This window comes from Sebastes fasciatus, chromosome 6, assembly GCF_043250625.1.
Source record: "Sebastes fasciatus isolate fSebFas1 chromosome 6, fSebFas1.pri, whole genome shotgun sequence".
In the NCBI taxonomy this organism is placed as follows: Eukaryota; Metazoa; Chordata; class Actinopteri; order Perciformes; family Sebastidae; genus Sebastes; species Sebastes fasciatus.
Genome location: NC_133800.1, coordinates 131,054 through 402,500, shown reverse-complemented (window position 1 = coordinate 402,500; position 271,447 = coordinate 131,054). Strand labels below are relative to the sequence as shown.

The following is a 271,447-nucleotide window of genomic DNA, read 5'->3' as shown; positions in this document are numbered from 1 at the left end:
CCCTCTCAGGGGATAGGGTGAGGTTAGGCATCAAAAAACCCCGAGTGGAGAAAAAAAAAGAGACTAAGTCTTTTCCTCCGGGGAAGAGGGACTCGGCCGTGGACCACCACGGGACTGTCTGCACGGTGTCAGAGGCAGACTACCAGGGGCAGGAATTGTGCGGGGGAAATATTACCGGAGCCCGGTGCGGGGGCCCTCCGGGGCAGAGGAGAGTCCCTCTCTGGGGGTAGGCTGAGTGTGGGAATCACCCTGGACCTTCCCTGGTGCTACCAGGGGCACGACGACTAAGAGACTTTGAGAGGAGAGAGGTGGACTACCAGGGGCACGAGAGAGAGGTGGACTACCAGGGGCACGAGTCCGGTCTAGACCTCCTCTACATCAAAAGGTTCTCGAGATAACCTCTGTTATGATTTGATGCAATATAAATATAAATGTGAATTGAATTGATACTTGCTGTTAATATGGTTGCATTATATTAGAACCTTCAGACTTGTCTCAATGGCACAGTAAACTGTCAGTACAGTAGACAATAAAGTGGATGTGCTTTAAAAAGACCAGTGCTGATTTTTATATGCATTATGCCTCATCATCTGCAAAATACTGGAGAGCTGCATATAAACATCTGAATTAAATAGATAATCTATTAAATATAGTATTGGGTTTGGATTAGATTCTCCTCTTCAGAATCCTCTGCCTGAGGGACAGATGGAGGTGGACATGGAGGAGGTGGAGGAGGGAAGGCTATTACCACCAAGATCGGTTAGACAGATGTTGACAGTTTGGGAACTGCACCACAGCTGGAGAACTTTTCCAAAACTCAACATTTCTTGACAAATAAAAAAGTGTGGTTTATTATTCATTTCAATTCAACTTGTACCAGTAGCAGCATGTAAAAGTAGCATGTCATACCTTTAAATCATAAGGTCTTATTATCATCATCCTAAAAGATTAGTTTCCACATTTATTTTTTTAATTAATTAATTTATTGATTTTACTTTATTTTATTTCAATTCTTTATTTAACTCAACTATTGTATGGGTGTGTCTGTGTTTCCAGAGGCATGGGGGCTAGCTGCTATCATGAAAAAAGATTTAAAACTTATTTTTACTGTAATATTCGACATGCAATTTGGACAAGTTTTAAATCATAAGGTCTTTCCACATGATTTGTTAATAAATATGTCATTAAATTTCACTTTAAACTTTTTAAAAGTTTAAAAGAGGAGGTCTTAATGGCTAATCTGAGGTGTATTTTGTGTATTTTACTACCATTTTGGAGCGGGGGTAGTATGCAACTCCAATACTGAAGATTTGACCTCTGTCTGATAAGTGATTACACTAAAATGTTAATATTATCCACTCAGATTGTGCTAACATGGAAAGCCTGGTCTTGTTTAAAATAGCATAATATGAGCTTTAAATTAATGTATGACTCTAATGTGTGATTCTGACCATGCTAACATGAAATACAAGGTCAAAGGTCAGAGCTAACCCTAGTGTTAAGAAGGTTTGCAGTTCACTTGGAGTTCAGGCACAGCAGCCCCTTCATTTCATTGGACAACATGTGAACAAGCATGTCAGGAGCCAATCGGCTACTTGGAGTGGTTAAGTGTTATATTGGCTCGTTAGCCTTTGTAGTCTGGTCTGCTAGTTCACTGCAGTGAGTTCAATGCATAAGTGTGGGATGAAGGTTGTCTTGCTGGCTGTATAAGAGATTATGTGCGTCAATTAAGATGTAAGTATGCTTTATTTTGTGCCTTCATTGTAAATGTGGGAGTAATAAGTGTTTTATTGTGTGTAATTTGATATAAGTTGTGTGAGTCTTACAATTCCACACCTTACCATAGATGAAAAGCGGTTGCTTTCACATGTACGACATAGCTTTACATTAAGACACAATGCTGACAGCTACGGCTACCCAGCACAACAGGCCTTAGTTGATGAAGAAGAGGACTGGCCTCTCCCTCCCCCGCCTGTCGCTGATGATGTAGCTGCTGAATCATTAGCTCATATGAGCCCCATGGAAGAACTGACAACTACATTTTGCAAGTTGGGAGATCAGGCTGGCGAACAGCGTTGGATATTCACTCCAGAATATCGTGAGCCACCAGTAGAGGTCCCCAAGCACCCTCCATATTACACAGGAGAAAACCAAATGCCACACCAAGCCTGTCAGCGGGGAATAACAGGTCAAAAGGAGTCCCTCATCGAGAACTGCAGTGAGATTGGTGATAACAGTTACCCCACTGCCATGACAACCCATGAGAGGATTTACAGAGGACCTAAACCAACAATTCCTGATTTCACTAAGGAGGACCCACGGGAATATGCAAGACTGAAAATTGCACTGGAGAACCTCCTGCCACATGACGCCTCCTCCTTGAACATTTAAAATTTGAAGATGCTCTCCTCATCGCTGACTCATACACCAACTCCAAGACTCCCTATTCTGACACCATGGCCTCCCTCACCAGACATTATGCTCAGCCCCGACAACTGGCATTACAGCGAATGGCCGAGTTAATGGATGGCCCAAACATACAAGGCAGTGACAAAAAGGGATTTAAGCGGTTTGCTCTGCAGGTGCGGGCTTTGGTGGGAATGTTGGACCAATTAAGGGAGAGTGGACGCATAGAACTACAGTGTGGCTCACATGTGTCTAGACTACAAGCAAAGTTACCGCTCCATGTTGTTACCAGCTTCAAACGTTACACACATCCCATGAAGATTAATATTCCCTCACTTTTGGATTTTGCTGATTGGTTGGAATACGAGCTTGAGCTTCAGGGAAGTGGAACTAAAGTTTCACAGGGAGAAATGCGTGTGGGGCCTAAGAGAGACCATCGGAAGGAAGTGAAACCAAGAGCTACTGCCATATTCCTTGGTGCAGACCTGCCTTCCATCTCTCATCAGCAATAGAATCCCATGCCTTCTCTGACTACTACATTTCGGAATGAGCAGCCTTTTCCACCAACTGCCAAGAGTCGGGAAATATCCAAGGCATATTGCCCATACTGTAACAACACCCAGCATTACCTCAATCAATGCAATAACTTCAGTCAACTCACCACCGAGCAGAAGACAAACTGGATTAAAGCGAACAAGGCATGCTGGCGATGAGGACACGGTCAACAGGCAGCTCAATGCAAATTAAAGGTCACCTGAAGGACATGTAATGGCCGACACCTGGAAGCCTTACATGAGCTAAATATTAAAGCAGTTGTGAAGACTAGCTTAGCCACGTCTACAAATTAAATTTTGTATTTTGATCGTCGGGCTGGTAGTACTCAGGTACTATTAAAGGTGATCAAGGTGGTCCTGCAAAGTGGGCAGCATAGACTGGAAACATATGCCATCCTAGACGATGGCTCTGAGAGAACAATTCTCCTACAGGCTGCTGCTGAAAAGCTAAAACTGAAAGGGGAACCAGAGGATATGGTGCTGCATACAGTTCGCCAGGACCTACAGACATCGCACGGGTCTTCTGTAACATTTACTGTCTCCCCTGCTGCCTACCCACAGAGAACCTACAAGATAAAGGGAGCCTTTACCTCAGCAAATGTGGCTTTAGCAGGGCACACCCAACCAGTCAGCACCCTTCAAAGAAAGTACAAGCACCATAGAGGACAATGCCTCTTTCCTCTCAACAAAGCTCAACCTCTGTTGCTTATTGGCTCAGATCAGCCTCACCTGATAACTCCTAAAGAGCCTGTCCGCCTCTGCCCGCCTGGAGGGCCTGCTGCTGTAAAGACTCGCCTGGGATGGACACTACAGGGGCCCACTAAGAGCACCCGCCACTCATTCTCCCCACAGCAGTGTTTACATCTCTCCACAGTCCCCATGCCTGATGAGCTGTGGAGAAACGTGGAACGACTGTAGAAAATAGATTCACTACCATGCAGGAATGAAAAGGTCGTACATCGCCCCAAACAGGATCAGGAGGCAATAGAGCTACTGGAGACCAAGACAGTCCGTGTGGACGTTGATGGCATACAGCGGTATGCCACACCCCTCCTGCGTGTCAAGGACATGCCCCTATTGCACGCCCCCAAGGAGGCTGTTATATAGCCAACCTCAGAAGCACAGAAAGGCGCCTAAGTAAGGACACAGAGCGTGCAGCAGCATACTGTGCTGAAATCAACAAACTAGAGCAAGCTGGCTACGTAATTAGTGTGCCAAAGGAGACAGCAGAGCAGTCTGCAGAAGAGTGGTATATCCCACACCACACGGTGTGTCACAATGGTAAAAATCGTATCGTCTTCAACTGCCCATAATCAAATCAAATCAATTTATTTTTGTATAGCGTCAAATCACAACAGAAGTTATCTCAAGACGCTTTATATATAGAGCAGGTCTATGACCGTACACCATAGTTTAGAGACCCAACAGGATCCACCAAGCGCACTGTGGCCAGGAAAAACTCCCCGATTACTGGGAAGAAACCTGGAGCAGAACCGGGCGCAGGGCGGGCGGCCATCTGCCGAGACCGGCTGGGGGAGAGAGAGAGAGAGAGAGAGAGAGAGAGAGAGAGAGAGAGAGAGAGAGAGAGAGAGAGAGAGAGAGAGAGAGAAGCAGCCACAATAGCAGTCTAGCAGCTGTAATAGCTAATTCAAGTAGGACTGATAGCACAAAACCAATAGTGGTGGATGGAAAGAGTGATAATACAACTATCGGAAAGCCAGCACTGTCCAGCATCTCTCCTCAGTACGTCCATGTGTATTGGTGTGAGACGTCCCTGCGATCGATGCCCGTGCGTTGGTTCCTGCAGCATCAGCATGCTTGCTGGGAGCTCTTGATGTCTTTGGCAGTGATTGAGAAGTGTTATTCTCCAGGCTGCCACATTGTCACTAGGTGTTGGAAATCCCTCGTTAGCATTGGTAGTCCCTCGTACAGACGTAGTTAATTAGGGATGGTAGCAGTTGGTGTCAAGCAGGCACCGACGCGGCAGCAGATGCAGCCACAATACCGGAGACCACCAAGATCCAGGTGAAACCCTGCTCCAAGTGTACCCATGCTCCAGGTATAACCTCGCTCCCGGTGTGATCCCGCTCCAGGTATGACCTCGCTCCAGGTGTGACCCCGCTCCACGGTTAGCTGCGAGACAAGGAGGCACAAGGACTCCCGGGAAGGAATGAAGTTAGTAACAACATGGACATGGGACATGAGTTTATACATAGGGAGAGGGGAGCTCAGTGTGTCATAGGAAGTTCCTTATGACAGTGTGTCATAGGAAGTCCCCCGGCAGTCTATGCCTATAGCAGCTTAAGTATAAGCGTTATCAAAGAGGAAAGTCTTTAGCCTACTCTTAAATGTAGAGACGGTGTCTGCCTCCCGGACTGAAACTGGGAGCTGGTTCCAGAGAAGAGGAGCTTGATAGCTGAAGGCTCTTGCTCCCATTCTACTTTTGGAGACTCTAGGAACCTCAAGTAACCCTGCATTCTGTGAGCGCAGTGCTCTAGTGGGGTAGTAGGGTACTATGAGCTCTTTAAGATATGATGGGGCCTGACCGTTTAGCGCTTTGTAGGTGAGGTGGACGATTTTAAAATCTATTCTGGATTTTACAGGCAGCCAGTGCAGAGAAGCTAATACAGGCGTAATATGATCTCTTTTTCTAGTTTTAGTCAGTACATGTGCTGCAGAATTCTGGATCAACTGGAGAGTCTTAAGAGACTTATTAGAGCAGCCTGATAATAAGGAATTGCAGTAATCGAGTCTAGAGGTAACAAATGCATGGACTAATTTTTCTGCATCATTTTGACACAGGATGTGCCTGATCTTCGCAATGTTACGTAGATGAAAGAAGGCAGTCCGTGAGGTTTGTTTTATGTGAGAGTTAAAGGACATATCCTGGTCGAAGACAACTCCCAGGTTCCTTACGGTGGTGCTGGAGGCCAGGGCAATGCCATCTAAAGTAACTATATCATTAGATAATTTGTTTCGGAGGTGCTCAGGGCCTAGTACAATAACTTCAGTTTTGTCTGAGTTTAACATCAGGAAATTGCAGGTCATCCAGGTTTTTATGTCCTTAAGGCATGCTTGAAGTTTAGTTAACTGGTTTGTTTCGTCTGGCTTGATTGATAGATATAATTGGGTATCATCTGCATAACAATGAAAGTTTATGGAGTGTTTTCTAATAACATTGCCTAAGGGAAGCATATATAAGGTAAATAGAATTGGTCCAAGTACAGAACCCTGTGGAACTCCGTGACTAACTTTGGCGTGCATGGAGGACTCATCGTTGACATGTACAAACTGAGATCGATCTGATAAATAGGACTTAAACCAACTTAGTGCAGTTCCTTTAATGCCAATTAAATGTTCCAGTCTTTGTAATAGGATGTCATGGTCAATGGTGTCGAAAGCAGCACTGAGATCTAGCAAGACAAGTACAGAGACAAGTCCTTTGTCCGATGCCATTAGAAGGTCATTTGTAATTTTCACTAGTGCTGTCTCTGTGCTATGGTGCACTCTAAATCCTGACTGATAATCTTCGAATAAATGATTGTTCTGTAGAAAGTCACACAGCTGACTGGCAACTAGTTTTTCGAGTATTTTGGAGGTAAAGGGAAGGTTAGATATAGGACTATATAGATCAAGAGTGGGCTTTTTAAGAAGAGGTTTAATTACAGCTACTTTAAAGGACTGTGGTACATAGCCTGTTAGTAAAGACACATTGATCATATCCAGTAAAGAGGTGCTAACTAGAGGTAAAACTTCTTTAAGCAGTCTAGTTGGAATAGGGTCTAGGAGACAGGTAGATGATTTAGATGAGGAGATCAGTGAGGTTAATTTGTGGAGATCGATAGGAGAAAAGCAGTCTAAATATATATCAGGTTGTACAGCTGTTTCTAAGGTTCCTAAGTTTGAGGATAAATTGGTACCAGTTGACGGTAGGAGGTGATTAATTTTGTCTCTAATAGTTATGTTTTTATCATTGAAGAAACTCATGAAGTCACTACTACTGAGGGTTGTAGGAATACATGGCTCAATAGAGCTGTGACTTTCTGTCAGCCTGGCTACAGTGCTGAATAGAAACCTAGGGTTGTTCTTATTTTTCTCTATTAATGATGAGTAATGGGCTGCTCTGGCATCACAGAGAGCCTTCCTATATGTTTTAAGACTATCTTGCCAGACTAAATGAGATTCTTCCTGTTTGGTGGAACGCCATATCCTTTCCAGTTTCCTCGATGCTTGCTTTAATTTGCGTGTTTGAGGGTTATACCATGGAGCTGACTTCCTTTGTTTTACTAACTTCTTTTTTAGAGGGGCAACAGAATCGAGTGTGACTCGCAGTGAGTCTGTAGCACTATCTACAAGATGATCAATTTGGGTAGGGCTAAAATTAACATACGAGTCCTCTGTTATATTGAGACATGGTATTGAATTTAATGCTGATGGAATCGCTTCCTTAAATTTAGCTACAACACTATCGGATAGACATCTAGTGTACACACTTTTATCTGATGGTGTATAGTGTAGTAATAAGAATTCAAAAGTGATTAAATAATGGTCTGATAAAAGAGAGTTCTGTGGAAAAACAATTAAATGTTCAATTTCAACGCCATATGACATAACAAGGTCGAGGGTGTGGTTAAAGCGGTGAGTGGGTTTATGCACGTTCTGCGAGAAACCAATTGAATCTAATAAAGAGATAAACGCAGTACTGAGGCTATCATTATCAACGTCCACATGAATATTAAAATCACCTACTATAATGACTTTATCTGTTTTCAGGACTAAGCTTGATAGAAACTCTGAGAATTCAGATAGAAATTCAGAATATGGGCCTGGAGCGCGGTACACTATAACAAATAAAATTGGCTGTAGTGCTTTCCAGGTTGGGTGTGAAAGACTAAGAACAAGGCTTTCAAATGAATTATAATTTAGTTTAGTTTTAGGGTTAATTAATAGGCTTGAGTCGAAGATGGCTGCAACTCCACCTCCTCGGCCGGTGTCTCGAGGAATGTGAGTATTAATATGACTCGGGGGAGTGGATTAGTTTAGGCTGACATATTCTTCCTGACACAGCCAGGTTTCAGTAAGACAAAATAAATCAATGTGATTATCTGATATTAAATCATTTACTAGTAGAGCTTTAGATGACAGAGATCTGATATTTAAGAGTCCACATTTAATTCTCCTGTTTTGTTGCTTTATTGCAGTGCTAGTGTTAGATTTTATTAGATTATTATGTTTAACTCCTCTTCTGTTTACTTTTGATTTAATTAATTTAGGTGGGGCAGACACAGTCTCAGTTAGGTTTGGGGTTAAGCTATGGGTGGGTAACTGCTCTAATGGAAGCACAGAGAAGTGTGTAAGACTACAGCTCTGCGTCCTGGAATGACCCCTGGTTTGTCATGGATTTGTTCCACCAACAATCTTGGTCAGATTTCTGGATAAGAGAGCCGCACCATCCAAAGTAGGATGAATGCCGTCTCTCCTAATCAGACCAGGAATTCCCCAGAAAGGGTTCCAATTGTCAATGAAGCCCACATCGTTTGCTGGACACCACCACGACAGCCAGCTGTGGAATGACTTCATGCGGCTATACATGTCGTCACTGGTCAAATTGGGGAGGGGACCAGAGAAAACTACGGAGTCCGACATTGTTTTTGCATATGCACACACCGATTGGACATTAACTTTAGTGACCTCCGATCGACGTAACTGGGTGTCATTACCGCCGACGTGAATAACAATCTTACTGTATTTACGTTTATCCTTAGCCAGCAGTTTCAAAACAGATTCAATGTCGCTCGCTCTGGCCCCCGGGATGCAATTAACTATGGCAGCTGGCTTCGCTAACTTCACGTTCCGCAAAATGGAGCTGCCGATAACCAGAGTTGGTTTCTCAGCGGGTGTGTCGCTGAGAGGGGAATATCTGTTAGAAACGTGAAGTGGTTGGTGGTTAACCGTGGGCTTCAGGGTACGACTATGCGTTCTTCGGACAGTCACCCAGCCTCCCGGCTGCTCGGGGGTTGCCGGGGGACGGCTAGCAGAAGCTAAGCAACATGGAGGAGCGACATGGAGGAGTGACCTGGAGGAGCGACAAGGAGGAGTGACATGGATGATCGACATGGAGGAGCGACATGGAGGATTGATATGGAGGAGTGACATGGAGGAGCGACATGGAGGATATACAAGGAGGATTGAGATGGAGGAGCGACATGGAGGGGTGACATGTAGGATCGACATGCAGGAGTGACATGGAGGAGTGACATGGAGGAGTGTCATGGAAGACATGGAATAGTGACATGGAGGAGTTATATTGAGGAGTCACAGGAAGGAGGGACATGGAGGAGCGACATTGTGGATTGACATGGAGGAGTGACATGGAATAGCAAGGATGAGCGACATGGTGGATCGACATGGAGGAGTGATTTGGAGTAACAACTTGGAGGAGTGACATGGAAGATCGACTTGGAGATGCGACATGGAAGAGCAACATCTAGGATCTACATGGAGGAGCAACATGGAGGAGTGACATGGAGGTGAGACATTGTTTATCGACATGGAGGACTGAAATGGAAAAGCTACATGGAGAAGCGACATAGAGAAAAAACATGGAGAATCGACATGGAGGATCGACATTGAGGGGTGACATGTAGGATCGACATGCAGGATCAACATGGAGGAGTGACATGGAGCAGTGACATGCAAGATCGACATTGAGGAGTGACATGGCGGAGCAACATGGAGGAGTGACATAGAGGATCAACTTGGAGGAGCGACATGGAGGAGTGACATGGAGGAGTAACCTGGAGAAGCGACAAGGAGGAGCGACATGGATGGTTGACATGGAGGAGAGAGGATTAGCGACATGGAGGATCGACATGGAGGAGTGACATGGAGCAGTGATATGAAGGAGTGACATGGAGGAGTGACATGGAGGAGTGTCATGGAAGACATGGGGGAGTTACATTGAGGAGTCACAGGAAGGAGGGACATGGAGGAGCAACATTCTGGGTTGACATTCTGGATTGACATTCTGGAGTGACAGGGAGGAGCAAAATTCGGGAGTGACATGGAGGAGTGCCATGGAAGAGCAAGGCGGAGCAACATGGAAGATCGACAATGAGGACTGTCATGGAGGAGTGACATGGAGGATCAACATAGAGCAGTGATATGAAGGAGTGACATTGAGGATTGACATAGAGGAACGACATGGAGGATAGACATGGAGGCTTGACATGCAGGATCAACATGGAGGAGTGACATGGAGCAGTGACATGCAGGATCGACATGGAGGAGTGACATGGAGGAGTGACATGTCAATCCATGTAGGATCGACATGCAGGAGTGACATGGATTAGTGACATGGAGGATTTTTATGGAAGACATGGAGGAGTGACATGGAGGAGTTACATGGAGGAGTTACATGGAGGAGTCACAGGAAGGAGGGACATGGGGGAGGGACATTTTGGAGTGACAAGGAGGAGCGACATGGAGGAGTGACATGGCGGAGCAAGGATGGGCGACATGGAGGATCGACATGGAGTAGAGACATGTAGGTGCGGCATGAAGCAGTGACATGGAGCAGTGACATGCAGGATCGACATTGAGGAGTGACAAGGAGGAGCAAGGAGGAGCGACATGGAGGAGTGACATGGAGGATTGATATGGAGGAGTGACATGGAGAAGTGACATTGAGGAGTGACAAGAAGAAGTGACATGGATGAGTGACATGGAGGAGTGTCATGGAAGACATGGAGTAGTGACATAGAGGAGTTACATTGAGGAGTCACAGGAAGAAGGGACATGGAAGTGCGACATTCTAGGTTGACATTCTGGAGTGACATTCTGGAGTGACATGGAGGAGCGACTTTCTGGAGTGACATTTTGGAGTGACAAGGAGGAGCGACATGAAGGAGTGACATGGAGGTATGACATGGAGTAGCAACTTGGAGGAGTGACATGAAGGAGGGACATGTTGGAGCTATATTCTGGGTTGACATTCTAGAGTGACATTCTGGAGTGACATGTAGGAGTGACATTCTGGAGTGAAATGGAGGAACTTCATGGAGGAGTGACATGGAGGAGTGACATGTAGGAGTGACATTGTTGATCGACATGGAGGAGTGACATGGAGGAACTTCATGGAGGAGTGACATGGAGGAGTGACATGGAGTAGCGACATGGAGGAGTGACATGGAGTAGCAAGGTTGAGCGACATGGAGGATCGACATGGAGGAGGGACATGCAGGATCTACATGGAAGAGCAACATGGAGGAGTGAAATGGAGGAGTGACATGGTGGATCAACATGGTGGACTGACATGGAGGAGCGACATTGTGAAGCGAGATGGAGGAGTGACATTCTGGAGTGACATTCTGGTGTGACATGGAGGAGCTATATGGAAGAGTAACATGGAGGAGTAAGGATGAGCGACATGGACGATCGACATGGAGTGACATGGATGAGTGACATTGAGTAGTGACAAGAAGAAGTGACATTAAGGAGTGACATGGAGGAGGGACATTCTGGATTGACATGGAGTAGCGACATGGAGGAGTGACATGGAGGAGCAAGGATGAGTGACATGGAGGAGTAACATGGAGGAGCAAGGATGAGGAAGGATGAGCGACATGGTGATCGACATGGAGGAGAGAAATGGAGGTGCAACTTGGAGGAGTGACATGGAGGAGTGACATGTAGGAGTGACATTGTTGATCGACAAGGAGGAGTGACATGGAGGAGTGACATGTAGGAGTGACATTGTTGATTGACATGCAGGAGTGACATGGAGGATTGACATGGAGGAGTGTCATGGGAGACATGGAGTAGTGACATGGAGGAGTTAAATTGAGGAGTCACAGGAAGGAGGGACATGGAGGAGCGACATTCTGGAGTGACATGGAGGAGTGACATGGAGGAGCAAGGATGAGCGACATGGTGGATCGACATGGAGGAGGGATTTGGAGTAGCAACTTGGAGGAGTGACATGGAGGATCGACATGGAGAAGCGACATGGAGGAGCGACATCTAGGATCTACATGGAGGAGCAACATTGAGGATTGACATGGAGGAGTACATTGTTTATCGACATGTAGGACTGAAATGGAAAAGCGACATGGAGAAGCGACAGAGAGGAGCGACATGGAGAATCAACATGGAGGAGGGACATGGAGGAGGGACATTCTGGATTGACATGGAGTAGCGATATGGAGGAGTGACATGGAGGAGCAAGGATGAGCGACATGGAGGATCGACATGGAGGAGCGATATGTAGGTTCTACATGGAAGAGCAACACGGAGGACTGACATGGAGGAGCGACATTGAGGACTGACATGGAGAAGTGACATGGAGGAGTGTCATGGAAGACATGGAGTAGTGACATGGAGGAATTACATTGAGGAGTCACAGGAAGGAGGGACATGGAGGAGCGATATGTAAGAGTAACATGGAGGAGTAAGGATGAGCGACATGGACGATCGACATTGAGGATAGACATGGAGGATTGACATGGAGGAGCGACATGAAGAAGTGACATGTAGGATCGACATGGAAGACATGGAGTAGTGACATGGAGGAATTACATTGAGGAGTCACAGGAAGGAGGGACATGGAGGAGCGACATTCTGGGTTGACATTCTGGAGTGACATGGAGGAGCAACATTCTGGAGTGACATAGAGGAGCGACATGGAGGAGTGACATTGAGCAGTGACATGTCGGCGTGACATGGAGGAGTGACATGGAAGATCGACAAGGAAGACATGGATGAGTGACATGGAGGAGCGACATGTAGGATCGACAAGTAGGATCAACATAGAGGATCGACATGGAGGGGTAACATGGAGGAGGGACAAGGAGGAGTTATATACTGACATTCTTTGACATGACATAGTGACATTCTTTGACATGACATAGTGACATTCTTTAGTGACATTCTGGAATGACAAGGAGGAGCGACATTCTGGAGTGACATGGAGGAGCAACATAGAGGAGTGCCATGGAGGAGCATGGAGGATCGACATGGAGCAGTGATATGAAGGAGTGACATGGAAGAGTTACATGGAGGAGTGTCATGGAAGACATGGAGGAGTGACATGGAGGAATTACATGGAGGAGTCACAGGAAGTAGGGACATGGAGGAGCGACATTCTGGGTTTACATTCTGGATTGAAATTCTGGAGTGACAAGGAGGAGCAAAATTCTGGAGTGACATGGAGGAGTGCCATGGAGGAGCAAGACGGAGAAACATGGAATATCGACATTGAGGACCGTCATGGAGGATCGACATAGAGCAGTGATATGAAGGAGTGACATGGAGGAGTGACATAGAGGAACGACAAGGAGGATAGACATGGAGGATTGACATGGAGGAGCGAAATGGTGGAGTGACATGTAGGATCGAGATGCAGGAGTGACATGGATGAGTGACATGGACGATTGTCATGGAAGACATGGAGGAGTGACATGGAGGAGTTACATGGAGGAGTTACATGGAGGAGTCACAGGAAGGAGGGACATGGAGGAGCGACATTCTGGGTTGACATTCTGGAGTGTCATTGAGGAGTGACATGGAGGAGTCACATGGAGGAGCATGGATGAGCAAGGATGAGTGACATGGTGGATCGACATGGAGGAGAGAAATGGAGTAGCAACTTCGAGGAGTGACATGAAGGAGGGACATGGAGGAGCTACATTCTGGGTTTAAATTCTGGAGTGACATTCTGGATTGACATGTAGGAGTGACATTCTGGAGTGACATGGAGGATTGACTTGGAGGAGCAAGGATGAGCTACAAGGTGGGTCGACATGAAGGAGTGACATGGAGTAGCAACTTGGAGGAGTGACATGGAGGATCGACATGGAGAAGCGACATAGAGGAGCGACATCTAGGATCTACATGGAGAAGCAACATGGAGGACTGACATGGAGGAGTGACATGGAGGATCGACATGGAGGATTGACATTGAGGAGTGACATTAAGGAGTGACATGGAGGAGGGACATTTTGGAGTGACAAGGAGGTGCGACAAGAAGGAGTGACATGGAGGAGCAAGGATGAGTGACATGGAGGATCGACATGGAGAAGCGACATGAAAGAGCCATATCTAGGATCTACATGGAGGAGCAACATGGAGGAGTGACATGGAGGAGTGACTTTGTTTATCGACATGGAGGACTGAAATGGAAAAGCTACATGGAGAAGCGACATAGAGGAAAGACATGGAGAATCGACATGGAGGAGTGACATTGAGGAGTGACATTAAGGAGTGACATGGAGAAGTGACATGAATGAGGGACATGGAGGAGGGACATTCTGAATTGACATGGAGTAGCGACATCGAGGAGTGATATGGAGGACCAAAGATGAGCGACATGGAGGATCGACATGGAGGAGCGACATGTAGGTTCTACATGGAAGAGCAACATGGAGGAGTGAAATGGAGGAGTGACATGGAGGATCGACATGGAGGACTGACAAGGAGGAGCGGCATGAAGCAGTGACATGAAGGAGTGACATGGAGGAGCGACATGCAGGATCGACATGGAGGACTGACAAGGAAGAGCGGCATGAAGCAGTGACATGGAGCAGTGACATGCAGGATCGACATGGAAGAGTGACATGGAGGAGTGACATGGAGGAGAAACTTGGAGGAGCGACATGGATGATTGACATGGAGGAGCAAGGATTAGCGACATGGAGGATCGACATGGAGGAGTGACATGGAGGAGTGACATTGAGGATTGAAAAGAAGAAGTGACATGGAGGAGTGACATGGAGGAGTGACATGGAGGAGCGACATAGAGGAACGACATGAAGGATAGACATGGAGGATTGACATGGAGGAGCTACATGGAGGAGTGACATGTAGGATCGACGTGCAGAAATGACATGAATGAGTGACATGGAGGATTGTCATGGAAGACATGGAGGAATTACATGGAGGAGTTACATGGAGGAGTCACAAGAAGGAGGGACATGGAGGAGCGACATTCTGGGTTGACATTCTGGAGTGACATTCTGAGGTGACTTGGAGGAGTGACATGGAGGAGCAACTGGGAGGAGTTACATGGAGGATCGACATGGAGAAGCGACATGGAGGAGTTACATGGAGGCGTGACATGGAGGATCGACATGGATGAGTGACATTGAGGAATGACATTAAGGAGTGACATTGAGGAGTGAATGGGAGGAGGGACATGGAGGAGTGACAGGGAGCAGTGACATGCAGGATCGACATGGAGGAGTGACATGGAGTAGCAAGGAGTAGCGACATTGAGGAGTCCACATTGAGGATCAACAAGGAGGAGTGACATGGATGATCGACATGGAGGATCGACATGGAGGATTGATATGGAGGAGTGACATGGAGGAGCGGCATGGAGGAGTGACATGGAGGAGAAACTTGGAGGAGCGACATGGATGATTGACATTGAGGAGCAAGGATTAGCGACATTGAGGAGTCCACATTGAGGATCAACATGGAGGAGCGATATGGAGGAGCGATATGGAGGAGTGACATGGAGGAGCGACAAGGAGGAGTGACATGGAGGATCGACATGGAGGATCGACATGGAGGAGTGACATGGAGGAGTGACAAGAAGAAGTAACATGGAGGAGTGACATAGAGGAGCGACATGGAGGAGCGACATGGAGGATAGACATGGAGGAGTTACATTGAGGAGTCACAGGAAGGAGAGACATGGAGGAGCAACATTCTGGAGTGACATGGAGTAGTGACATGGAGGAGTTACATTGAGGAGTCACAGGAAGGAGGGACATAGAGGAGTGACTGAGCAGTGACATGTCGGCGTGACATGGAGGAGTGAAATGGAAGAACGACATGGAGGAGTGACAAGGAAGACATGGATGAGTGACATGGAGGATCGACATGTAGAATCGACATAGAGGATCGACATGGAGGATTGACATGGAGGAGTGACATTGTGGAGGGACAAGGAGGAATGACATACTGGAGTGACATTCTTGAGTGACATTCTGGAATGACATGGATGAGCGACATTCTGGAGTGACATGGAGGAGCAATATAGAGGAGTGCATTGGAGGAGCATGGAGGATTGACATGGAGCAATGATAGGAAGGAGTGACATGGAGGAGTGACATGGAGGGGCGACATGGAGTGACATGTAGGATCGACATGCAGGAGTGACATGGAGGAGTGACATGGAGAAGAAACATGGAGGAGTGACATGAAACAGTGACATGGAGGAGCGGTATGCCGGAGTGAGAGGGATGAATATCATTAAGGAGTGACATGGAGGAACTACTTGGAGGAGGGACATGGAGGAGCGACATGGCGGAGTCAGAAGGAGGAGAGACATTCCTGAGTGGCATTTCGGATTGACATGGAGGAGCGTCACTCTGGAGTGACATGGAGGAGCAACATGGAGGAGTGCCATGGAGGAGCAAGGCGGAGCGACATGGAAGATCGACATTGAGGACTGTCATGGAGGAATGACATGGAGGATCAACATAGAGCAGTGATATGAAGGAGTGACATGGAGTAGTGACATAGAGGAGCAACATGGAGGAGTGTCATGTAGGATCAACATGCAGGAGTGACATGGATGAGTGACATGGAAGACATGGTGGAGTGACATGGAGGAGTTACATGGAGGAGTTACATGGAGGAGTCAAAAGAAGTAGGGACATGGAGGAGCGACATTCTCGAGTGACATTCTGGAGTAACATGTCAGCTTGACATGGAGGAGTGACATGGCAGATCGACATGGAGGAGTGACATGGAGGAGCAAGGATTAGCGACTAGGAAGATCAACATGGAGTAGAGACATGGAGGAGCGGCATGAAGCAGTGACATGGAGGATCGAGATGGAGGAGTGACATGGAGGAGGGACAAGGAGGAGTGACATACTGGAGTGACATTCTTGAGTGACATGGAGGAGTAACATGGAGGAGTGCCATGGGGGAGCATGGAGGATCGACATGGAGCAACATTCTGGAGTGACATGGTGGAGTAACATGGAGGAGTGCCATGGGGGAGCATGGAGGATCGACATGGAGCAATGATATGAAGGAGTGACATGGAAGAGTGAGATGGAGGAGTGACATGGAGTGACATGTAGGATCGACATGAAGGAGTGACATGGAGGAGCAAGGAGGAGCGACATGGAGGAGTGACATGGAGGATTGACATGGAGGAGCGACATGGAGGAGTGACATGGAGGATTGTCATGGAAGACATGGAGGAGTGACATGGAGGAGTTATATGGAGGAGCAATAATGAGCAAGGATGAGCGACATGGTGGATCAACATGAAGGAGAGACTTGTAGTAGCAACTTGGAGGAGTGACATGAAGGAGGGACATGGAGGAGCTACAATCTGGTTTGACATTCTGGAGTGACATTCTGGAGTGACATGTAGGAGTGACATGGAGGAGTGACATGGAGGATTGACATGGAGTTGTAACTTGGAGGAGTGAAATGGATGATCGACATGGTGAAGCGACATGGAGGAGCGACCTTGAGGAGTGAAATTAAAGAGTGAAAGGGAGCAGTGACATGCAGGATCGACATGGAGGAGTGACATGGAGGAGCAAGGAGGAGTGACATTGAGGAGTGACATGGAGTATCAACAAGGAGGAGCGACATGGAGAAGTGACATGGAGGAGCGACAAGGAGGAGTGACATGGTTGATCGACATGGAGGAGCAACATGGAGGATTGATATGGAGGAGTGAAATGGAGGAGCAAGGAGGAGCGACATGGAGGAGTGAATAGGAGGAGTGACATGGAGGAGCGACATGGAGGAGTGACATGTAGGATCAACATGCAGGAGTGACATGGATGAGTGACATGGAAGACATGGTGGAGTGACATGGAGGAGTTACATGGAGGAGTCAAAAGAAGTAGGGACATGGAGGAGCGACATTCTGGAGTGACATTCTGAAGTAACGTCAGCTTGACATGGAGGAGTGACATGGAAGATCGACATGGAGGAGTGACATGTAGGATCAACATGCAGGAGTGACATGGATGAGTGACATGGAAGACATGGTGGAGTGACATGGAAGAGTTACATGGAGGAGTTACATGGAGGAGTCAAAAGAAGTAGGGACATGGAGAAGCGACATTCTGGAGTGACATTCTGGAGTAACATGTCAGCTTGACATGGCGGAGTGACATGTAGGATCGACATAGAGGATCGACATGAAGGCTTGACATGGAGGAGTGACAAGAAGGATCAATATGGAGGATCGAGATGGAGGAGTGACATGGAGGAGGGACAAGGAGGAGTGATATACTGGAGTGACATTCTTGAGTGACATTCTGGAATGACATGGAGGAGAGACATTCTGGAGTGACATGGAGGAAAAACATGGAGGAGTGCCATGGAGGAGCATGGAGGATCGACATGGAGCAATGATATGAAGGAGTGACATGGAGGAGTGACATGGAGGAGCAACTTGGAGCAGTGACATGGAGGATGGACATGGAGAAGCGACATGGAGGAGCGACATCTATGATCTACATGGAGGAGCTACATGGAGGAGTGACATGGAGAATTGACATGGAGGATCGACATGAAGGAGTGACATTGAGGAGTGACATTAAGGAGTGACATGGAAGAGAGATTTGGAGGAGGGACATGGAGGAGGGACATTTTGGAGTGACAAGGAGGAGCGACATGGAGGAGGGACATGGAGGAGCAAGCATTAGCGACTAGGAAGATCAACATGGAGTAGAGACATGTAGGAGCGGCATGAAGCAGTGACATGGAGGATCGAGATGGAGGAGTGACATGGAGGAGGGACAAGGAGGAGTGACATACTGGAGTGACATTCTTGAGTGACATTCTGAAATGACATGGAGCAACATTCTGGAGTGACATGGAGGAGTAACATGGAGGAGTGCCATGGAGGAGCATGGAGGATCGACATGGAGCAATGATATGAAGGAGTGACATGGAGGAGTGACATGGAGGAGTGACATGGAGTGACATGTAGGATCGACATGAAGGAGTGATATGGAGGAGCAAGGAGGAGCAACATGGAGGAGTGACATGGAGGATTGACATGGAGGAGCGACATGAAGGAGTGACATGGAGGATTGTCATGGAAGACATGGAGGAGTGACATGGGGGAGTTATATGGAGGAGCAATAATGAGCAAGGATGAGCGACATGGTGGATCGACATGGAGGAGAGACTTATAGTAGCAACTTGGAGGAGTGACATGAAGGAGGGACATGGAGGAGCTACAATCTGGTTTGACATTCTGGAGTGACATTCTGGAGTGACATGTAGGAGTGACATGGAGGAGTGACATGGAGGAGTGACATGGAGGAGCAAGGAGGAGTGACATTGAGGAGTGACATGGAGTATCAACATGGAGGAGCGACATGGAGGAGTTACATGGAGGAGTCACAAGAAGGAGGGACATGGAGGAGTGACATTCTGGGTTGACATTCTGGAGTGACATTCTGAGGTGACTTGGAGGAGTGACATGGAGGAGAGACATGGTGGAGTGACATGGAGGAGCAACTTGGAGGAGTTACATGGAGGATCGACATGGAGAAGCGACATGGAGGAGTTACATGGAGGCGTGACATGGAGGATCGACATGGATGAGTGACATTGAGGAATGACATTAAGGAGTGACATTGAGGAGTGAATGGGAGGAGGGACATGGAGGAGTGACAGGGAGCAGTGACATGCAGGATCGACATGGAAGAGTGACATGTAGGAGCAAGGAGTAGCGACATTGAGGAGTCCACATTGAGGATCAACATGGAGGAGCGATATGTAGGAGCGACATGGAGGAGTGACATGGAGGAGCGACAAGGAGGAGTGACATGGCTGATCGACATGGAGGATCGACATGGAGGATTGATATGGAGGAGTGACATGGAGGAGCGGCATGGAGGAGTGACATGGAGGAGAAACTTGGAGGAGCGACATGGATGATTGACATTGAGGAGCAAGGATTAGCGACATTGAGGAGTACACATTGAGGATCAACATGGAGGAGCGATATGGAGGAGCGATATGGAGGAGTGACATGGAGGAGCGACAAGGAGGAGTGACATGGATGATCGACATGGAGGATCGACATGGAGGAGTGACATGGAGGAGTGACAAGAAGAAGTAACATGGAGGAGTGACATAGAGGAGCGACATGGAGGAGCGACATGGAGGATAGACATGGAGGAGTTACATTGAGGAGTCACAGGAAGGAGAGACATGGAGGAGCAACATTCTGGAGTGACATGGAGTAGTGACATGGAGGAGTTACATTGAGGAGTCACAGGAAGGAGGGACATAGAGGAGTGACTGAGCAGTGACATGTCGGCGTGACATGGAGGAGTGAAATGGAAGAACGACATGGAGGAGTGACAAGGAAGACATGGATGAGTGACATGGAGGATCGACATGTAGAATCGACATAGAGGATCGACATGGAGGATTGACATGGAAGAGTAACATTGTGGAGGGACAAGGAGGAATGACATACTGGAGTGACATTCTTGAGTGACATTCTGGAATGACATGGATGAGCGACATTCTGGAGTGACATGGAGGAGCAATATAGAGGAGTGCTTTGGAGGAGCATGGAGGATTGACATGGAGCAATGATAGCAAGGAGTGACATGGAGGAGTGACATGGAGGGGCGACATGGAGTGACATGTAGGATCGACATGCAGGAGTGACATGGAGGAGTGACATGGAGAAGAAATATGGAGGAGTGACATGAAACTACATGGAGGAGCGGTATGCCGGAGTGAGAGGGATGAATATCATTAAGGAGTGACATGGAGGAACTACTTGGAGGAGGGACATGGAGGAGCGACATGGCGGAGTCAGAAGGAGGAGAGACATTCCTGAGTGGCATTTCGGATTGACATGGAGGAGCGTCACTCTGGAGTGACATGGAGGAGCAACATGGAAGAGTGCCATGGAGGAGCAAGGCGGAGCGACATGGAAGATCGACATTGAGGACTGTCATGGAGGAATTACATGGAGGATCAACATAGAGCAGTGATATGAAGGAGTGACATGGAGTAGTGACATAGAGGAGCGACATGGAGGGTTGTCATGTAGGATCAACATGCAGGAGTGACATGGATGAGTGACATGGAAGATATGGTGGAGTGACATGGAGGAGTTACATGGAGGAGTTACATGGAGGAGTCAAAAGAAGTAGGGACATGGAGGAGCGACATTCTGGAGTGACATTCTGGAGTAACATGTCAGCTTGACATGGAGGAGTGACATGGCAGATCGACATGGAGGAGTGACATGGAGGAGCAAGGATTAGCGACTAGGAAGATAAACATGGAGTAGAGACATGGAGGAGCGGCATGAAGCAGTGACATGGAGGATCGAGATGGAGGAGTGACATGGAGGAGGGACAAGGAGGAGTGACATACTGGAGTGACATTCTTGAGTGACATTCTGAAATGACATGGAGCAACATTCTGGAGTGACATGGAGGAGTAACATGGAGGAGTGCCATGGGGGAGCATGGAGGATCGACATGGAGCAATGATATGAAGGAGTGACATGGAGGAGTGACATGGAGGAGTGACATGGAGTGACATGTATGATCGACATGAAGGAGTGACATGGAGGAGCAAGGAGGAGCGACATGGAGGAGTGACATGGAGGATTGACATGGAGGAGCGACATGGAGGAGTGACATGGAGGATTGTCATGGAAGACATGGAGGAGTGACATGGAGGAGTTATATGGAGGAGCAATAATGAGCAAGGATGAGCGACATGGTGGATCAACATGAAGGAGAGACTTGTAGTAGCAACTTGGAGGAGTGACATGAAGGAGGGACATGGAGGAGCTACAATCTGGTTTGACATTCTGGAGTGACATTCTGGAGTGACATGTAGGAGTGACATGGAGGAGTGACATGGAGGATTGACATGGAGTTGTAACTTGGAGGAGTGAAATGGATGATCGACATGGTGAAGCGACATGGAGGAGCGACCTTGAGGAGTGAAATTAAAGAGTGAAAGGGAGCAGTGACATACAGGATCAACATGGAGGAGTGACATGGAGGAGCAAGGAGGAGTGACATTGAGGAGTGATATGGAGTATCAACATGGAGGAGCGACATGGAGAAGTGACATGGAGGAGCGACAAGGAGGAGTGACATGGAGGAGTGACATGGAGGAGCAAGGAGGAGCGACATGGAGGAGTGAATAGGAGGAGTGACATGGAGGAGCGACATGGAGGAGTGACATGTAGGATCAACATGCAGGAGTGACATGGAAGACATGGTGGAGTGACATGGAGGAGTTACATGGAGGAGTCAAAAGAAGTAGGGACATGGAGGAGCGACATTCTGGAGTGACATTCTGGAGTAACATGTCAGCTTGACATGGAGGAGTGACATGGAAGATCGACATGGAGGAGTGACATGTAGGATCAACATGCAGGAGTGACATGGATGAGTGACATGGAAGACATGGTGGAGTGACATGGAAGAGTTACATGGAGGAGTTACATGGAGGAGTCAAAAGAAGTAGGGACATGGAGAAGCGACATTCTGGAGTGACATTCTGGAGTAACATGTCAGCTTGACATGGAGGAGTGACATGTAGGATCGACATAGAGGATCGACATGAAGGCTTGACATGGAGGAGTGACAAGAAGGATCAATATGGAGGATCGAGATGGAGGAGTGACATGGAGGAGTGATATACTGGAGTGACATTCTTGAGTGACATTCTGGAATGACATGGAGGAGCGACATTCTGGAGTGACATGGAGGAAAAACATGGAGGAGTGCCATGGAGGAGCATGGAGGATCGACATGGAGCAATGATATGAAGGAGTGACATGGAGGAGTGACATGGAGGAGCAACTTGGAGCAGTGACATGGAGGATGGACATGGAGAAGCGACATGGAGGAGCGACATCTATGATCTACATGGAGGAGCTACATGGAGGAGTGACATGGAGAATTGACATGGAGGATCGACATGAAGGAGTGACATTGAGGAGTGACATTAAGGAGTGACATGGAAGAGAGATTTGGAGGAGGGACATGGAGGAGGGACATTTTGGAGTGACAAGGAGGAGCGACATGGAGGAGGGACATGGAGGAGCAAGCATTAGCGACTAGGAAGATCAACATGGAGTAGAGACATGGAGGAGCGGCATGAAGCAGTGACATGGAGGATCGAGATGGAGGAGTGACATGGAGGAGGGACAAGGAGGAGTGACATACTGGAGTGACATTCTTGAGTGACATTCTGAAATGACATGGAGCAACATTCTGGAGTGACATGGAGGAGTAACATGGAGGAGTGCCATGGAGGAGCATGGAGGATCGACATGGAGCAATGATATGAAGGAGTGACATGGAGGAGTGACATGGAGGAGTGACATGGAGTGACATGTAGGATCGACATGAAGGAGTGACATGGAGGAGCAAGGAGGAGCAACATGGAGGAGTGACATGGAGGATTGACATGGAGGAGCGACATGGAGGAGTGACATGGAGGATTGTCATGGAAGACATGGAGGAGTGACATGGAGGAGTTATATGGAGGAGCAATAATGAGCAAGGATGAGCGACATGGTGGATCGACATGGAGGAGAGACTTGTAGTAGCAACTTGGAGGAGTGACATGAAGGAGGGCCATGGAGGAGCTACAATCTGGTTTGACATTCTGGAGTGACATTCTGGAGTGACATGTAGGAGTGACATGGAGGAGTGACATGGAGGAGTGACATGGAGGAGTGACATGGAGTTGCAACTTGGAGGAGTGAAATGGATGATCGACATGGTGAAGCGACATGGAGGAGCGACCTTGAGGAGTGAAATTAAAGAGTGAAAGGGAGCAGTGACATGCAGGATCGACATGGAGGAGTGACATGGCGGAGCAAGGAGGAGTGACATTGAGGAGTGACATGGAGTATCAACATGGAGGAGCGACATGGAGGAGTGACATGGAGGAGCGACAAGGAGGAGTGACATGGTTGATCGACATGGAGGAGCGACATGGAGGATTGATATGGAGGAGTGACATGGAGGAGCAAGGAGGAGCGACATGGAGGAGTGAATAGGAGGAGTGACATGGAGGAGCAACATGGAGGAGTGACATGTAGGATCGACATGCAGGAGTGACATGGAGGAGTGACATGGAAGAGTGTCATGGAAGACATGGAGGAGTGACATGGAGGAATTACATAGCGGAGTCACAGGAAGGAGGGACAAGGAGGAGCGACATTCTGGGTTGACATTCTGGATTGACATTCTGGAGTGAAATGGAGGAGCGAAATTCTGGAGTGACATGGAGGAGTGACATGGAGGAGCCAGGATGAGCGACATGGTGGATCGACATGGAGGAGTGACATGGAGAATTGATATGGAGGAGTGACATGGAGAAGTGACATTGAGGAGTGACAAGAAGAAGTGACATGGAGGAGCGACATGGAGGAGTGACATTTAAGATCTACATGGAGGAGAAACATGGAGGAGAGAAATGGAGGATTGATATGGATGAGTGACCTGGAGGAGCGAAATGGAGAAGAAACATGGAGGAGTGACATGAAGCTGTGAAATGGAGGAGCGACATGGCGGAATGAGAGGGATGAGTGACATTAAGGAGTGACATGAAGGAGTTACTTGGAGGAGGGAAATGGAGGAGGGACATTTTGGAGTGACAAGGTGGAGCGACATGGAGAAGTGACTTGGAGGAGTGTCATGGAGGAGCGACATGGCGGAGTGAGAGGGAGGAGTGACAATCTTGAGTGACATTCTGGAATGACATGGAGGAGCGTCACTCTGGAGTGACATGGAGGAGCAACATGGTGGAGTGCCATGGAGGGACATTTTGGAGTGACAAGGAGGAGCGACATGGAGAAGTGACTTGGAGGAGTGACATGGAGGAGCGACATGGCGGAGTGAGAGGGAGGAGTGACAATCTTGAGTGACATTCTGGAATGACATGGAGGAGCGTCACTCTGGAGTGACATGGAGGAGCAACATGGTGGAGTGCCATGGAGGAGCTACAAGGAGGAGTGACATAAATGCTCAACATGGAGGAGCAACATGGAGGATTGATATGGAGGAGTGACATGGATGATTGACATTTAGGAGCAAGGATTAGCGACATGGAGGATCGACATGGAGGAGTGACATGGAGGAGTGACATTGAGGAGTGACATGGAGGAGCGACATGGATGATTGACATGGAGGAGCAAGGATTAGCGACATGGAGGATCGACATAGAGGAGTGACATGGAGGAGTGATATTGAGGAGTGACAAGAAGAAGTGACATGGAGGAGCAACATGGAGGAGTGACATGGAGGTTTGTCATGGAAGACATGGAGGAGTGACATGGAGGAGTTATATGGAGGAGTCACAATAAGGAGGGACATGGCGGAGCGACATTCTGGGTTGACATTCTGGAGTGACATTCTTGAGTGACTTGGAGGAGTGACTTGGAGGAGCAAGGATGAGCAAGGATGAGCGACATGGTGGATCGACATGGAGGAGAGACTTGGAGTAGCAACTTGGAGGAGTGACATGAAGGAAGGACATGGAGGAGCTACATTCTGGGTTGACATGGAGGAGTGACATGGAGGAGCAACTTGGAGGAGTGACATGGATGATCGACATGGAGAAGCGACATGGAGGAGCGACATTTAGGAGTGACATTAAGGAGTGACATGGAGGAGTGACTGGGACGAGCGAAATTGAGGACTGACATGGAGGATCAAATTGGAGGAGCGACATGGAGGAGCGACATGGAGGAGTGACTGGGAGGAGCGAAATTGAGGACTGACATGGAGGATCAAATTGGAGGAGCGACATGGAGGAGCGACATGGAGGAGTGACATGGAGGAGCGACAAGGAGGAGTGACATGGATGATCGACATGGAGGAGCGACATGGCGGATTGATATGGAGGAGTGACATGGAGGAGCGACATGGAGGAGTGACATGGAGGAGAAACTTGGAGGAGCGACATGGATGATTGACATAAAGGAGCAAGGATTAGCAACATGGAGGATCGACATGGAGGAGTGACATGGAGGAGCGACATGGAAGACATGGAATAGTGACATGGAGGAGTTACATTGAGGAGTCACAGGAAGGAGGGACATGGAGTAGCGACATTCTGGGTTGACATTCTGGAGTGACATTCTGGAGTGAAATGGAGGAGCGACATTCTTGAGTGACATAGAGGAGTGACATTGAGCGGTGACATGACGGCTTGATATGGAGGAGTGACATGGAAGATCGACATGGAGCAGTGACAAGGAAGACATGGATGAGTGAAATCGAGGAGCGACATGTAGGATCGACATAGAGGATCGACATGGAGGTTTGACATGGAGGATTGACATGAAGGATCAATATGGAGGATCGAGATGGAGGAGTGACATGGAGGAGAGACATGAAGTGACATGTAGGATCGACATTCTGGATTGACATTCTGGAGTGACATGGAGGAGCGAAATTCTGGAGTGACATGGAGGCACAAGGATGAGTGACATGGAGGATTGATATGGAGGAGTGACATGGAAAAGTGACATTGAGGAGTGACAAGAAGAAGTGACATGGAGGAGCAACATGGAGGAGAGAAATGGAGGAGTGACATGGAGGAGAGACATGGCGTAGGGAGAGGGATGAGTGACATGGGGGATCGACATGGACAGGTGACCTGGAGGAGCGAAATGGAGAAGAAACATGGAGGAGTGACATGAAGCTGTGACATGGAGGAGCGACATGGCAGAATGAGCGGGATGAGTGATATTAAGGAGGAGTGACTTGGAGGAGGGACATGGAGGAGGGACATGGAGGAACAAGGATGAGCGACTGGAGGATCAACATGGAGGAGCGACATGTAGGTTCTACATAGAGGATCGATGGAGGAGGTGTGGTATATTTTCAGGTCTTGCACAAGACAGCGAGGCCCCTAATTGTAAACATATGTGTGGGGGGCATACGTGGTGACACACATGGTCATACTAAGACCAGGGGCTGAAAGATAAACATGTAGGATAACGGAGCCATATATGGTCATACGCTCAGCTCAGATGTTGCATGACATGAACCCGATATAAGGAGGCACGAGAGCCCCGAAGTGCAGGACTTTCAGATTTGACTTGAGACCTCCGGACGCTCTAGACGTTCGTTATGACATTTGTTGCTTGTTTGTAATAAACTCTATTATACCAAAAAGAACAGTGTCCGCGGAGCATCCTTTCTCATCACTTCAACAGCACTGTCGCAGGAAAGATACGACAAATTTGGCGTCACGAACAGGATCGGAGGTGGCCTCAGCGGTTTACTGCTACAACTTCACAGACGGTGAGCGCACTCGATTGAATGCTGGTCATAAATTGGGGCTGTTATGTGGAGTTGTTTGGCCACACCGTAAATTAAGAACCTTCTTGTTATGGACATGTCCTGTTGATTTGATGTTTAAAGTGAGGCTCCGTGCTAAATTTAATGAAAAAAAGGGGGAATGAATAGAGAAAAGATATAAAAGTGAAGAAAAGAAGTATGAGAAATACAAGGAATAGTTTAGAATAGCTTCATGGTAACGATAAGGTGTGCTAAATAGTATTGTGCAAGATTAATGAAGAGGGGCCCTCAACTTCTTAACGGTAAGACGCATGCATATTAGCCACTGCGTAACGATGGCTCTGACATAGTCCGGAATTAAGTTAGAAAGACAAAATTGGGAAACCTGGATCCAGGTAATTTGAATAAATAAATGTAAAGAGTGTTAAGAGACAGAGTGATAAGAGAGAGATAAGGAAATAAAGGAAATAAAGGAAATAAAGGAAATAAAGGAAATGATCATATGACAGCCGCAAATCAGATAGGATAGAGCCCTCAAGTGTAGGAGCAAGTAGTACGGGCCGATTAAAACCTGGAACGACATCTTATGGTCAGTTTAATAACTGGAGAGTGTAGAATCACAATTCGATTGACCGTTACCACTCTGACGTTTGTTGACGAACGGTGTCTGAAGCAGCCTCTCATCGAAGATTTACACCTCAGAGGTAGCATAAATTTTATGAGAAAAAGTAAGGAAATAGCGGCAGAAAGCATGCTGTATGAATGAAGATATCTAAAACTGGTGAAGAGAATGTGTGTGTGTGTTTACTTTGGGATGAGAAGAAGCTGGGGAAAATGTGTGTGCGTAGGAGTGCTGAATGTGTGTGTGTGACACTTGGCTGCTGATGTGTTCCAGATGTGTGCCATAAAATGCATAGGAAGAGAATAGATGTGTTAAAGTTAAAAGAAAGAAAGAACACATTATGACTGAATAACAATATATAGGTGGTGATTTGAGAACAGGACATTTAATAATTTGTAAGAATAGATACGTGGCCCGATGTATTGTATAAAACCATGAGCTTCTTTCTTTTAGAAGACTAATGTAAAACATGAGCTTCTTTCTTTTAGAAGACTAATGAATTAAATAATGTATAAAACCATGAGCTTCTTTCTTTTAGAAGACTAATGAATTGAATGAGTCAGTAAATAAAACATGAGCTCTTCTTAAAAGGGACGTAATATAATAAATAAGCTGTTAAATGCACAATGAACTTCGTTTAAGAAGGGTAGCGTTTGAAACCCCCCCCTCACTCGTCTCAAAATTCCCTAGAGGAGGTTGGAATGTGGGAGTATGAAGGCGTTCGGTGACCCTTTCTTTGGGAGATACAGAGAATTCCTTTGTCGTTTCAACTGTTTGGTCCAGTGGGGTTCACTAAGTGCTTTAATGTTTAGGTAGGGGTTAAGTTAGGAATAAAATTGATGATGCTGTTAAAGGGACCTAATGGGTTCACAAGAGACTAAATCATTGCATGTTTCTGGTCTGATATGTCATTTCTGGTGAATGAGAATTGAGACGGGAGGCAAGGCAGCGGGCCGGCACATCACGGAGTGTGGCTTGCTGACGTCCACGGGGAGGCTTCCGTTTCAATCTACTAAAGGCCGGTACAGATTTATCCACAGACTCTTTAACAAAAACAAAACCTGCATTTCCATATTTGTATATGTTCTCAGTCGTAAGCAATATTGATGGTACACATATAAACCTGCTTTCATTTATAAGCCTAAGAGGATACTGACCTGCTCCTATACACATGAAAGAGTACATGCTCTAGGCAGTTAGGAGAAATAAATAAATGAATAAATAAGAAAACTTGGCAACTGATTGATCAGTTAATGCATTTAATTAATTAATGGCATATGATTGTTTAGTCTAACCTCTGCTGACAATTGCGGATGGTCATTTATGTTATTGTGCGGGGTTTGTCTGATCTGTGATGTGGTGGACATTCAATGTGGTGACTGTTTGACGATTTGAGCGGAATATTGATTGATTGGTTAGTTGATTAATTGGTTAATTGATTAATTGAATATTGATTGATTAGATAACTGGTTAATTTGTTGATTGATTGATTAGATAACTGGTTAATTTGTTGATTGATTGATTAGATGATTGGTTGATTTGTTGATTGATTGATTGGATAATTGGTTGATTTGTTGATTGATTAATTGGATAATTGGTTAATTGATTAATTGGTTAGTTGATTAATTGGTTAATTGATTAATTGGATAATTGGATAATTGTTGATTGGTTGATTGGTTAATTGGATAATTGGTTAATTGATTAATTGGTTAATTAATTAATTGGGTAATTGGGTTAAAAAAAAAAAAAAAAGGGGGAAGTAATCTAAATAGCCTTGAGTAGTTTTAATTTTAGCAATTACTTCTTAAAGTACAATAACGGAACATAAGGAAGCAGTTATAATGGGGAAAAAGAACACTAAAAATCCAAAAGTAATCACTCCTGTTGAGATAGTACAGAAGAATAATCCTTTAATTAGGGGCATCGCAAACATTGCAAAAATATCGGAAAAATGGCACAAACGCTGGCCTGAAATTGACCAACCATGGCCAATGGAGGGGACTCTTAACCCAGATGTAATTAAAATAATGCTGGTACTTGTATCCACATACAAGGCAGAGCAAAAGAAGGGAAGAAAGGGGAGAAAACGCAAGGAGAAGAGGCAAGTGGAGCTTGGCATTCTCCAGTTGTTTGAAGATGAGGGACAGAAACTGATCAAAGCTGCAAACGATAAGAGGGATATAGTTGCAGAAGGAATAAAACAAAATACAGAACAAACAGAAAAACTGAGGAAAGACACCAATTCATTGTTCTCACATATGAACCCAGTGAAGGGACCACCACCTTATGAGGTAGGGCATATCGCCTAACACATGATTTAAGAGCGGTCAATGAAGTGGTGGTTGATTTTCCAGCAGAAGTGCCGGATCCACATACTTTGCTAGCCCAACTTCCGCCAAAAGCGACACATTTCACAGTGTTAGATTTATGTGGTGCGTTTTTCAGTGTTCCACTTAGTAGGGAAAGCCAAAGTTTATTTGGGTTCACGTACAATGGACAATCTTATGAGTATGAGAGACTGCCACAAGGATTCAAACATAGTCCTCACATTTTCAATAAAATAGTGAAAGACGATTTGGAGGGGATAGAGCAGGTACTAAAAAGCAATGTAATTCAATACGTGGACGACATCATCATTTGTTCACCAGATGAGGAGACATGTCATAAGGACTCAATTAAATTGCTACAAATACTGGCAGAGAAGGGTCACAAGGCCTCTCTGAAGAAACTGCAGTATTGTCAGGAGAAGGTAATTTATTTGGGTCAAACAATAACCCAGGGACGCAGAAGCATCTCTGATAGTCACGTGGAGGCTATTCGTAAGGCTCCAAAACCCAGAACAGTCCGAGAGATGATGACATTCCTTGGTATTGCAGGATATTCCTCAGCATGGGTTGAGGATTATGCTAGCTTGACGGGGCCGTTGAGAGCTATGATCAAAGATACTGGGAATGCTAAGCTACACTGTAATCTGTCCTGGACACACGATGGCCTTTTGGCATTTGAAACGACAAAAAAGAAGTTGCAAGAGGCTCCGGCGCTAGCAATTCCAGACTACTCTAAGAATTTTGTGTTATATGTATCTACTTCTATTGGGGGTAAATATGCATGTGCAGTTCTTTGTCAACCAACGGGTACGGGTACGAGTCCTCAACCTATTTCGTATTACTCCACGGCTTATTCAGAAGTAGAGCTAGGGTTACCACTGTGTTACAGAGCTATGGTGGGAGTTTCTCTAATGTACAATAAAGCATCATCTGTAACAATGGGTTATCCAGTGACAATTCTTACACATCATAGTCTCAGAAATCTTTTGAATTATGGTAAGAACAACTTGACCATGTCTAGGCTCAGAGACTATCATAGGCTCTTAGAGCAGGAAGATGTTACCCTAGCAAGGTGTGTTACGGTAAATCCAGCGGAGAATTTGCCAACTCCAGAAGACGGTGAGCCACACAATTGTGTTCAAGAAGCAGAGAAATACTCTAGGCTTAGATCAGATTTACAAGCTCTCCCATTGCATGTGGTGGACCTGGAGTATTGGACTGATGGGTCTTGCTATCGTGTGGGCGATAAATTAAGGGCCGGCTATGCGATAGTAAAAGCCCAAGGAACTGGATTTGCAGTTGAGAAGGCTGAAGAGATACCACAGCCTGCATCTGCACAACTTGCTGAGCTGGTGGGGCTAACTGAAGCGTGTTTGTTGGCAGAAGGGAAGCGAGTGACGATATATACCGACTCTGCATATGCACATAATGTGTGCCACTTGTTTGGAGCAGTGTGGAAGAACCGAGGGTTTAAGAAAACGGATGGTTCGCCGATCCAGCATCACGCCCAGATCATGAAATTGTTGCATGCTATGATGAAGCCTAAAGAAATAGCAATAGCTAAATGTGCGGCACATAAGAGGGATGCGTCAAGGGTTTCACAAGGGAATAGAGAGGCTGATGAAGCTGCAAAAGCAGTCACTGGAGCAGATAAATTGGGCAAAGTTCTTCTCGTCACGCATGAAGTGAACTTGGAAGACAAAATCATGCTTAAAGATGTGATTTTAATGCAGGAAGCTGCTCCTGAAATGGACAAACAGTTGTGGCTAGACCGAGGTGCCACCCGAGATTCTACTGGACTTTGGAGAAATCATGAGGGGCTGATACTATCACCTCCAGACCTGTTGGGTCTGATGATTCAGGAGGCGCATGGCTTAGCTCACGTTGCAAGGGGGGAAGTTAAGAGAAAGATTACAAAAGAGTATGGTTTTTTGGCACCATGTTTGCTTGAACAGATTGATTATGTCATAGGCAGGTGTACTATCTGTCTGAAAAACAATGTTCGGAGGGGAGTGACGGTTCCTCCTGGCCACATCCCAACTCCAAGGGGTCCTATGCGTGAACTAGTTGTGGACTATGTTGACATGATAAAACCGATTGAAGGGAAAAGGTATATGCTAGTCGTGGTGGACAGATTTTCACGATGGCCTGAGGCTTGTCCAACAAAACGAAAAGATGCTCAATCGGTTGCCAAGTTCTTATGTAGAGAGGTCATAAGCAGGTGGGGACTTCCAGATCGAATATCCTCAGACAATGGGAAAGAGTTTGTGGATAAGACGGTGAAATTGATTTTGCAAAAACTAGGAATTAAACAGCGTCTTGGGGCAGTCTACCGCCCGCAAAGTCAAGGGATTTGCGAAAGAATGAATGGTGTTCTGAAAAATCGTATTGTCAAAATATGCCAGCACACGGGGTTAAATTGGATAGCAGCACTTCCATTGGCGTTAATGGTATGTCGCTCTAGTGAGCTCCGCGATTTACATATGACACCTCATGAGTTGGTTACAGGAAGACTGATGCCAACGCCTTGTCTGCGGACAAGTGGGAAAGGTCCAAGTTTGGCCCTTTTAGAAGATGAAATGCAAACGTATGTCACATACATGGTTAATCTACATAAAAGAATATCCACATATGTGTCTGACAGGCAAACTAAGGAGGAGGTGCAGGAGAAGCTCGATGAGCAAAAAAGGATCACAGTGCAACCTGGAGACAAGGTGTTCGTGAAGGTGTTTAGACGGAAGTGGTATAACGAACGCCGTGAGGGACCGTTTGAAGTGGTTCGCAGTACTGGAACCGCGGTCCAGGTTAAGGGGTCTCCCACATGGTATCATTTATCACATTGTGTCAAAGCACCAAGTGAAGGGGCGCCACATTCACTGATCCAAGATGTTGAAGGCTCAAGAGAGCCCGAAGACAATGTGGAAGAACACACACCAGAGAGGGAGATGCATGAAAATCCCCAGAGTCAGAATTCAGAAGGAGAGATCACCCAGGTGTGGACAAAGTTGATGTTTCTGTACATATTTTTGATGATGTCAGTAATGATAATGTTGATGATGGACAAGGAAAAGCATTTGGGGACATCAAATTCCAATATGTCCCAGAAACAACAGAGCATGTTTCAGTGGAGAGTGAAACACCAGAGGATGCAAAGATACCTGACTCCGTTGCGAGAGAACTCGGAGGTTCAGTTGGAAAAAGGAGTCCCAGGCCAGTCCGGAGGAGGGTCAAACCTCTCCGTTATGAAACTTAGGATGGTAGAGAATGTGTCACAGTTAAAAACAGAGGTGCCTAATAAGATTTTTACGACGCCAAAACCTGAGTTGATAGTGGTCAGATCCAAGCTTGGAAAAGTGGTTATTCTTCCTTGAAAATGTGGAATAAGGAATAGCCGTATTAACGATTTTCCCAAGTGGGAAAATAGTCGTGGAGAGGATGTGGAGTTGCTACCTCCTGGAAACTACGGTCCGCCTTATGATCAAAGGAAGTACTTATTGTACAATGATATAAGGTATAAGAAAGTTGTGGATGATTGTTCACTGGCTGTGCGCAACCTTGCATGGGAAGATGAAGGGGAATATATGTGTACATATCGAGAGCCAGAGTTTAAATTTGTTCCATCTAGTCACTCTTGGATTGAAGGTTACATAAGTCGTAAGGTGAGACTTATGATAACCTGTTGAAGCAACCACTGCAAAGGTAAATAACACACTGATAGAGGCTGCTATTTTAAAATTGAAATCAATAAATAATGATAATGCTTTCGATCAGAATACTACCTTGGCGGCAACATTAACGCCTAGGAAATTGGAGAATGGGACACAGACACTTGATAAAGTATCCTTGAAAGTGAAAGAGATGGTAAATAAGAGCCGGAAGTCGATGTTAGAGATGGGGATTAGTGTGAATAGTAGGAAGGAGATTGAGGAAGTGAAGGTTGTAAATTCATCTGAGACTGTTCAGAAGAATATTGTAGAAGTGGGAAAGGAGTTTGTTGACTCGGATCAGATATCACAGGAGATGTTGGAACAGAACCATGTATTGCAGAAGAGAGAAGCTAAGTGGAAAGCATATGGATTTGATGCTTCAGCGTTGGGAATTGTAGACCCATGGGCAGGTAGAAATTTATGGTTTCAGCAGTTAACACACTCAGTGAGATCAATCAAGAAATTGAAGGGTCCATGTTTGTTGAAAGTACCAACACCAGGGACATGGCCTTCAATTTTGGAGGCGGTACCGGAACCATTAACTACTTCATGTCAATCTTCTGTACTGTCATGGCTCTTGTATCAACAGCAATCATCAGTGGATAAAGTGATGGCTTTATCAATGAACCTTTTTAAGCCTAGATTGAATTGTTCTTGGTTGGCGGGATTACCATATGAGAATTTACTTGAACAACATGAAAATGTGATGACAGCGGTACCTGATCCGATGGAAGTGAAACCTGTGAGGGCAAAGTACTGTTTTTGCTCAAATGAAACTAAGAAGGGGTCTGGAATGTTTATGGGAATATCAGAGTGTGATGGTTATATGATGGATTTAGGAAAGCGTGAGGATAAGGATGTGAATAAGTTGTATGAAGTGATTTTTGAAGTGTCAAAGCGTAAGCCGAGTAGAACTTTGATGGTAGAACATCAAGTTTTGCCTGGTAATGTGACTATAGGCAATTTCAGGGATATTTGGTGGATTTGTGGTGAAAATGCTTATTTATTTCTACCATACGGGTGGACAGGATGTTGCTATATGGCAACACTGAAACTTCCATATGAGGTTCTTACTATCCAGAAGGGAGTAGGGCCAGATGGGGTCCAATCTGATGTCGCTTCACGTAGTAGGAGAAAACGTGATTTGGCACAGTTTCACAATTTGGAATCTTACCATTGGAGAATAAGTATAGGAGACAAGTGGGGTATAGGATTATTTCCATGGTATGGGGTGACATTCTTGGCAGATCACATCGACAACATTACCTACACCTTGCAAGGCTTTGCGAACGAAACCATAAGAGGTTTCGAATTGTTGTCAAACACTCAGAGAAGTCACAGACTGACGATGCTGAAACATGACATGGCTCTTGACTATATTTTGGCCAAACAAGGGGGCCTTTGTACGACTTTGAACTTAACAGGGGATGCTTGCTATACGTTGATTCCTGATAGTTCTGATAATATGACTAGTGTCGTAGAGGCATTGAAGCTCATAAGAGATGCGTTTGGCCCATCAGAAGACGCGGGATGGTCTGCAAATGCTTGGTTGCAGGATAAATTGGGGCCACTAGGAGCAGTGCTAGTTCAGGTTTTGGTAGCGCTCGTTCTGTCGTTATGTGTGATGTTTTGTTTTTGCACGCTGTTGTTGACCTTTGCAAAGGCTATGATCATTAAATGGGTTGGAGTTGTGCTGCCCGGCGATCAAACGCTGATGCCATTATTACACGAAGCTGACACGGACGTGGATGAGGATGACGCAATAAAGATCGAATTGGTGGAGGAATATCCATTTTAAATATCTCATATGATTATAATCCTATTATTTACCTCTGTTTTTGCTTGCGTAGTTTGTAGCGTTGATTTTGTTTTGCTCTTTCGAGACTTTGTTTAGTCTCGAAGGGGGGGTATGGCAACAAATGAACAATATGATTAATGGACAATATGATTTCTAATTTCACATTTTGACTTATAGAAGTGTTCTTATTCTGTGTTTGATGTTTTAATTTGTATCTGTTCTGTATGCAAAAGATACTGGTTTTCTTTTCTTTCATTCTAGAACATATTGGGGGAAGAACACTGTGACTCCGATGGGCTGAATGGATTCAGACACTTCAAACATGAAAATACGAATGGCCTGAAGAACTCTGAACGTGGACTGGCGATACAACATCCAGAGTCAAGACGTCATCGATACTACACCTGAGTCAAGGCTGCTGAGAAACTGCAGCGTTATACAGTCTTATGTCTTCTCTTAGATGTTACATTAGTATTATTAAAAATGAATTTTCTTTTTTGTGTATTACATGCTTGGGAAGTGATGGTTTCTGAATATAATGGGACCTCAGATGTTTTCTTTTTCTCGATGTTTAGGGACAGTGGGGTAGGCAGGAAAAGGTCCATAGAAAGGTGCGATGGGTCGACCAGCCTGACTTTGGACATTGTCTTGTTTTGATTTGCTGAGAGTTCCATATGTATTTGCTTAAATCATTTCCATACACAAATTGCTAAAATTCCTCATTTCAGTGTTATGGAGTACTACGTATGGTCGCCTTGGCAGAGGGACCGTGAGAGAATTTTCCTGTCTACATTGTTTAATGGATATTTCAAGAAAGATTAGCTGCCTGACAGGTTTTTCACTCTCATTTTTATACTCCATACAGTTGTTTCAATGGTAAAAAGGACGGGTTGTTAAATTTGTCATGTTTATACACCTGTATGTCTCTTCTTTTATTTTTTCGAGACTTTGTGCAAGTCTCGAAGGGGGGAATATGTGGTATATTTTCAGGTCTTGCACAAGACAGCGAGGCCCCTAATTGTAAACATATGTGTGGGGGGCATACGTGGAGACACACATGGTCATACTAAGACCAGGGGCTGAAAGATAAACATGTAGGATAACGGAGCCATATATGGTCATACGCTCAGCTCAGATGTTGCATGACATGAACCCGATATAAGGAGGCACGAGAGCCCCGAAGTGCAGGACTTTCAGATTTGACTTGAGACCTCCGGACGCTCTAGACGTTCGTTATGACATTTGTTGCTTGTTTGTAATAAACTCTATTATACCAAAAAGAACAGTGTCCGCGGAGCATCCTTTCTCATCACTTCAACAGCACTGTCACAGGAAAGATACGACAGAGGGACAAGGGGGAATGACATACTGGAGTGACATTCTTGAGTGACATTCTGGAATGACATGGAGAAGCGACATTCTGGAGTGACATGGAGGAGCTACATAGAGGAGTGAAATGGAGGAGTGACATGGAGGAGTGTCATGGAAGACATGGAGGAGTGACATAGAGGAGTTACATGGAGGAGTCACATGAAGGAGGGACATGGAGGAGCGACATTCTGGGTTGATATTCTGGAGTGACATTCTGGAGTGACATGGAGGAATGACATGGAGGAGCAAGGATGAGCAAGGATGAGCGACATGGTGGATCGACATGGAGGAGAGACATGGATTAGAAACTTGGAGGAGTGACATGAAGGAGGGACATGGAGGAGCTACATTCTGGGTTGACATTCTGGAGTGACATGGAAGAGCGACATTCTGGAGTGACATAGAGGAGCGACATGGAGGAGTGACATTGAGCAGTGACATGTCGACGTGACATGGAGGAGTGACATGGAAGATTGACATGGAGGAGTGACAAGGAAGACATGTATGACTGATATGGAGGAGCGACACATAGGATCAACATAGAGGATCGAGATGGAAGAGTGACACGGAGGAGGGACAAGGGGGAGTGACATACTGGAGTGACATTCTTGAGTGACATTCTGGAATGACATGGAGGAGCGACATTCTGGAGTGACATGGAGGAGCAACATGGAAGACATGGAGGAGTGATATGGAGGAGCAAGGATGAGCGACATGGTGGATCGACATGGAGAAGTGACATGGAGGATTGATAGCGAGGAGTGACATGGAGAAGTGACATAGAGGAGTGACAAGAAGAAGTGACATGGAGGAGCGACATGGAGGAGTGATATTTAGGATCTACATAGAGGAGCAACATGGAGGAGAGAAATGGAGTAGCTACATCGAGTAGTGACATGGAGGAGCAAGGATGAACGACATGGAGGATCGACATGGAGGAGCGACATGTAGGAGTGACATTGAGCAGTGACATGTCGGAGTGACATGGAGGAGTGACATGGAAGATCGACATGTAGGAGTGACAAGGAAGACATGGATGAGTGACATGGAGGAGCGACATGTAGGATCGACATAGAGGATCGACATGGAGGATTGACATGGAGGAGTGACATGTAGGATCAATATGGAGGATCGAGATGGAGGAGTGACATGAAGGTGGAACATGTAGGAGTGACATAATGGAGTGACATTCTTGAGCGACATTCTGGAGTGACATGGAGGAGCAACATGGAGGAGTGACAAGGAGGAGCGACATGGAGGATAGACATGGAGGAGCAAAATGGAGGAGTGACATGTAGAATCAACATGCAGGAGTGACATCGAGGAGTGACATGGAGGAGCATTGAGGATCGACATGGAGCAGTGATATGAAGGAGTGACATGGAGGAGTGACATGGAGGAGCGACATGGAGGAGTGACATGTAGGATCGACATGCAGGAGTGACATAGAGGAGTGACATGGAGGAGTGTCATGGAAGACACGGAGGAGTGACATGGAGCAATTACATGGAGGAGCGACAAGGAGGAGTGACATGGATGATCGACATGGAGGAGCAACATTGAGGATTGATATGGAGGAGTGACATGTAGGAGCGACATGGAGGCGTGACATGGAGGAGAAGCTTGGAGGAGCGACATCGATGATTGACATTGAGGAGCAAGGATTAGCAACATGGAGGATCGACATGGAGGAGTGACATGGAGGAGCGACATGGAGGAGTGATATGGAATAGCAACTTGGAGGAGTGACATGGAGGATCGACATGGAGATGCGACATGGAGGAGTGACATTGTAGATCGACATGGATGACTGAAATGGAAAAGTTTAATGGAGAAGCGACATAGAGGAGCGACATGGAGAATCGACATGGAGGAGGGACATGGAGGAGGGACATTCTGGATTGACATGGAGTAACGACATCGAAGAGTGACATGGAGGAGCAAGGATGAGCAACATGGATGATCGACATGGAAGAGCGACATGTAGGTTCTACATGGAAGAGCACAATGGAGGAGTGAAATGGAGGAGTGACATGGATGATTGACATGGAGGACTGACATGGAGGAGCGGCATGGAGAAGCAACATGGAGGAGTGACATTCTGGAGTGACATTCTGGTGTGACATGGAGGAGCGACATGGAGGATCGACATGGAGGAGCGACATGGAGGAGTGAAATGGAGGAGTGACATGGATGATTGACATGGAGGACTGACATGGAGGAGCGGCATGGAGAAGCAACATGGAGGAGTGACATTCTGGAGTGACATTCTGGTGTGACATGGAGGAGCGATAAGGAAGAGTAACATGGAGGAGTAAGGATGAGCGACATGGACGATCGACATGGAGGAGTGACATGGAGGAGTTATATGGAGGAGCAATAATGAGCAAGGATGAGCGACATGGTGGATCGACATGGAGGAGAGACTTGTAGTAGCAACTTGGAGGAGTGACATGAAGGAGGGACATGGTGGAGCTACAATCTGGTTTGACATTCTGGAGTGACATTCTGGAGTGACATGTAGGAGTGACATGTAGGAGTGACATGTAGGAGTGACATGGAGGATTGACATGGAGTTGCAACTTGGAGGAGTGAAATGGATGATCGACATGGTGAAGCGACATGGAGGAGCGACCTTGAGGAGTGAAATTAAAGAGTGAAAGGGAGCAGTGACATGCAGGATCGACATGGAGGAGTGACATGGAGGAGCAAGGAGGAGTGACATTGAGGAGTGACATGGATATCAACATGGAGGAGCGACATGGAGGAGTGACATGGAGGAGCGATAAGGAGGAGTGACATGGTTGATCGACATGGGGGAGCGACATAGAGGATTGATATTAGGAGTGACATGGAGGAGCAAGGAGGAGCGACATGGAGGAGTGAATAGGAGGAGTGACATGGAGGAGCGACATGGAGGAGTGACATGTAGGATCGACATGCAGGAGTGACATGGAGGAGTGATATGGAAGAGTGTCATGGAAGACATGGAGGAGTGACATGGAGGAATTACATTGCGGAGTAACAGGAAGGAGGGACATGGATTGACTGTCTGGAGTGACATGGAGGAGCGAAATTCTGGAGTGACATGGAGGAGTGACATGGAGGAGCCAGGATGAGCGACATGGTGGATCGACATGGAGGAGTGACATGGAGAATTGATATGGAGGAGCGAAATGGAGAAGAAACATGGAGGAGTGACATGAAGCTGTGACATGGAGGAGCGACATGGCGGAATGAGAGGGTTGAGTGACATTAAGGAGTGATATGAAGGAGTTACTTGGAGGAGGGACATGGAGGAGGGACATTTTCGAGTGACAAGGAGGAGCGACATGGAGGAGTGACTTGGAGGAGTTACATGGAGGAGCAACATGGCGGAGTGAGAGGGAGGAGTGACAATCTTGAGTGACATTCTGGAATGACATGGAGGAGCGTCACTCTGGAGTGACATGGTGGAGCAACATGGTGGAGTGCCATGGAGGAGCTACAAGGAGGAGTGACATAAATGCTCAACATGGAGGAGCAACATGGAGGATTGATATGGAGGAGTGACATGGAGGAGCGACATGGAGGAGTGAAATGGAGGAGAAACTTGGAGGAGCGACATGGATGATTGACATTTAGGAGCAAGGATTTGCGACATGGAGGATTGACATGGAGGAGTGACATGGAGGAGTGACATTGAGGAGTGACATGGAGGAGCGACATGGATGATTGATATGGAGGAGCAAGGATTAGCGACATGGAGGATCGACATAGAGGAGTGACAGGGCGGAGTGATATTGAGGAGTGACAAGAAGAAGTGACATGGAGGAGCAACATGGAGGAGTGACATGAAGGTTTGTCATGGAAGACATGGAGGAGTGACATGGAGGAGTTACATGGAGGAGTCACAATAAGGAGGGACATGGCGGAGCGACATTCTGGGTTAACATTCTCGAGTGACATTCTTGAGTGACTTGGAGGAGTGACTTGGAGGAGCAAGGATGAGCAAGGATGAGCGACATGGTGGATCGACATGGAGGAGAGACTTGGAGTAGCAACTTGGAGGAGTGACATTAAGGAAGGACATGGAGGAGCTACATTCTGGGTTGACATGGAGGAGTGACATGGAGGAGCAACTTGGAGGAGTGACATGGAGGATCGACATGGAGAAGCGACATGGAGGAGCGATATTTAGGAGTGATATTAAGGAGTGACATGGAGGAGTGACTGGGAGGAGCGAAATTGAGGACTGACATGGAGGATCAAATTGGAGGAGCGACATGGAGGAGCGACATGGAGGAGTGACATGTAGGAGCGACAAGTAGGAGTGACATGGATGATCGACATGGAGGAGCGACATGGAGGATTGATATGGAGGAGTGACATGTAGGATCGACATGCAGGAGTGACATGGAGGAGCGACATGGAGGAGTGACATGTAGGATCGACATGCAGGAGTGACATGGAGGAGTGTCATGGAAGACATGGAATAGTGACATGGAGGAGTTACATTGAGGAGTCACAGGAAGGAGGGACATGGTGGAGCGACATTCTGGAGTGACATGGAGTAGTGACATGGAGAAGTTACATTGAGGAGTCACAGGAAGGAGGGACATGGAGGAGCGACATTCTGGAGTGACATGGAGTAGTGACATGGAGAAGTTACATTGAGGAGTCACAGGAAGGAGGGACATGGAGGAGCGACATTCTGGAGTGACATGGAGTAGTGACATGGAGGAGTTACATTGAGGAGTCACAGGAAGGAGGGACATGGAGTAGCGGCATTCTGGGTTGACATTCTGGAGTGACATTCTGGAGTGAAATGGAGGAGCGACATTCTTGAGTGACATAGAGGAGTGACATTGAGCGGTGACATGACGGCTTGATATGGAGGAGTGACATGGAAGATCGACATGGAGCAGTGACAAGGAAGACATGGATGAGTGAAATCGAGGAGCGACATGTAGGATCGACATAGAGGATCGACATGGAGGTTTGACATGGAGGATTGACATGAAGGATCAATATGGAGGATCGAGATGGAGGAGTGACATGGAGGAGGGACATGAAGTGACATGTAGGATCGACATTCTGGATTGACATTCTGGAGTGAAATGGAGGAGCGAAATTCTCGAGTGACATGGAGGCACAAGGATGAGTGACATGGAGGATTGATATGGAGGAGACATGGAAAAGTGACATTGAGGAGTGACAAGAAGAAGTGACATGGAGGAGCAACATGGAGGAGAGAAATGGAGGAGTGACATGGAGGAGAGACATGGCGTAGTGAGAGGGATGAGTGACATGGGGGATCGACATGGACAGGTGACCTGGAGGAGCGAAATGGAGAAGAAACATGGAGGATTGACATGAAGCTGTGACATGGAGGAGCGACATGCAGGAGTGACATGGAGGAGCAACATGGATGAGTGCCATGGAGGAGCATGGAGGATCAACATGGAGCAGTGATATGAAGGAGTGACATGGAGGAGTGACATGTATGATCGACATGCAGGAGTTACATGGAGGAGCGACATTCTGGAGTGACATGGAGGAGCGACATTCTGGAGTGACATGGAGGAGCAACATGGATGAGTGCCATGGAGGAGCATGGAGGATCGACATGGAGCAGTGATATGAAGGAGTGAGATGGAGGAGTGACATGTATGATCGACATGCAGGAGTTACATGGAGGAGCAACATGGAGGAGTGCCATGGAGGAGCAAAGCGGAGCGACATGGAAGATCGACATTGAGGACTGTCATGGAGGAGTGACATGGAGGATCGACATAGAGCAGTGATATGAAGGAGTGACATGGAGGAGTGACGTGGAGGAGCGACATTCTGGAGTGACATGTAGGATCGACAAGCAGGAGTGACATGGTTGAGTGACATGGAGAATTGTCATGGAAGACATGAAGGAGTTACATGGAGGAGTTACATGGAGTAGTCACAGGAAGGAGGGACATGCAGGAGCGACATTATGGATTTACATTATGGAGTGACATTCTGGAGTGACATGGAGGAGTGACATGGAGGAGCAAGGATGAGCAAGGATGAGCAAGGATGAGCGACATGGTGCATCAACATGGAGGAGAGACATGGAGTAGCAACTTGGAAGAGTGACATGAAGGAGGGACATGGAGGAGCTACATTCTGGGTTGACATTCTGGAGTGACATTCTGGAGTGACATAGAGGAGCGACATGGAGGAGTGACATTGAGCAGTGACATATCGGCATGACATGGAGGAGTGACATGGATTATCGACATGGAGGAGTGACAAGGAAGACATGGATGAGTGACATGGAGGAGCAACATGTAGGATCGACATAGAAGATCGACATGGAGGATCGACATGGAGGAGTGACATGAGGGATCAACATGGAGGATCGAGATGGAGGAGTGACATGGAGAATGGACAAGGAGGAGTGACATACTGGAGTGACATTCGTGAGTGACATGGAGGAGCAACATGGAGTGCCATGGACGAGCATGGGGGATCGACATGGAGGAGTGACATGGAGGATTGACGTGGAGGAGCGACATGTCGGAGTGACATGTAGAATCAACATGCAGGAGTGACATGGAGGAGCGACATTCTGGAGTGACATGGAGGAGCGACATTCTGGAGTGACATGGAGGAGCGACATTCTGGAGTGACATGGAGGAGCAACATGGATGAGTGCCATGGAGGAGCATGGAGGATCGACATGGAGCAGTGATATGAAGGAGTGAGATGGAGGAGTGACATGTATGATCGACATGCAGGAGTTACATGGAGGAGCAACATGGAGGAGTGCCATGGAGGAGCAAAGCGGAGCGACATGGAAGATCGACATTGAGGACTGTCATGGAGGAGTGACATGGAGGATCGACATAGAGCAGTGATATGAAGGAGTGACATGGAGGAGTGACGTGGAGGAGCGACATTCTGGAGTGACATGTAGGATCGACAAGCAGGAGTGACATGGTTGAGTGACATGGAGAATTGTCATGGAAGACATGAAGGAGTTACATGGAGGAGTTACATGGAGTAGTCACAGGAAGGAGGGACATGCAGGAGCGACATTATGGATTTACATTATGGAGTGACATTCTGGAGTGACATGGAGGAGTGACATGGAGGAGCAAGGATGAGCAAGGATGAGCAAGGATGAGCGACATGGTGCATCAACATGGAGGAGAGACATGGTTTAGCAACTTGGAAGAGTGACATGAAGGAGGGACATGGAGGAGCTACATTCTGGGTTGACATTCTGGAGTGACATTCTGGAGTGACATAGAGGAGCGACATGGAGGAGTGACATTGAGCAGTGACATATCGGCATGACATGGAGGAGTGACATGGATTATCGACATGGAGGAGTGACAAGGAAGACATGGATGAGTGACATGGAGGAGCAACATGTAGGATCGACATAGAAGATCGACATGGAGGATCGACATGGAGGAGTGACATGAGGGATCAACATGGAGGATCGAGATGGAGGAGTGACATGGAGAATGGACAAGGAGGAGTGACATACTGGATTGACATTCGTGAGTGACATGGAGGAGCAACATGGAGTGCCATGGACGAGCATGGGGGATCGACATGGAGGAGTGACATGGAGGATTGACGTGGAGGAGCGACATGTCGGAGTGACATGTAGAATCAACATGCAGGAGTGACATGGAGGAGTGACATGGAGGAGAGTCTTGGAAGACATGGAGGAGTGACATGGAGGAATTATATGGAGGAGTCACAGGAAGGAGGGACATGAAGGAGCGACATTCTGGGTTTAAATTCCGGATTGACATTCTGGAATGACATGAAGGAGTGACATGGAGTAGCAACTTGGAGGAGTGACATGAAGGATCGACATGGAGAAGCGAGATAGAGGAGCGACATCTAGGATCTACATGGAGAAGCAACATGGAGGACTGACATGGAGGAGTGACATGGAGGATCGACATGGAGGATTGACATTGAGGAGTGACATTAAGGAGTGACATGGAGGAGGGACATTTTGGAGTGACAAGGAGGTGCGACATGAAGGAGTGACATGGAAGAGCAAGGATGAGTGACATGGAGGATCGACATCTATGATCGACATGCAGGGGTTACATGGAGGAGCGACATTCTGGAGTGACATGGAGGAGCGACATTCTGGAGTGACATGGAGGAGCAACATGGATGAGTGCCATGGAGGAGCATGGAGGATCGACATGGAGCAGTGATATGAAGGAGTGAGATGGAGGAGTGACATGTATGATCGACATGCAGGAGTTACATGGAGGAGCAACATGGAGGAGTGCCATGGAGGAGCAAAGCGGAGCGACATGGAAGATCGACATTGAGGCCTGTCATGGAGGAGTGACATGGAGGATCGACATAGAGCAGTGATATGAAGGAGTGACATGGAGGTGTGACGTGGAGGAGCGACATTCTGGAGTGACATGTAGGATCGACAAGCAGGAGTGACATGGTTGAGTGACATGGAGAATTGTCATGGAAGACATGGAGGAGTTACATGGAGGAGTTACATGGAGTAGTCACAGGAAGGAGGGACATGGAGGAGCGACATTCTGGATTTACATTATGGAGTGACATTCTGGAGTGACATGGAGGAGTGACATGGAGGAGCAAGGATGAGCAAGGATGAGCAAGGATGAGCGACATGGTGGATCAACATGGAGGAGAGACATGGAGGAGAGTCTTGGAAGACATGGAGGAGTGACATGGAGGAATTATATGGAGGAGTCACAGGAAGGAGGGACATGAAGGAGCGACATTCTGGGTTTAAATTCCGGATTGACATTCTGGAATGACATGAAGGAGTGACATGGTGTAGCAACTTGGAGGAGTGACATGAAGGATCGACATGGAGAAGCGAGATAGAGGAGCGACATCTAGGATCTACATTGAGAAGCAACATGGAGGACTGACATGGAGGAGTGACATGGAGGATCGACATGGAGGATTGACATTGAGGAGTGACATTAAGGAGTGACATGGAGGAGGGACATTTTGGAGTGACAAGGAGGTGCGACATGAAGGAGTGACATGGAAGAGCAAGGATGAGTGACATGGAGGATCGACATGGAGAAGCGACATGAAAGAGCCATATCTAGGATCTACATGGAGGAGCAACATGGAGGAGTGACATGGAGGACTGACATTGTTTATTGACATGGAGGACTGAAATGGAAAAGCTACATGGAGAAGCGACAGAGGAAATACATGAAGAATCGACATGGAGGAGTGACATTAAGGAGTTACATGGAGAAGTGACATGGATGAGGGACATGGCGGAGGGACATTCTGAATTGACATGGAGTAGCGACATCGAGGAGTGACATGGAGGACCAAGGATGAGCGACATGGAGGATCAACATGGAGGAGCGACATGTAGGTTCTACATGGAGGAGTGAAATGTAGGAGTGACATGGAGGATCGACATGGAGTACTGACAAGGAGGAGCGGCATGAAGCAGTGACATGGAGGAATGACATGGAGGAACGACATGAAGGATCGACATGGAGGAGTGACATGGAGGAGTGACATGGAGGAGAAACTTGGAGGAGCGACATGGCTGATTGACATGGAGGAGCGACATGGAGGAGTGACATGGAGGAGTGACATGGAGGAGCGACATGGAGGAGTGACATAGAGGAACGACATGGAGGAGTGACATAGAGGAACGACATGGAGCCTAGACATGGAGGATTGACATAGAGGAGTGATATGGAGGATTGTCATGGAAGAAATGGAGGAGTGACATGGAGGAGTTACATGGAGGAGTGACATGGAGGAGCAACTTGGAGGAGTGACATGGAGGATCGACATGGAGGATTGACATGGAGGAGCGACATAGAAGAGCGACATGGAGGAGTGACATGGAGGTGTGTAATGGAGGAGTAACATAGAGGAGTGACGTGGAGGAGTGACATGGAGGATTGACATTGAGGAATGACTTGGTGGAGCGACATGGAGGAGTCACATGGAGGAGTGACATGGAAAACATGTAGAAGTGACACGGAGGAGTGATATGGAGGAGTGACAATGTGGAGCTACACGGGTGAGAGACATGATATTGAAGACTTGGAGAAGTGACATGGAGGAGCGACATGGAAGAGTGACAAGGAGGAGTGATATGGAGTAGCGATATGGAGGAGTGACATGGAGGAGTGAGTTGGTGTAGCGACATGGAGGAGTGACATGGAAGACATATAGAAGTGACATGGAGGAGTGACATGGAGAAGTGACAGGGCGGATCAGCAAGGAGGTTTGATATGGTGGAGTGACATGGCGGAGGGACATGGATGAGTGACATGGAGGAGTGACATGGAGGAGCAACATGGAGGAGTGACAAGGAGGAGCGAAATGGAGGAGTGACATGGAAGACATATAGAAGTGACATGGAGGAGTGACTTGGAGGAGTGACATAAAGGAGTGACATGGAGGAATGATATGGATGAGTGACATGGAGGAGTGACAAGGAGGATTGAGTTGGTGTAGCGACATGGAGGAGTGACATGGAGAAGCGACCTGGAGGAGTGACAATAGGAGTGAGTTGGTGTAGCGACATGGAGGAGTGACATGGAGTAGCGACATGGAGGAGTGACATGAGGAGTGAGTTGGTGTTGCGACATGGAGGAGTGACATGGAGTAACGACATGGAGGAGTGACATGGAGGTGTGACATGGAGGAGTGACATAGATGAGTGACATGGAGGAGTGACATAGATGAGTGACGTGGAGGAGTGACATGGAGGAATGAGTTGGTGTAGCGACAGGGCGGATCAGCAAGGAGCATTGATATGGTAGAGTGACATGGCGGAGGGACATGGATGAGTGACATGGAGGAGTGACATGGAAGACATATAGAAGTGACATGGAGGAGTGACATGGAAGAATGACGAGGAGGAGTGACATGGAGTAGCGACATGGAGGAGTTACATGAGGAGTGAGTTGGTGTAGCGACATGGAGGAGTGACATGCAGGAGTGAGTTGGTGTAGCGACATGGAGGAGTTACATGGAGTAGCGACATGGAGGAGTGAAAATAGGAGTGAGTTGGTGTAGCGAGGAGTGAAATGGAGGAGTGACATAGAGGAGTGACATGAGGAGTGACATGGAGAAGTGAGTTGGTGGAATGACATTGAGAAGTCACATGGAGTAGCGACATGGAGGAGTGACTTGGAGGAGTGACATAAAGGAGGGACATGGAGGAGTGACTTGGAGGAGTGACTTGGAGGAATGACATGGATGAGTGACATGGAGGAGTGACAAGGAGGATTGAGTTGGTGTAGCGACATGGAGGAGTGACATGGAGTAGCAACATGTAGTAGTGACATGAGGAGTGAGTTGGTGTAGCGACATGGAGGAGTGACATGTAGTAGCGACATGGAGGAGTGACATGGAGGAGTGACATGGAGGAGTGACATAGAGGAGTGACATGGAGGAGTGATATGGAAGACATATAGAAGTGACATAGAGGAGTGACATGGAGGAGTGACATGGTGGAGCGACATGGATGAGTCACATGGAGTATCAACATGGAGGAGTGACTTGGAGGAGTGACATGGAAGAAATATAGAAGTGAAATTGAGGAGTGACTTGGAGGAGTGACATGAGGTTTGAGTTGGTGTAGTGACATGGAGGACTGACATGGAGTAGCGACATGGAGGAGTGACATGAGGAGTGACGTAGAGGAGTGACGTGGTGGAGTGAAATGGAGGAGTTACATGGCAGAGTGAGTTGGTGTAGCGACATGGAGGAGTGATATGGAATAGCGACATGGAGGAGTGACATGGAGGGTTGACATGGAGGAGTGACAGAGGCTTGACGTGGAGGACAGACATGGATGAGTGACTTGGAGGAGTGACAAGGAGTAGCGACATGGATGAGTGACATGAGGAGTGACGTAGAGGAGTGACGTGGTGGAGTGAAATGGAGGAGTGACATAGAGGAGTGACGTAGAGGAGTGACGTGGTGGAGTGACATGGAGGATTGACATTGAGGAATGACTTGGTGGAGCGACATGGAGGAGTCACATGGAGGAGTGACATGGAAAACATGTAGAAGTGACACGGAGGAGTGATATGGAGGAGTGACAATGTGGAGCTACACGGGTGAGAGACATGATATTGAAGACTTGGAGAAGTTACATGGAGGAGCGACATGGAAGAGTGACAAGGAGGAGTGATATGGAGTAGCGATATGGAGGAGTGACATGGAGGAGTGAGTTGGTGTAGCGACATGGAGGAGTGACATGGAAGACATATAGAAGTGACATGGAGGAGTGACATGGAGAAGTGACAGGGCGGATCAGCAAGGAGGATTGATATGGTGGAGTGACATGGCGGAGGGACATGGATGAGTGACATGGAGGAGTGACATGGAGGAGCAACATGGAGGAGTGACAAGGAGGAGCGAAATGGAGGAGTGACATGGAAGACATATAGAAGTGACATGGAGGAGTGACTTGGAGGAGTGACATAAAGGAGTGACATGGAGGAATGATATGGATGAGTGACAAGGAGGATTGAGTTGGTGTAGCGACATGGAGGAGTGACATGGAGAAGCGACTTGGAGGAGTGACAATAGGAGTGAGTTGGTGTAGCGACATGGAGGAGTGACATGGAGGAGTGAAATGGAGGAGTGACATAGAGGAGTGACATGAGGAGTGACATGGAGGAGTGAGTTGGTGGAATGACATGGAGGAGTCACATGGAGTAGCGACATGGAGGAGTGACATGAGGAGTGAGTTGGTGTTGCGACATGGAGGAGTGACATGGAGTAACGACATGGAGGAGTGACATGGAGGTGTGACATGGAGGAGTGACATAGATGAGTGACATGGAGGAGTGACATAGATGAGTGACGTGGAGGAGTGACATGGAGGAGTGACATGGAGGAATGAGTTGATGGAGCGACATGGAGGAGTCACATGGAGGAGTGACATGGAAAACTTGTAGAAGTAACACGGAGGAGTGATATGGAGGAGTGACAATGTGGAGCTACACGGATGAGAGACATGATATTGAAGACTTGGAGAAGTTACATGGAGGAGCGACATGGAAGAGTGACGAGGAGGAGTGACATGGAGTAGCGATATGGAGGAGTGACATGGAGGAGTGAGTTGGTGTAGCGACATGGAGGAGTGACATGGAAGACATATAGAAGTGACATGGAGGAGTGACATGGAGAAGTAACAGGGCGGATCAGCAAGGAGGATTGATATGGTGGAGTGACATGGCGGAGGGACATGGATGAGTGACATGGAGGAGTGACATGGAGGAGCAACATGGAGGAGTGACAATAGGAGTGAGTTGGTGTAGCGACATGGAGGAGTGACATGGCGGAGTGAAATGGAGGAGTGATATAGAGGAGTGACATGAGGAGTGACATGGAGGAGTGAGTTGGAAGAATGACATGGAGGAGTCACATGGAGTAGCGACATGGAGGAGTGACATGAGGAGTGAGTTGGTGTTGCGACATGGAGGAGTGACATGGAGTAACGACATGGAGGAGTGACATGGAGGTGTGACATGGAGGAGTGACATAGATGAGTGACATGGAGGAGTGACATAGATGAGTGACGTGGAGGAGTGACATGGAGGAATGAGTTGGTGTAGCGACAGGGCGGATCAGCAAGGAGCATTGATATGGTAGAGTGACATGGCGGAGGGACATGGATGAGTGACATGGAGGAGTGACATGGAAGACATATAGAAGTGACATGGAGGAGTGACATGGAAGAATGACGAGGAGGAGTGACATGGAGTAGCGACATGGAGGAGTTACATGAGGAGTGAGTTGGTGTAGCGACATGGAGGAGTGACATGGCATAATGACATGGAGGAGCGACATGGAGGAGTGACATGCAGGAGTGAGTTGGTGTAGCGACATGGAGGAGTGACATGGAGTAGCGACATGGAGGAGTGAAAATAGGAGTGAGTTGGTGTAGCGAGGAGTGAAATGGAGGAGTGACATAGAGGAGTGACATGAGGAGTGACATGGAGAAGTGAGTTGGTGGAATGACATTGAGAAGTCACATGGAGTAGCGACATGGAGGAGTGACTTGGAGGAGTGACATAAAGGAGGGACATGGAGGAGTGACTTGGAGGAGTGACTTGGAGGAATGACATGGATGAGTGACATGGAGGAGTGACAAGGAGGATTGAGTTGGTGTAGCGACATGGAGGAGTGACATGGAGTAGCAACATGTAGTAGTGACATGAGGAGTGAGTTGGTGTAGCGACATGGAGGAGTGACATGTAGTAGCGACATGGAGGAGTGACATGGAGGAGTGACATGGAGGAGTGACATAGAGGAGCGACATGGAGGAGTGATATGGAAGACATATAGAAGTGACATAGAGGAGTGACATGGAGGAGTGACATGGTGGAGCGACATGGATGAGTCACATGGAGTAGCAACATGGAGGAGTGACTTGGAGGAGTGACATGGAAGAAATATAGAAGTGAAATTGAGGAGTGACTTGGAGGAGTGACATGAGGTTTGAGTTGGTGTAGTGACATGGAGGACTGACATGGAGTAGCGACATGGAGGAGTGACATGAGGAGTGACGTAGAGGAGTGACGTGGTGGAGTGAAATGGAGGAGTTACATGGCAGAGTGAGTTGGTGTAGCGACATGGAGGAGTGATATGGAATAGCGACATGGAGGAGTGACATGGAGGGTTGACATGGAGGAGTGACAGAGGCTTGACGTGGAGGACAGACATGGATGAGTGACTTGGAGGAGTGACAAGGAGTAGCGATGGAAGAGTGAGTTGGTGTAGCGACATGGAGGCAAGACATGGAGGAGTGACAAGGACATAAAGGAGTGACAAGGAGGAGCGACTTGGAGGAGTGACATGGAGGAGTGACATGGAGGTGTGACATGGATGAGAAATATGGGGGAGTGAAATGGAGGAGTGACATAAAGGATTGACATGGAGGAGTGACATGGAGGAGCGATTTGGAGGAGTGACATGGAGGCTTGACATGGAGAAGTGACAGAGGATTGACATGGAGTAGCGACATGGAGGAGTGACATGAGGAGTGAGTTGGTGTAGCGACATGGACAAGTGACATGGATGAGGAACATGGAGGGGTTAAACAGGGGAGTTACATGGAGGCTCGACATGGAGGAGTGACAGTGAGGAGTGACATGGAGGGATGACATAGAGGAGTGACGTGGAGGAGCAACTTAGAGCAGTGACATAGAGGGGTTACAATGAGGAGCGACGTGGAGCAGCAAGAATGAGTTACATGGACGAGTGATATGGATGAGTGACAAGGAGGATTGATATGGAGGAGTGAAATGGAGGAGTGACAAGGAGGATTGAGTTGGTGTAACGACATGGAGCAGGGACATGGAGGAGTGACATGGAAGACATATAGAAGTGACATGGAGGAGTGACTTGGAGGAGTTACATAAAGGAATGACATGGAGTAATGTAATGGATGAGTGACATGGAGGAGTGACAAGGAGGATTGAGGTGGTGTAGCGACAACTCACTCCATGGAATAGCGACATGGAGGAGTGACATGGAGGTGTGACATGGAGGAGCGATATGGAGGAGTGAAATGGAGAAGTGACATATAGGAGCGACATGGATGAGAGACATGTAACAGCAAGGAGGAGTGATATGGAGGAGTGACGTGGAGGAGTGACATGGAGGAGTGACCAAGAGGATTGACGTGGAGGTGAGACATGGAGGAGTGATATTGAGAAGTGACAGGGCGGATCAGCAAGGAGGATTAATATGGTGGAGTGACATGGCGGAGGGACATGGATGAGTGACATGGAGGAGTGACATGGGGGAGGGACATGGAGGAGTGACATGGAAGACATATAGAAGTGACATGGAGGAGTGACTTGGAGGAGTGACATAAAGGAGTGACATGGAGTAATGACAAGGAGGAGCGACATGAAGTGACATGTAGGATCGACATGCAGGAGTGACATGGAGGAGTGACGTGGAGGAGTGTCATTGAAGACATGGAGTGACATGGTGGAATTACATTGAGGAGTCACAGGAAGGAGGGAACCATCACCTTAACGTGGTGGAGAGGTTTGTGTGTCCCTATGACCCTGAGGGCTGTGTTGTCTGGAGCCTCGTGCTCCTGGTAGGGTCTCCCATGGCAAATTGGTCTTAGGTGAGGGGCCGGACTAAGAATGGTTCACAAAAAACCCAATGACGACACGAGGCAGAGGAGGAGTTACCCGGCCCGGAGGAAGCCCGGGGCCCACGTCTGGAGCCAGGCCCAGACGGAGGGCCCGTCAACGAGCCCGGCCGGGGATACCCCGAAAAAGGAACGTGGCACCCCCCTCCTCTCCATCCTGTGGGCTCACCACCTGCAGGAAGAACCGCTTGGGTCGGGTGCGCTGCCACACGGGTGGCAGTGAAGGCCAGGGACCTCGACGGACTGGACCCGGGCGGCAGAGGCTGGCTCTGGGGACGTGGAACGTCACCTCTCTGTGGGGGAAGGAGCCGGAGCTTGTGCGGGAGGTGGAGCGCTACCAGTTGGATCTGGTAGGGCTTACCTCTACGCACAGCCTCGGTTCTGGAACCGTACTCTTGGATAGGGGTTGGACTCTATTCTTCTCTGGAGTTGCCCATGGTGTGAGGCGCCGGGCGGGTGTGGGGATACTCACAAATCCCCGGCTGAGTGCCGCTACGTTGGAGTTTACCCCGGTGGACGAGAGGGTCGCCTCCCTACGCCTTCGGGTTATGGGGGGGAAAACTCTGACTGTTGTTTGTGCGTATGCACCAAACAGCAGTTCGGAGTATTCGGCCTTCTTGGAGACCCTGAATGGAGTCCTGTATGGGGCTCCAGTAGGGGACTCCATAGTTCTCCTGGGAGACTTCAACGCGCACGTGGGCAACGATGGAGACACCTGGAGTGGCGTGATTGGGAGGAACGGCCTCCCTGATCTAAACCCGAGTGGTCGTTTGTTGTTGGACTTCTGTGCTAGTCATGGATTGTCCATAACGAACACCATGTTCGAACATAAGGATGCTCATAAGTGTACGTGGTACCAGAGCACCCTAGGCCGAAGGTCGATGATCGATTTTGTAATCGTATCATCTGATCTGAGGCCGCATGTTTTGGACACTCGGGTGAAGAGAGGGGCGGAGCTGTCAACTGATCACCATCTGGTGGTGAGTTGGGTCAGAGGGTGGGGGAAGACTCTGGACAGACCTGGTAAGCCCAAACGCGTAGTGAGGGTGAACTGGGAACGTCTGGAGGAGGCCCCTGTCCGAGAGATCTTCAACTCACACCTCCGGCGGAGCTTTTCTGGCATCCCTGTGGAGGTTGGGGGCATTGAACCCGAGTGGACGATGTTCAAAGCTTCCATTGCTGAAGCTGCGGCGGTGAGCTGTGGTTTTAAGGTCTTAGGTGCCTCAAGGGGCGGCAATCCTCGAACACCGTGGTGGACACCGGTGGTCAGGGAAGCCGTCCGACTGAAGAAGGAGGCCTTCCGGGATATGTTATCTCGGAGGTCTCCGGAGGCAGTTGCAGGGTACCGACGGGCCCGAAGAGCAGCAGCCACTGCCGTGACGGAGGCAAAGCAGCGGGTGTGGGAGGAGTTCGGAGCAGCCATGGAGAAGGACTTTCGGTCGGCACCAAAGTGCTTCTGGAAAACCATCCGGCACCTTAGGAGGGGGAAACGGGGAACCATCCAAGCTGTGTACAGTAAGGATGGGACACTGTTGACCTCAACTGAGGAGGTAATCGGGCGGTGGAAGGAGCACTTTGAGGAACTTCTGAATCCGACCAATACGCCCTCTATGGTAGAGGCAGAGCTGGAAGCTGATGGGGGACCATCATCAATTACCCTGGTGGAAGTCACTGAGGTAGTCAAACAACTCCACAGTGGCAAAGCCCCGGGGGTTGATGAGATCCGCCCAGAAATGCTGAAGGCTCTGGGTGGGGAGGGGCTGTCTTGGATGACACGTCTCTTCAACACCGCGTGGAAGTCGGTGACAGTGCCTAAGGAGTGGCAGACCGGGGTGGTGGTTCCCCTTTTCAAAAAGGGGGACCAGAGAGTGTGTGCCAATTACAGGGGTATCACACTGCTCAGCCTCCCTGGTAAAGTCTACTCCAAGGTGCTGGAAAGGAGGGTTCGGCCGATAGTCGAACCTCAGATCGAAGAGGAACAATGCGGATTCCGTCCTGGCCGTGGAACAACGGACCAGCTTTTCACTCTCGCAAGGATCCTGGAGGGGGCCTGGGAGTATGCCCATCCAGTCTACATGTGTTTTGTGGACTTGGAGAAGGCATATGACCGGGTCCCCCGGGAGATACTGTGGGGGGTGCTGCGGGAGTATGGGGTGAGGGGGGCACTTCTCAGGGCCATCCAATCCCTGTACGCCCAAAGCGAGAGCTGTGTTCGGATCCTCGGCAATAAGTCGGACTCGTTTCCGGTGGGGGTTGGCCTCCGCCAGGGCTGCGCTTTGTCACCAATCCTGTTCGTGATATTCATGGACAGGATATCGAGGCGTAGTCGGGTGGAGGAGGGTTTGCAGATCGGTGTGCTGAGGATCTCATCGCTGCTTTTTGCAGATGATGTGGTCCTGTTGGCATCATCGGTCTGCGACCTCCAGCACTCACTGGATCGGTTCGCAGCCGAGTGTGACGCAGTCGGGATGAGAACCAGCACCTCTAAATCTGAGGCCATGGTTCTCAGCAGGAAACCGGTGGTTTGCCTACTCCGGGTAGGGAATGAGTCCTTACCCCAAGTGAAGGAGTTTAAGTATCTCGGGGTCTTGTTCGCGAGTGAGGGGACGATGGAACGTGAGATTGGTCGGAGAATCGGAGCAGCAGGGGCGGTATTGCATTCGCTTTACCGCACCGTTGTGACGAAAAGAGAGCTGAGCCGGAAGGCAAAGCTCTCGATCTACCGTTCAATCTTCGTTCCTACTCTCACCTATGGTCATGAGGGTTGGGTCATGACCGAAAGAACGGGGTCGCGGGTGCAAGCGGCCGAAATGGGTTTCCTCAGGAGGGTGGCTGGCGTCTCCCTTAGAGATAGGGTAAGAAGCTCAGTCATCCGTGAGGGACTCGGAGTAGAGTCCTTGCTCCTTTGCGTCGAAAGGAGCCAGTTGAGGTGGTTCGGGCATCTAGCACGGATGCCTCCTGGGCGCCTCCCTTGGGAGGTGTTCCAGGCACGACCAGCTGGGAGGAGACCACGGGGAAGACCCAGGACTAGATGGAGAGATTATATCTCTACTCTGGCCTGGGAACGCCTCGGGATCCCCCAGTCAGAGCTGGTTAATGTGGCCCGGGAAAGGGAAGTTTGGGGTCCCCTGCTGGAGCTGTTGCCCCCGCGACCCGATCCCGGATAAGCGGTTGAAGATGGAAGATGGATGGAAGATGGAAGGAAGGAGGGAAATGGAGGAGCGTCATTCTGGGGTGACATTCTGGATTGACATTCTGGAGTGACATGGAGGAGCAAGGATGAGTGACATGGAGGATTGATATGCAGGAGTGACATGGAAAAGTGACATTGAGGAGTGACAAGAAGAAGTGACATGGAGGAGCAACATGGAGGAGAGAAATGGAGGAGACACATGGAGGAGAGACATGGCGTAGTGAGAGGGATGAGTGACATGGGGGATCAACATGAAGCTGTGACATGGAGGAGCGACATGGCAGAATGAGAGGGATGAGTTATATTAAGGAGTTACATGGAGGAGTGACTTGGAGGAGGGACATGGAGGAGGGACATTTTGGAGTGACAAGGAGGAGCGACATGGCGGAGTGAGAGGGAGGAGTGACATTCTTGAGTGACATTCTGGAATGACATGGAGGAGCGTCACTCTGGAGTGACATAGAGGAGCAAAATGGAGGAGTGCCATGGAGGAGCAAGGCGGAGCGACATGGAAGATCGACATTGAGGACTGTCATGGAGGAGTGACATGGAGGATCAACATGGAGGAGTGATATGGAGGAGCGACATGGAGGTGTCACGGGTTAGACCGTGCCCTGTAAAGTAAGATGCAACGCACACACACTGTAACGCCACCTCCATCATAATATATTAAATCAAGCCGGCTTGGAGGTGTCGGGGTTAAGTGTTACTGTAGCATCAGTACTTCTAAATGTCGGGAGACCCGCCGACAAAGTAATCAATTTCTTAATGGGGGTCATAGTGATACAAAGAAAAAATTTATTATGAATTACACACAGGCATAAGTATTAATATTGAACATTTCCATTTATTGTAAAATGGATGTTCAGTAAATTGTTTGTCACCCTTTCTTCTCTGCTGTAGATGCGCTCCTTGGTTTAGACCTGGACTGCCGAAACCGAACAGGAGCGTACCAATAGCTTATGTAAGGGGGGTTTCCAGAGAAGGTACCAAGTACAGTAGAGTTGGAGGGGTGTTTGGGGGGGTTGATAATAGGCAAGGTAATTTTAATTAGTTTGAATAATTACTTGCCTCAAAATGTTATATTAAATGGTTTATAATTTAATTCTAAATTATGTCCTATTTTTTGGACTGGATATTATTATGCTGTTGTTTGATTGATTATTAATTATTATTTGTTTTACTTAGTAGGATCCAGCTTCATAAAAGAGGAGGCTGGAATACCTGGAGGGGGGTCAGTGGAGAGCAAACCTCTGATGAGAGACAAGCCATATTGTAGAGCCGCAAGGGCCCAACATTTAAAGGGGCATAGCCTAGGCTGTATCTTGATATATATTTTTGTCATTTTGCTTATATATTTCATTATTTTGGAAGAACCTGTTTCCTGGATGCCAGGCCTGCACTGTACCTATTTTTGCACTGGATTGTTGGTTTCCACTAAGTGTTAATAAATACACCTCGACTGCTTAACTGGAATTTTCTCAGTTTTTACGCCTTAGCCACTCGGCCAACCTTACAGAGGAGTGATATGGAGGAGTGATATGGAGGAGCGTCATGGAGGATTGACATAGAGGAGTAACATGAAGGATCTACATGGAGGAGTGACATGTAGGAGTTACATGGGGGAGTCAAATATAATCAAATCAATTTATTTTTGTATAGCTTCAAATCACAACAGAAGTTATCTCAAGATGCTTTATATATAGAGCAGGTCTATGACCGTACACCATAGTTTAGAGACCCAACAGGATCCACCAAGCGCAAGGAGTGATATGGAAGACATGGTGGAGTGACATGGTGGAGTAACATGGAGGATCAAAATGGACGATCGACATGGAGCAGTGACATGGAGGAGTGACATGGAAGTGTGACATGGAGGAGTGACATGGAGGATCGACAAGGAGGAGTGACATGGAGGAGCGACATGGCGGAGTGACATGGAGGAGTGACATGGAGGATCGACAAGGAGGAGTGACATGGAGGAGCGACATGGCGGAGTGACATGGAGGAGTGAAATAGAGGATCGACATGGAGGAGTGACATAGGGGAGTGACATGGAAGACATAGAGTAGTGACATGGAGGAGCAACATCGAGTATCGACATGGAAGATCAACATGGAGCAGTGACTCTGAGGATGGACATTCTGGAGTGACATGGAGGAGTGAAATGGAGGAGCGACTTGGAGGAGCGACATGGAGGATCGACATGGAGGAGTGACATGGAGGATCGACATGTGTCGATATGGAAAACCGACATTGAGTAGTGACTTGGAGGAGTGAGAAAGAGGAGCGACATGGATGAGTTACATGGAGGAGTGACATTTTGGAGTGACATTCTGGAGTGACATTGATGAGAGATTTGGAGGATTGACATAGAGGAGTAACATGAAGGATCCACATGGAGGAGCTACATGGAGGAGCGACTTCGCGGAGCGATATGGAGTACTGACAACGAGGAGGTACATTCTGGAGGGACATGTTGGTGCGACATTCTGGAGTGACATGGAGGAGCGACATTCTGGAGTAACATGGAGGAGCAACAAGAAGGAGTGATATGGAGGAGCAGGGACGAGCGACATGGAAGATCAACATGGAATAGTCACATGGAGGAGCGACACGGAGTAGTGACATGGAGGAGTGACATGGAGAAGAGACATGGAAGATCGACATGGAGGACTGACATGGAGGAGTGACATTCTATAGTTAAATTCTGGAGTGAAATTCTGGAGTGACTTGTAGGTTCTACATGGGAGATCGACATGGAGGATCGACATGGAGGAGTGACATTCCGGAGTAAAATTCTGGAGTGATATTCTGGAGTGACATGGAGGATCGACATGGAGCAGTGACATGGAGGAGCAACATGGAGTATCGACATGGAAGAGTGACATGGAGGATCGACATAGAGGAGTGCCATGGCGGAGCGACATGGAAGAGCGACATGGAGGAGCTACATGGAGGAGCGACATCGCGGAGCGACATGGAGGACTGACAACGAGGAGGTACTTTCTGGAAGGACATGGTGGAGCGACATTCTGGAGTAACATGTTGGATCTACATGGAGGAATGACATGGAGGATCGACATGGAGGAGCGAAATAGAGGATCGACATGGAGGAGTGACATGGAGGAGGAACATGGAGGAGTGACATTATGGAGTGACATTGAGGATCAACAAGGATTAGTGACATGGAGCAGTGACATGGAAGAGAGACATGGACGATCGACATGGAAGAGTGACATGTAGTATTGACATGGAGGAGTTACATAGAGGAGCGAAATAGAGGATCGACATGGAGGAGTGACATGGAGGAGTGACATTATGGAGTGACATTCTGGAGGGAAATGGCGGCATAACATTCTGGAGTGACATGGATTAGCGACATTCTGGAGTGACATGGAAGAACGACATGGAGGAGTGATATAGAGGAGCAAGGAAGAGCGACATGGAGGATAAACATGGAGGAGTGACTAGGAGGAGTGACATTCTGGAGTGACATGGAAGAGTGAAATAGAGGAGCGAAATGGATGATCGACATGGAGGAGTGACAAGGAGGAGCGACATAATAGAGTTAAATAGAGGAGCTACATGAGGAGCAACATCACGGAGTGACATTCTGGAGTGTCATGGAGGAGCGACATTCTGGAGTGACATGGAGGAGCGACATGGAAGATCGACATGGAGGAGTAACATGTAGGATCTACATGGAGGAGTGACATGGAGGATCGACATGGAGGAGTGACATGTAGGATTGACATGGAGGAGTTACATTAAGGAGTGACGTGGACGACAGGGAGGAGTGACATTGTGGAGCAACATGGAGGATCGAAATGGGGGAGTTACATGGAGGACCGACATGGCGGTGTGACATGGAGGAGTAACATATAGGATTGTCACGGAGGAATGAAATGGAGGAGCAACATGGATGATCGACATGGAGGATCGACATGGAGCAGTGACAAGGAGGAGTGACATGAAGGAGCGACATGGAGGAGCGACATGGAGGAATGACATTCTGGAGTGACATTCTGGAGGGACATTCTCGGGTGATATTCTGGAGGGAAATTCTGGACTGACATGGAGGAGTGACTTGGAGGATGGACAGAGAGGATTGACATGGAGGAGGAACATGGAGACAGAGGATGGACAGAGAGGATCGACATGGAGGAGTGACAAGGAGGAGCGACATAGTAGAGTTAAATAGAGGAGCGGCATTTTGGAGTAACATGTCGGATCTTCATGGAGGAATGACATGGAGGATCGACATGGAGGAGCGACATTGAGGATCGACATGGAGGAGCGACATTGAGTAGCGACATGGAGGATTGACATGGAGGATCAACAAGGATTAGTGACATGGAGCAGTGACATGGAGGAGCGATATGGACGATCGACATGGAGGAGCGACATTGAGTAGTGACATGGAGGACTGACATGGAGGATCAACAAGGATTAGTGACATGGAGCAGTGACATGGAGGAGCGATATGGACGATCGACATTGAGGAGTCACATGGAAGATCGACAAGGAGGAGTGACATGCAGTATTGACATGGAGGAGTTACATAGAGGAATGACATGGAAGGATGGGAGGAGTGACATGGAGGAGCGACATGGAGGAGCGAAATAGAGGATCGACATTGAGGAGCAAATTGGAGGAGGGACATGGAGGCGTAACATTCTGGAATTAAATTCTGGAGTGACATTCTGGAGTGACATGGAGGAGCGACATACTGAAGTGACACGGAAGAAAAACATGGAGGAGTGACATGGAGGAGCAAGGAGGAGGGACATGGGGGATAAACATGGAGGAGTGACAAGGAGGAGCGACATTCTGGAGTGACATGGAGGAGTGAAATAGAGGAGTGAAATGGATGATCGACATGGAGGAGTGACAAGGAGGAGCGACATAGTAGAGTTAAATAGAGGAGCGACATTTTGGAGTAACATGTCGGATCTTCATGGAGGAATGACATGGAGGATCGACATGGAGGAGCGACATTGAGGATCGACATGGAGGAGCGACATTGAGTAGCGACATGGAGGACTGACATGGAGGATCAACAAGGATTAGTGACATGGAGCAGTGACATGGAGGAGCGATATGGACGATCGACATGGAGGAGTCACATGGAAGATCGACATGGAGGAGCGACATTGAGTAGTGACATGGAGGACTGACATGGAGGATCAACAAGGATTAGTGACATGGAGCAGTGACATGGAGGAGCGATATGGACGATCGACATTGAGGAGTCACATGGAAGATCGACATGGAGGAGTGACATGCAGTATTGACATGGAGGAGTTACATAGAGGAGTGACATGGAAGGATGGGAGGAGTGACATGGAGGAGCGACATGGAGGAGCGAAATAGAGGATCGACATTGAGGAGCAACATGGAGGAGGGACATGGAGGCGTAACATTCTGGAATTAAATTCTGGAGTGACATTCTGGAGTGACATGGAGGAGCGACATTCTGAAGTGACACAGAAGAAAAACATGGAGGAGTGACATGGAGGAGCAAGGAGGAGGGACATGGGGGATAAACATGGAGGAGTGACTAGGAGGAGCGACATAGTAGAGTTAAATAGAGGAGCTACATGAGGAGCAACATCACGGAGCGACTTGGAGTACTAACATGGAGGAATTACAATCTGGAGGGACATGGAGGAGCGACATTATGGAGTGACATGGGGGAGCGACATTCTGGAGTGACATGGAGGAGCGACATGGAAGATCGACATGGAGGAGTAACATGTAGGATCTACATGGAGGAGTGACATGGAGGATCGACATGGAGGAGTGACATGTAGGATTGACATGGACGAGTTACATGGAGGAGTGACGTGGACGAGCAAAATGGAGGATCGAAATGGAGGATCGACATGGAGCAGTGAAATGTAGGACTGATATGGAAGTGTGACATGGAGGAGTGACATGGAGGATCGACATGGAGGAGTTACATGGAGGAGTGACATGGAGGAGCGAAATAGAGGATCCACATGGAGGAGTGACATGGAGGAGGGACCTGGAGGAGTGACATTCTGGAGTGACATGGAGGAGCGACATGGAGGAGGGACATGGAGAGATCAACATTGATAAGTGATATGGAGTAGCAAAGATGAGCGATATGGAGGATAAACATGGAAAAGTGATATGGAGGAGTGACACGGTGGAGTGACATGGAAGACATGGAGGAGTGACATGGAGGATCGACATTGAGTAGTTACATGGAGGAGTGAGATGGGGGAGTGACATGGAGGAGCGAAATGGAGGAGTGACATGGAGGAGCGACATGGAAGAGCGACATGTAGGAGCTACAGGGAGGAGCGACATCGCTGAGCGACATGGAGGACTGACAACAAGGAGGTACATTCTAGATCGACATGGTGGAGCGACATTCTGGAGTGACATGAAGGAGCGATATTCTGGAGTTATATGGAGGAGCGACATGGAAGATCGACATGGAGGAGTAACATTTAGGATCTAAATGTATGAGTGACATGAAGGATTGACATGGCGGAGCGATATGGAGGATCGACAAGGAGGAGCAACATGGAGGAGCAACATGGAGGACTGACATGTAGGATCAACAAGGAGGAGTGACATGGAGGATTGACATGGAGGAGAGACATGGAAGATCGACATGGAGGATCGACATGGAGGAGTGACATTCTGGAGTTAAATCTGGATTGACATTCTGGAGTGACATGGAGGAGCGACATTCTGGAGTGACATGGAGGAGTTACATGGTGGAGTGATATGGCTGAGCAAGGAGGAGCGACATGGAGGATCGACATTGAGCAGTGACATGGAGGATTGACATATAGGAGTAACATGAAGGATCGAAATGGAGGATCGACATGGAGAAGTGACATGGAGCGACACGGTCGAGTGACATGGAAGACATGGAGGAGTGACATGGGGGATCGACATTGTGTAGTGACATGGAAGAACGACATGAAGGAGTTATATGGAGTAGCAAGGAGGAGCGACATGGAGGATAAACATGGAGAAGTGACATGGAGGAGCGACACGGTCGAGTGACATGGAAGACATGGAGGAGTGACTTGGAGGATCGACATTGAGTAGTTACATTGAGGAGTGACAAGGAGGAGCGACATGTAGGAGTAACATGAAGGATCTACATGGAGGAGCGACATGGGGGAGTGAGATGGAGGAGTGACATGGACGAGCGACATGGAGGAGTGAGATGGGGGAGTCACATGGAGGAGTGACATGGAAGACAGGGAGGAGTGACATGGCGGAGCGACATGGCGGAGTGACATGGAGGAGTGACAAGGAAGATAGGGAGGAATGACACGTAGGAGCGACAAGGAGGTGTGAAATAGAGCATCGACATGGAGGAGTGACATGGAGGAGGGACATGGAGGAATGACATTCTGGAGTGACATTCTGGAGGGACATTCTGGATTGATATTCTGGAGGGAAATTCTGGACTGACATGGAGGGGTGACTTGCAGGATGGACAGAGAGGTTTGACATGGAGGAGGGACATGGAGGAGTGACATTCTGGAGTTAAATTCTGGAGTGACATTCTGGAGTGACATGGAGGAGCGACATTCTAGAGTGACTCGGAGGAGGAACATGTAGGAGCAGCATGGAGGATCGACATGGAAGATCAACATGGAGCAGTGACATGGAGGAGTGACAAAGTGGAGTGACAAGGAGGAGAAACATGCTGGATCGAAATGGAGGATTGACATGGAGCAGTGACATGGAAGTGTGACATGAAGGAGCGACATGGAGGATCGACATGGAGGAGTGAGATGGAGGAACGACATGGAGGAGTGACATAGAAGAGTGACAAGGAAGACAGGGAGGAATGACACGTAGGAGTGACAAGGAGGTGTGAAATAGAGCATCGACATGGAGGAGTGACATGGAGGAGGGACATGGAGGAATGACATTCTGGAGTGACATTCTAGAGCGACATTCTGGAGTGATATTCTGGAGGGAATTTCTGGACTGACATGGAGGAGTGACTTGGGGGATGGACAGAGAGGATTGACATGGAGGAGGGAAATGTAGGAGTGACATGGAGAAGTGACATTCTGGAGTTAAATTCTGGAGGGACATGGAGGAGCGACATTCTGGAGTGACATGGAGGAGCGACATGGCGGAGTGACATGGAGGAGTGACATGAAGGATTGACATGGAGGACTTACATGGAGGAGTGACATGAAGGATCGACATGGAGGATCAACATGGAGGAGTGACTTGGAAGAGCGACATTCTGGAGTGACATGGAGAAGTGAAATGGAGGAGAGAAATGGAGGATCAACATGGAGGAGTGACATGGAGGAGCGACATGGAAGAGCAACATGGAGTAGTGATATGGAGGACAGACCTGGAGGAGTGACATTCTGGATTGACATTCTGGAGGGACATTCTGGAGTGACATTCTGGAGTGACATTCTGGAGTGAAATGGCGGAGTGACATGGAGGATGGAAATAGAGGATTGACATGGAGGAGGGACATGGAGGAGGAACATTCTGGAGTTAAATTCTGGAGTGACATTCTGGAGTGACATGGAGGAGCGACATTCTAGAGTGACTCGGAGGAGGAACATGTAGGAGCAGCATGGAGGATCGACATGGAAGATCAACATGGATCAGTGACATGGAGGAGTGACAAAGTGGAGTGACAAGGAGGAGAAACATGCTGGATCAAAATGGAGGATTGACATGGAGCAGTGACATGGAAGTGTGACATGAAGGAGCGTCATGGAGGATCGACATGGAGGAGTGAGATGGAGGAACGAAATGGAGGAGTGACATGGAGGAGTGATAAGGAAGACAGGGAGGAATGACACGTAGGAGTTACAAGGAGGTGTGAAATAGAGCATCGACATGGAGAAGTGACATGGAGGAATGACATTCTGGAGTGACATTCTAGAGGGACATTCTGGAGTGATATTCTGGAGGGAAATTCTGGACTGACATGGAGGAGTGACTTGGGGGATGGACAGAGAGGATTGACATGGAGGAGGGACATGGAGGAGTGACATTCTGGAGTTAAATTCTGGAGGGACATGGAGGAGCGACATTCTGGAATGACATGGAGGAGCAACATGGCGGAGTGACATGTAGGAGTGACATGGAGGAGTGACATGGAGGATCGACATGGAGGATAGACATGGAGGAGTGACATGTAGGATTGACATGGACGAGTTACATGGGGGAGTGACGTGGACGAGCAACATGGAGGATCGAAATGGAGGATCGACATGGAGCAGTGACATGGAGGACTGATATGGAAGTGTGACATGGAGGACTTACATGGAGGAGTGACATGGAGGATCGACATGGAGGATCAACATGGAGGAGTGACTTGGAAGAGCGACATTCTGGAGTGACATGGAGAAGTGAAATGGAGGAGAGAAATGGAGGGTCAACATGGAGGAGTGACATGGAGGAGCGACATGGATGAGCAACATGGAGTAGTGATATGGAGGACAGACCTGGAGGAGTGACATTCTGGAGTGACATTCTGGAGGGACATTCTGGAGTGACATTCTGGAGTGACATTCTGGAGTGAAATGGCAGAGTGACATGGAGGATGGTAATAGAGGATTGACATGGAGGAGGGACATGGTGGAGTGACATTCTGCAGTGACATTCTGGAGTGAAAAGGCGGAGTGACATGGAGGGTGGTAATAGAGGATTGACATGGAGGAGGGACATGGAGGAGTGACATTCTGCAGTGACATTCTGGAGTGAAAAGGCGGAGTGACATGGAGGGTGGAAATAGAGGATTGACATGGAGGAGGGACATGGAGGAGTGACATTCTGGAGTTAAATTCTGGAGTGACACTCTGGAGTGACATGGAGGAGCGACATTCTAGAGTGACTCGGAGGAGGAACATGTAGGAGCAGCATGGAGGATCGACATGGAAGATCGACATCAAGCAGTGACATGGAGGAGTGACAAAGTGGAGTGACAAGGAGGAGAAACATTGTGGATCGAAATGGAGGATTGACATGGAGCAGTGACAAGGAAGTGTGACATAAAGGAGCGAGCGACATGGTCGAGTGAGATGGAGGATCGACATGGAGGAGTGACATGGAGGAGTGACAAAGAAGATAGGGAGGAGTGACATGGAGGAGCGACATGGAGGTGTTAAATAGTGGATTGACATGGAGGATCGACATGGAGGAGGGACATGGTGGAGTGATATTCTGGAGTGACATGGAGAAGCGTCATTCTGGAATGACAGGGAGGAGCCACAGGGAGGAGTTATATGGATGATCAAGGAGGAGCGAGATGGACGATCGACATGGAGTAGTCACATAAAGGAATGACAAGGAGGAGCGACATGGAGGATTGACATGGAACATCGACATGGAGGAGTGACAAGGAGGTGTAACATACTGGAGTTAAATTCTGGAGTGACATTCTGGAGTGACATGGAGGATTGACATTCTGGGGTGACATGGAGGAGCAACAAGAAGGAGTGATATGGAGGAGCAGGGACGAGCGACATGGAGGATCAACATGGAATAGTTACATGGAGGAGCAACAAGGAGGAATGACATGGCAGACATGCAGGAGTGACATTGAGGATCGACATTGAGTAGTGACATGGAGGAGTGACAATGAGGAGCGACACGGAGGAGTGACATGGAGGAGCGACATGGAGGATTGACAAAGAGGAGTAACATGAAGGATCTACATGGAGGAGTAACATGGAGGAGTTACATGGGGGAGTGACATGGAAGACATGGTGGAGTGACAAGGTGGAGCAACATGGAGGATCGAGATGGACGATCGACATGGAGCAGTGACATGGAGGATTGACATGGAAGTGTGACATGGAGGAGTGACAATTAGGAGCGACACGGAGGAGTGACATGGAGGAGTGACATGGAGGAGTGACATATAGCATTGACATGGAAGATCAACATAGAGGAGTGACTTGGAGGAGCGACATGTTGGCGCAACATTCTGGAGTGACATTGAGGAGGGACATTCTGGAGTGACATGGAGGAGCGACATGGAAGATCTACATGGAGGAGTAACATGTAGGATCTACATGGAGGAATGACATGGAGGATCGACATGGAGGAGCGACATTGAAGATCGACATGGAAGAGCAACAAGGAGGAGCTACATGGAGGAGCGACATCGCGGAGCGTCATGGAGGACTTAAAACGAGGAGGTACATTCTGGAGGGACATGGTGGAGCGACATTCTGGAGTAACTTGTTGGATCTAAATGGAGAATCGACATGGAGCAATGACATGGAGGATAGACAAGGAGGAGCGACAAGGTGGAGCAACATGGAGGAGCGACATGGATGAGTGACATGGAGGAGTGACATGGAGGAGTGACATGGAAGACAGGGAGTAGAGACATGGAGGAGCGACATGGCGGAGTGACATGGAGGAGTGACATGGAAGACAGGGAGTAGAGACATGGAGGAGCGACATGGCGGAGTGACATGGAGGAGTGACATGAAGGTTTGACATTTAGGAGTTACATGGAGGACTGACATGGAGGAGTGACATGGAGGAGTGACATGGAAGACAGGGAGTAGAGACATGGAGGAGCGACATGGCGGAGTGACATGGAGGAGTGACATGAAGGTTTGACATTTAGGAGTTACATGGAGGACTGACATGGAAGACAGGGAGGAGTTACATGGAGGAGCGACATTTGAGGATCGAAATGGAGGAGTGACATGTAGGAGGTATATGGAGGATTAACATTCTGGAGTTATATTCTGGAGGGACATTCTGGAGTGACATGGAGGAGCGACATGGAGGAGGGACATGGAGGTGTAACATTCTGGAGTTAAATTCTGGAGTGAAATTCTGGAGTGACATGGAGGAGAGACATTCTGGAGTGACATGGAAGAACTACATGGAGGAGTGATATGGAGGAGTGATATGGAAGAAAGGGAGGAGTAACATGGAGGAGCGACATGGAAATGTTAAATAGCGGATCGACATGGAGGAGCGACATAGAGGACTTATATGGATGATCAAGGAGGAGCAACATGGACGATTGACATGGAGTAGTCACATAAAGGAATGACAAGGAGGAGCGACATGGAGGATAGACATGGAGCATCGACATGGTGGAACGACATGGGGACACTGCTGACATGGAGGTGAAAAGAAGGAGAAACATGGTGGATCGAAATGGAGGATTGACATGTAGCAGTGACATGGAAGTGTGACATGAAGGAGCGACATGGAGGATCGACATGGAGGAGTGAGATGGAGGAACGACATGGAGTAGTGACATGGAGGAGTGACAAGGAAGACAGGGAGGAATAACACGTAGGTGTGAAATAGAGGATCGACATGGAGGAGTGACATGGAGGAGGGACATGGAGGAATGACATTCTGGAGTGACATTCTGGAGGGACATTCTGGAGTGATATTCTGGAGGGAAATTCAGGACTTCAGGAGTTACATGGAGGAACGACATGGAGGAGTGACATGGAGGAGTGACATGGCAGACAGGTAGGAGTGACATGGAAGAGCGACATTCTGGACTGACATTCTAGAGTGACATTGATGAGAAATAAGGAGGATTGACATAGAGGAGTAACATGAAGGATCTACACGGAGGAGCTACATGGAGTAGGTACATAGGGGAGTGAAATGGAGGAGTGACATGGAGGAGGGACATGGAGGAGTGACATTCTGGAGGGGCATTCTGGATTGACATGGTGGAGTGACATGGAGGATGGACATGGAGGAGTGACATTCTGGAGTTTAATTCTGGCTTGACATTCTGGATTGTCATGGAGGAGCAACATTCCAGAGTGACATGGATGAGTTTTATGGATGAGCAATTAGGAGCAACATGGAGGATCGACATTGAGTAGTGACTTGGAGTAGTGACAAGGAGGAGTGACATGAAGGAGTAACAAGGAGGAGCGACAAGGAGGAGCGACATGGAGGATCGAAACGGAGGAGTGACATGGAAGACATGGAGGAGTGACATGGAGGATCGACATTGAGTAGTGACTTGGAGTAGTGACAAGGAGGAGCGACATGTAGGAGTAACATGAAGGATCTACATGGAGGAGCGATATGGAGGATCGACAAGGAGTATTGACATGGAGGAGCGACATGGAGGATCGACTTGGAGGAGTGACATGGAGGATCGACATTGAGGATTGACATGGAGGAGCGACATAGAAGAGCGACATGTAGGATCTAAATGGAGGAGTGACCTGGAGTTTCGACATGGAGGAGCGATATGGAGGATCGACAAGGAGGAGCGACATCGAGGAGCAACATGGAGGACTGACATGGAGGATCAACAAAGGGGAGAGACATGGAGGAGTGAAATTCTGAAGTGATATGTAGGATCTACATTCAGGAGTGACATGGAGGATCGACATGGAAGAGCGACATAGAGGACCGACATGGTGGAACGTCAAGGTTGATCAACATGGAGGAGTTACTAGGAGGAGTGACATGGTAGAGATGGAAGAGTGACATGGAAGAGAGACATAGAAGATTGACATGAGGATCGACATGGAGGAGTGACATTCTGGAGTGACATGGAGGAGCGACATGGTGGTGTGATATGGATCATTAAGGAGGAGCGACATTGAGGATCGACATGTGTCGACATGGAAGAAATGGAGGAGTGTCATGGTGGATCGACATTGAGCAGTGACATGGAGGAGTGACAAATTGGAGCGACATGGAGGAGCGACATGGTGGTGTGATATGGATCATTAAGGAGGAGCGACATTGAGGATCGACATGTGTCGACATGGAAGAAATGGAGGAGTGTCATGGAGGATCGACATTGAGCAGTGACATGGAGGAGTGACAAATTGGAGCGAAATGGAGGAGTGACATGGAGTAGTGACATGGTGGAGTAACATGGAAGATCGACATGGAGGAGTAACATGTAGGATATAAAGGGAGGAGTGACCTGGAGGATCGACATGGAGGAGCGATGTGCAGGATCGATAAGGAGGAGCGACATCGAGGAGCAACATGGAGGACTGACATGGAGGATCAACAAGGGGGAGTGACATGGAGGAGTGACATAGGGGAGTGACATGGAAGACATGGAGCAGTGAAATGGAGGAGCAACATCGAGGATCGACATAGAGGATCGACATGGAGCAGTGACATGGAGGAGTGACATGGAGGAGCGACATGGAGGATCGACATGGAGGAGTGACATGTAGGAGTGACATGGAGGATCTACATGGAGGAGCTACATAGATGATCGACATGGAGGAGCAACAAGGTGGATCGACATGTAGGATTGACATGGAGGAGTTACATGGAGGAGTGACGTGGAAGACAGGGAGGAATGACATGGAAGAGCGCAATAGAGGGTCGACATGGAGCAGTGACATGGAGGAGGGACATGGAGGAGTAACAATCTGGAGTTAAATTCTGGAGTGACATTCTGGAGTGACATGGAGGAGCGACATTCTGGAGTGACATGGAGGAATGATATGGAGGAGTGAAATGGAGCAGCAAGGAGGAGCGACATGGAGGATCGACTTGAATAAGTGACATGGAGGAGCGACACGGTGGAGTGACATGGAAGATATGGAGGAGTGACATGGAGGAGCAACATTGAGTATCGAACTGGAGGATCAACATGGAGGTGTGACTTGGAGGAGTGACATTCTGGAGTGACATGGAGGAGCGACATTCTGGATTGACATGGAGGAATGATATGGAGGAGTGAAATGGAGCAGCAAGGAGGAGCGACATGGAGGATCGACATGAATAAGTGACATGGAGGAGCGACACGGTGGAGTGACATGGAAGATATGGAGGAGTGACATGGAGGAGCAACATGGAGTATCGAAATGGAGTATCAACATGGAGGTGTGACTTGGAGGAGCGACATTCTGGAGTGACATGTAGGAGTGAAAAGGAGGAGTGGAAGGGAGGAGCGACATGGTGGATTGACATGGAGGAGTGACATGGAGGATCGACATGGAAGAGTGACATGGAGGAGCGACATGGAAGAGCGACATGGAGGAGTGACATCACGGAGAGACATGGAAGACTGACAACGAGGAAGTACATTCTGGAGGAACATGGTGGAGCGACATTCTGGAGTTACATTGAGGAGCGACATTCTGGAGTGACATGGAGGAGCGATATGGAAGATCGACATGGAGGAGTAACATTTAGGATCTAAGTAGAGGAGTGACATGTAGGATCGACATGGAGGATCGACAAGGAGGAGTCGACATGGAGTATTGACAAGGAGGACTGACATGGAGTGACATCCTACAGTTAAATTCTGGTTTGAAATTCTGGATTGACATGTAGGATCTACATGGAGGATTGACATGAAGGATCGACATGGAGGAGCGACATAGAGGATCAACATGGAGGAGTATCAAGGTTGATCGACATGGAGAAGTGACATGGAGGAGTGACATGGTAGAGATGGAGGAGTGACATGGAGATGAGTCATGGAAGATTGACATGGAGGATCGACATGGAGGAGTGACATTCTGGAGTGACATGGAGGAGCGATATGGATGAGCAAAGAGGAGCGACATGGAGGATCAACATGTATCGACATGGAAGACATGGAGGAGTGACATGGATTATCGATTTGGAGGAGTAACAAGGAGGAGCGACATGGAGGATCTACATGGAGGAACGACATCAAGCAGTGACATGGAGGGTTGACATTCTTGAGTTAAATCTGGAGTGATATTCTGGAGTGACATGGAGGTGCGACATTCTGGAGTGACATGGAGTAGCGACATGGTGGAGTAATATGGAGGAGCAACATGGAGGATCGAAATGGAGGATCGATGTGGAGGAGTAACCAGGAGGAGCGACATGGTCGAGCGACATCAAGCAGTGACATTCGGGAGTTTAATCTGGAGTGATATTTGGGAGTGACATGGAGGAGCGACATTCTGGAGTGACATGGTGTAGCGACATGGTGGATTGATATGGAGGAGCAAGGAGGAGCCACATGGAGGATCGACATGTGTCGACAAGGAAGACATGGAGGAGTGACATGGAGGATCGACATGGAGGATCGACATGGAGCAGCAACATGGAGGAGTGACATGGAGAAGCGACATGGAATATCGACATGGCGGAGTTACATGCAGGACTGACATGGAAGACAGGGAGGAGTGACATGGAGGGGCGACATTGAGGTGTGAAATAGAGGATCAACATGGAGGAGGTATATGGAGGAGTGACATTCTGGAGTGACTTTCTGTAGGGACATTCTGAAGTGACATGGAGGTATCGACATGGAGGAGTGACAAGGAGTAGTGATATGGAGGATCAACATAGAGGCTTGACATGGAGGAGGTACATGGAGGAGTGACATTCTGGAATTAAATTCTGGAGAGAAATTCTGGAGTGACATGGAGGAGCGGCATTCTGGGGTGACATGGAGGAGATACATGGAGCAGTGATATGAAGGAGCAGGGACGAGAGACATAGAGGATCGACATGGAATAGTCACATGGAGGAGCAACACGGAGGAGTGACATGGAACACATGGTGGAGTGACATTGAGGATTGACATTGAGGATCGAAATGGAGGATCGACATGAAACAGTGACATGGAGGAGTGACATGGAAGTGTGACATGGAGGAGTGACATGGAGGATCGACATGGAGGAGTGACATGGAGGAGCGACATGGCGGAGTGACATGGAGGAGCAGGGACGAGAGACATAGAGGATCGACATGGAATAGTCACATGGAGGATTAACATGGAGGAGTGACATGGAACACATGGTGGAGTGACATTCAGGATCGACATTGAGTATCGAAATGGAGGATCGACATGAAACAGTGACATGGAGGAGTGACAAGGAGGATCGACATGGAGGAGTGACATGGAGGAGCTACATGGCGGAGTGACATGGAGGAGTAACATGGAGGATTGACGTGGAAGACAGGGAGGAGTGACATGGGGGATCGAAATGTAGGAGTGACATGGAGGAGCGACATAGAGGAGCGAAATAGAGGATCAACATGGAGGAGTGACATGGTGGAGGGACATGGAGGAGTGACATTCTGGAGTGATATTCTTGAGGGACATTCTGGAGTGACATGGGGGAGCAACATGGAGGAGGGAAATGGAGGAGTAACATTCTGGAGTTAAATTCTGGTGTGACATTCTGGAGTGACATGGAGGAGCGACATGGAGGAGCGACATGAAGGAGCGACATGGAGGAGTGACATGGAGGAGATACATTGAGGAGCGACATCGAGCAGTGACATGTAGTATTGACATGGATGAGTTACATAGAGGAGTGACGTGGAAGAAAGGGAGGAGTGACATGGAGGAGCGAAATAGAGGAGGGACATGGAGGAGTGACATGGAGGAGGGACATGGAGGAGTGACATGGAGGAGATACATTGAGGAGCGACATCGAGCAGTGACATGTAGGATTGACATGGAGGAGTTACATGGAGGAGTGACGTGGAAGACAGGGAGGAGCGACATGGAGGAGCGACATCGAGCAGTGACATGTAGTATTGACATGGAGGAGTTACATAGAGGAGTGACGTGGAAGAAAGGGAGGAGTGACATGGAGGAGCGACATGGGGGAGCGAAATAGAGGATCGACATGGAGGAGTGACATGAAGGAGTGATATTCTGGAGTGACATTCTGGAGGGACATTCTGGAGTGACATTCTGGAGGGACATTCTGGAGTGACATGGAGGAGCGACATGGAGGAGGGACATGGAGGAGTAACATTCTGGAGTTAAATTATCGAGTGACATTCTGGAGTGACATGGAGCAGCGACATTCTGGAGTGACAAGGAGGAGCGAAATGCAGGATAAACATGTAGGAGTGACTAGGAGGAGCGACATTCTGGAGTGACAGGGAGGAGTGAAATGGAAGATCGAGATGGAGGAGTGACATGGAGGAGAAACATAGAAGAGTTACATGAGGAGCAACATCACGGAGCGACTTAGAGGACTGATATGGAGGAATGACATTCTGGAGTGACATGGAGGAGCGACATTCTGGAGTGACAAGGAGGAGCGAAATGGAGGATAAACATGTATGAGTGACTAGGAGGAGTGACATTCTGGAGTGACATGGAGGAGTGAAATGGAAGATCGAGATGGAGGAGTGACATGGAGGAGAAACATAGAAGAGTTACATGGAGGAGCTACATGAGGAGTAACATCACGGAGCGATTTAGATCACTGATATGGAGGAATGAAATTCTGGAGGGACATGGAGGAGCGACATTCTGGAGTGACATGGAGGAGCGACATTCTGGATTGACATGGAGGAGCGACATGGAAGATCGACATGGACGAGTAACATGTAGGATCTACATGGAGGAGTGACATGGAGGTTCGACATGGAGGAGCATCATTGAGGAGCGACATGGAGGAGTGAGATGGGGGAGGGACATGGAAGACAAGGAAGAGCAACATGGATGAGTGTCATGGAGGAGTGACATGGAGGATTGACGTGGAAGACAGGGAGGAGTGACATTCTGGAATGACATTCTTGAGGGACATTCTGGAGTGACATGGAGGAGCAACATGAAGGAGGGAAATGGAGGAGTAACATTCTGGAGTTAAATTCTGGAGTGACATCGAGGAGCGACATTCTGGAGTGACATGGAGGAGTGAAAAGGAGGAGCGACATGGAGGATCGACATGGAGGAGCGACATGGAGGAGTGAAATGGAGGAGCGACATGGAGGAGTGACATCGAGCAGTGACATGGAATTGTGACATGGAGGAGTAACATGTAGGATTTACATGGAGGAGTGACATGGAGGTTCGACATGGAGGAGCGTCATTGAGGAGCGACATGGAGGAGTGAGATGGGGAGGGACATGGAAGACAAGGAGGAGCAACATGGATGAGTGTCATGTAGGAGTGACTTTCTGGAGGGACATTCTGGAGTGAAATAAAGGAGCAACATTCTGGAGTGACATTGAGGAGCGACATGGAAGATCGACATGGAGGAGTAACATGTAGGATCTACATGGAGGAGTGAAATGGAGGATTGACATGGATGAGCGTCATTGAGGATCAACATGGAGGAGCGAAATTGAGGAGCGACATGGAGTAGTGAGATGGTGGAGGGACATGGAAGACAAAGAGGAGCGAAATGGATGAGTGACATTGAGGAGTGACATTCTGGATGGACTTTCTGGAGTGACATGAGGAGCAACATTCTGGAGTGACATTGAGGAGCGTCATGGAGGATTTACATGGAGGAGCGACATGAAGGAGTGACATGGAGGAGCGTCATGGAGGATTTACATGGAGGAGCGACATGAAGGAGTGACATGTAGGAGTGACATGGAGGAGCGACACGGAGGAGTTACATGGAAGACATGGAGGAGTGACATGGAGGCTTTACATTGAGTATAGACATAGAGGAGCAACAAGGAGGAGTGACATGGATTATCGACATGGAGGAGTGACATGAAGGAGGGACATGGAGGAGCTAAATTCTGGGTTGACATTCTGGAGTGACATTCTGGAGTGACATGTAGGAGTGACATTCTGGAGTGACATGGAGGAGTGACATAGAGGAGCAAGGATGAGCGACATGGTGGGTCGACATGGAGGAGTGACATGGAGGAGCAAGGATGAGCGACATGGAGGATCGACATGGAGTAGAGACATGAAGGAGCGGCATGAAGCAGTGACATGGAGGAGTGACATGGAGGAGCGACATGCAGGATCGACATGGAGGAGTGACATGGAGCACTGACTTTGCAGGATCGACATGGAGGAGTGACATGGAGGAGCGACATGGAGGAGCAACATGGAGGAGTGACATGGAGGAGCGACTTGGATGATTGAAATGGAGGAGCAAGGATAAGCGACATGGAGGATCGACATGGATGATTGACATGGAGGAGTGTCATTTAGGAGTGACAAGAAGAAGTGAAATGGAGGAGTGACATGGAGGATTGACATGGAGGAGCGACATGGAGGAGTGACATGTCGGATTGACATGCAGGATGGACATGGAGGAGCAAGGATGAGGGACATGGTGTATCGACATGGAGGAGTGACATGGAGTATTAACTTGGAGGAGTGACATGGAGGATCGACATGGAGAAGTGACATGGAGGAGGAAGGAGTATCGACATGGAGGAGTGACAAGGAGGAGTGACAGGAAGTAGGGACATGGAGGAGCGACATTCTGGGTTGACATTCTGGAGTGACATTCTGGAGTGACATGGAGGAGCAAGGATGAGCAAGGATGAGCGACATGGTGGATCGACATGGAGGAGAGACATGGAGTAGCAACTTGGAGTATTGACATGAGGAAGGGACAAGGAGGAGCTACATACTGGGTGACATTATGGAGTGACATTCTGGATTGACATGGAGGAGTGACATGGAGGAGCCACATGAAGGAGTAAAAAGGAGGAGCAAATGGAGGATTTACATGGAGGACTGACAAAGAGGAGCGATATGGAGGAGTGACATGGAGGAGTTACATTTTGGAGGGACATTCTGGAGGGACATTCTGGAGTGAAATGGAGGATCGACATTCTGGAGTGACATTGATGAGAGATATGGAGGATTGACATAGAGGATCGACATGGAGGAGCAACAAGGTGGATCGACATGGAGGAGTGACATGGTAGAGATGGAGGAGTGACATGGTTGATCAACTTGGAGGATTGAAATGGAGTGTGGAGGCAATTTCTGTAAACTCGAATTTCAAGAGAAAGTATTTTAAAGGTTTACTAAACACTTGCAAAGTGGGCAAACAACCATCAACATAAATGTTCAAGGCTGAGAGCGCAGTCTCTCAGTTTCGTGACATTTATACCCTCGCTTGCAGGCTCACAGGCGTATATCTTCCATTTATCTGTTGAACTGACACTTCCGTCCTTTTTAGGGTTACTTATCCTCAAATAGGCTTTACAAGTTCGCTGACTAGGTGACCCTCACCTAAAAAGAAATAGGCCTTTGGGGCAATGAGTGTCACCTGTCATGACCTTAGGAATGTGCACATGTTTGTATTTTTCCAACACATGGAGGATCGACATGGAGTAGAGACATGGAGGAGTGACATGGAGGAGCGACATGGAGGAGCGAAATAGAGGATTGACATGGAGGAGCAAGGATGAGCGACATGGAGGATCGACATGGAGTAGAGACATGGAGGAGTGACATGGAGGAGCGACATGCAGGATTGACATGGAGGAGTGACATGGAGGAGCAATGAGGAGCGACATGGAGGAGTGACATGGAGGATCAACATGGAGGAGCGACATGGAGGAGCGAAATAGAGGATTGACATGGAGGAGCAAGGATGAGCGACATGGAGGATCGACATGGAGTAGAGACATGGAGGAGTGACATGGAGGAGCGACATGCAGGATCTACATGGAGGAGTGACATGGAGGAGCAACGAGGAGCAACATGGTGGAGTGACATGGAGGAGCGACATGGAGGATAGACATGGAGGAGTGACATGGAGGAGTGAGGATGAGTGACAAGGACGATCGACATGGAGGAGTGACATGGAGGAGCAAGGATGAGCGACATGGAGGATCGACATGGAGTAGAGACATGGAGGAGTGACATGGAGGAGCGACATGCAGGATCGACATGGAGTAGAGACATGGAGGAGTGACAATGAGGAGCGACATGCAGGATCGAGATGGAGGAGCAAGGATGAGCGACATGGAGGATCGAAATGGAGTAGAGGCATAGAGGAGTGACATGGAGGAGCGACATGCAGGATCGACATGGAGGAGTGACATGGAGGAGCAACGAGGAGCGACATGGAGGAGTGACATGGAGGATCAACATGGAGGAGCGACATGGAGAAGCGACATTGAGGAGTGACATGGAGGAGTGACATGGAGGAGTGACATGGATGATCGACATGGAGGAATGACATTGATGATCGACATGGAGGAGCGACATGGAGGATAGATATGGAGGAGCAACATGGAGGAGTGACATGGAGGAGTGACATGGAGGAGCGACAAGGAGGATTGATATAGAGGAGTGACATGGAGAAGTGACATTCTGGAGTGACATTCTGGTGTGACATGGAGGAGCAATATGTAAGAGTAACATGGAGGAGTAAGGATGAGCGACAAGGACGATCGACATGGAGGAGTGACATGGAGGAGTGACATTGAGGACTGACATGGAGAAGTGACATGGAGGATCGACATGGAACAGTGATATGAAGGAGTGACATGGAGGAGTGACATGGAGGAGCAACATTGAGGATAGACATGGAGGAGCAACATGGAGGAGTGAGGATGAGTGACAAGGACGATCGACATGGAGGAGTAACATGGAGGAGTGACATTGAGGACTGACATGGAGAAGTGACATGGAGGAGTGACATGGAGGAGTGTCATGGAAGACATGGAGCAGTGACGTGGAGGAGTTACATTGAGGAGTCACAGGAAGGAGGGACATGGAGGAGTGACATTCTGGGTTGACATTCTGGAGTGAAATGGAGGAGCGACATTCTGGTGTGACATAGAGGAGCGACATGGAGGAGTGACATTGAGCAGTGACATGGAGGCGTGACATGGAGGAGCGACAAGGAGGATTGATATAGAGGAGTGACATGGAGGAGTGACATACTGGAGTGACATTCTGGTGTGACATGGAGGAGCAATATGGAAGAGTAACATGGAGGAGTAAGGATGAGCGACAAGGACGATCGACATGGAGGAGTGACATGGAGGAGTGACATTGAGGACTGACATGGAGAAGTGACAAGGAGGATCGACATGGAACAGTGATATGAAGGAGTGACATGGAGGAGTGAGGATGAGTGACAAGGACGATCGACAGGGAGGAGGAACATGGAGGAGTGACATTGAGGACTGACATGGAGAAGTGACATGGAGGAGTGACATGGAGGAGTGTCATGGAAGACATGGAGCAGTGACGTGGAGGAGTTACATTGAGGAGTCACAGGAAGGAGGGACATGGAGGAGTGACATTCTGGGTTGACATTCTGGAGTGACATGGAGGAGCGACATTCTGGTGTGACATAGAGGAGCGACATGGAGGAGTGACATTGAGCAGTGACATGGAGGCGTGACACGGAGAAGTGACATGGAGGAGTGACATTCTGGGTTGACATTCTGGAGTGACATGGAGGAGCGACATTCTGGTGTGACATAGAGGAGCGACATGGAGGAGTGACATTGAGCAGTGACATGGAGGCGTGACACGGAGAAGTGACATGGAGGAATGACATTGATGATCGACATGGAGGAGCGACATGGAGGATAGATATGGAGGAGCAACATGGAGGAGTGACATGGAGGAGTGACATGGAGGAGCGACAAGGAGGATTGATATAGAGGAGTGACATGGAGAAGTGACATTCTGGAGTGACATTCTGGTGTGACATGGAGGAGCAATATGTAAGAGTAACATGGAGGAGTAAGGATGAGCGACAAGGACGATCGACATGGAGGAGTGACATGGAGGAGTGACATTGAGGACTGACATGGAGAAGTGACATGGAGGATCGACATGGAACAGTGATATGAAGGAGTGACATGGAGGAGTGACATGGAGGAGCAACATTGAGGATAGACATGGAGGAGCAACATGGAGGAGTGAGGATGAGTGACAAGGACGATCGACATGGAGGAGTAACATGGAGGAGTGACATTGAGGACTGACATGGAGAAGTGACATGGAGGAGTGACATGGAGGAGTGTCATGGAAGACATGGAGCAGTGACGTGGAGGAGTTACATTGAGGAGTCACAGGAAGGAGGGACATGGAGGAGTGACATTCTGGGTTGACATTCTGGAGTGAAATGGAGGAGCGACATTCTGGTGTGACATAGAGGAGCGACATGGAGGAGTGACATTGAGCAGTGACATGGAGGCGTGACATGGAGGAGCGACAAGGAGGATTGATATAGAGGAGTGACATGGAGGAGTGACATACTGGAGTGACATTCTGGTGTGACATGGAGGAGCAATATGGAAGAGTAACATGGAGGAGTAAGGATGAGCGACAAGGACGATCGACATGGAGGAGTGACATGGAGGAGTGACATTGAGGACTGACATGGAGAAGTGACAAGGAGGATCGACATGGAACAGTGATATGAAGGAGTGACATGGAGGAGTGAGGATGAGTGACAAGGACGATCGACAGGGAGGAGGAACATGGAGGAGTGACATTGAGGACTGACATGGAGAAGTGACATGGAGGAGTGACATGGAGGAGTGTCATGGAAGACATGGAGCAGTGACGTGGAGGAGTTACATTGAGGAGTCACAGGAAGGAGGGACATGGAGGAGTGACATTCTGGGTTGACATTCTGGAGTGACATGGAGGAGCGACATTCTGGTGTGACATAGAGGAGCGACATGGAGGAGTGACATTGAGCAGTGACATGGAGGCGTGACACGGAGAAGTGACATGGAGGAGTGACATGGAGTAGTGACATAGAGGAGTGTTATGGGAGACATGGAGTAGTGACATGGAGGAGTTACATTGAGGAGTCACAGGAAGGAGGGACATGGAGGAGCGACATTCTGGAGTGACATGGATGAGTGACATGGAGGAGCAAGGATTAGCGACATGGTGGATCGACATGGAGGAGTGACATGGAGTAGCAACGAGGAGTGACATGTCGGCGTGACATGGAGGAGTGACATGGAAGATCGACATGGAGCACTTTCTTTGATCAAAGAAACAACACAGGAAAAAAATTTTGTGACAAGGAAGACATGGATGAGTGACATGGAGGAGCGACAAGGACGAGTGACATGGATGATCGACATGGAGGAGCGACATGGAGGACTGATATGGAGGAGTGACATGGAGTAGCATCTTGGAAGAGTGACATGGAGGATCGACATGGAGAAGCGACATGGAGGAGAGACATCTAGGATCTACATGGAGGAGCAACATGAAGGAGTGACATGGATAATTGACATGGAGGAGCAAGAATTAGCGACATGGAGGATCGACATGGAGGTGTGACATTGAGGAGTGACAAGAAGAAGTGACATGGAGGAGTCTAATGGAGGAGTGACATGTTGGAGCGACATGGAGGATAGACATGGAGGAGTGACATGGAGGAGCGACATGGAGGAGTGACATGTAGGATCGACATGCAGGAGTGACATGGCGGAGTGATATGGAGGAGTGTCATGGAAGACATGTATTAGTGACATGGAGGAGTTACATTGAGGAGTCACAGGAAGGAGTGACATGGAGGAGCGACATTCTGGAGTGACATGGAGGAGCAAGGATTAGGGACATGGTGGATCGACATGGAGTGACATGGAGTAGCAACTTGGAAGAGTGACATGGAGGATCGACATGGAGAAGCGACATGGAGGAGCGACATCTAGGATCTACATGGAGGAGCAACATGGGGGAGTGACATGGAGGAGTAACATGGAGGATCGACATGGAGAAGCGACATGGAGGAGCGACATTAAGGAGTGACATGGAGAAGCAAGGATGAGCGACATGGTGGATCGACATGGAGGAGTGACATGGAGGAGAGACATCTAGGATCTACATGGAGGAGCAACATGAAGGAGTGACATGGAGGAGAGACATTGAGGAAAGACATGGATAAGTGACATGGAGGATCGACATGGAGCAGTGATATGAAGGAGTGACATGGAGGATAGACATGGAAGAGAGACATCTAGGATCTACATGGAGGAGCAACATGGAGGAGTGACATGAAGGAGCAACATTGAGAATCGACATGGAGGAGTGACATTGAGGAGTGACATTAAGGAGTGACATGGAGAAGTGACATGGAGGAGGGACATGGATGAGAGACATTCTGGATTTACATGGAGTAGCGACATCGAGGATTGACATGCAGGAGCAAGGATGAGAGACATGGAGGAGCGACATGTAGGTTCTACATGGAGGATCAAAATGGAGCAGTAACATGGAAGAGTGACATTCTGGAGTGACATTCTGGTGTGACATGGAGGAGCGATATGGAAGAGTAAAATGGAGGGGTAAGGATGAGCGACAAGGACGATCGACATGGAGGAGTGACATGGAGGAGTGACATTGAGGAAAGACATGGATAAGTGACATGGAGGATCGACATGGAGCAGTGATATGAAGGAGTGACAAGAAGAAGTGACATGGAGGAGCGACATGGAGGAGTGAGATTTAGGAACTACATGGAGGAGCAACATGGAGGAGAGAAATGGAGGTGTGACATGGAGGAGAGACATGGCGTAGTGAGAGGGATGAGTGACATGGGGGATCGACATGGATGAGTGACCTGGAGGAGCGAAATGGAGAAGACTCATGGAGGAGTGACATGAAGCAGTGACATGGAGGAGCGATATGGCGGATTGACATGTAGGAGTGACATGGAGGAGCGACATTGAGGAAAGACATGGATAAGTGACATGGAGGATCGACATGGAGCAGTGATATGAAGGAGTGACATGGAGGAGTGACATGGAGGAGCGACATGGCGGATAGACATGCAGGGGTGACATGGAGGAGTGACATGTAGGATCGACATGCAGGGGTGACATGGAGGAGGGACATGGAGGAGTGACATTCTGGGTTGACATTCTGGAGTGACATGGAGGAGCGACATTCTGGTGTGACATAGAGGAGCGACATGGAGGAGTGACATTGAGCAGTGACATGGAGGCGTGACATGGAGAAGTGACATGGAGGAGTGACATGGAATAGTGACATAGAGGAGTGTTATGGAAGACATGGAGTAGTGACATGGAGGAGTTACATTGAGGAGTCACAGGAAGGAGGGACATGGAGGAGCGACATTCTGGAGTGACATGGAGGAGTGACATGGAGTAGCAACGAGGAGTGACATGTCGGCGTGACATGGAGGAGTGACATGGAGGAGTTACATTGAGCAGTGACATGTCGGCGTGACATGGAGGAGTGACATGGAAGATCGACATGGAGGAGTGACAAGGAAGACATGGAGGAGTGACATGGAGGAACGACATGTAGGATCGACATAGAGGATCGACATGTAGGGTTGACATGGAGGAGTGAAATGAAGGATCAACATCAGGATCGAGATGGAGGAGTGACATGGAGAAGCAAGGAGGATCGATATGGAGCAGTGATATGAAGGAGTGACATGGAGGAGCAAGGAGGATCGATATGGAGCAGTGATATGGAGGAGCGACATGGAGGAGTGACATGTAGGATCGACATGCAGGAGTGACATGGAGGTGTGACAAGGAGGAGTGTCATGGAAGACATGGAGGTGTGACATTGAGGAATTACATGGAGGAGTCACAGGAAAGAGGGACATGGAGGAGCGACATTCTGGTTTGACATTCTGGATTGACATTCTGGAGTGACATGGATGAGCAAAATTCTGGAGTGACATGGTGGAGTGACATGGAGGAGCAAGGATGAGCGACAAGGTGGATCGACATGGAAGATTGACATGGAGGATTGATATGGAGGAGGGACATGGAGAAGTGACTTTTAGGAGTGACAAGAAGAAGTGACATGGAGGAGCGACATGGAGGAGTGAGATTTAGGAACTACATGGAGGAGCAACATGGAGGATAGAAATGGAGGTGTGACATGGATGAGAGACATGGCGTAGTGAGAGGGATGAGTTACATGGGGGATCGACATGGATGAGTGACCTGGAGGAGCGAAATGGAGAAGACTCATGGAGGAGTGACATGAAGCAGTGAAATGGAGGAACGATATGGCGGATTGACATGTAGGAGTGAAATGGAGGAGCGACATGGCGGAGTAACATAGAGGATCAACATGGAGGAGTGCCATGGAGGAGCAAGGCGGAGCGACATGGAAGATCGACATTGAGGACTGTCATGGAGGAGTGAAATGGAGGAGTGACATGGATGAGTGACATGGAGAAGTGTCATGGAGGAGTGACATGGAGGAGAAACTTAGAGGAGCAACAGGGATGATTGACATGGAGGAGCAAGGATTTGCGACATGGTGGAATGACATTCTGGAGGGACATGGAGGAGCGACATTGTGGATTGACATGGAGGAGCGTCACTCTGGAGTGCCATGGAGGAGCGACATGGAGGAGCGACATCTAGGATCTACATGGAGGAGCAACATGGAAGAGTTACGTGGAGGCGTGACATGGAGGATCGATATGGAGGAGTGACATTGAGGAGTGACATTAAGGAGTGACATGTAGGAGTGACTGGGAGGAGGAACATGGAGGAGTGACAGGGAGCAGTGACATGCACGATCAACATGTAGGAGTGAAATGGAGGAGCGACATGGAGGAGTTACATGGAGGAGCGACAAGGAGGTTTGACATGGATGATCGACATGGAGGAGCGACATGGAGGATTGATATGGAGGAGTGAAATGGAGGAGCAACATGGAGGAGCGACATGGATGATTGACATTGAGGAGCAAGGATTAGCAACATGGAGGATCGACATGGAGGAGTGACATGGAGGAGTGACAAGAAGAAGTTACATGGAGGAGTGACATGGAGAAGTGACATGGAGGATAGACATGGAGGATTGACAAGGAGGAGCGAAATGGAGGAGTGACATGTAGGATCGACATGCAGGAGTGACAAGGAAGACATGGATGAGTGAAATGGAGGATAGACATGTAGGATCGACATGCAGGAGTGACATGGAGTAGTTACATGGAGGAGTGTCATGGAAGATGTGGAGGAGTGACACGGAGGAGTGACATGAAGGAGGAGTGACATGGAGGAGTGACATAGAGGAGTGATGTGGAGGAGCGACAAGGAGGATTGACATAGAGGAGTGACATGGAGGAGTGACATTGATGAGCAAGGAAGAGTGACATAGAGGAGTGACATGGAGGAGTGACATTTAGGAATGACATGGAGGATCGACATGGAGGAGTGACATGGAGTAGTGTGACATGGAGGATTGACATGGAGAAGTGACATGGAGGAGCGACATGGAGGAGCGATATAGAGGAGCGAAATGGAGGAGTGACATGGAGGAGTGTCATGAAGGAGGAGTGACATGGTGGAGTGACATAGAGGAGCGACATGGAGGAGTGACATAGGAGTGACATGGAGGAGTGACATTTAGGAGTGACATGGTTGATCGACATGAAGGAGTGATATGGAGGATCGACATGGATGAGTGACATGGAGTAGTGAGACATGGAGGATTGACATGAAGGAGTGACATGGAGGAGTGACTTGTAGGATTGACATGGAGGAGTTACATGGAGGAGTGACGTGGAAGACAGGGAGGAATGACACGGAAGAGCGCAATAGAGGATCGACATGGAAGAGGGTCATGGAGGAGTAACAATATGGAGTTAAATTCTGGAGTGACATTCTGGAGTGACATGGAGGAGCGACATTCTGGAGTGACATGGAGGATCGACATGGATGAGTGATATGGAGTAGTGAGACATGGAGGAGTGACATGAAGGAGGAGTGACATGGAGGAGTGACATAGAGGAGTGATGTGGAGGAGTGACATGGAGTAGTGATATGGAGGAGTGAGAAGGAGGAGTGACATGGAGGAGTGACATGGAGGAGTGACATAGAGGAGTGACATGGAGGAGTGACATTGAGGAGCAATGAAGAGTGACATGGAGGAGCGATATGGAGGAGCGAAATTGAGGAGTGACATGGAGGAGTGACATGAAGGAGGAGTGACATGGAGGAGTGACATAGAGGAGCGACATGGAGGATTATCATTGAAGTGCGACATGGAGGCTCAACATGGAGGAATGACATAGAGGAGTGATGTGGAGGAGCGACATGGAAAAGTGACATGGAGGAGCGACATGGAGGAGTGACATAGAGGAGTGACATGGAGGAGTGACATAGGAGTGACATGGAGGAGTGACATTTAGGAGTGACATGGAGGATCGACATGGAGGAGCTTCATGGAGGAGTGACATAGAGGAGTGATGTGGAGGAGTGATGTGGAGGAGTGACATGGAGGAGCGTCATGGAGGAGCGATATGGAGGAGCGAAATGGAGGAGTGACATGGAGGAGTGACATAGAGGAGTGATGTGGAGGAGTGATGTGGAGTAGTGACATGGAGGAGTGACGAGGAGGAGCGACATGGAGGAGTGACATGGAGGAGTGACATGAAGGAGGAGTGACATGGTGGAGTGATATAGAGGAGTGACATGGAGGAGTGACATTGATGATCAAGGAAGAGTGACATAGAGGAGTGACATGGAGGAGCTTCATGGAGGAGTGACATGGAGGAGTGACATTTAGGAGTGACATGGAGGATCGACATGGAGGAGTGACATGGAGTGGTGTGACATGGAGGATTGACATGGAGGAGTGAGATGGAGGAGCGACATGGAGGAGCGACATCTAGGATCTACATGGAGGAGCAACATGGAAGAGTTACGTGGAGGCGTGACATGGAGGATCGATATGGAGGAGTGACATTGAGGAGTGACATTAAGGAGTGACATGTAGGAGTGACTGGGAGGAGGGACATGGAGGAGTGGCAGGGAGCAGTGACATGCAGGATCAACATGGAGGAGTGAAATGGAGGAGCGACATGGAGGTGTTACATGGAGGAGCGACATGGAGGAGTGACACGGAGTAGTGATATGGAGGAGTGAGAAGGAGGAGTGACATGGAGGAGTGACATGGAGGAGTGACATAGAGGAGCGACATGGTGGATCGACATGGAGGAGAGACATGGAGGATTGATATGGAGGAGAGACATGGAGGAGCGAATTAGAGGATCGACATGGAGGAGTGACATGGAGGAGTGACATGGAGGAGTGACATGGCGGAGTGAGAGGGAGGAGTGACATTCTTGAGTGACATTCTGGAATGACATGGAGGAGCGTCACTCTGGAGTGACATGGAGGAGCAACATGGAGGAGTGCCATGGAGGAGCGATATGGAGGAGCTACATTCTGGGTTGACATTCTGGAGTGACATTCTGGAATGACATGTAGGAGTGACATTCTGGAGTGACATGGAGGAGTGACATGGAGGAGAAACTTGGGGGAGTGACATGAAGGATCGACATGGAGAAGCGACATGGAGGAGCGACATCTAGGATCTACATGGAGGAGCAACATGGAAGAGTTACGTGGAGGCGTGACATGGAGGATCGATATGGAGGAGTGACATTGAGGAGTGACATTAAGGAGTGACATGTAGGAGTGACTGGGAGGAGGGACATGGAGGAGTGACAGGGAGCAGTGACATGCACGATCAACATGGAGGAGTGAAATGGAGGAGCGACATGGAGGAGTTACATGGAGGAGCGACAAGGAGGTTTGACATGGATGATCGACATGGAGGAGCGACATGGAGGATTGATATGGAGGAGTGAAATGGAGGAGCAACATGGAGGAGCGACATGGATGATTGACATTGAGGAGCAAGGATTAGCAACATGGAGGATCGACATGGAGGAGTGACATGTAGGAGTGACAAGAAGAAGTGACATGGAGGAGTGACATGGAGAAGTGACATGGAGGATAGACATGGAGGATTGACAAGGAGGAGCGACATGGAGGAGTGACATGTAGGATCGACATGCAGGAGTGACAAGGAAGACATGGATGAGTGAAATGGAGGATAGACATGTAGGATCGACATGCAGGAGTGACATGGAGTAGTTACATGGAGGAGTGTCATGGAAGATGTGGAGGAGTGACATGGAGGAGTGACATGGAGGAGCAAGGATGAGCGACATGGTGGATCGACATGGAGGAATGACATGGAGGATTGATATTGAGGAGTGACATGGAGAAGTGACATTGAGGAGTGACATGTAGGATCGACATGGAGGATTGATATGGAGGAGTGAAATGGAGGAGAAAGGAGGAGCAACATGGAGGAGTGACATGGAGGAGTGACATGGCGGAGTGAGAGGGAGAAGTGACATTCTTGAGTGACATTCTGGAATGACATGGAGGAGCGTCACTCTGGAGTGACATGGATGAGCAACATGGAGGAGTGCCATGGAGGAGCGACATGGAGGAGCGACATGGAGGAGCTACATTCTGGGTTAACATTCTGGAGTGACATTCTGGAATGACATGTAGGAGTGACATTCTGGAGTGACATGGAGGAGTGACATGGAGGAGCAACTTGGGGGAGTGACATGAAGGATCGACATGGAGGATCGACAAGGAGGAGTCGACATGGAGTATTGACAAGGAGGACTGACATGGAGTGACATCCTACAGTTAAATTCTGGTTTGAAATTCTGGATTGACATGTAGGATCTACATGCAGGATTGACATGAAGGATCGACATGGAGGAGCGACATAGAGGATCAACATGGAGGAGTATCAAGGTTGATCGACATGGAGAAGTGACATGGAGGAGTGACATGGTAGAGATGGAGGAGTGACATGGAGATGAGTCATGGAAGATTGACATGGAGGATCGACATGGAGGAGTGACATTCTGGAGTGACATGGAGGAGCGATATGGATGAGCAAAGAGGAGCGACATGGAGGATCAACATGTATCGACATGGAAGACATGGAGGAGTGACATGGATTATCGATTTGGAGGAGTAACAAGGAGGAGCGACATGGAGGATCTACATGGAGGAACGACATCAAGCAGTGACATGGAGGGTTGACATTCTTGAGTTAAATCTGGAGTGATATTCTGGAGTGACATGGAGGTGCGACATTCTGGAGTGACATGGAGTAGCGACATGGTGGAGTAATATGGAGGAGCAACATGGAGGATCGAAATGGAGGATCGATGTGGAGGAGTAACCAGGAGGAGCGACATGGTCGAGCGACATCAAGCAGTGACATTCGGGAGTTTAATCTGGAGTGATATTTGGGAGTGACATGGAGGAGCGACATTCTGGAGTGACATGGTGTAGCGACATGGTGGATTGATATGGAGGAGCAAGGAGGAGCCACATGGAGGATCGACATGTGTCGACAAGGAAGACATGGAGGAGTGACATGGAGGATCGACATGGAGGATCGACATGGAGCAGCAACATGGAGGAGTGACATGGAGAAGCGACATGGAATATCGACATGGCGGAGTTACATGCAGGACTGACATGGAAGACAGGGAGGAGTGACATGGAGGGGCGACATTGAGGTGTGAAATAGAGGATCAACATGGAGGAGGTATATGGAGGAGTGACATTCTGGAGTGACTTTCTGTAGGGACATTCTGAAGTGACATGGAGGTATCGACATGGAGGAGTGACAAGGAGTAGTGATATGGAGGATCAACATAGAGGCTTGACATGGAGGAGGTACATGGAGGAGTGACATTCTGGAATTAAATTCTGGAGAGAAATTCTGGAGTGACATGGAGGAGCGGCATTCTGGGGTGACATGGAGGAGATACATGGAGCAGTGATATGAAGGAGCAGGGACGAGAGACATAGAGGATCGACATGGAATAGTCACATGGAGGAGCAACACGGAGGAGTGACATGGAACACATGGTGGAGTGACATTGAGGATTGACATTGAGGATCGAAATGGAGGATCGACATGAAACAGTGACATGGAGGAGTGACATGGAAGTGTGACATGGAGGAGTGACATGGAGGATCGACATGGAGGAGTGACATGGAGGAGCGACATGGCGGAGTGACATGGAGGAGCAGGGACGAGAGACATAGAGGATCGACATGGAATAGTCACATGGAGGATTAACATGGAGGAGTGACATGGAACACATGGTGGAGTGACATTCAGGATCGACATTGAGTATCGAAATGGAGGATCGACATGAAACAGTGACATGGAGGAGTGACAAGGAGGATCGACATGGAGGAGTGACATGGAGGAGCTACATGGCGGAGTGACATGGAGGAGTAACATGGAGGATTGACGTGGAAGACAGGGAGGAGTGACATGGGGGATCGAAATGTAGGAGTGACATGGAGGAGCGACATAGAGGAGCGAAATAGAGGATCAACATGGAGGAGTGACATGGTGGAGGGACATGGAGGAGTGACATTCTGGAGTGATATTCTTGAGGGACATTCTGGAGTGACATGGGGGAGCAACATGGAGGAGGGAAATGGAGGAGTAACATTCTGGAGTTAAATTCTGGTGTGACATTCTGGAGTGACATGGAGGAGCGACATGGAGGAGCGACATGAAGGAGCGACATGGAGGAGTGACATGGAGGAGATACATTGAGGAGCGACATCGAGCAGTGACATGTAGTATTGACATGGATGAGTTACATAGAGGAGTGACGTGGAAGAAAGGGAGGAGTGACATGGAGGAGCGAAATAGAGGAGGGACATGGAGGAGTGACATGGAGGAGGGACATGGAGGAGTGACATGGAGGAGATACATTGAGGAGCGACATCGAGCAGTGACATGTAGGATTGACATGGAGGAGTTACATGGAGGAGTGACGTGGAAGACAGGGAGGAGCGACATGGAGGAGCGACATCGAGCAGTGACATGTAGTATTGACATGGAGGAGTTACATAGAGGAGTGACGTGGAAGAAAGGGAGGAGTGACATGGAGGAGCGACATGGGGGAGCGAAATAGAGGATCGACATGGAGGAGTGACATGAAGGAGTGATATTCTGGAGTGACATTCTGGAGGGACATTCTGGAGTGACATTCTGGAGGGACATTCTGGAGTGACATGGAGGAGCGACATGGAGGAGGGACATGGAGGAGTAACATTCTGGAGTTAAATTATCGAGTGACATTCTGGAGTGACATGGAGCAGCGACATTCTGGAGTGACAAGGAGGAGCGAAATGCAGGATAAACATGTAGGAGTGACTAGGAGGAGCGACATTCTGGAGTGACAGGGAGGAGTGAAATGGAAGATCGAGATGGAGGAGTGACATGGAGGAGAAACATAGAAGAGTTACATGAGGAGCAACATCACGGAGCGACTTAGAGGACTGATATGGAGGAATGACATTCTGGAGTGACATGGAGGAGCGACATTCTGGAGTGACAAGGAGGAGCGAAATGGAGGATAAACATGTATGAGTGACTAGGAGGAGTGACATTCTGGAGTGACATGGAGGAGTGAAATGGAAGATCGAGATGGAGGAGTGACATGGAGGAGAAACATAGAAGAGTTACATGGAGGAGCTACATGAGGAGTAACATCACGGAGCGATTTAGATCACTGATATGGAGGAATGAAATTCTGGAGGGACATGGAGGAGCGACATTCTGGAGTGACATGGAGGAGCGACATTCTGGATTGACATGGAGGAGCGACATGGAAGATCGACATGGACGAGTAACATGTAGGATCTACATGGAGGAGTGACATGGAGGTTCGACATGGAGGAGCATCATTGAGGAGCGACATGGAGGAGTGAGATGGGGGAGGGACATGGAAGACAAGGAAGAGCAACATGGATGAGTGTCATGGAGGAGTGACATGGAGGATTGACGTGGAAGACAGGGAGGAGTGACATTCTGGAATGACATTCTTGAGGGACATTCTGGAGTGACATGGAGGAGCAACATGAAGGAGGGAAATGGAGGAGTAACATTCTGGAGTTAAATTCTGGAGTGACATCGAGGAGCGACATTCTGGAGTGACATGGAGGAGTGAAAAGGAGGAGCGACATGGAGGATCGACATGGAGGAGCGACATGGAGGAGTGAAATGGAGGAGCGACATGGAGGAGTGACATCGAGCAGTGACATGGAATTGTGACATGGAGGAGTAACATGTAGGATTTACATGGAGGAGTGACATGGAGGTTCGACATGGAGGAGCGTCATTGAGGAGCGACATGGAGGAGTGAGATGGGGAGGGACATGGAAGACAAGGAGGAGCAACATGGATGAGTGTCATGTAGGAGTGACTTTCTGGAGGGACATTCTGGAGTGAAATAAAGGAGCAACATTCTGGAGTGACATTGAGGAGCGACATGGAAGATCGACATGGAGGAGTAACATGTAGGATCTACATGGAGGAGTGAAATGGAGGATTGACATGGATGAGCGTCATTGAGGATCAACATGGAGGAGCGAAATTGAGGAGCGACATGGAGTAGTGAGATGGTGGAGGGACATGGAAGACAAAGAGGAGCGAAATGGATGAGTGACATTGAGGAGTGACATTCTGGATGGACTTTCTGGAGTGACATGAGGAGCAACATTCTGGAGTGACATTGAGGAGCGTCATGGAGGATTTACATGGAGGAGCGACATGAAGGAGTGACATGGAGGAGCGTCATGGAGGATTTACATGGAGGAGCGACATGAAGGAGTGACATGTAGGAGTGACATGGAGGAGCGACACGGAGGAGTTACATGGAAGACATGGAGGAGTGACATGGAGGCTTTACATTGAGTATAGACATAGAGGAGCAACAAGGAGGAGTGACATGGATTATCGACATGGAGGAGTGACATGAAGGAGGGACATGGAGGAGCTAAATTCTGGGTTGACATTCTGGAGTGACATTCTGGAGTGACATGTAGGAGTGACATTCTGGAGTGACATGGAGGAGTGACATAGAGGAGCAAGGATGAGCGACATGGTGGGTCGACATGGAGGAGTGACATGGAGGAGCAAGGATGAGCGACATGGAGGATCGACATGGAGTAGAGACATGAAGGAGCGGCATGAAGCAGTGACATGGAGGAGTGACATGGAGGAGCGACATGCAGGATCGACATGGAGGAGTGACATGGAGCACTGACTTTGCAGGATCGACATGGAGGAGTGACATGGAGGAGCGACATGGAGGAGCAACATGGAGGAGTGACATGGAGGAGCGACTTGGATGATTGAAATGGAGGAGCAAGGATAAGCGACATGGAGGATCGACATGGATGATTGACATGGAGGAGTGTCATTTAGGAGTGACAAGAAGAAGTGAAATGGAGGAGTGACATGGAGGATTGACATGGAGGAGCGACATGGAGGAGTGACATGTCGGATTGACATGCAGGATGGACATGGAGGAGCAAGGATGAGGGACATGGTGTATCGACATGGAGGAGTGACATGGAGTATTAACTTGGAGGAGTGACATGGAGGATCGACATGGAGAAGTGACATGGAGGAGGAAGGAGTATCGACATGGAGGAGTGACAAGGAGGAGTGACAGGAAGTAGGGACATGGAGGAGCGACATTCTGGGTTGACATTCTGGAGTGACATTCTGGAGTGACATGGAGGAGCAAGGATGAGCAAGGATGAGCGACATGGTGGATCGACATGGAGGAGAGACATGGAGTAGCAACTTGGAGTATTGACATGAGGAAGGGACAAGGAGGAGCTACATACTGGGTGACATTATGGAGTGACATTCTGGATTGACATGGAGGAGTGACATGGAGGAGCCACATGAAGGAGTAAAAAGGAGGAGCAAATGGAGGATTTACATGGAGGACTGACAAAGAGGAGCGATATGGAGGAGTGACATGGAGGAGTTACATTTTGGAGGGACATTCTGGAGGGACATTCTGGAGTGAAATGGAGGATCGACATTCTGGAGTGACATTGATGAGAGATATGGAGGATTGACATAGAGGATCGACATGGAGGAGCAACAAGGTGGATCGACATGGAGGAGTGACATGGTAGAGATGGAGGAGTGACATGGTTGATCAACTTGGAGGATTGAAATGGAGTGTGGAGGCAATTTCTGTAAACTCGAATTTCAAGAGAAAGTATTTTAAAGGTTTACTAAACACTTGCAAAGTGGGCAAACAACCATCAACATAAATGTTCAAGGCTGAGAGCGCAGTCTCTCAGTTTCGTGACATTTATACCCTCGCTTGCAGGCTCACAGGCGTATATCTTCCATTTATCTGTTGAACTGACACTTCCGTCCTTTTTAGGGTTACTTATCCTCAAATAGGCTTTACAAGTTCGCTGACTAGGTGACCCTCACCTAAAAAGAAATAGGCCTTTGGGGCAATGAGTGTCACCTGTCATGACCTTAGGAATGTGCACATGTTTGTATTTTTCCAACACATGGAGGATCGACATGGAGTAGAGACATGGAGGAGTGACATGGAGGAGCGACATGGAGGAGCGAAATAGAGGATTGACATGGAGGAGCAAGGATGAGCGACATGGAGGATCGACATGGAGTAGAGACATGGAGGAGTGACATGGAGGAGCGACATGCAGGATTGACATGGAGGAGTGACATGGAGGAGCAATGAGGAGCGACATGGAGGAGTGACATGGAGGATCAACATGGAGGAGCGACATGGAGAAGCGACATGGAGGAGCGAAATAGAGGATCGACATGGAGGAGCAAGGATGAGCGACATGGAGGATCGACATGGAGTAGAGACATGGAGGAGTGACATGGAGGAGCGACATGCAGGATCTACATGGAGGAGTGACATGGAGGAGCAACGAGGAGCAACATGGTGGAGTGACATGGAGGAGCGACATGGAGGATAGACATGGAGGAGTGACATGGAGGAGTGAGGATGAGTGACAAGGACGATCGACATGGAGGAGTGACATGGAGGAGCAAGGATGAGCGACATGGAGGATCGACATGGAGTAGAGACATGGAGGAGTGACATGGAGGAGCGACATGCAGGATCGACATGGAGTAGAGACATGGAGGAGTGACAATGAGGAGCGACATGCAGGATCGAGATGGAGGAGCAAGGATGAGCGACATGGAGGATCGAAATGGAGTAGAGGCATAGAGGAGTGACATGGAGGAGCGACATGCAGGATCGACATGGAGGAGTGACATGGAGGAGCAACGAGGAGCGACATGGAGGAGTGACATGGAGGATCAACATGGAGGAGCGACATGGAGAAGCGACATTGAGGAGTGACATGGAGGAGTGACATGGAGGAGTGACATGGATGATCGACATGGAGGAATGACATTGATGATCGACATGGAGGAGCGACATGGAGGATAGATATGGAGGAGCAACATGGAGGAGTGACATGGAGGAGTGACATGGAGGAGCGACAAGGAGGATTGATATAGAGGAGTGACATGGAGAAGTGACATTCTGGAGTGACATTCTGGTGTGACATGGAGGAGCAATATGTAAGAGTAACATGGAGGAGTAAGGATGAGCGACAAGGACGATCGACATGGAGGAGTGACATGGAGGAGTGACATTGAGGACTGACATGGAGAAGTGACATGGAGGATCGACATGGAACAGTGATATGAAGGAGTGACATGGAGGAGTGACATGGAGGAGCAACATTGAGGATAGACATGGAGGAGCAACATGGAGGAGTGAGGATGAGTGACAAGGACGATCGACATGGAGGAGTAACATGGAGGAGTGACATTGAGGACTGACATGGAGAAGTGACATGGAGGAGTGACATGGAGGAGTGTCATGGAAGACATGGAGCAGTGACGTGGAGGAGTTACATTGAGGAGTCACAGGAAGGAGGGACATGGAGGAGTGACATTCTGGGTTGACATTCTGGAGTGAAATGGAGGAGCGACATTCTGGTGTGACATAGAGGAGCGACATGGAGGAGTGACATTGAGCAGTGACATGGAGGCGTGACATGGAGGAGCGACAAGGAGGATTGATATAGAGGAGTGACATGGAGGAGTGACATTCTGGAGTGACATTCTGGTGTGACATGGAGGAGCAATATGGAAGAGTAACATGGAGGAGTAAGGATGAGCGACAAGGACGATCGACATGGAGGAGTGACATGGAGGAGTGACATTGAGGACTGACATGGAGAAGTGACAAGGAGGATCGACATGGAACAGTGATATGAAGGAGTGACATGGAGGAGTGAGGATGAGTGACAAGGACGATCGACAGGGAGGAGGAACATGGAGGAGTGACATTGAGGACTGACATGGAGAAGTGACATGGAGGAGTGACATGGAGGAGTGTCATGGAAGACATGGAGCAGTGACGTGGAGGAGTTACATTGAGGAGTCACAGGAAGGAGGGACATGGAGGAGTGACATTCTGGGTTGACATTCTGGAGTGACATGGAGGAGCGACATTCTGGTGTGACATAGAGGAGCGACATGGAGGAGTGACATTGAGCAGTGACATGGAGGCGTGACACGGAGAAGTGACATGGAGGAGTGACATGGAGTAGTGACATAGAGGAGTGTTATGGGAGACATGGAGTAGTGACATGGAGGAGTTACATTGAGGAGTCACAGGAAGGAGGGACATGGAGGAGCGACATTCTGGAGTGACATGGATGAGTGACATGGAGGAGCAAGGATTAGCGACATGGTGGATCGACATGGAGGAGTGACATGGAGTAGCAACGAGGAGTGACATGTCGGCGTGACATGGAGGAGTGACATGGAAGATCGACATGGAGCACTTTCTTTGATCAAAGAAACAACACAGGAAAAAAATTTTGTGACAAGGAAGACATGGATGAGTGACATGGAGGAGCCACAAGGACGAGTGACATGGATGATCGACATGGAGGAGCGACATGGAGGACTGATATGGAGGAGTGACATGGAGTAGCATCTTGGAAGAGTGACATGGAGGATCGACATGGAGAAGCGACATGGAGGAGAGACATCTAGGATCTACATGGAGGAGCAACATGAAGGAGTGACATGGATAATTGACATGGAGGAGCAAGAATTAGCGACATGGAGGATCGACATGGAGGTGTGACATTGAGGAGTGACAAGAAGAAGTGACATGGAGGAGTCTAATGGAGGAGTGACATGTTGGAGCGACATGGAGGATAGACATGGAGGAGTGACATGGAGGAGCGACATGGAGGAGTGACATGTAGGATCGACATGCAGGAGTGACATGGCGGAGTGATATGGAGGAGTGTCATGGAAGACATGTATTAGTGACATGGAGGAGTTACATTGAGGAGTCACAGGAAGGAGTGACATGGAGGAGCGACATTCTGGAGTGACATGGAGGAGCAAGGATTAGGGACATGGTGGATCGACATGGAGTGACATGGAGTAGCAACTTGGAAGAGTGACATGGAGGATCGACATGGAGAAGCGACATGGAGGAGCGACATCTAGGATCTACATGGAGGAGCAACATGGGGGAGTGACATGGAGGAGTAACATGGAGGATCGACATGGAGAAGCGACATGGAGGAGCGACATTAAGGAGTGACATGGAGAAGCAAGGATGAGCGACATGGTGGATCGACATGGAGGAGTGACATGGAGGAGAGACATCTAGGATCTACATGGAGGAGCAACATGAAGGAGTGACATGGAGGAGAGACATTGAGGAAAGACATGGATAAGTGACATGGAGGATCGACATGGAGCAGTGATATGAAGGAGTGACATGGAGGATAGACATGGAAGAGAGACATCTAGGATCTACATGGAGGAGCAACATGGAGGAGTGACATGAAGGAGCAACATTGAGAATCGACATGGAGGAGTGACATTGAGGAGTGACATTAAGGAGTGACATGGAGAAGTGACATGAGGAGGGACATGGATGAGAGACATTCTGGATTTACATGGAGTAGCGACATCGAGGATTGACATGCAGGAGCAAGGATGAGAGACATGGAGGAGCGACATGTAGGTTCTACATGGAGGATCAAAATGGAGCAGTAACATGGAAGAGTGACATTCTGGAGTGACATTCTGGTGTGACATGGAGGAGCGATATGAAGAGTAAAATGGAGGGGTAAGGTTGAGCGACAAGGACGATCGACATGGAGGAGTGACATGGAGGAGTGACATTGAGGAAAGACATGATAAGTGACATGGAGGATCGACATGGAGCAGTGATATGAAGGAGTGACAAGAAGAAGTGACATGGAGGAGCGACATGGAGGAGTGAGATTTAGGAACTACATGGAGGAGCAACATGGAGGGAGAAATGGAGGTGTGACATGGAGGAGAGACATGGCGTAGTGAGAGGGATGAGTGACATGGGGGATCGACATGGATGAGTGGACCTGGAGGAGCGAAATGGAGAAGACTCATGGAGGAGTGACATGAAGCAGTGACATGGAGGAGCGATATGGCGGATTGACATGTAGGAGTGACATGGAGGAGCGACATTGAGGAAAGACATGGATAAGTGACATGGAGGATCGACATGGAGCAGTGATATGAAGGAGTGACATGGAGGAGTGACATGGAGGAGCGACATGGCGGATAGACATGCAGGGGTGACATGGAGGAGTGACATGTAGGATCGACATGCAGGGGTGACATGGAGGAGGGACATGGAGGAGTGACATTCTGGGTTGACATTCTGGAGTGACATGGAGGAGCGACATTCTGGTGTGACATAGAGGAGCGACATGGAGGAGTGACATTGAGCAGTGACATGGAGGCGTGACATGGAGAAGTGACATGGAGGAGTGACATGGAATAGTGACATAGAGGAGTGTTATGGAAGACATGGAGTAGTGACATGGAGGAGTTACATTGAGGAGTCACAGGAAGGAGGGACATGGAGGAGCGACATTCTGGAGTGACATGGAGGAGTGACATGGAGTAGCAACGAGGAGTGACATGTCGGCGTGACATGGAGGAGTGACATGGAGGAGTTACATTGAGCAGTGACATGTCGGCGTGACATGGAGGAGTGACATGGAAGATCGACATGGAGGAGTGACAAGGAAGACATGGAGGAGTGACATGGAGGAACGACATGTAGGATCGACATAGAGGATCGACATGTAGGGTTGACATGGAGGAGTGAAATGAAGGATCAACATCAGGATCGAGATGGAGGAGTGACATGGAGAAGCAAGGAGGATCGATATGGAGCAGTGATATGAAGGAGTGACATGGAGGAGCAAGGAGGATCGATATGGAGCAGTGATATGGAGGAGCGACATGGAGGAGTGACATGTAGGATCGACATGCAGGAGTGACATGGAGGTGTGACAAGGAGGAGTGTCATGGAAGACATGGAGGTGTGACATTGAGGAATTACATGGAGGAGTCACAGGAAAGAGGGACATGGAGGAGCGACATTCTGGTTTGACATTCTGGATTGACATTCTGGAGTGACATGGATGAGCAAAATTCTGGAGTGACATGGTGGAGTGACATGGAGGAGCAAGGATGAGCGACAAGGTGGATCGACATGGAAGATTGACATGGAGGATTGATATGGAGGAGGGACATGGAGAAGTGACTTTTAGGAGTGACAAGAAGAAGTGACATGGAGGAGCGACATGGAGGAGTGAGATTTAGGAACTACATGGAGGAGCAACATGGAGGATAGAAATGGAGGTGTGACATGGATGAGAGACATGGCGTAGTGAGAGGGATGAGTTACATGGGGGATCGACATGGATGAGTGACCTGGAGGAGCGAAATGGAGAAGACTCATGGAGGAGTGACATGAAGCAGTGAAATGGAGGAACGATATGGCGGATTGACATGTAGGAGTGAAATGGAGGAGCGACATGGCGGAGTAACATAGAGGATCAACATGGAGGAGTGCCATGGAGGAGCAAGGCGGAGCGACATGGAAGATCGACATTGAGGACTGTCATGGAGGAGTGAAATGGAGGAGTGACATGGATGAGTGACATGGAGAAGTGTCATGGAGGAGTGACATGGAGGAGAAACTTAGAGGAGCAACAGGGATGATTGACATGGAGGAGCAAGGATTTGCGACATGGTGGAATGACATTCTGGAGGGACATGGAGGAGCGACATTGTGGATTGACATGGAGGAGCGTCACTCTGGAGTGCCATGGAGGAGCGACATGGAGGAGCGACATCTAGGATCTACATGGAGGAGCAACATGGAAGAGTTACGTGGAGGCGTGACATGGAGGATCGATATGGAGGAGTGACATTGAGGAGTGACATTAAGGAGTGACATGTAGGAGTGACTGGGAGGAGGAACATGGAGGAGTGACAGGGAGCAGTGACATGCACGATCAACATGTAGGAGTGAAATGGAGGAGCGACATGGAGGAGTTACATGGAGGAGCGACAAGGAGGTTTGACATGGATGATCGACATGGAGGAGCGACATGGAGGATTGATATGGAGGAGTGAAATGGAGGAGCAACATGGAGGAGCGACATGGATGATTGACATTGAGGAGCAAGGATTAGCAACATGGAGGATCGACATGGAGGAGTGACATGGAGGAGTGACAAGAAGAAGTTACATGGAGGAGTGACATGGAGAAGTGACATGGAGGATAGACATGGAGGATTGACAAGGAGGAGCGAAATGGAGGAGTGACATGTAGGATCGACATGCAGGAGTGACAAGGAAGACATGGATGAGTGAAATGGAGGATAGACATGTAGGATCGACATGCAGGAGTGACATGGAGTAGTTACATGGAGGAGTGTCATGGAAGATGTGGAGGAGTGACACGGAGGAGTGACATGAAGGAGGAGTGACATGGAGGAGTGACATAGAGGAGTGATGTGGAGGAGCGACAAGGAGGATTGACATAGAGGAGTGACATGGAGGAGTGACATTGATGAGCAAGGAAGAGTGACATAGAGGAGTGACATGGAGGAGTGACATTTAGGAATGACATGGAGGATCGACATGGAGGAGTGACATGGAGTAGTGTGACATGGAGGATTGACATGGAGAAGTGACATGGAGGAGCGACATGGAGGAGCGATATAGAGGAGCGAAATGGAGGAGTGACATGGAGGAGTGTCATGAAGGAGGAGTGACATGGTGGAGTGACATAGAGGAGCGACATGGAGGAGTGACATAGGAGTGACATGGAGGAGTGACATTTAGGAGTGACATGGTTGATCGACATGAAGGAGTGATATGGAGGATCGACATGGATGAGTGACATGGAGTAGTGAGACATGGAGGATTGACATGAAGGAGTGACATGGAGGAGTGACTTGTAGGATTGACATGGAGGAGTTACATGGAGGAGTGACGTGGAAGACAGGGAGGAATGACACGGAAGAGCGCAATAGAGGATCGACATGGAAGAGGGTCATGGAGGAGTAACAATATGGAGTTAAATTCTGGAGTGACATTCTGGAGTGACATGGAGGAGCGACATTCTGGAGTGACATGGAGGATCGACATGGATGAGTGATATGGAGTAGTGAGACATGGAGGAGTGACATGAAGGAGGAGTGACATGGAGGAGTGACATAGAGGAGTGATGTGGAGGAGTGACATGGAGTAGTGATATGGAGGAGTGAGAAGGAGGAGTGACATGGAGGAGTGACATGGAGGAGTGACATAGAGGAGTGACATGGAGGAGTGACATTGAGGAGCAATGAAGAGTGACATGGAGGAGCGATATGGAGGAGCGAAATTGAGGAGTGACATGGAGGAGTGACATGAAGGAGGAGTGACATGGAGGAGTGACATAGAGGAGCGACATGGAGGATTATCATTGAAGTGCGACATGGAGGCTCAACATGGAGGAATGACATAGAGGAGTGATGTGGAGGAGCGACATGGAAAAGTGACATGGAGGAGCGACATGGAGGAGTGACATAGAGGAGTGACATGGAGGAGTGACATAGGAGTGACATGGAGGAGTGACATTTAGGAGTGACATGGAGGATCGACATGGAGGAGCTTCATGGAGGAGTGACATAGAGGAGTGATGTGGAGGAGTGATGTGGAGGAGTGACATGGAGGAGCGTCATGGAGGAGCGATATGGAGGAGCGAAATGGAGGAGTGACATGGAGGAGTGACATAGAGGAGTGATGTGGAGGAGTGATGTGGAGTAGTGACATGGAGGAGTGACGAGGAGGAGCGACATGGAGGAGTGACATGGAGGAGTGACATGAAGGAGGAGTGACATGGTGGAGTGATATAGAGGAGTGACATGGAGGAGTGACATTGATGATCAAGGAAGAGTGACATAGAGGAGTGACATGGAGGAGCTTCATGGAGGAGTGACATGGAGGAGTGACATTTAGGAGTGACATGGAGGATCGACATGGAGGAGTGACATGGAGTGGTGTGACATGGAGGATTGACATGGAGGAGTGAGATGGAGGAGCGACATGGAGGAGCGACATCTAGGATCTACATGGAGGAGCAACATGGAAGAGTTACGTGGAGGCGTGACATGGAGGATCGATATGGAGGAGTGACATTGAGGAGTGACATTAAGGAGTGACATGTAGGAGTGACTGGGAGGAGGGACATGGAGGAGTGGCAGGGAGCAGTGACATGCAGGATCAACATGGAGGAGTGAAATGGAGGAGCGACATGGAGGTGTTACATGGAGGAGCGACATGGAGGAGTGACACGGAGTAGTGATATGGAGGAGTGAGAAGGAGGAGTGACATGGAGGAGTGACATGGAGGAGTGACATAGAGGAGCGACATGGTGGATCGACATGGAGGAGAGACATGGAGGATTGATATGGAGGAGAGACATGGAGGAGCGAATTAGAGGATCGACATGGAGGAGTGACATGGAGGAGTGACATGGAGGAGTGACATGGCGGAGTGAGAGGGAGGAGTGACATTCTTGAGTGACATTCTGGAATGACATGGAGGAGCGTCACTCTGGAGTGACATGGAGGAGCAACATGGAGGAGTGCCATGGAGGAGCGATATGGAGGAGCTACATTCTGGGTTGACATTCTGGAGTGACATTCTGGAATGACATGTAGGAGTGACATTCTGGAGTGACATGGAGGAGTGACATGGAGGAGAAACTTGGGGGAGTGACATGAAGGATCGACATGGAGAAGCGACATGGAGGAGCGACATCTAGGATCTACATGGAGGAGCAACATGGAAGAGTTACGTGGAGGCGTGACATGGAGGATCGATATGGAGGAGTGACATTGAGGAGTGACATTAAGGAGTGACATGTAGGAGTGACTGGGAGGAGGGACATGGAGGAGTGACAGGGAGCAGTGACATGCACGATCAACATGGAGGAGTGAAATGGAGGAGCGACATGGAGGAGTTACATGGAGGAGCGACAAGGAGGTTTGACATGGATGATCGACATGGAGGAGCGACATGGAGGATTGATATGGAGGAGTGAAATGGAGGAGCAACATGGAGGAGCGACATGGATGATTGACATTGAGGAGCAAGGATTAGCAACATGGAGGATCGACATGGAGGAGTGACATGTAGGAGTGACAAGAAGAAGTGACATGGAGGAGTGACATGGAGAAGTGACATGGAGGATAGACATGGAGGATTGACAAGGAGGAGCGACATGGAGGAGTGACATGTAGGATCGACATGCAGGAGTGACAAGGAAGACATGGATGAGTGAAATGGAGGATAGACATGTAGGATCGACATGCAGGAGTGACATGGAGTAGTTACATGGAGGAGTGTCATGGAAGATGTGGAGGAGTGACATGGAGGAGTGACATGGAGGAGCAAGGATGAGCGACATGGTGGATCGACATGGAGGAATGACATGGAGGATTGATATTGAGGAGTGACATGGAGAAGTGACATTGAGGAGTGACATGTAGGATCGACATGGAGGATTGATATGGAGGAGTGAAATGGAGGAGAAAGGAGGAGCAACATGGAGGAGTGACATGGAGGAGTGACATGGCGGAGTATGAGGGAGAAGTGACATTCTTGAGTGACATTCTGGAATGACATGGAGGAGCGTCACTCTGGAGTGACATGGATGAGCAACATGGAGGAGTGCCATGGAGGAGCGACATGGAGGAGCGACATGGAGGAGCTACATTCTGGGTTAACATTCTGGAGTGACATTCTGGAATGACATGTAGGAGTGACATTCTGGAGTGACATGGAGGAGTGACATGGAGGAGCAACTTGGGGGAGTGACATGAAGGATCGACATGGAGAAGCAACATGGAGGAGCGACATCTAGGATCTACATGGAGGAGCAACATGGAAGAGTTACGTGGAGGCGTGACATGGAGGATCGATATGGAGGAGTGACATTGAGGAGTGACATTAAGGAGTGACATGTAGGAGTGACATGTAGGAGTGACTGGTAGGAGGGACATGGAGGAGTGAAAGGGAGCAGTGACATGCAGGATCGACATGGAAGAGTGAAATGGAGGAGCGACATGGAGGAGTTACATGGAGGAGCGACATGGAGGATTGATATGGAGGAGTGATATGGAGGAGCGACATGGAGGAGCGACATGGGTGATTGACATTGAGGAGCAAGGATTAGCAACATGGAGGATCGACATGGAGTAGTGACATGGAGGAGTGAGAAGAAGAAATGACATGGAGGAGTTACATGGAGAAGTGACATGGAGGAGCGAGATGGAGGATAGACATGGAGGATTGACAAGGAGGAGCGACATGGAGGAGTGACATGTAGGATCGACATGCAGGAGTGACAAGGAAGACATGGATGAGTGACATGGAGGATAGACATGTAGGATCGACATAGAGGAGTGACAAGGAAGACATGGATGAGTGACATGGAGGATAGACATGTAGGATCGACATAGAGGATCGACATGGAGGAGGGACAAGGAGGAGTGACATACTGGATTGACATTCTTGAGTGACATTCTGGAATGACATAGAGGAGCGACATTCTGGGGTGATATGGAGGAGCAACATGCCATGGAGGAGCATGGAGGATCGACATGGAGCAATGATATGAAGGAGTGACATGGAGGAGTGACATGGAGGAGTGACATGGAGGAGTGTCATGGAAGACATGGAGGAGTGACATGGAGGAATTACATGGAGGAGTCACAGGAAGGAGGGACATGGAGGAGCGACATTCTGGGTTGACATTCTGGATTGACATTCTGAAGTTACATGGAGGAGCGAAATTCAGGAGTGACATGGAGGAGCAAGGATGAGCGACATGGTGGATCGACATGGAGGAGTGACATGGAGGATTGATATGGAGGAGTGACATGGAAAAGTGACATTGAGGAGTGACAAGAAGAAGTGACATGGAGGAGCGACATGGATGATTGACATTGAGGAGCAAGGATTAGCAACATGGAGGATCGACATGGAGGAGTGACATGGAGGAGTGACATGTAGGATCGACATGCAGGAGTGACATGGAGGAGTGTCATGGAAGACATGGATGAGTGACATGGAGGAGCGACATGTAGAATCGACATAGAGGATCGACACGGAGGATCGACATGGAGGAGTGACCTGAAGGATCAATATTGAGGATCGAGATGGAGGAGTGACATGGAGGAGGGACAACGAGGACTGATATACTGGAGTGACATTCTTGAGTGACATTCTGGAGTGACATGGAGGAGCAACATGGAGGAGTGCCATGGATGAGCATGGAGGATCGACATGGAGCAATGATATGAAGGAGTGACATGGAGGATTGACATAGAGGAACGACATGGAGGATAGACATGGAGGATTGACATGGAGGAGCGACATGGAGTTACATGTAGGATCGACATGCAGGAGTGACATGTCGGCGTGACATGGAGGAGTGACATGGAAGATCGACATGGAGGAGTGACAAGGAAGACATGGATGAGTGACATGGAGGATAGACATGTAGGATCGACATAGAGGATCGACATGGAGGAGGGACAAGGAGGAGTGACATACTGGATTGACATTCTTGAGTGACATTCTGGAATGACATAGAGGAGCGACATTCTGGGGTGATATGGAGGAGCAACATGCCATGGAGGAGCATGGAGGATCGACATGGAGCAATGATATGAAGGAGTGACATGGAGGAGTGACATGGAGGAGTGACATGGAGGAGTGTCATGGAAGACATGGAGGAGTGACATGGAGGAATTACATGGAGGAGTCACAGGAAGGAGGTACATGTAGGAGCGACATTCTGGGTTGACATTCTGGATTGACATTCTGAAGTTACATGGAGGAGCGAAATTCTGGAGTGACATGGAGGAGCAAGGATGAGCGACATGGTGGATCGACATGGAGGAGTGACATGGAGGATTGATATGGAGGAGTGACATGGAAAAGTAACATTGAGGAGTGACAAGAAGAAGTGACATGGAGGAGCGACATGGATGATTGACATTGAGGAGAAAGGATTAGCAACATGGAGGATCGACATGGAGGAGTGACATGGAGGAGTGACATGTAGGATCGACATGCAGGAGTGACATGGAGGAGTGTCATGGAAGACATGGATGAGTGACATGGAGGAGCGACATGTAGAATCGATATAGAGGATCGACACGGAGGATCGACATGGAGGAGTGACATGAAGGATCAATATGGAGGATCGAGATGGAGGAGTGACATGGAGGAGGGACAAGGAGGACTGATATACTGGAGTGACATTCTTGAGTGACATTCTGGAGTGACATGGAGGAGCAACATGGAGGAGTGCCATGGATGAGCATGGAGGATCGACATGGAGCAATGATATGAAGGAGTGACATGGAGGATTGACATAGAGGAACGACATGGAGGATAGACATGGAGGATTGACATGGAGGAGCGACATGGAGTTACATATAGGATCGACATGCAGGAGTGACATGGAGGAGCGACATGGAGGAGTGCCATGGAGGAGCAAGGAGGAGCGACATGGCGGAGTGACATGGAGGAGTGACATGGAGGAGCGACATGGAGGAGTGACATGGAGGATTGTCATGGAAGACATGGAGGAGTGACATGGAGGAGTTATATGGAGGAGTCACAAGAAGGAGGGACATGGAGGAGCGACATTCTGGGTTGACATTCTGGAGTGACATTCTGGAGTGACATGTAGGAGTAACATTCTGGAGTGACATGGAGTTGCAACTTGGAGGAGTGACATTGAAGATCGACTAGGAGAAGCGACATGGAGGAGCGACCTTGAGGAGTGACATTAAGGAGAGACATGGAGGAGTTACGGGGAGGAGGGACATGGAGGAGTGACAGGGAGCATTGAGATGCAGGATCGACATGGAGGAGTGACATGGAGGAGCAAGGAGTAGCGACATTGATGAATGACATGGAGGATCAACATGGACGAGCGACATGGAGGAGCGACATGGAGGAGTGACATGGAGGAGCGACAATGAGGAGTGACATGGAGGAGCAACATGGAGGAGTGACATGTAGGATCGACATGCAGGAGTGACATGGAGGAGTGACATGCAGGATTGACATGGAGGAGTGACATGGAGGAGCAACGAGGAGCGACATGGAGGAGTGACATGGAGGATCAACATGGAGGAGCGACATGGAGAAGCGACATGGAGGAGCGAAATAGAGGATTGACATGGAGGAGCAAGGATGAGCGACATGGAGGATCGACATGGAGTAGAGACATGGAGGAGTGACATGGAGGAGCGACATGCAGGATCTACATGGAGGAGTGACATGGAGGAGCAACGAGGAGCAACATGGTGGAGTGACATGGAGGAGCGACATGGAGGATAGACATGGAGGAGTGACATGGAGGAGTGAGGATGAGTGACAAGGACGATCGACATGGAGGAGTGACATGGAGGAGCAAGGATGAGCGACATGGAGGATCGACATGGAGTAGAGACATGGAGGAGTGACATGGAGGAGCGACATGCAGGATCGACATGGAGTAGAGACATGGAGGAGTGACAATGAGGAGCGACATGCAGGATCGAGATGGAGGAGCAAGGATGAGCGACATGGAGGATCGACATGGAGTAGAGACATAGAGGAGGGACATGGAGGAGCGACATGCAGGATCGACATGGAGGAGTGACATGGAGGAGCAACGAGGAGCGACATGGAGGAGTGACATGGAGGATCAACATGGAGGAGCGACATGGAGAAGCGACATGGAGGAGTTACATGGAAGACATATAGAAGTGACATGGATGAGTGACATGGAGGAGTGAAAAGGAGGATCGAGTTGGTGTAGAGACATGGAGGAGCAACATTGAGGAGCAACATGGAGACATGACATGGAGGAGCGACTAGGAGGAGCTACATGGAGGAGCGACATCGCGGAGCGACATGGAGGACTGACATGGAGGAGTGACATGGAGGAGTGATATGGAAGACAGGGAGGAGTGACATGGATGGTCGACATGTAGATAGATAGATAGATAGATAGATAGATAGATAGATAGATAGATAGATAGATAGATAGATAGATAGATAGATAGATAGATAGATAGATAGATAGATAGATAGATAGATAGATAGATAGATAGATAGATAGATACTTTATTGTCATTGTCATTGAAAACAACGAAAAACAGTTTAGCAGCTCTTTGCAGTGAAAAACAAACATTAAAACATTCAGTCACAGAACAATAAATAAGTGGATCATCATCATAAAGTGCAAATTATGGTTCAGCAGCTAGTGTCCTCAGCCTTTGGGGGGGGGGGGGGGGGGGGTTCTACACACTTGACAGCCTGTGGGTAAAAGCTGTTTCGTAGTCTGTTGGTGTGTGTTTTAATTGTCCTGTATCTCCTTCCGGAGGGAAGGGGAGCAAACAGTACATGTCCAGGGTGGGTGGGGTCTTTGGAGATACAGCTGGCTTTCTTACAGAGCCGACCAGTGTATAGGTCACTGAGGGGGGGTAATGTGGTCCCAATCACTTTTTCCGCCATCCTCACCACCCGCTGCAGGTCCCTCCTGTTCTCCACTGTGCAGCTAGCAAACCACAAAGTGCAGCAGTAGGTCAGGAGGCTCTCAATGGTTGCCCGATAGAAATTGATCAGCAGGTGTTGAGGAAGGTGAGCCTGTTTCAGCTTCCGGAGGAAGTAGAGTCTCTGCTGGGCCTTCCCCACCTGATGAGAGATGTTTTTGGACCAGGTGAGGTCTGACGAAATGTGGACTCCGAGGTACGTGAAGCAGTCCACCCTCTCCACCTCCTCTCCACGTACGCAGAGGGCAGAGTGCTCCACCCGCCTGGCTCTCCTGAAGTCTATTATCATTTCTTTTGTTTTTGTTGTATTTAAATCCAGGTTGTTATGGGAACACCATTGTGTCAGATGTTGGATCTCCTCAACATGTATCGACATGGAAGACATGGAGGAGTGACATGGAGGATCGATTTGGAGGAGTAACAAGGAGGAGCGACATGGAGGATCGACATGGAGGAGCGACATCAAGCAGTGACATGGAGGAGTGACATTCTGGAGTTAAATCTGGAGCGAAATTCTGGAGTGACATGGAGGAGCGACATTCTGGAGTGACAAGGAGTAGCGACATGGAGGAGTGACATGGTGTAGCAACATGGAGGATCGAAATGGAGGATCGATGTGGAGGAGTAACAAGGAGGAGCGACATGGAGGATCGACATGGAGGAGCGACATGGAGGAGTGACATGGAGAAGCAACATGGAGGATCGACATGGCGGAGTTACATGCAGGACTGACATGGAATACAGGGAGGAGTGACATGGAGGGGCGACATGGAGGTGTGAAATAGAGGAGTAACATTCTGGAGTGACTTTCTGGAGGGACATTCTGGAGTGACATGGGGGTATCTACATGGAGGAGTGACAAGGAGGAGTGATATGGAGGATCAACATAGAGGATTGACATGGAGGAGGGACATGGAGGAGTGACGTTCTGGAGTTAAATTCTGGAGAGACATTCTGGAGTTACATGGAGGAGCGGCATTCTGGAGTGACATGGGGGAGATACATGGAGGAGTGATATGGAGGAGCAGGGACGAGAGACATAGAGGATCGACATGGAATAGTCACATGGAGGAACAACACGGAGGAGTGACATGGAACACATGGAGGAGTGACATTGAGGATCGACATTGAGGATTGAAATGGAGGATCGACATGAAACAGTGACATGGAGGAGTGACATGGAAGTGTGACATGGAGGAGTGACATGGAGGATCGACATGGAGGAGTGACATGGAGGAGCGACATGGCAGAGTGACATGGAGGATCAACATGGAGGAGTGACATGGAGGAGTAACATTCTGGAGTTAAATTCTGGAGTGACATTCTTGAGGGACATTCTGGAGTGACATGGAGGAGCGACATGGAGGAGGGAAATGGAGGAGTAACATTCTGGAGTTAAATTCTGGAGTGACATTCTGGATTGACATGGAGGAGCGACATTCTGGAGTGACATGGAGGAGTGAAATGGAGGAGCGACATGGAGGATCGACATGGAGGAGCAACATGGAGGAGTGACATGTAGCGGCGACACGGAGGAGCGACATCGAGCAGTGACATGGAATTGTGACATGGAGGAGTGACATTGAGGATCAACATGGAGGAGTTAAATGGAGGAGCGACATTGCGGAGTGACATGGAGGAGTGACATGTAGTATTGACATGGAGGAGTTACATAGAGGAGTGTCGTGGAAGAAAGGGAGGAGTGACATGGAGGAGCGACATGGAGGAGCGAAATAGAGGATCGACATGGAGGAGTGACATGGAGGAGTGACATGGAGGTGAGACATGGAGGTGAGACATGGAGGAGTGACATGGAGGAGCGACATGGAAGAGCGACATGGAGAAGTTACATGGAGGAGCGACATCACGGAGCTACATGGAGGTCTGACAACGAGGAGGTACATTCTGGAGGGACAGGGTGGAGCGACATTCTGGAGTGACATGGAAGATCGACATGGAGGAGTAACACGTACGATCTAAATGGAGGAGTGACATGGAGGATTGACATGGAAGAGCGATATGGAGGATCGACAAGGAGGAGCAACATTGAGGAGCAACATGGAGACATGACATGGAGGAGCGACTAGGAGGAGCTACATGGAGGAGCGACATCGCGGACAGACATGGAGGAGTGACATGGAGGAGTGACATGGAGTAGTGATATGGAAGACAGGGAGGAGTGACATGGAGGGTCGACATGTAGGAGTGACATGGAGGAGGAATATGGAGGAGTGACATTCTGTAGTGACTTTCAGGAGGGATATTCTGGAGTGACATGGAGGTATCGACATCGAGTCGTGACATGGAGGAATGACAAGAAGGAGCGACACGGAGGAGTGACATGGAGGAGCAACATAGAGGTGTAACATGAAGGATCTGCATGGAGGAGCTACATGGAGGAGTGACATGGTGGAGTGACATGGATGACATGGAGTAGTGACATGGTGGAGCAACATGGAGGATCGAAAAGGAGGATAGACATGGAGCAGTGACATGGAAGTGTGACATGGAGGAGTGACATGGAGGATCGACATGGAGGAGTTACATGGAGGAGCGAAATGGTGGAGTGACATGGAGGAGTGACATGTAGGAGTTACATGGAGGAGTGACGTGGAAGACAGGGAGGAATGACATGGAAGAGCGCAATAGAGGATCGACATGGAGCAGTGACATGGAGGAGGGAGATGGAGGAGCGACATGGAGGAGTGACACGGAGTAGTGATATGGAGGAGTGAGAAGGAGGAGTGACATGGAGGAGTGACATGGAGGAGTGACATAGAGGAGTGACATGTAGGAGCAAGGAGGAGCGACATGGTGGATCGACATGGAGGAGAGACATGGAGGATTGATATGGAGGAGAGACATGGAGGAGCGAAATAGAGGATCAACATGGAGGAGTGACATGGAGGAGTGACATGGCGGAGTGAGAGGGAGGAGTGACATTCTTGAGTGACATTCTGGAATGACATGGAGGAGCGTCACTCTGGAGTGACATGGAGGAGCAACATGGAGGAGTGCCATGGAGGAGCGACAAGGAGGAGCGACATCTAGGATCTACATGGAGGAGCAACATGGAAGAGTTACGTGGAGGCGTGACATGGAGGATCGATATGGAGGAGTGACATTGAGGAGTCACATTAAGGAGTGACATGTAGGATCGACATGCAGGAGTGACAAGGAAGACATGGATGAGTGAAATGGAGGATAGACATGTAGGATCGACATGCAGGAGTGACATGGAGTAGTTACATGGAGGAGTGTCATGGAAGATGTGGAGGAGTGACACGGAGGAGTGACATGAAGGAGGAGTGACATGGAGGAGTGACATAGAGGAGTGATGTGGAGGAGCGACAAGGAGGATTGACATAGAGGAGTGACATGGAGGAGTGACATTGATGAGCAAGGAAGAGTGACATAAAGGAGTGACATGGAGGAGTGACATTTAGGAATGACATGGAGGATCGACATGGAGGAGTGACATGGAGTAGTGTGACATGGAGGATTGACTTGGAGAAGTGACATGGAGGAGCGAAATGGAGGAGCGATATGGAGGAGCGAAATGGAGGAGTGACATGGAGGAGTGACATGAAGGAGGAGTGACATGGAGGAGTGACATAGAGGAGCGACATGGAGGAGTGACATAGGAGTGACATGGAGGAGTGACATTTAGGAGTGACATGGTAGATCGACATGGAGGAGTGACATGGAGGATCGACATGGATGAGTGACATGGAGTAGTGAGACATGGAGGATTGACATGAAGGAGTGAAATGGAGGAGTGACTTGTAGGATTGACATGGAGGAGTTACATGGAGGAGTGACGTGGAAGACAGGGAGGAATGACACGGAAGAGCGCAATAGAGGTTCGACATGGAAGAGGGTCATGGAGGAGTAACAATATGGAGTTAAATTCTGGAGTGACATTCTGGAGTGACATGGAGGAGCGACATTCTGGAGTGACATGGAGGATCGACATGGATGAGTGATATGGAGTAGTGAGACATGGAGGAGTGACATGAAGGAGGAGTGACATGGAGGAGTGACATAGAGGAGTGATGTGGAGGAGTGACATGGAGTAGTGATATGGAGGAGTGAGAAGGAGGAGTGACATGGAGGAGTGACATGGAGGAGTGACATAGAGGAGTGACATGGAGGAGTGACATTGAGGAGCAATGAAGAGTGACATGGAGGAGCGATATGGAGGAGCGAAATGGAGGAGTGACATGGAGGAGTGACATTTAGGAGTGACATGGAGGATCGACATGAAGGAGTGACATGGAGTAGTGACATGGAGGATTGACATGGAGGTTTGACATGGAGGAGCGACATGGAGGAGCGATATGGAGGAGCGAAATGGAGGAGTGACATGGAGGAGTGACATGGAGGTGTGACATAGAGGAGTGACATGGAGGAGTGACATTGATGATCAAGGAAGAGTGACATAGAGGAGTGACATGGCGGAGCTTCATGGAGGAGTGACATGGAGGAGTGACATTTAGGAGTGACATGGAGGATCGACATGGAGGAGTGACATGGAGTGGTGTGACATGGAGGATTGACATGGAGGAGTGAGATGGAGGAGTGACATGTAGGAGTTACATGGAGGAGTGACGTGGAAGATAGGGAGGAATGACATGGAAGAGCGCAATAGAGGATCGACATGGAGCAGTGACATGGAGGAGGGAGATGGAGGAGTAACAATATGGAGTTAAATTCTGGAGTGACATTCTGGAGTGACATGGAGGAGCGACATTCTGGAGTGACATGGAGGATCGACATGGATGAGTGATATGGAGTAGTGAGACATGGAGGAGTGACATGAAGGAGGAGTGACATGGAGGAGTGACATAGAGGAGTGATGTGGAGGAGTGACATGGAGTAGTGATATGGAGGAGTGAGAAGGAGGAGTGACATGGAGGAGTGACATGGAGGAGTGACATAGAGGAGTGACATGGAGGAGTGACATTGAGGAGCAATGAAGAGTGACATGGAGGAGCGATATGGAGGAGCGAAATGGAGGAGTGACATGGAGGAGTGACATTTAGGAGTGACATGGAGGATCGACATGAAGGAGTGACATGGAGTAGTGACATGGAGGATTGACATGGAGGTTTGACATGGAGGAGCGACATGGAGGAGCGATATGGAGGAGCGAAATGGAGGAGTGACATGGAGGAGTGACATGGAGGTGTGACATAGAGGAGTGACATGGAGGAGTGACATTGATGATCAAGGAAGAGTGACATAGAGGAGTGACATGGCGGAGCTTCATGGAGGAGTGACATGGAGGAGTGACATTTAGGAGTGACATGGAGGATCGACATGGTGGAGTGACATGGAGGAGTGACATGGAGGAGTGACATGGAGGAGTGACATGGAGGAGTGACATGGAGGAGTGACATTGATGATCAAGGAAGAGTGACATAGAGGAGTGACATGGCGGAGCTTCATGGAGGAGTGACATGGAGGAGTGACATTTAGGAGTAACATTTAGGATCTAAGTGGAGGAGTGACATGGAGGATCGACATGGAGGAGTGACATGGAGGAGCGACATGGTGGAGTGACATGGAGGAGTGACATGTAGGATTGACATGGAGGAGTTACATGGAGGAGTGACGTGGAAGACAGGAAGGAATGACATGGAAGAGCGCAATAGAGGATCGACATAGAGCAGTGACATGGAGGAGGTACATGGAGATTAACAATCTGGAGTTAAATCTGGTTTGACATGGAGGAGCGACATTCTGGAGTGACATGGAGGAGTGATATGGATGAGCAAGGAGGAGCGACATGGAGGATCAACATGTATCGACATGGAAGACATTAAGGAGTGACATGGAGGATCGATGTGGAGGAGTAACAAGGAGGAGCGACATGGAGGATCGACATGGAGGAGCGACATCAAGCAGTGACATGGAGGTTTGACATTCTCGAGTTAAATCTGGAGTGATATTCTGGAGTGACATGGAGGAGCGACATTCTGGAGTGACATGGTTTAGCGACATGGTGGAGTGATATGGATGAGCAAGGAGGAGCCACATGGAGGATCGACATGTGTCGACATGGAAGACATGGAGGATCGACATGGAGGATCGACATGGAGCAGCGACATGGAGGAGTGACATGGAGGAGCGACATGGAGGATTGACATGTTACATGCAGGTTTGACATGGAAGACAGTGAGGAGTGACATGGAGGGGCGACATGGAGGTGTGAAATAGAGGATCGACATGGATGATATGGAGGAATGACATTCTGGAGTGACTTTCTGGAGGGACATTCTGGAGCGACATGGAGGAGCGGCATTCTGGGGTGACATGGAGGAGGAGGGATGAGAGACATAGAGGATCGACATGGAATAGTCACATGGAGGAGCAACACGGAGGAGTTACATGGAACACATAGTGGAGTGACATTGAAGATCGACATGGAGAGCGACATTGAGGATCGACAAGGAGGAGTGACATGAAGGAGGAGTGACATGGAGGAGTGACATAGAGGAGTGATGTGGATTAGCGACATGGAGGAGTGACATGGAGGAGTGACATGGAGGAGTGACATGAAGGAGGAGTGACATGGAGGAGTGACATAGAGGAGTGACATGGAGGAGTGACATTTAGGAGTGACATGGAGGATCGACATGGAGGAGTGACATGGAGTAGTGAGACATGGAGGAGTGACATGAAGGAGGAGTGACATGGAGGAGTGACATAGAGGAGTGATGTGGAGGAGTGACATGGAGTAGTGATATGGAGGAGTGAGAAGGAGGAGTGACATGGAGGAGTGACATGGAGGAGTGACATAGAGGAGTTACATGGAGGAGTGACATTGAGGAGCAATGAAGAGTGACATGGAGGAGCGATATGGAGGAGCGAAATGAAGGAGTGACATGGAGGAGTGACATGAAGGAGGAGTGACATGGAGGAGTGACATAGAGGAGCGACATGGAGGAGTGACATGGAGGAGTATCATTGAAGTGCGACATGGAGGCTCAACATGGAGGATTGACATAGAGGAGTGATGTGGAGGAGCGACATGGAAAAGTGACATGGAGGAGCGACATGGAGGAGTGACATAGAGGAGTGACATGGAGGAGTGACATAGGAGTGACATGGAGGAGTGACATTTAGGAGTGACATGGAGGATCGACATGGAGGAGTGACATGTAGTAGTGACATGGAGGAGCTTCATGGAGGAGTGACATGGAGGAGTGACTTGTAGGAGTGACACAGAGGATCGACATGGAGGAGTGACATGGAGGAGTGACAAGGAGTAGCGACATGGAAGACGGACATGGAGGAGTGAATTTAAGGATCGTCATGGAGGAGATACATGGAGAAGCAACACGGAGGCTCAACATATAGGATTGATATTGAGGAGTGACATTGAAGGGCGACATGGAGGCTCAACATGGAGGAGTGACATAGAGGAGTGACATGGAGGAGTGACATGGAGGAGTATCATTGAAGGGCGACATGGAGGCTTAACATGGAGGAGTGACATAGAGGAGTGATGTGGAGGAGTGACATGGAGGAGTGACGAGGAGGAGCGACATGGAGGAGCGATATGGAGGAGCGAAATGGAGGAGTGACATGAAGGAGGAGTGACATGGAGGAGTGATATAGAGGAGTGACATGGAGGAGTGACATTGATGATCAAGGAAGAGTGACATAGAGGAGTGACATGGAGGAGCTTCATGGAGGAGTGACATGGAAGAATGACATTTAGGAGTGACATGGAGGATCGACATGGAGGAGTGACATGGAGTGGTGTGACATGGAGGTTTGACATGGAGGAGTGAGCTGGAGGAGCGACATGGAGGAGTGACATAGAGGAGTGACATGGAGGAGTGACATGGAGGAGTGACATTGAAGGGCGACATGGAGGCTCAACATGGAGGAGTGACATAGAGGAGTGACATGGAGGAGTGACATGGAGGAGTATCATTGAAGGGCGACATGGAGGCTTAACATGGAGGAGTGACATAGAGGAGTGATGTGGAGGAGTGACATGGAGGAGTGACGAGGAGGAGCGACATGGAGGAGCGATATGGAGGAGCGAAATGGAGGAGTGACATGGAGGAGTGACATGAATGAGGAGTGACATGGAGGAGTGACATAGAGGAGTGATGTGGAGGAGTGATGTGGAGCAGTGACATGGAGGAGTGACGAGGAGGAGTGACATGGAGGAGTGACATGGAGGAGTGACATGGAGGAGTGACATGAAGGAGGAGTGACATGGAGGAGTGACATAGAGGAGTGACATGGAGGAGTGACATTGATGATCAAGGAAGAGTGACATAGAGGAGTGACATGGAGGAGCTTCATGGAGGAGTGACATGGAGGAGTGACATTTAGGAGTGACATGGAGGATCGACATGGAGGAGTGACATGGAGTGGTGTGAAATGGAGGATTGACATGGAGGAGTGAGATGGAGGAGCGACATGGAGGAGCGATATGGAGGAGCGAAATGGAGGAGTGACATGGAGGTGTGACATGAAGGAGGAGTAACATGGAGGAGTGACATAGAGGAGTGATGTGGAGGAGCAACATGGAGGAGTGACATGGAGGAGCGACAAGGAAGAGTGACATAGAGTAGTGACATGGAGGAGTGACATTTAGGAGTGACATGGAGGATCGACATGGAGGAGTGACACGGAGTAGTGATATGGAGGAGTGAGAAGGAGGAGTGACATGGAGGAGTGACATGGAGGATTGACATAGAGGAGTGACATGGAGGAGTGACATGGAGGAGTGACATGGCGGAGTGAGAGGGAGGAGTGACATTCTTGAGTGACATTCTTGAATGACATGGAGGAGCGTCACTCTGGAGTGACATGGAGGAGCAACATGGAGGAGTGCCATGGAGGAGCGACATGGAGGAGCGACATGGAGGAGCTACATTCTGGGTTGACATTCTGGAGTGACATTCTGGAGTGACATGGAGGAGTGACATGGAGGAGAAACTTGGGGGAGTGACATGAAGGATCGACATGGAGAAGCGACATGGAGGATCGACATCTAGGATCTACATGGAGGAGCAACATGGAAGAGTTACGTGGAGGCGTGACATGGAGGATCGATATGGAGGAGTGACATTGAGGAGTGACATTAAGGAGTGACATGTAGGAGTGACTGGGAGGAGGGACATGGAGGAGTGGCAGGGAGCAGTGACATGCAGGATCAACATGGAGGAGTGAAATGGAGGAGCGACATGGAGGAGTTACATGGAGGAGCGACATGGAGGAGTGACACAGAGTAGTGATATGGAGGAGTGAGAAGGAGGAGTGAAATGGAGGAGTGACATGGAGGAGTGACATAGAGGAGTGACATGTAGGAGCAAGGAGGAGCGACATGGTGGATCGACATGGAGGAGAGACATGGAGGATTGATATGGAGGAGAGACATGGAGGAGCGAAATAGAGGATCAACATGGAGGAGTGACATGGAGGAGTGACATGGCGGAGTGAGAGGGAGGAGTGACATTCTGGAATGACATGGAGGAGTGACATTCTGGAGTGACATGGAGGAGTGACATGGAGGAGAAACTTGGGGGAGTGACATGAAGGATCGACATGGAGAAGCGACATGGAGGAGCGACATCTAGGATCTACATGGAGGAGCAACATGGAAGAGTTACGTGGAGGCGTGACATGGAGGATCGATATGGAGGAGTGACATTGAGGAGTGACATTAAGGAGTGACATGTAGGAGTGACTGGGAGGAGGGACATGGAGGAGTGACAGGGAGCAGTGACATGCACGATCAACATGGAGGAGTGAAATGGAGGAGCGACATGGAGGAGTTACATGGAGGAGCGACAAGGAGGTTTGACATGGATGATCGACATGGAGGAGCGACATGGAGGATTGATATGGAGGAGTGAAATGGAGGAGCAACATGGAGGAGCGACATGGATGATTGACATTGAGGAGCAAGGATTAGCAACATGGAGGATCGACATGGAGGAGTGACATGGAGGAGTGACAAGAAGAAGTGACATGGAGGACTGAAATGGAGAAGTGACATGGAGGATAGACATGGAGGATTGACAAGGAGGAGCGACATGGAGGAGTGACATGTAGGATCGACATGCAGGAGTGACAAGGAAGACATGGATGAGTGAAATGGAGGATAGACATGTAGGATCGACATGCAGGAGTGACATGGAAGATGTGGAGGAGTGACATGGAGGAGTGACATGGAGGAGCAAGGATGAGCGACATGGTGGATCGACATGGAGGAATGACATGGAGGATTGATATTGAGGAGTGACATGGAGAAGTGACATTGAGGAGTGACATGTAGGATCGACATGGAGGATTGATATGGAGGAGTGAAATGGAGGAGAAAGGAGGAGCAACATGGAGGAGCGACATGGAGGAGTGACATGGAGGAGTGACATGGCGGAGTGACATGGCGGAGTGAGAGGGAGAAGTGACATTCTTGAGTGACATTCTGGAATGACATGGAGGAGCGTCACTCTGGAGTGACATGGATGAGCAACATGGAGGAGTGCCATGGAGGAGCGACATGGAGGAGCGACATGGAGGAGCGACATTCTGGGTTAACATTCTGGAGTGACATTCTGGAATGACATGTAGGAGTGACATTCTGGAGTGACATGGAGTAGTGACATGGAGGAGCAACTTGGGGGAGTGACATGAAGGATCGACATGGAGAAGCAACATGGAGGAGCGACATCTAGGATCTACATGGAGGAGCAACATGGAAGAGTTACGTGGAGGCGTGACATGGAGGATCGATATGGAGGAGTGACATTGAGGAGTGACGTTAAGGAGTGACATGTAGGAGTGACTGGGAGGAGGGACATGGAGGAGTGAAAGGGAGCAGTGACATGCAGGATCGACATGGAAGAGTGAAATGGAGGAGCGACATGGAGGAGTTACATGGAGGAGCGACATGGAGGATTGATATGGAGGAGTGATATGGAGGAGCGACATGGAGGAGCGACATGGATGATTGACATTGAGGAGCAAGGATTAGCAACATGGAGGATCGACATGGAGTAGTGACATGGAGGAGTGAGAAGAAGAAATGACATGGAGGAGTTACATGGAGAAGTGACATGGAGGAGCGACATGGAGGATAGACATGGAGGATTGACAAGGAGGAGCGACATGGAGGAGTGACATGTAGGATCGATATGCAGGAGTGACAAGGAAGACATGGATGAGTGACATGGAGGATAGACATGTAGGATCGACATAGAGGAGTGACAAGGAAGACATGGATGAGTGACATGGAGGATAGACATGTAGGATCGACATAGAGGATCGACATGGAGGAGGGACAAGGAGGAGTGACATACTGGATTGACATTCTTGAGTGACATTCTGGAATGACATAGAGGAGCGACATTCTGGGGTGATATGGAGGAGCAACATGCCATGGAGGAGCATGGAGGATCGACATGGAGCAATGATATGAAGGAGTGACATGGAGGAGTGACATGGAGGAGTGACATGGAGGAGTGTCATGGAAGACATGGAGGAGTGACATGGAGGAATTACATGGAGGAGTCACAGGAAGGAGGGACATGGAGGAGCGACATTCTAGGTTGACATTCTGGATTGACATTCTGAAGTTACATGGAGGAGCGAAATTCAGGAGTGACATGGAGGAGCAAGGATGAGCGACATGGTGGATCGACATGGAGGAGTGACATGGAGGATTGATATGGAGGAGTGACATGGAAAAGTGACAATGAGGAGTGACAAGAAGAAGTGACATGGAGGAGCGACATGGATGATTGACATTGAGGAGCAAGGATTAGCAACATGGAGGATCGACATGGAGGAGTGACATGGAGGAGTGACATGGAGGAGCGATATGTAGGAGCGAAAAGGAGGAGTGACATGGAGGAGTGACATGGAGGTGTGACATAGAGGAGTGACATGGAGGAGTGACATTGATGATCATGGAAGAGTGACATAGAGGAGTGACATGGCGGAGCTTCATGGAGGAGTGACATGGAGCAGTGACATTTAGGAGTGACATGGAGGATCGACATGGAGGAGTGACATGGAGTAGTGAGACATGGAGGAGTGACATGAAGGAGGAGTGACATGGAGGAGTGACATAGAGGAGTGATGTGGAGGAGTGACATGGAGTAGTGATATGGAGGAGTGAGAAGGAGGAGTGACATGGAGGAGTGACATGGAGGAGTGACATAGAGGAGTTACATGGAGGAGTGACATTGAGGAGCAATGAAGAGTGACATGGAGGAGCGATATGGAGGAGCGAAATGGAGGAGTGACATGGAGGAGTGACATGAAGGAGGAGTGACATGGAGGAGTGACATAGAGGAGCGACATGGAGGAGTGACATGGAGGAGTATCATTGAAGTGCGACATGGAGGCTCAACATGGAGGATTGACATAGAGGAGTGATGTGGAGGAGCGACATGGAAAAGTGACATGGAGGAGCGACATGGAGGAGTGACATAGAGGAGTGACATGGAGGAGTGACATAGGAGTGACATGGAGGAGTGACATTTAGGAGTGACATGGAGGATCGACATGGAGGAGTGACATGTAGTAGTGACATGGAGGAGCTTCATGGAGGAGTGACATGGAGGAGTGACTTGTAGGAGTGACATAGAGGATCGACATGGAGGAGTGACATGGAGGAGTGACAAGGAGTAGCGACATGGAAGACGGACATGGAGGAGTGAATTTAAGGATCGTCATGGAGGAGATACATGGAGAAGCAACACGGAGGCTCAACATATAGGATTGATATTGAGGAGTGACATTGAAGGGCGACATGGAGGCTCAACATGGAGGAGTGACATAGAGGAGTGACATGGAGGAGTGACATGGAGGAGTATCATTGAAGGGCGACATGGAGGCTTAACATGGAGGAGTGACATAGAGGAGTGATGTGGAGGAGTGACATGGAGGAGTGACGAGGAGGAGCGACATGGAAGAGCGATATGGAGGAGCGAAATGGAGGAGTGACATGAAGGAGGAGTGACATGGAGGAGTGATATAGACGAGTGACATGGAGGAGTGACATTGATGATCAAGGAAGAGTGACATAGAGGAGTGACATGGTGGAGCTTCATGGAGGAGTGACATGGAAGAATGACATATAGGAGTGACATGGAGGATCGACATGGAGGAGTGACATGGAGTGGTGTGACATGGAGGATTGACATGGAGGAGTGAGATGGAGGAGCGACATGGAGGAGTGACATAGAGGAGTGACATGGAGGAGTGACATGGAGGAGTGACATTGAAGGGCGACATGGAGGCTCAACATGGAGGAGTGACATAGAGGAGTGACATGGAGGAGTGACATGGAGGAGTATCATTGAAGGGCGACATGGAGGCTTAACATGGAGGAGTGACATAGAGGAGTGATGTGGAGGAGTGACATGGAGGAGTGACGAGGAGGAGCGACATGGAGGAGCGATATGGAGGAGCGAAATGGAGGAGTGACATGGAGGAGTGACATGAATGAGGAGTGACATGGAGGAGTGACATAGAGGAGTGATGTGGAGGAGTGATGTGGAGGAGTGACATGGAGGAGTGACGAGGAGGAGCGACATGGAGGAGTGACATGGAGGAGTGACATGAAGGAGGAGTGACATGTAGGAGTGACATAGAGGAGTGACATGGAGGAGTGACATTGATGATCAAGGAAGAGTGACATAGAGGAGTGACATGGAGGAGCTTCATGGAGGAGTGACATGGAGGAGTGACATTTAGGAGTGACATGGAGGATCGATATGGAGAAGTGACATGGAGTGGTGTGAAATGGAGGATTGACATGGAGGAGTGAGATGGAGGAGCGACATGGAGGAGCGATATGGAGGAGCGAAATGTAGGAGTGACATGGAGGTGTGACATGAAGGAGGAGTAACATGGAGGAGTGACATAGAGGAGTGATGTGGAGGAGCGACATGGAGGAGTGACATGGAGGAGCGACAAGGAAGAGTGACATAGAGTAGTGACATGGAGGAGTGACATTTAGGAGTGACATGGAGGATCGACATGGAGGAGTGACACGGAGTAGTGATATGGAGGAGTGAGAAGGAGGAGTGACATGGAGGAGTGACATGGAGGAGTGACATAGAGGAGTGACATGGAGGAGTGACATTGAGGAGCAAGGAAGAGTGACATAGAGGAGTGACATGTAGGAGCAAGGATGAGCGACATGGTGGATCGACATGGAGAAGTGACATTGAGGAGTGACATGGAGGAGTGACATGGCGGAGTGAGAGGGAGGAGTGACATTCTTGAGTGACATTCTTGAATGACATGGAGGAGCGTCACTCTGGAGTGACATGGAGGAGCAACATGGAGGAGTGCCATGGCGGAGCGACATGGAGGAGCGACATGGAGGAGCTACATTCTGGGTTGACATTCTGGAGTGACATTCTGGAGTGACATGGAGGAGTGACATGGAGGAGAAACTTGGGGGAGTGACATGAAGGATCGACATGGAGAAGCGACATGGAGGATCGACATCTAGGATCTACATGGAGGAGCAACATGGAAGAGTTACGTGGAGGCGTGACATGGAGGATCGATATGGAGGAGTGACATTGAGGAGTGACATTAAGGAGTGACATGTAGGAGTGACTGGGAGGAGGGACATGGAGGAGTGGCAGGTAGCAGTGACATGCAGGATCAACATGGAGGAGTGAAATGGAGGAGCGACATGGAGGAGTTACATGGAGGAGCGACATGGAGGAGTGACACGGAGTAGTGATATGGAGGAGTGAGAAGGAGGAGTGACATGGAGGAGTGACATGGAGGAGTGACATAGAGGAGTGACATGTAGGAGCAAGGAGGAGCGACATGGTGGATCGACATGGAGGAGAGACATGGAGGATTGATATGGAGGAGAGACATGGAGGAGCGAAATAGAGGATCAACATGGAGGAGTGACATGGAGGAGTGACATGGCGGAGTGAGAGGGAGGAGTGACATTCTTGAGTGACATTCTGGAATGACATGGAGGAGCGTCACTCTGGAGTGACATGGAGGAGCAACATGGAGGAGTGCCATGGAGGAGCGACATGGAGGAGCGACATCTAGGATCTACATGGAGGAGCAACATGGAAGAGTTACGTGGAGGCGTGACATGGAGGATCGATATGGAGGAGTGACATTGAGGAGTGACATTAAGGAGTGACATGTAGGAGTGACTGGGAGGAGGAACATGGAGGAGTGACAGGGAGCAGTGACATGCACGATCAACATGTAGGAGTGAAATGGAGGAGCGACATGGAGGAGTTACATGGAGGAGCGACAAGGAGGTTTGACATGGATGATCGACATGGAGGAGCGACATGGAGGATTGATATGGAGGAGTGAAATGGAGGAGCAACATGGAGGAGCGACATGGATGATTGACATTGAGGAGCAAGGATTAGCAACATGGAGGATCGACATGGAGGAGTGACATGGAGGAGTGACAAGAAGAAGTTACATGGAGGAGTGACATGGAAAAGTGACATGGAGGATAGACATGGAGGATTGACAAGGAGGAGCGAAATGGAGGAGTGACATGTAGGATCGACATGCAGGAGTGACAAGGAAGACATGGATGAGTGAAATGGAGGATAGACATGTAGGATCGACATGCAGGAGTGACATGGAGTAGTTACATGGAGGAGTGTCATGGAAGATGTGGAGGAGTGACACGGAGGAGTGACATGAAGGAGGAGTGACATGGAGGAGTGACATAGAGGAGTGATGTGGAGGAGCGACAAGGAGGATTGACATAGAGGAGTGACATGGAGGAGTGACATTTAGGAATGACATGGAGGATCGACATGGAGGAGTGACATGGAGTAGTGTGACATGGAGGAGTGACATGAAGGAGGAGTGACATGGAGGAGTGACATAGAGGAGCGACATGGAGGAGTGACATAGGAGTGACATGGAGGAGTGACATTTAGGAGTGACATGGTGGATCGACATGGAGGAGTGACATGGAGGAGTTACATGGAGGAGTGACGTGGAAGACAGGGAGGAATGACACGGAAGAGCGCAATAGAGGATCGACATGGAAGAGGGTCATGGAGGAGTAACAATATGGAGTTAAATTCTGGAGTGACATTCTGGAGTGACATGGAGGAGCGACATTCTGGAGTGACATGGAGGATCGACATGGATGAGTGATATGGAGTAGTGAGACATGTAGGAGTGACATGAAGGAGGAGTGACATGGAGGAGTGACATAGAGGAGTGATGTGGAGGAGTGACATGGAGTAGTGATATGGAGGAGTGAGAAGGAGGAGTGACATGGAGGAGTGAAATGGAGGAGTGACATAGAGGAGTGACATGGAGGAGTGACATGAAGGAGGAGTGACATGGAGGATTGACATTGAGGAGCAATGAAGAGTGACATGGAGGAGCGATATGGAGGAGCGAAATGGAGGAGTGACATGGAGGAGTGACATGAAGGAGGAGTGACATGGAGGAGTGACATAGAGGAGCGACATGGAGGAGTATCATTGAAGTGCGACATGGAGGCTCAACATGGAGGAATGACATAGAGGAGTGATGTGGAGGAGCGACATGGAAAAGTGACATGGAGGAGCGACATGGAGGAGTGACATAGAGGAGTGACATGGAGGAGTGACATAGGAGTGACATGGAGGAGTGACATTTAGGAGTGACATGGAGGATTGACATGGAGGAGTGACATGGAGTAGTGACATGGAGGAGCGACATGGAGGAGCGATATGGAGGAGCGAAATGGAGGAGTGACATGGAGGAGTGACATAGAGGAGTGATGTGGAGGAGTGATGTGGAGGAGTGACATGGAGGAGTGACGAGGAGGAGTGATATAGAGGAGTGACATGGAGGAGTGACATTGATGATCAAGGAAGAGTGACATAGAGGAGTGACATGGAGGAGCTTCATGGAGGAGTGACATGGAGGAGTGACATTTAGGAGTGACATGGAGGATCGACATGGAGGAGTGACATGGAGTGGTGTGACATGGAGGATTGACATGGAGGAGTGAGATGGAGGAGCGACATGGAGGAGCGACATCTAGGATATACATGGAGGAGCAACATGGAAGAGTTACGTGGAGGCGTGACATGGAGGATCGATATGGAGGAGTGACATTGAGGAGTGACATTAAGGAGTGACATGTAGGAGTGACTGGGAGGAGGGACATGGAGGAGTGGCAGGGAGCAGTGACATGCAGGATCAACATGGAGGAGTGAAATGGAGGAGCGACATGGAGGTGTTACATGGAGGAGCGACATGGAGGAGTGACACGGAGTAGTGATATGGAGGAGTGAGAAGGAGGAGTGACATGGAGGAGTGACATGGAGGAGTGACATAGAGGAGTGACATGGAGGAGTGACATAGAGGAGTGACATGGATGAGTGACATTGATGATCAAGGAAGAGTGACATAGAGGAGTGACATGGAGGAGCTTCATGGAGGAGTGACATGGAGGAGTGACATTTAGGAGTGACATGGAGGATCGATATGGAGAAGTGACATGGAGTGGTGTGAAATGGAGGATTGACATGGAGGAGTGAGATGGAGGAGCGACATGGAGGAGCGATATGGAGGAGCGAAATGGAGGAGTGACATGGAGGTGTGACATGAAGGAGGAGTAACATGGAGGAGTGACATAGAGGAGTGATGTGGAGGAGCGACATGGAGGAGTGACATGGAGGAGCGACAAGGAAGAGTGACATAGAGTAGTGACATGGAGGAGTGACATTTAGGAGTGACATGGAGGATCGACATGGAGGAGTGACACGGAGTAGTGATATGGAGGAGTGAGAAGGAGGAGTGACATGGAGGAGTGACATGGAGGAGTGACATAGAGGAGTGACATGGAGGAGTGACATTGAGGAGCAAGGAAGAGTGACATAGAGGAGTGACATGTAGGAGCAAGGATGAGCGACATGGTGGATCGACATGGAGAAGTGACATTGAGGAGTGACATGGAGGAGTGACATGGCGGAGTGAGAGGGAGGAGTGACATTCTTGAGTGACATTCTTGAATGACATGGAGGAGCGTCACTCTGGAGTGACATGGAGGAGCAACATGGAGGAGTGCCATGGCGGAGCGACATGGAGGAGCGACATGGAGGAGCTACATTCTGGGTTGACATTCTGGAGTGACATTCTGGAGTGACATGGAGGAGTGACATGGAGGAGAAACTTGGGGGAGTGACATGAAGGATCGACATGGAGAAGCGACATGGAGGATCGACATCTAGGATCTACATGGAGGAGCAACATGGAAGAGTTACGTGGAGGCGTGACATGGAGGATCGATATGGAGGAGTGACATTGAGGAGTGACATTAAGGAGTGACATGTAGGAGTGACTGGGAGGAGGGACATGGAGGAGTGGCAGGGAGCAGTGACATGCAGGATCAACATGGAGGAGTGAAATGGAGGAGCGACATGGAGGAGTTACATGGAGGAGCGACATGGAGGAGTGACACGGAGTAGTGATATGGAGGAGTGAGAAGGAGGAGTGACATGGAGGAGTGACATGGAGGAGTGACATAGAGGAGTGACATGTAGGAGCAAGGAGGAGCGACATGGTGGATCGACATGGAGGAGAGACATGGAGGATTGATATGGAGGAGAGACATGGAGGAGCGAAATAGAGGATCAACATGGAGGAGTGACATGGAGGAGTGACATGGCGGAGTGAGAGGGAGGAGTGACATTCTTGAGTGACATTCTGGAATGACATGGAGGAGCGTCACTCTGGAGTGACATGGAGGAGCAACATGGAGGAGTGCCATGGAGGAGCGACATGGAGGAGCGACATCTAGGATCTACATGGAGGAGCAACATGGAAGAGTTACGTGGAGGCGTGACATGGAGGATCGATATGGAGGAGTGACATTGAGGAGTGACATTAAGGAGTGACATGTAGGAGTGACTGGGAGGAGGAACATGGAGGAGTGACAGGGAGCAGTGACATGCACGATCAACATGTAGGAGTGAAATGGAGGAGCGACATGGAGGAGTTACATAGAGGAGCGACAAGGAGGTTTGACATGGATGATCGACATGGAGGAGCGACATGGAGGATTGATATGGAGGAGTGAAATGGAGGAGCAACATGGAGGAGCGACATGGATGATTGACATTGAGGAGCAAGGATTAGCAACATGGAGGATCGACATGGAGGAGTGACATGGAGGAGTGACAAGAAGAAGTTACATGGAGGAGTGACATGGAAAAGTGACATGGAGGATAGACATGGAGGATTGACAAGGAGGAGCGAAATGGAGGAGTGACATGTAGGATCGACATGCAGGAGTGACAAGGAAGACATGGATGAGTGAAATGGAGGATAGACATGTAGGATCGACATGCAGGAGTGACATGGAGTAGTTACATGGAGGAGTGTCATGGAAGATGTGGAGGAGTGACACGGAGGAGTGACATGAAGGAGGAGTGACATGGAGGAGTGACATAGAGGAGTGATGTGGAGGAGCGACAAGGAGGATTGACATAGAGGAGTGACATGGAGGAGTGACATTTAGGAATGACATGGAGGATCGACATGGAGGAGTGACATGGAGTAGTGTGACATGGAGGAGTGACATGAAGGAGGAGTGACATGGAGGAGTGACATAGAGGAGCGACATGGAGGAGTGACATAGGAGTGACATGGAGGAGTGACATTTAGGAGTGACATGGTGGATCGACATGGAGGAGTGACATGGAGGAGTTACATGGAGGAGTGACGTGGAAGACAGGGAGGAATGACACGGAAGAGCGCAATAGAGGATCGACATGGAAGAGGGTCATGGAGGAGTAACAATATGGAGTTAAATTCTGGAGTGACATTCTGGAGTGACATGGAGGAGCGACATTCTGGAGTGACATGGAGGATCGACATGGATGAGTGATATGGAGTAGTGAGACATGTAGGAGTGACATGAAGGAGGAGTGACATGGAGGAGTGACATAGAGGAGTGATGTGGAGGAGTGACATGGAGTAGTGATATGGAGGAGTGAGAAGGAGGAGTGACATGGAGGAGTGACATGGAGGAGTGACATAGAGGAGTGACATGGAGGAGTGACATGGAGGAGGAGTGACATGGAGGATTGACATTGAGGAGCAATGAAGAGTGACATGGAGGAGCGATATGGAGGAGCGAAATGGAGGAGTGACATGGAGGAGTGACATGAAGGAGGAGTGACATGGAGGAGTGACATAGAGGAGCGACATGGAGGAGTATCATTGAAGTGCGACATGGAGGCTCAACATGGAGGAATGACATAGAGGAGTGATGTGGAGGAGCGACATGGAAAAGTGACATGGAGGAGCGACATGGAGGAGTGACATAGAGGAGTGACATGGAGGAGTGACATAGGAGTGACATGGAGGAGTGACATTTAGGAGTGACATGGAGGATTGACATGGAGGAGTGACATGGAGTAGTGACATGGAGGAGCGACATGGAGGAGCGATATGGAGGAGCGAAATGGAGGAGTGACATGGAGGAGTGACATAGAGGAGTGATGTGGAGGAGTGATGTGGAGGAGTGACATGGAGGAGTGACGAGGAGGAGTGATATAGAGGAGTGACATGGAGGAGTGACATTGATGATCAAGGAAGAGTGACATAGAGGAGTGACATGGAGGAGCTTCATGGAGGAGTGACATGGAGGAGTGACATTTAGGAGTGACATGGAGGATCGACATGGAGGAGTGACATGGAGTGGTGTGACATGGAGGATTGACATGGAGGAGTGAGATGGAGGAGCGACATGGAGGAGCGACATCTAGGATCTACATGGAGGAGCAACATGGAAGAGTTACGTGGAGGCGTGACATGGAGGATCGATATGGAGGAGTGACATTGAGGAGTGACATTAAGGAGTGACATGTAGGAGTGACTGGGAGGAGGGACATGGAGGAGTGGCAGGGAGCAGTGACATGCAGGATCAACATGGAGGAGTGAAATGGAGGAGCGACATGGAGGTGTTACATGGAGGAGCGACATGGAGGAGTGACACGGAGTAGTGATATGGAGGAGTGAGAAGGAGGAGTGACATGGAGGAGTGACATGGAGGAGTGACATAGAGGAGTGACATGGAGGAGTGACATTGAGGAGTAAGGAAGAGTGACATAGAGGAGTGACATGTAGGAGCAAGGAGGAGCGACATGGTGGATCGACATGGAGGAGAGACATGGAGGATTGATATGGAGGAGAGACATGGAGGAGCGAATTAGAGGATCGACATGGAGGAGTGACATGGAGGAGTGACATGGCGGAGTGAGAGGGAGGAGTGACATTCTTGAGTGACATTCTGGAATGACATGGAGGAGCGTCACTCTGGAGTGACATGGAGGAGCAACATGGAGGAGTGCCATGGAGGAGCGACATGGAGGAGCTACATTCTGGGTTGACATTCTGGAGTGACATTCTGGAATGACATGTAGGAGTGACATTCTGGAGTGACATGGAGGAGTGACATGGAGGAGAAACTTGGGGGAGTGACATGAAGGATCGACATGGAGAAGCGACATGGAGGAGCGACATCTAGGATCTACATGGAGGAGCAACATGGAAGAGTTACGTGGAGGCGTGACATGGAGGATCGATATGGAGGAGTGACATTGAGGAGTGACATTAAGGAGTGACATGTAGGAGTGACTGGGAGGAGGGACATGGAGGAGTGACAGGGAGCAGTGACATGCACGATCAACATGGAGGAGTGAAATGGAGGAGCGACATGGAGGAGTTACATGGAGGAGCGACAAGGAGGTTTGACATGGATGATCGACATGGAGGAGCGACATGGAGGATTGATATGGAGGAGTGAAATGGAGGAGCAACATGGAGGAGCGACATGGATGATTGACATTGAGGAGCAAGGATTAGCAACATGGACGATCGACATGGAGGAGTGACATGGAGGAGTGACAAGAAGAAGTGACATGGAGGAGTGACATGGAGAAGTGACATGGAGGATAGACATGGAGGATTGACAAGGAGGAGCGACATGGAGGAGTGACATGTAGGATCGACATGCAGGAGTGACAAGGAAGACATGGATGAGTGAAATGGAGGATAGACATGTAGGATCGACATGCAGGAGTGACATGGAGTAGTTACATGGAGGAGTGTCATGGAAGATGTGGAGGAGTGACATGGAGGAGTGACATGGAGGAGCAAGGATGAGCGACATGGTGGATCGACATGGAGGAATGACATGGAGGATTGATATTGAGGAGTGACATGGAGAAGTGACATTGAGGAGTGACATGTAGGATCGACATGGAGGATTGATATGGAGGAGTGAAATGGAGGAGAAAGGAGGAGCAACATGGAGGAGCGACATGGAGGAGTGACATGGAGGAGTGACATGGAGGAGTGACATGGCGGAGTGAGAGGGAGAAGTGACATTCTTGAGTGACATTCTGGAATGACATGGAGGAGCGTCACTCTGGAGTGACATGGAGGAGCGACATGGAGGAGCTACATTCTGGGTTAACATTCTGGAGTGACATTCTGGAATGACATGTAGGAGTGACATTCTGGAGTGACATGGAGGAGTGACATGGAGGAGCAACTTTGGGGAGTGACATGAAGGATCGACATGGAGAAGCAACATGGAGGAGCGACATCTAGGATCTACATGGAGGAGCAACATGGAAGAGTTACGTGGAGGCGTGACATGGAGGATCGATATGGAGGAGTGACATTGAGGAGTGACATTAAGGAGTGACATGTAGGAGTGACTGGGAGGAGGGACATGGAGGAGTGAAAGGGAGCAGTGACATGCAGGATCGACATGGAAGAGTGAAATGGAGGAGCGACATGGAGGAGTTACATGGAGGAGCGACATGGATGATTGATATGGAGGAGTGCTATGGCGGAGCGACATGGAGGAGCGACATGGATGATTGACATTGAGGAGCAAGGATTAGCAACATGGAGGATCGACATGGAGTAGTGACATGGAGGAGTGAGAAGAAGAAATGACATGGAGGAGTTACATGGAGAAGTGACATGGAGGAGTGACATGTAGGATCGACATGCAGGAGTGACAAGGAAGACATGGATGAGTGACATGGAGGATAGACATGTAGGATCGACATAGAGGAGTGACAAGGAAGACATGGCTGAGTGACATGGAGGATAGACATGTAGGATCGACATAGAGGATCGACATGGAGGAGGGACAAGGATGAGTGACATACTGGATTGACATTCTTGAGTGACATTCTGGAATGACATAGAGGAGCGACATTCTGGGGTGATATGGAGGAGCAACATGCCATGGAGGAGCATGGAGGATCGACATGGAGCAATGATATGAAGGAGTGACATGGAGGAGTGACATGGAGGAGTGACATGGAGGAGTGTCATGGAAGACATGGAGGAGTGACATGGAGGAATTACATGGAGGAGTCACAGGAAGGAGGGACATGGAGGAGCGACATTCTGGGTTGACATTCTGGATTGACATTCTGAAGTTACATGGAGGAGCGAAATTCAGGATTGACATGGAGGAGCAAGGATGAGCGACATGGTGGATCGACATGGAGGAGTGACATGGAGGATTGATATGGAGGAGTGACATGGAAAAGTGACATTGAGGAGTGACAAGAAGAAGTGACATGGAGGAGCGACATGGATGATTGACATTGAGGAGCAAGGATTAGCAACATGGAGGATCGACATGGAGGAGTGACATGGAGGAGTGACATGTAGGATCGACACGCAGGAGTGACATGGAGGAGTGTCATGGAAGACATGGATGAGTGACATGGAGGAGCGACATGTAGAATCGACATAGAGGATCGACACGGAGGATCGACATGGAGGAGTGACATGAAGGATCAATATGGAGGATCGAGATGGAGGAGTGACATGGAGGAGGGACAAGGAGGACTGATATACTGGAGTGACATTCTTGAGTGACATTCTGGAGTGACATGGAGGAGCAACATGGAGGAGTGCCATGGATGAGCATGGAGGATCGACATGCAGGAGTGACATGTCGGCGTGACATGGAGTGACATGGAAGATCGACATGGAGGAGTGACAAGGAAGACATGGATGAGTGACATGGAGGATAGACATGTAGGATCGACATAGAGGATCGACATGGAGCAGTGACATGGAGGAGAAACATGAAGGAGTAACAAGGAGGAGCGACATGGAGCAGTGACATGGAAATGTGACATGTAGGAGTGACATGGAGGATCGACATGGAGGAGTGATATGGAGGAGCGTCATGGAGGATTGACATAAGGGAGTAACATGAAGGATCTACATGGAGGAGTGACATGGAGGAGTTACATGTCGGAGTCAAATCAAATCAAATCAATTTATTTTTGTATAGCGTCAAATCACAACAGAAGTTATCTCAAGACGCTTTATATATAGAGCAGGTCTATGACCGTACACCATAGTTTAGAGACCCAACAGGATCCACCAAGCGCAAGGAGTGATATGGAAGACATGGTGGAGTGACATGGTGGAGCAACATGGAGGATCGAAATGGACGATCGACATGGAGCAGTGACATGGAGGAGTGACATGGAAGTGTGACATGGAGGATTGACATGGAGGATCGACAAGGAGGAGTGACATGGAGGAGCGACATGGCGGAGTGAAATGGAGGAGTGACATGTAGGATTGACATGGAGGAGTAAAATGGAGGAGTGACGTGGATGACAGGGAGGAGTGACATGGAGGAGCGAAATAGAGGATCGACATGGAGGAGTGACATGGAGCAGTGACTCTGAGGATGGAAATTCTGGAGCGACTTGGAGGAGCGACATGGAGGATCGACATGGAGGAGTGGCATGGAGGATCGACATTTTGGAAGGACATTCTGGAGGGACATTCTGGAGTGACATTGATGAGAGATTTGGAGGATTGACATAGAGGAGTAACATGAAGGATCCACATGGAGGAGCTACATGGAGGAGCGACTTCGCGGAGCGACATGGAGTACTGATAACGAGGAGGTACATTCTGGAGGGACATGTTGGTGCGACATTCTGGAGTGACATGGATGAGCGACATTCTGGAGTGACATGGAGGAGCAACATGGAAGACATGGAGGAGTGAAATGGAGGAGCAACATGGATGATCGACATGGAGGATCGACATGGAGCAGTAACATGGAGCAGTGACATGGAGGAGCGACATGGAGAATCGACATGGAGGATTGACATGGAGGAGTGACATGGAAGACAGGGAGGAGTTATATGGAGGGGTGACATGGAGGTGTGAAATAGAGGATTGACATGGAGGAGTGACATGGAGGAGGTATATGGAGGAATGACATTCTGGAGTGTCTTTCTGGAGGGACATTCTGGAGTGACATGGAGGTATCGACATGGAGGAGTGACAAGGAGGAGTAACATTCTGGAGTTAAATTCTGGAGTGACATTCTGGAGGGACATGGAGGAGCGACATTCTGGGGTGACATGGAGGAGCAACAAGAAGGAGTGATATGGAGGAGCAGGGACGAGCGACATGGAAGATCAAAATGGAATAGTCACATGGAGGAGCGACACGGAGTAGTGACATGGAGGAGAGACATGGAAGATCGACATGGAGGACTGACATGGAGGATCAACATGGAGGAGTCGACATGGAGTTTTGACAAGGAGTACTGACATGGAGGAGTGACATTCTACAGTTAAATTCTGGAGTTAAATTCTGGAGTGACTTGTAGGTTCTACATGGAAGATCGACATGGAGGATCGACATGGAGGAGTGACATTCCGGAGTAAAATTCTGGAGTGATATTCTGGAGTGACATGGAGGATCGACATGGAGCAGTGACATGGAGGAGCAACATGGAGTATCGACATGGAGGATCAACATGGAGGAGCGACATGGAGGAGCAACATGGAGGATCGACATGGAAGAGCGACATGGAGGATAAATATGGAGGAGTGACTAGGAGGAGCAACATTCTGGAGTGACATGGAGGAGAGAAATAGAGGAGCGAAATGGATGATCGACTTGGAGGAGTGACAAGGAGGAGCGACATAGTAGAGTTAAATAGAGGAGCTACATGAGGAGCAACATCACGGAGCGACTTGGAGGACTGACATGGAGGAATTAAAATCTGGAGGTACATGGAGGAGTGACATTCTGGAGTGTCATGGCGGAGCGACATTCTGGAGTGACATGGAGGAGCGACATGGAAGATCGACATGGAGGAGTAACATGTAGGATCTACATGGAGGAGTGACATGGAGGATCGACATGGAGGAGTGACATGTAGGATTGACATGGAGGAGTTACATTGAGGAGTGACGTGGTTGACAGGGAGGAGTGACATTGTGGAGCAACATGGTGGATCGAAATGGAGGAATTACATGGAGGAAAGACATGGAGGAGTGACATGTAGTATTGACATGAAGGAGTTACATAGAGGAGTGACATGCAAGGAAGGGAGGGTTGACATGGAGGAGGGACAAGAAGTAGTGACATTCTGGAGTTACATTCTGGAGGGACATTCTGGAGTGACATTGAGGAGCGACACGGTGGAGGGACATGGAGGCGTAACATTCTGGAGTTAAATTCTGGAGTGACATTCTGGAGTGAAATGGAGGAGCGACATGGAGGAGTGATATGGAGGAGCAAGGAGGAGCGATTTGGGGAAAAACATGAAGGAGTGACTAGGAGGAGCGACATTCTGGAGTGAAATAGAGGAGTTACATGGAAGAGTGACGTGGAAGACAGGGAGGATGACATGGAGGAGCGAAATAGATGATCGACATGGAGGAGCGACATTGTGGAGTGACATGGAAGATATGGAGGAGTGACATGGTGGATCAACATTGAGTAGTGACATGGAGGAGTGACAAGGAGGAGCGACATGGAGGAGTAACATGAAGGATCTACATGGAGGAGCGAAATGGAGGAGTCAGATGGGGAGTGACATGGAAGACATAGAGGAGTGACATGGTGGAGCAACATGGAGTATCAACATGGAGGAGTTACATGGAGGAGTGACGTGGAAGACAGGGAGGAATGACATGGAAGAGCACAATAGAGGATCGACATGGAGCAGTGACATGGAGGAGGGACATGGATGAGTGACATGTAGGATTGACATGGAGGAGTTACATGGAGGAGTGACGTGGAAGACAGGGAGGAATGACATGGAAGAGCACAATAGAGGATCGACATGGAGCAGTGACATGGAGGAGGGACATGGTTGAGTAACAATCTGGAGTTAAATTCTGGATTTACATTCTGGAGTGACATTGAGGAGCGACATTCTGGAGTGACATGGAGGTATGACATGGAGGAGTGATATGGAGCAGCAAGGAGGAGCGACTTGGAGGATCGACATGAATAAGTGAAATGGAGGAGCGAGACAGTGGAGTGACATGGCAGATATGGAGGAGTGACATGGAGGAGAAACATGGAGTATCGACATGGAGGATCAACATGGAGGTGTGACTTGGAGGAGCGACATTCTGGAGTTACATGGAGGAGCGACATTCTGGAGTGACATGGAGGAGCGATATGGAAGATCGACATGGAAGAGTGACATGGAGGAGCGACATTGAGCAGTGACATGGAGGCGTGACATGGAGAAGTGACATGGAGGCGTGACATGGAGGAGCGACATCACGGAGCGACATGGAAGACTGACAACGAGGAGGTACATTCTGGAGGAACATGGTGGAGCGACATTCTTGAGTGACATGGAGGAGCGACATTCTGGAGTGACATGGAGGAGCGATATGGAGGACCGACATTGAGGAGCAACATGGAGGACTGACATGGAGGATCAACATGGAGGAGTCGACATGGAGTATTGACAAGGAGGACTGACATGGAGGAGTGACATCCTACAGTTAAATTCTGGGTTGAAATTCTGGAGTGACATGTAGGTATCGACATTGAGTAGTGACATGGAGGAGTGACAAGAAGGAGCGACACGGAGGAGTGACATGGAGGAGCAACATAGAGGTGTAACATGAAGGATCTGCATGGAGGAGCTACATGGAGGAGTGACATGGTGGAGTGACATAGATGACATGGAGTAGTGACATGGTGGAGCAACATGGAGGAGTGACATGGTGGATCGACATGGAGGAGCGACATGGTGGAGTGACATGGAGGAGTGACATGTAGGATTGACATGGAGGAGTTACATGGAGGAGTGACGTGGAAGACAGGGAGGAATGACATGGAAGAGCGCAATAGAGGATCGACATGGAGGAGGGACATGGAGGAGTAACAATCTGGAGTTAAATTCTGGAGTGACATTCTGGAGTGACATGGAGGAGCGACATTCTGGAGTGACATGGATGAATGACATGGAGGAGTGATATGGAGCAGCAAGGAGGAGCGACATGGAGGATTGACATGAATAAGTGACATGGAGGAGCGTCACGGTGGAGTGACTTGGAGGAGCGACATTCTGGAGCGACATGGAAGACTGACAACGAGGAGGTACATTCTGGAGGAACATGGTGGAGCGACATTCTTGAGTGACATGGAGGAGCGACATTGTGGAGTGACATGGAAGATATGGAGGAGTGACATGGTGGATCGACATTGAGTAGTGACATGGAGGAGTGACAAGAAGGAGCGACATAGAGGATCGACATGGAGGAGTATCAAGGTTGATCGACATGGAGAAGTGACATGGAGGAGTGACATGGTAGAGATGGAGGAGTGACATGGAGGAGAGACATGGAAGATCGACATGGAGGAGTTACATTCTGGAGTCACATGGAGGAGCGATATGGATGAGCAAGGAGGAGCGACATGGAGGATCAACATGTATCGACATGGAAGACATGGAGGAGTGACATGGAGGATCGATTTGGTGGAGTAACAAGGAGGAGCGACATGGAGGATCGACATGGAGGAGCGACATCAAGCAGTGACATGGAGGAGTGACATTCTGGAGTTAAATCTGGAGCGAAATTCTGGAGTGACATGGAGGAGCGACATTCTGGAGTGACATGGAGTAGTGACATGGAGGAGTGACATGGTGTAACAACATGGAGGATCGAAAAGGAGGATCGATGTGGAAGAGTAACAAGGAGGAGCGACATGGAGGATCGACATGGAGGAGCGACATGGAGGAGTGACATGGAGGATCGACATGGAGGATCAACATGGAGGAGTGACTTTGGAAGAGCGACATTCTGGAGTGACATGTAGGGGCGACATGGAGGTGTGAAATAGAGGATCGACATGGAGGAGGTCTATGGAGGAGTAACATTCTGGAGTGACTTTCTGGAGGGACATTCTGGAGTGACATGGAGGTATCGACATGGAGGAGTGACAAGGAGGAGTGATATGGAAGATCAACATAGAGGATTGACATGGAGGAGGGACATGGAGAAGTGACGTTCTGGAGATAATTTCTGGAGAGATATTCTGGAGTTACATGGAGGAGCGGCATTCTGGAGTGACATGGAGGAGATACATGGAGGAGTGATATGGAGGAGCAAGGACGAGAGCGATAGAGGATTGACATGGAATAGTCACATGGAGGAACAACACGGAGGAGTGACATGGAACACATGGTGGAGTGACATTGAGGATCGACATTGAGGATTGAAATGGAGGATCGACATGAAACAGTGACATGGAGGAGTGACATGGAAGTGTGACATGGAGGAGTGACATGGAGGATCGACATAGAGGAGTGACATGGAGGAGCGACATGGCGGAGTGCCATGGAGGAGCGACATGGCGGAGTGACATGGAGGATTAACATGGAGGATTGACATGGAAGACAGGGAGAAGTGACATGGAGGAGCGAAATAGAGGATCAACATGGAGGAGTGACATGGAGGAGGGACATGGAGGAGTGACATTCTGGAGTGACATTCTTGAGGGACATTCTGGAGTGACATGGAGGAGCGACATGGAGGAGGGAAATGGAGGAGTAACATTCTGGAGTTAAATTCTGGAGTGACATTCTGGATTGACATGGAGGAGCGACATTCTGGAGTGACATGGAGGAGTGAAATGGAGGAGCAACATGGAGGATCGACATGGAGGAGCGACATGGAGGAGCGACATGGAGGAGCGACATGGAGGAGCGACATCGAGCAGTAACATGGAATTGTGACATGGAGGAGTGACATTGAGGATCAACATGGCGGAGTGACATGGAGGAGTGACATGGAGGAGAGACATGGAGGAGCGAAATAGAGGATCGACATGGAGGAGTGACATGGTGGATCGAAATTGAGTAGTGACATGGAGGAGTGACAAGAAGGAGCGACATAGAGGATCGACATGGAGGAGTATCAAGGTTGATCGACATGGAGAAGTGACATGGAGGAGTGACATGGTAGAGATGGAGGAGTGACATGGAGGAGAGACATGGAAGATCGACATGGAGGAGTTACATTCTGGAGTTAAATCTGGATTGACATGGAGGAGCGACATTCTGGAGTCACATGGAGGAGCGATATGGATGAGCAAGGAGGAGCGACATGGAGGATCAACATGTATCGACATGGAAGACATGGAGGAGTGAAATGGAGGATCGATTTGGAGGAGTAACAAGGAGGAGCGACATGGAGGATCGACATGGAGGAGCGACATCAAGCAGTGACATGGAGGAGTGACATTCTGGAGTTAAATCTGGAGCGAAATTCTGGAGTGACATGGAGGAGCGACATTCTGGAGTGACATGGAGTAGTGACATGGAGGAGTGACATGGTGTAACAACATGGAGGATCGAAAAGGAGGATCGATGTGGAAGAGTAACAAGGAGGAGCGACATGGAGGATCGACATGGAGGAGCGACATGGAGGAGTGACATGGAGGATCGACATGGAGGATCAACATGGAGGAGTGACTTTGGAAGAGCGACATTCTGGAGTGACATGTAGGGGCGACATGGAGGTGTGAAATAGAGGATCGACATGGAGGAGGTCTATGGAGGAGTAACATTCTGGAGTGACTTTCTGGAGGGACATTCTGGAGTGACATGGAGGTATCGACATGGAGGAGTGACAAGGAGGAGTGATATGGAAGATCAACATAGAGGATTGACATGGAGGAGGGACATGGAGAAGTGACGTTCTGGAGATAATTTCTGGAGAGACATTCTGGAGTTACATGGAGGAGCGGCATTCTGGAGTGACATGGAGGAGATACATGGAGGAGTGATATGGAGGAGCAAGGACGAGAGCGATAGAGGATTGACATGGAATAGTCACATGGAGGAACAACACGGAGGAGTGACATGGAACACATGGTGGAGTGACATTGAGGATCGACATTGAGGATTGAAATGGAGGATCGACATGAAACAGTGACATGGAGGAGTGACATGGAAGTGTGACATGGAGGAGTGACATGGAGGATCGACATAGAGGAGTGACATGGAGGAGCGACATGGCGGAGTGCCATGGAGGAGCGACATGGCGGAGTGACATGGAGGATTAACATGGAGGATTGACATGGAAGACAGGGAGAAGTGACATGGAGGAGCGAAATAGAGGATCAACATGGAGGAGTGACATGGAGGAGGGACATGGAGGAGTGACATTCTGGAGTGACATTCTTGAGGGACATTCTGGAGTGACATGGAGGAGCGACATGGAGGAGGGAAATGGAGGAGTAACATTCTGGAGTTAAATTCTGGAGTGACATTCTGGATTGACATGGAGGAGCGACATTCTGGAGTGACATGGAGGAGTGAAATGGAGGAGCAACATGGAGGATCGACATGGAGGAGCGACATGGAGGAGCGACATGGAGGAGCGACATGGAGGAGCGACATCGAGCAGTAACATGGAATTGTGACATGGAGGAGTGACATTGAGGATCAACATGGCGGAGTGACATGGAGGAGTGACATGGAGGAGAGACATGGAGGAGCGAAATAGAGGATCGACATGGAGGAGTGACATGGTGGATCGAAATTGAGTAGTGACATGGAGGAGTGACAAGAAGGAGCGACATAGAGGATCGACATGGAGGAGTATCAAGGTTGATCGACATGGAGAAGTGACATGGAGGAGTGACATGGTAGAGATGGAGGAGTGACATGGAGGAGAGACATGGAAGATCGACATGGAGGAGTTACATTCTGGAGTTAAATCTGGATTGACATGGAGGAGCGACATTCTGGAGTCACATGGAGGAGCGATATGGATGAGCAAGGAGGAGCGACATGGAGGATCAACATGTATCGACATGGAAGACATGGAGGAGTGAAATGGAGGATCGATTTGGAGGAGTAACAAGGAGGAGCGACATGGAGGATCGACATGGAGGAGCGACATCAAGCAGTGACATGGAGGAGTGACATTCTGGAGTTAAATCTGGAGCGAAATTCTGGAGTGACATGGAGGAGCGACATTCTGGAGTGACATGGAGTAGTGACATGGAGGAGTGACATGGTGTAGCAACATGGAGGATCGAAAAGGAGGATCGATGTGGAAGAGTAACAAGGAGGAGCAACATGGAGGATCGACATGGAGGAGCGACATGGAGGAGTGACATGGAGGATCGACATGGAGGATCAACATGCAGGAGTGACTTTGGAAGAGCGACATTCTGGAGTGACATGGAGGGGCGACATGGAGGTGTGAAATAGAGGATCGACATGGAGGAGGTCTATGGAGGAGTAACATTCTGGCGTGACTTTCTGGAGGGACATTCTGGAGTGACATGGAGGTATCGCCATGGAGGAGTGACAAGGAGGAGTGATATGGAGGATCAACATAGAGGATTGACATGGAGGAGGGACATGGAGAAGTGACGTTCTGGAGATAATTTCTGGAGAGACATTCTGGAGTTACATGGAGGAGCGGCATTCTGGAGTGACATGGAGGAGATACATGGAGGAGTGATATGGAGGAGCAAGGACGAGAGAGATAGAGGATCGACATGGAATAGTCACATGGAGGAACAACACGGAGGAGTGACATGGAACACATGGTGGAGTGACATGGAACACATGGTGGAGTGACATTGAGGATCGACATTGAGGATTGAAATGGAGGATCGACATGAAACAGTGACATGGAGGAGTGACATGGAAGTTTGACATGGAGGAGTGACATGGAGGAGCGACATCGCGGAGTGACATGGAGGAGCGACATGGCGGAGTGACATTGAGGAGTAACATGGAGGATTGACATGGAAGACAGGGAGAAGTGACATGGAGGAGCGAAAAAGAGGATCAACATGGAGGAGTGACATGGAGGAGGGACATGGAGGAGTGACATTCTGGAGTGACATTCTTGAGGGACATTCTGAAGTGACATGGAGGAGCGACATTCTGGAGTGACATGGAGGAGTGAAATGGAGGAGCAACATGGAGGATCGACATGGAGGAGCGACATGGAGGAGTGACATGGAGGAGCGACATGGAGGAGCGACATCGAGCAGTGACATGGAATTGTGACATGGAGGAGTGACATTGAGGATCAACATGGAGGAGTGACATGGAGGAGTGACATGGAGGAGAGACATGGTGGAGCGAAATAGAGGATCGACATGGAGGAGTGACATGGAGGAGTGACATGGAGGAGAGACATGGAGGATCGACATGGAGGAGTGACATGGTGGATCGACATTGAGTAGTGACATGGAGGAGTGACAAGAAGGAGCGACATAGAGGATCGACATGGAGGAGTATCAAGGTTGATCGACATGGAGAAGTGACATGGAGGAGTGACATGGTAGAGATGGAGGAGTGACATGGAGGAGAGACATGGAAGATCGACATGGAGGAGTTACATTCTGGAGTTAAATCTGGATTGACATGGAGGAGCGACATTCTGGAGTCACATGGAGGAGCGATATGGATGAGCAAAAAGGAGCGACATGGAGGATCAACATTTATCGACATGGAAGACATGGAGGAGTGACATGGAGGATCGATTTGGAGGAGTAACAAGGACGAGCGACATGGAGGATCGACATGGAGGAGCGACATCAAGCAGTGACATGGAGGAGTGACATTCTGGAGTTAAATCTGGAGCGAAATTCTGGAGTGACATGGAGGAGCGACATTCTGGAGTGACATGGAGTAGTGACATGGAGGAGTGACATGGTGTAACAACATGGAGGATCGAAAAGGAGGATCGATGTGGAAGAGTAACAAGGAGGAGCGAAATGGAGGATCGACATGGAGGAGCGACATGGAGGAGTGACATGGAGGATCGACATGGAGGATCAACATGGAGGAGTGACTTTGGAAGAGCGACATTCTGGAGTGACATGGAGGGGCGACATGGAGGTGTGAAATAGAGGATCGACATGGAGGAGGTCTATGGAGGAGTAACATTCTGGAGTGACTTTCTGGAGGGACATTCTGGAGTGACATGGAGGTATCGACATGGAGGAGTGACAAGGAGGAGTGATATGGAGAAGTGACATGGAGGAGTGACATGGAAGTTCGACATGGAGGAGTAACATGGAGGATTGACATGGAAGACAGGGAGAAGTGACATGGAGGAGCGAAATAGAGGATCAACATGGAGGAGTGACATGGAGGAGGGACATGGAGGAGTGACATTCTGGAGTGACATTCTTGAGGGACATTCTGGAGTGACATGGAGGAGTGACATGGAGGAGGGAAATGGAGGAGTAACATTCTGGAGTTAAATTCTGGAGTGACATTCTGGATTGACATGGAGGAGCGACATTCTGGAGTGACATGGAGGAGTGAAATGGAGGAGCAACATGGAGGATCGACATGGAGGAGCGACATGGAGGAGTGATATGGAGGAGCGACATGGAGGAGCGACATCGAGCAGTGACATGGAATTGTGACATGGAGGAGTGACATTGAGGATCAACATGGAGGAGGGACATGGAGGAGTGACATGGAGGAGAGATATGGAGGAGCGAAATAGAGGATCGACATGGAGGAGTGACATGGAGGAGTGACATGGAGGAGAGACATGGAAGATCGACATGGAGGAGTAACATGTACGATCTAAATGGAGGAGTGACATGGAGGTTTGACATGGAAGAGCGATATGGAGGATCGACAAGGAGGAGCAACATTGAGGAGCAACATGGAGACATGACATGGAGGAGCGACTAGGAGGATATACATGGAGGAGCGACTTCGCGGAGAGACATGGAGGACTGACATGGAGGAGTGACATGGAGGAGTGATATGGAAGACGGAGGATTGACATGGAGGGTCGACAGGTAGGAGTGACATGGAGGAGGAATATGGAGGAGTGACATTCTGTAGTGACTTTCAGGAGGGATATTCTGGAGTGACATGGAGGTATCGACATTGAGTCGTGACATGGAGGAGTGACATGGTGTAGTGACATGGATGACATGGAGTTTGTGGAGCAACATGGAGGATCGAAATGGAGGATCAATATGGAGCAGTGATATGGAGGAGTGACATGGAAGTGTGACATGGAGGAGTGACATGGAGGATCGACATGGAGGAGTTACATGGAGGAGCGACATGGTGGAGTGACATGGAGGAGTGACATGTAGGATTGACATGGAGGAGTTACATGGGGGAGTGACGTGGAAGAATGGGAGGAATGACATGGAAGAGCGCAATAGAGGATCGACATGGAGGAGGGACATGGAGGAGTAACAATCTGGAGTTAAATTCTGGAGTGACATTCTGGAGTGACATGGAGGAGCGACATTCTGGAGTGACATGGTGGAGCAACATGGAGGATCGAAATGGAGGATCGACATGGAGCAGTGACATGGAGGAGTGACATGGAAGTGTGACATGAATAAGTGACATGGAGGAGCGACACGATGGAGTGACATGGAAGATATGGAGGAGTGACATGGAGGAGAAACATGGAGTATCGACATGGAGGAACAACATGGAGGAGTGACATGGAGGATCGACATGGAAGAGTGACATGGAGAAGCGAAATGGAAGAGCGACATGGGGGACCTACATGGAGGAGCGACATCACGGAGAGATATGGAAGACTGACAACGAGGAGGTACATTCTGGAGGAACATGGTGGAGCGACATTCTGGAGTAACATTGAGGAGCGACATTCTGGAATGACATGGAGGAGCGATATGGAAGATCGACATGGAGGAGTAACATTTAGGATGTAAGTGGAGGAGAGACATGGAGGAGTGACTTGTAGGAGTGACATAGAGGATCGACATGGAGGAGTGACATAGGAGTGACATGGAGGAGTGACATTTAGGAATGACATGGAGGATCGACATGGAGGATTGACATGGAGTAGTGACATGGAGGAGCTTCATGGAGGAGTGACATGGAGGAGTGACTTGTAGGAGTGACATAGAGGATCGACATGGAGGAGTGACATGGAGGAGTGACAAGGAGTAGCGACATGGAAGACGGACATGGAGGAGTGAATTTAAGGATCGTCATGGAGGAGATACATGGAGAAGCAACACGGAGGCTCAACATATAGGAGTGATGTTGAGGAGTGACATTGAAGGGCGACATGGAGGCTCAACATGGAGGAGTGACATAGAGGAGTGACATGGAGGAGTGACATGGAGGAGTATCATTGAAGGGCGACATGGAGGCTTAACATGGAGGAGTGACATAGAGGAGTGATGTGGAGGAGTGACATGGAGGAGTGACGAGGAGGAGCGACATGGAGGAGCGATATGGAGGAGTGACATTTAGGAGTGACATAGAGGATCGACATGGAGGAGTGACATGGAGTGGTGTGACATGGAGTGGTGTGACATGGAGGATTGACATGGAGGAGTGAGATGGAGGAGCGACATGGAGGAGCGATATGGAGGAGCGAAATGGAGGAGTGACATGGAGGTGTGACATGAAGGAGGAGTAACATGGAGGAGTGACATTGATGATCAAGGAAGAGTGACATAGAGGAGTGACATGGAGGAGCTTCATGGAGGAGTGACATGGAGGAGTGACATTTAGGAGTGACATAGAGGATCGACATGGAGGAGTGACATGGAGTGGTGTGACATGGAGGATTGACATGGAGGAGTGAGATGGAGGAGCGACATGGAGGAGCGATATGGAGGAGCAAAATGGAGGAGTGACATGGAGGTGTGACATGAAGGAGGAGTAACATGGAGGAGTGACATAGAGGAGTGATGTGGAGGAGCGACATGGAGGAGTGACATGGAGGAGCGACAAGGAAGAGTGACATAGAGTAGTTACATGGAGGAGTGAAATTTAGGAGTGACATGCAGGATCAACATGGAGGAGTGAAATGGAGGAGCGACATGGAGGAGTTACATGGAGGAGCGACATGGAGGAGTGACACGGAGTAGTGATATGGAGGAGTGAGAAGGAGGAGTGACATGGAGGAGTGACATGGAGGAGTGACATAGAGGAGTGACATGTAGGAGTGACATTGAGGAGTAAGGAAGAGTGACATAGAGGAGTGACATGTAGGAGCACGGAGGAGCGACATGGTGGATCGACATGGAGGAGAGACATGGAGGATTGATATGGAGGAGAGACATGGAGGAGCGAAATAGAGGATCGACATGGAGGAGTGACATGGAGGAGTGACATGGAGGAGTGACATGGCGGAGTGAGAGGGAGGAGTGACATTCTTGAGTGACATTCTTGAATGACATGGAGGAGCGTCACTCTGGAGTGACATGGAGGAGCAACATGGAGGAGTGCCATGGAGGAGCGACATGGAGGAGCGACATGGAGGAGCTACATTCTGTGTTGACATTCTGGAGTGACATTCTGGAATGACATGTAGGAGTGACATTCTGGAGTGACATGGAGGAGTGACATGGAGGAGAAACTTGGGGGAGTGACATGAAGGATCGACATGGAGAAGCGACATGGAGGAGCGACATCTAGGATCTACATGGAGGAGCAACATGGAAGAGTTACGTGGAGGCGTGACATGGAGGATCGATATGGAGGAGTGACATTGAGGAGTGACATTAAGGAGTGACATGTAGGAGTGACTGGGAGGAGGGACATGGAGGAGTGACAGGGAGCAGTGACATGCACGATCAACATGGAGGAGTGAAATGGAGGAGCAACATGGAGGAGTTACATGGAGGAGCTACAAGGAGGTTTGACATGGATGATCGACATGGAGGAGCGACATGGAGGATTGATATGGAGGAGTGAAATGGAGGAGCAACATGGAGGAGCGACATGGATGATTGACATTGAGGAGCAAGGATTAGCAACATGGAGGATCGACATGGAGGAGTGACATGGAGGAGTGACAAGAAGAAGTGACATGGAGGAGTGACATGGAGAAGTGACATGGAGGATAGACATGGAGGATTGACAAGGAGGAGCAACATGGAGGAGTGACATGTAGGATCGACATGCAGGAGTGACAAGGAAGACATGGATGAGTGAAATGGAGGATAGACATGTAGGATCGACAGGCAGGAGTGACATGGAGTAGTTACATGGAGGAGTGTCATGGAAGATGTGGAGGAGTGACATGGAGGAGCGACATGGAGGAGCAAGATGAGCGACATGGTGGATCGACATGGAGGAATGACATGGAGGATTGATATTGAGGAGTGACATGGAGAAGTGACATTGAGGAGTGACATGTAGGATCGACATGGAGGATTGATATGGAGGAGTGAAATGGAGGAGAAAGGAGGAGCAACATGGAGGAGCGACATGGAGGAGTGACATGGAGGAGTGATATGGAGGAGTGACATGGCGGAGTGAGAGGGAGAAGTGACATTCTTGAGTGACATTCTGGAATGACATGGAGGAGCGTCACTCTGGAGTGACATGGAGGAGCAACATGGAGGAGTGCCATGGAGGAGCGACATGGAGGAGCTACATTCTGGGTTAACATTCTGGAGTGACATTATGGAATGACATGTAGGAGTGACATTCTGGAGTGACATGGAGGAGTGACATGGAGGAGCAACTTGGGGGAGTAACATGAAGGATCGACATGGAGAAGCAACATGGAGGAGCGACATCTAGGATCTACATGGAGGAGCAACATGGAAGAGTTACGTGGAGGCGTGACATGGAGGATCGATATGGAGGAGTTACATTGAGGAGTGACATTAAGAAGTGACATGTAGGAGTGACTGGGAGGAGGGACATGGAGGAGTGAAAGGGAGCAGTGACATGCAGGATCGACATGGAAGAGTGAAATGGAGGAGCGACATGGAGGAGTTACATGGAGGAGCGACATGGAGGATTGATATGGAGGAGTGAAATGGAGGAGCGACATGGAGGAGCGACATGGATGATTGACATTGAGGAGCAAGGATTAGCAACATGGAGGATCGACATGGAGTAGTGACATGGAGGAGTGAGAAGAAGAAATGACATGGAGGAGTGACATGGAGAAGTGACATGGAGGAGCGACATGGAGGATAGACATGGAGGATTGACAAGGAGGAGCGACATGGAGGAGTGACATGTAGGATCGACATGCAGGAGTGACAAGGAAGACATGGATGAGTGACATGGAGGATAGACATGTAGGATCGACATGCAGGAGTGACATGGAGTAGTTACATGGGGGAGTGTCATGGAAGATGTGGAGTAGTGACATGGAGGAGTTACATTGAGGACATGGAGGAGCGAAATTCTGTGTTGACATTCTGGAGTAACATAGAGGAGTGACATGTCGGCGTGACATGGAGGATAGACATGTAGGATCGACATAGAGGATCGACATGGAGGAGGGACAAGGAGGAGTGACATACTGGATTGACATTCTTGAGTGACATTCTGGAATGACATAGAGGAGCGACATTCTGGGGTTATATGGAGGAGCAACATGCCATGGAGGAGCATGGAGGATCGACATGGAGCAATGATATGAAGGAGTGACATGGAGGAGTGACATGGAGGAGTGTCATGGAAGACATGGAGGAGTGACATGGAGGAATTACATGGAGGAGTCACAGGAAGGAGGGACATGGTGGAGCGACATTCTGGGTTGACATTCTGGATTGACATTCTGAAGTTACATGGAGGAGCGAAATTCTGGAGTGACATGGAGGAGCAAGGATGAGCGACATGGTGGATCGACATGGAGGAGTGACATGGAGGATTGATATGGAGGAGTGACATGGAAAAGTGACATTGAGGAGTGACAAGAAGAAGTGACATGGAGGAGCGACATGGATGATTGACATTGAGGAGCAAGGATTAGCAACGTGGAGGATCGACATGGAGGAGTGACATGGAGGAGTGACATGTAGGATCGACATGCAGGAGTGACATGGAGGAGTGTCATGGAAGACATGGATGAGTGACATGGAGGAGCGACATGTAGAATCGACATAGAGGATCGACACGGAGGATCGACATGGAGGAGTGACATGAAGGATCAATATGGAGGATCGAGATGGAGGAGTGACATGGAGGAGGGACAAGGAGGACTGATATACTGGAGTGACATTCTTGAGTGACATTCTGGAGTGACATGGAGGAGCAACATGGAGGAGTGCCATGGATGAGCATGGAGGATCGACATGGAGCAATGAAATGAAGGAGTGACATGGAGGATTGTCATAGAGGAACGACATGGAGGATAGACATGGAGGATTGACATGGAGGAGCGACATGGAGTTACATGTAGGATCGACATGCAGGAGTGACATGGAGGAGCGACATGGAGGAGTGCCATGGGGGAGCAAGGAGGAGCGACTTGGAGGAGTGACATGGAGGAGTGACATGGAGGAGCGACATGGAGGAGTGACATGGAGGATTGTCATGGAAGACATGGAGGAGTGACATGGAGGAGTTATATGGAGGAGTCACAAGAAGGAGGGACATGGAGAAGCGACATTCTGGGTTGACATTCTGGAGTGACATTCTGGAGTGACATGTAGGAGTGACATTCTGGAGTGACATGGAGTTGCAACTTGGAGGAGTGACATGGAAGATCGACATGGAGAAGCGACATGGAGGAGCGACCTTGAGGAGTGACATTAAGGAGTGACATGGAGGAGTTACGGGGAGGAGGGACATGGAGGAGTGACAGGGAGCAGTGAGATGCAGGATCGACATGGAGGAGTGACATGGAGGAGCAAGGAGTAGCGACATTGATGAATGACATGGAGGATCAACATGGACGAGCGACATGGAGGAGTGACATGGAGGAGCGACAATGAGGAGTGATATGGATGATTGACATGGAGGAGCGACATGGAGGATTGATATGGAGGAGTGAAATGGAGGAGAAAGGAGGAGCAACATGGAGGTGTGATATGGAGGAGTGACATGGAGGAGCGACATGGAGGAGTGACATGTAGGATCGACATGCAGGAGTGACATGGAGGATTCACATGGAAGTGTGTCATGGAAGACATGGAGGAGTGACATGGAGGAATTTCATGGCGGAGTCACAGGAAGGAGGGACATGGAGGATCGACATGGAGGAGCGACATGGATTAGAAACTTGGAGGAGTGACATGAAGGAGGGACATGGAGGAGATACATTCTGGGTTGACATTCTGGAGTGCCATTCTGGATTGACATGTAGGAGTGACAATCTGGAGTGACATGGAGGAGTGACATGGAGGAGCAAGGCTGAGCGTCATGGTGGGTTGACATGGAGGAGTGACATGGAGTAGCAACTTGGAGGAGTGAAATGGAGGATCGACATGGAGAAGCGACATGGAGCAGTGACATGGAGGAGAAACATGAAGGAGTAACAAGGAGGAGCGACATGGAGGATCGACATGGAGGAGCGACATGGAGCAGTGACATGGAAATGTGACATGTAGGAGTGACATGGAGGATCGACATGGAGGAGTGACATGGAGGAGCGACATGGAGGAGTGATATGGAGGAGTGATATGGAGGAGCGTCATGGAGGATTTACATAAGGGAGTAACATGAAGGATCTACATGGAGGAGTGACATGGAGGAGTTACATGGCGGAGTCAAATCAAATCAAATCAATTTATTTTTGTATAGCGTCAAATCACAACAGAAGTTATCTCAAGACGCATGATATATAGAGCAGGTCTATGACCGTACACCATAGTTTAGAGACCCAACAGGATCCACCAAGCGCAAGGAGTGATATGGAAGACATGGTGGAGTGACATGGTGGAGCAACATGGAGGATCGAAATGGACGATCGACATGGAGCAGTGACATGGAGGAGTGACATGGAGGTGTGACATGGAGGAGTGACATGGAGGATCGACAAGGAGGAGTGACATGGAGGAGCGACATGGCGGAGTGAAATGGAGGAGTGACATGTAGGATTGACATGGAGGAGTAAAATGGTGGAGTTACGTGGGTGACAGGGAGGAGTGACATGGAGGAGCGAAATAGAGGATCGACATGGAGGAGTGACATGGGGGAGTGACATGGAAGACATAGAGTAGTGACATGGAGGAGCAACATGGAGTATCGACATGGAAGATCAACATGTAGCAGTGACTCTGAGGATGGAAATTCTGGAGCGACTTGGAAAAGCGACATGGAGGATCGACATGGAGGAGTGACATGGAGGATCGACATGTGTCGACATGGAAAACCGACATTGAATAGTGATTTGGAGGAGTGTGAAAGAGTAGCGACATGGAGGAGTTACATGGAGGAGTGACATTTTGGAAGGACTTTCTGGAGGGACATTCTGGAGTGACATTGATGAGAGATTTGGAGGATTGACATAGAGGAGTAACATGAAGGATCCACATGGAGGAGCTACATGGAGGAGCGACTTCGCGGAGCGACATGGAGTTCTGATAACGAGGAGGTACATTCTGGAGGGACATGTTGGTGCGACATTCTGGAGTGACATGGAGGAGCGACATTCTGGAGTGACATGGAGGAGCAACATGGAAGACATGGAGGAGTGAAATGGAGGAGCAACATGGATGATCGACATGGAGGATCGACATGGAGCAGTGACATGGAGCAGTGACATGGAGGAGCGACATGGAGAATCGACATGGAGGATTGACATGGAGGAGTGACATGGAAGACAGGGAGGAGTTATATGGAGGGGTGACATGGAGGTGTGAAATAGAGGATTGACATGGAGGAGTGACATGGAGGAGGTATATGGAGGAATGACATTCTGGAGTGTCTTTCTGGAGGGACATTCTGGAGTGACATGGAGGAGCGACATTCTGGGGTGACATGGAGGAGCAACAAGAAGGAGTGATATGGAGGAGCAGGGACGAGCGACATGGAAGATCAAAATGGAATAGTCACATGGAGGAGCGACACGGAGTAGTGACATGGAGGAGAGACATGGAAGATCGACATGGAGGACTGACATGGAGGATCAACATGGAGGAGTCGACATGGAGTTTTGACAAGGAGTACTGACATGGAGGAGTGACATTCTACAGTTAAATTCTGGAGTTAAATTCTGGAGTGACTTGTAGGTTCTACATGGAAGATCGACATGGAGGATCGACATGGAGGAGTGACATTCCGGAGTAAAATTCTGGAGTGATATTCTGGAGTGACATGGAGGATCGACATGGAGCAGTGACATGGAGGAGCAACATGGAGTATCGACATGGAGGATAAACATGGAGGAGCGACATGGAGGAGCAACATGGAGGATCGACATGGAAGAGCGACATGGAGGATAAATATGGAGGAGTGACTAGGAGGAGCGACATTCTGGAGTGACATGGAGGAGAGAAATAGAGGAGCGAAATGGATGATCGACTTGGAGGAGTGACAAGGAGGAGCGACATAGTAGAGTTAAATAGAGGAGCTACATGAGGAGCAACATCACGGAGCGACTTGGAGGACTGACATGGAGGAATTAAAATCTGGAGGTACATGGAGGAGTGACATTCTGGAGTGTCATGGAGGAGCGACATTCTGGAGTGACATGGAGGAGCGACATGGAAGATCGACATGGAGGAGTAACATGTAGGATCTACATGGAGGAGTGACATGGAGGATCGACATGGAGGAGTGACATGTAGGATTGACATGGAGGAGTTACATTGAGGAGTGACGTGGATGACAGGGAGGAGTGACATTGTGGAGCAACATGGTGGATCGAAATGGAGGAATTACATGGAGGACCGATATGGCGGTTTGACATGGAGGAGTAACATATAGGATTGTCACGGAGGAGTGAAATGGAGGAGCAACATGTATGATCGACATGGAGGAGCGACATGGAGGAGCGACATGGAGGAATGACATTCTGGAGTGACATTCTGGAGGGACATTCTGGAGTGATATTCTGGAGGGAAATTCTGGACTGACATGGAGGAGTGACTTGGAGGATGGACAGAGAGGCTTGACATGGAGGAGGAACATGGAAGAGCGACATGAAGGAGCTAAATGCAGGAGCGACATCGCGGAGCGACATGGAGGACTGACAACGAGGAGGTACATTCTGGAGGGACATGGTGGAACGACATTCTGGAGTAACATGTTGGATCTACATGGAGGAATGACATTGAGGATCGACATGGAGGAGCGACATTGAGTAGCGACATGGAGGACTGACATGGAGGATCAACAAGGATTAGTGATATGGAGCAGTGACATGGAGGAGAGACATGGACGATCGACATGGAGGAGTCACATGGAAGATCGACATGGAGGAAAGACATGGAGGAGTGACATGTAGTATTGACATGAAGGAGTTACATAGAGGAGTGACATGCAAGGAAGGGAGGGTTGACATGCAGGAGGGACAAGGAGGAGTGACATTCTGGAGTTACATTCTGGAGGGACTTTCTGGAGTGACATTGAGGAGCGACACGGAGGAGGGACATGGAGGCGTAACATTCTGGAGTTAAATTCTGGAGTGACATTCTGGAGTGAAATGGAGGAGCGACATTCTGGAGTGACATGGAAGAACGACATGGAGGAGTGATATGGAGGAGCGACATTCTGGAGTGAAATAGAGGAGTTACATGGAAGAGTGACGTGGAAGACAGGGAGGATGACATGGAGTAGCGAAATAGATGATCGACATGGCGGAGTGACATGGAGGAGCGACATGGCGGAGTGACATGGAGGAGTAACATGGAGGATTGACATGGAAGACAGGGAGGAGTGACATGGAGGAGCGAAATAGAGGATCAACATGGAGGAGTGACATGGAGGAGGGAAATGGAGGAGTGACATTCTGGAGTGACATTCTTGAGGGACATTCTGGAGTGACATGGAGGAGCGACATGGAGGAGGGAAATGGAGGAGTAACATTCTGGAGGTAAATTCTGGAGTGACATTCTGGATTGACATGGAGGAGCGACATTCTGGAGTGACATGTAGGAGTGAAATGGAGGAGCGACATGGAGGATCGACATGGTGGAGCGACATGGAGGAGTGACATGGAGGAGCGACATGGAGGAGCGACATCAAGCAGTGACATGGAATTGTGACATGGAGGAGTGACATTGAGGATCAACATGGAGGAGTGACATGGAGGAGTGACATGGAGGAGAGACATGGAGGAGCGAAATAGAGGATCGACATGGAGGAGTGACATGGAGGAGTGACATGGAGGAGTGACATGGAGGATCGACATGGAGGAGCGACATGGAGGAGTGACATGGAGGAGCGACATGGAGGAGCGACATCAAGCAGTGACATGGAATTGTGACATGGAGGAGTGACATTGAGGATCAACATGGAGGAGTGAAATGTAGGAGTGACATGGAGGAGAGACATGGAGGAGCGAAATAGAGGATCGACATGGAGGAGTGACATGGAGGAGTGACATGGAGGAGAGACATGGAGGATCGACATGGAGGAGTGACATGGAGGAGCGACATGGAGGAGTGACATGGAAGTGTGACATGGAGGAGTGACATGGAGGAGTGACGTGGAAGACAGGGAGGAATGACATGGAGGAGGGACATGGAGGAGTAACAATCTGGAGTTAAATTCTGGAGTGACATTCTGGAGTGACATGGAGGAGCGACATTCTGGATTGACATGGAGGAATGACATGGAGGAGTGATATGGAGCAGCAAGGAGGAGCGACATGGAGGATTGACATGAATAAGTGACATGGAGGAGCGACACGGTGGAGTGACTTGAAGGAGCGACATTCTGGAGCGACATGGAAGACTGACAACGAGGAGGTACATTCTGGAGGAACATGGTGGAGCGACATTCTTGAGTGACATGGAGGAGCGACATTCTGGAGTGACATGGAGGAGCGATATGGAAGATCGATATGGACGAGTAACATGTAGGATCTAAATGGAGGAGTGACATATAGGATCGACATGGAGGATCGACAAGGAGGACCGACATTGAGGAGCAACATGGAGGACTGACATGGAGGATCAACATGGAGGAGTCGACATGGAGTATTGACATGGAGGACTGACATGGAGGAGTGACATCCTACAGTTAAATTCTGGGTTGAAATTCTGGAGTGACATGTAGGTATCGACATTGAGTAGTGACATGGAGGAGTGACATCAAGCAGTGACATGGAATTGTGACATGGAGGAGTGACATTGAGGATCAACATGGAGGAGTGACATGGAGGAGTGACATGGAGGAGAGACATGGAGGAGCGAAATAGAGGATCGACATGGAGGAGTGACATGGAGGAGTGACATGGAGGAGTGACATGGAGGATCGACATGGATGAGCGACATGGAGGAGTGACATGGAGGAGCGATATGGAGGAGCGACATCAAGCAGTGACATGGAATTGTGACATGGAGGAGTGACATTGAGGATCAACATGGAGGAGTGACATGGAGGAGTGACATGGAGGAGAGACATGGAGGAGCGAAATAGAGGAGTGACATGGAGGAGCGACATGGAAGAGCGACATGGAGGAGTTACATGGAGGAGCGACATCACGGAGCGACATGGAGGTCTGACAACGAGGAGGTAAATTCTGGAGGGACAGGGTGGAGCGACATTCTGGAGTGACATGGAAGATAGACATGGAGGAGTAACATGTACGATCTAAATGGAGGAGTGACATGGAGGATTGACATGGAAGAGCGATATGGCGGATCGACAAGGAGCAGTGACATGGCGGAGTGACATGGAAGTGTGACATGGAGGAGTGACATGGAGGATCGACATGGAGGAGTTACATGGAGGAGCGACATGGTGGAGTGACATGGAGGAGTGACATGTAGGATTGACATGGAGGAGTTATATGGAGGAGTGACGTGGCAGAATGGGAGGAATTACATGGAAGAGCGCAATAGAGGATCGACATGGAGGAGGGACATGGCGGAGTAACAATCTGGAGTTAAATTCTGGAGTGACATTCTGGAGTGACATGGAGGAGCGGCATTCTGGAGTGACATGGTGGAGCAACATGGAAGATTGAAATGGAGGATCGACATGGAGGAGTGACATGGAGGAGCGACATTCTGGAGTGAAATGGAGTAGCGATATGGAAGATCGACATGGAGTTGTGACATGGAGGATCAACATGGAGGAGCGACATTGAGGAGCGACATGGAGGACTGACATGGAGGATCAACAAGGAGGAGTGACATGGAGGAGTGATATGGAGGAGAGACATGGAGGATCGACATGGAGGAGTGACATGGAGGAGCGACATGGAAGAGCGACATGGAGGAGTTACATGGAGGAGCTACATCATGGAGCGACATGGAGGTCTGACAACGAGGAGGTACATTCTGGAGGGAAAGGGTGTAGCGACATTCTGGAGTGACATGGAGGAGAGAAATAGAGGAGTAACATGTACGATCTAAATGGAGGAGTGAAATGGAGGATTGACATGGAAGAGCGATATGAAGGATCTGCATGGAGGAGCTACATGGAGGAGTGACATGGTGGAGTGACATAGATGACATGGAGTAGTGACATGGTGGAGCAACATGGAGGATTGAAATGGAGGATCAACATGGAGCAGTGACATGGAGAAGTGACATGGTGGAGTGACATGGAGGAGTGACATGTAGGCTTGACATGGAGGAGTGACATGTAGGATTGACATGGAGGAGTTACATGGAGGAGTGACGTGGAAGACAGGGAGGAATGACATGGAGGAGGGACATGGAGGAGTAACAATCTGGAGTTAAATTCTGGAGTGACATTCTGGAGTGACATGGGGGAGCGACATTCTGGAGTGACATGGAGGAATGACATGGAGGAGTGATATGGAGCAGCAAGGAGGAGCGACATGGAGGATTGACATGAATAAGTGACATGGAGGAGCGACACGGTGGAGTGACTTGAAGGAGCGACATTCTGGAGCGACATGGAAGACTGACAACGAGGAGGTACATTCTGGAGGAACATGGTGGAGCGACATGGAGGATCGACATGGAGGAGCGACATCAAGCAGTGACATGGAGGTTTGACATTCTGGAGTTAAATCTGGAGTGACATTCTGGAGTGACATGGAGGAGCGACATTCTGGAGTGACATGGAGGAATGACATGGAGGAGTGATATGGAGCAGCAAGGAGGAGCGACATGGAGGATTGACATGAATAAGTGACATGGAGGAGCGACACGGTGGAGTGACTTGAAGGAGCGACATTCTGGAGCGACATGGAAGACTGACAACAAGGAGGTACATTCTGGAGGAACATGGTGGAGCGACATTCTTGAGTGACATGGAGGAGCGACATTCTGGAGTGACATGGAGGAGCGATATGGAAGATCGATATGGACGAGTAACATGTAGTATCTAAATGGAGGAGTGACATATAGGATCGACATGGAGGATCGACAAGGAGGACCGACATTGAGGAGCAACATGGAGGACTGACATGGAGGATCAACATGGAGGAGTCGACATGGAGTATTGACAAGGAGGACTGACATGGAGGAGTGACATCCTACAGTTAAATTCTGGGTTGAAATTCTGGAGTGACATGTAGGTATCGACATTGAGTAGTGACATGGAGGAGTGACAAAAAGGAGCGACATAGAGGATCGACATGGAGGAGTATCAAGGTTGATCGACATGGAGAAGTGACATGGAGGAGTGACATGGTAGAGATGGAGGAGTGACATGGAGGAGAGACATGGAAGATCGACATGGAGGAGTTACATTCTGGAGTTAAATCTGGATTGACATGGAGGAGTGACATTCTAGAGTGACATGGAGGAGCGATATGGATGAGCAAGGAGGAGCGACATGGAGGATCAACATGTATCGACATGGAAGACATGGAGGATCGATGTGGAGGAGTAACAAGGAGGAGCGACATGGAGTATCGACATGGAGGAGCGACATGGAGGAGTGACATGGAGAAGCAACATGGAGGATCGACATGGCGGATTTACATGCAGGACTGACATGGAATACAGGGAGGAGTGACATGGAGGATCGACATGGAGGATCAACATGGAGGAGTGACTTTGGAAGAGCGACGTTCTGGAGTGACATGGAGGGGCGACATGGAGGTGTGAAATAGAGGATCGACATGGAGGAGGTCTATGGAGGAGTAACATTCTGGATTGACTTTCTGGAGGAACATTCTGGAGTGACATGGAGGTATCGACATGGAGGAGTGACAAGGAGGAGTGATATGGAGGATCAACATAGAGGATTGACATGGAGGAGGGACATGGAGGAGTGACGTTCTGGAGTTAAATTCTGGAGAGACATTCTGGAGTTACATGGAGGAGCGGCATTCTGGAGTGACATGGAGGAGATACATGGAGGAGTGATATGGAGGAGCAAGGACGAGAGAGATAGAGGATCGACATGGAATAGTCACATGGAGGAACAACACGGAGGAGTGACATGGAACACATGGTGGAGTGACATTGAGGATCGACATTGAGGATTGAAATGGAGGATCGACATGAAACAGTGACATTGAGGAATGACATGGAAGTGTGACATGGAGGAGTGACATGGAGGATCGACATGGAGGAGTGACATGGAGGAGCGACATGGCGGAGTGACATGGAGGAGCGACATGGCGGAGTGACATGGAGGAGTAACATGGAGGATTGACATGGAAGACAGGGAGGAGTGACATGGAGGAGCGAAATAGAGGATCAACATGGAGGAGTGACATGGAGGAGGGACATGGAGGAGTGACATTCTGGAGTGACATTCTTGAGGGACATTGTGGAGTGACATGGAGCAGCGACATGGAGGAGGGAAATGGAGGAGTAACATTCTGGAGGTAAATTCTGGAGTGACATTCTGGATTGACATGGAGGAGCGACATTCTGGAGTGACATGGAGGAGTGAAATGGAGGAGCGACATGGAGGATCGACATGGAGGAGCGACATGGAGGAGTGACATGGAGGAGCGACATGGAGGAGCGACATCAAGCAGTGACATGGAATTGTGACATGGAGGAGTGACATTGAGGATCAACATGGAGGAGTGACATGGAGGAGTGACATGGAGGAGAGACATGGAGGAGCGAAATAGAGGATGGACATGGAGGAGTGACATGGAGGAGTGACATGGAGGATCGACATGGAGGAGCGACATGGAGGAGTGACATGGAGGAGCGACATGGAGGAGCGACATCAAGCAGTGACATGGAATTGTGACATGGAGGAGTGACATTGAGGATCAACATGGAGGAGTGACATGGGGGAGTGACATGGAGGAGAGACATGGAGGAGCGAAATAGAGGATCGACATGGAGGAGTGACATGGAGGAGTGACATGGAGGAGCGACATGGAAGAGCGACATGGAGGAGTTACATGGAGGAGCGACATCACGGAGCGACATGGAGGTCTGACAACGAGGAGGTAAATTCTGGAGGGACAGGGTGGAGCGACATTCTGGAGTGACATGGAAGATAGACATGGAGGAGTAACATGTACGATCTAAATGGAGGAGTGACATGGAGGATTGACATGGAAGAGCGATATGGAGGATCGACAAGGAGGAGCAACATTGAGGAGCAACATGGAGACATCACATGGAGGAGCGACTAGGAGGAGCTACATGGAGGAGCGACATCGCGGAGAGACATGGAGGACTGACATGGAGGAGTGACATGGAGGAGTGATATGGAAGACAGGGAGGATTGACATGGAGGGTCGATATGTAGGAGTGACATGGAGGAGGAATATGGAGTAGTGACATTCTGGAGTGACTTTCAGGAGGGATATTCTGGAGTGACATGGAGGTATCGACATTGAGTCGTGACATGGAGGAGTGACACGGAGGAGTGACATGGAGGAGCAACAAAGAGGTGTAACATGAAGGATCTGCATGGAGGAGCTACATGGAGGAGTGACATGGTGGAGTGACATGGATGACATGGAGTAGTGACATGGTGGAGCAACATGGAGGATCGAAATGGAGGATCGACATGGAGCAGTGACATGGAGGAGTGACATGGAAGTGTGACATGGAGGAGTGACATGGAGAATCGACATGGAGGAGTTACATGGAGGAGCGACATGGTGGAGTGATATGGAGGAGTGACATGTAGGATTGACATGGAGGAGTTATATGGAGGAGTGACGTGGCAGAATGGGAGGAATTACATGGAAGAGCGCAATAGAGGATCGACATGGAGGAGGGACATGGCGGAGTAACAATCTGGAGTTAAATTCTGGAGTGACATTCTGGAGTGACATGGAGGAGCGGCATTCTGGAGTGACATGGTGGAGCAACATGGAGGATTGAAATGGAGGATCGACATGGAGCAGTGACATGGAGGAGTGACATGGAAGTGTGACATGAATAAGTGACATGAAGGAGCGACACGGTGGAGTGACATGGAAGATATGGAGGAGTGAAATGGAGGAGAAACATGGAGTATCGACATGGAGGAACAACATGGAGGTGTGACTTGAAGGAATGACATTCTGGAGTGACAGCTAGGAGTGAAATGGAGGAGTGGAATGGAGGAGCGACATGGAGGATTGACATGGAGGATTGACATGGAGGAGTGACATGGAGGATCGACATGGAAGAGTGACATGGAGAAGCGAAATGGAAGAGCGACATGGAGGATCTACATGGAGGAGCGACATCACGGAGAGACATGGAAGACTGACAACGAGGAGGTACATTCTGGAGTGACATTGAGGAGCGACATTCTGGAAATACATGGAGGAGCGATATGGAAGATCGACATGGAGGAGTGACATTTAGGATGTAAGTGGAGGAGAGACATGGAGGATCGACATGGAGGAGTGACATGGAGGAGCGACATGGTGGAGTGACATGGAGGAGTGACATGTAGGATTGACATGGAGGAGTTACATGGAGGAGTGACGTGGAAGACAGGGAGGAATGACATGGAAGAGCGCAATAGAGGATCGACATGGAGCAGTGACATGGAGGAGGGACATGGTGGAGTAACAATCTGGAGTTAAATCTGGATTGACATGGAGGAGCGACATTCTGGAGTGACATGAAGGAGCGATATGGATGAGCAAGGAGGAGCGACATGGAGGATCAACATGTATCGACATGGAAGACATTGAGGAGTGACATGGAGGATCGATGTGGAGGAGTAACAAGGAGGAGCGAAATGGCGGATCGACATGGAGGAGCGACATCAAGCAGTGACATGGAGGTTTGACATTCTGGAGTTAAATCTGGAGCGACATTCTGGAGTGACATGGATTAGCGACATGGTGGAGTGATATGGATAAGCAAGGAGGAGCCACATGGAGGATCGACATGTGTCGACATGGAAGACATGGAGGATCGACATGGAGGATCGACATGGAGCAGCGACATGGAGGAGTGACATGGAGGAGCGACATGGAGGATATGGAGGAGTGACATTCTGGAGTGACTTTCTGGAGGGACATTCTGGAGTGACATGGAGGAGCGGCATTCTGGGGTGACATGGAGGAGGAGGGACGAGAGACATAGAGGATCGACATGGAATAGTCACATGGAGGAGCAACACGGAGGAGTAACATGGAACACATGGTGGAGTGACATTGAGGATCGACATGGAGGAGCGACATTGAGGATCGACAATGAGGAGCGACATTGAGTATCGACATGGAGGACTGACATGGAGGATAAACAAGGAGGAGTGACATGGAGTAGTGACATGGAGGAGAGACATGGAGGATCGACATGGAGGAGTGACATGGAGGAGTTTCATGGAAGAGCGACATGGAAGAGCAACATGGAGGAGCGACATTACGGAGCGACATGGAGGTCTGACAACAAGGAGGTACATTCTGGAGGGACAGGGTGGAGCGACATTCTGGAGTGACATGGAGGAGTGACATTCTGGAGTGACATTGAAGATCGACATGGAGGAGTAATATGTAGGATCTAAATGGAGGAGTGACATGGAGGAGTGACATGGAAGAGCGATATGGAGGATCGACAAGGAGGAGCAACATTGAGGAGCAACATTGAGGAGCAACATGGAGGACTGACATGGAGGAGCAACATGATAGAGTGACTAGGAGGAGCTACAAGGAGGAGCGACATCGCGGAGCGACATGGAGGACTGACATGGAGGAGTGACATGGAGGAGTGATATGGAAGACAGGGAGGAGTGACATGGAGGGTCGACATGGAGGAGTGACATGGAGGAGGAATATGGAGGAGTGACATTCTGGAGGGACTTTCAGGAGGGACATTATGGAGTGACATGAAGGTATCGACATTGAGTAGTGACATGGAGGAGTGAAATGGAGGAGTGACATGGAGGAACGACATGGTGGAGTTACATGGAGGAGTGACATATAGGATTGACATGGAGGAGTTACATGGAGGAATGACGTGGAAGATAGGGAGGAATGACATTGAGGAGCACAATAGAGGATCGACATGGAGCAGTGACATGCAGGAGGGACATGGAGGAATAACAATCTGGAGTTAAATCCTGGAGTGACATTCTGGAGTGACATGGAGGAACGACATTCTGGAGTGACATGGAGGAATGACATGCAGGAGTGATATGGAGGAGCATGGAGGAGCGACATGGAGGATCGACATGAATAAGTGACATGGTGGAGCGACACGGTGAAGTGACATGGAAGATATGGAGGAGTGACATAGAGGAGCAACATGGAGTATTGACATGGAGGATCAACATGGAGGAGTGACTTGGAGGAGCGACATTCTGTAGTGACATGGAGAAGTGAAATGGAGGAGCGACATGGAGGATTGACATGGAGGAGTGATATGGAGGAGCGACATTCTTGAGTGACATGGAGGAGCGATATGGATGAGCAAGGAGCAGCGACATGGAGTATCAACATGTATCGACATGGAAGTCAAGGAGGAGTGACGTGGAGAATCGATGTGGAGGAGTAACAAGGAGGAGCGACATGGAGGATATGAAGGAGTGACATTCTGGAGTGACTTTCTGGAGTGACATTCTGGAGTGACTTTCTGGAGGGACATTCTGGAGTGACATGGAGGAGCGGCATTCTGGGGTGACATGGAGGAGGAGGGACGAGAGACAGAGGAATCGACATGGAAGGAGCAACACGGAGGAGTAACATGGAACACATGGTGGAGTGACATTGAGGATCGACATGGAGTAGTGACATGGAGGAGTGACATGGAGGAGTGACAAGAAGGAGCGACATTCTGGAGTGACATGGAGGAGCGATATTCTGGAGTGACATGGAGCAGCGATATGGAATATCGACATGGAGCAGTACCATGGAGGATCGACATGGAGGAGCGACATTCTGGAGTGACATGGAGGAGTGAAATGGAGGAGCGACATGGAGGATCGACATGGAGGAGTGACATGGAGGACTGATATGGAAGACAGGGAGGAGTGACATGGAGGATCGACATGGAGGAGTGACTTGGAGGATCAACATGGAGGAGTGACATGGAGGAGCGAAATTCTGGAGTGACATGGAGGAGTGAAATGGAGGAGCGACATGGAGGATCGATATGGAGGAGTGACATGGAGGAGCGACATTCTGGAGTGACATGTAGTAGCGATATGGAAGATCGACATGGAGTTGTGACATGGAGGATCAACATGGAGGAGCGACATTGAGGAGCGACATGGAGGACTGACATGGAGGATCAACAAGGAGGAGTGACATGGAGGAGTGATATGGAGGAGAGACATGGAGGATCGACATGGAGGAGTGACATGGATGAGCGACATGGAAGAGCGACATGGAGGAGTTACATGGTGGAGCTACATCATGGAGCGACATGGAGGTCTGACAACGAGGAGGTACATTCTGGAGGGAAAGGGTGTAGCGACATTCTGGAGTGACATGGGGGAGCGAAATAGAGGAGTAACATGTACGATCTAAATGGAGGAGTGAAATGGAGGATTGACATGGAAGAGCGATATGAAGGATCTGCATGGAGGAGCTACATGGAGGAGTGACATGGTGGAGTGACATAGATGACATGGAGTAGTGACATGGTGGAGCAACATGGAGCAGTGACATGGAGGATCGACATGGAGGAGCGACATGGTGGAGTGACATGGAGGAGTGACATGTAGGATTGACATGGAGGAGTTACATGGAGGAGTGACGTGGAAGACAGGGAGGAATGACATGGAGGAGGGACATGGAGGAGTAACAATCTGGAGTTAAATTCTGGAGTGACATTCTGGAGTGACATGGAGGAGTGACATTCTGGAGTGACATGGAGGAATGACATGGAGGAGTGATATGGAGCAGCAAGGAGGAGCGACATGGAGGATTGACATGAATAAGTGACATGGAGGAGCGACACGGTGGAGTGACTTGAAGGAGCGACATTCTGGAGCGACATGGAAGACTGACAACGAGGAGGTACATTCTGGAGGAACATGGTGGAGCGACATTCTTGAGTGACATGGAGGAGCGACATTCTGGAGTGACATGGAGGAGCGATATGGAAGATCGATATGGACGAGTAACATGTAGGATCTAAATGGAGGAGTGACATATAGGATCGACATGGAGGATCGACAAGGAGTACCGACATTGAGGAGCAACATGGAGGACTGACATGGAGGATCAACATGGAGGAGTCGACATGGAGTATTGACAAGGAGGACTGACATGGAGGAGTGACATCCTACAGTTAAATTCTGGTTTGAAATTCTGGAGTGACATGTAGGTACCGACATTGAGTAGTGACATGGAGGAGTGACAAAAAGGAGCGACATAGAGGGTCGACATGGAGGAGTATAAAGGTTGATCGACATGGAGAAGTGACATGGAGGACTGACATGGTAGAGATGGAGGAGTGATATGGAGGAGAGACATGGAAGATCGACATGGAGGAGTTACATTCTGGAGTTAAATCTGGATTGACATGGAGGAGTGACATTCTAGAGTGACATGGAGGAGCGATATGGATGAGCAAGGAGGAGCGACATGGAGGATCAACATGTATCGACATGGAAGACATGGAGGAGTGACATGGAGGATCGATGTGGAGGAGTAACAAGGAGGAGCGACATGGAGTATCGACATGGAGGAGCGACATGGAGGAGTGACATGGAAAAGCAACATGGAGGATCGACATGGCGGAGTTACATGCAGGACTGACATGGAATACAGGGAGGAGTGACATGGAGGGAAGACATGGAGGTGTGAAATAGAGGATCGACATGGAGGAGGTCTATGGAGGAGTAACATTCTGGACTGACTTTCTGGAGGAACATTCTGGAGTGACATGGAGGTATCGACATGGAGGAGTGACAAGGAGGAGTGATATGGAGGATCAACATAGAGGATTGACATGGAGGAGGGACATGGAGGAGTGACGTTCTGGAGTTAAATTCTGGAGAGACATTCTGGAGTTACATGGAGGAGCGGCATTCTGGAGTGACATGGAGGAGATACATGGAGGAGTGATATGGAGGAGCAAGGACGAGAGAGATAGAGGATCGACATGGAATAGTCACATGGAGGAACAACACGGAGGAGTGACATGGAACACATGGTTGAGTGACATTGAGGATCGACATTGAGGATTGAAATGGAGGATCGACATGAAACAGTGACATGGAGGAATGACATGGAAGTGTGACATGGAGGAGTGACATGGAGGATCAACATGGAGGAGTGACATGGAGGAGCGACATGGCGGAGTGACATGGAGGAGAGACATGGCGGAGTGACATGGAGGAGTAACATGGAGGAGTAACATGGAAGACAGGGAGGAGTGACATGGAGGAGCGAAATAGAGGATCAACATGGAGGAGTGACATGGAGGAGGGACATGGAGGAGTGACATTCTGGAGTGACATTCTTGAGGGACATTCTGGAGTGACATGGAGGAGCGACATGGAGGAGGGAAATGGAGGAGTAACATTCTGGAGGTAAATTCTGGAGTGACATTCTGGATTGACATGGAGGAGCGACATTCTGGAGTGACATGGAGGAGTGAAATGGAGGAGCGACATGGAGGATCGACATGGAGGAGTGACATGGAGGACTGATATGGAAGACAGGGAGGAGTGACATGGAAGATCGACATGGAGGAGTGACTTGGAGGATCAACATGGATGAGTGACATGGAGGAGCGAAATTCTGGAGTGACATGGAGGAGTGAAATGGAGGAGCGACATGGAGGATCGATATGGAGGAGTGACATGGAGGAGCGACATTCTGGAGTGACATGGAGTAGCGATATGGAAGATCGACATGGAGTTGTGACATGGAGGATCAACATGGAGGAGCGACATTGAGGAGCGACATGGAGGACTGACATGGAGGATCAACAAGGAGGAGTGACATGGAGGAGTGATATGGAGGAGAGACATGGAGGATCGACATGGAGGAGTGACATGGAGGAGCGACATGGAAGAGCGACATGGAGGAGTTACATGGAGGAGCTACATCATGGAGCGACATGGAGGTCTGACAACGAGGAGGTACATTCTGGAGGGAAAGGGTGTAGCGACATTCTGGAGTGACATGGAGGAGCGAAATAGAGGAGTAACATGTACGATCTAAATGGAGGAGTGAAATGGAGGATTGACATGGAAGAGCGATATGAAGGATCTGCATGGAGGAGCTACATGGAGGAGTGACATGGTGGAGTGACATAGATGACATGGAGTAGTGACATGGTGGAGCAACATGGAGCAGTGACATGGAGGAGTGACATGGAAGTGTGACATGGAGGAGTGACATGGAGGATCGACATGGAGGAGCGACATGGTGGAGTGACATGGAGGAGTGACATGTAGGATTGACATGGAGGAGTTACATGGAGGAGTGACGTGGAAGACAGGGAGGAATGACATGGAGGAGGGACATGGCGGAGTAACAATCTGGAGTTAAATTCTGGAGTGACATTCTGGAGTGACATGGAGGAGTGACATTCTGGAGTGACATGGAAGAATGACATGGAGGAGTGATATGGAGCAGCAAGGAGGAGCGACATGGAGGATTGACATGAATAAGTGACATGGAGGAGCGACATTCTGGAGTGACATGGAGGAATGACATGGAGGAGTGATATGGAGCAGCAAGGAGGAGCGACATGGAGGATTGACATGAATAAGTGACATGGAGGAGCGACACGGTGGAGTGACTTGAAGGAGCGACATTCTGGAGCGACATGGAAGACTGACAACGAGGAGGTACATTCTGGAGGAACATGGTGGAGAGACATTCTTGAGTGACATGGAGGAGCGACATTCTGGAGTGACATGGAGGAGCGATATGGAAGATCGATATGGACGAGTAACATGTAGGATCTAAATGGAGGAGTGACATATAGGATCGACATGGAGGATCGACAAGGAGGACCGACATTAAGGAGCAACATGGAGGACTGACATGGAGGATCAACATGGAGGAGTCGACATGGAGTATTGACAAGGAGGACTGACATGGAGGAGTGACATCCTACAGTTAAATTCTGGGTTGAAATTCTGGAGTGACATGTAGGTATCGACATTGAGTAGTGACATGTAGGAGTGACAAAAAGGAGCGACATAGAGGATCGACATGGAGGAGTATCAAGGTTGATCGACATGGAGAAGTGACATGGAGGAGTGACATGGTAGAGATGGAGGAGTGACATGGAGGAGAGACATGGAAGATCGACATGGAGGAGTTACATTCTGGAGTTAAATCTGGATTGACATGGAGGAGTGACATTCTAGAGTGACATGGAGGAGCGATATGGATGAGCAAGGAGGAGCGACATGGAGGATCAACATGTATCGACATGGAAGACATGGAGGAGTGACATGGAGGATCGATGTGGAGGAGTAACAAGGAGGAGCGACATGGAGTATCGACATGGAGGAGCGACATGGAGGAGTGACATGGAGAAGCAACATGGAGGATCGACATGGCGGAGTTACATGCAGGACTGACATGGAATACAGGGAGGAGTGACATGGAGGGAAGACATGGAGGTGTGAAATAGAGGATCGACATGGAGGAGGTCTATGGAGGAGTAACATTCTGGAGTGACTTTCTGGAGGAACATTCTGGAGTGACATGGAGGTATCGACATGGAGGAGTGACAAGGAGGAGTGATATGGAGGATCAACATAGAGGATTGACATGGAGGAGGGACATGGAGGAGTGACATGGAGGAGCGACATGGCGGAGTGACATGGAGGAGTAACATGGAGGATTGACATGGAAGACAGGGAGGAGTGACATGGAGGAGCGAAATAGAGGATCAACATGGAGGAGTGACATGGAGGAGGGACATGGAGGAGTGACATTCTTGAGGGACATTCTGGAGTGACATGGAGGAGCGACATGGAGGAGGGAAATGGAGGAGTAACATTCTGGAGGTAAATTCTGGAGTGACATTCTGGATTGACATGGAGGAGCGACATTCTGGAGTGACATGGAGGAGTGAAATGGAGGAGCGACATGGAGGATCGACATGGAGGAGCGACATGGAGGAGTGACATGGAGGAGCGACATGGAGGAGCGACATCAAGCAGTGACATGGAATTGTGACATGGAGGAGTGACATTGAGGATCAACATGGAGGAGTGACATGGAGGAGTGACATGGAGGAATGACATGGAGGAGTGATATGGAGCAGCAAGGAGGAGCGACATGGAGGATTGACATGAATAAGTGACATGGAGGAGCGACACGGTGGAGTGACTTGAAGGAGCGACATTCTGGAGCGAAATGGAAGACTGACAACAAGGAGGTACATTCTGGAGGAACATGGTGGAGCGACATTCTTGAGTGACATGGAGGAGCGACATTCTGGAGTGACATGGAGGAGCGATATGGAAGATCGATATGGACGAGTAACATGTAGGATCTAAATGGAGGAGTGACATATAGGATCGACATGGAGGATCGACAAGGAGGACCGACATTGAGGAGCAACATGGAGGACTGACATGGAGGATCAACATGGAGGAGTCGACATGGAGTATTGACAAGGAGGACTAACATGGAGGAGTGACATCCTACAGTTAAATTCTGGGTTGAAATTCTGGAGTGACATGTAGGTATCGACATTGAGTAGTGACATGGAGGAGTGACAAAAAGGAGCGACATAGAGGATCGACATGGAGGAGTATCAAGGTTGATCGACATGGAGAAGTGACATGGAGGAGTGACATGGTAGAGATGGAGGAGTGACATGGAGGAGAGACATGGAAGATCGACATGGAGGAGTTACATTCTGGAGTTAAATCTGGATTGACATGGAGGAGTGACATTCTAGAGTGACATGGAGGAGCGATATGGATGAGCAAGGAGGAGCGACATGGAGGATCAACATGTATCGACATGGAAGACATGGAGGATCGATGTGGAGGAGTAACAAGGAGGAGCGACATGGAGTATCGACATGGAGGAGCGACATGGAGGAGTGACATGGAGAAGCAACATGGAGGATCGACATGGCGGATTTACATGCAGGACTGACATGGAATACAGGGAGGAGTGACATGGAGGATCGACATGGAGGATCAACATGGAGGAGTGACTTTGGAAGAGCGACATTCTGGAGTGACATGGAGGGGCGACATGGAGGTGTGAAATAGAGGATCGACATGGAGGAGGTCTATGGAGGAGTAACATTCTGGATTGACTTTCTGGAGGAACATTCTGGAGTGACATGGAGGTATCGACATGGAGGAGTGACAAGGAGGAGTGATATGGAGGATCAACATAGAGGATTGACATGGAGGAGGGACATGGAGGAGTGACGTTCTGGAGTTAAATTCTGGAGTTACATGGAGGAGCGGCATTCTGGAGTGACATGGAGGAGATACATGGAGGAGTGATATGAAGGAGCAAGGACGAGAGAGATAGAGGATCGACATGGAATAGTCACATGGAGGAACAACACGGAGGAGTGACATGGAACACATGGTGGAGTGACATTGAGGATCGACATTGAGGATTGAAATGGAGGATCGACATGAAACAGTGACATTGAGGAATGACATGGAAGTGTGACATGGAGGAGTGACATGGAGGATCGACATGGAGGAGTGACATGGAGGAGCGACATGGCGGAGTGACATGGAGGAGCGACATGGCGGAGTGACATGGAGGAGTAACATGGAGGATTGACATGGAAGACAGGGAGGAGTGACATGGAGGAGCGAAATAGAGGATCAACATGGAGGAGTGACATGGAGGAGGGACATGGAGGAGTGACATTCTGGAGTGACATTCTTGAGGGACATTGTGGAGTGACATGGAGCAGCGACATGGAGGAGGGAAATGGAGGAGTAACATTCTGGAGGTAAATTCTGGAGTGACATTCTGGATTGACATGGAGGAGCGACATTCTGGAGTGACATGGAGGAGTGAAATGGAGGAGCGACATGGAGGATCGACATGGAGGAGCGACATGGAGGAGTGACATGGAGGAGCGACATGGAGGAGCGACATCAAGCAGTGACATGGAATTGTGACATGGAGGAGTGACATTGAGGATCAACATGGAGGAGTGACATGGAGGAGTGACATGGAGGAGAGACATGGAGGAGCGAAATAGAGGATCGACATGGAGGAGTGACATGGAGGAGTGACATGGAGGATCGACATGGAGGAGCGACATGGAGGAGTGACATGGAGGAGCGACATGGAGGAGCGACATCAAGCAGTGACATGGAATTGTGACATGGAGGAGTGACATTGAGGATCAACATGGAGGAGTGACATGGGGGAGTGACATGGAGGAGAGACATGGAGGAGCGAAATAGAGGATCGACATGGAGGAGTGACATGGAGGAGTGACATGGAGGAGCGACATGGAAGAGCGACATGGAGGAGTTACATGGAGGAGCGACATCACGGAGCGACATGGAGGTCTGACAACGAGGAGGTAAATTCTGGAGGGACAGGGTGGAGCGACATTCTGGAGTGACATGGAAGATAGATATGGAGGAGTAACATGTACGATCTAAATGGAGGAGTGACATGGAGGATTGACATGGAAGAGCGATATGGAGGATCGACAAGGAGGAGCAACATTGAGGAGCAACATGGAGACATCACATGGAGGAGCGACTAGGAGGAGCTACATGGAGGAGCGACATCGCGGAGAGACATGGAGGACTGACATGGAGGATTGACATGGAGGAGTGATATGGAAGACAGGGAGGATTGACATGGAGGGTCGATATGTAGGAGTGACATGGAGGAGGAATATGGAGGAGTGACATTCTGGAGTGACTTTCAGGAGGGATATTCTGGAGTGACATGGAGGTATCGACATTGAGTCGTGACATGGAGGAGTGACACGGAGGAGTGACATGGAGGAGCAACAAAGAGGTGTAACATGAAGGATCTGCATGGAGGAGCTACATGGAGGAGTGACATGGTGGAGTGACATGGATGACATGGAGTAGTGACATGGTGGAGCAACATGAAGGATCGAAATGGAGGATAGACATGGAGCAGTGACATGGAGGAGTGACATGGAAGTGTGACATGGAGGAGTGACATGGAGAATCGACATGGAGGAGTTACATGGAGGAGCGACATGGTGGAGTGATATGGAGGAGTGACATGTAGGATTGACATGGAGGAGTTATATGGAGGAGTGACGTGGCAGAATGGGAGGAATTACATGGAAGAGCGCAATAGAGGATCGACATGGAGGAGGGACATGGCGGAGTAACAATCTGGAGTTAAATTCTGGAGTGACATTCTGGAGTGACATGGAGGAGCGGCATTCTGGAGTGACATGGTGGAGCAACATGGAGGATTGAAATGGAGGATCGACATGGAGCAGTGACATGGAGGAGTGACATGGAAGTGTGACATGAATAAGTGAAATGAAGGAGCGACACGGTGGAGTGACATGGAAGATATGGAGGAGTGAAATGGAGGAGAAACATGGAGTATCGACATGGAGGAACAACATGGAGGTGTGACTTGAAGGAATGACATTCTGGAGTGACAGCTAGGAGTGAAATGGAGGAGTGGAATGGAGGAGCGACATGGAGGCTTGACATGGAGGATTGACATGGAGGAGTGACATGGTGGATCGACATGGAAGAGTGACATGGAGAAGCGAAATGGAAGAGCGACATGGAGGATCTACATGGAGGAGCGACATCACGGAGAGACATGGAAGACTGACAACGAGGAGGTACATTCTGGAGTGACATTGAGGAGCGACATTCTGGAAATACATGGAGGAGCGATATGGAAGATCGACATGGAGGAGTAACATTTAGGATGTAAGTGGAGGAGAGACATGGAGGATCGACATGGAGGAGTGACATGGAGGAGCGACATGGTGGAGTGACATGGAGGAGTGACATGTAGGATTGACATGGAGGAGTTACATGGAGGAGTGACGTGGAAGACAGGGAGGAATGACATGGAAGAGCGCAATAGAGGATCGACATGGAGCAGTGACATGGAGGAGGGACATGGTGGAGTAACAATCTGGAGTTAAATCTGGATTGACATGGAGGAGCGACATTCTGGAGTGACATGAAGGAGCGATATGGATGAGCAAGGAGGAGCGACATGGAGGATCAACATGTATCGACATGGAAGACATTGAGGAGTGACATGGAGGATCGATGTGGAGGAGTAACAAGGAGGAGCGAAATGGCGGATCGACATGGAGGAGCGACATCAAGCAGTGACATGGAGGTTTGACATTCTGGAGTTAAATCTGGAGCAACATTCTGGAGTGACATGGATTAGCGACATGGTGGAGTGATATGGATAAGCAAGGAGGAGCCACATGGAGGATCGACATGTGTCGACATGGAAGACATGGAGGATCGACATGGAGGATCGACATGGAGCAGCGACATGGAGGAGTGACATGGAGGAGCGACATGGAGGATATGGAGGAGTGACATTCTGGAGTGACTTTCTGGAGGGACATTCTGGAGTGACATGGAGGAGCGGCATTCTGGGGTGACATGGAGGAGGAGGGACGAGAGACATAGAGGATCGACATGGAATAGTCACATGGAGGAGCAACACGGAGGAGTAACATGGAACACATGGTGGAGTGACATTGAGGATCGACATGGAGGAGCGACATTGAGGATCGACAATGAGGAGCGACATTGAGTATCGACATGGAGGACTGACATGGAGGATAAACAAGGAGGAGTGACATGGAGTAGTGACATGGAGGAGAGACATGGAGGATCGACATGGAGGAGTGACATGGAGGAGTTTCATGGAAGAGCGACATGGAAGAGCAACATGGAGGAGCGACATTACGGAGCGACATGGAGGTCTGACAACAAGGAGGTACATTCTGGAGGGACAGGGTGGAGCGACATTCTGGAGTGACATGGAGGAGTGACATTCTGGAGTGACATTGAAGATCGACATGGAGGAGTAATATGTAGGATCTAAATGGAGGAGTGACATGGAGGAGTGACATGGAAGAGCGATATGGAGGATCGACAAGGAGGAGCAACATTGAGGAGCAACATGGAGGACTGACATGGAGGAGCAACATGATAGAGTGACTAGGAGGAGCTACAAGGAGGAGCGACATCGCGGAGCGACATGGAGGACTGACATGGAGGAGTGACATGGAGGAGTGATATGGAAGACAGGGAGGAGTGACATGGAGGGTCGACATGGAGGAGTGACATGGAGGAGGAATATGGAGGAGTGACATTCTGGAGGGACTTTCAGGAGGGACATTATGGAGTGACATGAAGGTATCGACATTGAGTAGTGACATGGAGGAGTGAAATGGAGGAGTGACATGGAGGAACGACATGGTGGAGTTACATGGAGGAGTGACATATAGGATTGACATGGAGGAGTTACATGGAGGAATGACGTGGAAGATAGGGAGGAATGACATTGAGGAGCACAATAGAGGATCGACATGGAGCAGTGACATGCAGGAGGGACATGGAGGAATAACAATCTGGAGTTAAATCCTGGAGTGACATTCTGGAGTGACATGGAGGAACGACATTCTGGAGTGACATGGAGGAATGACATGCAGGAGTGATATGGAGGAGCATGGAGGAGCGACATGGAGGATCGACATGAATAAGTGACATGGTGGAGCGACACGGTGAAGTGACATGGAAGATATGGAGGAGTGACATAGAGGAGCAACATGGAGTATTGACATGGAGGATCAACATGGAGGAGTGACTTGGAGGAGCGACATTCTGTAGTGACATGGAGAAGTGAAATGGAGGAGCGACATGGAGGATTGACATGGAGGAGTGATATGGAGGAGCGACATTCTTGAGTGACATGGAGGAGCGATATGGATGAGCAAGGAGCAGCGACATGGAGTATCAACATGTATCGACATGGAAGTCAAGGAGGAGTGACGTGGAGAATCGATGTGGAGGAGTAACAAGGAGGAGCGACATGGAGGATATGAAGGAGTGACATTCTGGAGTGACTTTCTGGAGTGACATTCTGGAGTGACTTTCTGGAGGGACATTCTGGAGTGACATGGAGGAGCGGCATTCTGGGGTGACATGGAGGAGGAGGGACGAGAGACAGAGGAATCGACATGGAAGGAGCAATACGGAGGAGTAACATGGAACACATGGTGGAGTGACATTGAGGATCGACATGGAGTAGTGACATGGAGGAGTGACATGGAGGAGTGACAAGAAGGAGCGACATTCTGGAGTGACATGGAGGAGCGATATTCTGGAGTGACATGGAGCAGCGATATGGAATATCGACATGGAGCAGTACCATGGAGGATCGACATGGAGGAGCGACATTCTGGAGTGACATGGAGGAGTGAAATGGAGGAGCGACATGGAGGATCGACATGGAGGAGTGACATGGAGGACTGATATGGAAGACAGGGAGGAGTGACATGGAGGATCGACATGGAGGAGTGACTTGGAGGATCAACATGGAGGAGTGACATGGAGGAGCGAAATTCTGGAGTGACATGGAGGAGTGAAATGGAGGAGCGACATGGAGGATCGATATGGACGAGTAACATGTAGGATCTAAATGGAGGAGTGACATATAGGATCGACATGGAGGATCGACAAGGAGTACCGACATTGAGGAGCAACATGGAGGACTGACATGGAGGATCAACATGGAGGAGTCGACATGGAGTATTGACAAGGAGGACTGACATGGAGGAGTGACATCCTACAGTTAAATTCTGGTTTGAAATTCTGGAGTGACATGTAGGTACCGACATTGAGTAGTGACATGGAGGAGTGACAAAAAGGAGCGACATAGAGGGTCGACATGGAGGAGTATAAAGGTTGATCGACATGGAGAAGTGACATGGAGGACTGACATGGTAGAGATGGAGGAGTGATATGGAGGAGAGACATGGAAGATCGACATGGAGGAGTTACATTCTGGAGTTAAATCTGGATTGACATGGAGGAGTGACATTCTAGAGTGACATGGAGGAGCGATATGGATGAGCAAGGAGGAGCGACATGGAGGATCAACATGTATCGACATGGAAGACATGGAGGAGTGACATGGAGGATCGATGTGGAGGAGTAACAAGGAGGAGCGACATAGAGTATCGACATGGAGGAGCGACATGGAGGAGTGACATGGAAAAGCAACATGGAGGATCGACATGGCGGAGTTACATGCAGGACTGACATGGAATACAGGGAGGAGTGACATGGAGGGAAGACATGGAGGTGTGAAATAGAGGATCGACATGGAGGAGGTCTATGGAGGAGTAACATTCTGGACTGACTTTCTGGAGGAACATTCTGGAGTGACATGGAGGTATCGACATGGAGGAGTGACAAGGAGGAGTGATATGGAGGATCAACATAGAGGATTGACATGGAGGAGGGACATGGAGGAGTGACGTTCTGGAGTTAAATTCTGGAGAGACATTCTGGAGTTACATGGAGGAGCGGCATTCTGGAGTGACATGGAGGAGATACATGGAGGAGTGATATGGAGGAGCAAGGACGAGAGAGATAGAGGATCGACATGGAATAGTCACATGGAGGAACAACACGGAGGAGTGACATGGAACACATGGTTGAGTGACATTGAGGATCGACATTGAGGATTGAAATGGAGGATCGACATGAAACAGTGACATGGAGGAATGACATGGAAGTGTGACATGGAGGAGTGACATGGAGGATCAACATGGAGGAGTGACATGGAGGAGCGACATGGCGGAGTGACATGGAGGAGCGACATGGCGGAGTGACATGGAGGAGTAACATGGAGGAGTAACATGGAAGACAGGGAGGAGTGACATGGAGGAGCGAAATAGAGGATCAACATGGAGGAGTGACATGGAGGAGGGACATGGAGGAGTGACATTCTGGAGTGACATTCTTGAGGGACATTCTGGAGTGACATGGAGGAGCGACATGGAGGAGGGAAATGGAGGAGTAACATTCTGGAGGTAAATTCTGGAGTGACATTCTGGATTGACATGGAGGAGCGACATTCTGGAGTGACATGGAGGAGTGAAATGGAGGAGCGACATGGAGGATCGACATGGAGGAGTGACATGGAGGACTGATATGGAAGACAGGGAGGAGTGACATGGAAGATCGACATGGAGGAGTGACTTGGAGGATCAACATGGATGAGTGACATGGAGGAGCGAAATTCTGGAGTGACATGGAGGAGTGAAATGGAGGAGCGACATGGAGGATCGATATGGAGGAGTGACATGGAGGAGCGACATTCTGGAGTGACATGGAGTAGCGATATGGAAGATCGACATGGAGTTGTGACATGGAGGATCAACATGGAGGAGCGACATTGAGGAGCGACATGGAGGACTGACATGGAGGATCAACAAGGAGGAGTGACATGGAGGAGTGATATGGTGGAGAGACATGGAGGATCGACATGGAGGAGTGACATGGAGGAGCGACATGGAAGAGCGACATGGAGGAGTTACATGGAGGAGCTACATCATGGAGCGACATGGAGGTCTGACAACGAGGAGGTACATTCTGGAGGGAAAGGGTGTAGCGACATTCTGGAGTGACATGGAGGAGCGAAATAGAGGAGTAACATGTACGATCTAAATGGAGGAGTGAAATGGAGGATTGACATGGAAGAGCGATATGAAGGATCTGCATGGAGGAGCTACATGGAGGAGTGACATGGTGGAGTGACATAGATGACATGGAGTAGTGACATGGTGGAGCAACATGGAGCAGTGACATGGAGGAGTGACATGGAAGTGTGACATGGAGGAGTGACATGGAGGATCGACATGGAGGAGCGACATGGTGGAGTGACATGGAGGAGTGACATGTAGGATTGACATGGAGGAGTTACATGGAGGAGTGACGTGGAAGACAGGGAGGAATGACATGGAGGAGGGACATGGCGGAGTAACAATCTGGAGTTAAATTCTGGAGTGACATGGAGGAGTGACATGGAGGAGTGACATTCTGGAGTGACATGGAGGAATGACATGGAGGAGTGATATGGAGCAGCAAGGAGGAGCGACATGGAGGATTGACATGAATAAGTGACATGGAGGAGCGACATTCTGCAGTGACATGGAGGAATGACATGGAGGAGTGATATGGAGCAGCAAGGAGGAGCGACATGGAGGATTGACATGAATAAGTGACATGGAGGAGCGACACGGTGGAGTGACTTGAAGGAGCGACATTCTGGAGCGACATGGAAGACTGACAACGAGGAGGTACATTCTGGAGGAACATGGTGGAGCGACATTCTTGAGTGACATGGAGGAGCGACATTCTGGAGTGACATGGAGGAGCGATATGGAAGATCGATATGGACGAGTAACATGTAGGATCTAAATTGAGGAGTGACATATAGGATCGACATGGAGGATCGACAAGGAGGACCGACATTAAGGAGCAACATGGAGGACTGACATGGAGGATCAACATGGAGGAGTCGACATGGAGTATTGACAAGGAGGACTGACATGGAGGAGTGACATCCTACAGTTAAATTCTGGGTTGAAATTCTGGAGTGACATGTAGGTATCGACATTGAGTAGTGACATGTAGGAGTGACAAAAAGGAGCGACATAGAGGATCGACATGGAGGAGTATCAAGGTTGATCGACATGGAGAAGTGACATGGAGGAGTGACATGGTAGAGATGGAGGAGTGACATGGAGGAGAGACATGGAAGATCGACATGGAGGAGTTACATTCTGGAGTTAAATCTGGATTGACATGGAGGAGTGACATTCTAGAGTGACATGGAGGAGCGATATGGATGAGCAAGGAGGAGCGACATGGAGGATCAACATGTATCGACATGGAAGACATGGAGGAGTGACATGGAGGATCGATGTGGAGGAGTAACAAGGAGGAGCGACATGGAGTATCGACATGGAGGAGCGACATGGTGGAGTGACATGGAGAAGCAACATGGAGGATCGACATGGCGGAGTTACATGCAGGACTGACATGGAATACAGGGAGGAGTGACATGGAGGGAAGACATGGAGGTGTGAAATAGAGGATCGACATGGAGGAGGTCTATGGAGGAGTAACATTCTGGAGTGACTTTCTGGAGGAACATTCTGGAGTGACATGGAGGTATCGACATGGAGGAGTGACAAGGAGGAGTGATATGGAGGATCAACATAGAGGATTGACATGGAGGAGGGACATGGAGGAGTGACATGGAGGAGCGACATGGCGGAGTGACATGGAGGAGTAACATGGAGGATTGACATGGAAGACAGGGAGGAGTGACATGGAGGAGCGAAATAGAGGATCAACATGGAGGAGTGACATGGAGGAGGGACATGGAGGAGTGACATTCTTGAGGGACATTCTGGAGTGACATGGAGGAGCGACATGGAGGAGGGAAATGGAGGAGTAACATTCTGGAGGTAAATTCTGGAGTGACATTCTGGATTGACATGGAGGAGCGACATTCTGGAGTGACATGGAGGAGTGAAATGGAGGATCGACATGGAGGAGTGAAATGGAGGAGCGACATGGAAGAGCGACATGGAGGAGTTACATGGAGGAGCTACATCATGGAGCGACATGGAGGTCTGACAACGAGGAGGTACATTCTGGAGGGAAAGGGTGTAGCGACATTCTGGAGTGACATGGAGGAGCGAAATAGAGGAGTAACATGTACGATCTAAATGGAGGAGTGAAATGGAGGATTGACATGGAAGAGCGATATGAAGGATCTGCATGGAGGAGCTACATGGAGGAGTGACATGGTGGAGTGACATAGATGACATGGAGTAGTGACATGGTGGAGCAACATGGAGCAGTGACATGGAGGAGTGACATGGAAGTGTGACATGGAGGAGTGACATGGAGGATCGACATGGAGGAGCGACATGGTGGAGTGACATGGAGGAGTGACATGTAGGATTGACATGGAGGAGTTACATGGAGGAGTGACGTGGAAGACAGGGAGGAATGACATGGAGGAGGGACATGGCGGAGTAACAATCTGGAGTTAAATTCTGGAGTGACATTCTGGAGTGACATGGAGGAGTGACATTCTGGAGTGACATGGAGGAATGACATGGAGGAGTGATATGGAGCAGCAAGGAGGAGCGACATGGAGGATTGACATGAATAAGTGACATGGAGGAGCGACATTCTGGAGTGACATGGAGGAATGACATGGAGGAGTGATATGGAGCAGCAAGGAGGAGCGACATGGAGGATTGACATGAATAAGTGACATGGAGGAGCGACACGGTGGAGTGACTTGAAGGAGCGACATTCTGGGGCGACATGGAAGACTGACAAAGAGGAGGTACATTCTGGAGGAACATGGTGGAGCGACATTCTTGAGTGACATGGAGGAGCGACATTCTGGAGTGACATGGAGGAGCGATATGGAAGATCGATATGGACGAGTAACATGTAGGATCTAAATGGAGGAGTGACATATAGGATCGACATGGAGGATCGACAAGGAGGACCGACATTAAGGAGCAACATGGAGGACTGACATGGAGGATCAACATGGAGGAGTCGACATGGAGTATTGACAAGGAGGACTGACATGGAGGAGTGACATCCTACAGTTAAATTCTGGGTTGAAATTCTGGAGTGACATGTAGGTATCGACATTGAGTAGTGACATGTAGGAGTGACAAAAAGGAGCGACATAGAGGATCGACATGGAGGAGTATCAAGGTTGATCGACATGGAGAAGTGACATGGAGGAGTGACATGGTAGAGATGGAGGAGTGACATGGAGGAGAGACATGGAAGATCGACATGGAGGAGTTACATTCTGGAGTTAAATCTGGATTGACATGGAGGAGTGACATTCTAGAGTGACATGGAGGAGCGATATGGATGAGCAAGGAGGAGCGACATGGAGGATCAACATGTATCGACATGGAAGACATGGAGGAGTGACATGGAGGATCGATGTGGAGGAGTAACAAGGAGGAGCGACATGGAGTATCGACATGGAGGAGCGACATGGAGGAGTGACATGGAGAAGCAACATGGAGGATCGACATGGCGGAGTTACATGCAGGACTGACATGGAATACAGGGAGGAGTGACATGGAGGGAAGACATGGAGGTGTGAAATAGAGGATCGACATGGAGGAGGTCTATGGAGGAGTAACATTCTGGAGTGACTTTCTGGAGGAACATTCTGGAGTGACATGGAGGTATCGACATGGAGGAGTGACAAGGAGGAGTGATATGGAGGATCAACATAGAGGATTGACATGGAGGAGGGACATGGAGGAGTGACATGGAGGAGCGACATGGCGGAGTGACATGGAGGAGTAACATGGAGGATTGACATGGAAGACAGGGAGGAGTGACATGGAGGAGCGAAATAGAGGATCAACATGGAGGAGTGACATGGAGGAGGGACATGGAGGAGTGACATTCTTGAGGGACATTCTGGAGTGACATGGAGGAGCGACATGGAGGAGGGAAATGGAGGAGTAACATTCTGGAGGTAAATTCTGGAGTGACATTCTGGATTGACATGGAGGAGCGACATTCTGGAGTGACATGGAGGAGTGAAATGGAGGAGCGACATGGAGGATCTACATGGAGGAGCGACATGGAGGAGTGACATGGAGGAGCGACATGGAGGAGCGACATCAAGCAGTGACATGGAATTGTGACATGGAGGAGTGACATTGAGGATCAACATGGAGGAGTGACATGGAGGAGTGACATGGAGGAATGACATGGAGGAGTGATATGGAGCAGCAAGGAGGAGCGACATGGAGGATTGACATGAATAAGTGACATGGAGGAGCGACACGGTGGAGTGACTTGAAGGAGCGACATTCTGGAGCGACATGGAAGACTGACAACAAGGAGGTACATTCTGGAGGAACATGGTGGAGCGACATTCTTGAGTGACATAGGGAGCGACATTCTGGAGTGACATGGAGGAGCGATATGGAAGATCGATATGGACGAGTAACATGTAGGATCTAAATGGAGGAGTGACATATAGGATCGACATGGAGGATCGACAAGGAGGACCGACATTGAGGAGCAACATGGAGGACTGACATGGAGGATCAACATGGAGGAGTCGACATGGAGTATTGACAAGGAGGACTGACATGGAGGAGTGACATCCTACAGTTAAATTCTGGGTTGAAATTCTGGAGTGACATGTAGGTATCGACATTGAGTAGTGACATGGAGGAGTGACAAAAAGGAGCGACATAGAGGATCGACATGGAGGAGTATCAAGGTTGATCGACATGGAGAAGTGACATGGAGGAGTGACATGGTAGAGATGGAGGAGTGACATGGAGGAGAGACATGGAAGATCGACATGGAGGAGTTACATTCTGGAGTTAAATCTGGATTGACATGGAGGAGTGACATTCTAGAGTGACATGGAGGAGCGATATGGATGAGCAAGGAGGAGCGACATGGAGGATCAACATGTATCGACATGGAAGACATGGAGGATCGATGTGGAGGAGTAACAAGGAGGAGCGACATGGAGTATCGACATGGAGAAGCGACATGGAGGAGTGACATGGAGAAGCAACATGGAGTATCGACATGGCGGATTTACATGCAGGACTGACATGGAATACAGGGAGGAGTGACATGGAGGATCGACATGGAGGATCAACATGGAGGAGTGACTTTGGAAGAGCGACATTCTGGAGTGACATGGAGGGGCGACATGGAGGTGTGAAATAGAGGATCGACATGGAGGAGGTCTATGGAGGAGTAACATTCTGGATTGACTTTCTGGAGGAACATTCTGGAGTGACATGGAGGTATCGACATGGAGGAGTGACAAGGAGGAGTGATATGGAGGATCAACATAGAGGATTGACATGGAGGAGGGACATGGAGGAGTGACGTTCTGGAGTTAAATTCTGGAGAGACATTCTGGAGTTACATGGAGGAGCGGCATTCTGGAGTGACATGGAGGAGATACATGGAGGAGTGATATGGAGGAGCAAGGACGAGAGAGATAGAGGATCGACATGGAATAGTCACATGGAGGAACAACACGGAGGAGTGACATGGAACACATGGTGGAGTGACATTGAGGATCGACATTGAGGATTGAAATGGAGGATCGACATGAAACAGTGACATTGAGGAATGACATGGAAGTGTGACATGGAGGAGTGACATGGAGGATCGACATGGAGGAGTGACATGGAGGAGCGACATGGCGGAGTGACATGGAGGAGCGACATGGCGGAGTGACATGGAGGAGTAACATGGAGGATTGACATGGAAGACAGGGAGGAGTGACATGGAGGAGCGAAATAGAGGATCAACATGGAGGAGTGACATGGAGGAGGGACATGGAGGAGTGACATTCTGGAGTGACATTCTTGAGGGACATTGTGGAGTGACATGGAGGAGCGACATGGAGGAGGGAAATGGAGGAGTAACATTCTGGAGGTAAATTCTGGAGTGACATTCTGGATTGACATGGAGGAGCGACATTCTGGAGTGACATGGAGGAGTGAAATGGAGGAGCGACATGGAGGATCGACATGGAGGAGCGACATGGAGGAGTGACATGGAGGAGCGACATGGAGGAGCGACATCAAGCAGTGACATGGAATTGTGACATGGAGGAGTGACATTGAGGATCAACATGGAGGAGTGACATGAAGGAGTGACATGGAGGAGAGACATGGAGGAGCGAAATAGAGGATCGACATGGAGGAGTGAAATGGAGGAGTGACATGGAGGATCGACATGGAGGAGCGACATGGAGGAGTGACATGGAGGAGCGACATGGAGGAGCGACATCAAGCAGTGACATGGAATTGTGACATGGAGGAGTGACATTGAGGATCAACATGGAGGAGTGACATGGGGGAGTGACATGGAGGAGAGACATGGAGGAGCGAAATAGAGGATCGACATGGAGGAGTGACATGGAGGAGTGACATGGAGGAGCGACATGGAAGAGCGACATGGAGGAGTTACATGGAGGAGCGACATCACGGAGCGACATGGAGGTCTGACAACGAGGAGGTAAATTCTGGAGGGACAGGGTGGAGCGACATTCTGGAGTGACATGGAAGATAGACATGGAGGAGTAACATGTACGATCTAAATGGAGGAGTGACATGGAGGATTGACATGGAAGAGCGATATGGAGGATCGACAAGGAGGAGCAACATTGAGGAGCAACATGGAGACATCACATGGAGGAGCGACTAGGAGGAGCTACATGGAGGAGCGACATCGCGGAGAGACATGGAGGACTGACATGGAGGAGTGACATGGAGGAGTGATATGGAAGACAGGGAGGATTGACATGGAGGGTCGATATGTAGGAGTGACATGGTGGAGGAATATGGAGGAGTGACATTCTGGAGTGACTTTCAGGAGGGATATTCTGGAGTGACATGGAGGTATCGACATTGAGTCGTGACATGGAGGAGTGACACGGAGGAGTGACATGGAGGAGCAACAAAGAGGTGTAACATGAAGGATCTGCATGGAGGAGCTACATGGAGGAGTGACATGGTGGAGTGACATGGATGACATGGAGTAGTGACATGGTGGAGCAACATGGAGGATCGAAATGGAGGATCGACATGGAGCAGTGACATGGAGGAGTGACATGGAAGTGTGACATGGAGGAGTGACATGGAGAATCGACATGGAGGAGTTACATGGAGGAGCGACATGGTGGAGTGATATGGAGGAGTGACATGTAGGATTGACATGGAGGAGTTATATGGAGGAGTGACGTGGCAGAATGGGAGGAATTACATGGAAGAGCGCAATAGAGGATCGACATGGAGGAGGGACATGGCGGAGTAACAATCTGGAGTTAAATTCTGGAGTGACATTCTGGAGTGACATGGAGGAGCGGCATTCTGGAGTGACATGGTGGAGCAACATGGAGGATTGAAATGGAGGATCGACATGGAGCAGTGACATGGAGGAGTGACATGGAAGTGTGACATGAATAAGTGACATGGAGGAGCGACACGGTGGAGTGACATGGAAGATATGGAGGAGTGAAATGGAGGAGAAACATGGAGTATCGACATGGAGGAACAACATGGAGGTGTGACTTGAAGGAATGACATTCTGGAGTGACAGCTAGGAGTGAAATGGAGGAGTGGAATGGAGGAGCGACATGGAGGATTGACATGGAGGATTGACATGGAGGAGTGACATGGAGGATCGACATGGAAGAGTGACATGGAGAAGCGAAATGGAAGAGCGACATGGAGGATCTACATGGAGGAGCGACATCACGGAGAGACATGGAAGACTGACAACGAGGAGGTACATTCTGGAGTGACATTGAGGAGCGACATTCTGGAAATACATGGAGGAGCGATATGGAAGATCGACATGGAGGAGTAACATTTAGGATGTAAGTGGAGGAGAGACATGGAGGATCGACATGGAGGAGTGACATGGAGGAGCGACATGGTGGAGTGACATGGAGGAGTGACATGTAGGATTGACATGGAGGAGTTACATGGAGGAGTGACGTGGAAGACAGGGAGGAATGACATGGAAGAGCGCAATAGAGGATCGACATGGAGCAGTGACATGGAGGAGGGACATGGTGGAGTAACAATCTGGAGTTAAATCTGGATTGACATGGAGGAGCGACATTCTGGAGTGACATGAAGGAGCGATATGAATGAGCAAGGAGGAGCGACATGGAGGATCAACATGTATCGACATGGAAGACATTTTAGGAGTGACATGGAGGATCGATGTGTAGGAGTAACAAGGAGGAGCGAAATGGAGGATCGACATGGAGGAGCGACATCAAGCAGTGACATGGAGGTTTGACATTCTGGAGTTAAATCTGGAGCGACATTCTGGAGTGACATGGATTAGCGACATGGTGGAGTGATATGGATAAGCAAGGAGGAGCCACATGGAGGATCGACATGTGTCGACATGGAAGACATGGTGGATCGACATGGAGGATCGACATGGAGCAGCGACATGGAGGAGTGACATGGAGGAGCGACATGGAGGATATGGAGGAGTGACATTCTGGAGTGACTTTCTGGAGGGACATTCTGGAGTGACATGGAGGAGCGGCATTCTGGGGTGACATGGAGGAGGAGGGACGAGAGACATAGAGGATCGACATGGAATAGTCACATGGAGGAGCAACACGGAGGAGTAACATGGAACACATGGTGGAGTGACATTGAGGATCGACATGGAGGAGCGACATTGAGGATCGACAATGAGGAGCGACATTGAGTATCGACATGGAGGACTGACATGGAGGATAAACAAGGAGGAGTGACATGGAGTAGTGACATGGAGGAGAGACATGGAGGATCGACATGGAGGAGTGACATGGAGGAGTTTCATGGAAGAGCGACATGGAAGAGCAACATGGAGGAGCGACATTACGGAGCGACATGGAGGTCTGACAACAAGGAGGTACATTCTGGAGGGACAGGGTGGAGCGACATTCTGGAGTGACATGGAGGAGTGACATTCTGGAGTGACATTGAAGATCGACATGGAGGAGTAATATGTAGGATCTAAATGGAGGAGTGACATGGAGGAGTGACATGGAAGAGCGATATGGAGGATCGACAAGGAGGAGCAACATTGAGGAGCAACATGGAGGACTGACATGGAGGAGCAACATGATAGAGTGACTAGGAGGAGCTACAAGGAGGAGCGACATCGCGGAGCGACATGGAGGACTGACATGGAGGAGTGACATGGAGGAGTGATATGGAAGACAGGGAGGAGTGACATGGAGGAGGAATATGGAGGAGTGACATTCTGGAGGGACTTTCAGGAGGGACATTATGGAGTGACATGAAGGTATCGACATTGAGTAGTGACATGGAGGAGTGAAATGGAGGAGTGACATGGAGGAACGACATGGTGGAGTTACATGGAGGAGTGACATATAGGATTGACATGGAGGAGTTACATGGAGGAATGACGTGGAAGATAGGGAGGAATGACATTGAGGAGCACAATAGAGGATCGACATGGAGCAGTGACATGCAGGAGGGACATGGAGGAATAACAATCTGGAGTTAAATCCTGGAGTGACATTCTGGAGTGACATGGAGGAACGACATTCTGGAGTGACATGGAGGAATGACATGCAGGAGTGATATGGCGGAGCATGGAGGAGCGACATGGAGGATCGACATGAATAAGTGACATGGTGGAGCGACACGGTGAAGTGACATGGAAGATATGGAGGAGTGACATAGAGGAGCAACATGGAGTATTGACATGGAGGATCAACATGGAGGAGTGACTTGGAGGAGCGACATTCTGTAGTGACATGGAGAAGTGAAATGGAGGAGCGACATGGAGGATTGACATGGAGGAGTGATATGGAGGAGCGACATTCTTGAGTGACATGGAGGAGCGATATGGATGAGCAAGGAGCAGCGACATGGAGTATCAACATGTATCGACATGGAAGTCAAGGAGGAGTGACGTGGAGAATCGATGTGGAGGAGTAACAAGGAGGAGCGACATGGAGGATATGAAGGAGTGACATTCTGGAGTGACTTTCTGGAGTGACATTCTGGAGTGACTTTCTGGAGGGACATTCTGGAGTGACATGGAGGAGCGGCATTCTGGGGTGACATGGAGGAGGAGGGACGAGAGACAGAGGAATCGACATGGAAGGAGCAACACGGAGGAGTAACATGGAACACATGGTGGAGTGACATTGAGGATCGACATGGAGTAGTGACATGGAGGAGTGACATGGAGGAGTGACAAGAAGGAGCGACATTCTGGAGTGACATGGAGGAGCGATATTCTGGAGTGACATGGAGCAGCGATATGGAATATCGACATGGAGCAGTACCATGGAGGATCGACATGGAGGAGCGACATTCTGGAGTGACATGGAGGAGTGAAATGGAGGAGCGACATGGAGGATCGACATGGAGGAGTGACATGGAGGACTGATATGGAAGACAGGGAGGAGTGACATGGAGGATCGACATGGAGGAGTGACTTGGAGGATCAACATGGAGGAGTGACATGGAGGAGCGAAATTCTGGAGTGACATGGAGGAGTGAAATGGAGGAGCGACATGGAGGATCGATATGGAGGAGTGACATGGAGGAGCGACATTCTGGAGTGACATGGAGTAGCGATATGGAAGATCGACATGGAGTTGTGACATGGAGGATCAACATGGAGGAGCGACATTGAGGAGCGACATGGAGGACTGACATGGAGGATCAACAAGGAGGAGTGACATGGAGGAGTGATATGGAGGAGAGACATGGAGGATCGACATGGAGGAGTGACATGGCGGAGCGACATGGAAGAGCGACATGGAGGAGTTACATGGAGGAGCTACATCATGGAGCGACATGGAGGTCTGACAACGAGGAGGTACATTCTGGAGGGAAAGGGTGTAGCGACATTCTGGAGTGACATGGGGGAGCGAAATAGAGGAGTAACATGTACGATCTAAATGGAGGAGTGAAATGGAGGATTGACATGGAAGAGCGATATGAAGGATCTGCATGGAGGAGCTACATGGAGGAGTGACATGGTGGAGTGACATAGATGACATGGAGTAGTGACATGGTGGAGCAACATGGAGCAGTGACATGGAGGATCGACATGGAGGAGCGACATGGTGGAGTGACATGGAGGAGTGACATATAGGATTGACATGGAGGAGTTACATGGAGGAGTGACGTGGAAGACAGGGAGGAATGACATGGAGGAGGGACATGGAGGAGTAACAATCTGGAGTTAAATTCTGGAGTGACATTCTGGAGTGACATGGAGGAGTGACATTCTGGAGTGACATGGAGGAATGACATGGAGGAGTGATATGGAGCAGCAAGGAGGAGCGACATGGAGGATTGACATGAATAAGTGACATGGAGGAGCGACACGGTGGAGTGACTTGAAGGAGCGACATTCTGGAGCGACATGGAAGACTGACAACGAGGAGGTACATTCTGGAGGAACATGGTGGAGCGACATTCTTGAGTGACATGGAGGAGCGACATTCTGGAGTGACATGGAGGAGCGATATGGAAGATCGATATGGACGAGTAACATGTAGGATCTAAATGGAGGAGTGACATATAGGATCGACATGGAGGATCGACAAGGAGTACCGACATTGAGGAGCAACATGGAGGACTGACATGGAGGATCAACATGGAGGAGTCGACATGGAGTATAGACAAGGAGGACTGACATGGAGGAGTGACATCCTACAGTTAAATTCTGGTTTGAAATTCTGGAGTGACATGTAGGTACCGACATTGAGTAGTGACATGGAGGAGTGACAAAAAGGAGCGACATAGAGGATCGACATGGAGGAGTATCAAGGTTGATCGACATGGAGAAGTGACATGGAGGAGTGACATGGTAGAGATGGAGGAGTGATATGGAGGAGAGACATGGAAGATCGACATGGAGGAGTTACATTCTGGAGTTAAATCTGGATTGACATGGAGGAGTGACATTCTAGAGTGACATGGAGGAGCGATATGGATGAGCAAGGAGGAGCGACATGGAGGATCAACATGTATCGACATGGAAGACATGGAGGAGTGACATGGAGGATCGATGTGGAGGAGTAACAAGGAGGAGCGACATGGAGTATCGACATGGAGGAGCGACATGGAGGAGTGACATGGAAAAGCAACATGGAGGATCGACATGGCGGAGTTACATGCAGGACTGACATGGAATACAGGGAGGAGTGACATGGAGGGAAGACATGGAGGTGTGAAATAGAGGATCGACATGGAGGAGGTCTATGGAGGAGTAACATTCTGGACTGACTTTCTGGAGGAACATTCTGGAGTAACATGGAGGTATCGACATGGAGGAGTGACAAGGAGGAGTGATATGGAGGATCAACATAGAGGATTGACATGGAGGAGGGACATGGAGGAGTGACGTTCTGGAGTTAAATTCTGGAGAGACATTCTGGAGTTACATGGAGGAGCGGCAATCTGGAGTGACATGGAGGAGATACATGGAGGAGTGATATGGAGGAGCAAGGACGAGAGAGATAGAGGATCGACATGGAATAGTCACATGGAGGAACAACACGGAGGAGTGACATGGAACACATGGTTGAGTGACATTGAGGATCGACATTGAGGATTGAAATGGAGGATCGACATGAAACAGTGACATGGAGGAATGACATGGAAGTGTGACATGGAGGAGTGACATGGAGGATCAACATGGAGGAGTGACATGGAGGAGCGACATGGCGGAGTGACATGGAGGAGCGACATGGCGGAGTGACATGGAGGAGTAACATGGAGGAGTAACATGGAAGACAGGGAGGAGTGACATGGAGGAGCGAAATAGAGGATCAACATGGAGGAGTGACATGGAGGAGGGACATGGAGGAGTGACATTCTGGAGTGACATTCTTGAGGGACATTCTGGAGTGACATGGAGGAGCGACATGGAGGAGGGAAATGGAGGAGTAACATTCTGGAGGTAAATTCTGGAGTGACATTCTGGATTGACATGGAGGAGCGACATTCTGGAGTGACATGGAGGAGTGAAATGGAGGAGCGACATGGAGGATCGACATGGAGGAGTGACATGGAGGACTGATATGGAAGACAGGGAGGAGTGACATGGAGGATCGACATGGAGGAGTGACTTGGAGGATCAACATGGATGAGTGACATGGAGGAGCGAAATTCTGGAGTGACATGGAGGAGTGAAATGGAGGAGCGACATGGAGGATCGATATGGAGGAGTGACATGGAGGAGCGACATTCTGGAGTGACATGGAGTAGCGATATGGAAGATCGACATGGAGTTGTGACATGGAGGATCAACATGGAGGAGCGACATTGAGGAGCGACATGGAGGACTGACATGGAGGATCAACAAGGAGGAGTGACATGGAGGAGTGATATGGAGGAGAGACATGGAGGATCGACATGGAGGAGTGACATGGAGGAGCGACATGGAAGAGCGACATGGAGGAGTTACATGGAGGAGCTACATCATGGAGCGACATGGAGGTCTGACAACGAGGAGGTACATTCTGGAGGGAAAGGGTGTAGCGACATTCTGGAGTGACATGGAGGAGCGAAATAGAGGAGTAACATGTACGATCTAAATGGAGGAGTGAAATGGAGGATTGACATGGAAGAGCGATATGAAGGATCTGCATGGAGGAGCTACATGGAGGAGTGACATGGTGGAGTGACATAGATGACATGGAGTAGTGACATGGTGGAGCAACATGGAGCAGTGACATGGAGGAGTGACATGGAAGTGTGACATGGAGGAGTGACATGGAGGATCGACATGGAGGAGCGACATGGTGGAGTGACATGGAGGAGTGACATGTAGGATTGACATGGAGGAGTTACATGGAGGAGTGACGTGGAGGACAGGGAGGAATGACATGGAGGAGGGACATGGCGGAGTAACAATCTGGAGTTAAATTCTGGAGTGACATTCTGGAGTGACATGGAGGAGTGACATTCTGGAGTGACATGGAGGAATGACATGGAGGAGTGATATGGAGCAGCAAGGAGGAGCGACATGGAGGATTGACATGAATAAGTGACATGGAGGAGCGACACGGTGGAGTGACTTGAAGGAGCGACATTCTGGAGCGACATGGAAGACTGACAACGAGGAGGTACATTCTGGAGGAACATGGTGGAGCGACATTCTTGAGTGACATGGAGGAGCGACATTCTGGAGTGACATGGAGGAGCGATATGGAAGATCGATATGGACGAGTAACATGTAGGATCTAAATGGAGGAGTGACATATAGGATCGACATGGAGGATCGACAAGGAGGACCGACATTAAGGAGCAACATGGAGGACTGACATGGAGGATCAACATGGAGGAGTCGACATGGAGTATTGACAAGGAGGACTGACATGGAGGAGTGACATCCTACAGTTAAATTCTGGGTTGAAATTCTGGAGTGACATGTAGGTATCGACATTGAGTAGTGACATGTAGGAGTGACAAAAAGGAGCGACATAGAGGATCGACATGGAGGAGTATCAAGGTTGATCGACATGGAGAAGTGACATGGAGGAGTGACATGGTAGAGATGGAGGAGTGACATGGAGGAGAGACATGGAAGATCGACATGGAGGAGTTACATTCTGGAGTTAAATCTGGATTGACATGGAGGAGTGACATTCTAGAGTGACATGGAGGAGCGATATGGATGAGCAAGGAGGAGCGACATGGAGGATCAACATGTATCGACATGGAAGACATGGAGGAGTGACATGGAGGATCGATGTGGAGGAGTAACAAGGAGGAGCGACATGGAGTATCGACATGGAGGAGCGACATGGAGGAGTGACATGGAGAAGCAACATGGAGGATCGACATGGCGGAGTTACATGCAGGACTGACATGGAATACAGGGAGGAGTGACATGGAGGGAAGACATGGAGGTGTGAAATAGAGGATCGACATGGAGGAGGTCTATGGAGGAGTAACATTCTGGAGTGACTTTCTGGAGGAACATTCTGGAGTGACATGGAGGTATCGACATGGAGGAGTGACAAGGAGGAGTGATATGGAGGATCAACATAGAGGATTGACATGGAGGAGGGACATGGAGGAGTGACATGGAGGAGCGACATGGCGGAGTGACATGGAGGAGTAACATGGAGGATTGACATGGAAGACAGGGAGGAGTGACATGGAGGAGCGAAATAGAGGATCAACATGGAGGAGTGACATGGAGGAGGGACATGGAGGAGTGACATTCTGGAGTGACATTCTTGAGGGACATTCTGGAGTGACATGGAGGAGCGACATGGAGGAGGGAAATGGAGGAGTAACATTCTGGAGGTAAATTCTGGAGTGACATTCTGGATTGACATGGAGGAGCGACATTCTGGAGTGACATGGAGGAGTGAAATGGAGGAGCGACATGGAGGATCGACATGGAGGAGCGACATGGAGGAGTGACATGGAGGAGCGACATGGAGGAGCGACATCAAGCATTGACATGGAATTGTGACATGGAGGAGTGACATTGAGGATCAACATGGAGGAGTGACATGGAGGAGTGACATGGAGGAATGACATGGAGGAGTGATATGGAGCAGCAAGGAGGAGCGACATGGAGGATTGACATGAATAAGTGACATGGAGGAGCGACATGGTGGAGTGACTTGAAGGAGCGACATTCTGGAGCGACATGGAAGACTGACAACAAGGAGGTACATTCTGGAGGAACATGGTGGAGCGACATTCTTGAGTGACATGGAGGAGCGACATTCTGGAGTGACATGGAGGAGCGATATGGAAGATCGATATGGACGAGTAACATGTAGGATCTAAATGGAGGAGTGACATATAGGATCGACATGGAGGATCGACAAGGAGGACCGACATTGAGGAGCAACATGGAGGACTGACATGGAGGATCAACATGGAGGAGTCGACATGGAGTATTGACAAGGAGGACTGACATGGAGGAGTGACATCCTACAGTTAAATTCTGGGTTGAAATTCTGGAGTGACATGTAGGTATCGACATTGAGTAGTGACATGGAGGAGTGACAAAAAGGAGCGACATAGAGGATCGACATGGAGGAGTATCAAGGTTGATCGACATGGAGAAGTGACATGGAGGAGTGACATGGTAGAGATGGAGGAGTGACATGGAGGAGAGACATGGAAGATCGACATGGAGGAGTTACATTCTGGAGTTAAATCTGGATTGACATGGAGGAGTGACATTCTAGAGTGACATGGAGGAGCGATATGGATGAGCAAGGAGGAGCGACATGGAGGATCAACATGTATCGACATGGAAGACATGGAGGATCGATGTGGAGGAGTAACAAGGAGGAGCGACATGGAGTATCGACATGGAGGAGCGACATGGAGGAGTGACATGGAGAAGCAACATGGAGGATCGACATGGCGGATTTACATGCAGGACTGACATGGAATACAGGGAGGAGTGACATGGAGGATCGACATGGAGGATCAACATGGAGGAGTGACTTTGGAAGAGCGACATTCTGGAGTGACATGGAGGGGCGACATGGAGGTGTGAAATAGAGGATCGACATGGAGGAGGTCTATGGAGGAGTAACATTCTGGATTGACTTTCTGGAGGAACATTCTGGAGTGACATGGAGGTATCGACATGGAGGAGTGACAAGGAGGAGTGATATGGAGGATCAACATAGAGGATTGACATGGAGGAGGGACATGGAGGAGTGACGTTCTGGAGTTAAATTCTGGAGAGACATTCTGGAGTTACATGGAGGAGCGGCATTCTGGAGTGACATGGAGGAGATACATGGAGGAGTGATATGGAGGACCAAGGACGAGAGAGATAGAGGATCGACATGGAATAGTCACATGGAGGAACAACACGGAGGAGTGACATGGAACACATGGTGGAGTGACATTGAGGATCGACATTGAGGATTGAAATGGAGGATCGACATGAAACAGTGACATTGAGGAATGACATGGAAGTGTGACATGGAGGAGTGACATGGAGGATCGACATGGAGGAGTGACATGGAGGAGCGACATGGCGGAGTGACATGGAGGAGCGACATGGCGGAGTGACATGGAGGAGTAACATGGAGGATTGACATGGAAGACAGGGAGGAGTGACATGGAGGAGCGAAATAGAGGATCAACATGGAGGAGTGACATGGAGGAGGGACATGGAGGAGTGACATTCTGGAGTGACATTCTTGAGGGACATTGTGGAGTGACATGGAGGAGCGACATGGAGGAGGGAAATGGAGGAGTAACATTCTGGAGGTAAATTCTGGAGTGACATTCTGGATTGACATGGAGGAGCGACATTCTGGAGTGACATGGAGGAGTGAAATGGAGGAGCGACATGGAGGATCGACATGGAGGAGCGACATGGAGGAGTGACATGGAGGAGCGACATGGAGGGGCGACATCAAGCAGTGATATGGAATTGTGACATGGAGGAGTGACATTGAGGATCAACATGGAGGAGTGACATGGAGGAGTGACATGGAGGAGAGACATGGAGGAGCGAAATAGAGGATCGACATGGAGGAGTGACATGGAGGAGTGACATGGAGGATCGACATGGAGGAGCGACATGGAGGAGTGACATGGAGGAGCGACATGGAGGAGCGACATCAAGCTGTGACATGGAATTGTGACATGGAGGAGTGACATTGAGGATCAACATGGAGGAGTGACATGGGGGAGTGACATGGAGGAGAGACATGGAGGAGCGAAATAGAGGATCGACATGGAGGAGTGACATGGAGGAGTGACATGGAGGAGCGACATGGAAGAGCGACATGGAGGAGTTACATGGAGGAGCGACATCACGGAGCGACATGGAGGTCTGACAACGAGGAGGTAAATTCTGGAGGGACAGGGTGGAGCGACATTCTGGAGTGACATGGAAGATAGACATGGAGGAGTAACATGTACGATCTAAATGGAGGAGTGACATGGAGGATTGACATGGAAGAGCGATATGGAGGATCGACAAGGAGGAGCAACATTGAGGAGCAACATGGAGACATCACATGGAGGAGCGACTAGGAGGAGCTACATGGAGGAGCGACATCGCGGAGAGACATGGAGGACTGACATGGAGGAGTGACATGGAGGAGTGATATGGAAGACAGGGAGGATTGACATGGAGGGTCGATATGTAGGAGTGACATGGGGGAGGAATATGGAGGAGTGACATTCTGGAGTGACTTTCAGGAGGGATATTCTGGAGTGACATGGAGGTATCGACATTGAGTCGTGACATGGAGGAGTGACACGGAGGAGTGACATGGAGGAGCAACAAAGAGGTGTAACATGAAGGATCTGCATGGAGGAGCTACATGGAGGAGTGACATGGTGGAGTGACATGGGTGACATGGAGTAGTGACATGGTGGAGCAACATGGAGGATCGAAATGGAGGATCGACATGGAGCAGTGACATGGAGGAGTGACATGGAAGTGTGACATGGAGGAGTGACATGTAGGATTGACATGGAGGAGTTATATGGAGGAGTGACGTGGCAGAATGGGAGGAATTACATGGAAGAGCGCAATAGAGGATCGACATGGAGGAGGGACATGGCGGAGTAACAATCTGGAGTTAAATTCTGGAGTGACATTCTGGAGTGACATGGAGGAGCGGCATTCTGGAGTGACATGGTGGAGCAACATGGAGGATTGAAATGGAGGATCGACATGGAGCAGTGACATGGAGGAGTGACATGGAAGTGTGACATGAATAAGTGACATGGAGGAGCGACACGGTGGAGTGACATGGAAGATATGGAGGAGTGAAATGGAGGAGAAACATGGAGTATCGACATGGAGGAACAACATGGAGGTGTGACTTGAAGGAATGACATTCTGGAGTGACAGCTAGGAGTGAAATGGAGGAGTGGAATGGAGGAGCGACATGGAGGATTGACATGGAGGATTGACATGGAGGAGTGACATGGAGGATCGACATGGAAGAGTGACATGGAGAAGCGAAATGGAAGAGCGACATGGAGGATCTACATGGAGGAGCGACATCACGGAGAGACATGGAAGACTGACAACGAGGAGGTACATTCTGGAGTGACATTGAGGAGCGACATTCTGGAAATACATGGAGGAGCGATATGGAAGATCGACATGGAGGAGTAACATTTAGGATGTAAGTGGAGGAGAGACATGGAGGATCGACATGGAGGAGTGACATGGAGGAGCGACATGGTGGAGTGACATGGAGGAGTGACGTGGAAGACAGGGAGGAATGACATGGAAGAGCGCAATAGAGGATCGACATGGAGCAGTGACATGGAGGAGGGACATGGTGGAGTAACAATCTGGAGTTAAATCTGGATTGACATGGAGGAGCGACATTCTGGAGTGACATGAAGGAGCGATATGGATGAGCAAGGAGGAGCGACATGGAGGATCAACATGTATCGACATGGAAGACATTGAGGAGTGACATGGAGGATCGATGTGGAGGAGTAACAAGGAGGAGCGAAATGGAGGATCGACATGGAGGAGCGACATCAAGCAGTGACATGGAGGTTTGACATTCTGGAGTTAAATCTGGAGCGACATTCTGGAGGGAAAGGGTGTAGCGACATTCTGGAGTGACATGGAGGAGCGAAATAGAGGAGTAACATGTACGATCTAAATGGAGGAGTGAAATGGAGGATTGACATGGAAGAGCGATATGAAGGATCTGCATGGAGGAGCTACATGGAGGAGTGACATGGTGGAGTGACATAGATGACATGGAGTAGTGACATGGTGGAGCAACATGGAGCAGTGACATGGAGGAGTGACATGGAAGTGTGACATGGAGGAGTGACATGGAGGATCGACATGGAGGAGCGACATGGTGGAGTGACATGGAGGAGTGACATGTAGGATTGACATGGAGGAGTTACATGGAGGAGTGACGTGGAAGACAGGGAGGAATGACATGGAGGAGGGACATGGCGGAGTAACAATCTGGAGTTAAATTCTGGAGTGACATTCTGGAGTGACATGGAGGAGTGACATTCTGGAGTGACATGGAGGAATGACATGATTAAGTGACATGGAGGAGCGACACGGTGGAGTGACTTGAAGGAGCGACATTCTGGAGCGACATGGAAGACTGACAACGAGGAGGTAGATTCTGGAGGAACATGGTGGAGCGACATTCTTGAGTGACATGGAGGAGCGACATTCTGGAGTGACATGGAGGAGCGATATGGAAGATCGATATGGACGAGTAACATGTAGGATCTAAATGGAGGAGTGACATATAGGATCGACATGGAGGATCGACAAGGAGGACCGACATTAAGGAGCAACATGGAGGACTGACATGGAGGATCAACATGGAGGATTGACATGGAGGAGGGACATGGAGGAGTGACGTTCTGGAGTTAAATTCTGGAGAGACATTCTGGAGTTACATGGAGGAGCGGCATTCTGGAGTGACATGGAGGAGATACATGGAGGAGTGATATGGAGGAGCAAGGACGAGAGAGATAGAGGATCGACATGGAATAGTCACATGGAGGAACAACACGGAGGAGTGACATGGAACACATGGTTGAGTGACATTGAGGATCGACATTGAGGATTGAAATGGAGGATCGACATGAAACAGTGACATGGAGGAATGACATGGAAGTGTGACATGGAGGAGTGACATGGAGGATCAACATGGAGGAGTGACATGGAGGAGCGACATGGCGGAGTGACATGGAGGAGCGACATGGCGGAGTGACATGGAGGAGTAACATGGAGGAGTAACATGGAAGACAGGGAGGAGTGACATGGAGGAGCGAAATAGAGGATCAACATGGAGGAGTGACATGGAGGAGGGACATGGAGGAGTGACATTCTGGAGTGACATTCTTGAGGGACATTCTGGAGTGACATGGAGGAGCGACATGGAGGAGGGAAATGGAGGAGTAACATTCTGGAGGGAAATTCTGGAGTGACATTCTGGATTGACATGGAGGAGCGACATTCTGGAGTGACATGGAGGAGTGAAATGGAGGAGCGACATGGAGGATCGACATGGAGGAGTGACATGGAGGACTGATATGGAAGACAGGGAGGAGTGACATGGAGAATCGACATGGAGGAGTGACTTGGAGGATCAACATGGATGAGTGACATGGAGGAGCGAAATTCTGGAGTGACATGGAGGAGTGAAATGGAGGAGCGACATGGAGGATCGATATGGAGGAGTGACATGGAGGAGCGACATTCTGGAGTGACATGGAGTAGCGATATGGAAGATCGACATGGAGTTGTGACATGGAGGATCAACATGGAGGAGCGACATTGAGGAGCGACATGGAGGACTGACATGGAGGATCAACAAGGAGGAGTGACATGGAGGAGTGATATGGAGGAGAGACATGGAGGATCGACATGGAGGAGTGACATGGAGGAGCGACATGGAAGAGCGACATGGAGGAGTTACATGGAGGAGCTACATCATGGAGCGACATGGAGGTCTGACAACGAGGAGGTACATTCTGGAGGGAAAGGGTGTAGCGACATTCTGGAGTGAAATGGAGGAGCGAAATAGAGGAGTAACATGTACGATCTAAATGGAGGAGTGAAATGGAGGATTGACATGGAAGAGCGATATGAAGGATCTGCATGGAGGAGCTACATGGAGGAGTGACATGGTGGAGTGACATAGATGACATGGAGTAGTGACATGGTGGAGCAACATGGAGCAGTGACATGGAGGAGTGACATGGAAGTGTGACATGGAGGAGTGACATGGAGGATCGACATGGAGGAGCGACAAGGTGGAGTGACATGGAGGAGTGACATGTAGGATTGACATGGAGGAGTTACATGGAGGAGTGACGTGGAGGACAGGGAGGAATGACATGGAGGAGGGACATGGCGGAGTAACAATCTGGAGTTAAATTCTGGAGTGACATTCTGGAGTGACATGGAGGAGTGACATTCTGGAGTGACATGGAGGAATGACATGGAGGAGTGATATGGAGCAGCAAGGAGGAGCGACATGGAGGATTGACATGAATAAGTGACATGGAGGAGCGACACGGTGGAGTGACTTGAAGGAGCGACATTCTGGAGCGACATGGAAGACTGACAACGAGGAGGTACATTCTGGAGGAACATGGTGGAGCGACATTCTTGAGTGACATGGAGGAGCGACATTCTGGAGTGACATGGAGGAGCGATATGGAAGATCGATATGGACGAGTAACATGTAGGATCTAAATGGAGGAGTGACATATAGGATCGACATGGAGGATCGACAAGGAGGACCGACATTAAGGAGCAACATGGAGGACTGACATGGAGGATCAACATGGAGGAGTCGACATGGAGTATTGACAAGGAGGACTGACATGGCGGAGTGACATCCTACAGTTAAATTCTGGGTTGAAATTCTGGAGTGACATGTAGGTATCGACATTGAGTAGTGACATGTAGGAGTGACAAAAAGGAGCGACATAGAGGATCGACATGGAGGAGTATCAAGGTTGATCGACATGGAGAAGTGACATGGAGGAGTGACATGGTAGAGATGGAGGAGTGACATGGAGGAGAGACATGGAAGATCGACATGGAGGAGTTACATTCTGGAGTTAAATCTGGATTGACATGGAGGAGTGACATTCTAGAGTGACATGGAGGAGCGATATGGATGAGCAAGGAGGAGCGACATGGAGGATCAACATGTATCGACATGGAAGACATGGAGGAGTGACATGGAGGATCGATGTGGAGGAGTAACAAGGAGGAGCGACATGGAGTATCGACATGGAGGAGCGACATGGAGGAGTGACATGGAGAAGCAACATGGAGGATCGACATGGCGGAGTTACATGCAGGACTGACATGGAATACAGGGAGGAGTGACATGGAGGGAAGACATGGAGGTGTGAAATAGAGGATCGACATGGAGGAGGTCTATGGAGGAGTAACATTCTGGAGTGACTTTCTGGAGGAACATTCTGGAGTGACATGGAGGTATCGACATGGAGGAGTGACAAGGAGGAGTGATATGGAGGATCAACATGGAGGAGGTCTATGGAGGAGTAACATTCTGGAGTGACTTTCTGGAGGAACATTCTGGAGTGACATGGAGGTATCGACATGGAGGAGTGACAAGGAGGAGTGATATGGAGGATCAACATAGAGGATTGACATGGAGGAGGGACATGGAGGAGTGACATGGGGGAGCGACATGGCGGAGTGACATGGAGGAGTAACATGGAGGATTGACATGGAAGACAGGGAGGAGTGACATGGAGGAGCGAAATAGAGGATCAACATGGAGGAGTGACATGGAGGAGGGACATGGAGGAGTGACATTCTGGAGTGACATTCTTGAGGGACATTCTGGAGTGACATGGAGGAGCGACATGGAGGAGGGAAATGGAGGAGTAACATTCTGGAGGTAAATTCTGGAGTGACATTCTGGATTGACATGGAGGAGCGACATTCTGGAGTGACATGGAGGAGTGAAATGGAGGAGCGACATGGAGGATCGACATGGAGGAGCGACATGGAGGAGTGACATGGAGGAGCGACATGGAGGAGCGACATCAAGCAGTGACATGGAATTGTGACATGGAGGAGTGACATTGAGGATCAACATGGAGGAGTGACATGGAGGAGTGACATGGAGGAGAGATATGGTGGAGCGAAATAGAGGATCGACATGGAGGAGTGACATGGAGGAGTGACATGGAGGAGAGACATGGAGGATCGACATGGAGGAGTGACATGGAGGAGCGACATGGAAGAGCGACATGGAGGAGTTACATGGAGGAGCGACATCACGGAGCGACATGGAGGTCTGACAACGAGGAGGTAAATTCTGGAGGGACAGGGTGGAGCGACATTCTGGAGTGACATGGAAGATAGACATGGAGGAGTAACATGTACGATCTAAATGGAGGAGTGACATGGAGGATTGACATGGAAGAGCGATATGGAGGATCGACAAGGAGGAGCAACATTGAGGAGCAACATGGAGACATGACATGGAGGAGCGACTAGGAGGAGCTACATGGAGGAGCGACATCGCGGAGAGACATGGAGGACTGACATGGAGGAGTGACATGGAGGAGTGATATGGAAGACAGGGAGGATTGACATGGAGGGTCGATATGTAGGAGTGACATGGAGGAGGAATATGGAGGAGTGACATTCTGGAGTGACTTTCAGGAGGGATATTCTGGAGTGACATGGGGGTATCGACATTGAGTCGTGACATGGAGGAGTGACACGGAGGAGTGACATGGAGGAGCAACAAAGAGGTGTAACATGAAGGATCTGCATGGAGGAGCTACATGGAGGAGTTACATGGTGGAGTGACATGGATGACATGGAGTAGTGACATGGTGGAGCAACATGGAGGATCGAAATGGAGGATCGACATGGAGCAGTGACATGGAGGAGTGACATGGAGGATCGACATGGAGGAGTTACATGGAGGAGCGACATGGTGGAGTGACATGGAGGAGTGACATGTAGGATTGACATGGAGAAGTTACATGGAGGAGTGACGTGGAAGAATGGGAGGAATTACATGGAAGAGCGCAATAGAGGATCGACATGGAGGAGGGACATGGCTGAGTAACAATCTGGAGTTAAATTCTGGAGTGACATTCTGGAGTGACATGGAGGAGCGGCATTCTGGAGTGACATGGTGGAGCAACATGGAGGATTGAAATGGAGGATCGACATGGAGCAGTGACATGGAGGAGTGACATGGAAGTGTGACATGAATAAGTGACATGGCGGAGCGACACGGTGGAGTGACATGGAAGATATGGAGGAGTGAAATGGAGGAGAAACATGGAGTATCGACATGGAGGAACAACATGGAGGTGTGACTTGGAGGAATAACTTTCTGGAGTGACAGGGAGGAGTGAAATGGAGGAGTGGAATGGAGGAGCGAAATGGAGGATTGACATGGAGGATTGACATGGAGGAGTGACATGGAGGATCGACATGGAAGAGTGACATGGAGAAGCGAAATGGAAGAGCGACATGGAGGATCTACATGGAGGAGCGACATCACGGAGAGACATGGAAGACTGACAACGAGGAGGTACATTCTGGAGTGACATTGAGGAGCGACATTCTGGAAATAAATGGAGGAGCGATATGGAAGATCGACATGGAGGAGTAACATTTAGGATGTAAGTGGAGGAGAGACATGGAGGATCGACATGGAGGAGTGACATGGAGGAGCGACATGGTGGAGTGACATGGAGGAGTGACATGTAGGATTGACATGGAGGAGTTACATGGAGGAGTGATGTGGAAGACAGGGAGGAATGACATGGAAGAGCGCAATAGAGGATCGACATGGAGCAGTGACATGGAGGAGGGACATGGTGGAGTAACAATCTGGAGTTAAATCTGGATTGACATGGAGGAGCGACATTCTGGAGTGACATGAAGGAGCGATATGGATGAGCAAGGAGGAGCGACATGGAGGATCAACATGTATAGACATGGAAGACATTGAGGAGTGACATGGAGGATCGATGTGGAGGAGTAACAAGGAGGAGCGACATGGAGGATCGACATGGAGGAGCGACATCAAGCAGTGACATGGAGGTTTGACATTCTGGAGTTAAATCTGGAGTGATATTCTGGAGTGACATGGAGGAGCGACATTCTGGAGTGACATGGATTAGCGACATGGTGGAGTGATATGGATAAGCAAGGAGGAGCCACATGGAGGATCGACATGTGTCGACATGGAAGACATGGAGGATCGACATGGAGGATCGACATGGAGCAGCGACATGGAGGAGTGACATGGAGGAGCGACATGGAGGATATGGAGGAGTGACATTCTGGAGTGACTTTCTGGAGGGACATTCTGGAGTGACATGGTGGAGCGGCATTCTGGGGTGACATGGAGGAGGAGGGACGAGAGACATAGAGGATCGACATGGAATAGTCACATGGAGGAGCAACACGGAGTAGTAACATGGAACACATGGTGGAGTGACATTGAGGATCGACATGGAGGAGCGACATTGAGGATCGACAATGAGGAGCGACATTGAGTATCGACATGGAGGACTGACATGGAGGATAAACAAGGAGGAGTGACATGGAGTAGTGACATGGAGGAGAGACATGGAGGATCGACATGGAGGAGTGACATGGAGGAGTTTCATGGAAGAGCGACATGGAAATGCAACATGGAGGAGCGACATTACGGAGCGACATGGAGGTCTGACAACAAGGAGGTACATTCTGGAGGGACAGGTTGGAGCGACATTCTGGAGTGACATGGAGGAGTGACATTCTGGAGTGACATTGAAGATCGACATGGAGGAGTAATATGTAGGATCTAAATGGAGGAGTGACATGGAGGAGTGACATGGAAGAGCGATATGGAGGATCGACAAGGAGGAGCAACATTGAGGAGCAACATGGAGGACTGACATGGAGGAGCAACATGATAGAGTGACTAGGAGGAGCTACAAGGAGGAGCGACATCGCGGAGCGAAATGGAGGACTGACATGGAGGAGTGACATGGAGGAGTGATATGGAAGACAGGGAGGAGTGACATGGAGGGTCGACATGGAGGAGTGACATGGAGGAGGAATATGGAGGAGTGACATTCTGGAGGGACTTTCAGGAGGGACATTATGGAGTGACATGGAGGTATCGACATTGAGTAGTGACATGGAGGAGTGAAATGGAGGAGCGACATGGAGGAGCGACATCAAGCAGTGACATGGAATTGTTACATGGAGGAGTGACTTTGAGGATCAACATGGAGGAGTGACATGGAGGAGTGACATGGAGGAGAGATATGGAGGAGCGAAATAGAGGATCGACATGGAGGAGTGACATGGAGGAGTGACATGGAGGAGAGACATGGAGGATCGACATGGAGGAGTGACATGGAGGAGCGACATGGAAGAGCGACATGGAGGAGTTACATCGAGGAGCGACATCACGGAGCGACAAGGAGGTCTGACAATGAGGAGGTAAATTCTGGAGGGACAGGGTGGAGCGACATTCTGGAGTGACATGGAAGATAGACATGGAGGAGTAACATGTACGATCTAAATGGAGGAGTGATATGGAGGATTGACATGGAAGAGCGATATGGAGGATCGACAAGGAGGAGCAACATTGAGGAGCAACATGGAGACATGACATGGAGGAGCGACTAGGAGGAGCTACATGGAGGAGCGACATCGCGGAGAGACATGGAGGACTGACATGGAGGAGTGACATGGAGGAGTGATATGGAGGAGTGATATGGAAGACAGGGAGGATTGACATGGAGGGTCGATATGTAGGAGTGACATGGAGGAGGAATATGGAGGAGTGACATTCTGGAGTGACTTTCAGGAGGGATATTCTGGAGTGACATGGAGGTATCGACATTGAGTCGTGACATGGAGGAGTGACACGGAGGAGTGACATGGAGGAGCAACAAAGAGGTGTAACATGAAGGATCTGCATGGAGGAGCTACATGGAGGAGTGACATGGTGGAGTGACATGGATGACATGGAGTAGTGACATGGTGGAGCAACATGGAGGATCGAAATGGAGGATCGACATGGAGCAGTGACATGGAGGAGTGACATGGAAGTGTGACATGGAGGAGTGACATGGAGGATCGACATGGAGGAGTTACATGGAGGAGCGACATGGTAGAGTGACATGGAGGAGCGACATCACGGAGCGACATGGAGGTCTGACAACGAGGAGGTACATTCTGGAGGGACAGGGTGTAGCGACAGTCTGGAGTGACATGGAAGATCGACATGGAGGAGTAACATGTACGATCTAAATGGAGGAGTGACATGGAGGATTGACATGGAAGAGCGATATGGAGGATCGACAAGGAGGAGCAACATTGAGGAGCAAAATGGAGACATGACATGGAGGAGCGACTAGGAGGAGCTACATGGAGGAGCGACATCGCGGAGCGACATGGAGGACTGACATGGAGGAGTGACATGGAGGAGTGATATGGTAGACTCCCTGTCTCCATGACATGGAGGAGTGACAAGAAGGAGCGACACGGAGGAGTGACATGGAGGAGCAACATAGAGGTGTAACATGAAGGATCTGCATGGAGGAGCTACATGGAGGAGTGACATGGTGGAGTGACATAGATGACATGGAGTAGTGACATGATGGAGCAACATGGAGGATCGAAATGGAGTTTCAACATGGAGCAGTGACATGGAGGAGTGACATGGAAGTGTGACATGTAGGAGTGACATGGAGGATCGACATGGAGGAGCGACATGGTGGAGTGACATGGAGGAGTGACTTGTAGGATTGACATGGAGGAGTTACATGGACGAGTGACGTGGAAGACAGGGAGGAATGACACGGAAGAGCGCAATAGAGGATCGACATGGAAGAGGGACATGGAGGAGTAACAATCTGGAGTTAAATTCTGGAGTGACATTCTGGAGTGACATGGTGGAGCGACATTCTGGAGTGACATGGAGGATCGACATGGATGAGTGACATGGAGTAGTGAGACATGGAGGATTGACATGGAGGAGTGACATGGAGGAGCGACATGGAGGAGCGATATGGAGGAGCGAAATGGAGGAGTGACATGGAGGAGTGACATGAAGGAGGAGTGACATGGAGGAGTGACATAGAGGAGTGATGTGGAGGAGTGACATGGAGTAGTGATATGGAGGAGTGAGAAGGAGGAGTGACTTGGAGGAGTGACATGGAGGATCGACATAGAGTGACATGGAGGAGCGACAAGGAGGAGTGACATGAAGGAGGAGTGACATGGAGGAGTGACATAGAGGAGTGATGTGGAGTAGCGACATGGAGGAGTGACATGGAGGAGCGACATGGAGGAGTGACATGGAGGAGTATCATTGAAGTGCGACATGGAGGAGTGACATAGAGGAGTGACATAGAGGAGTGACATTGAGGAGCAATGAAGAGTGACATGGAGGAGTGACATGGAGGAGTGACATGTAGGAGTGACATGGAGGATCAACATGTAGGATAGACATGGAGGAGTGATATGGAGGAGTGACATAGAGGAGTGACATGGAGGAGTGACATTGAGGAGCAAGGAAGAGTGACATGGAGTAGTGACATGGAGGAGCTCCATGGAGGAGTGACATGGAGGAGTGACTTGTAGGAGTGACATAGAGGATCAACATAGAGGAGTGACATGGAGGCGTGACAAGGAGTAGCGACATGGAAGACGGACATGGAGGAGTGAATTTAAGGATCGTCATGGAGGAGTGACATGGAGAAGCAACACGGAGGCTCAACATATAGGAGTGATATTGAGGAGTGACATTGAAGGGCGACATGGAGGCTCAACATGGAGGATTGACATAGAGGAGTGACATGGAGGAGTGACATGGAGGAGTGTCATGGAGGAGTGACATGGAGGAGTGCCATGTAGGAATGACATGGAGTAGTGACATATAGGATCGACATAGAGTGACATGGAGGAGCGACAAGGAGGAGTGACATAGAGGAGTGACATGGTGGAGTGACAATGAGGAACAAGGAAGAGTGACATAGAGGAGTGACATGGAGGAGCTTCATGGAGGAGTGACATTGAGGAGTGACATTTAGGATTGACATGGAGGATCGACATGGAGGAGTGACATGGAGTAGTAATATGGAGGAGTGAGAAGGAGGAGTGACATGGAGGAGTGACATGGAGGAGTGACATGAAGGAGGAGTGACATAGAGGAGTGATGTGGAGGAGCGACATGGAGGAGCGACATGGAGGAGTGACATGGAGGAGTATCATTGAAGTGCGACGTGGAGGCTCAACATGGAGGAGTGACATAGAGGAGTGATGTGGAGGAGCGACATGGAGTGACATGGAGGAACGACATGGAGGAGTGACATAGAGGAGTGACATGGAGGAGTGACATTGAGGAGCAAGGAAGAGTGACATGGAGGTTTGACATGGAGGAGTGACATGGAGGATTGACATGGCGGAGTGACATAGAGGAGTGATGTGGAGGAGCGAAATCGAGAATTGACATGGAGGAGTGACATGTAGGAGTTTCATTGAGGAGTGAGAAGTTGGAGTGATATGGAGTTGTAACATGGAGGATTGACATAGAGGAGTGACATGGAGGAGTGACATGGAGAAGCAACACGGAGGCTCAACATATAGGAGTGATATTGTGGAGTGACATTGAAGGGCGACATGGAGGCTCAACTTGGAGGATTGACATAGAGGAGTGATATGGAGGAGTGACATGGAGGAGTGACATGGAGGAGTGCCATGTAGGAATGACTTGGAGTAGTGACATGGAGGACCGACATAGAGGAGTGACATGGAGAAGCGACAAGGAGGAGTGACATAGAGGAGCAAGGAAGAGTGACATAGAGGAGTGACATGGAGGAGCTTCATGGAGGAGTGACATGGAGGAGTGACATTTAGGAGTGACATGGAGGATCGACATGGAGGAGTGACATGTAGTACTAATATGGAGGAGAGAGAAGGAGGAGTGACATGGAGGAGATGACATTGAGGAGCAAGGAAGAGTGACATGGAGGAGTGACATGGAGGACCTTCATGGAGGAGTGACATGGAGGAGTGACATGAAGGAGGAGTGACATGGAGGAGTGACATAGAGGAGTGATGTGGAGTAGCGACATGGAGGAGTGACATGGAGGAGCGACATGGAGGAGTGACATGGAGGAGTATCATTGAAGTGCGACATGGAGGAGTGACATAGAGGAGTGATGTGGAGTAGCGACATGGAGGAGTGACATGGAGGAGCGACATGGAGGGTTGACATGGAGGAGTATCATTGAAGTGCGACATGGACGCTCAACATGGAGGAGTGACATAGAGGAGTGATGTGGAGGAGCGACATGGAGTGACATGGAGGAGCGACATGGAGGAGTGACATAGAGGAGTGACATGGAGGAGTGATATTGAGGAGCAAGGAAGAGTAACATGGAGGATTGACATGGAGGAGTGACATGTTGGAGTGATATTTAGGAGTGACATAGAGGAGTGACATAGAGGAGTGACGTGGAGGAGCGAAATCGAGAATTGACGAGGAGGAGCGACATGGAGGAGTGACATGAAGGAGTTTCATTGAGGATTGACATGGAGGGCTGACATGGAGGAGTGAGAAGTTGGAATGATATGGAGTTGTAACATGTAGAATTGACATAGAGGAGTGACATGGAGGAGTGACATGGAGGAGTTTCATGGAGGAGTGACATGGAGGAGTGCCATGTAGGAATGACATGGAGTAGTGACATGGAGGATCGACATAGAGGAGTGACATGGAGGAGCGACATGGAGGAGTGACATAGAGGAGTGACATTGAGGAGTGACATTGAGGAGCAAGGAAGAGTGACATAGAGGAGTGACATGGAGGAGCTTCATGGAGGAGTGACATGGAGGAGTGACATTTAGGAGTGACATGGAGGATCGACATGGAGGAGTGACATTGAGTAGTAATATGGAGGAGTGAGAAGGAGGAGTGACATGGAGGAGTGACATGGAGGAGTGACATAGAGGAGTGACATGGAGGAGTGACATTGAGGAGCAAGGAAGAGTGACATGGAGGAGTGACATGTAGGAGCTTCATGGAGGAGTGACATGAAGGAGGAGTGACATGAGGAGTGACATAGAGGAGTGACATAGAGGAGTGACATGGAGGAGTGACATTTAGGAATGACATGGAGGATCGACATGGAGGAGTGACATGGAGTAGTGTGACATGGAGGATTGACATGGAGGAGTGACATGGAGGAGCGACATGGAGGAGCGATATGGAGGAGCGAAATGGAGGAGTGACATGGAGGAGTGACATGAAGGAGGAGTGACATGGAGGAGTGACATAGAGGAGCGACATGGAGGAGTGACATGGAGGAGTATCATTGAAGTGCGACATGGAGGCTCAACATGGAGGAGTGACATAGAGGAGTGATGTGGAGGAGCGACATGGAGGAGTGACATGGAGGAGCGACATGGAGGAGTGACATAGAGGAGTGACATGGCGGAGTGACATAGGAGTGACATGGAGGAGTGACATTTAGGAGTGACATGGAGGATCGACATGGAGGAGTGACATGGAGTAGTGACATGGAGGAGCTTCATGGAGGAGTGACATGGAGGAGTGACTTGTAGGAGTGACATAGAGGATCGACATGGAGGAGTGACATGGAGGAGTGACAAGGAGTAGCGACATGGAAGACGGACATGGAGGAGTGAATTTAAGGATCGTCATGGAGGAGTGACATGGAGAAGCAACACGGAGGCTCAACATATAGGAGTGATATTGAGGAGTGACATTGAAGGGCGACATGGAGGAGTGACATAGAGGAGTGATGTGGAGTAGCGACATGGAGGAGTGACATGGAGGCGTATCATTGAAGTGCGACATGGAGGCTCAACATGGAGGAGTGACATAGAGGAGTGATGTGGAGGAGCGACATGGAGGAGTGACATAGAGGAGTGACATTGAGGAGCAATGAAGAGTGACATGGAGGAGTGACATGGAGGAGTGACATGTAGGAGTGACATGGAGGATCAACATGTAGGATAGACATGGAGGAGTGATATGGAGGAGTGACATAGAGGAGTGACATGGAGGAGTGATATTGAGGAGCAAGGAAGAGTGACATGGAGTAGTGACATGGAGGAGCTTCATGGAGGAGTGACATGGAAGAGTGACTTGTAGGAGTGATATAGAGGATCGACATAGAGGAGTGACATGGTTGATCGACATGGAGGAGTGACATGAAGGTGTGACTTGGAGAAGCGATATGGAGGAGCGAAATGGAGGAGTGAGATGGAGGAGTGACATGAAGGAGGAGTGACATGGAGGAGTGACATAGAGGATTGATGTGGAGGAGCGACATGGAGGAGTGACATGGAGGAGCGACAAGGAGGAGTGACATGTAGGAGTGACATTGAGGAGCAAGGAAGAGTGACATAGAGGAGTGACATGGAGGAGCTTCATGGAGGAGTGACATGGAGGAGTATCATTGAAGTGCGACATGGAGGCTCAACATGGAGGAGTGACATAGAGGAGTGATGTGGAGGAGCGACATGGAGTGACATGGAGGAGCGACATGGAGGAGTGACATAGAGGAGTGACATGGAGGAGTGATATTGTGGAGCAAGGAAGAGTAACATGGAGGATTGACATGGAGGAGTGACATGTTGGAGTGATATTTAGGAGTGACATAGAGGAGTGACGTGGAGGAGCGAAATCGAGAATTGACGAGGAGGAGCGACATGGAGGAGTGACATGAAGGAGTTTCATTGAGGAGTGACATGGTGGGGTGACATGGAGGAGTGAGAAGTTGGAGTGATATGGAGTTGTAACATGTAGAATTGACATAGAGGAGTGACATGGAGGAGTGACATGGAGGAGTTTCATGGAGGAGTGACATGGAGGAGTGCCATGTAGGAATGACATGGAGTAGTGACATGGAGGATCGACATAGAGGAGTGACATGTAGGAGCGACAAGGAGGAGTGACATAGAGGAGTGACATTGAGGAGTGACATTGAGGAGCAAGGAAGAGTGACATAGAGGAGTGACATGGAGGAGCTTCATGGAGGAGTGACATGGAGGAGTGACATTTAGGAGTGACATGGAGGATCGACATGGAGGAGTGACATTGAGTAGTAATATGGAGGAGTGAGAAGGAGGAGTGACATGGAGGAGTGACATGGAGGAGTGACATAGAGGAGTGACATGGAGGAGTGACATTGAGGAGCAAGGAAGAGTGACATGGAGGACTGACATGTAGGAGCTTCATGGAGGAGTGACATGAAGGAGGAGTGACATGGAGGAGTGATGTGGAGGAGCGACATGGAGGAGCGATATGGAGGAGCGACAAGGAGGAGTGACATGGAGGAGTGACATTGATGAGCAAGGAAGAGTGACATAGAGGAGTGACATGGAGGAGCTTCATGGAGGAGTGACATGGAGGAGTGAAATGAAGGAGGAGTGAAATGGAGGAGTGACATAGAGGAGTGATGTGGAGGAGCGACATGGAGGAGTGACATGGAGGAGCGACATGGAGGAGTAACATAGAGGAGTGACATTGAGGAGTGACATAGGAGTGACATGGAGGAGTGACATTTAGGAGTGACATGGAGGATAGACATGGAGGAGTGACATGGAGTAGTGATATGGAGGAGTGAGAAGGAGGAGTGACATGTAGGAGTTACATGGAGGAGTGACATAGAGGAGTGACATGGAGGAGTGACATTTAGGAGTGACATGGAGGATCGACATGGAGGAGTGACATGTAGTACTAATATGGAGGAGAGAGAAGGAGGAGTGACATGGAGGAGTGACATTGAGGAGCAAGGAAGAGTGACATGGAGGAGTGACATGGAGGACCTTCATGGAGGAGTGACATGGAGGAGTGACATGAAGGAGGAGTGACATGGAGGAGTGACATAGAGGAGTGATGTGGAGTAGCGACATGGAGGAGTGACATGGAGGAGCGACATGGAGGAGTGACATGGAGGAGTGACATAGAGGAGTGATGTGGAGTAGCGACATGGAGGAGTGACATGGAGGAGCGACATGGAGGATTGACATGGAGGAGTATCATTGAAGTGCGACATGGACGCTCAACATGGAGGAGTGACATAGAGGAGTGATGTGGAGGAGCGACATGGAGTGACATGGAGGAGCGACATGGAGGAGTGACATAGAGGAGTGACATGGAGGAGTGATATTGAGGAGCAAGGAAGAGTAACATGGAGGATTGACATGGAGGAGTGATATGTTGGAGTGATATTTAGGAGTGACATAGAGGAGTGACGTGGAGGAGCGAAATCGAGAATTGACGAGGAGGAGCGACATGGAGGAGTGACATGAAGGAGTTTCATTGAGGATTGACATGGAGGGGTGACATGGAGGAGTGAGAAGTTGGAGTGATATGGAGTTGTAACATGTAGAATTGACATAGAGGAGTGACATGGAGGAGTGACATGGAGGAGTTTCATGGAGGAGTGACATGGAGGAGTGCCATGTAGGAATGACATGGAGTAGTGACATGGAGGATCGACATAGAGGAGTGACATGGAGGAGCGACATGGAGGAGTGACATAGAGGAGTGACATTGAGGAGTGACATTGAGGAGCAAGGAAGAGTGACATAGAGGAGTGACATGGAGGAGCTTCATGGAGGAGTGACATGGAGGAGTGACATTTAGGAGTGACATGGAGGATCGACATGGAGGAGTGACATTGAGTAGTAATATGGAGGAGTGAGAAGGAGGAGTGACATGGAGGAGTGACATGGAGGAGTGACATAGAGGAGTGACATGGAGGAGTGACATTGAGGAGCAAGGAAGAGTGACATGGAGGAGTGACATGTAGGAGCTTCATGGAGGAGTGACATGAAGGAGGAGTGACATGAGGAGTGACATAGAGGAGTGACATAGAGGAGTGACATGGAGGAGTGACATTTAGGAATGACATGGAGGATCGACATGAAGGAGTGACATGGAGTAGTGTGACATGGAGGATTGACATGGAGGAGTGACATGGAGGAGCGACATGGAGGAGCGATATGGAGGAGCGAAATGGAGGAGTGACATGGAGGAGTGACATGAAGGAGGAGTGACATGGAGGAGTGACATAGAGGAGCGACATGGAGGAGTGACATGGAGGAGTATCATTGAAGTGCGACATGGAGGCTCAACATGGAGGAGTGACATAGAGGAGTGATGTGGAGGAGCGACATGGAGGAGTGACATGGAGGAGCGACATGGAGGAGTGACATAGAGGAGTGACATGGCGGAGTGACATAGGAGTGACATGGATGAGTGACATTTAGGAGTGACATGGAGGATCGACATGGAGGAGTGACATGGAGTAGTGACATGGAGGAGCTTCATGGAGGAGTGACATGGAGGAGTGACTTGTAGGAGTGACATAGAGGATCGACATGGAGGAGTGACATGGAGGAGTGACAAGGAGTAGCGACATGGAAGACGGACATGGAGGAGTGAATTTAAGGATCGTCATGGAGGAGTGACATGGAGAAGCAACACGGAGGCTCAACATATAGGAGTGATATTGAGGAGTGACATTGAAGGGCGACATGGAGGAGTGACATAGAGGAGTGATGTGGAGTAGCGACATGGAGGAGTGACATGGAGGCGTATCATTGAAGTGCGACATGGAGGCTCAACATGGAGGAGTGACATAGAGGAGTGATGTGGAGGAGCGACATGGAGGAGTGACATAGAGGAGTGACATTGAGGAGCAATGAAGAGTGACATGGAGGAGTGACATGGAGGAGTGACATGTAGGAGTGACATGGAGGATCAACATGTAGGATAGACATGGAGGAGTGATATGGAGGAGTGACATAGAGGAGTGACATGGAGGAGTGATATTGAGGAGCAAGGAAGAGTGACATGGAGTAGTGACATGGAGGAGCTTCATGGAGGAGTGACATGGAAGAGTGACTTGTAGGAGTGATATAGAGGATCGACATAGAGGAGTGACATGGTTGATCGACATGGAGGAGTGACATGAAGGTGTGACTTGGAGAAGCGATATGGAGGAGCGAAATGGAGGAGTGACATGGAGGAGTGACATGAAGGAGGAGTGACATGGAGGATTGACATAGAGGATTGATGTGGAGGAGCGACATGGAGGAGTGACATGGAGGAGCGACAAGGAGGAGTGACATGTAGGAGTGACATTGAGGAGCAAGGAAGAATGACATAGAGGAGTGACATGGAGGAGCTTCATGGAGGAGTGACATGGAGGAGTATCATTGAAGTGCGACATGGAGGCTCAACATGGAGGAGTGACATAGAGGAGTGATGTGGAGGAGCGACATGGAGTGACATGGAGGAGCGACATGGAGGAGTGACATAGAGGAGTGACATGGAGGAGTGATATTGTGGAGCAAGGAAGAGTAACATGGAGGATTGACATGGAGGAGTGACATGTTGGAGTGATATTTAGGAGTGACATAGAGGAGTGACGTGGAGGAGCGAAATCGAGAATTGACGAGGAGGAGCGACATGGAGGAGTGACATGAAGGAGTTTCATTGAGGAGTGACATGGAGGGGTGACATGGAGGAGTGAGAAGTTGGAGTGATATGGAGTTGTAACATGTAGAATTGACATAGAGGAGTGACATGGAGGAGTGACATGGAGGAGTTTCATGGAGGAGTGACATGGAGGAGTGCCATGTAGGAATGACATGGAGTAGTGACATGGAGGATCGACATAGAGGAGTGACATGTAGGAGCGACAAGGAGGAGTGACATAGAGGAGTGACATTGAGGAGTGACATTGAGGAGCAAGGAAGAGTGACATAGAGGAGTGACATGGAGGAGCTTCATGGAGGAGTGACATGGAGGAGTGACATTTAGGAGTGACATGGAGGATCGACATGGAGGAGTGACATTGAGTAGTAATATGGAGGAGTGAGAAGGAGGAGTGACATGGAGGAGTGACATGGAGGAGTGACATAGAGGAGTGACATGGAGGAGTGACATTGAGGAGCAAGGAAGAGTGACATGGAGGAGTGACATGTAGGAGCTTCATGGAGGAGTGACATGAAGGAGGAGTGACATGGAGGAGTGATGTGGAGGAGCGACATGGAGGAGCGATATGGAGGAGCGACAAGGAGGAGTGACATGGAGGAGTGACATTGATGAGCAAGGAAGAGTGACATAGAGGAGTGACATGGAGGAGCTTCATGGAGGAGTGACATGGAGGAGTGAAATGAAGGAGGAGTGAAATGGAGGAGTGACATAGAGGAGTGATGTGGAGGAGCGACATGGAGGAGTGACATGGAGGAGCGACATGGAGGAGTAACATAGAGGAGTGACATTGAGGAGTGACATAGGAGTGACATGGAGGAGTGACATTTAGGAGTGACATGGAGTATCGACATGGAGGAGTGACATGGAGTAGTGATATGGAGGAGTGAGAAGGAGGAGTGACATGTAGGAGTTACATGGAGGAGTGACATAGAGGAGTGACATGGAGGAGTGACATTGAGGAGCAATGAAGAGTGACATGGAGGAGTGACATGGAGGAGTGATATGGAGGAGTGACATAGAGGAGTGAAATGGAGGAGTGACATTGAGGAGCAAGGAAGAGTGACATGGAGTAGTGACATGGAGGAGCTTCATGGAGGAGTGACATGGAGGAGTGACAAGGAGTAGCGACATGGAAGACGGACATGGAGGAGTGAATTTAAGGATCGTAATGGAGGAGTTACATGGAGAAGCAACACGGAGGCTCAAAATATAAGAGTGATATTGAGGAGTGACATTGAAGGGCGACATGGAGAAGTGACATAGAGGAGTGATGTGGAGTAGCGACATGGAGGAGTGACATGGAGGCATATCATTGAAGTGCGACATGGAGGCTCAACATGGAGGAGTGACATAGAGGAGTGATGTGGAGGAGCGACATGGAGGAGTGACATGGAGGAGCGAGATGGAGGAGTGACATAGAGGAGTGACATTGAGGAGCAATGAAGAGTGACATGGAGGAGTGACATGGAGGAGTGACATGGAGGAGTGACATGGAGGAGTGACATGTAGGAGTGACATGGAGGATCAACATGTAGGATAGACATGGAGGAGTGATATGGAGGAGTGACATAGAGGAGTGACATGGAGGAGTGACATTGAGGAGCAAGGAAGAGTGACATGGAGTAGTGACATGGAGGAGCTTCATGGAGGAGTGACATGGAAGAGTGACTTGTAGGAGTGATATAGAGGATCGACATAGAGGAGTGACATGGTTGATCGACATGGAGGAGTGACATGAAGGTGTGACATGGAGGAGCGATATGGAGGAGCGAAATGGAGGAGTGACATGGAGGAGTGACATGAAGGAGGAGTGACATGGAGGAGTGACATAGAGGATTGAAGTGGAGGAGCGACATGGAGGAGTGACATGGAGGAGCGACAAGGAGGAGTGACATGGAGGAGTGACATTGAGGAGCAAGGAAGAGTTACATAGAGGAGTGACATGGAGGAGCTTCATGGAGGAGTGACATGGAGGAGTGAAATGAAGGAGGAGTGAAATGGAGGAGTGACATAGAGGAGTGATGTGGAGGAGCGACATGGAGGAGTGACATGGAAGAGCGACATGGAGGAGTAACATAGAGGAGTGACATTGAGGAGTGACATAGGAGTGACATGGCGGAGTGACATTTAGGAGTGACATGGAGGATCGACATGGAGGAGTGACATGGAGTAGTGATATGGAGGAGTGAGAAGGAGGAGTGACATGTAGGAGTGACATGGTGGAGTGACATAGAGGAGTGACATGGAGGAGTGACATTGAGGAGCAATGAAGAGTGACATGGAGGAGTGACATGGAGGAGTGATATGGAGGAGTGACATAGAGGAGTGAAATGGAGGAGTGACATTGAGGAGCAAGGAAGAGTGACATGGAGTAGTGACATGGAGGAGCTTCATGGAGGAGTGACATGGAGGAGTGACAAGGAGTAGCGACATGGAAGACGGACATGGAGGAGTGAATTTAAGGATCTAGGAGTGATATTGAGGAGTGACATTGAAGGGCGACATGGAGAAGTGACATAGAGGAGTGATGTGGAGTAGCGACATGGAGGAGTGACATGGAGGCATATCATTGAAGTGCGACATGGAGGCTCAACATGGAGGAGTGACATAGAGGAGTGATGTGGAGGAGCGACATGGAGGAGTGACATGGAGGAGCGACATGGAGGAGTGACATAGAGGAGTGACATTGAGGAGCAATGAAGAGTGACATGGAGGAGTGACATGGAGGAGTGACATGTAGGAGTGACATGGAGGATCAACATGTAGGATAGACATGGAGGAGTGATATGGAGGAGTGACATAGAGGAGTGACATGGAGGAGTGACATTGAGGAGTAAGGAAGAGTCACATGGTGTAGTGACATGGAGGAGCTTCATGGAGGAGTGACATGGAGGAGTGACTTGTAGGGGTGATATAGAGGATCGACATAGAGGAGTGACATGGATGATCGACATAGAGGAGTGACATGAAGGTGTGACATGGAGGAGCGATATGGAGGAGTGAAATGGAGGAGTGACATGGAGGAGCGACAAGGAGGAGTGACATGGAGGAGTGACATTGAGGAACTTCATGGAGGAGTGACATGGGGGAGTGACTTGGAGGAGCTTCATGGAGGAGTGACATAGAGGAGTGACATGGAGGAGTGACATTGAGGATCGACATGGAGGATAGACATGGAGGAGTGATATGGAGGAGTGACATGGATGAGCTTCATGGAGGAGTGACATGGATGAGTGACTTGTAGGAGTGACATAGAGGATTGACATGGAGGAGTGACATGGAGGAGTGACAAGGAGTAGCGACATGGAAGACGGACATGGAGGAGTGAATTTAAGGATCGTCATGGAGGACTGACATGGAGGAGTGACATGGAGGAGTGATATGGAAGACAGGGAGGAGTGACATGGAGGGTCGACATGGAGGAGTGACATGGAGGAGGAATATGGAGGAGTGACATTCTGGAGGGACTTTCAGGAGGGACATTATGGAGTGACATGGAGGTATCGACATTGAGTAGTGACATGGAGGAGTGAAATGGAGGAGCGACATGGAGGAGCGACATCAAGCAGTGACATGGAATTGTGACATGGAGGAGTGACTTTGAGGATCAACATGGAGGAGTGACATGGAGGAGTGACATGGAGGAGAGATATGGAGGAGCGAAATAGAGGATCGACATGGAGGAGTTACATGGAGGAGTGACATGGAGGAGAGACATGGAGGATCGACATGGAGGAGTGACATGGAGGAGCGACATGGAAGAGCGACATGGAGGAGTTACATGGAGGAGCGACATCACGGAGCGACATGGAGGTCTGACAACGAGGAGGTAAATTCTGGAGGGACAGGGTGGAGCGACATTCTGGAGTGACATGGAAGATAGACATGGAGGAGTAACATGTACGATCTAAATGGAGGAGTGATATGGAGGATTGACATGGAAGAGCAATATGGAGGATCGACAAGGAGGAGCAACATTGAGGAGCAACATGGAGACATGACATGGAGGAGCGACTAGGAGGAGCTACATGGAGGAGCGACATCGCGGAGAGACATGGAGGACTGACATGGAGGAGTGACATGGAGGAGTGATATGGAAGACAGGGAGGATTGACATGGAGGGTCGATATGTAGGAGTGACATGGAGGAGGAATATGGAGGAGTGACATTCTGGAGTGACTTTCAGGAGGGATATTCTGGAGTGACATGGAGGTATCGACATTGAGTCGTGACATGGAGGAGTGACACGGAGGAGTGACATGGAGGAGCAACAAAGAGGTGTAACATGAAGGATCTGCATGGAGGAGCTACATGGAGGAGTGACATGGTGGAGTGATATGGATGACATGGAGTAGTGACATTGTGGAGCAACATGGAGGATCGAAATGGAGGATCGACATGGAGCAGTGACATGGAGGAGTGACATGGAAGTGTGACATGGAGGAGTGACAAGGAGGATCGACATGGAGGAGTTACATGGAGGAGCGACATGGTAGAGTGACATGGAGGAGCGACATCACGGAGCGACATGGAGGTCTGACAACGAGGAGGTACATTCTGGAGGGACAGGGTGTAGCGACAGTCTGGAGTGACATGGAAGATCGACATGGAGGAGTAACATGTACGATCTAAATGGAGGAGTGACATGGAGGATTGACATGGAAGAGCGATATGGAGGATCGACAAGGAGGAGCAACATTGAGGAGCAAAATGGAGACATGACATGGAGGAGCGACTAGGAGGAGCTACATGGAGGAGCGACATCGCGGAGCGACATGGAGGACTGACATGGAGGAGTGACATGGAGGAGTGATATGGTAGACTCCCTGTCTCCATGACATGGAGGAGTGACAAGAAGGAGCGACACGGAGGAGTGAAATGGAGGAGCAACATAGAGGTGTAACATGAAGGATCTGCATGGAGGAGCTACATGGAGGAGTGACATGGTGGAGTGACATAGATGACATGGAGTAGTGACATGGTGGAGCAACATGGAGGATCTAAATGGAGTTTCAACATGGAGCAGTGACATGGAGGAGTGACATGGAAGTGTGACATGTAGGAGTGACATGGAGGATCGACATGGAGGAGCGACATGGTGGAGTGACATGGAGGAGTGACTTGTAGGATTGACATGGAGGAGTTACATGGAGGAGTGACGTGGACGACAGGGAGGAATGACACGGAAGAGCGCAATAGAGGATCGACATGGAAGAGGGACATGGAGGAGTAACAATCTGGAGTTAAATTCTGGAGTGACATTCTGGAGTGACATGGTGGAGCGACATTCTGGAGTGACATGGAGGATCGACATGGATGAGTGACATGGAGTAGTGAGACATGGAGGATTGACATGGAGGACTGACATGGAGGAGCGACATGGAGGAGCGATATGGAGGAGCGAAATGGAGGAGTGACATGGAGGAGTGACATGAAGGAGGAGTGACATGGAGGAGTGACATAGAGGAGTGATGTGGAGGAGTGACATGGAGTAGTGATATGGAGGAGTGAGAAGGAGGAGTGACTTGGAGGAGTGACATGGAGGATCGACATAGAGTGACATGGAGGAGCGACAAGGAGGAGTGACATGAAGGAGGAGTGACATGGAGGAGTGACATAGAGGAGTGATGTGGAGTAGCGACATGGAGGAGTGACATGGAGGAGCGACATGGAGGAGTGACATGGAGGAGTATCATTGAAGTGCGACATGGAGGAGTGACATAGAGGAGTGACATAGAGGAGTGACATTGAGGAGCAATGAAGAGTGACATGGAGGAGTGACATGGAGGAGTGACATGTAGGAGTGACATGGAGGATCAACATGTAGGATAGACATGGAGGAGTGATATGGAGGAGTGACATAGAGGAGTGACATGGAGGAGTGACATTGAGGAGCAAGGAAGAGTGACATGGAGTAGTGACATGGAGGAGCTCCATGGAGGAGTGACATGGAGGAGTGACTTGTAGGAGTGACATAGAGGATCAACATAGAGGAGTGACATGGAGGCATGACAAGGAGTAGCGACATGGAAGACGGACATAGAGGAGTAAATTTAAGGATTGTCATGGAGGAGTGACATGGAGAAGCAACACGGAGGCTCAACATATAGGAGTGATATTGAGGAGTGACATTGAAGGGCGACATGGAGGCTCAACATGGAGGATTGACATAGAGGAGTGACATGGAGGAGTGACAAGGAGGAGCGACAAGGAGGAGTGACATAGAGGAGTGACATGGAGGAGCTTAATGGAGGAGTGACATGGAGGAGTGACATTTAGGATTGACATGGAGGATCGACATGGAGGAGTGACATGGAGTAGTAATATGGAGGAGTGAGAAGGAGGAGTGACATGGAGGAGTGACATGGAGGAGTGACATGAAGGAGGAGTGACATAGAGGAGTGATGTGGAGGAGCGACATGGAGGAGCGACATGGAGGAGTGACATGGAGGAGTATCATTGAAGTGCGACGTGGAGGAGTTACATAGAGGAGTGATGTGGAGTAGCGACATGGAGGAGTGAAATGGAGGAGCGACATGGAGGATTGACATGGAGGAGTATCATTGAAGTGCGACACGGAGGCTCAACATGGAGGAGTGACATAGAGGAGTGATGTGGAGGAGCGACATGGAGTGACATGGAGGAGCGACATGGAGGAGTGACATAGAGGAGTGACATGGAGGAGTGACATTGAGGAGTGACATGGAGGATTGACATGCCGGAGTGACATAGAGGAGTGATGTGGAGGAGCGAAATCGAGAAATTGACATGGAGGAGTGACATGGAGGAGTTTCATTGAGGAGTGAGAAGTTGGAGTGATATGGAGTTGTAACATGGAGGATTGACATAGAGGAGTGACATGGAGGAGTGACATGGAGAAGCAACACGGAGGCTCAACATATAGGAGTGATATTGTGGAGTGACTTTGAAGGGCGACATGGAGGCTCAACTTGGAGGATTGACATAGAGGAGTGATATGGAGGAGTGACATGGAGGAGTGACATGGAGGAGTGCCATGTAGGAATGACTTGGAGTAGTGACATGGAGGACCGACATAGAGGAGTGACATGGAGAAGCGACAAGGAGGAGTGACATAGAGGAGTGACATGGAGGAGTGACATTGAGGAGCAAGGAAGAGTGACATAGAGGAGTGACATGGAGGAGCTTCATGGAGGAGTGACATGGAGGAGTGATGTGGAGGAGCGACATGGAGGAGCGACATGGAGGAGTGACATGTAGTACTAATATGGAGGAGAGAGAAGGAGGAGTGACATGGAGGAGTGACATTGAGGAGCAAGGAAGAGTGACATGGAGGAGTGACATGGAGGACCTTCATGGAGGAGTGACATGGAGGAGTGACATGAAGGAGGAGTGACATGGAGGAGTGACATAGAGGAGTGATGTGGTGTAGCGACATGGAGGAGTGACATGGAGGAGCGACATGGAGGAGTGACATGGAGGAGTATCATTGAAGTGCGACATGGAGGAGTGACATAGAGGAGTGATGTGGAGTAGCGACATGGAGGAGTGACATGGAGGAGTATCATATAAGTGCGACATGGAGGCTCAACATGGAGGAGTGACATAGAGGAGTGATGTGGAGGAGCGACATGGAGTGACATGGAGGAGCGACATGGAGGAGTGACATAGAGGAGTGACATGGAGGAGTGATATTGAGGAGCAAGGAAGAGTAACATGGAGGATTGACATGGAGGAGTGACATGTTGGAGTGATATTTAGGAGTGACATAGAGGAGTGACGTGGAGGAGTGATATTTAGGAGTGACATAGAGGAGTGACGTGGAGGAGCGAAATCGAGAATTGACGAGGAGGAGCGACATGGATGAGTGACATGAAGGAGTTTCATTGAGGATTGACATGGAGGGGTGACATGGAGGAGTGAGAAGTTGGAGTGATATGGAGTTGTAACATGTAGAATTGACATAGAGGAGTGACATGGAGGAGTGACATGGAGTAGTTTCATGGAGGAGTGACATGGAGGAGTGCCATGTAGGAATGACATGGAGTAGTGACATGGAGGATCGACATAGAGGAGTGACATGGAGGAGCGACATGGAGGAGTGACATAGAGGAGTGACATTGAGGAGTGACATTGAGGAGCAAGGAAGAGTGACATAGAGGAGTGACATGGAGGAGCTTCATGGAGGAGTGACATGGAGGAGTGACATTTAGGAATGACATGGAGGATCTACATGGAGGAGTGACATTGAGTAGTAATATGGAGGAGTGAGAAGGAGGAGTGACATGGAGGAGTGACATGGAGGAGTGACATAGAGGAGTGACATGGAGGAGTGACATTGAGGAGCAAGGAAGAGTGACATGGAGGAGTGACATGTAGGAGCTTCATGGAGGAGTGACATGAAGGAGTAGTGACATGGAGGAGTGACATAGAGTAGTGATGTGGAGGAGCGACATGGTGGAGCGATATGGAGGAGCGAAATGGAGGAGTGACACGGAGGAGTGACATGAAGGAGGAGTGACATGAGGAGTGACATAGAGGAGTGACATAGAGGAGTGACATGGAGGAGTGACATTTAGGAATGACATGGAGGATCGACATGGAGGAGTGACATGGAGTAGTGTGACATGGAGGATTGACATGGAGGAGTGACATGGAGGAGCGACATGGAGGAGCGATATGGAGGAGCGAAATGGAGGAGTGACATGGAGGAGTGACATGAAGGAGGAGTGACATGGAGGAGTGACATAGAGGAGCGACATGGAGGAGTGACATGGAGGAGTATCATTGAAGGAGGATTGACATGGAGGAGTGACATGGAGGAGCGACATGGAGGAGCGATATGGAGGAGCGAAATGGAGGAGTGACATGGAGGAGTGACATGAAGGAGGAGTGACATGGAGAAGTGACATAGAGGAGTGACATGGAGGAGTGACATAGAGGAGTGATGTGGAGGAGCGACATGGAGGAGTGACATGGAGGAGCGACATGGAGGAGTGACATAGAGGAGTGACATGGCGGAGTGACATAGGAGTGACATGGAGGAGTGACATTTAGGAGTGACATGGAGGATCGACATGGAGGAGTGACATGGAGTAGTGACATGGAGGAGCTTCATGGAGGAGTGACATGGAGGAGTGACTTGTAGGAGTGACATAGAGGATCGACATGGAGGAGTGACATGGAGGAGTGACAAGGAGTAGCGACATGGAAGACGGACATGGAGGAGTGAATTTAAGGATCGTCATGGAGGAGTGACATGGAGAAGCAACACGGAGGCTCAACATATAGGAGTGATATTGAGGAGTGACATTGAAGGGCGACATGGAGGAGTGACATAGAGGAGTGATGTGGAGTAGCGACATGGAGGAGTGACATGGAGGCGTATCATTGAAGTGCGACATGGAGGCTCAACATGGAGGAGTGACATAGAGTGATGTGGAGGAGCGACATGGAGGAGTGACATAGAGGAGTGACATTGAGGAGCAATGAAGAGTGACATGGAGGAGTGACATGGAGGAGTGACATGTAGGAGTGACATGGAGGATCAACATGTAGGATAGACATGGAGGAGTGATATGGAGGAGTGACATAGAGGAGTGACATGGAGGAGTGACATTGAGGAGCAAGGAAGAGTGACATGGAGTAGTGACATGGAGGAGCTTCATGGAGGAGTGACATGGAAGAGTGACTTGTAGGAGTGATATAGAGGATCGACATAGAGGAGTGACATGAAGGTGTGACATGGAGGAGCGATATGGAGGAGCGAAATGGAGGAGTGACATGGAGGAGTGACATGAAGGAGGAGTGACATGGAGGAGTGACATAGAGGATTGATGTGGAGGAGCGACATGGAGGAGTGACATGGAGGAGCGACAAGGAGGAGTGACATGGAGGAGTGACATTGAGGAGCAAGGAAGAGTGACATAGAGGAGTGACATGGAGGAGCTTCATGGAGGAGTGACATGGAGGAGTGAAATGAAGGAGGAGTGAAATGGAGGAGTGACATAGAGGAGTGATGTGGAGGAGCGACATGGAGGAGTGACATGGAGGAGCGACATGGAGGAGTAACATGGAGGAGTGACATTTAGGAGTGACATGGAGGATCGACATGGAGGAGTGACATGGAGTAGTGATATGGAGGAGTGAGAAGGAGGAGTGACATGTAGGAGTGACATGGAGGAGTGACATAGAGGAGTGACATGGAGGAGTGACATTGAGGAGCAAGGAAGAGTGACATGGAGTAGTGACATGGAGGAGCTTCATGGAGGAGTGACATGGAAGAGTGACTTGTAGGAGTGATATAGAGGATCGACATAGAGGAGTGACATGGATGATCGACATGGAGGAGTGACATGAAGGTGTGACATGGAGGAGCGATATGGAGGAGCGAAATGGAGGAGTGACATGGAGGAGTGACATGAAGGAGGAGTGACATGGAGGAGTGACATAGAGGATTGATGTGGAGGAGCGACATGGAGGAGTGACATGGAGGAGCGACAAGGAGGAGTGACATGGAGGAGTGACATTGAGGAGCAAGGAAGAGTGACATAGAGGAGTGACATGGAGGAGCTTCATGGAGGAGTGACATGGAGGAGTGAAATGAAGGAGGAGTGAAATGGAGGAGTGACATAGAGGAGTGATGTGGAGGAGCGACATGGAGGAGTGACATGGAGGAGCTACATGGAGGAGTAACATAGAGGAGTGACATTGAGGAGTGACATAGGAGTGACATGGAGGAGTGACATTTAGGAGTGACATGGAGGATCGACATGGAGGAGTGACATGGAGTAGTGATATGGAGGAGTGAGAAGGAGGAGTGACATGTAGGAGTGACATGGAGGAGTGACATAGAGGAGTGACATGGAGGAGTGACATTGAGGAGCAAGGAAGAGTGACATGGAGTAGTGACATGGAGGAGCTTCATGGAGGAGTGACATGGAAGAGTGACTTGTAGGAGTGATATAGAGGATCGACATAGAGGAGTGACATGGATGATCGACATGGAGGAGTGACATGAAGGTGTGACATGGAGGAGCGATATGGAGGAGCGAAATGGAGGAGTGACATGGAGGAGCGACATGGAGGAGTAACATGGAGGAGTGACATTTAGGAGTGACATGGAGGATCGACATGGAGGAGTGACATGGAGTAGTGATATGGAGGAGTGAGAAGGAGGAGTGACATGTAGGAGTGACATGGAGGAGTGACATAGAGGAGTGACATGGAGGAGTGACATTGAGGAGCAAGGAAGAGTGACATGGAGTAGTGACATGGAGGAGCTTCATGGAGGAGTGACATGGAAGAGTGACTTGTAGGAGTGATATAGAGGATCGACATAGAGGAGTGACATGGATGATCGACATGGAGGAGTGACATGAAGGTGTGACATGGAGGAGCGATATGGAGGAGCGAAATGGAGGAGTGACATGGAGGACTGACATGAAGGAGGAGTGACATGGAGGAGTGACATAGAGGATTGATGTGGAGGAGCGACATGGAGGAGTGACATGGAGGAGCGACAAGGAGGAGTGACATGGAGGAGTGACATTGAGGAGCAAGGAAGAGTGACATAGAGGAGTGACATGGAGGAGCTTCATGGAGGAGTGACATGGAGGAGTGAAATGAAGGAGGAGTGAAATGGAGGAGTGACATAGAGGAGTGATGTGGAGGAGCGACATGGAGGAGTGACATGGAGGAGCTACATGGAGGAGTAACATAGAGGAGTGACATTGAGGAGTGACATAGGAGTGACATGGAGGAGTGACATTTAGGAGTGACATGGAGGATCGACATGGAGGAGTGACATGGAGTAGTGATATGGAGGAGTGAGAAGGAGGAGTGACATGTAGGAGTGACATGGAGGAGTGACATAGAGGAGTGACATGGAGGAGTGACATTGAGGAGCAATGAAGAGTGACATGGAGGAGTGACATGGAGGAGTGATATGGAGGAGTGACATAGAGGAGTGAAATGGAGGAGTGACATTGAGGAGCAAGGAAGAGTGACATGGAGTAGTGACATGGAGGAGCTCCAAGGAGGAGTGACATGGAGGAGTGACAAGGAGTAGCGACATGGAAGACGGACATGGAGGAGTGAATTTAAGGATCGTAATGGAGGAGTTAAATGGAGAAGCAACACGGAGGCTCAAAATATAGGAGTGATATTGAGGAGTGACATTGAAGGGCGACATGGAGAAGTGACATAGAGGAGTGATGTGGAGTAGCGACATGGAGGAGTGACATGGAGGCATATCATTGAAGTGCGACATGGAGGCTCAACATGGAGGAGTGACATAGAGGAGTGATGTGGAGGAGCGACATGGAGGAGTGACATGGAGGAGCGACATGGAGGAGTGACATAGAGGAGTGACATTGAGGAGCAATGAAGAGTGACATGGAGGAGTGACATGGAGGAGTGACATGTAGGAGTGACATGGAGGATCAACATGTAGGATAGACATGGAGGAGTGATATGGAGGAGTGACATAGAGGAGTGACATGGAGGAGTGACATTGAGGAGTAAGGAAGAGTCACATGGTGTAGTGACATGGAGGAGCTTCATGGAGGAGTGACATGGAGGAGTGACTTGTAGGAGTGATATAGAGGATCGACATAGAGGAGTGACATGGATGATCGACATAGAGGAGTGACATGAAGGTGTGACATGGAGGAGCGATATGGAGGAGCGAAATGGAGGAGTGACATGGAGGAGCGACAAGGAGGAGTGACATGGAGGAGTGACATTGAAGAACTTCATGGAGGAGTGACATGGAGGAGTGACATGGAGGAGCTTCATGGAGGAGTGACATAGAGGAGTGACATGGAGGAGTGACATTGAGGATCGACATGGAGGATAGACATGGAGGAGTGATATGGAGGAGTGACATGGATGAGCTTCATGGAGGAGTGACATGGAGGAGTGACTTGTAGGAGTGACAGAGGATCGACATGGAGGAGTGACATGGAGGAGTGACAAGGAGTAGCGACATGGAAGACGGACATGGAGGAGTGAATTTAAGGATCGTCATGGAGGAGATACATGGAGAAGCAACACGGAGGCTCAACATATAGGAGTTATATTGAGGAGTGACATTGAATGGCGACATGGAGGCTCAACATGGAGGAGTGACATAGAGGAGTGACATGGAGGAGTGACATGGAGGAGTGATGTGGAGGAGCGACATGGAGGAGTGACATGGAGGAGCGACATGGATGAGTGACATAGAGGAGTGACATGGAGGAGTGACATTGAGGAGCAAGGAAGAGTGACATGGAGGAGTGACATGGATGAGTGACATGTCGGAGTGATATGTAGGAGTGACATGGAGGATTGACATGGATGAGTGACATGGAGGATCGACATGGAGGAGTGACATAGAGGAGTGATGTGGAGGAGTGACATGGAGGAGTGACGAGGAGGAGTGACATGGAGGAGCGATATGGAGGAGCGAAATGGAGGAGTGACATGAATGAGGAGTGACATGAATGAGGAGTGACATGGAGGAGTGACATAGAGGAGTGATGTGGAGGAGTGACATGGTGGAGTGACGAGGAGGAGCGACATGGAGGAGTGACATGGAGGAGTGACATGGAGGAGTGACATGAAGGAGGAGTGACATGGAGGAGTGACATAGAGGAGTGACATGGAGGAGTGACATTGATGATCAAGGAAGAGTGACATAGAGGAGTGACATGGAGGAGCTTCATGGAGGAGTGACATGGAGGAGTGACATTTAGGAGTGACATGGAGGATCGACATGGAGGAGTGACATGGAGTGGTGTGACATGGAGGATTGACATGGAGGAGTGAGATGGAGGAGCGACATGGAGGAGCGATATGGAGGAGCGAAATGGAGGAGTGACATGGAGGTGTGACATGAAGGAGGAGTAACATGGAGGAGTGACATAGAGGAGTGATGTGGAGGAGGGACATGGAGGAGTGACATTTAGGAGTGACATGGAGGATCGACATGGAGGAGTGACATGGAGTAGTGATATGGAGGAGTGAGAAGGAGGAGTGACAAGGAGGAGTGACATGGCGGAGTGACATAGAGGAGTGACATGGAGGAGTGACATTGAGGAGCAATGAAGAGTGACATGGAGGAGTGACATGGAGGAGTGACATGGTGTAGTGACATGGAGGAGCGATATGGAAGAGTAACATGGAGGAGTAAGGATGAGCGACATGGACGATCGACATGGAGTGACATGGAGGAGTGACATTGAGTAGTGACAAGAAGAAGTGACATTGAGGAGTGACATGGAGGAGGGACATTCTGGATTAACATGGAGTAGAGACATCGAGGAGTGACATGTAGGAGCAAGGATGAGTGACATGGAGGAGTAGTGAGGTGTCTGCTGTTAGATGCAGCATATTTATATAGATGGTTTGTATTAGGAGAGTATATTGGAATGTTAGTTGTTGTTTGGGCCTTCCTGATTTAGAGCTGGTCAAGGTAAATATATGCCAAATGCTAGGTCAGCAGGATCCTGGGGGTCCTGGGTCAGAGTTGAAGAGACATATGGTGGCTTCTAAAAGAGGTGTTTCTATTCTTATTTGTCCCTCTCCTAAAACCATATGTGGAAATTAAGTGTTTAAACAAGCTCGATATTTAAGGAGCTCTCTGTACACGTTCAAGAGAGTTCTCTCATTATTCGGCTGGAGGCTCTCCAAGTAACATGTTACTTGTTTACGATACTGAACTTATTGTAATAAATTTGTTATACAACTAAGACAGCGTCGGCGGAGTTTCTCTTCAAACATCTTCAACTGCATCACCACAGAAGATACATCAGAACTTGGCGTCACGAATTCAGGACGTGTTTGTGGCTGCGGCGCAGCTGGACCCAGCCCTGCTTTCCTCCTCTCATCCAAGGTGAGCCTACACCGTTACGCTGTTTGGGGGAGATGTGGTCTGACTAGAGCTGTCCCTAGCTGTGTTGGTTTTCAGCTGCACCGAAATGGTTCTGTGTGGGTGAATATTTGTCATGCTGTGTTGATGTTTGCGGGTGAAGTTCCGTTTAACTTTGTCTTATTCTCCATTGTTTTACTGCGTTGTGGGCAACGCAGTAGGGGGGAGTGATGGTAGAATAAGAGTTAAGAATAAAAAGTAGAAGGGAAATGTTGTGTAAAGGGTAAAGGCAAGGAGCCTAACAATGAGTAACGTTAAGTGAGTTAAAAAACTATGCGGGGTTAATGAAGAAGAGAGCTCATAAACTTCTTAAACCGTAAGACATGTGTAAATTAGCCGCTGCGTGAAAGTTGAATAAGTGGGATTTAAGGAAAAACCTGGTACCAGGTGTATAACCAGGAATAAGGATTAAAGGAAGCCGCAGATGGGAAAAAAAAGCCCTCTTGGAGGCGGTTTAATACGGGCCTAAAACCTGAATATTACATCAGGTGAGTTCAGGTCGGTTATAAGCAAATAACTGGAAGTGTAGAGGAAAATATTTGTAGATAGACGCCCTCTCTGGCGTGAGCTGACGAGCCACGACTGATGCCGTTTTGTCAGATATTCTACACTTCAAAGGTAGCAAAAATTTAGATAAGGAATAAAAAGGAATAAGGAAGCGGCAAAAGCATGCTTAAATAGGACAGTATGAATGAGTCGACTTTAGAATAGATTGTTGATTGTGATTTTGGTTTTGGTTTTGTTATATTTAATGTTTTCGAAAGTAAAGTTAAGTATATTGGCAGACTGAAGAGGGATTCTCTCCTCCCCCTCCTCTCTCTGTCTCTCTGTCGAGAGAGACGTCAGCACTGCAGGCTGAAATTGTGTGTCTCTATGGGTGTGTGTGCTTACAACACGAATACTTTATTTTAGAAAGGTGGTCACTATTCCAGTGTTGTGTTTAGATTATGTGTTAGGATAAGTTTATGGTTTATAAACTTTTTCGGGGACGTTTTAAATTGTTAAAACTCCATAAGCCACATTGGAGGATATTAAAAATAAGAGTTAAAATATAAGCCCCGGAAAAGGAGATAGGAAAAGATTAGAGAAGATTTTATAAGTTTGATTTAGGATTGATGAACTTTTTCGGAAGACATTTAATTTGATAAATAAAAGTTATGAGCCTTTTTAAGGACATTTCTATAAAATTTAAATAATTTGATATGAGCTTCCGAAAAAGACTTATTTAAGTTAAATAAGGAGAAGTGGAGAGATTAGTATATAACTCTGTGTAAAAGATAAATATGATAGAGAGGAATGAAGAGTGCTGAGTGAGTTATGATGGTGAAGGATTTGAGAAGTGTGGAGTGCATTGAGAGTTTTTATGGTGATGATGAATGATATGGAATAATGCTTGGTGCTTAAAAGTGCAAAATATTTGTTATAAATAACCCAAAGTGCTGGCAGAAGAAAAAAGAAAAAGAGGGTTGCAAAATATTATTGAACTAAATTGTGAAGAGAAAGATCTGATTTTGTTTTTCCTTTATTCCTTGCATTTGTGGGGGAGACACGGAGAGACGGGTGGAGCCTGAACAGTGTGTCACGCGGACCAATTCGGTGACGTCAGACTCCTATCCAGACAAACCTCTGCACAAGGCCAGTACTGTTTTTGTTCACGAACTCTTCCTACACCTGCTGTTTGAAAATATGTTTGTATAAGCATTTAGGATCATTGGAAGTTGATATCTATTGCTTATATTTTCAATTTGAAGTGGGAAACAGCACATCCTGTCTATATGTGCTATTTCAAAAGAAGCTTGGCAACAGACTGACTAGTTAAGACATTTAATTAATTAATGGAGTACAATTGGTGGGTTTAAAATTCTGTTGTGGATTGGTTTAGTCTGAGCTGAACTATGTTGTGGATTCAATTTGAGATTGTTTTGAGAATTTGAGGTGAATAGTTGTGAGTTTGGATGCTTGTTTTGTTGCAAATAATAGCAGCCAGTGATAGTTGGTCCTTGGGGAAAGTGTTTGATTTTAGGGAATTCATATTTGGTTGGATTTTCTGACATTCTGGGACATTGTAATCATAATCTGATTGACCTTTGGGGGTTAGATTGACATTGTGTGGTTTGGTATTGTGATTTATTATCATATTAATAGATCCTCTGGGGTCCTTTAAAGTTGGCAAATTAATTTCTTTGGTTGGTTGACTGTGGCAAAAATAGTGATTCGCAAATAAGTTGAACAAATAAATAAAATAAATTAATAATCTTAAGTGATTTTGGTTTAAGTGATTAACCTCACTTATATTGACTGATTACTTGATTGATTGATTGATTAATTAGTTGAATGTATAAAAAGCAATATAAAGTAGCTAAAATGTCAAAAAAGGACGATAAAACTTCAAAAGTAATCACGCCTCTTGATGTCGTTCAAAACAATAATCCATTAATAAAAGAGATCCCACGGATCTCAGCAACATGGTACCGCCGTTGGACAGAGATAGATCAACCCTGGCCAGTGAAAGGGACCTTTAATCCTGATGTAATTAAAAAACTGCAGGTGCTTGTATCTACATATAAAGCGGAACAAAAAAGAGGGAAGAAGGGAGAGAAACGTAAAGAAAAGAGACAAACAGAACTTGCGATACTCCAGTTGTTTGAAAATGAGGGACAGAAGTGGACAAAGGCTGCGAAGGAGAAAAAAGAAGAAAGCATGGAAGGAATGGGAAAAATGGCCAAAGAAACTGAGAAACTAATGGCTGAAGCTAATTCATCTTTCTCACATACGAACCCAGTAAGGAAACCTCCACCTTATGAGAAGAATGTGGAATTCCAGGAACTTTATCCTCAGCTCCCAGTGATTAGTCAAGAGGGTAAATATCAGATTATGGATGAGGAGGATCGGATAATTGAATTTGGACAAGCTGAAACTACAATAAAGATGAATCCAAGTTCAAAAAGTAAGAAGAAAACAAAACGACTGGAAACAAAAGGAGGATTGAGGATCAGGAAGAAGAGTTTTGGAGACAACGATGATCAGAGTGACTCGGAGGAAAACTTGGGCGGCTATGACCCTGCAGTCAGGCGGATACTGGCTAGAGCGGAAAAGAAAGGGGATAAGACATTGAGGAAAAAGGACTTAGGAAACGATAGCTCCAATGAAAGTGAGGATGGAGACTGTGATGAAGACTGGGAGAGTAGAGATGCTTCGGCTTCAAGAGGATCCTATCGGGGGACATCCAGTACCATGAGTGAAGACAGACAGAAAACTATGAGAGAAATCGAAAGAAGCATAGAGGAATGCCTTTCATGCTTGGATAGAAGTCCCAGCCCTGATCGCCAAGGAACGTTGGAAGAACAATTGGAGGAACTGTACATACAGAAAAAAGAGTTACAGAAAAAGAGCTCCCCAAAACCAGCTATGACATATGCATTGCGCTCAAGAAACAAGAAGGATACTGGAAAAATCTGTCCAGTCATTATCCGAGGACAGAATTTGGAGTATAAACCCTGGCAGAGCACAGATATGTCTGGTATACTCGAGAAGTTACCTACTCTGCAGGATGGAGCATATCCTTGGATTTCAAAGCTGGAAGAAATCACAGTAGGAACACACCTGGCCATGGGAGACGTCAAGAGACTGTTGGCTAGCCTTCTTGGGGTCACAGGTATGGATGAAATTCTACAGAAAGCAGGACTCAATCAATATGTGGGGACTGCAGTGAATGATTCAGAACTGTTTGCCGCACATAGAGGTCAAATGTGGAGAGCATTGAGAGAAACATTTCCGACGAATGTACATCCAGATAATATCTTTATTGAGTCACTAGGACAGGAGGAGAACCCGAGAGCTTATGTGTCAAGAGCTCATCAAACATGGAGAAATGTTACAGGAAATGACCCGGACTTGAACCAAATGGAGCAGTCAATCCTAAGAGCCAAAATACAGAAGGGACTGCCTCTGACAGTGAGGAGTAAGTTGGCAGAGGTAGTTGGTCTAGGAAGTATGGCGAAAGGTGTTTATACAGATCATATAGCTCATCAAGTGGAGCTATACAGGAAAAAGGAACACGATCAGAAGGAACAGGACCAAGAAATCCTCAGAAAACTCAATCAAATACAACTGGTGGACAATAAGAAGAAGGACAAGAAACAGGCTGTAGTTATACAGAGTCAGCCTCAGCTAGAACAACCATTGCCACCAAACCAGGATCCGTCACAATTGCCTCAGCCACTTTCGGTGGTTCCAGTAGCTTCATACCCACAACCCGTTTTTGGTCAGCCGCAGATCTGGAGAGAAAGAGGTCGAGGAAATTTTGGAAGAGGAAGAGGGGGAAGATTTGATCCATACTTTCAACGGTCTTATGAAGTATGTTATAATTGTGGACAGCCTGGTCATTTTGCCCGTGAATGCAACAAAACAGGAGGAAATTTCAGAGGAAATTTCAGAGGAAATGTCAGAGGAGGATTTCGGGGCCAATCAAGACCACCCAGGGGACCGGTGAACCCGTACAGGGGCCCGGAACCAGGATTTTAGAGGTGCCCGGAGAACTCGAAAGGGGGGTGTCAGCTGGTAGTATCAGGGCCGGAGAGAGATCCAACAATAGTGGTGAAAGTAAATGACCGACCAGTGGAAGTAATGGCGGATTGTGGAGCTGCTTTCACCTGTATTCGGCCTGAAGATCCTATACATCTCCCCATGTCTGGTCAATTGATTCGGACAATCGGGTTTGAGGGAATTAAACAGCTGATTCCTCTCACGAAACCAATTGAGCTATGCTATAAAAATTCAAAGACTACAATACCCATATTGGTATCAGAACATACACCTATTGCGCTTTTGGGAAGAGATGCTTTGTGTAGATTAAATTGTGTGATAAAATGCACGCCAGACGGCTGTCTGGTGGAAGTACCAAGTGATATGGGTTACCAAGCATTGGTGGCAGTGGAGACTGAAGCTTCTTCAGTATTTTGGATTGGAAATCTCAGTGCAGATCTTTTGGAGCCAGCTAAGTTGTGGGAGAAGTTCATTGTTGCAAACATGCCTGATGCAAGAACACCGGAGTATCCATATCATTGCACACTCAAATACTTCAAAGATGCTGCCCAATCAAACTCACATAAATGGTTGAGCTGTCAACCAAAGCAAGTTCAACTTAGCTCTGGCTGCATAACTTTGGGACCGCAAGGAGCAGCTATGAAGATAAACAGAAATGAATATTTGGATAAAGAATTTGAAATTGAGAAGAGTGTGCCACATGTAACTCTATTGATTTCTGAGGAGTATGAACAGAAGCATATAGGAGACATGATGGCAGAAGCGGAGGGAGCTATTTTTGCTCGAATAAAAGAGAATCTTGCCATCTGGAGAAGTGAAGACCAACGATTCATTAAAATTATGATTTCTGCTCAAGGAGAAGGACAGCCACAAACTGCGAGGATGACACATGAGTCAATTTGCAGTGCTAAGATGGATTCGGACTCTAAGGAAGAAGAGATGATGCGACAGGTTCCAGAATGTTTGTGGTCTCAACATAGTGCTGATATTGGACTGGTGAAGGCAGCCCAGCCAGTGAAAGTTGATCTCAGACCAGGAGTCAAACCTCCTTGGAAGAATCAGTATCCACTAAAGGAAGAAGCAATTCGAGGGATCAAACCACAAATTGAAGGACTTTTGAAAGCAGGTGTGTTGAAGATAACGCAAAATCCTCAGAGTAACACACCGCTATTACCTCTGAAGAAGACAGATGACTCTTATCGCCTGGTACATGATTTGAGGGCAGTGAATGAAGTAGTAGCGGATTATCCAGCAGAAGTGCCAGATCCGCACACTTTGTTAGCCCAAGTACCACCTGATGCGACATTTTTTACGGTGCTAGATTTATGTGGTGCATTTTTCAGTGTTCCGCTCAGCGTGGAAAGTCAGAGTTTGTTTGGGTTCACGTATAATGGAGAATCCTATGAGTATGAGAGATTGCCACAAGGGTTCAAACATAGCCCACACATTTTTAATAAAGTGTTGAAAGATGATTTGGTGGGACTGGATCAAATATTAACGAGCACTGTTATTCAATATGTGGATGACATTATCATTTGTTCACCAGATGAAGAAACATGTCATAAGGACTCAATTAAACTGTTACAGATATTGGCTGAGAAGGGACACAAGGCTTCTCAGAAGAAGTTGCAGTATTGCCGGGAGAAAGTAGTTTATTTGGGTCAAACAATAACACAAGGACACAGGAGCATTTCAGATAATCAGATAGATGCTATTCGTAAGGCTCCAAAGCCCAGAACAGTTAGGGAGATGATGACATTTCTTGGCATTGCTGGCTATTCCTCAGCATGGATAGAGGATTATGCTAGTTTAACAGGGCCCTTGAGGGCTATGATTAAAGATACGGGGAATGCTAAACTTCATTGTAATCTTTCTTGGACACAGGAAGGCCTTTTGGCTTTTGAAACAGTCAAGCAAAGGTTACAGGAAGCTCCAGCATTAGCGCTTCCAGGCTATTCTAAGAACTTTCTGTTGTATGTATCCACTTCAATGGGAGGTAAATATGCATGTGCAGTGCTTTGTCAGCCAACAGGTACGGGGACAAGTCCTCAGCCTGTTTCTTATTATTCCACTGCATATTCAGGAGTAGAGATGGGGTTGCCACTGTGCTATAGAGCAATGGTAGGAGTTTCTTTGATGTATGATAAGGCATCATCTGTCACAATGGGGTATCCGGGGACAATCCTTACTCATCATAGTCTCAGAAATCTTTTGAACTATGGTAAATATACATTGACCATGCCAAGGCTTAGAGACTATCATAGGCTTCTAGAGCAAGAAGATGTTACCTTAGCAAAATGTGCCACAGTGAATCCAGCTGAAAATTTGCCAACTCCAGAGGATGGTGAACCGCATGATTGTGTTCAAGAAGCAGAGAAATATTCAAGGCTTAGATCAGACTTGCAAACCTTCCCATTGCGTGAGGCAGATTTGGAGTATTGGACGGATGGATCTTGTTATCGTGTGGGAGATAAGTTGAGTGCGGGATATGCTATTGTAAAAGCTCAAGCAAAGGGTTTTGTTGTAGAAAAGGCTGAAGTAATACCGCAGCCTGCATCTGCACAGCTTGCAGAACTTGTGGGGCTAACTGAAGCATGTTTGTTAGCAGAAGGTAAGCGAGTGACAATTTATACAGATTCTGCTTATGCTCACAATGTGTGTCATCTGTTTGGATCAGTGTGGAAGGGCCGAGGGTTTAAGAAAACCGATGGTTCTCCAATACAACATCACGCTCAAATAATGAAGTTGTTGCATGCTATGATGAAGCCTAAGGAGATAGCGATAACTAAGTGTGCAGCACATAGAGCGGATTTGTCAAGAGTCACACAAGGTAATAAAGCAGCTGACGAAGCAGCAAAAGCAGTTACAGGAGCAGATAGAGTGGGTAAAGTTTTGTTGGTTACTCATGAAGTGGATTTGGAAGATAGAATCACACTTAGGGATGTGATTTTAATGCATGATGCTGCGTCTGAGATTGATAAACAGTTGTGGAAAGACAGAGGTGCCACCCAGGATTCTACAGGTCTTTGGAGAAATCATGAGGGGCTGATAATAGCTCCTCCAGACCTGTTAGGTCTAATGATTCAGGAGGCACATGGGTTAGCTCATGTTGCAAGGGGGGAAGTTAAGAGAAAGATTACAAAGGAATATGGCTTTTGGGCACCGTGTCTGCTTGAGCAGATTGATTATGTTATTGGCAGGTGTATAATCTGCCTGAAAAATAATGTTCGGAGGTGTGTGATAGTTCCACCTGGTCACATTCCGACTCCAAGGGGTCCTATGCGTGAGCTAGTTGTGGACTATGTTGACATGATCAAACCAGTTGAAGGGAAGAGGTACATGTTGGTTGTGGTAGATCGATTTTCAAGATGGCCTGAAGCTTGTCCAACCAAGCGGAAGGACGCTCAGTCAGTTGCCAAGTTTTTGTGTAGAGAGGTCATAAGCAGGTGGGGGCTTCCAGATCGGATATCCTCAGAAAATGGGAAAGAGTTCGTTGACAAGACAGTGAAATTGATTTTGCAAAAATTGGGAATTAAACAGCGTCTTGAACGGATGAACGGAGTTTTGAAAAATCGGATTCTTAAAATTTGTCAGCACACAGGCCTAAATTGGGTAGCAGCACTTCCATTGGCTTTGATGATATGTCGTTCAAGTGAGTTGCGTGATTTGCACATGACACCGCATGAGTTGGACACGGGAAGACGGATGCCAACACCTTGTTTGCGCACTAGTGGAAAGGGACCAAGTTTGGCCCTTTTGGAAGATGAAATGAGAACATATGTTGTATACATGGCTGGTTTGCACAAAAGAATATCTACATATGTCTCTGACAGGCAAAGGAAAGAGGAGGTGCAGGAGAGACTTGATGAGCAAAAGAGGAGTACAGTGCAGCCTGGAGACAAGGTATTTGTGAAGGTCTTCAGGAGAAAGTGGTATAACGCACGACGGGAAGGACCATTTGAGGTTGTTCGCAGTACGGGAACTGCAGTTCAGGTTAAGGGATCTCCAACTTGGTATCATTTATCGCACTGTGTTAAAGCACCCAGAGAAGAGGTACAACCCTCACAGAGCCGAGATGACTCTGTGGAACAAAATGAGGGAGAACATGCAGCCGAAGGGCAGATGCATGAGGATCTCCAAAGTCAAAATCAACAAGGGGGGATTGTCCAGATTGTGGAAAATGTTGATGATGCTGAGCATATTTTTGATGATGTCAGTAATGATAATGTTGATGATGGACAAGGAAAAGCATTTGGGGACATCAAATTCCAATATGTCCCAGAAACAACAGAGCATGTTTCAGTGGAGAGTGACACACCAGAGGATGCAAAGAGATCTGACTCCGTTGCGAGAAAACTCGGAGGTTCAGTTGGGAAAAGGAGTCCCAGGCCAGTCCGGAGGAGGGTCAAACCTCTCCGTTATGAAACTTAGGATGGTAGAGAATGTGTCACAGTTAACAACAGAGGTGCCTAATAAGATTTTTACGACGCCAAAACCTGAGGTGATAGTGGTCAGAGCCAAGCTTGGAAAAGCGGTTATTCTTCCTTGTAAATGTGGAATAGGGAATAGCCGTATTCACGATTTTCCCAAGTGGGAAAATAGTCGTGGAGAGGATGTGGAGTTGATACCTCCTGGAAACTACGGTCCGCCTTATAATCACAGGAAGTACTTATTGTACAATGATATAAGGTATAAAAAAGTTGTGGATGATTGTTCGCTTGCTGTGCGCAACCTTGCATGGGAAGATGAAGGGGAATATATGTGTACATATCGGGAGCCAGAGTTTAAATTTGTTCCATCTAGCCACTCTTGGATTGAAAGTTACATAAGTCGTAAGGTGAGACTTATGATAACAAACCTAAGACCTGTTGAAGTAACCACTGCAAAGGTAAATAACACACGGATAGAGGCTGCTACTTTAAATTTGAAATCAATAAATAATGATAATGCTTTCAATCAGAGTACTACCTTGGCGACAACATTAACGCCTAGGAAATTGGAGAATGTGACACAGACACTTGATAAAGTATCCTTGAAAGTGAAAGAGATGGTAAATGAGAGCCGGAAGTCTATGTTGGAGATGGGGATTAGTGTGAATAGTAGGAAGGAGATTGAGGAAGTGAAGGTTGGAAATTCATCTGAGACTGTTCAGAGGAATATTGTAGATGTGGGAAAGGAGTTTGTTGACTCGGATCAGATATCACAGGAGATGTTTGAACAGAACCATGTATTGCAGAAGAGAGAAGCTAAATGGAAAGCATATGGATTTGATGCTTTAGCGTTGGGAATTGTAGACCCATGGGCAGGTAGAAATTTATGGTTTCAGCAGTTAACACACTCAGTGAGATCAATCAAGAAATTGAAGGGTCCATGTGTGTTGAAAGTACCAACACCAGGTACATGGCCTTCAATTTTGGAGGCGGTACCGGAACCATTAACTGCTTCATGTCAATCTTCTGTACTGTCATGGCTCTTGTATCAACAGCAATCATCAGTGGATAAAGTGATGGCTTTATCAGTGAACCTTTTTAAGCCTAGATTGAATTGTTCTTGGTTGGCAGGATTACCATATGTGAATTTACTTGAACAACATGAAAAGGTGATGACAGCGGTACCTGATCCGATGGAAGTGAAACCTGTGAGGGCAAAGTACTGTTTTTGCTCAAATGAAACTAATAAGGGGTCTGGAATGTTTATGGGAATATCAGAGTGTGATGGCTATATGATGGATTTAGGAAAGCGTGAGGATGAGGATGTGAATAAGTTGTATGAAGTGATTTTTCAAGTGTCAAAGCGTAAGCCGAGTAGAACTTTGATGGTAGAACATCAAGTTTTGCCTGGTAATGTGACTATAGGCAATTTCAGGGATATTTGGTGGATTTGTGGTGAAAATGCTTATCTATTTCTACCATACGGGTGGACAGGATGTTGCTATATGGTAACACTGAAACTCCCATATGAAGTTTTTTCTGTCCAGAAGGGAGAAGCATCTGATGAGGCTCAATCTAATGTTGCTTCTGGAAGTAGGAATAAAAGAGAATTAGCGCAATTTCATAATCTGGAGTCCTACCATTGGAGAATAAGCATAGGAGAAAAGTGGGGAATAGGATTGTTTCCATGGTATGGAGTGGCATTTTTGGCAGATCATATTGATAACATTACATACACCTTACAGGGCTTTGCAAACGAAACTATAAGAGGTTTCGAAATGTTGTCAAACACCCAAAGGAGCCATAGATTGACATTGTTAAAACACGACATGGCTCTTGATTATATTTTGGCCAAACAAGGGGGCTTATGTGTTGCTTTAAATTTAACGGGAGATGCCTGCTACACTTTGATTCCTGATAATTCAGATAATATAACTAATGTCATAGATGCACTGAAGCACATAAGAGATGCATTTGGTCCATCAGAAGGAGCTGGTTGGTCTGCAAATAGTTGGTTGCAGGAGAAATTAGGGCCACTAGGAGCAGTGCTAGTTCAAATTATGGTAGCAGTACTTGTATCGTTATGTGTGATGTTTTGTTTTTGCACGGTACTGTTGACTTTTGCGAAGGCTATGATATTGAGATGGGTTGGTGTAGTGATGCCAGGAGATCAGGTTCAGATGCCATTATTAGAAAGGACTGATTCGGACGAGGATGAGAAAGTAATGATGGAAGGTGAACTGGTGGAGAAATATCCGTATTAACCACATTTAACATACGTATAGTTTTAACATTTATTTTAGAAGTATATTCAATGATTTGAATTGTATGTTATTTCTACAAAAGATACTGGTTGGTGTTTTCTTTTTCCCTTAAGAACAACATTGGGGGAGGACCGCTATGAGGGCGGTTGATGATTCAAGGATCCCAAGCTGTTAAAGGGATTCAGAAAGTATAATAAGGACAATCAAAATGGATGAAAGACTCTGAACAAGGACATTGTGAAAATGTTCAGAGTAAACATGTCGTCACTACTACATTGGGAATCGACGTTGCAGAGGAACTACAAGCTGATAAGTTCCGGTGTTTAGAAAATATAAAATGAATGAAAAATGAAATAACATATATGTATTGTATGTACGAAATGTTATTTTTTGCATGATAATCTGTGCAATTTATCATGTTTGATTCGATACAATATGGGGCTAATATGTTGGGACCTCAGTTTTTTCTTTCTTTTTCGGTCCTTAGGGACATTGGGGATAGGCAGGGACAGGTCCATTGGAAGGTACAATGGGTCGACCAGCCTAAAGGTGGACATTGTTTTGAATTTATTTGCTGAGGTTTCCATATGTATTTGCTTAACGTTGTATTTTTATGTAGACAGAGTAAAATTCCTCTTTTAATTGGGTTGGAGTACCATAGGTGGCCGCCTAGGCAGAGGGGCCGTGAAAGAATTTTCCTGTCTAGATTGTTTGAGGGACACTTCAGGAAAGATAGCTGCCAGACAGGTTTTTCACTTTCACACTCCATTAAATATTGCTGTATTGTTAAGATTATGTTGGAGGAATTATCATTTTTGACACCATTGTACACATGTTTGTTCATATTCTGTTTATCGGGACTTTAACTAGTCCCGAAGGGGGGAATATGAGGTGTCTGCTGTTAGATGCAGCATATTTATATAGATGGTTTGTATTAGGAGAGTATATTGGAATGTTAGTTGTTGTTTGGGCCTTCCTGATTTAGAGCTGGTCAAGGTAAATATATGCCAAATGCTAGGTCAGCAGGATCCTGGGGGTCCTGGGTCAGAGTTGAAGAGACATATGGTGGCTTCTAAAAGAGGTGTTTCTATTCTTATTTGTCCCTCTCCTAAAACCATATGTGGAAATTAAGTGTTTAAACAAGCTCGATATTTAAGGAGCTCTCTGTACACGTTCAAGAGAGTTCTCTCATTATTCGGCTGGAGGCTCTCCAAGTAACATGTTACTTGTTTACGATACTGAACTTATTGTAATAAATTTGTTATACAACTAAGACAGCGTCGGCGGAGTTTCTCTTCAAACATCTTCAACTGCATCACCACAGAAGATACATCAGTAGCATGGTGATCGACATTGAGGAGAGACATGGAGTAGCAACTTGGAGGAGTGACATGAAGGAGGGAAATGGAGGAGCTACATTCTGGATTGACATTCTGGAGTGACATTCTGGAGTGACATTCTGGAGTGACATGGAGAACTTCATGGAGGAGTGACATGGAGGAGTGACATGTAGGAGTGACATTGTTGATCGACATGGAGGAGTGACATGGAGGAGTGATATGTAGGAGTGACATTGTTGATCGACATGCAGGAGTGACATGGAGGAGTGACATGGAGGAGTGTCATGGAAGACATGGAGTAGTGACATGGAGGAGTTAAATTGAGGAGTCACAGGAAGGAGGGACATGGAGGAGCGACATTCTGGAGTGACATGGAGGAGTGACATGGAGGAGCAAGGATGAGCGACATGGTGGATCGACATGGAGGAGTGACATGGAGGATTGATATGGAGGAGTGACATGGAGAAGTGACATTGAGGAGTGACAAGAAGAAGTGACATGGAGGAGCGACATGGAGGAGTGACATGGAGGAGTGACATGGAGGAGTGACATGGCGGAGTGAGAGGGAGGAGTGACATTCTGGAATGACATGGAGGAGCGTCACTCTGGAGTGACATGGAGGAGCAACATGGAGGAGTGCCATGGAGGAGCGACATGGAGGAGCGACATGGAGGAGCGACATGGAGGAGCTACATTCTGGGTTAACATTCTGGAGTGACATTCTGGAATGACATGTAGGAGTGACATTCTGGAGTGACATGGAGGAGTGACATGGAGGAGCAACTTGGGGGAGTGACATGAAGGATCGACATGGAGAAGCGACATGGAGGAGCGACATCTAGGATCTACATGGAGGAGCAACATGGAAGAGTTACGTGGAGGATTGACATTGAGGAGCAAGGAAGAGTGACATAGAGGAGTGACATGTAGGACCTTCATGGAGAAGTGACATGGAGGAGTGACATGTAGGAGTAACATGGAGGATCGACATGGAGGATAGACATGGAGGAGTGAAATGTAGGAGTTATATAGAGGAGTGACATGGAGGATTGACATTGAAGGGCGACATGGAGGCTCAACATGGAGGAGTGACATAGAGGAGTGACATGGAGGAGTGACATGGAGGTGTATCATTGAAGTGCGACATGGAGGCTCAACATGGAGGAGTGACATGGAGGAGCAAGGATGAGCGACATGGAGGATCGACATGGAGGACAGACATGGAGGAGCTACATTCTGGGTTAACATTCTGGAGTGACATTCTGGAATGACATGTAGGAGTGACATTCTGGAGTGACATGGAGGAGTGACATGGAGGAGCAACTTGGGGGAGTGACATGAAGGATCGACATGGAGAAGCGACATGGAGGAGCGACATCTAGGATCTACATGGAGGAGCAACATGGAAGAGTTACGTGGAGGATTGACATTGAGGAGCAAGGAAGAGTGACATAGAGGAGTGACATGTAGGACCTTCATGGAGAAGTGACATGGAGGAGTGACATGTAGGAGTAACATGGAGGATCGACATGGAGGATAGACATGGAGGAGTGATATGGAGGAGTTATATAGAGGAGTGACATGGAGGAGTGACATTGAAGGGCGACATGGAGGCTCAACATGGAGGAGTGACATAGAGGAGTGACATGGAGGTGTATCATTGAAGTGCGACATGGAGGCTCAACATGGAGGAGCAAGGATGAGCGACATGGAGGATCGACATGGAGGACAGACATGGAGGAGCGACATTGTGAAGCGAGATGGAGGAGTGACATTCTGGAGTTACATTCTGGTGTGACATGGACGATCGACATGGAGTGACATGGAGGAGTGACATTGAGTAGTGACAAGAAGGAGTGACATGGAGGAGGGACATGGAGGAGGGACATTCTGGATTAACATGGAGTAGAGACATCGAGGAGTGACATGTAGGAGCAAGGATGAGTGACATGGAGGAGTAGCATGGTGATCGACATTGAGGAGAGACATGGAGTAGCAACTTGGAGGAGTGACATGAAGGAGGGAAATGGAGGAGCTACATTCTGGATTGACATTCTGGAGTGACATTCTGGAGTGACATGTACGAGTGACATTCTGGAGTGACATGGAGGAACTTCATGGAGGAGTGACATGGAGGAGTGACATGTAGGAGTGACATTGTTGATCGACATGGAGGAGTGACATGGCGGAGTGACATGGAGGAGTGTCATGGAAGACATGGAGTAGTGACATGGAGAAGTTAAATTGAGGAGTCACAGGAAGGAGGGACATGGAGGAGCGACATTCTGGAGTGACATGGAGGAGTGACATGGAGGAGCAAGGATGAGCGACATGGTGGATCGACATGGAGGAGGGATTTGGAATAGACACTTGGAGGAGTGACATGGAGGATTGACATGGAGGAGCGACATCTAGGATCTACATGGAGGAGCAACATTGAGGAGTGACATGGAGGAGTGAAATGGAGGATTGACATGGAGGATCGACATGTCGACGTGACATGGAGGAGTGACATGGAAGATCGACATGGAGGAGTGACAAGGAAGACATGGATGAGTGATATGGAGGAGCGACACGTAGGATCGACATAGAGGATCGAGATGGAGGAGTGACACGGAGGAGGGACAAGGGGGAGTGACATACTGGAGTGACATTCTTGAGTGACATTCTGGAATGACATGGAGGAGCGACATTCTGGAGTGATATGGAGGAGCAACATGGAGGAGTGCCATGGAGGATCGACATGAAGTAGTGATATGAAGGAGTGACATGGAGGAGTGACATGGAGGAGTGTAATGGATGAGTGTCATGGAAGACATGGAGGAGTGACATGGAGGAGTTACATGGAGGAGTCACAGGAAGGAGGGAAATGGAGGAGCGAAATTCTGGAGTGACATGGAGGAGTGACATGGAGGAGCAAGGATGAGCGACATGGTGGATCGACATGGAGGAGTGACATGGAGGATTGATATCGAGGAGTGACATGGAGAAGTGACATTGAGGAGTTACAAGAAGAAGTGACATGGAGGAGCGACAAGGAGGAGTGACATTTAGGATGTACATGGAGGAGCAACATGGAGGAGAGAAATGGAGGATTGACACGGAGAAGTGACATGGAGGAGGGACATTCTGGATTGACAAGGAGTAGCGACATGGAGTAGTGCCATGGAGGAGGAAGGCGGAGCGACATGGAAGATCGACATTGAGGACTGTCATGGAGGAGAAACATGGAGGATTGACATAGAGCAGTGATATGAAGGAGTGACATGGAGGATCGACATGGAAAAGCGAAATGGAGGAGTGACTTGGAGGAGTGACATGGAAGACATGTAGGAGTGACATGGAATAATTACATAGAGCAGTCACAGGAAGGAGGGACATGGTGGAGCGATATTCTGGGTTGACATTCTGTATTGACATGCTGGAGTGACATGGATGAGCGAAATTCAGGAGTGACATGGAGGAGTGACATGGAGGACCAAGGATGAGCGACATGGTGGATCGACATGGAGGAGAGACATGGAGGATTGATGAGGAGTGACATGGAGAAGTGACATTGAGGAGTGACAAGAAGAAGTGACTTGGAGGAGTGACATGGAGGAGTGACATGGAGGAGTGACATGGAGGAGTGACATGGCGGAGTGAGAGGGAGGAGTGACATTCTTGAGTGACATTCTGGAATGACATGGAGGAGCGTCACTCTGGAGTGACATGGAGGAGCAACATGGAGGAGTGCCATGGAGGAGCGACATGGAGGAACGACATGGAGGAGCTACATTCTGGGTTGACATTCTGGAGTGACATTCTGGAATGACATGTAGGAGTGACATTCTGGAGTGACATGGAGGAGTGACATGGAGGAGCAACTTGGGGGAGTGACATGAAGGATCGACATGGAGAAGCGACATGGAGGAGCGACATCTAGGATCTACATGGAGGAGCAACATGGAAGAGTTACGTGGAGGCGTGACATGGAGGATCGATATGGAGGAGTGACATTGAGGAGTGACATTAAGGAGTGACATGTAGGAGTGACTGGGAGGAGGTACATGGAGGAGTGACAGGGAGCAGTGACATGCAGGATCAACATGGAGTAGTGAAATGGAGGAGCGACATGGAGGAGTTACATGGAGGAGCGACAAGGAGGTTTGACATGGATGATCGACATGGAGGAGCGACATGGAGGATTGATATGGAGGAGTGAAATGGAGGAGCGACATGGAGGAGCGACATGGATGATTGACATTGAGGAGCAAGGATTAGCAACATGGAGGATCGACATGGAGGAGTGACATGGAAGAGTGACAAGAAGAAGTGACATGGAGCAGTGACATGGAGAAGTGACATGGAGGATAGACATGCAGGATTGACAAGGAGGAGCGACTTGGAGGAGTGACATGTAGGATCGACATGCAGGAGTGACATGGAGTAGTTACATGGAGGAGTGTCATGGAAGATGTGGAGGAGTGACATGGAGGAGTGACATGGAGGAGCAAGGATGAGCGACATGGTGGATCGACATGGAGGAGTGACATGGAGGATTGATATGGAGGAGTGACATGGAGAAGTGACATTGAGGAGTGACAAGAAGAAGTGACATGGAGGAGCGACATGGAGGAGTGACATGGAGGAGTGACATGGAGGAGTGACATGGCGGAGTGAGAGGGAGGAGTGACATTCTGGAATGACATGGAGGAGCGTCACTCTGGAGTGACATGGAGGAGCAACATGGAGGAGTGCCATGGAGGAGCGACATGGAGGAGCGACATGGAGGAGCTACATTCTGGGTTAACATTCTGGAGTGACATTCTGGAATGACATGTAGGAGTGACATTCTGGAGTGACATGGAGGAGTGACATGGAGGAGCAACTTGGGGGAGTGACATGAAGGATCGACATGGAGAAGCGACATGGAGGAGCGACATCTATGATCTACATGGAGGAGCAACATGGAAGAGTTACGTGGAGGCGTGACATGGAGGATCGATATGGAGGAGTGAAATGGAGGAGCGACATGGAGGAGCGACATGGATGATTGACATTGAGGAGCAAGGATTAGCAACATGGAGGATCGACATGGAGGAGTGACATGGAGGAGTGACAAGAAGAAGTGACATGGAGGAGTAACATGGAGGATAGACATGTAGGATCGACATGCAGGAGTGACATGGAGTAGTGACATGGAGGAGTTACATTGAGGAGTCACAGGAAGGAGGGACATGGAGGAGAGACATTCTGTGTTGACATTCTGGAGTGACATTCTGGAGTGACATGGAGGAGCGACATTCTGGAGTAACATAGAGGAGTGACATTGAGCAGTGACATGTCGGCGTGACATGGAGGAGTGACATGGAAGATCGACATGGAGGAGTGACAAGGAAGACATGGATGAGTGACATGGAGGATAGACATGTAGGATCGACATAGAGGATCGACATGGAGGAGGGACAAGGAGGAGTGACATACTGGATTGACATTCTTGAGTGACATTCTGGAATGACAGAGGAGCGACATTCTGGGGTGATATGGAGGAGCAACATGCCATGTAGGAGCATGGAGGATCGACATGGAGCAATGATATGAAGGAGTGACATGGAGGAGTAACATGGCGGAGCGACATGGAGTGACATGTAGGATCGACATGCAGGAGTAACATGGAGGAGTGACATGGAAGACATGGAGGAGTGACATGGAGGAATTACATGGAGGAGTCACAGGAAGGAGGGACATGGAGGAGCGACATTCTGGGTTAACATTCTGGATTGACATTCTGAAGTTACATGGAGGAGTGAAATTCTGGAGTGACATGGAGGAGCAAGGATGAGCGACATGGTGGATCGACATGGAGGAGTGACATGGAGGATTGATATGGAGGAGTGACATGGAAAAGTGACATTGAGGAGTGACAAGAAGAAGTGACATGGAGGAGCGACATGGATGATTGACATTGAGGAGCAAGGATTAGCAACATGGAGGATCGACATGGAGGATCGACATGGAGGAGTGACATGGAGGAGTGACATGTAGGATCGACATGCAGGAGTGACATGGAGGAGTGACATGGAGGAGTGTCATGGAAGACATGGAGGAGTGACATGGAGGAATTACATTGAGGAGTCACAGGAAGGAGGGAAATGGAGGAGAGACATTCTGGGTTGACATTCTGGAGTGACATAGAGGAGTGACATTGAGCAGTGACATATCGGCGTGACATGGAGGAGTGACATGGAAGATCGACATGGAGGAGTGACAAGGAAGACATGGATGAGTGACATGGAGGAGCGACATGTAGAATCGACATAGAGGATCGACACGGAGGATCGATATGGAGGAGTGACATGAAGGATCAATATGAAGGATCGAGATGGAGTGACAAGGAGGAGGGACAAGGAGGACTGATATACTGGAGTGACATTCTTGAGTGACATTCTGGAGTGACATGGAGGAGCAACATGGAGGAGTGCCATGGAGGAGCATGGAGGATCGACATGGAGCAATGATATGAAGGAGTGACATGGAGGAGTGACATAGAGGAACGACATGGAGGATAGACATGGAGGATTGACATGGAGGAGCGACATGGAGAAGTGCCATGGAGGAGCAAGGAGGAGCGACATGGAGGAGTGACATGGAGGAGTGACATGGAGGAGCGACATGGAGGAGTGACATGGAGGATTTTCATGGAAGACATGGAGGAGTGACATGGAGGAGTTATATGGAGGAGTCACAAGAAGGAGGGACATGGAGGAGCGAAATTCTGGGTTGACATCCTGGGGTGACATTCTGGAGTGACTTGGCGGAGTGACATGGAGGAGCAAGGATGAGCGACATGGTGGATCGACATGGAGGAGAGACTTGGAGTAGCAACTTGGAGGAGTGACATGAAGGAGGGACATGGAGGAGCTATATTCTGGGTTGACATTCTGGAGTGACATTCTGGATTGACATGTAGGAGTGACATTCTGGAGTGACATGGAGTTGCAACTTGGAGGAGTGACATGGAAGATCGACATGGAGAAGCGACATGGTTGAGCGACCTTGAGGAGTGACATTAAGGAGTGACATGGAGGAGTTACGGAGAGGAGGGACATGGAGGAGTGACAGGGAGCAGTGAGATGCAGGATCGACATGGAGGAGTGACATGGAGGAGCAAGAAGGAGCGACATTGAGGAATGACATGGAGGATCAACATGGACGAGCGACATGGAGGAGCGACATGGAGGAGTGACATGGAGGAGCGACAAGGAGGAGTGACATGGATGATCGACATGGAGGAGCGACATGGTGGATTGATATGGAGGAGTGAAATTGAGGAGAAAGGAGGAGCAACATGGAGGTGTGATATGGAGGAGTGACATGGAGGAGCGACATGGAGGAGTGACATGTAAAATCGACATGCAGGAGTGACATGGAGGAGTGACATGGAAGTGTGTCATGGAAGACATGGAGGAGTGACTTGGAGGAATTACATGGCGGAGTCACAGGAAGGAGGGACATGGAGGAGCGACATTCTGGGTTGACATTCTGATTGACATTCTGGATTGACATGGATGAGCGAAATTCTGGAGTGACATGGAGGAGCAAGGATGAGCGAAATGGTGGATCGACATGGAGGAGTGACATGGGGGATTGATATGGAGGAGTGACATGGAGAAGTGACATTTAAGATCTACATGGAGGAGAAACATGGAGGAGAGAAATGGAGGAGTGAGAGGGATGAGTGACATGGGGGATCGACATAGACGAGTGACCTGGAGGAGCGAAATGGAGAAGAAACATGGAGGAGTGACATGAAGCTGTGAAATGGAGGAGCGACATGGCGGAGTGAGAGGGATGAGTGACATTAAGGAGTGACATGAAGGAGTGACTTGGAGGAGGGACATGGAGGAGGGACATTTTGGAGTGACAATGAGGAGCGACATGGCTGAGTGAGAGGGAGGAGTGACATTCTTGAGTGACATTCTGGAATGACATGGAGGAGCATCACTCTGGAGTGACATGGAGGAGCAACATGGTGGAGTGCCATGGAGGAGCGACAAGGAGGAGTGACATGGTTGCTCAACATGGAGGAGTGCCATGGAGGAGCATGGAGGATCGACATGGAGCAGTGATATGAAGGAGTGACATGGAGGAGTGACATAGAGGAACGACATTGAGGATAGACATGGAGGAGTGACATGGAGGAGTGAAATGGAGGAGAAACATGGAGGAGCGACATGGATGATTGACATGGAGGAGCAAGGATTAGCGATATGGAGGATCGACATGGAGGAATGACATGGAAGAGTGACATTGAGGAGTGACAAGAAGAAGTGACATGGAGTGAGCGACATAGAATATCGACATTGAGGACTGTCATGGAGGAGTGACATGGAGGATCGACATAGAGCAGTGATATGAAGGAGTGACATGGAGGAGTGACATAGAGGAACGACATTGAGGATAGACATGGAGGACTGACATGGAGGAGCGACATGGAGGATTGTCATGGAAGACATGGAGGAGTGACATGGAGGAGTTACATGGAGGAGTCACAAGAAGGAGGGACATGGAGGAGCGACATTCTGAGTTGACATTCTGGAGTGACATGTAGGAGTGATATTCTGGAGTGACATGGAGAAGTGACATGGAGGAGCAACTTGGAGGAGTGACATGGAGGATCGACATGGAGAAGCGACATGGAGGAGCGACATTGAGGAGTGACATTAAGGAGTGACATGGATGATTGACTGGGAGGAGGGACATGGAGGAGTGACAGGGAGCAGTGACATGCAGGATCGACATGGAGGAGTGACATGCAGGAGCAAAAAGGAGCGACATTGAGGAGTGACATGGAGGATCAACATGGAGGAGCGACATGGAGGAGAGACATGGAGGAGCAACAAGGAGGAGTGACATGGATGATCGACATGGAGGAGTGACATGTAGAAGTGAAATGGAGGAGTGACAAGAAGAAGTGACATGGAGGTGTGACATGGAGGATTGACATGGAGAAGCGACATGGAGAAGTGACATGTAGGATCGACATGCAGGAGTGACATGGAGGAGTGACATGAATGAGTGTCATGGAAGACATGGAGTAGTGACATGGAGGAGTTACATTGAGGAGTCACAGGAAGGAGGGTCATGGAGTAGTGACATTCTGGGTTGACATTCTGGAGTGACATTCTGGAGTGACATGGAGGAGCGACATTCTGGAGTGACATAGAGGAGTGACATTGAGCAGTTACATGTAGGGTTGACATGGAGGAGTGACATGGAAGATCGACATGGAGCAGTGAAAAGGAAGACATGGATGAGTGACATGGAGGAGCGACATGTAGGATCGACATAGAGGAACGACATGGAGGATTGACATGGAGGGTTGACATGAAGAATCAATATGGAGGATCGAGATGGAGGAGTGACATGGAGGAGCAACATGGAGGAGTGCCATGGGGGAGCATGGAGGATTGACATGGAGCAATGATATGAAGGAGTGACATGAAGGAGTGACAAGGAGGAGCGACATGAAGTGACATGTAGGATCGACATGCAGGAGTGACATGGAGGAGTGACGTGGAGGAGTGTAATGGAAGACATGGAGTGACATGGAGGAATTACATTGAGGAGTCACAGGAAGGAGGGAAATGGAGGAGCATCATTCTGGGGTGACATTCTGGATTGACATTCTGGAGTGACATGGAGGAGCAAGGATGAGTGACATGGAGGATTGATATGGAGGAGTGACCTGGAAAAGTGACATTGAGGAATGACAAGAAGAAGTGACATGGAGGAGCAACATGGAGGAGAGAAATGGAGGAGACACATGGAGGAGAGACATGGCGTAGTGAGAGGGATGAGTGACATGGGGGATCGACATGGACGAGTGACCTGGAGGAGCGAAATGGAGAAGAAACATGGAGGAGTGACATGAAGCTGTGACATGGAGGAGCGACATGGCAGAATGAGAGGGATGAGTGATATTAAGGAGTTACATGGAGGAGTGACTTGGAGGAGGGACATGGAGGAGGGACATTTTGGTGTTACATTCTGGAATGACATGGAGGAGCGTCACTCTGGAGTGACAGAGAGGAGCAAAATGGAGGAGTGCCATGGAGGAGCAAGGCGGAGCGACATGGAAGATCGACATTGAGGACTGTCATGGAGGAGCAACATGTCAATCCATGTAGGATCGACATGCAGGAGTGAAATGGATGAGTGACATGGTGGATTGTAATGGAGGACATTGAGGAGTGACATGGCGGAGTTACATGGAGGAGTCACAGGAAGGAGGGACATGGAGGAGCGACATTCTGGGTTGATATTCTGGAGTGACATTCTGGAGTGACATGGAGGAGTGATATGGAGGAGCAAAGATGAGCAAGGATGAGCGACATGGTGGATCGACATGGAGGAGTGACATGGAGTAGCAACTTGGAGGAGTGACATGGAGGATCGACATGGAGAATCGACATGGAGCAGTGACATGGAGGAGAAACATGTAGGAGTAACAAGGAGGATCGACATTGAGGAGCGACATGGAGGAGCGACATGGAGGAGTGATATGGAGGAGTGATATGGAGGAGCGTCATGGAGGATTGACATAAGGGAGTAACATGAAGGATCTACATGGAGGAGTGACATGGAGGAGTTACATGGGGGAGTCAAATCAAATCAAATCAATTTATTTTTGTATAGCGTCAAATCACAAGTTATCTCAAGACGCTTTATATATAGAGCAGGTCTATGACCGTACACCATAGTTTAGAGACCCAAGAGGATCCACCAAGCGCAAGGAGTGATATGGAAGACATAGTGGAGTGACATTGTGGAGCAACATGGAGGATCGAAATGGACGATCGACATGGAGCAGTGACATGGAGGAGTGACATGGAAGTGTGACATGGAGGAGTGACATGGAGGATCGACAAGGAGGAGTGACATGGAGGAGCGACATGGCGGAGTGACATGGAGGATTGACATGGAGGAGTAAAATGGAGGAGTGACGTGGATGACAGGGAGGAGTGACATGGAGGAGCGAAATAGAGGATCGACATGGAGGAGTGACATGGGGGAGTGACATGGAAGACATAGAGTAGTGACATGGAGGAGCAACATGGAGTATCGACATGGAAGATCAACATGGAGCAGTGACTCTGAGGATGGACATTCTGGAGTGACATGGAGGAGTGAAATGGAGGAGTGACTTGGAGGAGCGACATGGAGGATCGACATGTGTCGACATGGAAAACCGACATTGAGTAGTGACTTGGAGGAGTGAGCAAGAGGAGCGACATGGAGGAGTTACATGGAGGAGTGACATTTTGGAAGGACATTCTGGAGGGACATTCTGGAGTGACATGGAGGAGGGACATTCTGGAGTGACATTCTGGAGTGACATTGATGAGAGATTTGGAGGATTGACATAGAGGAGTAACATGAAGGATCCACATGGAGGAGCTACATGGAGGAGCGACTTCGCGGAGCGACATGGAGTACTGATAACGAGGAGGTACATTCTGGAGGGACATGTTCGTCCGACATTCTGGAGTGACATGGAGGAGCGACATGGAAGACATGGAGGAGTAAAATGGAGGAGCAACATGGATGATCGACATGGAGGATCGACATGGAGCAGTGACATGGAGGAGTGACATGGAGGAGCGACATGGAGGATCGACATGGAGGATTGACATGGAGGAGTGACATGGAAGACAGGGAGGAGTTATATGGAGGGGTGACATTCTGGAGTGTCTTTCTGGAGTGACATTCTGGAGTGACATGGAGGAGCGACAAGAAGGAGTGATATGGAGGAGCAGGGACGAGCGACATGGAAGATCAACATGGAATAGTCACATGGAGGAGCGATACGGAGTAGTGACATGGAGGAGTGACATGGAGGAGAGACATGGAAGATCGACATGGAGGACTGACATGGAGTATTGACAAGGAGTACTGACATGGAGGAGTGACATTCTACAGTTAAATTCTGGAGTGAAATTCTGGAGTGACTTGTAGGTTCTACATGGAAGATCTACATGGAGGATCGACATGGAGGAGTGACATTCCGGAGTAAAATTCTGGAGTGATATTCAGGAGTGACTGGGAGGATCGACATGGAGCAGTGACATGGAGGAGCAACATGGAGTATCGACATGGAGGATCAACATGGAGGATCAACATGGAGGAGCGACATGGAGGAGCAACATGGAGGATCGACATGGAAGAGTGACATGGAGGAGCGACATTGCGGAGCGACATGGAGGACTGACAACGAGGAGGTACTTTCTGGAGGGACATGGTGGAGCGACATTCTGGAGTAACATGTTGGATCTACATGGAGGAATGACATGGAGGATCGACATTTAGGAGCGAAATAGAGGATCGACATGGAGGAGTGACATGGAGGAGGGACATGGAGGAGTGACATTATGGAGTGACATTGAGGATCAACAAGGATTAGTGACATGGAGCAGTGACATGGAGGAGAGACATGGACGATCGACATGGAGGAGTGACATGTAGTATTGACATGGAGGAGTTACATAGAGGAGTGACATGGAAGGAAGGGAGGAGTGACATGGAGGAGCGACATGGAGGAGCGAAATAGAGGATCGACATGGAGGAGTGACATGGAGGAGGGACATGGTGTAGTGACATTATGGAGTGACATTCTGGAGGGACATGGAGGAGCGTCATGTAGGAGGGATATGGAGGCGTAACATTCTGGAGTGACATGGAGTAGCGACATTCTGGAGTGACATGGAAAAACGACATGGAGGAGTGATATAGAGGAGCAAGGAAGAGCGACATGGAGCATAAACATGGAGGACTGACTAGGAGGAGCGACATTCTGGAGTGACATGGAGGAGTGAAATAGAGGAGCGAAATGGATGATCGACATGGAAGAGTGACAAGGAGGAGCGATATAGTAGAGTTAAATAGAGGAGCTACATGAGGAGCAACATCACGGAGCGACTTGGAGGACTGACATGGAGGAATTACAATCTGGAGGTACATGGAGGAGTGACATTCTGGAGTGTCATGGCGGAGCGACATTCTGGAGTGACATGGAGGAGCGACATGGAAGATCGACATGGAGGAGTAACATATAGGATCTACATGGAGGAGTGACATGGAGGATCGACATGGAGGAGTGACATGTAGGATTGACATGGAGGAGTTACATTGAGGAGTGACGTGGATGACAGGGAGGAGTGACATTGTGGAGCAACATGGAGGATCGAAATGGAGGAGTTACATGGAGGACCGACATGGCGGTGTGACATGGAGAAGTAACATATAGGATTGTCACGGAGGAGTGAAATGGAGGAGCAACATGGATAATCGACATGGAGGATCGACATGGAGGAGTGACATGGAGGAGCGACATGGAGGAGCGACATGGAGGAATGACATTCTGGAGTGACATTCTAGAGGGACATTATGGAGTGATATTCTGGAGGGAAATTCTGGACTGACATGGAGGAGTGACTTGGAGGATGGACAGAGAGGCTTGACATGGAGGAGGAACATGGAAGAGCGACATGAAGGAGCTAAATGGAGGAGCGACATCGCGGAGCGACATGGAGGACTGACAACGAGGAGGTACATTCTGGAGGGACATGGTGGAACGACATTCTGGAGTAACATGTTGGATCTAAATGGAAGAATGACATTGAGGATCGACATGGAGGAGCGACATTGAGTAGCGACATGGAGGACTGACATGGAGGATCAACAAGGATTAGTGATATGGAGCAGTGACATGGAGGAGAGACATGGAAGATCGACATGGAGGAAAGACATGGAGGAGTGACATGTAGTATTGAAATGAAGGAGTTACATAGAGGAGTGACATGGAAGGAAGGGAGGGTTGACATGGAGGAGGGACAAGGAGGAGTGACATTCTGGAGTTACATTCTGGAGGGACATTCTGGAGTGACATTGAGGAGCGACACGGAGGAGGGACATGGAGGTGTAACATTCTGGAGTTAAATTCTGGAGTGACATTCTGGAGTGACATGGAGGAGCGACATTCTGGAGTGACATGGAAGAACGACATGGAGGAGTGATATGGAGGAGCAAGGAGGAGCGACTTGGGGAAAAACATGGAGGAGTGACTAGGAGGAGCGAAATTCTGGAGTGAAATAGAGGAGTGAAATAGAAGAGCGAAATGGATGATCGACATGGAGGAGTGACAAGGAGGAGCGACATAGTAGAGTTAAATAGAGGAGCTATATGAGGAGCAACATCACGGAGCGACTTGGAGGACTGACATGGAGGAATTACAATCTGGAGGGACATGGAGGAGCGACATTCTGGAATGACATGGAGGAGCGACATGGAAGATCGACATGGAGGAGTAACATGTAGAATCGAAATGGAGGATCGACATGGAGGACTGACATGGAAGAGTGACGTGGAAGACAGGGAGGATGACATGGAGGAGCGAAATAGAGGATCGACATGGAGGAGGGACCTGGAGTAGTGACATTCTGGAGTGACATGGAGGAGCGACATGGAGGAGTAACATGAAGGATCTACATGGAGGAGAGAAATGGAGGAGTCAGATGGGGAGTGACATGGAAGACAGAGGAGTGACATGGTGGAGCAACATGGAGTATCGACATGGAGGAGTGACATGGATGATCGACATGGAGGAGTGACATGGAGGAGCGAAATGGAAGAGCGACATGGAGGAGCTACAGGGCGGAGAGACATCGTGGAGCGACATGGAGGACTGACAACGAGGAGGTACATTGTGGAGGGACAATGTGGAGCGACATTCTGGAGTGACATGGATGAGCGACATTCTGGAGTGACATGGAGGAGCTACATGGAAGAATGACATTCTGGAGTGACATGGAGGAGTTAAATAGGAGTGAAATAGAAGAGCGAAATGGATGATCGACATGGAGGAGTGACAAGGAGGAGCGACATTCTGGAGTGACATGGAGGAGCGACATTCTGGAGTGACATGGAGGAGCGACATTCTGGAGTGACATGGAGGAGCGACATGGAAGAATGACATTCTGGAGTGACATGGAGGAGTTACATGGTGGAGTGATATGGATGAGCAAGGAGGAGCCACATGGTGGATCGACAACGAGGAGGTACATTCTGGAGGGACATTCTGGAGCGACATTCTGGAGTAACATGTTGGATCTACATGGAGGAATGACATGGAGGATCGACATGGAGGAGCGACATTGAGGATCGACATGGGGGAGCGACATTGAGGATCGACATGGAGCAGTGACATGGAGGAGAGACATGGACGATCGACATGGAGGCGTTACATGGAGGACCGACATGGCGGAGTGACATGGAGGAGTGACATATAGGATTGACATGGAGGAGTTACATGGAGGAGTGACGTGGAATACAGGGAGGAGTGAAATGGAGGAGCGAAAGAGAGGATCTACATGGAGGAGTGACATGGAGGAGTGACATATAGGATTGTCATGGAGGAGTTACATGGAGGAGTGACGTGGAAGACAGGGAGGAGTGACATGGAGGAGCGAAAGAGAGGATCTACATGGAGGAGTGACATGGAGGAGGGACCTGGAGGAGTTACATTCTGGAGTGGCATTCTGAAGGGACATTCTGGAGTGATATTCTGGAGAAAAATTCTGGAATGACATGGAGGAGTGACTTGGAGGATGGACAGAGAGGATTGACAAGGAGGAGGGACATGGAAGAGCGACATGAAGGAGATAAATGGAGGAGCGACATTGCGGAGCAACATGGAGGACTGACATGGAGGATCAACAAGGATTAGTGACATGGAGCAGTGACATGGAGGAGAGACATGGAGGAGTGACATGTAGTATTGACATGGAGGAGTTACATAGAGGAGTGACATGGAAGGAAGGGAGGAGTGACATGGAGGAGGGACAAGGAGGAGTGACATTCTGGAGTTACATTCTGGAGGGACATTCTGGAGTGACATTGAGGAGCGACACGGAGGAGGGACATGGAGGCGTAACATTCTGGAGTTAAATTCTGGAGTGACATTCTGGAGTGACATGGAGGAGCGACATTCTGGAGTGACATGGAAGAACGACATGGAGGAGTGATATGGAGGAGCAAGGAGGAGCGACTTGGGGAAAAACATGGAGGAGTGACTAGGAGGAGCGAAATTCTGGAGTGAAATAGAGGAGTGAAATAGAAGAGCGAAATGGATGATCGACATGGTGGAGTGACAAGGAGGAGCGACATAGTAGAGTTAAATAGAGGAGCTATATGAGGAGCAACATCACGGAGCGACTTGGAGGACTGACATGGAGGAATTACAATCTGGAGGGACATGGAGGAGTAACATTATGGAGTGACATGGAGGAGCGACATTATGGAGTGACATGGAGGAGCGACATGGAAGATCGACATGGAGGAGTAACATGTAGGATCTACATGGAGGAGTGACATGGAGGATCGACCTGGAGGAGTGACATATAGGATTGACATGGACGAGTTACATGGAAGATCGACATGGAGGATCGACATGGAGGAGTCACATTCTGGATTTAAATCTCGATTGACATTCTGGAGTGACATGGAGGAGCGACATTCTGGAGTGACATGGAGGAGTTACATGGTGGAGTGATATGGGTGAGCAAGGAGGAGCGACATGGAGGATCGACATTGAGCAGTGACATGGAGGATTGACATATAGGAGTAACATGAAGGATCTACATGGAGGATCGACATGGAGAAGTGACATGGAGCGACACGGTCGAGTGACTTGGAAGACATGGAGGAGTGACATGGTGGAGCAACATGAAGGATCGAAATGGAGGATCGACATGGAGAAGTGACATGGAGCGACACGGTCGAGTGACATGGAAGACATGGAGGAGTGACATGGAGGATCGACATTGAGTAGTTACATGGAGGAGTGACAAGGAGGAGCGACATGTAGGAGTAACATGAAGGATCTACATGGAGGAGCGACATGGAGGAGTGAGATGGGGGAGTGACATGGACGATTGACATGGAGGAGTGAGATGGGGGAGTCACATGGAGGAGTGACATGGAGGAGCGACATGGCGGAGTGACATGGAGGAGCGACATGGCGGAGTGACATGGAGGAGTGACATTCTGGAGTTAAATTCTGGAGTGACATTCTGGAGTGACATGGAGGAGCGACATTCTAGAGTGACTCGGAGGAGGAACATGTAGGAGCAGCATGGAGGATCGACATGGAAGATCAACATGGAGCAGTGACATGGCGGAGTGACAAAGTGGAGTGACAAGGAGGAGAAACATGCGTAATTGAAATGGAGGATTGACATGGAGCAGTGACATGGAAGTGTGAAATGAAGGAGCGACATGGAGGATCGACATGGAGGAGTGAGATGGAGGAACGACATGGAGGATTGACATGGAGGAGAGACATGGAAGATCGACATGGAGGATCGACATGGAGGAGTCACATTCTGGATTTAAATCTGGATTGACATTCTGGAGTGACATGGAGGAGCGACATTCTGGAGTGACATGGAGGAGTTACATGGTGGAGTGATATGGGTGAGCAAGGAGGAGCGACATGGAGGATCGACATTGAGCAGTGACATGGAGGATTGACATATAGGAGTAACATGAAGGATCTACATGGAGGAGCTCCTTGTAGCTACATGGAGGACGTACATGGGGGAGTGACATGGAAGACATGGAGGAGTGACATGGTGGAGCAACATGAAGGATCGAAATGGAGGATCGACATGGAGAAGTGACATGGAGCGACACGGTAGAGTGACATGGAAGACATGGAGGAGTGACATGGAGTATCGACATTGAGTAGTGACATGGAATAACGACATGAAGGAGTTATATGGATTAGCAAGGAGGAGCGACATGGAGGATAAACATGGAGAAGTGACATGGAGGAGCGACACGGTCGAATGACATGGAAGACATGGAGGAGTGACATGGAGGATCGACATTGAGTAGTTACATGGAGGAATGACAAGGAGGAGCGACATGTAGGAGTAACATGAAGGATCTACATGGAGGAGCGACATGGAGGAGTGAGATGGGGGAGTGACATGGACGAGCGACATGGAGGAGTGAGATGGGGGAGTCACATGGAGGAGTGACATGGAAGACAGGGAGAAGTGACATGGAGGAGCGACATGGAGGAGCGACATGGCGGAGTGACATGGAGGAGTGACAAGGAAGATACGGAGGAATGACACTTAGGAGCGACAAGGAGGTGTGAAATAGAGCATCGACATGGAGGAGTGACATGGAGGAGGGACATGGAGGAATGACATTCTGGAGTGACATTCTGGAGGGACATTCTGGAGTGATATTCTGGAGGGAAATTCTGGACTGACATGGAGGAATGACTTGGAGGATGGACAGAGAGGTTTGACATGGAGGAGGGACATGGAGGAGGGACATTCTGGAGTTAAATTCTGAAGTGACATTCTGGAGTGACATGGAGGAGCGACATTCTAGAGTGACTCGGAGGAGGAACATGTAGGAGCAGCATGGAGGATCGACATGGAAGATCAACATGGAGCAGTGACATGGAGGAGTGACAAAGTGGAGTGACAAGGAGGAGAAACATGCTGGATCGAAATGGAGGATTGACATGGAGCAGTGACATGGAAGTGTGACATGAAGGAGCGACATGGAGGATCGACATGGAGGAGTGAGATGGAGGAACGACATGGAGGATTGACATGGAGGATCGACATGGAGGAGTGACATGGCGGAGTGACAAATTGGAGCGACATGGGGGAGTGACATGGAGTAGTGACATGGTGGAGTAACATGGAAGATCGACATGGAGGAGTAACATGTAGGATCTAAAGGGAGGAGTGACCTGGAGGATCGACATGGAGGAGCGATGTGCAGGATCGATAAGGAGGAGCGACATCGAGGAGCAACATGGAGGACTGACATGGAGGATCAACAAGGGGGAGTGACATGGAGGAGTGACATAGGGGAGTGACATGGAAGACATGGAGCAGTGAAATGGAGGAGCAACATCGAGGATCGACATGGAGGATCGACATGGAGGAGTGACATGGAGGAGTGACATGGAGGAGCGACATGGAGGAGTGACATTCTAGAGTTAAATCTGGATTGACATTCTGGAGTGACATGGAGGAGTGATATGGATGAGCAAGGAGGAGCGACATGAAGGAGTGACATGTGTCAACATGGAAGACATGGAGGAGTGACATGGAGGATGACATGGAGGAGTGACATGGAGGATAGACATTTTGGAGGGACATTCTGGAGGGACATTCTTGAGTGACATTAATGAGAGATATGGAGGCTTGACATAGAGGAGTAATATGAAGGATCTACATGGAGGAGCTACATAGAGGAGGTACATGGGGGAGTGACATGGAAGACATGGAGGAGTGACATTGTGGAGCAACATGGAGGATCGAAATGGAGGATCGACATGTAGCAGTGACATGGAGGAGTGACAAGGAGGAGCGACATGGAGGAGTGACATGGAGGAGCGACATGGCGGAGTGACATGGAGGAGTGAAATGTAATTTTGACATGGAGGAGTGACATGGAGGAGGGACATGGAGGAGTGACATACTGGAGTGACAATCTGGAGGGACATTCTGGAGTGACATGGAGGAGCGATATGGAGGAGGGACATGGAGGAGTAACATTCTAGAGTTAAATTCTGGAGTATCATGGAAGAGCGACATTCTGGAGTGACATGGAGGATCGACATGGAGGAGCGACATAGAGCATCGACATGGAGGAGTGACATGGAGGAGCGACATGGAGGATCGACATGGAGGAGCTACAGAGAGGATCGACATGGAGGAGCAACAAAGTGGATCGACATGGAGGAGTGACATGGAGGAGTGACATGGTAGAGATGGAGGAGTGACATGGAGGAGCAACATGGAGGAGCGAAATAGAGGATCGACATGGAGGAGTGACATGGAGGAGGGACATGGAGAAGTAACATTCTAGAGTTAAATTCTGGAGTGACATTCTGGAGTATCATGGAAGAGCGACATTCTGGAGTGACATGAAAAAACGACATGGAGGAGTGATATGGAGGAGCAAGGAGGAGCAACATGGAGGATAAACATGGAGGAGTGACTAGGAGGAGCAACATTCTGGAGTGACATGGAGGAGTAAAATGTAGGATCTAAATAGAGGAGCGATATGGAGGATCGACAAGGAGGAAAGACATGGAGGAGTGACATGTAGTATTGACTCGGAGGAGTTACATAGAGGAGTGACATGGAGGGAAGGGAAAAGTGACATGGAGGAGGGACAAGGAGGAGTGACATTCTGGAGTGACAGAAGATGACAAGGAAGAGCGACATGGAGGATCGACATGGAGCATCGACATGGTGGAACGACATGGGGACACTGCTGACATGGAGGAGTGAAAAGAAGGAGAAACATGTTGGATCGAAATGGAGGATTGACATGTAGCAGTGACATGGAAGTGTGACATGAAGGAGCGACATGGAGGATCGACATGGAGGAGTGAGATGGAGGAACGACATGGAGGAGTGACATGGAGGAGTGACAAGGAAGACAGGGAGGAATAACACGTAGGTGTGAAATAGAGGATCGACATGGAGGAGGGACATGGAGGAATGACATTCTGGAGTGACATTCTGGAGGGACATTCTGGAGTGATATTCTGGAGGGAAATTCAGGACTTCAGGAGTTACATGGAGGAACGACATGGAGGAGTGACATGGAGGAGTGACATGGAAGAGCGACATTCTGGACTGATATTCTGGAGTGACATTGATGAGAAATAAGGAGGATTGACATAGAGGAGTAACATGAAGGATCTACACGGAGGAGCTACATGGAGTAGGTACATAGGGGAGTGACATGGAGGAGTGACATGGAAGACAGGGAGGAGTGACATGTAGGAGGGAATTGGAGGTGTTAAATTGAGGACGGACATGGAGAAGTGATATGGAGGAGGGACATGGAGGAGTGACATGGAGGATGGACATAGAGGATTGACATGGAGGAAGGACATGGAGGAGTGACATTCTGGAGTTAAATTCTGGATTGACATTCTGGATTGACATGGAGGAGCAACATCCCAGAGTGACATGGATGAGTTTTATGGATGAGCAATTAGGAGCAACATGGAGGATCGACATTGAGTAGTGACTTTGAGTAGTGACAAGGAGGAGTGACATGAAGGAGTAACAAGGAGGAGCGACATGGAGGAATGACTTGGAGGATGGACAGAGAGGTTTGACATGGAGAAGGGACATGGAGGAGTGACATTCTGGAGTTAAATTCTGGAGTGACATTCTGGAGTGACATGGAGGAGCGACATTCTAGAGTGACTCGGAGGAGGAACATGTAGGAGCAGCATGGAGGATCGACATGGAAGATCAACATGGAGCAGTGACATGGAGGAGTGACAAAGTGGAGTGACAAGGAGGAGAAACATGCTGGATCGAAATGGAGGATTGACATGGAGCAGTGACATGGAAGTGTGACATGAAGGAGCGACATGGGGGATCGACATGGAGGAGTGAGATGGAGGAACGACATGGAGGATTGACATGGAGGATCGACATGGAGGAGTGACATGGCGGAGTGACAAATTGGAGCGACATGGGGGAGTGACATGGAGTAGTGACATGGTGGAGTAACATGAAAGATCGACATGGAGGAGTAACATGTAGGATCTAAAGGGAGGAGTGACCTGGAGGATCGACATGGAGGAGCGATGTGCAGGATCGATAAGGAGGAGCGACATCGAGGAGCAACATGGAGGACTGACATGGAGGATCAACAAGGGGGAGTGACATGGAGGAGTGACATAGGGGAGTGACATGGAAGACATGGAGCAGTGAAATGGAGGAGCAACATCGAGGATCGACATGGAGGATCGACATGGAGGAGTTACATGGAGGAGTGACATGGAGGAGCGACATGGAGGAGTGACATTCTAGAGTTAAATCTGGATTGACATTCTGGAGTGACATGGAGGAGTGATATGGATGAGCAAGGAGGAGCGACATGGAGGAGTGACATGTGTCAACATGGAAGACATGGAGGAGTGACATGGAGGATGACATGGAGGAGTGACATGGAGGATAGACATTTTGGAGGGACATTCTGGAGGGACATTCTTGAGTGACATTAATGAGAGATATGGAGGCTTGACATAGAGGAGTAATATGAAGGATCTACATGGAGGAGCTACATAGAGGAGGTACATGGGGGAGTGACATGGAAGACATGGAGGAGTGACATTGTGGAGCAACATGGAGGATCGAAATGGAGGATCGACATGTAGCAGTGACATGGAGGAGTGACAAGGAGGAGCGACATGGAGGAGTGACATGGAGGAGCGACATGGCGGAGTGACATGGAGGAGTGAAATGTAATTTTGACATGGAGGAGTGACATAAAGGAGTGACGTGGAAGAAAGGGAGGAGTGACGGAGTGATGGAGGAGCGAAATAGAGGATCGACATGGAGGTATCTTCATGGAGGAGTGACAAGGAGGAGTGACATGGAGGAGAGAAATAGAGCATCGACATGGAGGAGTGACATGGAGGAGGGACATGGAGGAGTGACATTCTGGAGTGACAATCTGGAGGGACATTCTGGAGTGACATGGAGGAGCGATATGGAGGAGGGACATGGAGGAGTAACATTCTAGAGTTAAATTCTGGAGTATCATGGAAGAGCGACATTCTGGAGTGACATGGAGGATCGACATGGAGGAGCGACATAGAGCATCGACATGGAGGAGTGACATGGAGGAGCGACATGGAGGATCGACATGGAGGAGCTACAGAGAGGATCGACATGGAGGAGCAACAAAGTGGATCGACATGGAGGAGTGACATGGAGGAGTGACATGGTAGAGATGGAGGAGTGACATGGAGGAGCAACATGGAGGAGCGAAATAGAGGATCGACATGGAGGAGTGACATGGAGGAGGGACAATGAGAAGTAACATTCTAGAGTTAAATTCTGGAGTGACATTCTGGAGTATCATGGAAGAGCGACATTCTGGAGTGACATGAAAAAACGACATGGAGGAGTGATATGGAGGAGCAAGGAGGAGCAACATGGAGGATAAACATGGAGGAGTGACTAGGAGGAGCGACATTCTGGAGTGACATGGAGGAGTAAAATGTAGGATCTAAATAGAGGAGCGATATGGAGGATCGACAAGGAGGAAAGACATGGAGGAGTGACATGTAGTATTGACTCGGAGGAGTTACATAGAGGAGTGACATGGAGGGAAGGGAAAAGTGACATGGAGGAGGGACAAGGAGGAGTGACATTCTGGAGTGACAGAAGATGACAAGGAAGAGCGACATGGAGGATCGACATGGAGCATCGACATGGTGGAACGACATGGGGACACTGCTGACATGGAGGAGTGAAAAGAAGGAGAAACATGTTGGATCGAAATGGAGGATTGACATGTAGCAGTGACATGGAATTGTGACATGAAGGAGCGACATGGAGGATCGACATGGAGGAGTGAGATGGAGGAACGACATGGAGGAGTGACATGGAGGAGTGACAAGGAAGAAAGGGAGGAATAACACGTAGGTGTGAAATAGAGGATCGACATGGAGGAGGGACATGGAGGAATGACATTCTGGAGTGACATTCTGGAGGGACATTCTGGAGTGATATTCTGGAGGGAAATTCAGGACTTCAGGAGTTACATGGAGGAACGACATGGAGGAGTGACATGGAGGAGTGACATGGAAGACAGGTAGGAGTGACATGGAAGAGCGACATTCTGGACTGATATTCTGGAGTGACATTGATGAGAAATAAGGAGGATTGACATAGAGGAGTAACATGAAGGATCTACACGGAGGAGCTACATGGAGTAGGTACATAGGGGAGTGACATGGAGGAGTGACATGGAAGACAGGGAGGAGTGACATGTAGGAGGGAATTGGAGGTGTTAAATTGAGGACGGACATGGAGAAGTTATATGGAGGAGGGACATGGAGGAGTGACATTCTGGATTGACATGGAGGAGTGACATGGAGGATGGACATAGAGGATTGACATGGAGGAAGGACATGGAGGAGTGACATTCTGGAGTTAAATTCTGGATTGACATTCTGGATTGACATGGAGGAGCAACATCCCAGAGTGACATGGATGAGTTTTATGGATGAGCAATTAGGAGCAACATGGAGGATCGACATTGAGTAGTGACTTGGAGTAGTGACAAGGAGGAGTGACATGAAGGAGTAACAAGGAGGAGCGACATGGAGGAGCGACATGGAGGATCGAAACGGAGGAGTGACATGGAAGACATGGAGGAGTGACATGGAGGATCGACATTGAGTAGTGACTTGGAGTAGTGACAAGGAGGAGCGACATGAAGGAGTAACAAGGAGGAGTGACATAGGAGAGCAACATGGAGGATCGACATGGAGGAGTGACATGGAGGAGCGACTTTCTGGAGTAAAATTCTGGAGTGACATTCTGGAGTGACATGGAGGAGTGACATGGAGCAGTGACATGGAGGATCGACATGGAGTAGTGAAATGAGAGGAGTGACATGGAAGACAGGTAGGAGTGACATGGAGGAGCGACATGGAGGATCGACATGGCGGAGCGACATGAAGGAGTAACAAGGAGAAGTGACATGGGAGAGCAACATGGAGGATCGATATGGAGGAGTGACATGTAGGTGCGACATGGAAGATCGACATGGAGGAGTAACATTTAGGAACTAAATGTATGAGTGACATGAAGGATTGACATGGCGGAGCGATATGGAGGATCGACAAGGAGGAGCAACATGGAGGAGCAACATGGAGGACTGACATGTAGGATCAACAAGGAGGAGTGACATGGCGGAGTGACATGGAGGATCGACATTGAGTAGTGACATGGAAGAACGACATGAAGGAGTGATATGGAGTAGCAAGGAGGAGCGACATGGAGGATAAACATGGAGAAGTGATATGGAGGAGCGACACGGTCGAGTGACATGGAAGACATGGAGGAGTGACATGGAGGATCGACATTGAGTAGTTACATGGAGGAGTGACAAGGAGGAGCGACATGTAGGAGTAACATGAAGGATCTACATGGAGGAGCGACATGGAGGAGTGAGATGGGGTAGTGACATGGAGGAGCGACATGGAGGAGTGACATGGAGGAGCGACATGGAAGAGCGACATGGAGGAGCTACAGGGAGGAGCGACATCGCTGAGCAACATGGGGGACTGACAACAAGGAGGTACATTCTAGATCGACATGGTGGAGCGACATTCTGGAGTAACATGAAGGAGCGACATGGAAGATCGACATGGAGGTGTAACATTTAGGATCTAAATGTATGAGTGACATGAAGGATTGACATGGCGGAGCGATATGGAGGATCGACAAGTAGGAGCAACATGGAGGAGCAACATGGAGGACTGACATGTAGGATCAACAAGGAGGAGTGACATGGAGGATTGACATGGAGGAGAGACATGGAAGATCGACATGGAGGATCGACATGGAGGAGTGACATTCTGGAGTTAAATCTGGATTGACATTCTGGAGTGACATGGATGAGCGACATTCTGGAGTGACATGGAAGACATGGAGGAGTGACATGGTGGAGCAACATGAAGGATCGAAATGGAGGATCGACATGGAGAAGTGACATGGAGCGACACGGTCGAGTGACATGGAAGACATGGAGGAGTGACATGGAGGATCGACATTGAGTAGTTACATGGAGGAGTGACAAGGAGGAGCGACATGTAGGAGTAACATGAAGGATCTACATGGAGGAGCGACATGGAGGAGTGAGATGGGGGAGTGACATGGACGATCGACATGGAGGAGTGAGATGGGGGAGTCACATGGAGGAGTGACATGGAGGAGCGACATGGCGGAGTGACATGGAGGAGCGACATGGCGGAGTGACATGGTGGAGTGACAACGAAGATAGGGAGGAATGACACGTAGGAGCGAAAAGGAGGTGTGAAATAGAGCATCGACATGGAGGAGTGACATGGAGGAGGGACATGGAGGAATGAAATTCTGGAGTGACATTCTGGAGGGACATTCTGGAGTGACATTCTGGAGTTAAATTCTGGAGTGACATTCTGGAGTGACATGGAGGAGCGACATTCTAGAGTGACTCGGAGGAGGAACATGTAGGAGCAGCATGGAGGATCGACATGGAAGATCAACATGGAGCAGTGACATGGCGGAGTGACAAAGTGGAGTGACAAGGAGGAGAAACATGCGGAATTGAAATGGAGGATTGACATGGAGCAGTGACATGGAAGTGTGGCATGAAGGAGCGACATGGAGGATCGACATGGAGGAGTGAGATGGAGGAACGACATGGAGGATTGACATGGAGGAGAGACATGGAAGATCGACATGGAGGATCGACATGGAGGAGTCACATTCTGGATTTAAATCTGGATTGACATTCTAGAGTGACATGGAGGAGCGACATTCTGGAGTGACATGGAGGAGTTACATGGTGGAGTGATATGGATGAGCAAGGAGGAGCGACATGGAGGATCGACATTGAGCAGTGACATGGAGGATTGACATATAGGAGTAACATGAAGGATCTACATGGAGGAGCTCCTTGTAGCTACATGGAGGACGTACATGGGGGAGTGACATGGAAGACATGGAGGAGTGACATGGTGGAGCAACATGAAGGATCGAAATGGAGGATCGACATGGAGAAGTGACATGGAGCGACACGGTCGAGTGACATGGAAGACATGGAGGAGTGACATGGAGTATCGACATTGAGTAGTGACATGGAAGAACGACATGAAGGAGTTATATGGATTAGCAAGGAGGAGCGACATGGAGGATAAACATGGAGAAGTGACATGGAGGAGCGACACGGTCGAATGACATGGAAGACATGGAGGAGTGACATGGAGGATCGACATTGAGTAGTTACATGGAGGAGTGACAAGGAGGAGCGACATGTAGGAGTAACATGAAGGATCTACATGGAGGAGCGACATGGAGGAGTGAGATGGGGGAGTGACATGGTCGAGCGACATGGACGAGTGAGATGGGGGAGTCACATGGAGGAGTGACATGGAAGACAGGGAGGAGTGACATGGAGGAGCGACATGGCGGAGTGACATGGAGGAGTGACAAGGAAGATACGGAGGAATGACACGTAGGAGCGACAAGGAGGTGTGAAATAGAGCATCGACATGGAGGAGTGACATGGAGGAGGGACATGGAGGAATGACATTCTGGAGTGACATTCTGGAGGGACATTCTGGAGTGATATTCTGGAGGGAAATTCTGGACTGACATGGAGGAATGACTTGGAGGATGGACAGAGAGGTTTGACATGGAGGAGGGACATGGAGGAGTGACATTCTGGAGTTAAATTCTGGAGTGACATTCTGGAGTGACATGGAGGAGCGACATTCTAGAGTGACTCGGAGGAGGAACATGTAGGAGCAGCATGGAGGATCGACATGGAAGATCAACATGGAGCAGTGACATGGAGGAGTGACAAAGTGGAGTGACAAGGAGGAGAAACATGCTGGATCGAAATGGAGGATTGACATGGAGCAGTGACATGGAAGTGTGACATGAAGGAGCGACATGGTGGATCGACATGGAGGAGTGAGATGGAGGAACGACATGGAGGATTGACATGGAGGATCGACATGGAGGAGTGACATGGCGGAGTGACAAATTGGAGCGACATGGGGGAGTGACATGGAGTAGTGACATGGTGGAGTAACATGGAAGATCGACATGGAGGAGTAACATGTAGGATCTAAAGGGAGGAGTGACCTGGAGGATCGACATGGAGGAGCGATGTGCAGGATCGATAAGGAGGAGCGACATCGAGGAGCAACATGGAGGACTGACATGGAGGATCAACAAGGGGGAGTGACATGGAGGAGTGACATAGGGGAGTGACATGGAAGACATGGAGCAGTGAAATGGAGGAGCAACATCGAGGATCGACATGGAGGATCGACATGGAGGAGTGACATGGAGGAGTGACATGGAGGAGCGACATGGAGGAGTGACATTCTAGAGTTAAATCTGGATTGACATTCTGGAGTGACATGGAGGAGTGATATGGATGAGCAAGGAGGAGCGACATGGAGGAGTGACATGTGTCAACATGGAAGACATGGAGGAGTGACATGGAGGATGACATGGATGAGTGACATGGAGGATAGACATTTTGGAGGGACATTCTGGAGGGATATTCTTGAGTGACATTAATGAGAGATATGGAGGCTTGACATAGAGGAGTAATATGAAGGATCTACATGGAGGAGCTACATAGAGGAGGTACATGGGGGAGTGACATGGAAGACATGGAGGAGTGACATTGTGGAGCAACATGGAGGATCGAAATGGAGGATCGACATGTAGCAGTGACATGGAGGAGTGACAAGGAGGAGCGACATGGAGGAGTGACATGGAGGAGCGACATGGCGGAGTGACATGGAGGAGTGAAATGTAATTTTGACATGGAGGAGTGACATAAAGGATTGACGTGGAAGAAAGGGAGGAGTGACGGAGTGATGGAGGAGCGAAATAGAGGATCGACATGGAGGTATCTTCATGGAGGAGTGACAAGGAGGAGTGACATGGAGGAGAGAAATAGAGCATCGACATGGAGGAGTGACATGGAGGAGGGACATGGAGGAGTGACATTCTGGAGTGACAATCTGGAGGGACATTCTGGAGTGACATGGAGGAGCGATATGGAGGAGGGACATGGAGGAGTAACATTCTAGAGTTAAATTCTGGAGTATCATGGAAGAGCGACATTCTGGAGTGACATGGAGGATCGACATGGAGGAGCGACATAGAGCATCGACATGGAGGAGTGACATGGAGGAGCGACATGGAGGATCGACATGGAGGAGCTACAGAGAGGATCGACATGGAGGAGCAACAAAGTGGATCGACATGGAGGAGTGACATGGAGGAGTGACATGGTAGAGATGGAGGAGTGACATGGAGGAGCAACATGGAGGAGCGAAATAGAGGATCGACATGGAGGAGTGACATGGAGGAGGGACATGGAGAAGTAACATTCTAGAGTTAAATTCTGGAGTGACATTCTGGAGTATCATGGAAGAGCGACATTCTGGAGTGACATGAAAAAACGACATGGAGGAGTGATATGGAGGAGCAAGGAGGAGCAACATGGAGGATAAACATGGAGGAGTGACTAGGAGGAGCGACATTCTGGAGTGACATGGAGGAGTAAAATGTAGGATCTAAATAGAGGAGCGATATGGAGGATCGACAAGGAGGAAAGACATGGAGGAGTGACATGTAGTATTGACTCGGAGGAGTTACATAGAGGAGTGACATGGAAGGAAGGGAAAAGTGACATGGAGGAGGGACAAGGAGGAGTGACATTCTGGAGTGACAGAAGATGACAAGGAAGAGCGACATGGAGGATCGACATGGAGCATCGACATGGTGGAACGACATGGGGACACTGCTGACATGGAGGAGTGAAAAGAAGGAGAAACATGTTGGATCGAAATGGAGGATTGACATGTAGCAGTGACATGGAAGTGTGACATGAAGGAGCGACATGGAGGATCGACATGGAGGAGTGAGATGGAGGAACGACATGGAGGAGTGACATGGAGGAGTGACAAGGAAGACAGGGAGGAATAACACGTAGGTGTGAAATAGAGGATCGACATGGAGGAGGGACATGGTGGAATGACATTCTGGAGTGACATTCTGGAGGGACATTCTGGAGTGATATTCTGGAGGGAAATTCTGGACTGACATGGAGGAATGACTTGGAGGATGGACAAAGAGGTTTGACATGGAGGAGGGACATGGAGGAGTGACATTCTGGAGTTAAATTTTGTAGTGACATTCTGGAGTGACATGGAGGAGCGACATGGAAGAGTGAAACGGAGGATCGACATGGAGGAGTGACATGGAAGATCGACATGGAGGAGTAGCATGAAGGATCTACATGGAGGAATGACATGCAGGATCGACATGGAGGTCTGAAAACGAGGAGGTACATTCTGGAGGGACATGGTGGGGCGACATTCTGGAGTGACATGGAGGAGCTACAATTTGGAGTGACATGGAAGATCGACATGGAGGAGTGACATGGAGGAGGGAC

At 49.0% G+C, this 271,447-nt stretch overlaps 1 protein-coding gene across 1 annotated transcript; it reads left to right on the top strand.

Annotated features, from left to right (window-relative positions):
• The first annotated feature begins 29,430 nt into the window (after positions 1-29,430).
• Positions 29,431-236,862, top strand: LOC141768728 (uncharacterized). The gene is made up of 2 exons (XM_074637031.1): positions 29,431-30,183; positions 231,578-236,862. Exons 1-2 carry the CDS (start codon positions 29,734-29,736, stop codon positions 233,294-233,296), a joined length of 2,169 nt encoding a protein of 722 aa, XP_074493132.1. The 5' UTR covers positions 29,431-29,733; the 3' UTR covers positions 233,297-236,862.
• The last annotated feature ends 34,585 nt before the right edge of the window (positions 236,863-271,447 follow it).

Coding starts and splice junctions, on each gene's coding strand:
- LOC141768728 (XM_074637031.1), top strand. CDS start 29,734: ATGGGGAAAAAGAACACTAAAAATCCAAAAGTAATCACTCCTGTTGAG. Junction 30,184..231,577: donor AGGGACCACCACCTTATGAG/GTAGGGCATATC, acceptor CCACCTTATGAG/AAGAATGTGGAATTCCAGGA.